The sequence below is a fragment of the Rhinatrema bivittatum genome, chromosome 7 (genome assembly GCF_901001135.1).
Source record: "Rhinatrema bivittatum chromosome 7, aRhiBiv1.1, whole genome shotgun sequence".
Lineage (NCBI taxonomy): Eukaryota > Metazoa > Chordata > Amphibia > Gymnophiona > Rhinatrematidae > Rhinatrema > Rhinatrema bivittatum.
In genome coordinates this window covers 165,375,471-165,663,828 of record NC_042621.1, presented here as the reverse complement: position 1 = coordinate 165,663,828, position 288,358 = coordinate 165,375,471, and the positions used below count along the sequence as shown (strand labels likewise).

The window sequence follows — 288,358 nt, the reverse complement described above, 5'->3', positions numbered from 1 at the left end:
CGGAATCGGAACCAATTTCGGTTCCGATTCACATCTCTAGACACAACAGCTTCTTTCATCCCAAACCCTCTTCCCCTTTCCCCTTTCCCTCTTCCCCCATTCCCCTTTCTCTGTTTCCGAGGATAACACTTGTTCTCCCAGTCCCCTCAGCCTGCAACTTGTGACCCATCATCAGCTCCTCTGCCCACTTATCCAAAACACTGCTAAACATATTTCTCACTCTATAACCTTACCAAGGGTGATAGCCCTGGAAGACTTGGGCTCTCTGCTGAGGACTGTAAGCTTGCTGAACTTGAGAAAATATATAGATCGGCTCTCGCTATAGTTGTGCATGCTTGACAGCAGCATTGACTGTAATTGAAGTATGGCAGAATCAAAAAGAATGAAAAGGCATATGAATTGCAATATCCTGCCTGGAGTGATGCAACATGAGTCAGGTCTTTTACTGGTGGCAAGTTCAACACATGTTTTTGCAGTCATCAGAGCTGACTCTGCAGCACAGTGATGTATCATACTGCCTTTAAGAAAGCATTATATTTAGCTTGCGGAATCACACAAAGAACATTTCTGTACTGGTGGCATCTCGCTAATCATCTAAGTCAAGTGTTTAAAGTTTGAACTTCAACCCTAGTTTAAAATGCTGTATCAATGATGGCAATAATGTTTAACTTCTATGCAATAGTCAAATAGCAACTTTTTCTTGTCATATGATAATGAGGGTTTTTTTTAAAGGATGGTTCAGCGCTTTAAGCCTGCAAACATTTTAAATTAAAGGATTGCCTACTTTGTAAGCAAGATTACCAAACCTTTTCTTGATTACGTTCATTTATAGCTTGAGAACTAATTGAAAGCCATGTGAAATGTGTTTGACATGAAACTTCAAACTGCTTTTTCCAAGATGTTAAAGCCAAGAAACACATGTTCACGAGGCATATATAATGGCAAAGTATGCTCGTGCTGCTTGGAAGGTTACTGAAAAAAGAATTGAAATTTTATCTCTGAAGGAAAAATATTGTTTGTTTTATAAGAAAACTGAGAGTTGAAAAGCAGGCTCATAAAAATACCTTTACTCGTTACACATTTCTTTTATCCACTTTTTTAGTCCATTTTAGTGGTTTAAATCATAAGGGCCCAAGACAACGAATCCAGGCTATGGACAGGGACAGTATCCAGCTCCAGACACACAGGGATGGTGATTATCGGAGGCATTTCAACTGCTAAAAGAGTGCTGTACTTGTGAAAATGGCTTGTTATAAAATTTCCCACTCAATGTGTCCTGTATGCCTGTAAGTTTACCCGGACTATCATATCCGATGATCTTAACCCATTATGTCCCAGTGTCCGATTTAGAGCACAGCTTCTTAAAAAATTTGGGATATAATGGGTTAATGTGGATAAAGCAACTGGTAAAAGCCAGAAAGCTGCTTGGCTGCATAGGGCGAGGAATGAAGAGCAGAAAAAGGGAGGTGATCTTGCCCATGTATAGGTCAGATCTCACTTGGAATACTGTATACAATTCTGGAGACAGCACCTTCAAAAGGATATAAACCAGTTGGAGTCCATCCAGAGGGTGCTTCTAAAATGGTCTGAGGTCTTCATTCTAAAGCTTATGGGGATAGACTTAAAGAGCTAAACGCGTACATCTTAGAGGGAAGGCAAGATAGGGGAGATATGATAGACACATTTAAATGCCTCCAAGATTTCCATGCACAGGAGGCAGGCCTCTTTCAAAGGAAAGGAGGCTCCAGAATGAGGGGTCAAGGGCTAAGGGTGAAAGGGAGTAGACCCAGACGTAATCTTAGGAAATATTTCTTTACAGAGAGGGTGGTGGATCACTGGAACAACTTCCCAGTAGAAGTGGTGGTATCTGAATTCAAGAAAGCATGGGATAAACACAAGGGATCTATGAGGGGAGCATTGGGAATTGTAAAGCTGAATTAGTTGGGCAGATGGGCATCCTAGATGGGCCATACTGTCTCCTTCTGCCATCACATTTCTCTTTTTATGTAATGACACTGATAGAGAGCAATCGTAAAGGCATTTACCCAGGCTAAGCAACCTGACTGAAAACCACCCTCCTCAGATATTGCCGAAGGGTTGCCTGGGTTCCATAGCGTGCATAGTTTTGCTGCTGGAAAAAGAAGGGTTTCTGTGGACATGTTTAGTCTGGGGGAAAAAACCACATGTGTACATTTGATTTACAAAGTTACCTACACTGTTTTTCCCCCCTTCGCTCCTCCACCAACTGCACAAAGCAGCAGATGCAAAGTCCATGGACACTTTTAAGGCGTGAACTTTGCAGTTGCTAATTTTCCAAGAGGAGCAGCACCGAGTTTCTCTCCACAGCTTTGCATAAAATATGCTCTTTAAAAGCATCCTCATCGTTTGCAACTAAGTTAGTGCAGTTAATATAGCTGTGTTTAAAAAAGGATTGGATAAGTTCTTGGAGGAGAAGTCCATTACCTGCTATTAAGTTCACTTAGAGAATAGCCACTGCCATTAGCAATGGTTACATGGAATAGACTTAGTTTTTGGGTACTTGCCAGGTTCTTATGGCCTGGATTGGCCACTGTTGGAAACAGGATGCTGGGCTTGATGGACCCTTGGTCTGACCCAGTATGGCATTTTCTTATGTTCTTATGTTCTTATGGTATTCGAAAATTGCCCCCATAATGTAGTGTGCGCCAGAGAACGAGGGTGGGCCAAACACCCACAGAAAGGGAGTTTATATGAGGTTTTCATGCTGCATGCTACCTTTCAACAATCTTTGCAAAACGTAGGATACAATTATTTTTATTTGCCAAAGCCAGTGAATAAAAGTGTGCTGGAATCAAGTTCTCTGTGAATAGCATTTTGGCCTCCAACAGATTTGTGCGAAAGCAGGGCCTATAAGAGTAGATCGCACGTGATCACAGTTATAGGGTTGCCAGATCATCTACAGCAGGATGGTCAGGTCTTGGTTTTGCCAATTGTATGCAATGGAAATGTGATCTTGTGACTTCATGAATGCAATGGGGTAAAACCAGGACTGGATCAGCCTGTTTTGGTTGATCTAGGTGAGGTGGCAACCCGATCACAGCATGAATGGTAATTCACACCTTGGGTTCTAATCAAGCGGAGCGAGAGTATGTATTTTTTAAAAAGATTTATATCAGTGCAACAATAATGTAAGAGAATCAGATCGTTAAGTACTGCATGACCTCGAGGCTACAGCAATCAAATGGGTTTTATAGAAATCTTTCTCCAGACCTTGATTCCCATTCACAAGCAGGAAGGCAAAAAAGAAAACTGTATCACTGGGATGCTCTTGTACTGCTCACAAGCATTTTATGATGTTTATAACCTTAGTAAAATAAGAAGGCGGCTGCTCCGTCTGTGGAATGGCACTCTGTACGTTTCTGGTTTCCCTTGCATACTGCATTTGTGCTTAGGTTGTGCACTTAAACACCTGGCACAGATGAGTTCTGAAACATTAGCAGCATTATTAAGCAGGCAGAGATTTCAGAGGGTTAATCCATGTTTTAATCCTGCAGTCTGTCCTCATTCTCTCTACTTTTTCCCTTCCTCCTGCATTCTGACCTTCTCTTCCCCCCACCCCACCCCGTCCTGCCCTCATATGTTCCCCATGACCCCACTTTTCTTTTATCTCTAGGTCCATACATCAGATCAGCCATAGTCACTATTTTTCAAGTGGGGGCCGATTTGGCCAAAAAAAGCCTTCAATGTGAGAGCCAGGACCATTACTAGACAAGGCGGCCTGTTCCCTGGGTAGGGGACAGGGTCCTTCTCCAATGACATCGCTGGCCCGGAGCAATTCATGTAATTAAACCCAAATCTGCTCTCTCTCTCTCTCAGCCTGTCTCCCCTTTTCCAGTCCATCTCCTCCACACACACACACACACGTGTACACATAGACACACACTCTCTCGCTCTCTCTTTCTCTTTCCACTCAGCCTACATTCCCCTACTGTTTCTTTCCTTCGCTCCTGGCCTTTCCTCCTAATCTCCCTCCACTTTGTCTCCCCCCAACACTCTGTGCCCCAATACACTTCCCCAATCCCATCTCAGACAGTCTCACTCCCCATCCGCCTCTCCCTCTAGTCAGGCTCCACCATCCTGTCTCCTCATCTATTCCCTCCAAACCAGATCCTCCCCCAGTTTGCTAATCCCCTCTTTTCTTCTCTGGAGGCTTGCTTGCAGAGCAGTTTCTGAAACAATTGCTCTGTTTGGCAATTTCTTATGTTCTTATGTTTTCTTCCGGCAACACACAGCTATTGATGCATTTGAGCAGTGCAGTGCCAATGTCCTGCACTGTTCTCATAATCTCATGAAAGTAGCACAGGAGTTTGAGCACCAAATGGCTCAAAGTCACTGAGAACCACACAGTGTCAGAAGAAAACAGAATGCCTGTTCTGCAGGCAGCACTGGTTGGGTTGTATATTGGGGAAGAGTCAGGGAGCTGCACTTAGGGTCTATGAGAGCTGCCACCGACTCCTGTGCCTTACCCTTTAAGAACACTACATTAGACAATAGTCCATGTGCTGCAGCACAACACTGGATTATGCTCTGTGCTAAGATTAGGTTTCCTTTTCTGGGATAAGACTAGCTTTGAGTCATAAACTGTTATCAGCTTTGCAGCATCAAAAGCAGTGAAGGCACAGTTCATTCTGTTGCAGAAAAGGGTATGGATTTAGAAAGCGGGAATGTCAGACACGGAACACATTGCGCCTGCACTTTCTTATTCTGCTTTATTAGGACTCAGAGACAATTTTGTGCAAACAGAGTGCTGTGAAACTTGCAATATTTATATTAAAATTCAGAATCTAGACATGTTCCAGTGGTGATAAAAAGATGCTACAATAAAAATACAGATTAGGGATGGGTAAACTGGTGATGAACCAGGTCTATGTATTTATTTGTTTAAGTGTTTTATATATCATCATTCCATGTGAGAATCCCTAGTTCATAACGGTGTACAGCATTGACACTCATAAATAAATGATAAAAGGTGTAACACTCATAGGTAAGTGATGGATACTGAGATAGGTATTCATACAGGTGGTAAACTAGGTAAACATTCAGAGACAAGTGTGTGCTTCAACAACAGACACATTAAAGGAGAACATAGCTGGGTTTAAGGGAGGTAAAGAGTGTGGGAGTTATTGCTCAGGACATATTTAAGTTATTTGAATCAAGGAGAACTGAAGGTTTCAGACTGACAGTAGGCATTTCTGAATAGCCAAGTTTTCAACTCTTTCTTATTGTCTGATATTGTTCGAAGGTTGATTTCTGGCTCCCATTATACCAGGCAGGTTTGGATTTTTAACCCCTTCTTGGTTCTGGTTTCCATCTCTCCCATCCTGAAATCTGAATGTGTTGGCCAGGCTCAGCACTGCATGACTCACCTCTATAGAGAATTCTGATGCCAATTGGCACTGAACTGCCAGACACATCATGTGCTGGGGAAGAAGAGACACCAGAACGTTTTAGGCGGTCTGGCTAGCTGTCATTTCTCTATAGCTTTCTTCAGCAATTTTACAGCAGTTTGAGATGAATTTAGTATTTAGCTCTGGTGTCACTTGGGTCAGGACTTACACTTGTGTCATCATTGGGAATCAGAGCCACTTTGAGAACTAGCTCAGGTTTTGGTGAGCTAGCAGGATCGAGAGAACATGGAAGGCAGCTGCCACTTAGACAATCTCAACTGTGCCAGATCCCCAGGTTTGATTCTGACTAAAATTAAGTCTGAGCATGCTCATCCATCCAATATACAAAAAATAAAACGATATACTTTGGAGAAAGGTAGTTGAAATATGTAGAGTACATATAAGACATTTTTCAATGGTTTCAAAATTAAAACAGTGCTTTTTGCACACATTATTTAAGCTGAAAATATATTAGAATGATTTAAAGAACAATAGCATTCTCTAGGTGATGATTATGAGTCAGAAATAATGTAAGCAGGTTAGATAAAAACCGGATCATATTTAACCAATAATCATACCCTATATCGATCACTACTGCTGAACTCTTTGGTTGTTTACAATAGTGCTGCATACACTTAAGAAGCACAAATTTATTTTTTTTTAAATCCCATTTTCTTATATAATTAGTTACAAGGCATTATACACCAGCAGGAAGTATTTGTCTTAGTACCTACAGTTGCAACATCAGGGTACCTGTGATTCATGAGCCTCTTTGATAGGGTCCATTTATGGGCCTGGGAAGAGAGGTCCAAAAGGAAGCACTGGGAGCTTCAGCTATATATACTGTAACCTGTCCTTATTTTTACTTTTGCATGTAGTACGTTGCTGTTTAAAAGACTTGCAGCAAAAGGAGGATACGTGACCGGGGAACAGTTTTTAACTGTCCTTCGTGATGAAGAAAAGTAGCAGAATGAGCAAATGCTCTTTTTATTCAAATGCTCCAAAATAGTTTTCAACAGAGGAACGGTCCATGACACGGCCCTGTTTCACCGGGAGACTGCGTCGGGAGGAACGAAGGAACGCATACAGCTTACATCAGTATTATGGAGAATACGTCTCATACTCAGCAACTTGGATTAGTAATATTTTTTCAGAATATTTCAACCCTTTTTTGCAGCGTATTGCTTCACTCATCTAGCATATTGTGCTGAGTATGAGACTTATGCTCCATAATACTGACGTAAGCTGTATGCGTTCCTTCGTTCCTCCCGACGCAGCCTCCCGGAGAAACAGGGCCATGTCGGGGGTCTGCTCCTCTGTTGAAAACTATTTTGGAGCATTTGAATAAAAAGAGCATTTGATCATTCTGCTACTTGTTTCTTCATCACGAAGGACAGTTAAAAACTGTTCCCCGGTCACGCATCCTCCTTTTGCTGCAAGTCTTTTAAACAGCAACGTACTACATGCAAAAGTAAAAATAAGGACAAGTTACAGTATATATAGCTGAAGCTGCCAGTGCTTCCTTTTGGGCCTCTCTTCCCGGGCCCATAAATGCCTATCGGCATGTGGGACCTGTGATTACAAAAGATTGTGCAGAATAAACTAAATGTCCACACAAAACTTAGTGATATTCATATGTGTGTACTTGGTACAGCAACCCCACAGTTTCTAAATAATACAGTCTGACTGGCTGATGATTTTGGCGCCATTTTTTCTATGTTAAATGGACGTCTGTTGTATGTTACCCTTGCATTCCCGGTTACCCTTCATGTTGAAAATATCACAGGTACGTTTTGATACTTTGTTAGAGAGATATTAAGTTCCCATCTGTATTTTGGGCCACATAGTATGTTTTCTTTTAATTTGTCATTTCAGAATTGATAAAAGTTATCTCTGTCCCTCCCGACGCAGCCTCGCGGCGAAACATGGGTCCGTGTCGGGGGACCCACTTGAACATAAGACTGTATTATTTAGAAACTGTGGCGTTGCCGTACCAAGTACACACATATGAATATCACTAAGTTTTGTGTGGACAATTTTTTGTGTGCACAATTTTTTGGATTATTTATCTGTTGTGTACAGTTTGCTCTTTTTTGTTTTTTGGACATGTGATTACTCCACAATTCTTGTTTGCTATATAAAAAACTACCATATACCTCAGTGATGGCGAACTCCGGTCCTTGAGTACCACAAACAGGCCAGGTTTTTAGGATATCCACAATGAATATGCATGAGAGAGATTTGCATGCAATGCCTCCATAGTATGCAAATCTATCTCATGCATATTCATTGTGGATATCCTGAAAACCTGGCCTGTTTGTGGCACTCGAGGACTGAAGTTCGCCATCACTGATATATCTGTTGGTATGCATTTCAATTCAGTAGACATCTGCTTAGCTGTGTAGTTTGGCATACTTCTTTAATCAGTCCAGCTTCTGAAAGCTGTCCATGTTTCCACTCATTTCTACGTTTCACCCTTTCCCAAGACTGGATCTTTTCTTCTGTGGCCACAGAGTAAGTGACTATTATAAACTGGGTGGGGCACATAGCTATGAGGTTCCATGGTTGAGGTCATAAACATAAAGTAAACACATTAATGGTTAAAAATGAGATTAATTTGATCAGCATGCAAGAGATTCTATGAAGCTTTAGCAGACACCACAAATACTCAAGCCAAAGAAAAATGCAGTAAAGAATATTTAAATAAATACTAGCCATGCGCTTTCAGAATCTGATGCATAATATACTGTAAAGCAACACAAAAGGGCAAATTTGTGGAAAGAGACTCATAAGGGCGCAAAGGAAGAGGCTTAGTGATCAGATCAAGGAGCTAGAAACCAGGGTGCAAATGCTGCTTCTGTCATCAACACTGTTTGTGGCCTTGGGCAAGTCACTTTATCTCTCGTTGCCTCAGTTACTCTTCTGTTGGAGAATTTTAAAAGCGCTACGTGCGCCAAAGCTGGAAGATATGCGTGGATTTTAAACACTGCGTGAGTACGCGTACATTTTCAGGTACGCGCACAAATAAAAAAGATCAAAAAAGGAGCAGGGTGTGGGCAGGCTCTGGGAGGGGCATGGGCGGGCCGAGTCTGTACCATGAAGTCTGCACAAAAGTATTTACGTGCACAAGCGCACGCCGGGGTCCCTACTGCATAACTTTACTTCTGCTCTGGACTACGTGAAGTAATAAAATAACAAAACCTAGGCTAGTCAGCGGGGTTTTAATGGTTGGGGCTGATAGGGTAAAAGGGAGGCAAGTTAGCTTAGGGGGCTTAGGAAGTCCTCTCCTTTACTGGGGCGAACTGGGAATGATCTAGGGAAACAGGTAAAGGCACCAGCATGCGTATCTACTAAAATCCCCCCCTATACGCATAAGATGGCATTTGTGTGCACATGCACATATCAGTATAAAGTCACGCGCACATGTACGCATATATAGCTGATTTTATAACAGGCACAAGTACACGCGTATATATGTGTGTATGTTATAAAATCACCGCATCCATCTGCACGAGCCGGCAAACATGTTCACATGTGCACATGTGCGTGGGTCTTAAAATTCACCTCTTAGATTTTAAGCTTTATGGAGTGTGGATTTACCATACCTCCATTCTTATCACCATTATACAGCATTGCATATGTCCAGTACTCTCACGTCAGATGGATTTTTGGTATTATTTTAAAGATGATTGAATTATGAATGTACATAAAAGATGCACAAATGGTCAGCATTGAAGCCTTGAAGACTGGCACTCCTGCCAAACTTGTGCTAACTGAATGGCAGAAGTAAACGAGGCGTCATGAAACATTTACATATCTTGCTTTTCAACAAATGATGTTTTCAAAATCACATGGCTCATATGGTAAGTAAGTACAGGGTTCATTTGCAGTAACGTTCTTTAAAAAGACATCCACAGCAGTCATCCTTTTGGTTTTAAAGCAAGTACTTACAAGCAAAAGCTTACTCTACTGCATTTAGTATCAGGCAAGATTTATTTTTCATGTGGATTGCATTAGAGCATCTCAGGGATGTTACTCATGCAAGAGAGTGAAAGTGAGGTTAGGGAAAGGACATCTCTCCAAGAAGAGATTCTATTTGCAATTACTTTTGTGGATAAATGTGTTCAGTGGAAGAAAAAAAGGGTTCTGTTCAACAGATTATGCCATTGGACTATACAAGCAAGTGGAATCCGGTATTCTCAAAGAATTTTGCTTACCTCTGTTTTCCATAAAGAATCTTACAAACCATGAAAAAGTTTCCAAAAGTATTACTTCAAATTCTTTCACTACCATTTCCCTGATACTCTGTCACATGTCATGTTAGTTTGTTTTAACTAATTTTAAGGTATATAGTAACATAGTAAATGATGGCAGAAAAAGATCAAATCGTTCATCAAGTTACTTTAGTAGTAACTGCCACTCCGTGCAGGTTACCCCCATGCCTTTTGTTAAAGGTGGTAGTGATTGCTGCTCCGTGTAGGTTACCCCCTGCAGAAGTGTTTCACCTGAAGTTAAATTTTCATTTCCATCCTCTAGCCTGTAGGGATCTGCAATGTTTATCCCATGCCGTTTTGAATTCCATCATCGTTCTCGTCTATATCACCTCTTCTGGGAGGGCAGTCCATGTGTCCACCACCCTCTCTGTGAAGAAATATTTCCTGAGGTTGGTTCTGAGTCATCACCCCCTGGAGTTATAGCATGACTCCTAGCTTTTCAGTTTCCTTTCCAGCAGAAAATGTTTGATGTTTGTGCAATATTAATACAATACTAATCAAAAAATTCTTGAGGATAACTGCAAAACAGCAGATTGTTATGTTTTTAAATCTTTAATTAAATTATTCAAAAAAAGCTTACTGGAAATGGTATCAGATTATTAAGTGCTCCCAGTCTCATGGGCTCTTGCCCTTACAGGGCTACAACCCCTCTCATGTGTAGGCACTGTCTGATTACATCACCTACCATTTCGATGTAAGATTTTGTGATTTTATAATTTTTTTGCTTTTTTTGCTGTGAAAAAAGTCCACCAAAAACTCCCATTAAAATTATTCCAATTAAAAACTCACACCAAACCCTATTTTTTGAATCGTGTGTAAAACCTTTTTCGTGTGATTATTTATACACTTATCTCTTGCGTCCCAGATCGCAATCGCCTTCTTTGCTGTCAGCTGTTGTTTCTCCCGCCCGACATTGGCAATGTTTCGGCGCAATTACTGCACCTGCTTCAGGGGCATTCAACTAAATACTGTTCAGCTCAGCACTATTTCTCCCGACTCCTTACAACTTTCAAATATTTCTCCCGACTCCTTACAACTTTCAAATATGGCGCCCAGACTATCAGGTACCTGTTCCTCAGGGGCTCTATCTCGTCTCTTGGTTATCCACTTCTTGGCGGGCCTTCACACAGATTCCTGCCTGCCTGCCTCGCTCCCCGAGGCTTCTCCGGACTTGCTACTGCCTTCAGTCGCTGTGAGTACTATGCTGTGGTTCCTGTGTTATTCTCTACGTGGGAACTCTCTCCGGTGTACCCCACTCTGCGGACCACTACCATGACCTCCCACCGAGAGACCCTCTCATCTACCATCTCTACGAACCCAGTGTACTTTAGTGATTGTACTTTTACCAGCACCCCCGCTCCTCAGGTATTGCCCTTACTATTTGTCTACTCCAGTTCCCGAGCTGAGTCTGATGTCAGCAGCTGTGCTGCCGCTCTGTGGCCTGCCTCCAGGGGTCACTCTCTGTCTCTCATTCTTCCTGCTGCTGTATCCCATCCTGCAGTCGAGACTCTGCCTCCCAATGGTGAGGCTCAGTGGGGCCCCTCCCCCTGGGCATTTCCACCTCTCGCCTTGGTCAAAGGGTCCACATACTTACAAATCCTAACAGTAGAATATCATTAAACATCTCTCAGAAGCTCCTGTAGAAAGTGAGCTATTTCTGCTCTGCAAAGTGCCAAAAACTGGGATATCATTATATATTTTGCAGCCTAGTTCTTCCACTCAAAGGGACAAAACTCCGAAGGATGATTCAACGAAATAGGAAGACTGAGATCTGTTTTGGCAAAGGTTGGAGAATGCTGCTGCTTGACTTAGGCCTAGAGCACTCTTTGTCCCCTTAGGCATCATGAACAGTGCCAGTTGTTGCATCTGTCGGTCGCATACGGCTGCAACCATTCTGCCTTACCTCTTTTTCTCCCCTTTCACTCTCTTTGGGCAAGATGGCTGCCTCCGGTGCCGAGTGCCAGGGGCCTCAGCATTTCCAAACCAGCATGGGCGTCCCTATCTGCCATGCTCACTCCCATGGCCTCCTTGGGTGCGAGCACGCACATTTCCTACACTCAATTACATGTCATGGCTGGAACCTTGGGGGCGGCCCCACTGCATGACGTCAGTACCTCCAGGTATATTTAGCCTCTGCCTCCGTTACCACTTTGAATTAGCAAAGACTTTGCTTTGCTACTCTGACTGCTCTAAGCTGCATGCTTAGACGCCGCTTTCACGCTAAGGGCCTCGCTCCAGTAAGAAGCTCTAGACACCCGCTCCTCGGGGGTCTCTCTCTTCCAACTTCCCTTCGGGGTTCCTCACTAACCAAGACAACTGCTCCTCGGGAGTTTTTCTCTCTATTCTAGTTTTAGGATATTGGACCATTGGGTACTCGCTCCTCGAGGGCTTATCTACCTTTATATCCTGCACCACGGACCATCGGTCCCAACATGGTCCACCAGGAAGATGCCTTCATTCTAAGAGTACCTCTACGATCCAGCACTCCTACTCCACCCACCAGCCGCGGCGTTACTTGCACTGCGGGCTCCCGCCTATCATGAACATCTAGGTGAGACTATACTTCTGAGCCTGTTGAACGTACTGGCACTTCGTGGATCAGTGCCTTACCTTCCTGCCTTCACCATCTATCTACAGCAGTACAATAAAGACTCTGTCCATTTTATGTCTGCTACCTGTGTCAGCTATCTGTGTCTGTGTCAGCCTATCTGTGTCAGCCTATCGCAATGGTTCCCCACGGGGCTCCTCCCAAGGGCGGAGTCATCTCCATTGCGACCAAGGGTCCACAAAGCCTCAAACACAACACCAGTGCTGTGTTGAGGGCTAAAGCTGCTTGGTTGATCAATACATCACCTCCCATGGAGCTCCAGCTCCCCTTCTCTCTCCCTTTGGCACTATAGTTGAACTTCTGCTGCACATCTCTGTTTATTGCTGCCCTGTTGTATAGGTAATGCATTGACTGACATTTCTCTTTTGTGATTTCATATCCCAAGTAATCATTTAAGATTCTGAATTACAATAATTGCTTTATTAATGCATTTCACAAACAATTAATCTGGTTTTAAATTGCAAGCTAAAGATTCATGAACTTTATGAAGTTCAAACCTTTGCATCTTATTGTGGCATTAATTCTATAATGTGTATTCGGGTTCTAGCATGATTTGTTATCTGTATAGGATATGATCTTTCTTTTTTTTTCTAGAACTGCTTGGTAAACATATGCAGAATAACAAAGATATCCTTATCCTGGTTGTTTAAATGTCAGTGGTTTGGTCTTCCGTATGTTTTTGTCAAGTTCATTTATAAACAAGTTAGACAAATGATTCATTATGCACATACGACATATAAACAATTCATTAACATCTGGCAAAATATATCAGGCACAAACAGAAATCAGATTGCAGAGTTGCCAACTTTCCTTCTTTGGGAGGGAAATTATCCATTTTGTGCCAATAATGTTGTTTCCCACTGTCTTTATCTGAACAACCTCTTTATTTCAATGCATACCAAACTAAATCAACAATTTCTTTTGTAAGAAATTCATTAATCTATTTAATAAAATAAAGGAATAGAATACCTAGTAATGTTTTATTTGTACTAAAAGTAGCAATCCAAACTGAAATTATTACCTGAAAGATGAAAGAATATAAGAACAAAAGACTTCAGTTTTCTTCACAACTAACACACTGTCCAACATGATAAAAGGAGACTGAAAGAAAGTGAATGCTCTTTAATCTTCTGGAGCTCTTCAATATCAATTCTTTTTTTAATATTTTGCTCATGACGTTAGCTTGAAGCCAAATTACTTTTGTCTAACTTACCAAGTCATCTAGACTAGAGGTGATGGCCAAAGCCTGAAGGATGCTTGGGTGCATAGGGAAAGGAAGGGCCAGCAGGAAAATGGGGGGTGATGTTACTTCTAAGTCTCTGGTGAGACCTCATTTGGAGCACCATGTATAGATCTGGAGACTGAACTTTCAAAAGGATAAAAGCCAGATGGATACTAAAATAGTCAATGATCTTCGTCATAAAGCATATGGCAACAGACTAAAGAAGCATACTGTGGAGAAAAAGAGAGAAAAGGCAGATATGATCCAGACATTTAAATACCTCCAAATATTAAATGCATAGGATGTAAGTCTCTTTCAACCAAAAGAAGGCACTAAAATGAAGAATCATGGGATGAAGATGAAAGGGGGTAAAATCAGGAGTAATCTAACAAAGCATTTTTTTATGGATAGGAATTTGGATGCATGGAACACTAGGGATGTGAATCGTTTTTGAACGATTAAAATTATCATCAGATAATTTTAAAATCATCCTAAATCGTTAGCTTGCACGATACAATAAAAATGCCCCCGATTTATCGTCATAAATCGTCCTAAATCGTTAAATAGGGCACGGGAATTATTTGGGGGAGGGCAGGAAAACCGGCACACCAAAACAACCCCTAAACCCACCCGACCCTTTAAAACCAATTCCTTACCCTCCCCCACCCACCCGAACCCCCCAAAAATGTTAAATTACCTGGTGGTCCAGTGGGGGGGTCCCAGCGCGATCTCCCGCTCTCGGGCCATCGGCGCCATTTTGGCTGCCACTAATTAAAATGGCGCCGATGGCCCGATAAAAAAAAAAAAACACCCGACCCTTTAAATCAACCCCCCACCCTCCCGACCCTTTTTTTTTAGGGAGGCCCGCGCCGCTAAAAAAAAACCCCACCTGACCCTTTAAATCGATCCCACCCTCCCGACCCCCCCAAAAAACCTTTTAAAATTACCTGGTGGTCCAGGGGGGCCTCGGGGAGAGATCCAGGGGGGCCTCGGGGAGAGGAGAGATCCAGGGGGCCTCGGGGAGAGATTTCCCTTTCCCAGACATCAGCTGTTCTAAAAAAAAAAATGGCGCCGATGCCCCTTTGCCCTTACCATGTGACAGGGTATCCGTGCCATTGGCCAACCCCTGTCACATGGTAGGAGCACTGGATGGCCGGCACCATCTTTAAAGATGGCGCTGGCCATCTTTACTCATCAGCCCCTAAATGAAACAAAGTGTATCTAACAAGAAAAAAAATCACCATTACTAATCACTTGGGGCCTCATTACCAATATCACATTGGTAACGCATTAAGGGGCATTTCCCATGCAAATGAGGCTTTTTTCGTGCAGCGGGGAAACTTCACGTGCTGCGATGTTTTCACAAATCGTGAAGTTTCCCCGGTGCACGATAAAACACCCAAAGAATCATTGCAGTGCACAATATTTCCAGACAGCCTGTTTCAGTATCGGGGCCACTTTCACATTCAACTTGAGACGTACGAACAGAACAGTGGTCTCTTGTGAAGATATGATGGCCTTCGGAGTGGGGAAACTCACTCCAAGATGAGATTTGGGCAAGGTTCTCTCAACCTAGCTTGATGGACACTCTACCTGGGCAACAACAAGCTAGGTTGAGAGAACATTGCCCAAATCTCTTCTTGGAGTGAGTTTCCTCACTCCGAAGGTCATCAAATCTTCACAAGAGACCACTGTTTTGTTCGTACGTCTCACGTTGAATGTGAAAGTGGCCCCCCAACCCCCTACGCTCATACCTAATCCCCACCTCGAGTTACTAGGTGGGCCTACCATGGGGATTCAAATACCTGTCTAGGGAAGAGACAATATAGCAAGTCTCTCTCTCTCTCTCTCTCTCTCATTTTATCGCGCACCGCAAAGATATTTCGCGATTTGCGAAAACATCGCCGCACGTAGGCAAATGGGTTGAGCTATTTGGTCTTTATCTGCCATCATTTACTGTGTTACCATGACTAGAATTATTTAATGTATACTGTGGAAGCCTTGTAGAAGAAATGGTTTAAAAAAATAACTTAGTAAAGAGTTTTTATGGTACACTTCTTCCTTTGCTTTATTAGGTCTTCCTTTGTTTGCAAGTACTTGACATTTGGTGTGACCAATGAGCCTCTCTTCCTGGAGTTGCTCTCTGATTGGGGGGGGGGGGGGGGACGGTTAGTAGAATTGCAAACTTTCAAAGCTATTTTGAGAGACATTAGGGGACCAATATTCAAAACTAAATGTCTATTTAAGTTAGCCAGTTAAGACTTAGGCCTGGATTTTCTTTCTTTGCACCCATTTGTGAATCCTGGCACTAACGGGGGGCAGGCCTGTGAAAGCCAGCAGTGATCACACCACCGTGGTATTATCGCTGCCGGCTTTCGCATCCAATAGCGCCATCGTAAAAGGTGGTGCTATTGGGCATGCTATTGGCGGCAATAAGTGGCCTTACCTTTTCGCCGTCAGTGAAGTTTCCGCGGCGTCCGTCCAGATGCCACCCCCAACTCCTCCTCTTTTGGTGCTGACACCGCCCCAACTTTGCCCCAATCTAGGTATCGCACACGAAAAGTCCCTTTTCATGTGCGATAGGGTTAGAAAATAACCCCCTTAGCTGGCTAACTTATATGCAATATTAAGCACGGCTATGCTTTGAATATCCATATACAACTTGCTACTTATCCAGATGTTCAGCTAAATCAGACCTGCTCTATGCCAGATTTACTTTATCTGGTTAATTTAACCAGAAAAGGCCAAATATCAGCACTTATCAGTTTAAAATAACCAGGTAATTATTCCCATCTTAATCTGCCCAATGCCCACCCCCAAGATATGCAGCGATCTACTTATCTGGATAAATATTTATCCAGCTAACTGGCAGCCGCTGAACATAGCCAGATAAGTCACTACTTATCTAGCTAAGCAGTGCTAAATAAAGGCCAGAATAATCGTTTTAAAGCAAAAAAACTGGGTCCATCACTCCAAAACCTGGGTATTTGGTCATCCTAGAGTATGAAAACAACAGAAGTGGTACACAAAAAGACAAGAAGATAAAAATAGATAATAAATGTATATAAAATATTAAATATTAAAAATTAAAGCTGTGTTTAAAATATTACAAATTTAATATAAATGAAAACATAAATACATTAAAGATAAAAAATCAAACATAAAATTAATACAGTGATGATCCAATGCACCAGAGGTAGCCGTGTTTCAACAAGATGTTTACATCAGGAGTGATTATATAAACGATTGTCCTCAGACCCTCCTAGCTATGTTCTCATACATATGCCAACTCTCTCACATATATAGGCTTTCTCTCCCTCATACAGACACGCACACACACACACAGGCTCACTCACTCACACACACAGGTTTACACATGTTCATTCCATCACACGCCCATGCTCTCATTCTCATACACACACAAACTTTCTCTCTCACACACACACACTGTATGTGAGAGAGACAGAATGCCTGTTCCTAGATTTTAACTTGAAATTAGAGCATAAATAGGTGCACAGGCATGCGCTGGGGTTCCTACCATATAACTTTACTTCTGATATGGATGACCTGCAAGTTATAAAATAAAGATAAATAGATCAGTGAGGTTTTAAGGGTTGGGGCTAACATGAGAGAAGGGAAGCTATTAAACTAGGGGAATTTGGAAGTCCTATTCCTTGCCTGAGAACAAACTGGGAATGAACTAGGAAAACTGATAATGTCGTCGGCGCGCGTCTTTTAAAACCCCCACTTACAAGGAGAAGCAGCATTTGTGTGCATAGGCATGTGTCCACTTAAAATAGTTACGCCAGAAATTGAGTGCTAGAATAAAGGGTATACAGTCCCAAGAATTTCAATTTTAAAGTATCATAAATTTTTATTGTTCATTTCGGCAACTCCACTGTATATATCAATAATTGTTGCAAGAAGGAGGGTCCCCCGACACGGTCCCGTGTTTCGCCAGGGGCTGCATCGGGAGGGACGCACAAAAGAGTTAAATGAGTACTGTAAACAAAGCATAAACATAGGACCGTGTTAGAGTAACACCAGTGCCGTACATAATGATTATCATATCAATACAAAACATACAAACGCTTACCAAAGTAAAGTCTTCAGGGTGACATAGCAGGGAGCGCATTCCACATAATTAGACAGGGAGCTTTAAACCTGTCAAAGGGCGCCAAGAATTTTTTACAGACCAATCAGCTAAGGGAAATAGCCCACCAATCAGAGCCGCAAATTCCTGTCCAATCGGGAGTTAGATAAAATGCACCCATTCAATCTCTTTGTTAAGCCCCGCCGGGGCAACCGTGTCCAAACGGTGAATCCAGCGTTGTTCGCACTGAATCAAGTGAGAGTCAAAATCACCTCCCCGGGGTAGGGCAGGAACCACTTCAAGTACAAAGAAAAATAGGTCCGATATTGTGTGAGATGAGGACACCCAATGATCAACGAGAGGGGCTAAAGCCCTAGCATGTTTAATATTAGAGCGGTGCTCGATCACCCTAGTCCTAATTTGTCGTCTAGTCTTGCCAATGTAAAGTTTTGCGCATGGGCAGCGGATAACATATATAACACCCACTGAACTACAGTCAGATGAACCGTATAAAGTATAAATTTTTCTGGAACTGGGATCGGTGAAACTTGTCATTGTAGTTGTGTGTTTACAAACGGAACAGTTACCGCAAGGGGTATGACAGCCAGGTATACGTTGCAATATATTTTGTGAAAAATCTGACCAGATTAAAATATCCCTTAGATTCTTACCCCTGCGATAAGTGAACCGCAAAGAACTTTGAAAAAACTCAGAAAAGGATAAAGCTGACCAGTGTCTACGGATGATAGTGGAGATATCATTGCTAAAAGGTGTAAATGGTAAAATGCAGTTTGTGGTGTTACTCCCATCCTTTTGTGTAGGAAGGAACAGCACATCCTTGTTAACATACAGCGCTCTTTTAAAGGCACGTTTGAGAATCTTTAAAGGGTACCCCCTCTGCTGGAACCGGGAGATCATCTCCTTAGCTTTAGACGTGTACTCTGCTCTAGAAGAGCAGAGCCGTCAAAGGCGAAGGAACTGACCAGTTGGAATATTGGATTTAAGAATTCTTGGGTGACAACTGTCAAATTTCAGAATAGTGTTCCGATCAGTTTGTTTTCTAAAGATAGAGGTAGAGAAAAGGCCATCTTTTAATGTAATAAACATGTCCAAAAATGGAATCCGGTCATGGTGAAAATCAGAGCAAAACTGGAGATGTGGGTTGCAACTGTTCAGCCAATCCAAAAATAGAAAGAATTGGATCTCAGTGCCCAACCAAACTAAGAAAACATCATCAATGTATCGGTACCAGGCATGTATGAATTTCTGCCACACAGAGGGGTAAATGTAAATCTCCTCAAACCGTGCAACAAATAAGCAGGCAAGGCTGGGGGCCATTGTAGCCCCCATTGCTGTCCCCTTAATCTGTTGATAGAAAGTATCTTCAAAACGAAAAAAATTTTTTGTTAATGCCAACGTAGTTAATTGCATAAGAAAAGATGTAGGGACTCTGTGTGGTATGGTGCATTGGTTAAGGGTGTCCTCGATGACTTGTAGTGCCTCCTGCTGGGGAATGTTGGAATAGAGTGATGTGATGTCCAAGGTGACCAAAAGACATGGAGGTGTAGGGGCCTGAAATAGGGGTGTGCATTCGGATTGACCGCATTAGTAAAACGCAACTCATATTTTTTTTTAACTTAAAAAATTGATTCGACATAAACGATCGGATTTCCCACATATCGAACATAGATATGTTCGATATGTGGGAAATCGCGATTGTTGAGCCAAAATAAAATATAAACCCCCTCACCCTCCTTAATCCCCCCCCCTGACTTACCACAACTCCCTGGTGATGGAGCGAGGAGTGAGGACGCCATTTCTGCAATCCTTGGCGAGAAGCATGTGACGTCGGCGGCACGTCGAGTGACGCCGGCGTCACGTGATTCCCGGCGAGTTCGCGCCGGACGGCTCGTTCGGCCCAAAAAGAACTTTTGGCCAGCTTGGGGGGGTCAGGAGGCCCCCCCAAGCTGGCCAAAAGTTCTTTTTGGGCCGAACGAGCCGTCCGGCGCGAACTCGCCGGGAATCACGTGACGCCGACGTCACGTGATTCCCGGCGAGTTCGCGCCGGACGGCTCGTTCGGCCCAAAAAGAACTTTTGGCCAGCTTGAGGGGGTCAGGAGGTCCCCCCAAGCTGGCCAAAAGTTCTTTTTGGGCCGAACGAGCCGTCCGGCGCGAACTCGCCGGGAATCACGTGACGCCGCGTCACTCGACGTGCCGCCGACGTCACATGCTTCTCGCCAAGGATTGCAGAAATGACGTCCTCACTCCTTGCTCGATCACCAGGGAGTTGTGGTAAGTCTGGGGGGGGGATTAAGGAGGGTGAGGGGGTTTAAATTTTTTTTTTGCACATATGTACATATACCCAACTCATTGGATTTTTTTTATGTCCATATTGGCCGCAAGTGGGACCCCCTTTCGGACATAAGAAATATGAACATAAAATTTTGCTCTGCACATCCCTGGCCTGTAATTCATTAAGCAAAAGGATAAGGTGGGCAGAATCACGAACATATGATTTAATCTGTGGGACAACCGGTCTTAAAAAGAGATCCACAAATTGTGAAAGTGGTTCTAAGACAGATCCCATCCCGGATACAATCGGACGGCCTGGGGGATTTTCAAGAGTTTTGTGAATTTTAGGTAACACATAAAAGACAGGAGTGACAGGAAAAGCAATCTTAAGGAAATTGGCTTCACGTAGAGTGATATATCGATTTGACAGAGCTTCATCGACTACAGAGGTGATGGCTTGTTTCAGTGAATCCGTAGGATCTACCTGTAAAGGTAAATAAAATGTACGATCATTGAGTTGTCGATATACCTCAGATCTATAGTCAACACGATTCATAATTACAACCCCACCCCCCTTATCAGCGGGTTTTATAGTAATCAACGGGTCTTCGGCCAATGAGAAGAGTGAAAGTCTCTCATCTTTGGACAAGTTATAACGAATGTGTCGGTGGGTCTGAAATAATTCTTTTAAATCACGCTGTATCAATTTTTCAAATACCGTCAGCATAGGGTCAGGGGGGCCTGGGGGAACCCATTTGGATTTTGTAAAAACTAAAGACCCATCATTCGGGAACTGAAAATCCTGAAAGAAAAGTTTAAGTTTCAATGATCTGAAAAACCTAAACAGATGTATTTGTGGTGCTCGTTTGGTTGTGGACTACACTTAAAATAGTTCACATATATGTGTGTGGTTAGGCTATTTTATAACATGCATGCATATACACATATATGTTTTAAAATGGCCGCATTGCTGGGCGCAGCTGATGAACGTGTGCATATGTGCGTCTACGCACCTGTTTAAAAGTTACCCTCATAATGTTCTATAAATATTTTCAGTGTAAGGAGTTTTTTTTCTGTGGGCAAAGATACAGACTTTCCAGATGTTTTCCGGGCTAATCAGTCCCATCAGAAACTTTCTTTTTTGTAAGCAGAGTGCTCAATTTAGGGCGAGCTTCTACCTGAAATTCCCATGTAAGCATTTAGTCACTTATCATGGTAACAAATTTATTTTCACTGACCCATTCCACCTTGAACATTTCTTAATAGATAAGACTAGAGAGTATTCTGAGAGAATTAGATAAATCAACATTGAGGTATTAGGGCAGATAAAATGTTTTAAGCTGACCTCTTTAACTTTATCTTAAATAAATATTACTAATTGCTATTTTTTATTTTATTTTCCACTCTTCCCTCACAATATGTGGGCCAAAAAGCTAAGGGGCGGATTTTCAAAGGCCCGCGCGCGTAACTTTGCCGACAAAGGTAAGGGGGGGGTAGATAGGGCCGGGGGGGTGGGTTAGGTAGGGGAAGGGAGGGGAAGGTGCGGGGAGGGCGAAGGAAAGTTTCCTCTGAGGCCGCTCCGAAATCGGAACGGCCTTGGAGGGAACGGAGGCAGGCTGCGCGGCTCGGCGCGCGCAGGCTGCTGATTTTGCGCAGCCTTGCGCGCGCCGACCCCAGATTTTATAAGATACGCGCGGCTACGCGCGTATCTTATAAAATCAGGCGTACTTTTGTTCGCGCCTGCTGTGCGAACAAAAGTACACGCTCACGCAACTTTTTAAAATCTGCCCCTAATTATTTATTTCAGTAGTGTTGTATCTTTCTCTTTATTAGACATAATTTTCCTTTATTTCTTATTTCATAGCATGTAATGTAAATGATATAATTAATAAAATATAAATTACAAAAAAAGAATCAAGAAATATAAAACATCAATCATAATAGTAAAACCATACTAATAAAAATAATTTTTCATATAAAATGTTTAAAATTTTCCCAAACACCAATAAAATATTTCAAAACAGCAGGCACATCAAATAAAATCCAATAATTAAAACTAGTAATGAAAAAATAACCCCCCTCTCTACCATACCTAGGAATTTTTTATTCTAGTCACCTTGAGATTGTCATGGATTAGTCAGGGGTGAGGAGGTATGCACAAACTTTCTCCTCTCTCTTGCATATATATATACACACACTCTTATACACATTCTCTCATACATGCACTCTCATATGCTTGTTCATAAGTGCATGCTCACGCTCTCACACATGATCAATCACACACACTTGCTCACTAACTCACATGTGCACATACACACATGGTTATATCATTTTACTTTCAGAAATTAACGCCTGCCCAAAGGCTGGCGTTAATTTCTGCCAGCGCCGGGGAAGTGTACAGAAAAGCAGAAAAAACTGCTTTTCTGTATTCCCTCCGACTTAATATCATAGCGATATTAAGTTGGAGGCTCCAAAAGTAAAAAAAAAAAAAGTAAAAATTTTTTAAAAAAGTAAAAATTGGCCCACGGCCCGCGGGTCAGAAGACGGACGCTCAATTATGCCAGAGTCCGTTTTCCAAACCCTTGGCTGTCAGCGGGTTTGAGAACAGACGCCGGCAAAATTGAACATCGGCTGTCAAACCCGCTGACAGCCGCCACTCCTTTTACCGCGGGCCCTAATTTGCATAGGCTATCCTCCTGAATCGCGCGCCCAGGAGAGTGGCCTGTGCGCGCGCCGGGAGAGCGGGTGCTCGCCAGCTCTCCCGCGCGTTTTTCTGTTTCGGCCTGACATTGAGGGAGAAAATATTCTACAGAATCTATTTGTCTTTCTTCCATTGACCTTGTGTATTAATTGAGTTTATAACTATCTCTGTTCTTATCATCATGCTTCCTAGAATGTGGTTTAAAGGCTCAAAGGTTCAACTCCATATTGGAATATTAGCAAGATGAAATAGTTTTAGAAAATGTTTTTAAAGACAGCTATTGACAATGAATGATTTCTTTTCTTTTCCTAAGCACAAATATTTGTGCTATTTGAGAACAAAAATGAAAATAACTCTACATGTATTTGAATAGCATTGCCTAAGTCAAAATATGTTCTTACATAACAAATTAATCTGCTGAGACAAAAGATAAAAACCAACCCATTTGAGAATTTGCTTTCAGGCATATAGCATGAGATCACTTTTTGGAAAATGTTTAAATCATTTTCAGCTTTAGGACTAGGAGAAAAATAGAGTACTAAGACAGTTTAAAACCTGGCTTTCATTCACTCTGTAAGTTGTAATTTGTGTGTTGTCCAGATGTGTGCATCAAAATAATTTTATATCTAGAACAGCATCTGCGGCCATTGCGGTATTCCCAGGTTAATTATTTAATCATAAATTGAGATTTCAGCTTTATGGAAAGTGTGGATCCAGATGAGAAAATACTTTGGGGCTCATGTATGAACTGAACACCATCTATGCTGATGCTAGGGTTAAAAGGCCCTAGGCTGCATGCACGTGAATAACTTAGTATCAAATTCATTTATCTCTGATGCTAAATTAATAAAGCCTTGAGAATTCAAGTGCAGATGCAAAATTAGCTAACCTATGATAAATGAACCCTGATGCTATGACAATTTTGTATCTGTCTCTGACTTGGCCAATTGTTTCTTGTGCTAAGTTGGGGTTTTTTTTAAACCATTGAGGAGGTAATTTTGCAATATCACACATAAGTTAGCAGGCAAATACGTACATAAGTGACACCAATTATTCCCATCAAATCTACCTGCACACACTTACATCTGCTATTTTATGTACATATATTTTTCTGAAAAATGTATCTGCATACATTTGAATTTTCAATTAGGTATTTATTTATTTATTTATTTATTTAAAAATTGTTTATATACCACCTTTACAAAAGTGAATTTGGTCAAAACGGTTTACAACATAACATACACAGTGTAAGAATAAAATAATAAAATAATGAAAATAAATGAATTAAAACATAAATAAAATAGCAAACATACAATGTTTTTACAATTGTAAATAACATTTATCAATATAAAATGTGACCTAAGTGCCATATTTAAACCGTAAACAATGGATATTAAACGGGAGAGTTAAAAAGGGGGAGGGGGGAGGGGAAGGGAAAGTAGGTAAAGAAAAAAAGGGGGGGAGGTGATGATTGTCAATTATGTCAAAGTAATGAATAACAAATGTGTGTTGACTTTATTCTCTTAATAAATTTTGGAATGCTTTTTGAAACAGGTGGGTTTTTAGTGCAAAGCCCTCCCCCAACTCCACCCCCAGGAATGACTCCCCATCAACATCCCTTTTCCTAGCCTGTGCACAGCCACAGGTTAGGAAAAGGGACACTCATTAATTGAGTGTCCCTTTTCCTAACCTGACCGCTGGCACACTTTTTATTTTATTTTATTTTTTTTTAATATTCTCATCCTTTTTATTTCCCTGACTTAATAAGGCCACAATATTAAGCTGAAGGAAGTACAGAAAAGCAGTATTTTCTGCTTTTCTGTGTACTTTCTTGGGCTGCTCAGAAATTAACGCCTGCTCTGAGTCTGACTAACCCACCTGGGTCCCAGTTCTCATTCTCTCTCTGTTGGGCCCCACCCACAGAACTCTCTCTCACAAGGGGAATTAAAAAGGACCAAGCAACTAACCTCATCCTGCACTGGTTTAAGGGGGAACAAGGGGGCACTGCCTCACATATCCCCCCCCCCCCCCAGCTTGGACCCATTGGTCCAAGTGTTTTCACTCCTCCTAGATCCCATCCAGGGGAGTGCCTCTCTTCCCCAGCTCCTCTTATCTGGCCAACCACCAGTTAGGCTTGGGGGTCAGGGCTCTAGGATTATGCTCACCCCCACCTCCCAGGGTAAACTTAGACCACAGTACCATCACCACCCAATGTATAGCGTGCACCCCCAGTTCTTTAACCATCTCTTGTTGGTTCCGGGTTTAAATTCCACTTCAACAGAACTTTTTGAACTGGCTGAGGTGCCTCCATCAGTGATTCCTCTGGTATCCCCTCAGTGATTCTGGCCACTCACCAACACCAGTCAGTGGTTCCTCCACAGCCTTACTTGCTGGGGTCTCCATAGCACCACCTTCTGGGCTCTCTACAGTTCCTTCCTCTGGATTCTCCTCCACAGCCTCACTCGCTGGGGTCTTCAAGGGACCTCTGACTTAGCACATCATCTCCTCTGTCACTGGCCTTTTCATTTCCTCTTTCTTTGGGCTTCTCACAGGAGCTGTTTCTGGACTCCTGGTAGTGTTCGGGCACCCTATAGGGTCTTCATTACGACCTCCTTGAGCACCAATTTCAACTTCTCAATACTGTCTTCTTCTAGGCAGTCTGTGTTGCCCTCTCCAGGGCTTTCTGTGACCCCTCTCCCTCTCTACAGAAGTGGTTTCTGTATTCCTGTCTCTTGTCTGGCCTGGACTCTTGGGAGTGGGTTCCCTCTCTCCAGTACCCTGGCTGGTCTTTCCAGCTGTCAAGCCTCAGGGCCTCCCTCTGACCTAGCTCTTGGGACTGGGGAACTCCCATTATATAAAAATACATGGCTGTTCTTTCCTTCCAGCCCTCTGGCTGTTTTTGCTTCACCTGTTGCTACAATACCCTGACTACTCCACTCCAGTTTTTCCTGGGGCTGTACTCCTTGAACTGCAGATTAGCTTGCTTCCTGGAAGAGAGCCCTGCCCTGTTTCCATTCACCGCACTCACAGCCCACTCTGGAAGTTTTTGCAGGGCCACATCCTACTCAGCAAAGCCTTGCTACACCAGTGGTTCACTCCCTTTTCTTTTCAAAGGAAAACAAGGTAAACAAATCCTTTGCATGACCAGCATTAACTTGCTTATTATTAAATCTCTATCTACCTCCAGCAGAGCTATTCTCTTTAGCCAATTCAAACCTACCACTTTCTGGCTGTCTCTGCAACAAAGTTCACTCAGTTTCCTCTCTACCCGAAACATTTTTTTCTTTAATGCAGCTTCTGAGCCACACCTTTTCACAAGCCATCATGCTCTGTGCACTCCTGCACTCTGTACTTAGTTTTTGAGCCACACGCCCCCTGAGTTCTGAACTTTGTTTTAGAACCATAGGTCCTCTTCACAACTTTCTGTATTCCAAACAGACACTTTGCTTCTCTCTTCTGCAAACATTTGGCCTCCAAACTGCTTCTGGCAGGCCATCCATACACCAAACCTTTACCTGGGTTTTCCTTTGTACTAGGTTTAGAGAAAAAATCCCATGCATGACACCATATGTGAGAACGAACGGTGATTCCCTAGCACAAACCTGGACTGACTCCAGTCTTTCTTAAAACACTTTATCTTTATTTGCCACTTTAACACATACATATTAGTAGGCTGCCTTTACCTTCAGAACAGTGTACTTTAATTACTCACAGTTAGTACCGCTTCCCTAAGTACTCATGCAGCTTTGCTATAGTTCAGTGTTTGGACCGTGTTACTTTACAAGAGTTACCTTCCTCCTGGAGACCTGGGCCTAGTCTGACTAATCCACCTGAGTCCCAGTTCTTATTCCTCCCCTGTTGGACCCCACCCACAGAGCTCTCTCTCACAAGTAGAATTAAAGGGTACCAGGCACCTAGCCTGGTCCTGCACTGGTTTAAGAGGGAACAAGAGCACTGCCTCACAGAGACCGAGATGCAAAAACTGCTCCTGCATAGCTATTCTCCAGACATCATTTATCAGCCTCTCATGATGACACTATTTATTCACTTTCCCTCCATGACTCTGTCAGAAGGAATCAGGAATCGCTCTTTTCAACTCTCTTGGTTATTTGATCACCATCTTTAAGTTTGAAGAACTTTGGTTTAATCTCAGATCCTTGAATCCTTCTCTGACTCCTGTTATGGCTAGTACTTAAATTCCCTTAAAAAATAATTATATCTACTTTGGGTGTGGTTTTGGATTCTCAACTTTCCATGACTCATCAAATTTCCTCTGTTGTTCAGAAAGCCTTCTTTTAATTTAGATGTATTTGTCAGTTCCTGTGTCTTCTGGAGCCTCATGATCTAAAGACTTTAGTGCAAGCTTTTATAACATCCAGATTTGATTATTGTAATTCTTTGTTGTTAGGTCTTCCTAATATAAAACAAAAAGATTACTACTTCAGAATACCTTGGCTAGACTGAGTCTAAAAATGAATTTAGAACACTACTTCCTAATGACCTGAATTGGTCACTATCAGAGACAGGATTGGGCTCGATGGACTTTTGGTCTAATACAGTTTAAATCTCCTTTTCCTGTTTCCTCTTTTTTCCATCTACACCTCTCTGTAACTCCCTCTCTTCATCACAATCCAACATTCTCATATTCTCTCGTTTTATCCCCCAACTCTTCCTCCTCATACTTCACTCCTTCTGTACCCATCTCTCAACACTTTTACCTGTCTCCTTTGCAAATATTAGGAGAAATCACGGAGGTGAAATAGATATATTTAATTTTAAGTTCTGTGTAAAGGTTTTAGAACTATTACAGTCTTGGTTAATGTTTTGTGAAGAAATCAAACAAAAGACTCAACAACAGGGAAAGTAAATAATGAGTTAATGTTAGCTGTCACTACAAAACAGAAAACCAGTCAGACTCAAAGGGCATATGGATTTTAAAGCAAACTGGTGACTAGTGGAGCTTGCCCTTCAGAAGTTCACTGCAAAGGAGAGTGATTGTTATGTTACTGCTCGCAGGAGGGCCCAGTGAGCAGCTTTACTCACCCGTTTGCAGCTGACTCATGGTGCCGGTGGGCACTGCTTCTGTCTTCCTGTGCAGCCTTGAGCCTTCGTTCATGCTTCTCCTGCCTTCCATGTGGCCTGAAACACCGCTGACATTCTTCAACGCAACACGCTGCCTCCCTAAGCGCACGCGCACATCTCTGCTCACAATTTAAAGGGACCATAGTGGGAAAAGCCCTGCAGCCCCTCCTGATGATATCATTGATTCAGTCCTTTAAAAGGCCACGTCCCCTGTTGTTCCTGCCTTCACAAGGATATCCTGTAGTTAACGGTCCTTCAAAGTTTCCTGTTTCTTGTAGTCTTCTGTTCCTGGTCTCCTGGTTCCTGCATCCAAGTCTTTGTTCCTGGTCCAATCTTCAGTCCAAGTCTTCATTCCTGCCTCCAAGTCTTGTTTATTATTTAATGCAATTTCTCCCATGTTTTCTTACCCCCTTATTCCCGTGTTAACATGTTTTATTTGTTCTATGTAAAGCGCCATGCATGGCATCTGTTTGCGTTACACTGTGAACCGATGTGATATCCTGGATGAATGTCGGTATATAAAAATTTTAAATAAATAAATAAATAAATAAGTCTTCAGTCCACAGTCCACGTCTTCAAAGTCCTGTTCAAGTCTTCAGAGTCTCTTCCAAGTTCCTGAGTCTGAAGTCTGAGTTCCTGAGTCCTAAGTCTGAGTTCTTAGTCCAAGTTCTTGTCTGAGTTCCTGAGTGTGAGTTCAAAGTCCAAGTTCCGAGTGCCGAGTTTCTGAGTCCTGTCCCCGGTCTCTGGAGTTCTTCTCCCATCTACATACCTGTTGCAAATTCTGAGCCCTTGCTTGTTCCTTTGAGCCATGATCCTGTTTCAAGCCATATCCAAGTCTTCAATGTTATGTCCAAATCTCCAATGTCTTATCCATTTCACCAGAGTTATCTTTGAGTCCTCTGCCTCCGTCTATCTTCATACTTAAACCACTTCCAAATGGCAGACTGAAAGGGCTTTTGAAGTGGCTGGAGGGCTACCTCAGAGACCACCATAGGTTGCTGGTTCTCAGTTCCTGGAGCATGTTGGATGTCCAAGTGTTCTTGTTCCAAGTCTTCGAGTGTTCCTGTTCCAAGCCAAGAGTCTTCCTGTTCCAAGTCAAGAGCGTTTCCATTTCAGCCAGCCCATGCCCGAATGTGCTCGCCCGCCAGTGGCATGGACAACAGCCAGCCCCAGGGTTGTGTAGGTCATGTTGTGGCACAGGGGCTCATGTTCTCATGCACCTGTCCACACTCACAACAGTGATAATTCAAGTTGGCTACATCTGAAGTCATAACAAGAGGCCAGAGTTTTAATTTAATTAGTCAGGGTTAGCTTGTGAGATGGGATGCCAAGAGAAGCAAATGGTGATTACTTTTTAAGGTAAGATATTTACGGTAGGGATTATGCAAAGCCAGACTGGCTATCAGCAGTTAAATGAAGAGAGCCCAGCCAAGTAAGCAATCAAAGGAGATCAATGGGAGGCATGGGGTTTTGGGGGTCTTCTTCCAAGGAATATTTTGTGCAGAACATTAAGGAATGGCACGAAAGGGGTGTTACTAGGAACACTGAATTCTTAGAGTTCTTTACAATTCTAGTGGCACTAGTAATTTGAGAACACAGGTTAGAAGGATAGAAGTAGAAGGATAGAAGTTTCATTCTGACATTATGACAAAGTAGCTGCATTCAATAATTAGACTGTAATGTGTCCATTACTGCAAGAATGATGCAAAATGTAATGATACTGTTGATGCAATGAAAAGAGGTTTGTGAAAGGACATAACATTATGGGGCAGATTTTATAAATCTGCGCACACGCGTACTTTTGTTCATGCACCAGGCGCGAACAAGAGTACGCAGGATTTCAATAGATATGCGCGTAGCCGCACGTATCCATTAAAATCCGGGGTCGGTGCGCACAAGGCTGCCGAAAATCAGCAGCCTGCGCACGCTGAGCTGCGCAGCCTGCCTCCATTCCCTCCGAGGTTGCTCCGAAATCGTAGCGGCCTTGGAGGGAACTTTCCTTCACCCTCCCCCCACCTTCCCCTACCTAACCCACCCCCCGGCCCTATCTAAACACCCCCCCACACCTTTATCACAAATGTTTGCCTGCTCGAAGCAGGCATAACTTTGCGCACGTGCACCGGGCCGGCTGCCGCGCTTCATGTTCCGGTCCGGGGGCTGGTCCGGAGGCCGCGGCCATGCCCCCAGAACGCCCCCGGGCTGAAACCACGCCTGCGGCACCACCCCCGGATGATGCGCTGAATGCGTCACGCCCCCTCGACACGCCCCCTCGACACGCAGATCGCAGATCCCAACATGCCCCCTGAAACTCCCCCCCCAGGAAAGCCCCGGGACTTGCGCGCGCCGGAAGCCTATGCAACATAGGCTTGGCGCACGCAGGGGGTGACCTGAACCTTTTTTGGTGAAACCATTCTGCCTCAGCTCCAGCATTCTGCTGCCTTCACTATCCTTTCCTTCAGTAGAATCTGCATTAATTTTACCATTGTTGAGGTGAAGATAACTAGTTTCCAGCTTCTTCCCTAATGCCACTTTTATGAAGAGGAACAACACTTGCCCTTTTCCAGTCCCATGGAACCACGCCCATCTTTTAACCCCAAAAGAATTCTATCATAGTTTAATAGTTCAGAGACATAGAGGCAGCCACTTATGGGTAGGATGTTCTCAAAACACATACCTGACACTTGGGGATACTTTTCAGAAGCTTAATTGGGAATTAGGTAAATAAATGTCAACCATGGACACCCAATGAATTTTCAAAAGCTAAAATCATTAGATATTTATATTTGACCAAGCTCTAACAGAAAGGATTAAAGTGACTTGGTCAGGTTCACAAAGCCAGTGGCAAAAGGGAGACTCAGACTCCCAACTCGGGGTTATTTATGACTTGTGGTTCCATACCCTAAGCATTAGATCATTAGTTTTAACTAATTGGTTAGGACGCACAATTGATATGTACAAGACTTGTGAGTGGTTTACAAGACAATCAAGATGATTTTGCTAATATTTTCTGAAAGCAAGCAAGTGTTCAGTTTTAGTTATTCTAAAGTATTATGTGTAGGAAAAATTGAGCAGAATGTTTCCATCAAAATAAATTGGTTGAGCTCACCATTGAAAAATGATTTTCACTAAGGATACAATGAAGTCCTTACAGAATATTACACAATACTTCTGTGATTCAGGCATTTAACTCTACATGAAAATTAATTGTGCTGACTGTTTTAAGCACATGGTAACACGAATTAATCAGAGAGACTGTTTTACAGCATTCTCAGTATAAAATTGTAAGGAAAAAATGTAGGTTGTGATGTGATCTTGTGGTTCATCCCATGATTTTGTCACAGATCTTAAACAGACATTAAACTACAATAGATAGGCACCCATTGCGGTAGACCACAACTGCAGCATCATAATGAAAACACTCCAAGCATTATGCTTTATTGCCTAAATAATAATGTCTTTCAGGAGCAGCAACAAAAAGGTGTGATTGTGGCTTCTGACAGTAACTTTGCCATGTCTGTGGCCTACCAGGCCTCTGAGCTCTGTATTCCAGTAATTGTCGTCATGTCAGCCAACTCTTCACCAGTCAAAATGAAAAGGTGTCAGTAATATGGTGCCATGGTTATTTCATTTGGTGCAATGGTCAAAGATTCCCAGAGCCATGCGAAAAAGCTGGCGCAAGAGAATGCTTATTTATATATTGAAGAGTAAGTGCAACAAATAGTTAATTTTCATTAAAAAAAACAACCTCTCTCCTCTAAGTCGCAAAAATGGGTCTATAGTGTTATGGCCGCCGGCCATGGCAAGCCGCTATTGGGGCTGACTGCCATGGCCACCGTACGATTTTTTGACGATAAATCGGGGGAATTGCTATTGTATCGCGGCTCTAACGATTTTTGATGATTTAAAATATATCTGACGATTGTTTTAAATCGTCAAAAAACGATTCACATCCCTACTAAAGATTTCCTTTGGAAACTGGCTTTGCTTTGCGATCCTGAGGAGTGAATACTCAGAAGACCTATGTGGTTAAAGTTGGCTTTTACCTGCATAAGTCTTCCCCATTAAAAATTCCCTCCCCCCGCCCATGTAATTTTGTGCACGCAAAATTTTAGTTCACAGAAAGTTACCCAGACATAAAGGGAGCAGGGCTGGAGGTGTGGTAAAGGCAGGCTAACAGATTTAGCTAGATAGTGCCATATTTAAACAAATCTAAAAACATTGTAAGCACTATCCAGCTATATATGTGTAGGAATGTCGATCCATACAAATAGCAGGGTTAAAGTTTTATCTGAGTAAAGTTACCTGGAAAACCAGATATACAGTGGAAAACGTACCCATATACCTTTACTGCTCATTGGCAGCTGAATATCTACTTTAGAGTGTTCCAGAATCCATTTTGACACATCTAATGTGTCAAAATGGATTCTGGAAATAGATTCCAGAATCTAATGACACATTCTAATGACTCCTCTAAACATTCAGCCCTTAACCATGCCTTTTGTATATAGCATTTAATTTGTATATTGTTTAACCATTTCTATTCTTTCCTATCTCTTCCTCCTTTCTCCAAGTTCTGCTACCCTTGTTAAATGTAACTGCACCTTCGGTCACCACAGTTCTAGTTTGATGTATATTCTGCACTCCCGTTTTATGTAAACCAGCAAGATATGTTTTCATGATTGCAGGTATATAAAAACCTTAAATAAATAAATAAATAAATTTTGACAGGAAAAAATGCTAATTACTGCATATAAACAAATAAACTGAAAATATTGCCTGGGAACTCTCAAGATTTGACCCAGAGACTCTGGAATTCCAAAGGAGTCTGGAATTCAAATCTTTGGGTACTGCTGGAGTTCAAGTTCTGTGTGGGCCCGGAAAAGGAAATCACCTGAGCCCATGCAGGAAGGGAAAAAGGCAAAGTGTCAGGCGCATGCTAGAGGAAGGAGCAGGGAGAGTACTGGACATGTCAAGCAGCATGAGAACATTGAGCTGTGCCAGAAGCATGTGTTCGGGAGGCAGCATTGGTCTACGTAGCAGAAAGAAAGAGGAGTCCCATCAACTATGCGGGCCTAAAGGGCTGCTACCACCTGTGAGTTCAGGTTGAGTGGAGAGGGAAGGAGAGAGGTGTGTGAAAGTGAGCATGTGTGTGTGTGAGAGTGGATATGTTTGTAGGAGGGAGTGTGTGAATGGGCATGTGTGTGAGGGAATGAATGGGAGTAAGCGCATGGGTGAGTGTGGAAGAGAGTGGGCAAGTGTGTTAGTGAGCATGTGCATGAGATTGTGTATGTAAGTGAATGAGAATGAGCATGTATGTGTGTGTGTGAACATGTGAGTGTGTGAGAGTGAGTAAGTGTGTGTGTGTGTGTGAGAGTGGATATGTTTGTAGGAGGGAGTGTGTGAATGGGCATGTGTGTGAGGGAGTGAATGGGAGTAAGCGCATGTGTGTTAGTGAGCATGTGCATGAGATTGTGTATGTAAGTGAATGAGAATGAGCATGTATGTGTGTGTGTGAACATGTGAGTGTGTGAGAGTGAGTGAGTGTGTGTGTGTGTGGGTAAGAGAGGAGAAAGTTTGTGTGCATAACCCTACCCCATCCCCTTTCCTTCCCATCCCCACCACTAAACCACAATAATCTCAGGGTGACTGCAAATCAGAAGTTCCCAGATATGCATATGTTGTAAGTATGTGCTCCCTAGGCCCCCTCAGCCTTTTTGGTTAAAGGCAAAGAGGATCCATTTGGGGAGAGAGAGACAGTTAAAGATATACTAATAGGTTTTCCCATTTTATATATTGGAAAACAACTTAATACATCAGGCTGCATGAGTTTTCCAAATATGTCTGCAAGGAGCATTCTGCTGGGTATGAACATTATTTTCCATTATAAAGAATTTTCTCTCCTTTCCTTTCTGTTCCTTTAGTTACTCAGATTCTTTATCTTTTGTTTAGCATTTTGTTCCGTTTATATTTCTCATGTGTATTTTTTTCCATGGTTTTGTTTTCCTTAAAAGGGACCTACTGTCTGGCTCTCCCCTAGAATGGTGCCTGAGGGGTTGAGGGAATCTGAGCATTACAGCACATGCTAAAAGTTGCAACACTATCACAAGGCCAAGGGATGGAAATAAAGCCTTTCTTGCACTGTGTCACTGAAGCCAATATTGTGATGGCCAATCCTTGTTCATTTGTGATGAGCCATCTTGGTCAGCTTTGATTCGGTTTTCATTCATCTGCAGCAAACCAGATTAACCATTATAGTACACTTGAATTTCACAGATATAGGGGAAGTTTGTTTTGGTACCAATGCCTTGCAGCTAGGTAAGAAGTATGTTGACAAGGTCATTACTGTAAGGTAAGTAAACAAATTATTGCAGTCTCTTTCCTGTGTGGATATTTTAAAGATTAAAAACAGGACTGGGAGTTTAACATTGTAGCTGGAGCATGAGCTCTGAAACTGGAACTGCTAATTTAATTTATTTTCCTTTCCTCTGAGACCCTCAGTAATTTACTTAAATGCTCTCATTTTAACCTGGATTGAAAATTCTTTAGGAGAGAAACCCTGCAGAAATGTGAAATAGCCTGTACATGAGTACCATTTACTTGTTAAGAGTTTACAGAATCCTTTGAGCTGAGAGGTTGTGGATGTACAGACACTGATCAGTCTTACCAGGAACTTAAATCATTTTCTGAACTAATGAGTTATTATGAGATATAAGGGCTGATCAGGTCTACGGTGATGTAATAAGTCACTGAGAAGGATCAGTTGCAATAAACAACCAAAAAATGGGAGTTGAATCGTTTTAGTCTAATATGTTACAGAACTAAGGAGTTTAAGTACTAACATTGTACTAGGTTTAGCGTTGAGTGCTATGGGGTTTATTACGTGCATAGAGCAAAACCGCCATTTTTTAATGCATATGCGGACATTAAAAATTAATGCATTGCATATATTATGTATATATCTTATGACTTTTGATTTTTAAGTTACTGCCCTGCTCGGGCCTTTTTTACTCTATTTACTTCCAAGCTGTAAAGCCTCCAAGTTTATAGTCCTTGTTCAATGTAACTTTCTTGCTCTCTTTCTGATTATAACTTATTGTTCTGTTTTTTGTTACAAGTTTCTATCCCTCGTTCGATGTAAACCGATCTGATATGGTATTCAACCATGAAGCTCGGTATAGAAAAATGTGAAATAAATAAATAAATAAATATTAAGCATGTAAATAGTATGGCACTGACGTCATTAGTATTACATAGTAACTCAGTAGCATGGTAAATGATGGCAGATAATGACCACAAAGGCCTATCCAATCTTCAAGCAAGCAGGCTGATTCACTAAGAAGAGGGGAAGAACGGGTGCTCTGAGTTGAGCACCCACTCTCCCAACACGGGCCCAGCCACCTCTCCTGGGTGCACAATCCTGTATTTAAATGAGGGGTCGTGCTAAAAGGAGGCGCTAAGGACGATTATGCCCCTAGCGCCTCCTTGGCCAAGGAGAGGTGGCTGTATCAGAGCGGGTTCAGGAAACCAATGCTCAATTTTACAAGCGTCGGTTTTCCAAACCCACTGACAGCCATCGGTTAAGAAAACGGACGCCATTAAAATTTTGTGTTCGTTCTCCTAACTGGACTGGCTGGCACATTTTTTTTTTACATTTTTGTTTCCTCCAACTTAATATTACTAGGATATTAAATCAGAGGGTGTACAGAAAAGCAGTATTTTCTGCTTTTCTTTACACTATTTCAGTTTGTTCATAAATTAATGCCTGTCCTTGGGCAGATGTTAATTTCTGATCGTAAAATGTGCGGATTGGCCACGCATATTACTTTCAGTATCCCAAGTGACTAACTAATAGCCTCATCAACATGCATTTGCATGCGTCAAAAACACATGGCCAACTGTGTGTTAAACATTGTGCTCAGCCGAGTGCACTTTATAGAATCGGCCTGAAGATGTTTAGGGTTGTAACTGATGCTCCGTGAAGGTTACCTCCTTGTCTTCTTTTTAGGCTTGTAGCTGCCATTCCGTGCAGGTCACCCCCCCCCCCTCACCTTTTGTTTAAGGGTGTTACCATGCTAATTGTAAAGCTTGTGGTAGCTAGAATTTAATTTAACATGTTTTTATTAGTGCATAAAATTTAAAACCAGCCCTGGGGTTGTAGTTAACTGCTAGCATACTTACCATATTCTCAACCACCTCCACCAAAGTCAATCTGCCCACCCTTCTGATCTCCCAAAGGGAAGTAAACCCCCATGCCCCATCAATCCTATTCCCCCCACTTCCAATCCCCCTGCAGCCACATACACTCTCCAATCGCATCTGATCCCACCCCAAGGTGATTGAGCCAACTGACATCATGTAGGATTTGATGCTGTACACTATAACCAAAACGTGAGTCATAGGGACCAGGGTCACCAATCAGAGCCATTTTGTAAGATTGATGGAGCAGTAGGAGGTAAAACTGTCTTATTCTGCTGGCTGGAGGGTTAGTACTTCTGGGGAGGTCTTCATAATTATCGATTCCAGACTTGCAATGACAAATCACATATCGGATATTGTAAAAAAATCTTTTTACAAAATCTACATGTTAAAAAAGCTCAAACCACTTCTTCTTCCAAAAGATTTTCGTTTGATCACCCAAGCGCTAGTTTTATCTTCTCTAGATTATTGTAATTCACTATACCTTGGTCTACCTCAATCAACTATACAACCATTACAGTTAATACAGAATGCTACCGCCCGAATGTTGTATAATGTATCCCGGAGAGACCATATTTCACCTATCTTACAACACTTGCATTGGCTCCCAATTTCATACCGTATAATGTATAAAATTTTATCCACAATTCATAATCTGCTCTACAACACTAACTCTATCTGGCTATGTTCACTCTTAAGAATTTACAGACCATCTAGACAACTCCGTTCCCTTGACAAATGTATTTTAGAAGTACCATCAATAAAATCCGTTAGTTTATCTTTAACTCGTAAACGAGCCTTCTCTGTAGCTGGTCCAATAATGTGGAACTCACTCCCAGAACATATCCGACTGACAGATAATCGCACGGAATTCAAGAAACTATTAAAAACCCACCTTTTTACCAGAGCATACAATTTATATTAAATCTATCATGTTACACCAAATCTTTGCAATATTACTTGAATAATTTAAATTGATTGTATTAGTATTGTATTGAGTTTATTAAGTTTTAAATTGTGTAAATTATGTGTGTGTATGAACATGTAAACCACCTAGACGGATAATCTATCTACCCATTGTGTGGTATATAAAACTTTTAAATAAATAATAAATAAAACAGGCTCGACTGGGGAAGGGATCAGAGGGTACTTGTGCTCCAGGTGAGGGGGTGATTAAAAGGAGGGGGAAGAGACTGGAGATTACTCATGTCATGGAAGAAGGGAATGATTAGAGTTATGTGTTTGGGAGGAGGGAAAGGAAAGAGGGGGGATTCTGTTATGCTATTTCTTTCATTTGTGCAGCTTAGCACAGGGGAACATGTACTAAGTATGTGCAAGAGGTGCATGTGTTCAAAAGGCCATGCTCTCTTTAACACAGACTCGAATTTAACACAGACTCAAATTTAACACAGACTCTCTTTAATCCAGACTCGAAAATTTCGAGCCCACGTTCTCATTGGAGATAGAAATCTTGCTCAAGAAGCTCAAGCCTTCCTCTCATTCTTCAGATCCAATACCATCAAATCTTCTCATCTCCATCCCAAAAACCATTGCTAAGCCCATCTCTGAAATCATAAATTGCTCTCTTGCACAAGGACTAGTACCAGACGCTCTCAAGCTTGCGATTCTCAAACCGCTGCTAAAAAAAAGAACCTGTCACCAGATGATCCCGCCAACTTCTGACCAATAGCTAACCTACCGTTCATTGCCAAACTACTGGAAAAAATTGTCAGCAAGCAACTCTTGGAATATCTGGACATCCACAAGATACTAGCCCCAGCTCAGTTCGGTTTTCGCAAATCGTTAAATACGGAATCCCTTTTAATCTCACTCTCACACTCCATCATCCTCAGCCTAGAAAAAAGACAACCTTACCTTCTCGTGCTTCTAGATTTATCCACGGCTTTCGACACGGTGAACCACTCAATACTATTAGACCATCTCATGGACATAGGTATTACTGGTACGGCACTCAGTTGGTTCAAGTCTTTCCTTAGTAATAGATGCTTTAAGGTCAAAATTAACAATAAAGAATCCCACCCCATCAGCTCCTCACTTCTACTCTCTTCAACATTTACCTCCTTCTGCTTTGCCAGCTTCTCACAAATCTTAAGCTAACCCCAGGGCCGGTGCAAGGGGATTTGGCACCCTAGGCGAGCCTTCTCCCTTGCGCCGCCCCCCAGTTGTGCCGCCAAACCCCCCCCCCGGTCTCGGCCCCGACTCCTACCTCATTCTCGATCACGCCCACTGACTGGGGTTTTCTGGGTCGCGAGCAGGTTGGGCATGCTTGCGGCCTGCCAAATTTCCACTCCTCTTTACCACCACTTGCGGCCCCATATGGCTCGCACCCAGTGGCGCACCAAGGGTCTCCGGTGCCCGGGGGCCAATGCATCTGTGTGCCTCTCCTGCATCCCCCCCCCCCCCCCCGTAATCCTTCTTGTACTAATGCTTAAGGTCACAGAAAATCAGTGGTGTCTCTAGACAGAAGAATTTGGATGGGGGGGGGGAACCAAAATGACATTTCCTCATCACACCCACCTCTATAGCATGGATCCTGCTTTAAAATTGGTTATAAAAAAAAGTGTTAATAAAAAAGTCCAAAGGTTCCTCTGCGTTATTTTAAAAAGCTGGCCAGTTTCACACTATAAAATTATTTGATAGCCTCATTCAACTAATTCTATATGGCTATGAGAGTGAAGTCTGGAATATATAGGAAGGGACAGAATGTCAATATAAATCCTGCACCTCCAGTTCTATAACTCTGTGCATTCACTGAAATTCCCCCAAACAATGGAGCTTGGATGTTTCCCTTACAGCTCATCATAATAAAAGATATTTTCAAATTCTGGTGTCACTTCACAGTAACAGCAGCACAAACACCTTCCACTGCCAGACACATTGCGAACTAACACAAAACACCGCAAAAAAGACACTCAAAATCTATACTGCAATCCCATCATAACATAACAGTAATAACACCAAGGACTCAAACAATAATAACCCTACCTGTGAATAAGCAAGGGTAAATATTACACTGGGTCCTAGAATACCAATACACCACCTACTGAGGAAACAAAACAAACCCGATTGCTATAGATCTCTATACAGACACTATATGATAGCAGAATCTCTCATCATGGTCACACACACAGAGCAGAGACAGACCCTCACCAAATACAGAATACAAAATAAAGGAGCACAAATTAGAAAAAACTGAAATGGAAACCCCCAAGAAGCCAGACTATGTGTATTAACAATGGAAAAAGAACCACCATTCCTCATAAAACAAATAAAATCAAGAAACATAAAGCATCAGTTATAATAGTAAAACCATACTAATAAAAGAATATTTTAAAACGACTGATAAATAGAATTTCTATTAATTAAAATCATAGACATTTTTTACAATTTCCCAAACACCAATAAAATATTTCAAAACAGCACATATATCAAATAACACCCAATAATTAAAACTAATAAGGATTTTAAAAAGCCCCTGCTGTCCATACATGGAAGCTCTTGATTTCCAGTCACCCTGATATTGTCGAGGATTAGAAGGTTATCCTCTCTCTCTCTCACATACTCACATGTCCATTCTCTCTCACACATACACTATCACATGCATACACATTCATGCTCTTATACCCAACCATGACCTCTCGCTCTCACAGACACTGACACACTCAGGCTCTATCTAAGGCACTCTCTCCCCCTCCACACACACCCCCATACAAACTCTTACTCCCCTGGATTTTCTCATACACACTCATGCTCTCACTCTCACTGGCTCCCTCACATACACACAAATACACACTCCCAGGCAAGCTCCCAATCGTTCTCACACAAACACACACACACACACACACACACACACACAGGCAAGCTCCCAGTCATTCTCACACTGAACCCCAGGCAGGCTCCCATTCATTTTCACACCACTCCCTCCCCATCCCCCAGGCAGGCACACATTCATTCTCACACACACACACACACACACACACACACACCACAAACAGGCAGGCACCCATTCTCACACATACAAACCCCAGGAAGACACCCATTCATTCTCATACACAGACACACCCTCATGCAGGCACCCATTCATTCACACACATACACCGCCAGGCAGACTCCCATTCATACACATGCACACACTAAAGGCAGAGACCCCCTCTCTTTCTTTTGCCAGCAACCTCAGAGCCTCTCTCATTCTTCTGCTGCCACTGTCACTGCTGCTGTATTGCTATTGCTGAGGTGCTGATTGCTGCTATTGGCACTGAAGCCCATTCTGCTGCCTCCTCTGTGCAGGCCCCATGGGCTTCCAGTTCCTCTATGCTGATCTCGTATATTGTGAGATCCGCATAGAGAAAGTGCTACTCTTGCACATTCCCAAAGATTACATGTTCCAAGCAGTAAAAAGTTTTTTGTTTTTTTTTTTACATTTGCTATCTGATCTTAGTTTTCTAATCGGTTGGTCACAGGCTTTTTTTTCCCCACCTTCCCTTTCTTATTTTTTTGCCAATTCCTTTTATAACATATTTCTTTTCTCTCCATCTGTCTTCTTCCCTCAAACACACAGTCAGGTTCTCATTCTCACATGCTTTCTCTCTCTCACACACACACACACATACACAGGCACTCACTCTCACATGCTCTCTCTCATACATTTATACACAGTCTCTCTCTTGCACATGCTATCTAACTCTCACTCCCACATGCTGTCTTGCTCAAGCACAGGCTCTCACTGTCACATGCTCTCTCTCATACAATCATTCCTACACACAGGCTCTCACTGTCACATGCTGACTCACACACACACAGGCTCTCTCTCACTCCCACATGCTGTCTTGCTCAAGCACAGGCTCTCCTGTCACATGCTCTCTCTCATACAATCATTCATACACACAGTCTCTCACTGGCACATACTGTCTGACTCTCGCACACAGGCTCTCTCTCACTTCCACATGCTGTCTTGCTCAAGCACAGGCTCTCACTATCACATGCTGTCTCTCTCACACACACAGAGAGGCTCTCCCATGCAAACATTCAGGTCTTCACTCCCACACACACAGTCTCTCAACTCATTTCATACACGCACACATACACACTGTACAAACCCTCAGTCTCTCTCTCACCTCTGGGCCACTCTTCAGGAGGGAGATTTTAAAGGGCCTGTGGCGCCAAACCGCGGCCCGCCCTCGGAGGTGACATCAGATGCCGGCGGGGATTTAAACCCAGCGTCTGACTAGACAAACTGCCTTGCAACGAGGTTCTCCTGCTGAGGGTTACTAGTTGCTGTTCCTGCTTGTTCCTGCCTGTTCCTGCTTGTTCCTGCCTACTTCTCTGCTCCAGACCTGCTCCAGTCTCCGTTCCTGATTCAGCACCTATCCTGCTTCAGTCTTCGTTCCTGCTTCCGCTCCCGCTCTGGTACCAGTTCCAGTTCGTCTCTTGCTCCAGCTCCCGCACCTGCTTCAGTCTGCTGTTCCAGTCCTGCCTCTTCCTCGGATTGTCTTCTTGGTTCTTGACTCTGGCTTGTCTCTTCGTGCTTCTTGTTGCCACCTGCCCAGCACTCGGACTGTCTTGACGTTGCTATCCTTCGTCCCGAGACTCTCTCCTAAGTCCCAGCGGCCCGGGTCCTCACGGGCTCCTCCCGGGGGGATCTCGGGCTTCCAGGGTGAAGATCTTCCTGGTCGCCTGGCCTTGTGCTGCCTCCTGGCCTCTCCTTCTCTGCGGATTTCTTCTAACTATCCTCCTTCTCTCCGCAAGGCCGGCCCAAGGGTCCACCTCTCAGTTCGCAACACAATGACCCCAATATACATTATTGTATACTCTGATGAAGCTAGAACCATGATGTTAAATTTATACAATACTATTTGCATGGTAAATAACCTATTCAAATAAAATAAATCATTTTTTATACCAATTATAATCTAAGAATTGTTGATGCACACAACTGGCTAGTACATATATCTTATGTAACATTTTATATATGTGCATATTTTCAGTGTATACTGCAGAGTCTCAACCTTTGCTACATCAAGTGCCACCTGACACCTTCATTTGGATTTCATGTCTGCTCTCTAATCCTCTCATTCACTTGCTCCTCCCCCCCCCCCTTCCTGCCTAGTCACTCACTCACTCTCTCTCTGTAAACCTACTTTTAGTCACTCACTTCGCTCCCTTTTATCCTATATTTCTATCCCTTGGATTTGTTCCCGCCCTTACTCCCACCTCTACTTTCTTCTCTCTTTCCTCTTGCTCCCTTATATATCCCAGACCACAGATAACAAAGAAATTGTACCACCAACAGGTGTTTACTTTGTTGCAGCTGAGGCTGAGAGATCCTAGTAGTAAGAGCTGTATGAAGTGAAAGTAGTGCAAACAACAAAGAGTGCTCTATAAAAATGGCCCCAAATTCATCAACCCCCCCCCCCCCCCCCACCCCCTGCTGCCAATGTGGACAATATGGGGGGCAACGGGCAAGATAAACCCTTCCCTTAACTATGTGCAACACTGCCACCAATACTTTTAATACTAGGCTGGTTCCACTGGGATTCAGTCTCATCATCCCAAATTGGAAGCTCTCTATTTCTTACCTTTAGTGTCCCTACTAAGGTTTGCACCATTCAGGTTGAGAAGCAATAGCTTAAAAAAGACTGAATTATATCCAGTCCTTTTCTTTCAGGGAAGAAGACATTTTGATATCCATGTTAAGGTTCTCAGAATATGAAAGGGGCCACGCAGCGATCGTGTGGTTGAGAGGGAGCACCTGGAGAGCTCTAATTTCCCTGCAGAACCTTTTCCCTGCTAGCCTCGACGTCATCGGGAGGGCCGAGGAGACGCCATAAGAACGGCGTCGGTGAGGCACTTACTTGCAGCGATCGTGTGGTTGAGAGGGAGCACCTGGAGAGCTCTAATTTCCCTGCAGAACCTTTTCCCTGCTAGCCCCGACGTCATCAGGAGGGCCGAGGAGACGCCATAAGAACGGCGTCGGTGAGGCACTTACTTGCAGCGATCGTGTGGTTGAGAGGGAGCACCTGGAGAGCTCTAATTTCCCTGCAGAACCTTTTCCCTGCTAGCCCCGACGTCATCGGGAGGGCCGAGGAGACGCCATAAGAACGGCGTCGGTGAGGCACTTACTTGCAGCGATCGTGTGGTTGAGAGGGAGCACCTGGAGAGCTCTAATTTCCCTGCAGAACCTTTTCCCTGCTAGCCCCGACGTCATCGGGAGGGCCGAGGAGACGCCATAAGAACGGCGTCGGTGAGGCACTTACTTGCAGCGATCGTGTGGTTGAGAGGGAGCACCTGGAGAGCTCTAATTTCCCTGCAGAACCTTTTCCCTGCTAGCCCCGACGTCATCGGGAGGGCCGAGGAGACGCCATAAGATCAGCGTCTCCTAGGCGCGCTACTGCCGCCGCCGCACCGCCAAAGCCGCGCGCGCCGCTCAGCTTAGCTCGGTGTGAGAGGTTCGAGGGGGAACTCCGACGGACGCCACTGCCACAGAGGCAAGTACTTTAACATTGCGGCGAGAACGATTGACTGTTGGAATATTTAAGAGTAGTTTCTGTTATAAGATGCCACCTAAACGGAAGGGGAGAGTAAGGGTTTTTCCATCCTTACCCCCTCCGTCTCCAATCCAGCAAGAAATTGTTCGATTTCTATCAGCACCTGCATTACATCCAGGAGCCAAGGATACTGCTGGTTTAACATTGTTGGGAGACAATGTGGAAACCTTAGAGGAGGCATCTCTGAGCCCACATCTTGATATTCCACCAAGTAACAGGCCGGTAGAAGCCTCTCAACTTGGCTCCCTAGAGGATTCCAGTTCTCTCGAGCAGGGAGCTATTAGCAGATCCAACGGAGGAAGAGAGGGACTTGCACCAGAGCCAAGAGAACAGGCATCAGCAGGTGGCCATACAGAGGTTTTGAAACGGCCTGCGGTGGTCACATTGGAACTGATATGGGACTTGATAGCAAAAATGTCTGTAGATATCAAAGAGCTTGAGAAAAAAGTGGATGGTGGGACAAGGAATAATCAACAGGAATTAATGGAAATCCGAGATTCTGTAAAAAACTCTGAATTAAGGATTAAGACATTAGAAGAAAAAGATAAAAAGAGTTTAGAATTTCAGGCATTAGTAGCTAAAGACAGAGATTCATTATCTAAGCGTATTGAATTATTTGAGAATAATAGTAAGCGTTTGAATTTACGCCTGCTTAACTTTCCAAGGATAGTTGGGCAGGTTCTAATGGAAACGCTGAAAAAGTTCTTTGGGGAAGTTTTGCAGATTCCAGAAAATGAATTTCCTGTAATAAGTTATTGCTATTTTTTTCCAAAAAAACCCCCAAATTTAAATGTAGAGGAGATGCCCTTTCAGGGCGATCTCACTAATTTCCTGGAGAGCACAAACAATCAGGTAATAGATAGGGGATTGCTGGTTGTCTCCTTCATGAACCTGTTAGATTTGAACAGGGTAATGAAGCAATACTTCAGCAATTACCCTATAACATTCTATGAAAATTTGGTAAAAAATTTTCCAGATTTATCTATTGCAACCCAATCAAGAAGGAGAGAATTTCTGATCTTCAGACAGGAATTAATAGCATTAGGATTTTCATATACCTTGAGATACCCTTGCAAATGTGTCATTAAAAAACATCAGGACACATTTATATTCTTCAATCCAGTTGATTTAAAAGCTTTTGTTGAACAAAAAAGAATAGCTACATTACCAAATCAGTCCAATGATAAATAAAAATGATTGCAGGATAGCAATGTTGAATTTAACTGTTTCTTTTCTTAATTATAACTCCCTAATATTTCCCTTGTCTCTGATATAGATGTTTGGATGAAAAACTTTCTTTTGGTTATGTCATAATTAGATATATATTATGTTACTTATATAATCTATGATAATAACTGTAGAACAGTAGTTATGGTGTAATAACGATGTTTTACTTGTCTAATACTGAAAATCAATAAAAATTTAAATGTAAAAAAGAATATGAAAGGGGCCACAGTGGATGCCGAAGGGGCCATTGGATTTGCTGCTTTGGTTTCTGGGAAGCTGCCAGAGTTGAAAGGTAAAAGGTACAGGATTTCAGTACAATTTCTATTTAAAGTTCTTTTTAGCAAGAACAGTGGTCTTCTAGCAAGCCAAGGAGTGAACAGTGCCTGAGTGAATTCTGTACTGTCATTTTTCATAAAGTTTCTCACCATTAGTTGCTTAATGTGGCCAGTACATGTTGGCCAGTACAATGGCCAGTACATGTTGGAGGAAGTCTGACTAAAATCTCTTGACCACACAATGAGGAACCCCCACAACATAAAGTGAAGATAGAAACGTGTTTGGAGTAAAACACCCTTCAAAGAAACTGCAAATTTTTGCCCACACTCACCAAGCTGGCATGAACAGAAATAAGTGAAAAGCCTTCATTCATCTTCATATGAAGACTGAAGGGTCCAGAAAGCGCCACTGGGTGTGACATGGTGATGCTGGGGTGTGACTCAGTGTTGCTAGGATGTGACAAAGCGTTGTGGGGTGTGCGTAGTTTCATGAGGCACCTTATACTTACCCTTTGCTGTTTTGTTTTGAGAAAACTCTAAAACTTACCAACATGCTTATTAAAATATAGCTCATGCATCCTGTGAAGCAGAAATCGAAAATGAAAGGCCTTATTTGATATAGATTTTTTTTCTCCTAGGTACAGAATGGTAAAAATAAATAAATAAATAAAAGCCTGTGGGGTGGGGAATTGGTGGATTTTTCATCTCCAAATTATTTGATTTTTGCTGTCTTCCCCAGAATTACATACCTTGTACCCTTGTGGGAAAGGCTTCAAGAGGCTAGCAATCTTTCCCTCTGTGATAGATGATAGAGAATATTTTCAACATGCAACCAGCATAAATGCATATTTAAAAGGCCTTCATGAAATATGTCACCTGCACACATGAATGTAATCTTCGTTAATTTATTTATTTATTTATTTAGCATTTTTCTATACCAACCTTCAAGGTTAAATACCTTATCAGATCGGTTTACATCGAACAGGGACATAAACAGTAAACATAAACAACTTATTATAATCAGGAGAAACAAAGTTACATTTAACAAGGACTGCAAAACTTGGAAGCTTAAACAGCTGGAAAGAAAGGCTTAAAAGGGTAATAAATTAGGAAACTAAGACCTAAAAGTCTGTGCTAGTGCTAGTAGAGCTATTATGAAAGTACTAATGCTTGTGTAGTATTTAGAGTATTTTAATCATAGGGCCTAATGAGTCCATTTTCTAGAAAATCACTATTTTTCAAACTTCAGATGTTTGAACTGAGAGATAGTAGAGAAGGAATGAACCCAAATTTTCAACCTAATAGTGACCCACCATGTTTTGATATCCACACAACATCTGCATCAGGGGAAGCATTCGTGAACAAGCAACGTGAACAAGCAACGTCATTTAGGAACTCACTGTGAAAAGGAGGCTTGATGTCAACATTTAAACTTTAATCCACCAATCAAAACTTAAAATGTCTCACTCACATGGGACTGAATGAAACAGGATAGTAAATTGTTTTTATAATAAAACATATGTTATTTCATAATAATGAGTTCCACTCAAGTTGCTCATTTAACCCTCTTTGATGTACAGTATCTAGAGCAAAGATCCAGTGTTATCAACAATAATTCAAGCATGTTACTGGATCTCCACTACAGTATGATACCATAATAACGGTCCATTTTAATTCCAAAAATCTATGTCCAAGATCCAAACATGGTCCGTGTTTTGATGTCCACACACACCGGCTGCATCAGGGGACTTACTCATGCACAAGCAACGTCCATTTTCTGTTTTCCTTATCATATAGGAACTCACTCAGGAGAAACTGTATGTCTAGATATATTCATAACTGCGGATTGAGCAGGAGCTGTGAGCTGATCATAGATCAATTCCACCCCTCTTCTCGATATTTCTTCTTGGAATTGATATGGATGTAAACATTGTGTTTTCACCCTCTGTTTCACCACTACTTCCAGAATCATCAGATCCCTCAAATTTTAATGGCTTGAGTTAATGTTAGTATGAAAATGGAGCAGATTTATTTCATTTATTTGAAATATTTTTTACCTGCCCTTCCATGGTTCAGGATGGGGTATAATAAAACATACATAAAAAATTATTCTAATAAAATATCTGAATTACATGTAACAATCATAGATTAAGAACATGAAAATAACATATTTTGGCTAAGAGATATTATAAGCCAGTTTAAAAAGGTAAGTCTTGAGGGATTTTTTAAAGGACATAGGTTCTTTGAGGCATCTCAGATCAAGAGGGAGGGAATTCCATAGGGAAGGGGCAGCAGTCAAAAAGGCCCTTTCTCTAGTTTAATCGAGATGAGCGAGCTTTGCTGAGGGTATATTAAGGAGACCTTGGCCAGAGGAGTGCAGTGATCAGGTCGGTATGTAAAGTTTGAGAGTAGAAAAGATCCAAGGAGAGGAAATATTGTTCAGCATGCTGTGGACAGTAATTGCAAGTTTATATTGAATCCAGAAAGAAATAGGAAGCCAATGTAAAGATTGAAGGATAGGAGTGATGTGGACATGGACAGTAGACAGAAGACGGGCAGCCAAATTTTGCAAGATCTGAAGGGGTCTGATGACATTTTTTTTTTTTTTTAATTCTTATATACCATCGTTCAGGCAGGCCATCACAATGGTTTCCAAGCATAAAATGCAGTAAAAATACAGTTTAAATTCCTATAAAACAAATCTAACAACTTATAAGAATAACAATAATTGCAATATAATAATATAGGCAAGACCACCAGTTAAAAGGGCATTGCAGTAATCTAAGCTAGAAAACAAATGATTGAAGAACCGTTTGAAAACCAAAAGGTTCTAAAAGAGGTTTAGATGTCTGAGAAGGCGAAGTTTGAAGAGAAGAGAATGGGAAAGTCAATCAATATATGCTTGCATGGAGAGTGAAGGGTCAATGAGGACACCAAGAGTGTGCACTGTCTGAGAAATTGGAAGTTGACAATCATTTACTATAATACATGAGGGTATAGACGAAGATGTAAATCTAGACAAAATGAGAGCTTCAGTTTTATTGAGGTTAAGCGAAAGCTTATTAGAGCGCAACCAGTGTTGAACAGTTGAAATACAGTGAGGCAAATTTTTTAGATTGATCCCAGGAGTATTTAAGAGGAAAAAAGAACTGAATATCATCGGCATATAATCTATAGTGTACCCCAAGGATGGCAAAGAGACGACAAAGAGGAGTAAGGTAATTATTGAACCGGGCAGCTGATAAAGCAGAGCCTTGGAGTACCCTAGATGAGAGAGGATACCAAGACGAATGTAGGAACCAATCAAGACTTGTTGGAAAAGAGAGGAAAGGATCAGAATCAGCCGTAAATAGCACCAGAAAAACCCAATGATGAAAGATGAGATGAAAGAACGGCATAATTGATAGTGTCAAATGCTGTGGAAATATTGAGGAGGAACAACATATGCTGGGTTCCATTATCAAAACCCCAGTGGATGGTATCAAAGGTGGATAAAAGCAGCATTTCAGTGTTGTGAAACTTTTGGAACTTAAATTGATACTGATTCAGTGTATGATGTTCATCCAAAAAAAAGGTAAGCTGTTTCAGATGGCATTCTCAATAACTTTTGCCAGAAAAGGCAGAGATGAAATGGGATGATAGTTTGCTATGACGGAGGGGTCAGAAGAGAGTTTCTTTAATATATGTCGGATAGTGAATCTTTTTAAAGAGTCAAGTAATCAACCAGCAGACAGTGAGGAGATGACTAAGTCGGTAATAAAATGAGAAATGTCATGATGGAATATTTTTAATAACGCAGTGGAACAAGGATTTAATGGGCTAATGGCATTGTTTAGTTTAGAGATAATCTGGACTGTCAGCGGGCTCGAGAACCGACGCCGGCAAAATTGAGCGTCACCTGTCAAACCCACTGACAGCCGCCGCTCCGGTCCAAAAGGAGGCGCTAGGGATGCGCTAGTGTCCCTAGTGCCTCCTTTTGCCTGTTTTACCACCGGGCCTCATTTAAATAGAGAATTGTGCACACAGGAGAGTGGCCTGTGCGCGCGCCAGGAGAGCAGGCATTTGCCCGCTCTCCTGCGGACTTTACTGTATTGGCCTGTTAGTAAAAGGGAGAGGAAGCTTCCTGCTGTTTTACTACAGGGTGATAAATTCTCTAGCTATAGCAATGACTTTGGGGGGGGGGGGGGGGGGGGGAGACTTTGTTGTTGCTGCAGGAGCAGTCTCTTGGCCAAGTTGTTTTAACTAAGACCATGTTTAATCTGTGCACATTAAAGATCCCAACACACCTTAGCAAAAGTAAACATTTTAATTTTGCATTATGGCTAAATTCTAAAATAGTTATACAATCTACCCTGCTGGAAGTCCTTATAGAAAAAAACTAGATTTGGAAAATCTCTTTGCCATTGTATTGTATATCCCTTGTCAATCTGACTGCACAGTATTTTGGACAAAGGTAGGAGAATAAAAAGTAACACTGCTAATGCCATTAAATAGGAATATTAAACTCCACATTGACATTTTGTTCTTCTATTCCAACTTTTCAGTCAAAACTTGGCGTGTAGGTCAAAGAATAATGTGTTTCCAAATAACATTACATATAGTCTCCCGAGAAGTTGTTTTGGACTCATGTGGATGCTTCAAACCTATTTTTCCAGATGCATTTTACAAGCCTGATTTCATAAGACCCAGCTTGTTTCAGTAAAACCTTTGACATTGTTTCACATAGCAGATTGGCGAGCATACTGGCCAGCCTGAGAATTGGAAGAAAAATTATACACTGAATGAGAAACGGATTGAGCAACAGGACTCATAGAATGGTAATCAGTGGGGTCCACTCTGGGGAAGGGAAAGTTTACAGCAGAGTGTCACAAGGATCATTGCTAGGTCTCATCCTCTTCAAAGCCTTTATAAGTGACTTTAGGGAAGGGTTAGAAGGGAAAGTATGCCTGATTGTCGATGATAGAAACATTTGCAATATTGTAGACATGCCAGAGGGGGGGGGGTTAAATAAGATGAAAGATGATTTTAAATGTAATTTCCCTCCCTCTATCTGTACCGGGGGGATTGGGGGGGGGGGGGGAGAGCCTGGAGGAAGCTAAACTTCAGAGCTCTATTTGTGTCTCTTTCAGAAACTTGAGTAGTCATTAGTCAATGTCCAACTACCAAACGCCATATAGAACTGTTGTTCCAGACAAAAGGCTTTACTGAAAAAAGCCTTCTTCAACTGAAATTATCTCACATATACTACATCTTGTGGGAGATGAAACCAAAGACTCCAGAGATATCCATTGTAGGGGGATGATTCACTGGCTCAAACCCCCTCCTAGGAATAAGCAAGGCACAGATACTGCCAGGTCTTGAAAACCAAAACAAATTTACTTTCAAAATACTTGGGTGCAGTATTCTCTGCACTTCCTGTTGTACCTAAACAAATGGTTCTCAGTGGGGTAATTCCCTTAAGGACTTCTTCTGATACATCTCCTGCCCCTAGACGACAATACCTGGCGATCCTATCTCCTGACTGTTTCGCATGCTACAGACTGCAGGCAAGACTCTTCTCACTGTTTATACTGGTGAGGAAACAGAAAAGTATGACTATAGTCAGTCACTGTCTTGTTCCTTCACCTCAATGCATGCAGAGCTGGTTGCTGCTTTAGGATTCCAGAAGGCCTCTAGATAATAAATAGTGAAGCCCTCTCCTAAACAATGAGAGGGTTCTCTCTACTTTCCTCTTCAGCAACTAAGGGTTTCTCTCCTTGGAGAGGAGAGTTCCTGCCCCCACCTCCTTCCCCTAGCCTTTCTCAACAAGGCCTTCTTTTCTTTATCTGTCCCTTAGAGTCTGTATTCCCTCCAAAACAGCTCCATTCCAAGCACAACTAAGGGAGATGGCTTTATACTTGGAATAAACCATTACTCTGTAACCAGATACATTAATTTTAGTAGGGAAAAAAAAATGCTCAAAGATATCGCGATCACGTTTTCATCCAATTTAAAAAAAAAAAAAAGGAAAAGCATGCATTTAGTATGCAGAAATCCAGGCGCCAAGTGTTTTTTCGGAGGTGAAGAACTAGCAGTCCCCAAACAGAAAAGAGATCTGGGAGTCATCCGATGATTTTAGGGTAGCCGGTCAGTATGACAAAGCAATTGGGAAACCGAATAATATCCTTGAGTGCATAAAGAGAAGGATCATTAGCAGAAAGAGGGGTGTGACATCACCTTCTTACAGGTTTCTGGTGAAACCCCACCTTGAGAAATATGTTCAGCCCCGTATTAAAATCCAATCAAATACACCAAAAAGTCTTTCTAATTATTTTCTTTTTAACATTATGGGTAAGATTTTTTTTTTTTTTTGACAAAACAAATGCCCAGAGCCTGCAGTTCACTTTGCTTTCATGGTTCTGAACTAGCACAGCTTTTGTATAAGGATTTATATTCCTGGGAAAAGCATCTCATAGAAAACAAATCATGCTAGAAACCCCCCCCCCCCCCCCCCCCCCAAAAAAAAAAAAAACACAAAAAATACTGAGGAACTTTTGCCCAATTTTTAAGGTTATCATTTTGGGGCGTAAGTTAACAATACTTTCTAAAGTAGTCGTGGTTTGCATAATTTTCTCATTTTTTTCTCTTTACTGCAGATTCAGGAAATTAAATTCTTGGGCAAAAGATGTTTCAAAACTGTGCAGAGAAACTGGTTGACAGGTTTTATGCTTTTCTTTGCCCAAAACTTAAATCTGGCCCCATTCATCTTGAGATAATACAGATGTGTGGGGTTTGTTAAAATACTTTTCCCCCTGGTGAAGAAAAAATTATGATGCATTCCAGATGTGTAACCAGTGTAGTGTGTCCCAGAGATGATATGTTTTGCCATTAGAGAAAAATCAATTAATGGTCCAGATAGGTAATGTCTTCATTTTCAAAGAATTGTATTCAGTGCTAATTTCATATCCACAAACTTTTCCTTGACAAAAAGTGTTACTTTATATTATGCATGAGCCTAGTAAGATTAAAGGCCTGGTTAAATATCAGGGTTTATGTGTTTTTCAAATGCCTTCAGATTTTTCTGTTAGATTAGTGGTACCAGAACTGCATGGCTTGATTATGAAATATATACGTACTTGAAGGCAACCTGTTTCTTATGTGCTAAATATATATTCATATGATATCAAATATTTTATGGACAGATGATCACCAGCAACCCTCATGAAAATAAGCTGTTCTTTAGTGTTAAATCACTGGTGGTTAGAACTGTCTGTCAGCAATGGGATCAGTCCTCATTCAGGGAAGGTACCAATCCCCATGCGGTACCGAGTTCTCAATCTGGATTGGTTAATTCACTGACACAGTGCAGTGTCTTCATGAATATTGAGTGCCGGGACCTGTCAACTGTAGTATTCAGTCCAGCAGGAGAAGGTAAGAGCCTCTCCTCCTATCATTAGGCTTCCTGGGCACTTTTGGGGGTTCAGGCTAGGAATTAGCTGCACGAAGTTTAAAATATAGGGGCTGGGTGTTGGGGGGGGTTCACATGTCTTAACCTGGGGATTCACATGTCTTAATCTGCTATGTTATTATTTTAATTCTTGGGGCGTGGGTTGGGTGGCTGCTCACTCTCTAGATAGTTTTTATAATTCTTGGAGAGGGAGATGGATCAAGTACTGCTAGGCGCCCCTATTTTCTTAACTTGAGGGTGGGAGGAAGGGAAGGAGTGGGGATTGGGGGTGTTGTTATTGCCCCAATATGTTCCCTATAGTCAAAAGCCTGGTGAGCAGCAAAGTTACCCAGATAACTTTACTTGGGTAATTCTAGCAGAGTATATTCAGCAGAACACGTATCTGGATATTCAACTAAATTCACCGGGGTATCTTTACCCAAATAACTTCTCCTCTTGCCAGCTTACTGAATGTAGATTTCATAATGTAGTGGCCATGTTCATAGGCAGATTGAGCAAGAGGAGGCTGTGCAGCAGCTGAGCCCTTGTCTTTGAAAAGATTGCACGCAGCCTTTAAAGAGGCTTGAACACTTCCTGAATACCTCTGAAACAGTTGGAAACGCCCCCTTCCTCTGAAACACTTCCTCTGAAACAGTTGGAAACGCCCCCTTCCTCTGAAACACTTCCTCTGAAACAGTTGGAAACGCCCCCTTTTCCATGCACCTGTGCCTAATTTTTACACCAGCTAATTACAATTGCTCAGTTCTTCTTCTTGATTGTTCTCTATAGTTGCCCGTGAATGTGAGGAAATGAGATGCTCATGTTGCTACAGACTTCCTCACCTATGATGCTGTTTCTCAGAGCCCTTTGCTTGCAGCCTTGCTCTGTAGTTTGCTTATGCTGTATGGGCATAGCTGAGTAATATTTCTTTGAAATATAAAATATGAAAACAGAATATGCTTTTTAAAAAGGTGCTAAAAACAGGATTAGAAATATATTAAAAGACATTTTTCAGTATATTAAAGAGCTACAGATTCGCTTCATAGTTTGAAAACAAAAATCTGTTGGGAATTAGGTATTTAGAAAGCTGAGAAGTAGCATCTACTTTTTTAAAATTGTCTCATTCTTCCTTAAAGCCATCATTATCATACATGACCAGACCTGCTACAGGGGCTTATTTACTAAGGGCTTTCTCCCATTTTGTGTGTGGGAAAAATGCTTAGTACATAGGGCCCAATGTCTGTTTCACCCAAGGCCATTCAATACTGTAAAGCACATCTGTAGAATTTTGCCTCTCATTGGTGAATTCAAACATCCCAACTAATGATAAAACATAGCTAAACTCTTGATATAAATACCATTTTTTCCTGAATTAGCCTTGTACTATGTGAATAGTGTAGTCAAGTCTGCATTAAGGCCCAGCCAATAATGTGATGCAATGAACTGTCAGACGGTAGAAGATGAAAACTAGATGACTCACTGGATTGGCACTGGAGTAAATAATCTTCCCTAGTTAAGTCACACTGATTCAAATGTAGCCCAGGCCTGTAATTATCAAAATCATTTACCATTTGAAAGACGTCTATAAAAACTATGAACTGGCAAGAAAGGCTCCGTTTGGTTCCCAGTGTACCAGTATCCACATCAAAAGGAACACCATTAAAACTGACTTCGTAGCTGAGAGGTTAAAGACTGAACGCATGAGCAAACTTAACTACATTCTCACTCTCCCAGTATCATCTCTCTACAACAGAATCAAGAAACATTGGTGGGCCAGTATAAAGAAACATACATTGCTGATGTTTGCATTGTACCTGCTTTGTGCATTTTTTACAGTGAATCACATAATCAAGGGCTGTGGGAGAAGGATTCATGATTTTGGGAAGGCACGACGGATCTTAATAATGTATTCCAAGTATAATGCTGCTACAGTAAAAAGTCATGTTACTACTTTATTGTAGATAGAGTATTCTGTAATGTACTATTTATCTACAAAATCTTGCAATTTTTTTTCTTAGATCACCTGCTCTGCAGAGACAAGAGACAAAATGCACACAACCCAGCTAAGAAATGCTCTCTCGGAACGTTACCCTACAGTGAGATGGCAGGAATGGTAACCTAGGAAGAAGAAAATGCAAAGCTTATCTCAGGCAATAATTTTTAATATGTAGGCAGGGCCTATTAGTACTTCCTGTAGCAATGAAAACCAGTTCACAAAATGAAGAGGTCATAGGAAGATCCAAGAATAAAAGCAAATAGTTCAAAACTTAAAATGTCCTGTGATTTCCAGTTATTATCCTCTGCAAGTCTCTGATACTTTAGTTCAATAACATTTATAGCATTAAACTTGTGAGAGGAAAATGACAACAGTTGTGAACAGGGCTGAATTTAGGTATAGGCAACAAAGGCATGTGCCCTGGGGTGCCAAATTCTGAAACCCAAAAATTGGGACTGCCCTGCTGCTATTTCATTTCAGGAGGTGAAATCCCCAAACCTCAGTATTCTGCCTATGGGCATCCTAGTCTTAAATCTGACCTTGGTTTATTTTTATATTTAAATTTATATTCCACTTTTTGTAGCACTTCAGAGTGGATTACATTCAGGTATTTCCAAAGGGGTTTACAATCTAAGGGCCAGGTATTGTAATCTATGCCCGATTTTATAACATGCGCACGCAGCCGCGTGCGCATGTTATAAAAGCCAGGGTTGGCACGCACAAGGGGGTGCATACCGAGCCCTAATGGCTTTCCCCATTCCCCCACTACCTTTGTTTTATTATTTACGCCTGCCTCCGTGTAGGCATAGGTTGCACGTGCCCATTTTTTCAAGCCCAGGGACATACACACATCCTTTGCAAAATAGGCTCAGCACACACAGGAAGGGTTTTACACACACAACCATTTTAAAATCCACCCCTAAGTTTGTACCTGAGGTAATGACTTGCCCAAGGTGGAACAGTGGGATTCAAACCCTGGTCTCCTGGTGCACAGCCCACTGCTCTAAGCACTAGGCTACTCCTATGTCATCTGAGGAGACTTGATTTTGTGTGTAGGCCCCAAACAGTATTCGCTGAAGAACCACAGCTAGAACTATATTTGTCTGTGTTTTCCTACTGTGTATAAGAGCATAAAAGTACAACTATGTAAAGCAACATTTCTATCTGGACTGCTCAAAAGAAAGCCGCTCTGAGGAGTGATATACCATCATTTGTTCCTCAGCTGTAATACTCGTACAAAATTATCTAATTGTTTTTCCCCATTTGTTTGGCTGCAAGTCTTGATCTCCCTGTTCAATGTAATGCATCCTTGTGCAAAGTTTATTGTTTGAATGTAAACCGAGGTGATTTGTAACTTGTTACAAGAATATCGGTATATAAAAATGCCAAATAAATAAATAAATAGGTTTACTGCTTCCATTTTTTTGGTCTTACTCCTAGGCCTCCAGCCTGTAATGTTATTTGTGGTATTTTTGGAATAACCTTCGTTAAAGCCATGTCTTCTGCTTTGAGCTTTTGCCGTACTTTAGCTCACTCCTCGGAGTCCTCGACTGTTTATGCTGTAGTCAGTCATATTTCACCAGTTATCAGAGCTTTTTATATCGCAAGGCTCGGAGCCCAGTAGGAGCTCCAACTGAGCTGCTGGCTGCGCTGAGCTCTTTCTCATCTCAGTAGCTATGGCAGTAAGTATTAAGTATTCAGATTGTCAAGAAAGAGTTTATTACTTGGTTCAAGCCCTGACCACATTATATTCCATTTTTCCTAGCACTGCTGTTTTAAACCTCCCAGCAAACATTAGAGAAACATGAACCCAAGCAAAATACACGACTAAACAACAACTGAAGTTTTTTCTCTCTCGGTTTGCTCCAGCTAGAATGAGGTGAATTTTCAGAGAGAAATTCTTACAGGATTACTGAGCTAAATTTAGCACAGTAATCTCAGGCAATTATGATTTCTAATGCTTGGTATTTTGTTCTAAATGTAACTTGAAGTAGCTAAGTGGACCGTGATAGGGCATAATTCTTAACAGTCAATGCATAATTTTGCAAAATTAACAGATCTAGCAATTTGCTGCAGGGACACTCATAAAAAGAAAAAGTGCCCAGCAAGAGTCAGCCTTGAACAGAGTTTTTTTAAATTGTTGGTGCCCTGCATAATGTATTTCACTTTTCCATAATGTCACATAAAAAGTCAGTCCCAAAAGATAAGTAGATTAAAGTGCACGCCTCCTTAACTTGTAAGTTTGTAAGTGAAACATTGTCAAATGGAAAAGTAAGTCCCGAATGCACACATGCATTAACACAAGTTGTGCATGTGCAAATGCTTAACAGCAGGCGACATCCTCCATGGCCATGCGGAACCTGGTGACCAGATGTACCCCTCCACAGCACAGACGGCAGCGGGAGAGACTCCAATGTGATACTTCAACAAACGTTTGAAGTCTCTCCTGGCTGGCTAATGTGTTTGACTGTTCCGCTTGCCAAGCTACAAGTTAAGAAGGCGTTTGCTTTCATGTATTTAGTCTTTCCAGATTCTTTTTATGTGGCACTGTTTATTTGCAAAGACAAAGCAAAAAACATTATGCAGGGTTTAAAAAAACTTTGTGCAAACCTATTCTGTCTGACTCTTGCTCTGCTCATTTGATTTTGAGTGCTTCGTCAGTAAATTTACAGATCTTGGCATTTTTTTTGACTTACTACTGTGGCGTTTTGGGTCTAGGTACCGTGGTAGTATTTAGCCTTGTGTTTGAACTGTGTATTGTGAAATTATACATGTATGGACCATTAAAAATTCTCTTTTGCTTTTAATTTTAATAAAGATAATTTCATGCCAAGAACTGCTGTGATCTGTTATGTACATCTATTTATTTATTTAATTACAAAATGTACATTACACTGATCTAAAAATCTCAGTAGATTACAACTATACATACATAAAAATTCAACATAAATGATAGACAAAACACAATTTACATAATGTCTAAAAGTATACAGGCAAATATTTAGTTACAGTAACAAAATCAGAATAATGTCAATCTTGGAAAGAACCTCTTTGTACAGCATTTTGAGCAAGGAGGCTTATTAAATTAGCATATAAAAGTATTATTTATTTAGCTTATTTTGCCCCAAACATTGTGCACTGTTCAGTTATAGCAATAAAATATTTCCATTTTAACTTGGTAAGAGAAGATTTCCAGTGATTTACATAAAGATACATGCTGCAGTGTGCAATACCCATACAGTAATTAAAAAATCCAAAATAATCAGGAAACCACTGATAATACACAAAAACAAAGATCCTGTATACATATATAGTGGGTTAAGGATTATGTATTATTTCTCAAAGTGACCTCATACACCGTGCCCTGGAGGCTACAGGCTCAAAAAGCTTTTAGCAGCAGGGGCCTGTTTAATCATTGATCACTGAGAGATATTTTGTAATTGCTCCCTTGTTCGGAGCTAAATAGAGGTACACTTATCTTGTAAGATGTGTTGCGAACCTTCCAGTTCAATTTTTACTGGTAGTAGCCCACAAGTAAAGTCCATGCACCAGATGGAAGACCAGCTAGGTGAAGATATCCGATGATGTCCGACACTCGGTGTTTCAGAGAAACCTCCTTCTTCAGGGAGTCGGATATTATTCTTGCCGGCACAAGGAATTCATGTGAAGCTTTTATGTCGCTGTGACAAAATGTTTCAAAATTGCATTGCGCGATGTTGGAGAGCTATCTGCTGCCCCGCTGTGAACAGTCTACCTCTATTTAGCTCCGAACAAGGGAGCAATTGCAAAATATCTCTCAGTGACCAATGATTAAAAAGGCCCCTGCTGCTGAAAGCTTTTTGAGCCTGTAGCCTCCAGGGCACGGTGTATGAGCTCACTTTGAGAAATAATACATAATCCTTAACCCACTATATATATATATATATATATATATATATATATATATATATATATATATATATATACATACATGTGCAATACCCAGGTATGATTCCCAAGCCAGGCTCCTACACTCAGGCTGGCAGGGACTGGGACCACTGTGGAAGTAACATTCACATCCTGTGGGAGAGAAGGACTTCAGCCATCATGCAGCAGTACCTATTGGTGAGGATCAGTGTGCACATAAACTGGGCTCTGTGGGCTCATCCAAGGACTGGCATTACATTGGCTGGAACAGATAAGAGGAAGCGATAGATGGTTATAATTGTGTGGGGGAAATCTGAGTAATCGTAAAGGAAAGCTCCTGGCATTGTAGGATCCAGTTCTCAATGAAATGGAAATCCAAAGAAGCTGGAGGAAGCTGTTGTGCCCAAAGATGCATGCAATATAAAACTGTATATTTATGCATTTGACCTCTTATTTAACAAAACACCAGACCTATTCTGCATAATCGAAACTTGGCTGTTTAATATGGATGTGGCCTTGATTAATCAGCTTTGTCCTAATTATATGGTTTTTCTAAGGCCTTGTACCTGCTGTCAAGGGGGTGGGGGAGGGGGGTGGTGAAATTCTGATTCCTTTCTGGTAACCTTTGACTCTTTCTTTCTCCCAATGTGAATTTTCCAATCCAAATATGAAATTTTGTTGCTCACAGTCACTATTTGGTCAGTTTGTCTATGCTATTGCTCTCCAGGCCTAATGGCTACAAATTGTTTGCTGTTCATTGAAATGAATTTCTATTTGACAATAATTCTGGATATAATTCTGGATATTCTCTAATCTCTCGTTATCTCCAATTTGTGAAGATTTTTTAATCTCTCTGACCACCTTGGGATTAACCCAGTTGATAAACAGACCAACTCACAGAGCTGGGCATTTATTAGATTTATTTTTGTGGGCAGTCAGCTTCTGAGTAATAACTTTTCTGACTGGTCCCTCGAAGAAGTACCCCGGCTGGGCCATCTTGTGATATAATATGGCTGTAAAAATGTTATTATGGAACCCCGGGGAATTACTTAGGCAGAAGTTTCAGCAGAAAAGGGGCCACATTGATATGACTTTACTTAATAATATATGGATACCTGCCTTGATTTCCCAGATGTCCAGTATTTTATCTGCTGAAGCCTCAGTGGATAGCTGGCAGACCTCCCTGATGGCTTCTTTAGATAGAATTGCTTCTATTGTTAATAAACCAGTTGGATGGAGACCAAGTATGGTTTAATGCACAACACAGATAAGTGTAAGCTATGTAGTGCTGAAAGACACTGGTGTAAAACAAAATCTGAGGCTGATGCAATCAGCCATTCCTCCCACTTAATTATTAGCAAAAAAGCCCTATTTTTCAACCGGAATTCAAGAAGCAGGGAACTTGCCTTAAGAGATTTTTAATATTGAGACATCATCTTCAATCCCCAGTAAGTCAGGATGATGACTCTTCTTCTGCTCACAATGAAAATTTTGCAGAATATTTTTCTAACAAAGCCCATGCAATAAGTTTTCTTTCCAGTTGACATGAATGTCTCATTTCATGTTCTGCTGTGTTATAACTGGGATCACTTTGCAGAGGTCTCCAGTAGTGAAATAACAGAGCTTATTTCATCCATGAACAATTTGGCATGTTCTTTAGATTTGTGCTCAGTGATTATGATGAAAGTATTATGTAAAGATTTTGCAAACATTCTATCTATTCTATCTATAAATCCATTCACAACCCTGAAATGCCCTGGTTCAAAGAGCACCTCTGATTTTGTTCCCTTGACAGACCTACCCGAACACAACACCGTGCGACGCTGCAGACACCCTCGCCCAAGTTGACAAAACTTAAGTCTACTTGAGAACGTGTCCTCTCCATAGCTGGGCCCGCCCTTTGGAACAAGATGCCCCCCAGTCTTCGCCAGGAACTGTGCTCAAAAAAATTCAAACAGAACCACAAGACCTGGCTCTTTAAACAGGCCTACACCTGAGCACCTTCTTGCCGCCCCTCTGTAAATACCCCCAGTAACGTTTCCCCCAACCCCCTTAATGTCTCCCTCTCTGTCTGTACTTCCTCCCCCCCCCCAGGTCTTAGTGAATTTTCTGAACATGTTTTTCCCCCTGTATTTACCCTCTTCCAAGCGTTTGCCACTCTTTTATGTATGCCCAGTATATTTGGGCCTTCCCCCTTGTCTGTAATATATACCCCCTATACAGTTAATTTTTTCTGTTCCATTTTATTTCTTATCATGTTGCTACATTTTGTTACCTGTTCAATGTAAAGCCTCTTGCTGCATTAAGTTACCTGTAAACCAAGATGATGTTCCCAACGAAACTCGGTATATAAGAATGCTTAAACAAACAAACAAATAAATAAATAAATAAAGCAAGCAAGCAAGCTAGGATAGTGAATTTATCCTTTTCCGAAGTCCATCTTCCCTGTGATGGTGAGAATGGGAGCTTGAATGTGTATATATATATGGGAGAGAATGGGAGCCTGGGTGTGTATGTAGATTAGAATGGAGCCGGAGCGGGTATGGGTGTGGCTCTGGCTGTGGTGAGAATGGGAGCCTGAGAGTGTATCTGTCTGAGTATAAGAATGGGAGCCTGAGTATGCATCTGCATGTGTATAAGAATGAGAACTTGGGTGTGCATCTGTCTGTGTATAATAATGGGAACCTGGGTATATATCTGCATGTGTATAAGAATGAGAACTTGGGTGTGCATCTGTCTGTGTATAATAATGGGAGCCTGGGTATATATCTGCATGTGTATAAGAATGGGAACCTGGGAGGGGGGGGGGGAGGTTGTAAGAGAGTGAGAGCTTGTAAATATGTGTGTATGGTAGAGCATGTTAGAGTGAGAGCTTGTGTAAATGACCGACAAGAAAAAAGTGGGAAAAAAGAGACTTGGGGCCAACTGATTAGAAAAATACAAAGATCAGACAACAAAGATTTAAAATAAAAATTATTTTGAGATTTTAGCAATTGGAATGTGCCATCTTTGGGAATGTGCATTTCTTAGACTTTTGTATTTTGCTCTTTCTTCAGTATTCCACTATTCAGAGCCTAGTTTCTCAGGCTTTCTATTTTGGTTTTGTCTGTGTATTTCTGTTTCTAATTTGTTGTAGCCCCTTATTAGGTAAGGGTCGGTCTCTGTTTTGTCTATGTGTGTGACTGAAGTTCAGTATTTCTGCTCTCATGTAGTTTCTCTATCGCAGTCCAGATTGTTCTGTTATTTCAGTAGGTGATGTATTAATGTTCTAGGGCCTGGTGTAGTATTTACATTGCTGCTTTTTCATAAGGCTACTGTCAGTGCTGTGACTGGTATGGCAAGGTTCTAGATGTATCTTTTTTGCAGGAGTTTGTGTCACTTTAGAAAATGTTTAGCAGTGGAGGGATATTTTTTGCTGAGGTGGCACCAGAATTTGAATATTTTTTTTTTCATGTTGGTTGTAATGTGAATTATCCTAGTTCTGCTCTGCACCTGTTCTGATGATTAATGCTACTTTATAGTAGTTAGGATGATTTCTGACTTTCTGCAAAGAGGATTCATGAAAGAATTGATTTTTGTTTTTTTACATGATTGGATCTGTTATTTTTGCTTTTTACATGATTTATTTGTGCATTTATAAACTGCAATAAATATAAAATAAATTAATACAGATTAATAAGGCATTTTAATGCTACGTGCTTTTAATAATTGAGGTAAAACTGTTTCAAAGTTTCACACATGATGAAATGGAGTAGTAGCCTAGTGGCCAGAGCAATGGGTCCTGAACCAGCGAAGCCAGGGTTCAATTCCCACTTATGGGCTGATAGCTGTGTTTTTGGCGTGCTAGCTTTACCCCTTATACAGGGGTCGAAAATGCACAGCCAACACCCCCCCCCCAAACTAATAGTTATTCCCGCGTGATCCAGAAAGCAAAATGTGCAGCGAAGCTGCACGTTTTACTTTCAAAAATTAACGCCTGCGCCGGGGAAGTGTACAGAAAAGCAGAAAAAACTGCTTTTCTGTACATCCTCTGACTTAATATCTTAGCGATATTAAGTCGGAGGCCCCAGAATTAGCGATATATCATAGCGATATTAAGTCTCAGGCCCCAAAACTTTAAAAAAATGTAAAATTTAAAAAAAAAAATTTAAATCAGCCTTCGGCCCGTGGGTCAGAAGACGGATGCTCAATTATGCCGGTGTCCATTTTCCGAACCCGTGGCTGTCAGCGGGTTTGAGAACCGACGCCGGCAAAATTGAGCTTCGGCTGTCAAACCCGCTGACAGCTGCCGCTCCTGTCAAAAAGGAAGCGCTAGGGATGCATTAGTGTCCCTAGTGCCTCTTTTTACAGCGGGCCCTCATTTAAATACTGGATCGCGCGCCCAGAAGAATGGCCTGGGCGCGCGTTGGGAGAGCGGGCGCTCGCCTTGGAGCGCCGGCTCTCCCGCCGATTTTACTGTGTCGGCCTGTGTGTGATTACCAAAGACAAATGCGATGGATACACGTAATGGCTGTTGCAAACTACTTAGAAAGCCATTATAGGGTGCAGTATATGACATTATTTATCAATAAGAATACAACCAATAGGTCTCAGACCTACAGGTCAGGGCCAGTGCAAGGGTATTAGACACCCCAGGTGAACCTTCTGCCTTGTGCCTGCACCCCCTCTCCCTCCCCCCTGGTCCAGGCCCCAGCTCTGAGCTCATTTACTCAACCAGGCCCCCTCTTCTCCTACATACAGTTAGGTTCCTTGTCTCATTTGCATACACACCCTTACACAGGCTCCTTCCCTCTCTCTCACTAACACCATTGCTCTCTTGTACACACATAATCCCTCTCACTCCCACAAACAAGAGGTGCCACTCTTGGCCCGCAGAGACTCTCAGCCATGTGCAGGACGGGTGCTGCTTGTGGCCTGCTGAATCTCTGCCATTGTCAGCCTGCTGATACTCTACTCTGCCGTGAGTGGGATGGTTTCCGCATGTGGCTGCTCTTTGCCTTGCCCTAGGTGACCACCTAGTTTGCCTATTGGGATGCACCAGCCCTGCTACAGCCCACCCATGTTAACCTTGTGCCCACCCAAAACATTAGTTCTGGCTGCGCCACTGAGGTGGACTGGAAGCAGACAGCTGGGACCAGTCCTTTACACTGTTCTGGGGGTTTCTGATGCATATACTTTCACGTTCCCATTCAGCTGAAATGTGCAAGCATTAGACCTATTGTGAAGAATCCTAACACTTAGACCTCTGACCTTTCCAACTACTGCTCTATTTCATCACACCCATTTTTTACTAAGGTAATAGAAGGAACCGCAATAAAACAGTTTAATGAATTTCTGCGTGATCATACAGTACTTGATCAATTCCAATTTGGCTTTCATGACGTTTTTAGCATGGATTATATATATATATGTCCTATCTGTAGGATTTTGGCTGATCTCAATCTTGACTACAAGTTATATTCTGGCGACATAGAGTTTTCCTTGCCAGTTACATCTACCATCAATGAGATCTTTCAGTACGCCACCTTTGCCATAGGGAATCGGTTCTTTGTTAATAAACTGGCTCTGAACATGAAAAAGACAGAGATTATGTATTTGGCTCATTTTTCTTATAACTATGTTTCTTCCTATCTGACATATAAGGATTTACGCCTTACCATCGTTCTGTCTACTAGAAGCCTTGGTGTTATTTTTGACAGTATATCCTGTCAATGCATCCTTACTTTAAAAACGTGGTCCAGAACACCTTTTATAAGATGAGAATTCTGCGCAATCTGCAGCCAGACCACTTTCACTCATTAGTCCAAGCATTAGTGATTAATGGCCTTGACTACTGCAACACAGTATTCTTGGATCTTCTTATCGCTATGCTAAGAGCCCTACAGGTAACACAAGGAATGTGGCTGCCCGTTTAATTGTAGGTGTCTCACATTGGGAGCATATAACCAGCCATCTGGCATGTTAAGTTTAAGGCTTTGCTGGTGGTCTTCAAGGCCTTGCATAGTGTAATGCCTCCATGCGTTGCTTCTGCATTAAAGATCTAGGTTCCCGCCCATAAGCTTTGTTCTCAGGGAGGGACCCTGTTGGAGGTCTCTGCATTCTGACACCTTAGGTTATGTGAAACTAGAGAGCACATCTTTGCCCTCATTGGCTCAACACTCTGGAATTCCTTTCCGGAATGATTAAGGAAAGAATCTTGTACAAAAACCTTTAGGAAGAAGTTAAAGGGCTTCTCGTTTGAGCAGGCATACAGTGATTGATGGACCTTACTTTGATTTGGTCAGCATGAGAAAGCTGACTGTAAATGATGTTTTAGTTGTATAGAAATATCTATCTGTCTGGTATGTGTGTTATGTGGTTTATATATGTTATTTTATAACCTGCCTAGGATTATATGTAGATGGGATATAAATATTTCAAAGAAATAAACAAATAAATAAATAATAGCACTTTCCCATATGAGACAGAAGCCTCTTATAGCATAGTCATTGCAGACCTTTTGAAACCTAATGTTCATGCACCAGAGTCTATGAAATGATGTTCCCGTTGCTTGCTTGTTGGATCTCGCTACCTCCCGAAAGCTATGATCAATTCCTTTGCAGCATTCCACCCCCCCCCCCCCCCAGTCAGAGGAGCAGGATCTGGGTCTGTGAATCAAATTCAAGTCCTCTGTTCAGTGGTTCACAGGACAGAACTGTAATGCACCAGGGATAATAGAGGCCAGCACCAAAACCTGGGAATTGTCCTTTCTGTGGTTAGTAATATTATCTTACTGTTATCACTGTTTTGAAATTTGAATCACTTTTATTAAACCACTTTATGTATTACTTTGGCAAAACATGTAAAAATTGTCATGCTAATAAAGCTATTTGAATCTGATGTTACTGGCCTATTGGGCCAGCCCAATTTTTGGTTTATTTATATATGTGCTTAGTATCTGGGGTTGTACCTATAGACCTGGAACTTGCAGGCTGTGAACTTGCTGCAGGACTGCAGAGGCTGCTCTCTTTCCTGGGAGTCCTAGCATTTTTAATTTTTTATTTCTGGAAGAGCTAGACGCCTCTGCAGCATCTCCATTGGACCAGCACTGAGTGTCCCCCAAATTGACATCATTATAAAAGGAATGGCCAGAAGGCACCTAGTCCAACAGATCTCTTGGCATCTGCCCTGTGGAAGCTCTCTTCATTTGGCCTATGACCCTGCCTTGTACTCATGTTCCAGAGTTCCTGTCCTGAAACTGTGTTTCAGTATTCCTGTCCTATAAGAGTGCACATGTCTTATAAACCTGTTCCTGCCTTCTCATCCAGTCCTGTGTCCTATTTTGTATTGAGTTCCTGTGCTCTTGGCTCTTGCTCAACCCCTGGACTCTACCACTGAGCTCTGGCCGTAATTCTTTCAAGATACGTGTGGCCTCCGCTCACTTAGCACAGATCTCCCTGACAGTTGGGACCAGCCCAATCCAGAGGCAAGGTTGCCCCATTGTTTTGTTTTTTTTCTGCAAAATCATGAAAGACTTATTGTGGGTTCTTTTCCAATGTCTGTGGTACTATGGAAGAGCAAGATCTGTGTGGAACCCAGCAACAAAGTGACTGCTGGACTAGGTAGGCCTTTAGGATACATTCTTATGGAGGGATGAGAAACACATGGCCATGGTCAAGCATAATTCCATTCTGGTGATCAGATTTACTGACTAGGGTCTTGGTCCACAGTAAAAGCACAGCAGTAGCACCCAAGACTCTTCTTTCGTCTCAGCTCCTACCATTTTGCCTGGTACTGACATCATGATCACTGATCTGTAGTTTTCCAGATCAACTCTGGAGCCATTTTAAAAACAGACATTACATTGGCCACTTTCCAATCCTCAGATACAATAGCTGATTTGAATGAGAAGTTGGAGATTGCTAGTAATAAGCCTGCAATTTCATTTTTGAGAACTTTCAGAACTCTGGTGTGTATACCATCTAGTCCCAGTGATCTGTTATTCTTTAGTTTTCAATGTGCTGTATTACATCTTCCCAGTTCACTGTAATTTGATTCAGTTCCTCTGAGTAAAGATTGAAGACCTTGGTGTGGCAGGAAGAGAACATGTACTTAGGATTTATCTCCAGGTAATGATTTAGGAATGAAGATAGTTGGGTAGCTGGTGGACATGATGATCACTTGTAATTTGCCTGCCTAGTGTGAAGCTGGCAGATATTACTTGTCACCTAGATAAGATTTTAGAGAGTGTTGGGAGGAACTGGCTGACATGTGGGTACCCAATGACATAGGAAGGTGTGGGAGGGAGGTTCTGGAGGCTAAATGTAAGTTCTTAGGTAGGAAATTGAAATCCAGAAATTCCAGGGATGCATTCATAGAAATGCTCCCTGTTCCACACTCAGGATCCCAGAAGCTGAGCTCCAGAGTTTCAATGCATGGATAAGATGATAGTGCAGGGAAGAGGGATTCTTTTGATTTGTTAGAATCTGGAGAACATTCTAGAGTAGGAGGAATCTATTTTGCTGAAATAGACTTCACTTTAACCAGAATGGAACCAAGCTGCTGGTATTAGGAGATAGATCAAATTGTATACTAGTCAATGGGGGAAAGCTGACAGTCACTCAGAAGTGTTACGAAGGTTTGATGCCTGATGAATCCTATCTTTTCCTGCTAATCGACTTAAAAGCCGCCTTTGACATGGTAGACTATACCCTGTTGTGCCAGCAGTTGAAAAACATTGGAATTGAAGGCAGCGTTCTCAAATGGTTCTCTTCCTTCTTATATTGTTACGGGACCGGGCTGTGCCCCGGTCCCTCCTCCTACTTTGGGGCCAGCCCGGCCCGCGTGAATCCATCCTTGGCCTCCCAGGCCTGTTTCGCGGTCTGCTGCGGCGTCTCCACTGCAAGGGAGACGCTGCCGACTTCCCGTCGCTGGCCCCGCCCCCTAGGCACACGCGCACGCAGGGCCTCCACTCTTAAAGGGGCCAGCGCGGGAAACCTGGGACAGCTCCTAGATGACGTCAGACGCTGCAGCTGGGATTGGATCCTTGCCTTGCAACGAGGTTCCTCAGGGCTCCCTGACTTGCTAGTTTCTGTGTTTACGTCTGACTGTTGCTGTCTTCGACCCGGCTTGCTTCCTGACCTGTATCCTGCTTTCGCCCCTTGGTTTGGTATCAATGTCTGACTTCTGGCTTCCGACCCGTCTCCATCCCACGACTCCGTCTTCAGCTTCTGTTCCTGGCTTGGCTTTGTCTTCTGACCTTCTGGCTTCCGACCCGGCTCTGTCCCCGACTCCATCTTCTGCTTTCTCCCTGGCTCTGGTGTGGATCACTGACTCCTGGCTCCTGACCCGGCTTCGCTCCTGGACTCCGATTTTGGCTTCTTCCTCATCTCAGGTATCTGGTACTCACTGGCCCAGAGGTTTCTCCTAAGTCCCAGCGGCTCGGGCTCTCACGGGCTCCTCCCAGGGGAACCGCGGGCTTCCGAGGGTGAAGACTCTTCATCCACCTGGGTCCAGCCATCGTCCATCTCTTCAGCCGCTCCCTGGGTCCTTGGTCGCATAGGACTCCACCTAAGTCCAAGAGGTCCGGGTCCCTACGGGCTCCTCCTGGGGGGACCTCGGACTTCCAGTGGTGAAGCCTCCTCTAAGTCTCTCCCGAGCCGCCTCCCGGCTGGAACGCTTGCTATGACCTTCCATAGTATACCATCCTCTGTCCCAACTGGCCCAAGGGTCCACAACCGTAACATATATAATAGAACATGCAAAGTCAAATTAGGCAATTACATAATCTGATACTTTCTGTAACGATACAGGTGTCCCAAAAGACTCAGCACTCTCGGCAACACTATTAAATATTTATGATGATCCCATTGTGCAAACTACTGGCGGATTTAGGAATTATATTCTTCCTGTATGCTGGCAACATACAGTTTTACATTCCATTCTCCAAATCTGTAGAAAATACAGTATCGACACTGTCAACATATATGAAAGCAATACAGCAGGAACTATTGCAACCTAAACTAACATTAAACCCTAAAAAGACTGAAATTATCTGGTTAAGAAGAACTTCTTCAATAACTAAACCACTGGCTATAGATCTAGATAATTTCCAAATTACTCTATCAAATCAAGTAGGGGATTTAGGTACCGTATTTTTCACTCCATAAGACGCTCTTTTTCTTTCCCCAAAAGTGGGGGAAAAATGTCTGTGCGTCTTATGGAGCAAAAGTAGCGTCTCTCCCTCTCGCGCGCCGTCCCCCTCCTCCTCCTCCCAACTCAGCCCAATCAGTATGGCGCAGGTCAAACATCAGCTGTTTGAACCGCGTGCGCTACGGAGGCCCATCCAGTTCAAACAGCTCCCTGCCGGTCTGCTGTTCCCGGGGTGCCGCCGACCTTCGCAGTAAGATGCACCCTGGGAACAGCAGACCGGAAGGGAGCTGTTTGAACTGGAGGGGCGTCCGTAGCACTTGCGGTTCAAACAGCTGATGTCTGACCTGCGCCATGCCGAGCTTCCACAGTAAGATGCACCCCGGGAACAGCAGACCGGCAGGGAGCTGAAGCTCTGCTGGCAGAAGACGATACATGGCATCAAAGTTAGTACAGGCCATTTCCTTCTCGTTTGTTTAGATATATTAGAAAATCATGAGGGTAATATACTATATATATTATGATAAATTGTTTCATGCATTTGACCTGTGCCACCATACTGATTGGGCTGAGTTGGGAAGAGGAGGAGGGGGATGGCGCGCGAGAGGGAGAGACGCTACATTCACTCCAGGGGGAGCTCCGTACAGAGTCCATCATGGGGACAGAATTTTTTTTTTCTTATTTTCCTCCTCTAAATCCTAGGTGCATCTTATGATCAGAGGTGTCTTATGGAGCGTAAAATACGGTATTTGATATGAAAATGCACATCAACAAATTAATTAATACAGGTTACGCCAAGTTGCGCATATTACATCAATTGAAACATCTTAACTTTTGAAGACTTCAGAATTGTATTGCAAACTCTAATTTTCTCATACCCAGATTACTGTTACTCCTTATTTCTTGGTCTTACCGAATGCCCTTTAAACCATTACAAATACTACAAAATACCTCAGCAAGGCTCTTGTTAGGATCCAGGAAATTTGATCACATTACACCTCACTAATTTGTCTACACTGACTGCCAGTACAATCCTGAATCTATTTTAAAGTATTAATGTTAATATTTAAAATAATTCACTCTAGTAGCACTGGTATGATAAGTGTGACATCACAACTATACATACCACAGAGAACACTAAGATCCCAAAATAAAAGACTACTGACTGTTCCATCAATACAGAGCACACACCTGACGCATGTATGAGATCGTGTGTTTTCCATAGCAGGCTCAAAGCTTTGAAACTCTTTACCTGAAATACTACATTTGATATCAGATAAAAAGAGATTTAAATGTGAACTAAAAACATGGCTATTCAAAAATGTATACAATCTAACAAAACATCAGAATGTAGAGATCTTCAATAAAAAGGGCAAGAGATACTAATCTATGCTTGAGAAAGAAATCAACAAGAGATTGTAAGAATCTCAATGCAAAATACAGAATAATATGTGAAATTTATGTATTTTATTTTATTTTTGTTCTTTTGTCCTTGATCTTTAATTAATATGTATTAATATGTATTAGAACATTTCAATAGATAGATGCTAATGCCTGATAATGAATACTTCCTCTGTAATCCATCATTATTTGCTGATTTATACCTATGAATGTCATTATTGTAAACCATTGTGATCTTGACATGGAACGACGATATATAAAATGTCTAAATAAATAAATACATAAGTGCATGGTTCAAAAGGAGATATCTTCCAAGGATAGTTGCAAAACAGAAAAATTAGAATATCCCAGTAGAGAGGTTGTGGTTAAGGCCTGAAGTAGCCCAGACAGATGTAAACAAAGGTCACACAGATGTAAATGACTCTAAATGTCCTGTATCATTTGCTAATAAGCGGGTTGTGAATACAAAGAAATGAAAGTACAAATAAAAAAGATTTTAAAATGTCTGTATGCAAATGCCAGAAGTCTGAATAGTAAGACTGGTGAGTTAGAATGTATGGCAGATGCTTGAGATGCCATGGGTGCTGTCTCTACAGGGCCTGCACAGCACTCAAATCTGTACAAGCAAAAAAGGGAATGAAGCATCTGCCCTGTATCCACTGCACAGCAAGAGCTATAAACTGGCTTTGTCACTTGCAGTGTGGTGGGGTTGCAGTCACCTCCTGAAATACCTCCACTACAAAACACAATCAATCCTCCCCTCCTCCTATATAGCCCTCATCTCCCCAGAGCAATGACACTCTCTGCAAAGGGGTGGGAGACTTACTTCAGAAAGAACAGCGGTAGCTCTTCAGGTACATCAGCAATGGCATTCAATTCCCTGCTGAATCACTCCATAACCTCCAATCCCATGAGAAGGATCACAAGAGGCTCTTCAGATCCCATGACCTGAATGAGACAGGGTCTGCCCTGCTGATCTTCCTCTGGCATGCCCTTATCCATGACAACCTTGAAAGGAAGCTTGTCTTGCATTTTTGGCCCCCTCCCCCTTTCCTTTTTTTTTTTCCTGCTAAGAGAGTTTCCTGCCTTACTGCATGCTCTCCCCGACTCACTCCTCTTGCTTCTCCGGCGCTTCAGAGGGAACCCAGCGGTGAACTTGGCCTGCGCAACCGGCGCTGGAGCCCGTCGGGGTAAGGCCTCCTGTTCCGCTCACCCCGATCGTGCTCCCTCGCCGATCGCCGGCCCTCTCACCGTCGTCCAGCAGCTCCTCTTACCTGCAACGCCGCGAACCTCCTCCTCCTGCCGACCACAAGCAGGGCCACGAGCCCTTGCCTACAGCATCCAGCCGACCTCGATCCGGGCCTTCGATCCTCCTCCAGCCGGCCTCGATCCCGGCCACGAGCCCTCGCCCGCACCGCCAGCAACACCAAAAAGAACCGCCCACCAAGACGGCGCAGCGGTGACGTCAGAGGCGCGACCGGCGGGGTTTTTAAACCGCCGCTCTCCCCGACTCACTCCTCTTGCTTCTCCGGCGCTTCAGAGGGAACCCAGCGGTGAACTTGGCCTGCGCAACCGGCGCTGGAGCCCGTCGGGGTAAGGCCTCCTGTTCCGCTCACCCCGATCGTGCTCCCTCGCCGATCGCCGGCCCTCTCACCGTCGTCCAGCAGCTCCTCTTACCTGCAACGCCGCGAACCTCCTCCTCCTGCCGACCACAAGCAGGGCCACGAGCCCTTGCCTACAGCATCCAGCCGACCTCGATCCGGGCCTTCGATCCTCCTCCAGCCGGCCTCGATCCCGGCCACGAGCCCTCGCCCGCACCGCCAGCAACACCAAAAAGAACCGCCCACCAAGACGGCGCAGCGGTGACGTCAGAGGCGCGACCGGCGGGGTTTTTAAACCGCCGCTCTCCCCGACTCACTCCTCTTGCTTCTCCGGCGCTTCAGAGGGAACCCAGCGGTGAACTTGGCCTGCGCAAACCGGCGCTGGAGCCCGTCGGGGTAAGGCCTCCTGTTCCGCTCACCCCGATCGTGCTCCCTCGCCGATCGCCGGCCCTCTCACCGTTGTCCAGCAGCTCCTCTTACCTGCAACGCCGCGAACCTCCTCCTCCTGCCGACCACAAGCAGGGCCACGAGCCCTTGCCTACAGCATCCAGCCGACCTCGATCCGGGCCTTCGATCCTCCTCCAGCCGGCCTCGATCCCGGCCACGAGCCCTCGCCCGCACCGCCAGCAACACCAAAAAGAACCGCCCACCAAGACGGCGCAGCGGTGACATCAGAGGCGCGACCGGCGGGGTTTTTAAACCGCCGCTCTCCCCGACTCACTCCTCTTGCTTCTCCGGCGCTTCAGAGGGAACCCAGCGGTGAACTTGGCCTGCGCAACCGGCGCTGGAGCCCGTCGGGGTAAGGCCTCCTGTTCCGCTCACCCCGATCGTGCTCCCTCGCCGATCGCCGGCCCTCTCACCGTCGTCCAGCAGCTCCTCTTACCTGCAACGCCACGAACCTCCTCCTCCTGCCGACCACAAGCAGGGCCACGAGCCCTTGCCTACAGCATCCAGCCGACCTCGATCCGGGCCTTCGATCCTCCTCCAGCCGGCCTCGATCCCGGCCACGAGCCCTCGCCCGCACCGCCAGCAACACCAAAAAGAACCGCCCACCAAGACGGCGCAGCGGTGACGTCAGAGGCGCGACCGGCGGGGTTTTTAAACCGCCGCTCTCCCCGACTCACTCCTCTTGCTTCTCCGGCGCTTCAGAGGGAACCCAGCGGTGAACTTGGCCTGCGCAACCGGCGCTGGAGCCCGTCGGGGTAAGGCCTCCTGTTCCGCTCACCCCGATCGTGCTCCCTCGCCGATCGCCGGCCCTCTCACCGTCGTCCAGCAGCTCCTCTTACCTGCAACGCCGCGAACCTCCTCCTCCTGCCGACCACAAGCAGGGCCACGAGCCCTTGCCTACAGCATCCAGCCAACCTCGATCCGGGCCTTCGATCCTCCTCCAGCCGGCCTCGATCCCGGCCACGAGCCCTCGCCCGCACCGCCAGCAACACCAAAAAGAACCGCCCACCAAGACGGCGCAGCGGTGACGTCAGAGGCGCGACCGGCGGGGTTTTTAAACCGCCGCTCTCCCCGACTCACTCCTCTTGCTTCTCCGGTGCTTCAGAGGGAACCCAGCGGTGAACTTGGCCTGCGCAACCGGCGCTGGAGCCCGTCGGGGTAAGGCCTCCTGTTCCGCTCACCCCGATCGTGCTCCCTCGCCGATCGCCGGCCCTCTCACCGTCGTCCAGCAGCTCCTCTTACCTGCAACGCCGCGAACCTCCTCCTCCTGCCGACCACAAGCAGGGCCACGAGCCCTTGCCTACAGCATCCAGCCGACCTCGATCCGGGCCTTCGATCCTCCTCCAGCCGGCCTCGATCCCAGCCACGAGCCCTCGCCCGCACCGCCAGCAACACCAAAAAGAACCGCCCACCAAGACGGCGCAGCGGGTGACGTCAGAGGCGCGACCGGCGGGGTTTTTTAAACCGCCGCTCTCCCCCGACTCACTCCTCTTGCTTCTCCGGCGCTTCAGAGGGAACCCAGCGGTGAACTTGGCCTGCGCAACCGGCGCTGGAGCCCGTCGGGGTAAGGCCTCCTGTTCCGCTCACCCCGATCGTGCTCCCTCGCCGATCGCCGGCCCTCTCACCGTCGTCCAGCAGCTCCTCTTACCTGCAACGCCGCGAACCTCCTCCTCCTGCCGACCACAAGCAGGGCCACGAGCCCTTGCCTACAGCATCCAGCCGACCTCGATCCGGGCCTTCGATCCTCCTCCAGCCGGCCTCGATCCCGGCCACGAGCCCTCGCCCGCACCGCCAGCAACACCAAAAAGAACCGCCCACCAAGACGGCGCAGCGGTGACGTCAGAGGCGCGACCGGCGGGGTTTTTAAACCACCCCCCTCCCAGGCGTCGCGCGCCGGGCGTCGCGCGCACGAAGGAGCGCGACAAAGGGGCCTGCCCCTTTGTTTCGCCCCTTCGTTTCACCTCGAGCAGCACCCCAATATACCTCCCAATTGGTACCCAGCAAATGAACTAATACCAAGAGTGCCTTGCCAGGAGCCCCTCCACCTGCCATCTCGGAGACAAGAACCTGCCCCAGGAATACCACGCTCACGAAATGCACCACATGGACTGTTGGCAAATCTCCTCCCTCCTCTAGATAATTCATCCAGAACACTATACTTTCTCACCAAGCCTATCATACGTAAGTGTGTGTCTTCCACATTACTGTCTCAGTGTATAATACTGTACAATATATACATCTCATAACCTAATCTACCTAAATGCCAGCCTACTCTATACAATTGCATTACTTTGTCAATGTACATTACTCTTTTCAACTGCATTAACCTGATATAATAGCATTAACCTCTTCAACTGCTTCTCGGTATCTACTTTTCACAATTTGCCACCCTCCCCAACAATGCCTCCACACGCTAGCCCCTGCCCCCCCAATTATCTATACAGACACCCCTCAAAAATATTCCTCCCCTCATACAGTCCCCACAACACCCAAAAAAGATGCCTGACCCCCATCCCCATATCCCCCACCTCACAAGCCCTCACCCTCTCACTCATCTCTCTTCTACTCATTAACGCCCAATCACTGAAACAAAAAACGCACCTTCTCCACGATATTTTAACTGAGTCCAAACCAGAAATTTTCGCATTAACTGAAACCTGGTTTAAACCCTGTGACACCCCCCTCATTAACCAACTTCCTGCGGAAACCTATGACATTTTCTCTATCCCCCGTAAAAAGAAAAGAGGTGGCGGCCTACTCCTCATAGCCAAAAAAGAATTCAAGCTCACATCACAAACCTGCAATATTCCCAATCAATACGAAGTAGGTTTTTTCAAATCTCAATCCCTACAAATCTGCCTTATCTATACCCCTCCTGGTCTACTAGAAAAAGACCCCTCCCCCCTCATCGAATTCCTCACCATCTCCCTCTCCCCCGACATCCCCACAATACTCCTTGGCGACTTTAACCTCCACGTCGACTCCTCTCCACAATCCCCTACATGCGAAGCCTTCATCTCATCCCTAGATGCAATGGGCTTCACCCAACTGATTCACTCCCCAACCCACAAAGCAGGTCACACCCTTGACCTTATTTTCACTAACTCACTCATCAATGTCATCCACACCCCCACATGCCTCCCAGTTCCCTGGTCTGACCACTCCATCATCAATACTACCCTCTCTCTACCACCCCCACCCACCCCCTCTCCTCCTCAACCCAAATCCTTCCAACTTCGTAAAACCTGCCCCATAGACACTCTTGAAATGGCGTGCTCCAACATTCCAAATCACATTGACCTGGAGACAGCAGATAGTGCTATATCCTCCTGGGCAGAAACCACCCAAAACATAGCCAACAACTTATGCCCTATCATCCAAAAAACAATCACACAAACCACTTCATCCAAAAAACCCTGGTACACCCAAACTCTCAAAACCCAAAAAATCCAACTTAGAGCAGCTGAAAGACACTGGCGTAAACACCCCTCCCCTGCCACAAAGACCGTTTATTACCAACTCATGCATGCATACAGAAACGCCATTCAAACAACCAAAAAAGAATACTATGCCAAGAAAATTCACCACCTCCAATTCAACCCGAAAGCACTATTCACCCTAGTCTCAAATCTGACCAAACCCAACGTGTCTTCACCCCAAGTCCCCATCACACAGACCCGATGTAATGAAATCGCCCTCTTCTTTAAAAACAAAATATCCAACATCACTGCCAAGTTTACCCCCAATACCAAAAATTCCCACAACACCAACAACATAATCCCTCCTACCCCTCCTACACACACCCTCCTCTCTTCCTTTGAACCCTCCTCATCTCTAGAAATAGAGAACATTTTAAAAAAGATGAGACCTTCCTCCCACCCCTCGGAAACCATACCTACTAAACTACTACTCGCTATCCCTAAAACAATAGCCACTCCACTCTCCAAAATCGTGAACTGTTCCCTGGAACATGGCCTGGTCCCGAACTCCCTCAAACAAGCTGTGGTCAAACCCATTCTAAAAAAACCCTCCCTTGATCCCTCCAACCTATCCAACCTCCGTCCTATCTCCAATCTCCCTTTCCTCTCCAAAGTCATGGAGAAATTAGTAAACCACCGTCTCTCTGACCACCTAGAACAATCCAACATTCTCCCACCCACACAATATGGATTCCGAAAACACCTCAGTACTGAATCCCTACTTCTTTCCCTTACTGATACCCTCATCAAAGGAATGGATGCCGGCAACTCCTATCTCATTGCCATGCTGGACATCTCCGCTGCCTTTGACACCGTAAATCATAACATCCTCATCAACACCCTCATTAGTATAGGAATCTCAGGTACTGCTCTTTCTTGGATTAAGTCCTTCCTCCAAAACCGTACCTACACAGTCCTCACTGACAACTTTACATCCCCCCCTGTCAATCTCGACTGTGGCGTTCCTCAAGGTTCCTCCCTTTCCTCCACCTTATTTAACATTTACATGCTCCCCCTTACAAACCTCCTCTCCAACCTTGGTATTACACACTTCATCTACGCGGATGATGTGCAAATCCTCATCCCCTTCACAAACTCTGTACTCATCGCAATCCAAAAATGGAACACTATTCTCACCTCCATAAACCAGCTCCTCACTGACATGCACCTAGCCCTCAACCCACAAAAAACCGAACTCCTCCTCATCTCCTCTAAACATGCATCCATACCCATTCCCTCCACTCTCCATTCCCCCAATTTGCTTTCTAACACAAGAAACCTTGGTATCATACTTGATAACCAACTTACCTTCAAACCATACATCAAATCCATCCTTAGCAGTTGCTATTTCAAACTTCAAACCCTCAAAAAACTCAAACCCCTTCTCTACTTCTCTGACTTCCGTACTGTACTCCAATCCTTAATTTTCTCTAAAATTGACTACTGTAACTCTCTCCTTCTTGGACTCCCTGCCACCCACATCAAACCTCTCCAACTCCTTCAAAACGCTACCGCTCGTATCCTCACTAATGTAAAAAAAAAAGACCACATTACCCCCACCCTCATTGATCTCCACTGGCTTCCCATTCACTCACGAATTATTTACAAGACGCTTACCCTCATCCACAAAAGTATCACCAACGAGCATTACAACTGGCTAAACCCACCTTTCCTTCCTCGTACCTCCACTAGACCTACCCGTTCATCACTCCAAGCAACCCTTATTCCTCCTCCCATAAAATCCACAAGACTTATTTCCACCACCAATAGAGCCCTTTCCCTTGCAGGCCCCTCCCTTTGGAATTCAATGCCTCTTCACCTACGCACAGAAACCTCCACCCCCACTTTCAAAAAGAATCTCAAAACCTGGCTCTTCCTCCAAGCATACCCCCAATCCTTTTCACCACCTACTAACACTCTCACCCAACCCTCATCTCTCACCAATACCCCCCTAAAATCCTTTAATCCCCTCCAGGATCCACACCCTACACTTAACCCCCTTTCCCTCTAAGAACTTCAAACACTTCATTCAACCCTTACTTTAAAATAATGTGTCTGTTTTTATCTGCACTTATATAACTCCATATATAACCAGTGTACATACCATCTGCTCCTCAAACCCATGTATATATCTTATCCTTATGTATCTGTTCTCTCCCTCCCCCACCCCCCCTTGTTGTATCTATCCCTCCTTCCCCAAGTTATTTAGTTATCTGCTTTGTTACTGTGTTAAATATTGTTCTTTGTAAAGGCCTCGCCTATATATTCCTTGTTATAAGTTACTTGTAAACCGGCACGATGTGCAAACGGTTGCCGGTATATAAAATAAAATAAATAAATAAAAATAAATAAATAAATGCTCTCCCTACTCCTCCCTTTCCCTCTTGCACCCTCCTCAGCTTCCTTGTGGAGGAGGGATCTAGCAAAGCTCGTGGAATGGTCTAAGGGATGGCTTCCCAGACCTGTCCCGGGGACCCCACAGCCAGTCGGGGGTTTCAGGATATCCACAATGAATATGCATGCGATCAATTTGCATATACCGAGTCTCCATTGTACGCAAATTTATCTCATGTATATTCATTGTGGATATCTTGAAAACCCAACTGGCTGTGGGGTCCCAAGGACAGGTTTGGGAAGCACTGGTCTAAGGTCTGATAGTTAAGATTTAATGATAAAAAATGTAGAGTTATGTATTTAGGCTGCAAAAGCCCAAAGGAAGGTAAAATATAAGGGGTGAAATTCTATACAGGAAAGAAGAGTGGGATCTGGGGATGATTCTATCTGATGATCTTAGGGTGGCTAAACAGGTGGATAAAGTGACAACAAAAGCTAGAAGGATGCTTGGCTGCAGAGGGAGAGAAATGATCAGCAGAAAAAGGGAGGTGATATTGCCCCATAGAGACCTAATTTGGAATACTGTGGCTACTAAAATGGTCACTGATCTTTGCTTTAAAACATATGAGGACAGATTTAAAAATCTAAACATGTATCACCTAAAGGAAAGGTGAGATATAACATAACAATAAAAAAATAAAAAGAGACATTAAATACCTCCAGGGTTTCCATACTCAGGAGGTGGGCCTCTTTCAATGGAAAGTAGACTCTAGAACTAAGGGTTATGGGATGAGGGTGAAATCAGGAAATTATTTCTTTACAGATAGGATAATAGATGCATAGAACAGCTTCCCAGTCGAGGTGGTGGAGACAAACCAGTATCTGAATTCAAGAAAGCATGGGATAAACACAGGGGATCTCTGAGGGAGTGATGGGAATTGTAAAGTTAAATTAGTTGGGTGGATGGGCAGACTACATGGGCCACCATATGATCTATCTCTGCCATCAGGTTTTATTTTGCATGATGATGTGAGTACTTGAACCCTGCTGCACAGCTTTTTTCACATTCCCTCACCATTGCATGCAATTTTAGGGGGTCATTTTTCAAATTGCGATGGACCGTTATCACGAGACAAAAATGTAAATTAAGGAAAGGGGAGGAGTTTGGGTGGTACAGGGGCGACAGTGTGCAGCGTGGCCACAACCGCAGCGGGCAAAAACGCACCGCCGGGATGCAGCCGCCTGATCACTATCACCCCCCGCCCCTTTTTTTCCTCATGGCTCATCATTCCTGATGAATCCAGGGGTTAGGGAATCCCACTTCAATATATGTTTTCACACCCATGTAAATTTCTCACTTGGGCAGATTTACTGAATCACCCCCCTTGGAATCTGCATGAATGATCAGTATGAAAATTACAGCTTTTCTCTTAGGAAATAATAAAGAGTTATGAGGGCAAAAAGAGAGCCAAGTGCTTTGAATTGGAATAAATATATTTGGGATAGAGGCTTTGGAGAGGTAAATAAACGGGTGAATAACCACTTGTGGGCAGGAATAAAGGCAGAACATATATCTCAAGCATGAAAAATACAGGTTATTTCTTCCTGCTGCATGGTCCAAATACCCTTTTTGATTATTTTCAAAATAATGTTTTTGGTGTTTGAAGCACAACAAATAGTGGCTGAATATTTCCTTTCATGCCAGTAAATGTTATTTATTTAATTTGTCTGCTAATCCAATTTTGTATGTTTATAGCAGATTAGAAAAGAAAATATTTGTAAAACTCACTGTCTCCTGGAGGCCATAACCATTAGGGCTGAATCAACCCCTATGGGCATATGGTCATTAGGAGGTATCTCTCCAACCACCAGATATTAGGATATTTTTGAGGAACAGATAGGTGGCCTCACAATGATGTTGTGTAGTACATCATTTTCCAGGAACTATTTTTTTGGGGGATGCTAAAATTTGGGCTGAGTTGTGTGCTTTCTTGCATTTATTGACTCTTCCAGTATCTGATACATGAGCTGCCCAAAATGCAGTAGTTCATGTAAATAAATATCCATTAAATATTGCCTGGATCACACAACCAAACTATTTGTGAGGAACACTGAAGCTATGTGATGGATTCTGACTCATAGAGTATGGTGCAATAACAGACCATGAGTTACAGGAAAACTAAGACTCATGGGAAGGATATGTATGAAAGGGTTATGAACATATCATACACTATAACAGCATCAAGGAGTCTTGCATAACAGGGTCGTGATTATTCTGTGACCTTTGCCAGCTTAGCCTGAAAGAGCAAGAAATCCAACCAGTTACAAGAGATGCCCTGTTGCAAGTTCAAGGGATGCATATCAGCACAGTAACTCAGCTGTTGGGGTACCATTGAGATTTGAGAGAAATGATTGGTCTGTTTCATGTCAAACAGACTCTTTAGCTCTATCAAAATAGAGCTCCAGCAGTAACTAGCAACTGTGATTCTTTTGGAAAGTCTGTAAACTCGCCCAGCATGTGAATTGCTTTGTGCCTGGCAAGGAGACAACTATAACCACGTGTCCTTTCCTAGAAGGGATATTATTAAACAAACATTTCCTGCAACCACCTACAGACACACACTGCAGTTTCTGACTCAGCTAAACATTTGCAGGTTCTGTAGTTTTATCATGTCATGTAACTGTGAAAATATTTCCAGAGGGAAAAAAGGTAATTTTTTCTTTCATGATTTTAAATTGCACCTTAATGCCTCATCTGTAGGCAGTCAGAATAGTTAGAACAATATGTGCTAAGGAAAAGGGTTGCATGCTGCTACATCAGAGAAAAGATGAATTGAAGGCAGTGACCTTTACAGGTCCCCTTCAGCCCTCTTTCTCTGATTTTATGAAACAGAGGTATGGTGCAGAGGGTTTGTTCACAAGTTTTCATCTCTGGAGATTATTCTTCAGTCATGTTTTATGTTTTTTTTTTGTAAGTGCCCACAGGTAAATGTGAATTCTTTTCTATATTTATCCCATTCATCTAATCCAGAACCAGACATTGGTGGCCAGTATCAATTACAACTCATGATGTGATGGTCACATTATTCATTCATTGTTCATTAATGTTTTTGTTTCTGTGGATCTTTCCATTCTTTTTGGAACAGAATGTATACATGAAAGATCGGACTGTTCACTGTTTCTGAACGATGTTGGAAAGAGTAGACATTCTGTGAAAAATCTACAAGGCAAATGAGAACGTGCACTATTTTGGCAAAGAATAAGTTCATTTCCCTTTCCTAAATCAGACTGGGTATTTCGTTTCTCACTGATACACAGCAGGATGGAACTGTAGTTTTATTTCCATAACATATTTCCATAACATCAGCCTGCTGAATTATCACTGCCAAAGACCCCTTTTATTTTATTTTATTTTTATTTTTTTTAAACAACCTACAAGAGAACTATTCAGGTCAGCTCCAGAACTTCGTTGAACTCCCCAAAGAATACCCCAAAGAATTCTTCAAAGCAACTTCAACTCCTTGGCAGTCCAAAATTCAATACCCAGCCCTTTGTCTATGATTTACTACCTCTGCCTACATTAGGCTCTGTATCATGTACTTTTATGTACTTTTATGTTATTAACCCCATATATTTATTTCCAAGTTACTTCTACCTGTTCCTTGTAAGACATTTACTTGTCACTGTTATTGTTCAGAATGTAAACCAAATTGATCAGTAATTCTGTTATTGGAAAGTCGGTATAGAAAAGTTCTAAATAAATAAATAGTAATGATAACATTTCTTTAATTGTGATTAATATGAATAGGAATGCATCTAGATATGCCAGTCTCACAAATGCCAGATATAAAGTGCCAGAATGGGGAGAACGGATGCCACAGGATTCTTCATGAATGCACCGTTTATTTCTTTATAATTTTTATTTATTTTTCACCTTTCATGACACTTTAAAGTGGATTACATTCAGGTACTGTAGGAATTTCTCCATTCCCAGAAGGCTTATAATCAAACAGGCTGATGCATAAGATGAACGTTAACACCATGCACTAAAATTCAGTGCATAGGTTTTTAATGGACAAGCTAATATTTTTTTTTTGACTCCCACTGCAGTAAGATAAGGGTATGCTAAAGCATCGAGTTAAGAAATGCACACAAACCATATGCACAAAGAAAAAGCATACAATACAACATGATTTAGGGGCATAAATCATATTCTGTATGCAGTAAACATGGTTAATGAACACAAATCATATTTTCTGTGCTTAAAAATATCTATGTGCACAACAAATGTGTTCTGCGCAGAGTTAGGAGAGAAGTTAGAGAGAAGTTTATCTTTTGTTATGCACATAACTTTTATGCTCTTAACTTGAGTGCTGGGATCTGTACTTGGGATTTTTATGCATAAAATATACATGTGCACACAAAAACTATTTTCAGTGCAGAAAGCTTTTTTGAGTGAATAAATCATATTGTATGCCTGGAAAACTTGCTTTTTGTGCACAAAGCATGTTTTCTGCGCATAAAATCCTGACTGCAGATGCCAGCACCAGAACTCCAGCTTCTGCCCATGGACTAACCCAGTGTTTCCCAGCCTTTCCAAACCTGAGGCACACCTACATTAACTAAATATTGTGTGGCACACCAACCTCCAAGGCAGGCACTGCAGACATGAAGAGGACCCATATGGCTAAACGAAGAGCTCTGGAAACATTAAAAGGCCCTAATTTTAAAACAAAAACGAGAGAGGGGGTGGAGAAGCACATGAGCTTATCACAATGGGCCCCTTCCTTCTACAAACAAGTACAGAAGTTGGTGTGATGTTGGCAGCTGGCTTGGGGGGTTATTTTCTAAAGCTAGCTAGATCGGGGAGGAGTTACCAATGGAAGGGGAGGAGTCAGGGTGGCACCGGGGCGGACGCCGCGAAGACAGCCTGGACGGCTAAAAGGTAAGGAGCCTTTTCGCTTCCAATTTCGCGCCCATTAGCACCACCTTTTACGATGGCGCTATTGGGTGCGAAAGCCGGCCCGCCCCCCTGTACAGCGTGATTCACGACGCCGTGGTAAGTTAGAAAATCTAGGCCTTGGTTATAGTTATCTTGGCTGCCAGAACTCCTCCATTGCAGCTGCTCCTAACAATCAATGAGTCACAGCCAGTGCTCTCCCTGTCTCACTTAGCCTGGGGCAGAGGCTGCAAGGACTCAAAAGGAGGAAGCTCAGAAGGGGAAAGATGAGGAAATTCTGTGTGCATTGTCTGTGCCACACAAAGCAGGGGCCTGACTATGATGCCTATTGATTACCACATGCCAGGGCTCATGCTGGGAAGAGGAGACATGTGTGATCTGCGCTATCGGCGACATTGTTTAACATTTACATGACCCCCGCTCTGCCACTTATTATCAGGACTTGGATTAAAATATTATTTATACACGGGGATGATATTCAGATTCTAATACCCGTCAGTGGTACTTTAGAAAAATCATTTAAAATGAATACAATATATCTCAATGTAATTAAACAGTTATTACATCAAATGAAACTCTGCATCAATATAGAAAAAACTGAAGTAATTCTGTTAGAGAGAAAAATTTCTCCAAATCACACAAACCTACAGTTTAGTTATGAAAATCTGAAAATTAATTTAGGATCCACTATCAGAGATCTTGGGGTCTATTTAGACCCAGAACTAAGCTTTAAAAACCATATTGCAAAAAAAACAAAACAAAAGAGGGTTATTAAAAATTATTGATACTTAGGAGACTAAAGCCATTATTAGACATAAAAGATTTTAGAACTGTGTTACAGGCATTGATATTTTCTTCTACGGATTACCGTAATGCTATTGTTGGGCCTGCCCTTTTCTACCTTACGTCCACTGCAAATATTACAGGATTCAGCTGCAAGGATACTAACTGGGACAGGTAGAAAACTACATATCACCCCTGTCTTGATGGAACTGCATTGGTTACCGATAGAACAGAGAGTCCAGTATAAAGCGTTATGCATCCTACATAAGGCAATTCACAGCGAAAAGGTAGAATGGCTAAACGCAGCAATAAGGTTGCACATGCCGCAGAGAAATTTGAGATCCGCCAACAAATGCTTGCTATCTATTCAATCTTTGGTATCCGCAAAGCTAACATCTGTAAGAGAGAGCGCACTGTCATTAGCCGGGCCCAAAATTTGGAACAACCGCCAACCGAATTAAGATTGGAAACAAATGTTGTACACTTCAAGAAAAAAATGAAAACATGGTTATACCAACAAGCATTTGGTGTTGAAAAAAAAGTGATGCACGACAGGAATATACTGAAATAACAACTGTTTGTTAGCATGCAGCAGAGGCTTGAGAAATTGGGTATATAACAACCGAAAAAGCATGTGACTGTCAATGGTATGAATGTCTATGTGTATGAATTAGTTTGAGACTAAATTGTAAATAATTTTAATAAGGTGAGAATGAAGTTATTGTCTTCTATACTTCTTCTAGAATGTCTTTTATTAGTTAGATAAGTGTTAAAGGACTGTCAACCGATATGAAGGTGATAGCCAAATACCGGTATAAAAAAAAGTTTTTAAATAAATAAATAAATAGATGCACATGTTGTTAGAAAGGAGCTCCTACACATTTGAGCCACTGCTGGCATCTCTTTGTTGCTGCAGGGTGCTGAGAGCAGATCCCCCGGTGCTGATCTAGATCTGCACATCAGGCAGTGGTGACCTTTCTGTGGCACACCTGATCGCACACTGGGTTGGAGAACAGTAACTGAAGGAGAGGCCAGTTTTCCATATATCCTTACATGGCCAGGGTGAGTTGAGGGAAGGGGATGATGATGATACCAGGGGGAGAGGAGGGAGAGAGAAGAGGATGTTGATGATGCCAGGGAGGTTGAGAGAGAGGGAAGGGAAGAAAGTGATGATGCTGGGGGAGGTGGAACAGAAGGTGATTATGATGTTGGGGACTGGGGGGGGAGAGAGAAGGTGATGATGAGGCCAGCAGGGTGGGGGGAGAGGGAAGAGAAGAGAAAGTGATGATGGTGAAGGGAGTGGGGTGTGTGCCATAATGAAGTGAACTTTGTGCCAGCTGTGCCACAACTCAAAAAAGGTTGGGAACCATTGTACTAAACTTCCATTATTGCCCCATCTCTACAACTGACTTACTAATAATTATTAGGCTCAATCCTCACTTTAGTAGAAAAGTGTTTGTTTAAGCAGGAAGGACTGCAAGATTCTGGAGGGGATGTTACTAGATTGTACTGTAAATCAGATTCTTTTGGGGGGAGGGCAGAATGGGGAAGCAAGCAGGGCAAATGCCCAGTACCCTAGTACCACAATGGCAGCCCCCCCCACCCCTGCAAAGCTGAGTGATGTCACTGAAGTAGAGCTTCAGTACCCCTGGCATTGACCAGGCCCTCTTCTTAGTTTCTACGCTGGTCCTGCTGCCCATGTGTTTAATGCCAGCCCTGCTGTAAATGCAATAAGTCCAGCAGATCAGATGTAAACTAAAGAACTGCACACAATTTGTTAGCAAATATAATGTTAGCCTAAGAACATGAAAGAATGGTTGCTGGAGCACATCTCCCTGGCAGCTAAACACCTCCCCCTAGTGGTGATCCCAGGAGGACAAAAGAAAAACATAATTTCGAGGTTCATGCTATATCATTTTATTAATATCGCTATATTTATCAGAGCTCCATGGTATAAAAAGCAGTACAGAATCCAATAGTTGGTTTTGTTTACTTTTGTTTATCATTGGCTTAAAGGAGACATAAAAATCACCAGTTCCTAATATTCTTAGTCTATTTTGCTATGATTCCATGCAGAAAAGCTACAAGAAGCATAAAACATTTCGTATGTGGGGACACCTTTGCAACATTCATAAGTTTTAGGGACCCTCTCACTAGTCCCTCTCCACCTAAGGAGTATCCCTTTGAACATTCAGGAGCTGGGGGCACCACAATTACTTTAGTATCCACAGATTTTACATGTGGAGATTTCAAAATTCTCTCTGGTCTGTCCCTTCCTTGATCCCTAGCAGCTATCCAGCCCCACCAGGGGAATGGTCAGGAACGCAGTTCTTCTGGCTCTACTTTTCAGGCCTAAGAAGCAGAGCAACAAGGATGTTCTTCTTCACTCCCTCTTCTCCAGGCAGCCTGTTAAGGAAGAGAAGGGGAGTAGGGGAGCCTGGAACAGACAGACAGGCCCATGCAGAAAGAGGCATTGGATATTTGTGCAGCCCTAGTGCTCTGCTTTGGGCACCCAGGAAAATGGCTGTGCATCCACAACAGCCTGGGCAGAGCTCCCTCTCCACCCTCTCCAGTAGAGCTGTTCCTGATTGGTTCTTTTCACTGACATGTGACAGTGAATGGACCAATAGGCAGTAAGTGGGAGTGAATAAATGAATATTAAGTGCCCAATGTTTAATATTCATTTATTCACTCCTTCAATCGGGCCAGAACTTGGGGATGCTACTTTCTGTGGTTCCTCCTACTATATCGTGACAATACTAATAGGAGGAACCACAGAAAGCAGGATTTTTATTTTGTTGAGCCTGACATGATTCTGCTTTCTGTGGTTCCTCCTATTTAGTATCACAATGATACTAATAGAAGGAATCACAGAAGGTAGAATTTTGCTTTTTTTTGTGAGCCCTTGAGTGTGGCATGCTTTAACACCTGATCCTGGGTAGATGTTACATTTCCCACATTAAAATGGGTGCCTTGGCTGCGTGGCAATTTTTGGCACTGCAGGGTAATAGCTAATAATCTCATCTACATGGAATTTGTATGTGATGAGTGCTATTAAATATGCACTTGATTGGATGCGCTAATCCCTGTATTGCATTGGATGTAAATCTAGCATGTCCAAAATGTGCATCCAAATGAATGTTAAATGATGTGCTGACCCGAGCGCCTGATATTGCATTCGCCTGAGTGTCTGTGCACAAAACCTACTACTGATGCAGTAAGGAGCTTTGCGTGCAGAAAACGTGCATTCATAAATGGGAGTACTGCTTTGTGCTCTCACATGGAAATCCCATGCAAATAATGAAGCTTAATAAAATCAATATTAAACAGTACTCCCTGATGCAGAGAGATTGCATTTGACCTGCACACCTTTCCTAGTGCTGGAAACTTAACTCCAGCTCTTACCCAGGGGTTAAGTTTCCAGTGCTACTGCCCTGGCACTTAAAACCCTTAAAAATTAGGAGTAACATAGTGAAAAAACTCCAGAACATTATCTGGGTAAGTAGATTTCTCACAAGGTACTTCAGTGCCTTCCTTGAATCTTTCAATATTTATCCAGGGGTTTTTACAGTGTTAAGTGCAAGCTGAAGTGCACCAAATCAATACAGATGATTGGTTTAGACCAGTGGTTCCCCTCCTGGGGTTCGTGAGACTATCATAGGGGGTCTGCCAGAAGGGAGACAATCAAAGTGCAGCCATACCTCTCCCCCCCTCCCCCGATCTCGCTGCCTAATCCCACGCTGCCCACTCCAAGAGGAAAAGGAAGAGCACAGTCTGGAGGAGCCCAAACCCACACAGAGGAGGAGGAGGGGAGAATGGGACTGACTGCTGCTACAAGGAGCCCAGCTCAGCATAGTGAGGAGGCCCCCGCTGAAGAGTGGGGGCTGATCTTTGCCCTGAGGAGCCTGAACTGGCACAGAGAGGGGACGGGGAAGAGTGCAGCTGATCACCACCATGAAGAGCCTGAAGTCAAATGACAAAGATATGCTTAATCCTTTATTAGATTTTAGATATGCTTAATACTTTATCAGATTTTAAAGCAACAAAGAACTCACAATTTCTAACAAATTATATCACTGGGGTTGCAAAGCAGGTAAGTTACTGCCTAAATTGGTGCAAAATGAAGAGAGAAAAAGCTTAATATTTGATCAAGGTCAGCACTTGAACTCTGCCATAGAGATAGCCAGGGCATTTGAGCAGTAGTGAAAGACTTTATATTCCAAAGGCTCATATTCTCTTAAGTCATCCGAGGAGTTTTGCAAGGGACTTGTGATTCCTCAGTTAATGGAAAATCTATTTATGATGATGGATGCCCTCCCCCGTAAAGAGAAATGGAAATGAAACTGGTCATTGCAAAATCACTGGTGCCATAAGGATTTGGCCCACAGTTTTACTAACTTTTTGGCTATTTTATAATACCCTGTTTGAAAAATATGTTTCAGGAGGCAAGGAATGTAAGTGATTTCGCAAAAAGACATAAATTTACCAGCTGTTTTAATACCTAAATCCAGGACCTGGAATATCCAGAATCAGATAGACCTATTGCCTTATTAAACCAATATACTTTCTGCTGTCTTGGTGGACATGATGAATATTATTATCACACAAATTATAGCCCTAGATCAGACTGGCTTTGTGCAGGGAAGATACTCAGTGGATAACATTATGCTCTCACTACTAATCAAGTGTCCAAAAAAAATCTAAACAGAGTGGAACACTTGCTAGCATGGATGCAGAAAAAGCACGTGACCTGGGAATATCTGAGGTGGATATTTGAGAAATATAACTGATACCTTTTTAAACTGGATTAGATTACTATATAATAAACTGATGACGAGATTGCTCATCAATAGGCAAGTGACACAAGGTTTTGAATTGTTTAGAGGGACCCGGCTGGCCTGCCTTTTGTCACCAGTACTTTTTATTTTAATATTATTTATTTAGTTAGTTTTTTATATTCCGCTTCTTGCACTTTTTTCAGCACTTCAAAGCAGATTACCTTTGGCTGTAAAATTAAGGGGAATGTCTTCTTTTCAATGTACTGAGGTTGGGAATAAAGAGCAAAGTGAGCCTTTTTTTGCAGAGGATATGCTTCTTTATATCAGTAACCCATAAGATTCATTAACCAGCATCTTTCAAATAATAGCATACTTTAGTAATTTTTCTGCCCTTTTATGACAAACCTGAAGCACTGCCTTTAGATGACAACTTAATGGATTCTTGGCAAGAATCCTTTCCACTGAAATGGTCTGCAAATCCATTAAAATATGTGGGAATAAGAACTGGGAAACATAGGGATGGTAACTTTAAAATGAGTGCGTGTGTTCCCATCTATGTGTGTATGAGTGCCCGCGTGTACACATGCTAGAATTTTAATTAGCCTGCGTGCATGATTTAAAATACACCTAACGCATGTATGTATGCTCCTATGTTTAAGCAGCAACACGAGAAAACAATCTTTGCATATCTTTCCTTAGGACTTGTCGGCTTTAACACGCACAAGTGAGCCAATTTTAAAACATGCACGCCTGAAAGAAATAACCAGTTTGTCCACTTAGTCCATCAGTTTGTCCAGTCTATTTCTAGGTCATCGAGACCCCTCAGCTTCTTCAGCCTGCACACCCCCCAGTTTATCCAGAGCCCTCCCCTGGTCAGATTTTGGCTATAACGAGGTTTTTTTTTCAGACTTACACCTGAAGAAGAGCAGAAGTAAAAATGCGCAGATAACAACCCAATACGCACTACATTTGCCAATTTTAAAATCGGGATTTATGTGCCCAGAACACCCCTGACCCACCCCTAATCTGCTCCTTTTTATCACCTGTATATACGTGTGTAATTTGCCTGTTTTAAAATATGAGTTACTCACGTATATGGGCCTTTTAACATGAGTAACTCTTAAAATTCTTCCCTATGGAAATGTACACGCTCACTATTCAGAATTCTTAGGATTATATTAAGTCATTATTGAATAAGTGGAAAATATTGCTTTGATCACTAAAGGCTTGGGGTGCTTTGATAAAAATAGTGATTTTGTGAAAAGTTGTATACCCTCTTCAAACGATATCCTTGTGTGTAAAAGAGAATGATAGCAAGAATTTTAGATCTATTGTCAATGCTTTTATATGACACAGTAAAAGAGTAAGAACTGGATATGACACTAGCTAATAATGAGGGACTAGCATTATTTTATCTTGTTTATTCACATTTGTATATGAATAGGCAAAAAGACAAATTTGATCAAGAATCTTTTAATAGAACTGGTTCAGCCTTATTGGCCTATAAACTTGTTGCATATTAAGAGGTATAAATTACCAGTAAAATATATTATTTTTATTATCATCCTCAGCTTCTACAATGTTCAGTGTGGAGCACAATTCAAACATACATAATAATTCTATAAAAGTACAGTTAATAAAATCCAGCACAAAAAACAGTAATAAAAACAAAATAGAAAGATTTACATTATCTTTCTATAAGCTTCAAATACCAAGCTTTCACCTGTTTATGGAAAACCTTTAAATCTTTCTCCATTTGCAGTTCTGTTGGTAATGCACTGCAACACACTGGACCATAATAAGAGAAACCATGTAAACGCATGCCCTGCGGTTTGTAGGCCCAAACAGAGGGAATAATCAGTAGCTGAGTATTAGTGGAGCAAAACTGAGGCTCTGAAGAATATAGTTCCAAAATGTTTGCTAATGAATAAGGTGCAGTGGAATACAATAACTTCTGAATCAAAACAACAATTTTAAATCTGCTTCTGAGCCCCATTGGTAACCAATGTAGATTATACTGGGGTAATATGGTCTGTACAAGCCTCTCCTGATAACATGCAGGCAGCAGCAACCTGCTGAATCATTTGTAAAGCCTTTAAATGCTTTTGAGGTAACCCCATATATAGACTATTACAATAGTCTACCTGCCCATATAACAGGGGGCTGTAAAACAGATCTAAACAAATCATTGGGCAGCAGATTACATCTTTCAAAAGTAATTCTTCTGTAATGATTCATTACTTCAAGTTATCACATTACTCTGCTTACGTTTTTAAAAGTCATCTTTTATATACTTGAAAATTGAAAGTGATCAGAATAATCAGTAATGAATTACTGTCCAGATACAGCTGAGCTGGCATTCATCCCCTCCTTTTGCATAAAAAATATATCTTGATTATTTTCAGCCTCATTTCACAAGACTGCTCAGTTTTACTATCCAGTGATTTTAAAGGAAAATTTCAGGTATGTTCTTCATTCTTTAATGGTGGAGATTCTGAGCTACTAAAGCAATGGCAATGGACACATTAAAGAGTAACAAATCACCCGGACTGGTCGACATCCACCCCAGAAATCTAAAATAACTAAAACATGATTTTGTTAATCTGTTATTAGCAATCTGTAACCTACCATTTAAAACAGCCACATTATGAAGCCTGGAAAGTGGCCAATGTGACACAGATTTTTAAAAAGGGCTCTATGGGTGATCCGGGAAACTACAAATAGATGAGCCTGACATTGTTTCTGGGCAAAATGGTAGAAGTTATTCTTAAAACAAAACCCCGGCCATACAGATAGACATGGAATAATGGGGAAGAGTCAACATGGTTTTAGCAAAGGGAAGTCATGCCTCACGAATAGTTTACATGTTTATTTATCCCTTCAAGAAACTAAAGGTGAACCTGTTGGTATAATGTATTTGGATTTTCAGAAAGCATATGACAAAGTTTGCCATAAGAGACTCCTTGGGAAATTAAAAAGTCATGGGATAGGAGGCAGTGTCCTATTGTGGATAGGGAACTGGTTAAAAGACAGGAAATAGAGGCTAAGATTAAATGGTCAATTTTCCAAATGAAAAGTCATTCATGGAGTACCACAGGGATTGGTAATGGGACCTGTACAGTTTAACATATTCATGAATGTTCCAGAAAAGGGAACAATAAGTGATCAAATCTGCAAATGACACAATATTATTTAATATTGTTGGAACAGCAGCAGACTGTGAGGTACTACAGAGGGACTTGTAAGACTAGGAGACTGGGCAACTGAATGGCAGATGAAATTTAATGTGGAAAAGTGCAAATAGAAAAGCGCAACTAACATAAGGAAAAATAATCCCAACTACAGGTACAGAATGCTGGGTTTGGTATTGGGAGTCACCACCTAGGAAAAGGACCATGGAGTCCTTGTGGATAATATGTTGAAATCCTCACCTGAGTGTGTGGCAGTGGTCAATAAAGCATATAGATTGTTAGGCACAATCTGAAAAGGAATGGAAAATAAAACAGAAAACATCATATTGTCTCTCTCTTGAGCTATGGTGCAACCATACTTTGAATACTGTGTGTAATTCTGGTGGCCCCCATCTCAAAAAAGACGTAGCAGAAACAGAAAAGGTGCAGAGGATGGTGACAAAAATGATAAAGGGGATGGAACAGCTCTCTTATGATGAGAGGCTACACACGCTAGGACTCTTCAGCCTGAAAAAGAGATGGCTGAAAGAGAACGCGATGGAAGTTTATAAAATTGATGGGGTGGAATGGGTAAAAGATAGATATTTACCCATTCAAAAAAAGTACTAAAACAAGGGGACACGCCATGAAACTAACCAGCAGATTTAAAAACAAGTCGTAGAAAGTACTTTTTAGCTTTGCACACAATCAATCTGCAGAATCTGTTGCCAGAGAATATGATCAAGAAGACTAGCATAGTCGGGTTTAAAAGAGGTTTGGATAAGTTCCTGGAGGAAGAATCCATAGCATGTTATTAGTTAGACAAGACTAAAGAAAACTATTGCTATTCCAGGGAGTAACAGGAAATAGATCTACCTTATGGGATCTTTCAGTGACCTGGATTGACCACTGTCGGAGACAGGACGCTGGTCTCAATGTATCTGATCTAAACCAGCATGTTCAACTAGCAGATGGATAACCTCCACCCACCCACAGGCACATACCCTAATCCTCCATCCCTTAAAAATAATGGCTAGAGGTAAAGAACACCTTTGGAAATTTCAGGTATTCCATAAAGTACACATTTCCAGTTTTGAGTCTCCTGTTTTCAGTATCTAAACAGGTTGCTCCACTGATCGCAAAGGGAGCCAAGAATGAACAGAGACCACATCATAGCCATGTGCAACATTAGTCTGTAGATTCAAGAACATTAAATATGCATTGTTACTGGCTAAGGGTGCAAAAATCTTCTCTAAAAGAAAATAAAAAGAAAAACATAACATCACACTATCGAATTCATGTAGATCTGGATTTGCCCCATGAGGTCTATAAAAATTAACACTATTTATTCTGATACAGCTGCTCAGCAGCAGGGAATACAATTATAAAGAAACCAAACTATAGCGTAGAGGTGGTGTCACACCCTTCCCCCACACCCTTTCACATCATATGCCCATGAGGAAAGGACCCTTAATAGTCATAAATACTGCAGCACACATGATGCTTTTCATATGAATAAGCCCTCGATTGACCAATCCAAGATGACTCAAGATGCATCACTGAACAGAACATGTTGGAAAAGCTGTTTTCAACTAGGAATGCATTTCATAATGTTATGAGATTCTTTAATGTCTTTTCTTCAGCTTTTCAGGTTTATAGCTTTGTAACAAGAAGAGAGATGCCATCCCGAAGAGCATAGTTTGCAAGACCCACTGCACCTGGGCTTGGTTGTCTGTGATGCCTTTCGCACTGCAAAAAAAGCGAAAAACACACAGTTAAACTGTATCATCTAGCTGGCAGGTTGCTCTTCAAACACCAGTCTGACCTCAAAACACAAAACAGTATAATTTAGAAAAATAGAAACATGACAATAGAAAAAGACTGTATGGCCCATCTAGTCTGCCCATCCACCCAATTAATTTAGTTTTATAATTTCCATCACTCCGTTAGAGATCCCCTGTATTTATCCTATGCTTTCTTGAATTCAGATACTGTTTTTGTCTCTACCACCTCTACAGGGAGACTATTCCATGTACACTACCCGCTCTGCAAAGAAATATTTCCTAAGATTACTCGAGTCTTCTCCCTTTCATCCTCATTCCTTGACCCCTCATTCTAGTGCCTCCTTTCCATTGAAAGAGGCTCATCTCCTGTTCATAGAAACGTTTCAGGTATTTAAATGTCTCTTATCATATTCTCCCATATTTCACCTTTCCACTAAGGTGTACATGTTTAGATCTTTAAGTCTATCTCCATATGCTTTAAAATGAAGACCACTGACCATTTTAGTAGCCACTCTCTGGCCAGACTCCATCCTTTTTATATCGTTTGAAGGTGCAGTATCCAGAATTGTACACAGTATTCCAAACAAGGCCTTGCCAGATACCTAAATGGGAGAAATATCATCTCCCTTTTCCTGTTCACCATTCTACTCCCTTTGCAGTCAAGCATCTTTCTGTTTTTTTGCTGTTTATTCACCTGTTTGGACACCTTAAGATTATCAGATACAACCACCTCCAGATCCCGCTCTTCCTTCCTGCTTAGAAGAATTTCAATTCCAATACTATACCTGTCCCTTGGGTTTATGTATGCTAATCACAATACTCTGCATTTTTAGCATTAAACCTTGGCTGCCAAACCCTAAACCATTTCTCGAGCTTCGCTAGATCCCTCCTCGTGTATGGAGGGCAGGTCTTCCCTAACCTGAACAGCCCCAGATACAGGGTCCCCTCGTTTCCTGAGTCCAAGTGGTGCACAGGCTCCTACCATGAAAGATTGTTAGGCCTAGTTCTTCTGATTGGACCTGAAAAAATCAACACAGGAAAAACTCCTCTCTACCTCCTAACTGCCAGCAAACCATAAGGGACTGCCTCCAGTCTCTCTGGAGAGAGCTGCTTAAAAAAAACAAACCTTTGCATCAGCACAGCCATTCCAGCACCGTCAATAGGAGGGGCTGCATTTTAATGGTAACCTCCCCCCCCCCCCCCCATTTGCTAGCCTGTACTGTTCTTACTAAGAGCTCACCCAGGCCTTAATGGTAAGAGAAATGAGTGTCTGTTTTATATATATATATATATATATATATATATATATATATATATATATATATATATATTTTTTTTTTTTTTTTTTTTTTTTTTTTTTTCCCCCAAAAAAGTTTAAAAAAAAAAAATCAAAATACTAGCATGAATGGCAGGCAAATATAATCAGTGACAACAACTAAAACTGGGCTAACATTTATACTTCATTTCTAGGCATTCTTTATGAAAGGAAAAAAAAGAATGCCTTAGTAAGAAATGTCTGTCTGTCTGTGACCTAGTTATCAGTAGAGAAGACAAATGGATTTGGGTGAAATTTTATATTTTAAAGTTATATACAAACAAGAGTTGAAATTGATACTAGAAAGTAAAGCCAGGATCTCATACAGCTCTCAAGAAGGGAAATATATTTTGCTGCATGTTATTTTAATAACCCAGATGAAAATCACAACTCTTTCAAAGTACTTTTACTTCTAGAAGGTGTCTAATGCTGCAACAATGGCTCTCTAACCAAAGAGGTGGTATGTCAGAGTCAAATTTAATAACTGACATTTTCAAAGTGATGCAAAGACTTGATTTAACAGGACTGACAGAAGGAGAGGGGGAGGCAAGCAGCAGCCTGAGCACCACAATGCCCCGGGTGTCTGTACATTCTGCTTCACCAGGCCACAGTCTGACTATGGAAAACACGGGAATGCTAATCTACCATCTGCTGGAGGCAGAGAATACTGGCAGGCTGATGTCAGATGAGACCCTACATAGGGCAACATCAGCAAATCAGTTGCTCTCTGCTTCCATCTGCAGGTGAGGGAGCATAATCCACTTTTCTGGGCTGGTCTGACAGGACAATAAAGCATGGGCAAATTCTGGAAAACTGAAAAAAAAAAAAAAGGTGTATTGAATGAGTGCATAGGGCACTGTGGCAGGTTACTGCCATGAAATTCAGTTGTCATACGACTAGAAAAACTCTCAGAAAAGGCATGACTAAGGTACTGTTAATCACATGTTCCTGCCTCGTGATGTAGGTCCTGTTGCTGAAACCTGCAGCCTGTTGAAGTCCTCCAGCATGGCTCCCAGCATCTGGCTTCTGCTCTACATTCCGCACTATTGCTACGGGGTTTCATAGGCCTGACTACCAGAACTTCCTGTGGCGTGGGCTGATGATGTTCACTATTTTTGTATATGCAGAAGCCCATTCCACTCACAGGTTCCTTAGAAACAGGCCTCGCTCCTGAATCTCTTCGCCTTTCCTGCTCTGACTTCTCCTTGTGACCCGGCCTTGTTCCCAACCTCATACTGCTTGCTGTCTGCCCTGACTTCGGACTGTGCCTGAACACTGCCTGTCCCAACCTTAGCCTGCCTGATCATGCCTCCGCCTCCTGCTACAACACGGTGCCATAGGTCCTAACCCATCAGTCGTTACATGTGAGGGCCTACTTAACTCTGGGAGGTGGTCATCTTGTGACCTGGATCTTCATTGCAGCCCCCTTCCAAGTACATGACTGCTGTGATAATGAGTAGCTACTAAATCCATTTCAATCACTTGCACCCTTAGTAATACTTTATAAAAACAAGGCATGAACAGACCATAAGATCTATTCAGTCTACTCATTCTTCCAATGTGCTGCAATACTGCAGACTTTACATGATTCGATCTCTGGTTTTACCTTCACATACTTTGTTCCTAGCTAGCTCATCTTGACTTTTCTTTAATAATTTTGCATTGTTTTTCCTAAATATAACAATTTTGCTTTTCGCAGGAAAGATTGCTCTTTAACTTAGAAAGACTTACTTGCATAATCTGAAACTATACAAAGCTTCTGCAACATGGATTCCACAAGCCGTCCAAAACCTTAAAACAACAAGCATAGAATTTACTTATTTTCTGACAGAGAGAAAAAAAACAATAAAACATATCTCAAGTAAATGTTTTTCCTCGGAATTTAAAGAAGGGGGAAGGTGATGAATCGAAGGCTGGAAATGGCACTGATAAATGTGAAAAGATTACAAACTCATTTCCAGAGGAGAAGACATGTTAGATATTAACACAAATAAGAGTGGGTAATGCCATGGGCCCCCATGATATTAAAAGAGCTCAAGAATGTTCTGGCTGTGTCTTGGAAGCTCTGTTCAACCTGTCCTGGAAGACAGGGAGAGGCTGCAAAGGCCTGAAGGAGAGTAGATATAGTTCTGTTACAAGAAGGGGGCAAGCAACTAAAGAACTGGAGGTCAATATTGAAAACTAAACATTTAAATGGAGTTAGATGGATAACTTGTGAGTTATCCAACTAAATAGTTTTGAATATTGACCTCCTGCTAATCTAACATCAATAGGCAAAACTCTAGAAACAATGCTAAAGAGAGCAATAGTGCAGCAACTTGATGACAGATCATCATAAAACAAGGTTGAAACAAAGGGAAGAAGCAGTTAAACAAACTTAATTGAGTCCTTTAAGGAGCTGACTGACGTGCACAATCTAGGAAGTGCAGTAGATGTGGCCTATTTGGATATTTAATCAGGCTTCTGACTCTGTTCTACAGAGAAGAATGGTAAGCAAGATGAACTATAAGGGATTAAGGCACAAAACTGTAAACTAGATAAGAAACTGGGTGAACTCCAGGACACAGAGCGTTAATGGGGGTCCACTCTGGTGAACAGTACCAGGGCTAGGTACTGTTACCAGTTCTTTACAATATCTGAAGGACTTGAGGGAAAAATACTTGTCTGCAGCTGATACTGATCTGTAGCAGATCAAACAACCAGAAAGAGGTGAAAACCATGAAAGAGGAAGAACGGTTAAGGTTTGAATTATGAGCTACAATGGTAAAGGGGTGTAAAATCATTTGGACCTTCGTGTTCAGTTTTCATTTTATTTTAAATCGGGAATTTATCATTGTTTATTACAACAAGAACAAAAATAGTAGAGTGAAAAGAAATGACTCATTTTTCGAGGTAAACATTATTTTTATTCTTATAATAAACACTGATAAATTCCTGGGAAAAATAAAATAAGAATTGAAAACGAAGGCCCCTAAAAATCATAAATTTGGATTCCAACATAGAAACTGAGAAGACAAAAACTAAAACCTATCAAACAAGAATGATCTAGGAGCAATTAACTCAGATGGCCTCATGGTAGCCAGTCAATGTACTAAGGTAGCTGGGCAAGTTAAGAGCATGCTTGGTTACAGAAGTAGAGACATTATTACCAGGAAAAAGACAACACAGTAATACTGCCTTTGTGTGGGGTCACTAGTGAGACCCCATCATCAGTACCTTTGTAAGGACTCAGAGGATGGAAGAGATTCAGAAAAAAAAAGCATTACCAAAATGGCAGAAGGCAAGGCTTAAGAAGCTGAAGGAAGAGGGGAAGGGGGGTGGGGACATGATAAAAAAAAAAAGTAAAATATCTGACAGGCTTCAATATAGAACAGGAAGGTGGAATTTTCCACAGAGAAGGATATTCAAGGACAAAGGGTCATGGAATGAAGATGCAGAGAGGATGGTTCAAAGAAGAGGCTGCCAGCACAGGAAGTGGCAGAACTGAAATACCCCTGGGACGGCTGCAGAGCACAGTGGTAAGGGCAGGCGGAGGGGAACAGGAAGAAAACAAAAAAGTAGGCACAGTATACGTAGAGTACTGCAAAGGGAAGTCCTGCCTTAGCAATTTAAAGGTGTAAACAAACATGCGGATAAAAGTGAACCAGCTGATGTAGTGTATTTGGATTTTCAGAAGGCGTTTGACGAGGTCCCTCCATGAAGCACAGCTCAGAAACCGGAAGGTCATGGGATGGAAGGCACTGTCCTATTGTGGATTGGTAACTGGATAAAGAGACAGGAAAGCGAGGGTAGGACTAAATGGTCAGCTTTCCAAATGGAGAAAGATCATTAGTAGATCTGTACTGGGCCCTGTGCTATTTAGCAAATTCATAAATAATCTGGAGAAAGGAACAACGAGCGAGGTTATCAGATTTGCAGGCGACACAAAATTGTTTCAAGTTGTTAAAACGGCAGCAGACAGAAGTGGTTAGGGAAAAATGCATCCGGATGAGACCTTTTAGTTATTTTGGTGAGAGGTTTATTTAAGAAGAATTTGTTTGTTGGCTGAATGGGGAAGTTATTTTGGTAAATGGACGGGGGGGGGGGGGGGGTGGAGGTGGGATTGTTGTTGAAAGTACAAAACATCTTGTAGCGGTTATTGTAGTGGAAATGTTTTATTTTGCAATAAAGATATATTAGATTGTGAGGACCTGCAGAAGGACCTTGCAAGACTGGGATGCTGGGCATCTAAATGGCAGATACAAGTTAAATGTTCATAGGGAAAAATCATCTCAGCTGCAGGTACACGATGCTGGGTTCCATGTTAGTAGTTAACACCCAAGAAAAGGACCTTGGAGTCCTTATAGATAATACCTGGATATCCTTGGCTCAGTGTGCGGCAGCGATCAAAAAGGCAAACAGAATGTTAGGAATTATTTGGAAAGGAATAGAGAACAAAACTGAGAATATCAGAATGCCTTTGTATAGGACCATAATGTGACTGCACCTTCAGTATTGTGTGCAGTTCTGGTCGCCCCACCTCAAAAAAAAAAAAGACATAGCGGACATTGAAAAGGTACAGAAAAGGGCAACAAAAATGATAAAGGGGATGGAAAACTCCCCTATGGAGAAAGGTTAAACAGATCAGGGCTCTTTAGTTTGGCAAAGAGACGACAGAGAGGGGATATAATTGAAATTTATAAAATCATGAGTAGGGTGGATCAGGTTAATAGGGAACAGTTATGTACCCTTTCAAACAACACTAGGACTAGGGACACTCCATGAAACTAGGAATCAGCAGATTTAAAATAAATCATAGGAAATATTTTTTCACTCAGAGCACAACCAAACTATGCAATCTGTTGCCAGATTCCACACAGTGGGGTTCAAGTTCTTGAAGGAAAAGTCCATAAACAGTTATTAGCCAGGTAAGACTTGGGAAAGTCAGAACTTATCCCTGGGAATGAAACACAAGAAATAGATCAACTATTGGGGATCTGCCGAGTACTTGTGACCCAGACTGGCCACTGTAGGAGACAGAATGCTGGGCTGACCCAGCATGGCATTTTTCATGTTCTTATGCCTGTTTCTTGTGGCATAGAGCTAGTTGGCAACCCTAACTAGAGGTGACAGTCACAGCCATTGTGCAATGGTGACACCTAGTGGCAGGGCCCAAGACTGAAACCCCTGGTGCATGGCCTTCAGTCAAAGACCATCACTGAAATGACTGGGCTAAAGAAAGTTGGGAGACTGATATAAAAATAGGAGAAAATTCCTATGATCAAAGTCTCATGGTTTCCTAGCCCAAAAAAGTGCTGGGAGCCCAAAAAAAAAAACAAAACACAAAAAAATAAAGCTAAGAAGGTAATTTTAACCTTAAATTCTTCTTTGATGGCTAACTCTCCAATGCTGTTGCAAAGAAAACAATTAAGAGATCAAGATACAATTATTTAACAAATCTCACTTACCCCCAGTACAACCACTTGTAGTGGTAGTCCACCAGATATTTAATAAGAGATCCTGCGGGGCCAAGATGCTGGAAGGGTATTTGTGTGGGCCAAAAAACCGTCCACTAAAAAGGAAATAAAAGAATGAGTCTTATTGTTTCTGGAAGAACAAAAAGCAAGCAAAAGAATAGTGCAATTCAAAAATCACTAGAAAACCAGACTGGATATGCATGAGAAGGTTCTAGAACTGACTAGGTGCTTGATGGCACTGTGCTCCATAAACCTCACTTGAGCAATACATTAAGCACTAAAACACCTTGGAGTGTACCTTACTGTAGAATAAGAATACACACTGCCTGTCTTGTGCCTTCAATGTCCTAAGAAGATCTAAAATCTCACTAAAACACAGGGTGTCTTGTGAAAGTCTTCACACCCTTGTACAATTTTCACATTCGGTTGTCTAAAAAAATGCAATTCAAAATGTATTCAAGTAGGAATTTGTTTCACTGTTCTATACAACATACTCTACATTTTTGTCATAAAAGAACAATCATAGAAATATTTCTAAAGTAAGAATGCAAAACCAAAAAGCCTTTATTGCACAAACCTTCACTCAATACTTGGTGAAAAGTTGTGTGGTTGCCGTGAGTCCACTTGAATGCTCTTGAGAGCTAAGTCAATAAATGTTATTCAGTCAGTCCAATAAAAAGCTATCTCCTGATATATATGTTTTTGCTTTTCACTTGTTAATCTTTATTTCTGCGCATTCAGTACTTGATGGAAACCCCTTCTGTGGCAATAACAGCCACGAGTTGTTTAAGGTAAGTGTCTAGCAACTTTGCACAGTGGGATGGGGCAGTGTTTGCAGAAGAGCAAACCGGTCCCACACAGGAGGCTAAAATGAGAAGCTTGGGAGTGAATGCCAAGGTGGTGGTGTAGATTACAACTGGTTCACTAATAGGAAACAGTGTGTAATGGTAAATGGTAAATGGAACCTACTCTGAAGAGAGAACTGTGTTAAATGGAATTCCACAAGGATCAGTATTGGGACTGGTTCTGGTCAATATCTTTGTGAGCGACATTGCGGAAGGGATAGAAGGTACAGTTTGTCTATTTTGACATGCCTGAAGGAGAGGTGAAAAGTGATTTAAGAAAGCTTGAAGAGTGGTGGAAGATTTGGCAGCTGGGATTCAATGCCAAGAAACGCAGTCATGCATCTGGGGTGCAGTGAGCCAAGAGTTGTATGTGATGGAGCAAGAGAGGGATCATAGGGTAATAGTGTCTGGCGATCTGAAGATGGCGAAGCAATATGATAAGACAATAGTTAAAGCCAGAAGAATGCTGGGCTGCATAGAGAGAGGAATAACCAGTAAGAAAAAGGAGGTGATAATGCCCTTGTACAGGTCCTTGGTGAGCCCTTATCTGGAGTACTGTGTTCAGTTCTGGAGCCCATATCTCAAAAAGGATAGAGACAAGATGGAGGTGGTCCAGAGAAGGGTGATCAAACTGATGTGGGGTCAGTATCGGAAGACTTAGAAAGAGAGGCTGAAGGATCTAAATTTGTATACCCTGGAAAAGAGGAGATGCAAGGTAGATATGATACAGACCTCATATACCTGAACTTCAAACCGTTTTCATTGGAAAGGAAACAGTAGAACTAGGGGTCATGAAATTCCAGGGGGGGGGGGGTGTGTGTGTGACTCAGAACCAATGTCAGAGGGTGGTGGATGCCTGGAACGCCCTTCCAGAGGAGGTGATGACGATAAAAACAGTCAAAGAATTCAAAAAGGCATGGGATAAACATTGTGGATCCTTAAAGGCTAGAGGATGGAAATGAAGAAAAGGGTGCATGGGGGTAACTTGCTCATGTGGTAGTTTCTACCCTTAACCAAATAAGCCTTACTGCTTTTAACACAACTGCAACATCGCTCTCTGCTTTGCTGGCAGTGGTTTGGGGGGGGGAGAGGGGAGAAGAAAAAGTGGATTCAGTCAACACAGGGCCTGACTTTTACGGTCTGGGGTACAGATATGCAGATATAAGGGAAAGAGCACAGGACTGCTTCTATGGCCAAGGTCATAAGCAAAACACGTCAAGCAGCACTGTCTGAATTTTCAAGGCTCATCACCAGTAAAAATATTGCTAGAAGTAAATTTTTTATGGGTTATCATACAGCTTGGGGATAAATGCATGGAGCGGCAGTTGCTACCCTTAAGAGAAACATGGGGCTAACCTACATGGCACAGCAGATACTACCATAAGAAGCTTGCTGAGCAGAGTGGTCCTTTTCTGCCATCATTACTATGTTTTATGTTCAAGCCTCTGATTTATCCTCAGGCTGCACTGGATGCGACTCACTGAGTGATGGGAACAGCAGCAGTGAAGGAGCTCTGGCAGCCATATGCTGCAGCCAAGGTAACTAACTGAGCTGCTGCCCACACCACACCGATTTCTCCCAACTCCCACAGGAGCTGGTGCTTTGTGACATGTGCTTTCGCCCCCCATCCCCACCCTGTGTTTTAAAATTTGGAAAAAAAAGAGAGTAGTGGGGCTTTCAGTACTTCCTTAGCTCTTTTTTTGGCCATACGATTCCTCTCTGTTGTGTGCATTGCTTGCTCCGTAGAGTAGGTGTGTCCTGGTCATGGAAAGGTTGGAGGAACATTGATGTAGGGAACCCATGGTATTCAAGTTAATAATGTTTGCCAGTCACCTGGCAGGTAAACCCTTATACAGGTTTTATAGAAGCTTGATGGCAAACAAGTACAAAAACGTAACTTGTGGGCATCTAATTCAGAAACAGAACGTGCATCTGGGGCTTGAACTTGATTGAGAATGATTTGGGGCGTATCTAGATAACAGCAAATAAGATTTGAATTTTTAGTAAAAAAAAAAAAGTAGCTGAATTGTTTATTGGACTCCATCATTGTACCTATAGGCGCCCAGTGTACTTCACAGATTTCTGCCCTACAGGGCGCCCCAGGTGATGAAGGGACATGTGGTGAGCAGGGTACTTATGTATATGTCCAGTTTTTACATTTTCCATGACTCCCCAGCTTTGTTTATTGGGCTTGTGGGGAGGAGTGGAGATTCCTGCCATACCCAAAACTTATGCAAAAATAACTGTATATATGAAGTATGCTTATGTACTAAATTCAAAAAAGCATCATATCCAATACACAATAGTAAATAGCTGTTATATCTTCCATGCAGAGATAACCTCATAAATATATGGCGGGCTTTACTTTGTTTGCCCAAATTGCCAATCATATAAACGTGCAGTCACAGATAAATCTTTAGACCGTCACCAATTGATATAATCATCTGTTACTCTGCAAGGGCCTTAGACACATAGTTCATACATATTGCTAAGTTCTCCATAGGTTAAATTTAATTGGTTAAATAAATGCCACCGTGTAGGGATGATCCGGACACTGGCTCCTCAGAATGTGTTGTTTTAGATGCTTGTAAGAACTGGTTAGGTTTCAGCTTACCATGAAGAAGCCCATTGAAAGGGTGATGACTGTCATCCAGAAGAGACTGGGCCTTCGGAAATAGGTGTTGTCTGCATTCTCATGCATCTGTGCCCAGCCCGATTATTAGGGGGGATCTACAGGACGGGATGAACAGAGTAAAGCCCAAGACCAGATTCGAGGTTTCTTTAAATCAATAAATGCTTACAGTACCATACTGTACTGGGCACGGATGGACTCTGATCGCTGGCCAAAAACGTCACTGAATGCCTGCTCTTGAAAAAGTACAGCGTCCTTTTACACGCCCCGACCCCTCCTCCTAGACGCTGAGTAGACCACCGAGCTCCACCACCTACATGTCCCGCCCACTACCGAGCTCCCTTCTACCCGTCCATTTCCTTCTTCTGACGCCAACCTGTCTCCCTCCTCCTGATGCTGAAAGCTCCGCCCACCCGTCCTGGATTATAGGTCGAGAGAACACTCACCCCACCTTCCGGGTTGTTTTGTTGCTTCTGTAGCTTTCCACAGTTCAAGCCGTCAGCATTAGGTGGTGGTGCCTTTCTGCAACCAGGGCATTCTCCCTTGAGGTTTGCGGATTTAAGGAATATGATGTTGTGAATTAGGAGGGACTGGGAGTCACCATCCTTCAGCAGAATCCTTCCGTTTTGTCGCTATCACTGGTGGGCAGCAGAACTCCAGGCTTTCAAGGGTTCTCCCCACTTCCCCCGCTCCTCTCGGCAGTGCAGGCAGCACGCAAAGGGATACAGCCAATGGGTGAGGAGAGAAGAGGAAAGCACGTCACGCCGGAGAGCTGCACCAAGGGCTAGTTCTGAGCATGCTTGTTCATAATTGCAAGTTGTTAGTTGACTCTATTTATTAGTGGGGACGTCGTCTTTAGTCCGTTTGAACACGCAGCTGTAAAGGTTAACGAAAACAAAACACCTTATTGGACTAAGTATATTTCTTAACTAGCTTTCGGGATAGGGTGTCCCAACTTTTCCATGGACAGTGAGTTGACACGCCACCAAAATTGAGGACCCGTGTGGAGGCGGGGGGAGTAGGGTTGCCAGCTTTTCCATAAATCGGGACTGGACGTTTGAGAGCAATTTGCATAAATTCTAAATCCCGCAGAGTGTATCTGTATATTAATTAAAGAGCAGTGAGCTGAAAGGCAGCACATAGGTAGGAGTTTCTCCTCCAGCCTCTCAGGACAATAAAGGGGGAGACCCTACAATTCAGCTTTCTTCTCACTAGCTCAGCTACATGGGGCAAACTGAGGTGCATGGCTCTGCAGATGTGGATCAGTGCTGGGTGCCCTGTTTAGTCCAAGGGAATTATGCGCCAGTACAGAGCACAGCATTCCCCTGCTGCACAGAATTTGGGAGGCCCTGGTATGCCATGAGTGGGACAGTCTCCACTTGCACACGCCTGCGAGCGGGACGGCCTCCACTTATGGCAAAGAAGAAGCAGTAGCTGGCATAGCGTGAGTGGAGGCTGTCCTTGTGGTGAAGGAGGAGCAGGCCCTGGCATTCTACGAGCGAAGATGAAGCAGGCACTGGTGAGAGTGAGTCTGTGTTTGTGCGTAAGACTGCGAGCCTGGGGGGTGAGATAGAGCAAGTCCGTGGGTGTGGATGCCAGAGAGGGAGCCTATGTGAGGAGATTGTGAAGGTGCATGTATATGTGTGAGAGATTGGGAACTGGTGTGTGTGTGAAAAAGGGATTGTATGTATGTGAGGGTGCTTGTTTGTGAGAGAGGGAGCCCGTGTGAGGGTGCTTGTGTGTGTGAGAGAGAGGTAGCCTGTGTGAGGGTATGTGCGTGAGACAGAAATGGAGCCTGTGTGGGTGTGTGTGCACAAGAGAGAAAGGGAGTCTGTATGAGACGTGTGTGTGCATGAGAGAGGGGGGAGTCTGTTTGAGAGGATGTGTGTGTGTGTGTGTGTGCATAAGAGAGAGAGGGAGTCTGTATGAGGGTGTGTGTGTGCATAAGAGAGAGAGGGAGTCTGTATGAGGGTGTGTGTGCATAAGAGAGAGAGGGAGTCTGTATGAGGGTGTGTGTGTGCATAAGAGAGAGAGGGAGTCTGTATGAGGGTGTATGTGTGTGTGTGTGTGTGTGCATGAGAGAGAGAGGGAGTCTGTATGAGGGTGTATGTGTGTGTGCATGAGAGAGAGGGAATCTGTATGAGGGTGTATGTGTGTGGGCATAAGAGAGAGAGGGAGTCTGTATGAGGGGATATGTGTGTGTGTGTGTGCATGAGAGAGAGAGGGAGTCTGTATGAGGGTGTATGTGTGTGGGCATGAGAGAGAGAGGGAGTCTGTATGAGGGTGTATGTGTGTGGGCATGAGAGAGAGAGGGGGAGTCTGTATGAGAGTGTATGAGTGTGTGTGCATGAGAGGGAGCCTGTATGAGGGGTATGTTTGTGCACTAGAGAGAGGGACAGAGGGAGCCTGTGTGAGGGACAGTACTGAGAGAGAGGTCAAACTCTGGGAGTGGAGATAGAGGGGGAGGGGAGAGATAGTGGCAGGTGGAAGAGTTGGGACCTAAGAGGGCAAAGTGAAAGGAGACTGGCCAGGAAAGAAGGAAGAGAGGTTGGAAGAGACACTCTTAACAATGAACTTCTAGGGAAATTCTGCTCAAAATATTTAAAACTCTGCAACTTTTTCTGTATTACATTTTAAATTAATTACTTAGACTGTCATGTATATTAAATTATTTTGACCAATATAAAGTAGGCAGAATTTTGCAGAATTTTAAGTTTTTGTGCTTCGGATCTTAAGTCCTATTGTCTTTTCTGTTTGGTTTCTTTATTTGCACAGGAACTGCAAATAGGAACATCTGATAACACCTTCTGTAATGCTGGAAACAAGGCCTTTAATACTGTTTGGAACAAGGCCTTTAGTTTCCACTGATGCAAGGTAGTTTAAAGTTCACCTGGGTAAAAGGCCTTCTCTTGCTGTAGCAGGGTTCTGGGTCTGTCAGAATTTATCCTGTGCATGGCTATCATAATTCATAACTGGTGCATCATTGGTAAACAGTAGATATCGCCCTGCAGGAAGGTGGGATGGCAAGGGAGGCAGGGAGCCAGGAAGAATACAGGTGGGCAGGAGAAGACACAGAAGAAGCTGAAGAACTGACCACAGGATGAAGACAAGAACTCAGGGAAGAAGACCAAGACTACCAAGACAGGTACACTGGAACGAAGACCAGGAACACACTGAGACAACTTGCTCTACACAAGGTAGTCTACCTATTGCTGAGGCACAGAGGAGCTGCTGAAATGGCCTTTTATAGGCCCTGCTAGTGATGTCATCATCGAGCGCCGCTGGCCCCTTAAGAGGAGCGAGGTTGGGCACGCATGCACCTTATGGGGGCCTAGGGTAGGTAGCAGTGTTGTAGGCAGGCTGAGTGTGGTGGCCTGCTGTGCATCCATTCCAGGACCTTTGCCAGCATCAGTGGAAGCAATAGCATCAGAGTGTCTATTCAGGGGCCTAACCCGACGTCAGGAGTCGCGTTGGGCTCGGGGCTGGAGGTAAGGGCGGCAGTCTGCAGGCCTACCCTGCGGACTGCCAAATGCAACACCAGGTCCTTACCCAAGGAGAGAGATCACAGCTGTTGCCCACTGAAGAAAAAAAGCAGTGAGGTTGGGGAGGGGAATAGACAAAGAGGCCAGACAGAATAAGGAAGTGGAGAAGAGAGAATGAAAGCAAAAGGTGTAAAAATGTAAATAAGTAAATCAAAACAAAAAAACAAAGTGAGTAAACTAAGAAAAATACAAAAATAGAAAAATGTGAAAAAAACATTGGGCAGGCTGGGGTGGATTTTTTATCAGTTTCTAAAAAATGTTGGCTGGCATCTTGTGTATGTTTTTCTATCTAGATGTGGTATGTCTGTCTCTTTGCCTGTCTGGATGTTTAATGTGTCATTCTGAGGGGTATTTGTGTCTGCATATGGGGTGTCTTTGTCTCTTTGGGTATGGGGTATCTGTTTCTCTCTGTGTCTGTCTGGGTACAGGAAATCTGCCACTCCGCTTCCATGTGAGTATGTGCATATATGAGCTTATTCCTTTCAGAAACTTGAAGAGAAATCAAATGAGGGCTTTGAGCCACTGGTTGGCAGTGTGGCTTCCCGGTGAATATACTGTGGAGTAGATTTTCCACATAAGTGCACCGCATCCATGTGCACACGCTTCTCAGTGCACGCACATGGACGCGCTAAGTTTTCTACCATGTGTGTGTTGGCACGCAAGTGGAAAATCCACGGGCCGCGCGCACGAGCGCCGGATTTTATTCACGAGCGTAAGGGGGGGGGGATTTTTTGCAATTTCCACGCAACACTCCCCAGTTCCTTCCCCCCACCTAATCTCCCTTTCCCTCTCCTTCCTACCTCCTAAACCCTACCATTTTTTTTTCCAACTTACTTCAGCTCCTGAGCTGAAGTAAGTTGCACATGTTGGCAGCGTGAACAATGGCGCTGTCCCAGCCTGCCCAGAATACGCCCCTGGCCCGCCTCTTGCAGGAAGCCCGGCACGTGTGTGTACCAGCATTTATGCGCATTGCTGGACCTTGTGGAAAATTGGCTCGGCGAGCACAAGGCCCGGCCACACGAATAAAGGCCAGAATTTACGTGCACAGCCGGTGGAAAATTTGTCTGTCTATGTATGTGTGCGTGAGTGTGTTTGTGTTTATATATTAACCCATCTTGGAGGGGGCGGCAACCAATTACATGAATAAAAGGGGGGCCGTGGCGCAAAATGTTTGCTTGCCCCTGATCTAAGGTATGAAACATCTGCTCTTTAAGTGATGAATGTGGCTTTGAGTAATAAATTGTATTAATTGCCTGATTGACGTAAAAATATATTGGCAGTTTTGAATTAAATTTATGCCACACGATGAAGTGTAATTTGTTTGGTTACAACTGAGTAGAAAGAAGGTATGTTATTAGGGTCTGTAACTCCCTGATTCTGTGATCTTAGGTAATGTCTTAAGAGAAAAATGTTTCCATGGTATCCATCTGAATTATTATCCATAGGTTCCAATGGAGGTTTACCATTGCTCATTAGGAATTAAAAGGTTATGTCCCTTTGAGGAACTGGTTAAGGGAGAGGAAGGTTAAATGAAAGATCTTCTCCAAACCTTAATTTAGGTATTTTGTATCCTGCAAGTACACCAAGGTGATAAACCGTGATTGACACTGAATTCATTCCTGAATTAGAACCTGCCTGGTTCTCCCTGTGGCCCTGGTCCCAGACCTTGCCTCCTGTTTCAGTCCATCTCCTGTGCCAGTCTCCAGAACCTGCCTGGTTCCCCCATTCTGCCTTGCCCTGCCTTCCATCAGCATTCCCTGACTGATTTTGTTGCTGACTTAAGACTTGTCTCTGGCCTTGACTTCACTTGTTTGCTGTCTGCCCTGACCTCCAGCTTGGATCCTGACTTTTGTTTGTTTTTTGCCTGCCCAGACCTCTGCCAGCTGTGTACTACTCCTGGAAAGCCCTGCTGGCCACCAGAATCTGTGGGCTCAATCCAAGAGGGAGGTGGCTGGTTAGACGGAAGACCCTGTCTGGCTCAGAGCCTGGCCCTGCTTTTGTTGAGAGAATTCCCCAATTGAGCTAATTCTCCACTCCATGATGTAAAATAATGACAATAATAAGCATTGTAAAATTCTTAACAGGAGAGGATTAGAATTGGTACACTAGGTCTAGCCAAAGGTCCATTAACTTCAGTAAACTTTTTCACAGATGGTAAAACTAGGACAAACAATAACTGGGAGGAATGCAGGGGTTGACAGATCTCATATTGTGTTTTGTAGGAAATATCAGTGGATATTCTGAAGAGGTGAAGACTAGGAACTTTTTTTTAAATCACCTAAATCCTTTAAAGTACAGTTCAGTATATGAATATAATCTTATCTGAAGTAACCCTTTTAAGGGATGCTCCTTTCTTTAAATTTCTCGAGTCTCTCACAGTTGTGAGTTTAGCATAAATAAATCATAGAACATGTTAGTCAAACTAAGGACAAACAACCTCTTTACCAATAGAAAAGGATAAAACGCGTTGAGCATAATTTTTCTAGTTTGATAAATTGGTATAATGCTTAGAACATAATTTCCTAACTACTGTTCTTGTCTAATCAGAAAATTCTTCATGATAGGAAATTGCTTTTTCTTTTTCGAATGATTATTAAATACATCAAACAAAGATACTAATCACTTGCTAATGCTATATTTTGAAAATGAATTTTTTTTTTTTTTTTATAAACAACTTGTTATGGAAATTCAACAATCTAGTAAAAATCAGTGTATGCGCTTGTCAGTATACGAAGGAATCACTCTTGTCAATTGTTGTGCGAGGCAGTCGGTATGACAGATGCGTTGTTTATCTGTCGCAGCAATATTTGCCTCGGCTCGCACCGGTGTTTACACCGTCAAATCGCGCCATCTCTCGGCGCCGAGTTTGCTTGTAGACCTCGATTGACGCCACTTAGCGGCCGCAGGTATTTCCAATTCCGTCGCCTGCTCTCTGTCCAGCAGCATTAGTGGTCCGGGCTCTGTCTCGGGTTCCGTCTGGATACTGTTTCTGGCCGGGACCGAATTGGGGCTGGACACTTCCGGGCGTTCGAGTATCCCATGTGTTGCCGGAGGCAGTGGGTGAAAGCGGAGGGGCTGAGAGTGAGTTGTTTCCGATCGGACTGGGAAACGAAAGCGTCACTGAGAGACTGTCAGGGTAGGGAATGTATGTTGGTGTGTAAAAAGAGTTTTGCGATTCCAGTTAGTTTTGTAAATTGGCTCTCATGGGGATGGGGGAGATTGATCTATAGTTATTTTAAAAAAACAGAACAGTTTTTTCTTTGCTGTGTTAAAAAATGTGTCCTGTTCTGTGAATTATACGCGTCTTTATTATCACTAATAGGGTACTTGCAGTATTTCACTTATGGCCCGAAATCTGCCTGACTGCAGCAGTGGAAAATTGGTCTCCTTGGACCCTGTGTAAAGTTGCTGACTATGTGAAGTTAGTTAGTGTTAAAAATGAGTGTTATGAAGTGCACGATCTTGGGTTTAAATAGTGCCTATAGGCATGTAATAGAGGAATTTGCTAGGGTGGCTTAGAGATTTGCATTCATCCCTCCTGGCTGGTCTGTGGGCTTGGTTTCAGCTGTGTTCTTGGTGTACTGACCATGAAAGAAGGCCCATGGTCTCTCATCCAGGAGACTCTCATTAACATAGAGTGGAAACCAGGGAAACCTGGTTCAAATCATACTCTTGTATTGATGCTGCTTGTGACCTTGGGCATTTATTTCACTCTCCATTGCCTTAGGTACAAACTTAGGGCCTTTTTCCCCTAAACATTTTTTCCATAGACACAAAATAGGAGAAAATCTTTAGCAAATAAGCCCCTTGGCTTGTAAGATTTCTGGGGCAGGAACCTACCAACTATAAATGATTTTGTAACATGCTTTGATCTTGGATTTAAAAAGGTGAATAATCTAAAATCCAAGTCCAAATCATTTTTATACTATTGGTTTGAAAATCAGATTAATTTGCATAGCTTGGTCAAATGATTTGAGGTTTGGTCTAAGGTTTCAATAGGCAGTGATTTGTTGGTAATTGTACATTTTTTTAAATAGGCTTATTGCTAAAGAATTGAAAAAAGATGGAGAAAGACCAAAGAAAGCATCGAAAGAAGCACAGTGGGCCAAAGGCTGATAGAAAAAGACAACGGCACCAAAAGAATCTGGGATTGGGTGATGAGGAGGATGCTCGGAAACGAAACCCCAGAGCATTTGCAGTCCAGTCTGCTGTGCGCATGGCCAGGACCTTCCATAGGTGCAAAATATTTTGTGGGCTTACAGGGAAAAGGGCAGGGGTAATAGACTGTTACTGGTGAACGATTACACAGCTTGGGAATGTTTTATTATTATATAGTACCAAATAAAGAGCTATGTACAGATTTTTATTTCTGTGCTTTTAAACCAATGACCTACAGTATATGATTGTTAATGAATTATTAAACTAATGAAAATGTACTAGGAAGGTACTATAACTATGGACTTAACACTGGGCTATTTTGGTTGGTGTTGAGATTCATAAGATGTTGAAGAGCACTGACTGTTGGTTAACCTTTCTATTTAACTGAACTTGTGAACTGCCGTTGTCTGTCATAATTTCAACATGATTGCACTTTGGAATCCCTTTAGTCTTAATTATCCTGTACTCTAATTTCTTTATTAATAGGACTCAGGATTTGAAGACTAAAAAGCATCATATTCCGGTAGTGGATCGCACACCCTTGGAACCACCGCCAGTAGTTGTTGTGGTTGTAGGTCCTCCCAAAGTTGGAAAAAGCACTCTGATAAAGTGTTTGATTCGAAACTTCACAAAGCAAAAACTGACAGAGATCCGAGGTCCAGTGACCATTGTTTCAGGTGAGGGCACAGTAGGCAACCCATGAGATATAATCTTTGTCCTGCAGCTGGTTGTATTTCTAGTGTCTGATTTCCTTCGTAACTTTGCTGCTTCTAGTCACCTTATTCCTTACAAAAACATGTAGTCTGTATCACTGGTTACTTCTAGATAGCTTTAGGATTTGAGTGTTTTGCTAACTGCAGGATTGGGGAGAGCAGGAGGAGCAGCTATGGCCGTGCAGAGTTTGGAAAGTAAAGTTAGGTGGATAGAGAAGAAGTAATTTGGATGGGAGAGGATTTGGGCAAGAAACTGAAGAAAAAAGGAAGAGGCTAGAGGGAGAGGAAGAAGAAGTGATTGGAGGAAGGGTAGAATAGCCAAAAAGAATAAATCCTTTTTTTTTTTTTTTTTTTTTTAAATAAAAGCAAAGTCCCATCTTCGCTTCACTCCCACCCCATCCCTTCCACAAAAAAATACAAGCTCAAAGAGTAAAATAAGGAAAAAAACAGAGAGCAAACCAAAAGGATAACATTTTTTTTTTATACCACCAGACGAGACAAGTGGATTTTTGCTCCCCTCCCAGCAAATAAAGTCAGAGAACAATAGGTTTGCTGATGTTGTGCTGACAGCAACCTGCCATTATTTTCTTTCTCTAGAACTGTGCTACAATTCATTAGTACTCTTCCAGCCCAATTTCTATTGTTACGTGATCAGACTTTTTGACAGTCAGGACACAACCCACTCCTTTTCGCTTGGATTGTTTGGAATTTCATCCTCCAGTGCCACTCTGCAGTATCCATGTTAAAAGCGGATGGTGTTGTCTGTTTCTTAGAAAATCTAGCAAGTAAGCTGATACATCTGAGGCTCTCTGGTTCCTTCAGAGGATAAGTGTCGCTTTTATATATACTATGGGGGTCACAGCTATAAAACATTTAAAAATTAAGTGGCTTTTACAACTAAAGTGTTCTAACCCCATGATTAAACACATTGAGTGAGCATTCCTGTTACACTTGGCAACAACTGAAATGTTGCATCTCTATAAGTGAACAGTTTATAAAAAGCTTTCCCAGCTTATGCCCTGCTCATCTATGAGGGGCTACACTTAAAAATTTAACAAAATGTTGGCACTCAGGTGGTTGTGTGGTTTCTCTTTTTGCTATGTTTTAGCTGGTAGCATGACTCAATATAATGCTATTTTATTTCATTTGGACTTCCTGTTTAAGAGGAAGGTTGCAGAGACGAGAGAGGATGTCCATTTTGTGGCCATGGTAAACAGTTTCCATTTTGGGACTTCCAGCAGGATTAGCCGCATTAGTCTATAGTAGCAAAATCATGACAGAGACTCATGTGGTACCCTTATGGTTGAACATTTATTGGGGTAGAAGGTTCTGAGGAATGGAGACCATCTTTTGCATCTGACAAGGGGACTCTTGTCCCAATAAATATTAATTTGTAAAAGAACCTCAACAGCCCCCGTGCTGGTTTGAAACTATTGTATTAACTTGGGTAATAGCCTTGTGTTTTGTGCATTGGAATTTTGTATTTAAAATAAGAAAATCAAAGTAAAGTCTTGGGGACTAGGTTTAGTGATTTGTACCAAAACTCCCATATTGTTCATCACTTTGCAATAAAAAGTTGAACATAAGAATCTGTGCAAATGGTGTATATAATATTGCTTGCACAGTGTTGGAATCATGCAGGATTTAGTGAGACATTTGTGCAACTAATATTCCTTGTGCTAAAACATGCTCAAGTAGCACTATGGGGCTGTTAGGTAATCCTTAAATCTGGTCCTTAGAGCTCAGACATACAGTAGTGTTAGCTAGTAGCTTGGTATTTGTAGTGTTCCTTTAAGAGGACAGGCAAAGGGACTTGGATAAGCCACCTGGACAGATGCTAGTTCCCTGTTTTAAATCAGACTCAGGTCCATAGAAATCAAATGTAATTACCATCTGAAAGCTGCCTGTGTGATATGAGTTGAGACTTTCTGTCTAGTAGACTGGCTTCCATATTACTAAAACCACCTTTTACAGTTGTCACTAATTGGCACTCTTGATCATTTCAGCAGAGGGATCAAGGCACTTACTTACAGGTGATCCCTCCAGAGCAGGATTGAGGCACATTGGTAGAGCAATGTGGGGAAGCTTGCACTGCTTCACGATGTACCTACTCTGAGGATAAATGTGGAGCATCTGTTCCAGTGCTGTCAGTTTGACAATTTTGAAGACACTAATAGTTGCTAAAAATGAAAAAAAAGGGGTTAAGAATTGTCATATGGAGTAATAAAATAGAAACTGATCAAGCCTGCAGTCTACAGATTGGTGAATATGGAATTCCCGGGTCATTCTCTTCACAGGAGCCATATGCCATTGCCCTTTAAACTGCCTGTCTGGGCAACTCCTGGTCCCATTGTCTTTTTCTTTTTGGGTTGCAGAGAACATTTGGAGGAAAAGAGATACTCTTGGTGGTTTGGAACTATTATAGCAACTTGGGTGACTGTCCAATATTTGTGCATTTGAATTTTGCATTATTTAAAATAAAGCCATATGTTCCTGTTCATACCCTGGATCAATCCAGATGAGTGGGTTTATGCATCCCTACCAGCAGATGGAGGCAGAGAACAAAACTTTGAGGCACTGCTATTTAACCAAGAGTGCCACCTGCAGTCCCTCAGTATTTCTCTGTCTCTAGCAGATGGTAGAGGTGCAAACCTGTAGTCTGGAGATAGGGGAAAAAAAAAGTTAGGAAGAAGATTCGACTCCCTGAGATGTTAGGTTCCTTTGTGGGCCATCCCTCAGGAGAAGCAGGGTGAGCGAGGGGTTGGTAACCCTTGGCTTGACTTGGCCCTTCTTGGCAAGGGGGGTTTATAGCCAGGGGTACTGGTTTCCTCACCCCTCTGGGCCCTCCACTCCCTCGGTCTCTTCAGTTTGTGGCCTCCAGAAGTAGGGAAGTTCTTCTGTTCCCTTCCCTCTTTTCTTTCCTGGCAGTTCAGGTATGTCTCTTTTTTTTTTTTTTTTTTTTTTTTTTTTTTTTAAAAAAGTCAAGAGCAAGGGAGGAGGAGAAGCAGGGCTAAGGTAGTAGTCAGTGCTGTGTGTTTTTCTGCTGGGAGGCAGGCAGGAGAGAGCGGGCTGAAGTGCCTTTGCTTGTTGGGGCCGGGTGCTGAGTATTTCAGCACCGGGATAGTGTCGGTAGCTGCTATTTTTAGGCCCGACCATGTGTGCATGCCAGCTCCTGTGCAGCATGACAGAATTTGTTGCGGCTGCGGTTTCAGGTGGGTTTGCTGCGATTGGGCCTTGTTTTGCCATGATTGTGCCTCTGGACTGGGACCTCGGCGGGACCCTTGGGAGGCAGTGAAAATGCACAGGCGGCTGGGCCAGCTCTGGGGACTCTGGGGGGGGGGGGGTGTCAGAGGAGCTGGTGGCCATTTTGGCAGCATATGCTGAAGTGCAGGCTGCCATTTCTGAGCCCCGGGACTCCCTTCCCATGCTTTTTCCTGTGGGAAAGGACTCTGCTGGGGGCAGGGGAAGGGGAGGGGCTCGAGAGGTAGTGGATCAGGACTCTTTCTCCTCTGACCCAGAAGCGTTTTCCATGGGTTTTGTTCTTCTCCTTCTTGAGGCATATTTAGCCAGAAAGGAGTTAGGGGCAAAGACATTTACCTAAGAAGCCCCGGACGGCCAAGAAGGCTAGAGGGCTGGTGGAGTCAGGAGGGATCCTGTGCATGTTGGGAGTCAGCCGAGCCCTGGAATAGGAGATTTTGTCGGAGAGTACAGATGATCCTGATCAGCTGCAAGGGGGTCCAGTGGATGCTTTGGGGGATCCAACGCAGGATCCCAATGCAGTTCCAGTTTCGGAAGGTGATTACCTGTTGCAGAGGGAGAAACTGGGTCCATTGATACTTCAGGTACTGGAGGAACTCGGAATTAAAGCCGTACAAGAGGATTTGGATAAGGAAGGGGTGAACTCGCTCCTGGAGAGATTGTGGAGACCCCCTATAGCTTTCCCATTGCTGAAGCAGGTGACAAAGTTGGTGGAGTGGGAATCTCCTGAAGTGGGCCTGAAGGTAGCGAGGGCTAGGGGGAAGCTATACCTCTTGCTGGAGCAGACCTTGGAAGCATGGAGAATTCCCAAGGTGGATGCAGCGGTGACTGGTTATGAAAAAGAGGACCATCCCGGTAGCGGGAGTGGCAGTCCTAAAGGATGTCCAGGACAGGAAGCTGGAGATTCTGCTCAAGCAGCTGTTTGAAGTTTCAGCTTTGACTCTTCTGGCAGTGGTATGAAGAAGTCTGATGCAGAGAGCCTGCTTGTCCTGGGTGCAGAAGGCACATAACAGGCATTCAGGAGCGGCAACTGACGTAGCGCAGGTGGCCCGCTTAGGCCACACCCAGCTTTATGTGGCTGATGTTCTGTATGAAATGGTCCAAATTGCCGCTAGAAGTATGTCTGCGGTGGCAGCGCAAAGGCTCCTGTGGCTGCAGAATTGGTCAGCAGAAGTATGGTCTAAAGTCCAGCTGTCAAACCTCCCCTTCAGGGGGAAGTTTCTCTTTGGAGAGGACTTGGAGCAGCTCGTGAAGCAGTTGGGCGAGTCAAAGATAAATACATTGCCTGAGGATAGGAAGGGCCCTAAGAAGTCCTTTCCGCCGCAAGCCCATTTTCGAGAGGCTAGGAGATTTCATGCGGGCAAGATCCTGCTCCGGCAGCACAGAAGCAGAGTTCTGGCAGGTAGCAGCCCTTTCAGAGTCAGTACAGGTTCCCGAGGGATGGTGGTTCCCAAGGAGGGAGAGGAAACAAGATTGGACAATGAAGGTGTGTTGGTCTGCTCCTCCCTGGAGGCGATCGTAGGGAGACTGTCTATTTTACGAGGAGTGGACCAGAATCATGTCAGGTGGGTCCTGGAGTTGATAAGAGATGGCTATGCCTTAGAATTTTCTTGTCAGCTCAGGAACACCTTTGTAGTCTTCTGCTGCAAGCAAGAGGCAGTGCGGGACATGCTACATTAGTTGCAACTTCTGCACGCCATTGTTCCAGTGCCACCTCAGAAGAGGGGGCAGGTCAGGTATTTTGTGTACTTCGTGGTGCAAAGAAAGAGGGGACCTTTTTGCCCATTCTCGATTTGCAGAAGGTAAATGCTGCCCTCCGGTTGCCTTGTTTTCAGATGGAGACGTTGAGCACAGTGATAGCGGCGGTGCGCAAAGGGGAATTTCTAGTGTTGTTGGACTTATCAGAAACCTATCTTCATACCTCCATTCGGACCGAACACCAGAAGTTTCTGAGGTTCGTGGTTCTGAGAGAACATTTCCAGTTTCGAGCTCTTCCCTTTGGGTTAGTGACGACGCTGCGCACGTTCACGAAGGTGATGGTGGTAGTAGCGACGGCACTCAGGAAGGAAGGTATCCTGGTACACCCATACCTGGACGATTTGCCGATACAGGCGAAGTCGGAGGTGGAGTGTGGTCGCTCAGTCTAGTGGGTAACATAGCTTCTGGAGTCATTAGGCTGGGTTACAAACGTCGCAAAGAGTCATCTGAGGCCGACCCGGTCTTTGGAGTATCTGGGAGCATGCTTCGAAACCCAGTTTGGGAAGGTGTTTCTGATGACAGAGAGAGTCCTCAAATTGCAGAGTCAGGTTCTTTGGCTTGTGCACCTGTCGGTTCCCAGGGTCTAGAATTACCTGCAGGTCCTGGGTTCCATGGCGTCTACACTGGAATTAGTGTTGTGGGCCTTTGCTTACATGTGTCCTCTGCTGGGGGCCCTGTTACCCCACTGGAATCCTCTGTTAGAAGAATTTCAGCCTCCTTTACCGTTGCTAGAGGATGCCAGGTCCAGTCTTTCATGGTGGCTGTCTTGGCGCAGTCTGGTGAAACGAATGGATCTGTAGATGTTTGACTGTGTGCTAGTGACTATGGATGCCAGCCTTTTTGGCTGGGGGCAATTTGTCAAGGGAAATCAGCCCAGGGTCAGTGGTCGCCAGAGGAGGCGATGGTCTATCAATCTGCTGGAAATCAGGGCAATGCGCAAGTCCTTACTGGTGTTTCTTCTGCTCGTTTGGGACAAGTTGGTGCGAGTATTCTCGGACAATGCGACAATAGTTGCATACATCAATCGTCAGGGCGGTATGAAGAGTTGTCTAGTGGCACTGGAGGTGTAAGAACTGTTCGTGTGGGTGGAGAAACATGAGGTGAGAATAGTGCTTCTCATGTGGCTGGAGTGGGCAATGTGCAGGTGGACTTCCTCAGCAGACAGTGTCTAGACCCAGGGGAGTGGGAGTTGTCAGTGGAAGCCTTTGCCTTGCTGTAGGCAAAGTGGGGCAGACCAGTGGTAGACCTCATGGCAACTCTGGCAAATGCAAAAGCGGATTGGTTTTTTCAGTCGCAGAAGGTCTGTTCGGAGGGCATCGACAATCTCATGCCACTGTGGCCGACACACCTGTTGCTGTACATGTTTCCACCATGGCCTCTCGTAGGTCGAGTGCTATGGCGCATCAAGCTTCATCTGGGCAGGGTGATTCTGGTGGCACTTGAGTGGCCGTGATTTGCGGACCACTTGCGTCTGGCGGTAGACGGTTCCATTCATTTGGCTCATCTCTCAGGGTTGCTACGGCAGGGACCCGTATTTTCAGACCAGGAGGATCACTTCTTTCTAGCGTCTTGGCTTTTGAGGGTCGGTGTCTCTGTTTGAAATGCTGTCCTGAGCCTGTAGGCGAGGAGACCTTCTGCTTCAATGGTTTATGTCCAGGTGTGGAGAGTTTTCAAATCTTGGTGTTCGTAGAACAGAGTGCAGCCTTTAAAGGTGGACATCCTGCAGATCCTGGCCTTTTTTGCAGAGTGGTTTGGCTAAGGGGTTGGCCTATAATTCCCTTCGGGTCCAGGACGCAGCCTTGGGTTCCCTTCAAGGTAGGATTCATGGTAGACCACTGGCATCTCATCCAGATGTAGTTCGTTTCCTAAAAGGGGCAAAACATTTGCAGCCTCTGGTGTGGAAGATCTGTCTACCATGGAATCTGAATTTTGTTCTTCGGATACTGTATGGCCCTTCTTTCGAACCAATGTGGAGGGTGTCGTCGAAGGCTCTAACCTTGAATGTTGTGAGCGGCATTGCGGAAGGGATAGAAGGTAAAATTTGTCTATTTGCGGATGATACTAAGATATGCAACAGTGTGGACAGAGTGGAGACGGGATTTAAGGAAGCTGGAAGAGTGCTCGAAGATATGGCAGCTGGGATTCAATGCCAAGTAATGCAGAGTCATTCATATGGGGTGTGGTAATCCGAAAGAACTATATGCGTTTGGGGGTGAAGGGCTGATGTGCACAGAGCAGGAGGGCTGATAGTGTCTAATGACCTTAAGTCAACGAAGCAGTGTGACACGGCAATAGCCAAAGCCAGAAGAATGCTTGGCTGCATAGAGAGAGGAATATCTAGTAAGAAAAGGGAAGTGATAATCCCCTTGTACAGGTCCTTGGTGAAGCCTCACCTGGAGTATTGTGTTCAGTTCTGGAGACCGTATCTGAAAGGAAATAGAGACAGGATGGATGTGGCCCAGAGAAGGGCGACCAAAATGGTGGATGGTCTCCATCGAATGACTTATGAGGAGAGGTTGAAGAACCTGAATATGTATATCCTGGAAGAGAGGAGGAGCAGGGGTGATATGATACAGACCTTCAGATACTTAAAAGGTTTTAATGATCCATGGTCGTCAACAAACCTTTTTTCCATTGGAAACAATTTAGTAGAACTAGGGGTCACGATTTGAAACTCCAGGGAAGAAGGCTTAGAACCAACGTCAGGAAATATTTCTTCACTGAGAGGGTGATGCCTAGAATGCCCTTCTGGAGGAAGTGGTGAAGACTAAAACTGAAGGATTTCAAAGGGGCATGGGATAAACCTGTGGATCCCTAAAAGGTTAGAGGATGGGAATAAATAAAAAAGCTTAACCGGCATGAAGCCGCAGTTACTACGCTTAAGAGAAACATGGGGGTAACCTGCACGGAGCAGCAGTGACTGCCTTGGGAAGCTTGCTGGGCAGACTAGATGGACCATTTGTCTTTTTCTGCTGTCATTACTATGTTACTATGAAGAATGTGTCCGTGGTTGCCATTTGTTCAGCTAGGCGAATTTGAGCTGCAAGCATTGTTGTGTAGGGACCCTTTCCTGTCCTTTTTGAAGGATGGGGTTTCTTTACGTATGGCACCTTCCTTTTTGCCGAAGGTGGTGTCCTCTTTTCAAATTAATCAGGTGGTCAAGCTTCTGGCTTCTCCAAATTTGTCAGCTGAAATTCCGATGGCTAAGGAGCTTCACTTATTTGGACGTGCTTCGAATTCTTTTGTGGTATCTCAAGGTGATGAATGCCTTTCAGAGACCTGATCATCTGTTTGTCCTGTTCAGTGGAGCAAAGAAGGGAAATTAGGCTTCCAAGGGCCCTAGTGCTCGATTTGGTTAAAAGAGACTGTAGCTTCGGCTTACCTCTGTAAGGGCCGGTTGGTGCTTTAGGGGTTGAGAGTGCATTCCACTAGGGCGCAGGCGACCTCATTGGCGGAGTGTCAACTATTTTCTCTGCAGGAGATTTGTCATGCGGTGACATGGTCTTTTCTTCACACTTTTATCAAACATTATGCTTACAAGTGCGGGCCTTAGAAGAGGTGACATTTGGGGAGAGTGTTTTGCGTGTGGGTCTTTTGAGTTCCCGCCCAGAATAGAGAGGCTTGGGTATATCCTACTCGCCTGGACTGATCCGGGGTACGAACAGGAAGGGAAAATTGGTTCTTACCTGTAAATCTTTGTTCCTGAAATACCCCGGATCAGTCCAGAGACCTGTCCCCATATTTCAAAAGACTTTCTCGTTTCTGGTAATGGCAGAGCTGGCATCTGATATACTCAGAGTAATGAGCAGTGTACATAGTTTGGTATATGGTTTATGTTAAATCAAGGGGGTCTAGTTTGCAGGGGGCTCCAACTTTCTCTATTCGCCCAAGGTTTATTTGGATTTGTTGAGATAGGCATCTTGGCTTGGGTACAGGTCAATATGGAGGGACTGCCGATGGTACTCTCTGTTATGTAGCAGTGCCTAAAATGTTTTGTTCCCTGCCTCCATCTGCTGGTAGAGATGGATAAACCCACTCGTCTGGACTAATCCGTGGTACTTCAGGAATGAAAATGAGCAGGTAAGAACCAATTTTCCTTTTTTTTGCAGCGTGAGACTGAGATGAGCATGGGAGGTACACAGTTACACAACATGAGGTTTGCGTTTGATCATTGAGGTTCTATTTAGAAAGTTTCCAGCAGTGATTGGAGGACAGGCATCTGATCTTGCAGACACAGCACTGTATTGGAGGAGCATGATGTGCTCACAGGAGATTTTGAACAAATGAATCCTTTTGGCTTACATGTGCAGATTCGTGAATGCATTTCCACCCAGGGTGTGAGCCCCTTGTTTATTATGAGTTCATCCTGAGAGAATAGGAAGGCTGCCTGTCCAAGGCTATCTCTGGAACAAGCAAAGGCTTCTTGATGAATTATGTAAGCTACACAGGCCAAGCGTTTAAGTTAATGAAAAGTGATGGGAGTAACCTGTCTGGTTTAGGTAGTTTTGTGTTTTCTCTATTCTAAAATGGTTCTTTCTTGTAGGCAAAAAGCGCAGATTAACAATCATCGAGTGTGGATGTGACATTAACACAATGATTGATTTGGCGAAAGTAGCTGACTTGGTAAGTAAATTGCAAGAAGTTGGAGATTTAAGAGATTTGGACCTAGTGTCCTGAATTATCAGCAAAAGGTATTCATAGTGCTTTTGAAAATTTGATTGGTTGCGTTTGGGTATGGTTGTGTGTGTGTGATGGGGCTTCTCCATCTTTCTCTTTTGCTTTGCTGTCTTACAGGCCGATACAGTATAGTGCGCTCCAGTGGAGCGCACTGTTAACCGGCAGTTGGACGCACGTTTTCGACGCGCTAGCTTTACCCCTTATTCAGTAAGGGGTAATAGTGCGTTGAAAATGCGCATCCAACCCCCCCAAGACTAATAGCGCCCGCAACATGCAAATGCATGTTGATGGCCCTGTTAGTCATTCCCGTGCGATACAGTAAGTAAAATGTGCAGCCAAGCCGCACATTTTACTTTCAGAAATTAGCGCCTACCCAAAGATAGGTGTTAATTTTTGCCGGCACCTGGAAAGTGCACAGAAAAGCAGTAAAAACTGCTTTTCTGTGCACCCTCTGAATTAATATCATGGCGATATTAAGTCGGAGGTCCCAAAAGTTAAAAAAAAAAAAAAAAAAAAAAAAAAAAAGTTAAAAAAAATGTTTTAATGGGCTCGCGGGTTGAAAACCGGAAGCTCAATTTTGCTGGCGTCCGGTTTCTGAAACTGTGGCTGTCAGCGGGTTTGAGAACCGATGCCTGCAAAATTGAGCGTCGGCTGTCAAACTCGCTGACAGCCGCTGCTCCTGTCCAAAAAGAGGCGCTAGGGACGCGCTAGTGTCCCTAGCGCCTCTCTTTATCGTGGGCCCTAATTTAAATAAATTAACTTACTGAATCGCGCGCACGCGCGCTCTCCCTCAATTTTTACTGTATCGGCCCATTAATTGGGAAAACCCGTATTGGCTGTCTTATGATAAGGCTAAGCCATTGTTATATGGATGTTTTTGTTTACTTGATTGTTGTCACCAAGTGCCTTTATATTTTCCTCTGACTCAGTAAAGATGAAGTTATAAGGTTGCATTTCATTATTTTGTTTATAATGCCATGTTCTGTAGGATTCTTTCTAAATCATAATTTTGCCATAGAGAAGGTGGCAGAAATAGATTACTTTAGGAAGAGGCAAGTAAAGTAATTTTCTGTAACAGTCCATTACTTACAGTGATACAATTTCGGTACTTTTAGAAATGTAAGCAGAATAATCTTTTATGGGTGTTGGTACCTGAAAATGGAATAAGTGATCAGAATAATCGGTAATGAATTACTTTAACAAGTTTGCCTGTAGATGTAGAAATGAACTGGCATCCATTCCCGTCTTTAATATAAAAATAATCCCTGGTCATTTTCAGCTATATGTAAAAAAGGTTGCTCAGTTGCACCACCCACTGAATTTTAATGGAAAATTTCAGTTCTTGTTCATACCCAGATCAGTCCAGACAGGTGGGTTTATGCATCCCTACCAGTAGAAGGAGGCAGAGAACAAAACTTTGAGGCACTGCTACATATCTGAGAGTGCCACCTGCAGTCCTCAGTATTTCTATCTTCAGCAAATGGTAGAGGTGCAAACCTGCAGTCTGACAAAAAAGAAAAAGAATTTGGAGTTAGGAAGTTGGACTGAGGCTCCCTGAGGTGTTAGGTACTTTTCTGGACCATCCCTCACATGGAGCTGGGCGATCGGGGGGTTGGAAACCTCTGCCTGCTGTAGCCCTCTTTTTCCGGAGGCCTTGATAGCAAGGGGACTGGCTCCCTCGCTGCCTCTGAGGTGGTCTCCTGCAAACCGCCGTCTTCTGGTCAAAGGGAAGTAATCCTGTTCTTGTTCATTCTGGATTAAGTTTAAAAAAAAAAAAAAAAAAAGTAGTTTAGAAATCTGAAGCTTAAGTCTCGGCAGCTTGGCGACCAGGGCATTTTCGATGGCGGGAACTGTATGCTTCGGCTGGAGGGAGAGAAATAGCCCACCCTTGGTTTTCTCCCATCGGGGGAACTGGCTGTGCAGAGAAGGTGTGCCATATGCTGCTTTGGCCAATGCAGTTGCGTGACTTAGCATCTCGGTCACGTGTGTGGCCTGCTTTGTCACTGAAATTTTGCCTTTAGGGGCCGGGTGGAAAATGGTGCTGAAACCATGTATGGCAATGTGCAAGGTGCGCGGGCTCTGGTCCGGAAGGCTCAGTGCTAGCTCCTTCTGTATTGGCTGCATGTCGGGGGAAGAAGGTTCTTCCACGGGAGCAACATTGCTTGTCTCGCAGTAAGGGGGACTCTGCAGAGGTTTCTAAGTTTGAACACAATAGTTGCAGTCCCGCTGGTTGAGCAGCAACTGGGGAGGTACACCATTTATTTCATGGTCCCCAAAAAGGAAGGCACCTTCTGTCCCATTTTAGATGTGCAAAAGGTTAATGTAGTCTTACGTGTTCTGCGTTTTCATATAGAGACGTTGCAAACAGTGATAGCAGGGCAGAGTTCCTGACGTCATTGGACCTGACGAGGCTTACCTCCATATTCCTATTCAAAGGGACCATCAGAAGTTGCTCGGTTCATGGTGCTAGGGCAGCAATTTCAGTTCCGGGCTCTCCCCTTTGGCTTGGCCCCGGCACCCTGAACCTTCACGAAAGTGATGGTCATGGTGACGGCAGGCTTGAGGTGAGAGGGGATTTTAGTCCAATCATATCTAGGCGAATGGCTCATTCGGGTGAAGACGGAGGAAGAGTGCAATCAGTCTATTCAGTAAGTTATGGACACTTTCAGTTAGCTGGGTTGGGTGATAAATGTGGCAGTCACCTAGTTTTGACCCAGTCGGTGGAGTATCTGGGAGCATGCTTCGATACCCAAAAAGGCAAGGTATTTCTGACTGCAGACAAATTGTTTGAAGTTAGAGGTGCAGGTGACGTGCGTGTTGCGTATGTTGGTGCCAAAGGTCTGTGATTATTTGCAGGTCCTGGGTTCCACAGCCTCCATGTTGGATTTGGTCCTGTGGGCCTTTACTCACATGCGACCTTTGCATTAGGCGCTCTTGCGAGGTGGAATCTATTGTTGGAGGAGAATCACCTGTCTTTACCTCTTCTAGGAGAATCCAGGTCCAGTCTCTTGTGGCAGCTTTCTCAACACAACCTGGAAAACGGAGTGGATCTGGAGACCACAGATGCCAGCCTCAATGGTTGGGGGGGGGGGGGGGGGGGGGGAGGGCGTTATGCCTAGGGCATCTGCCCAAGGTCTTTGGTCAATAGTGGAGAGGTCCTGGTCTATCAGTCGTCTGAAGACCAGGGCGATCTGCAGGGCCCTGGAGGCTTTTCTGCTCTGGATCAAAAGTCTGATGGTTTGCATTTTCTCAGACAGTGTGACAGCAGTGGTGTACATTTAATCATCAAGGAGGGACAAAGAGTCACATTGTGGCTGTGGAGGCTCAACAGCTGTTTGTTTGGAGCGTCACTTCAAGGGAATAGCGGCATCTTGGTAGCGGGAATGGACAACATGCAAGTGGATTTCCTCAACAGGCAATAGCTACATTCAGGGGAATGGGAGTTGCCCCCGAAGGCCAGGGATCACATTTCTGCCAGGTGGGGTATTCCTCAGCTGGATCTAATGGCAATGCGTGCCAATGCAAAGGCACCAAGACTTTTCAGTCGCAGCAGGGAAGTTGACTCAGAAGGGCTGGATGCTGTAATGTGTCCGTGGCCAGGAGTCCTACTGTACGTGTTTCCTCCTTGGCCACTCATCAGTCGAATGTTGCGGCGCTTAGAGACACATCCAGGAAGGTGGTGCTGATGGTGCCGGAGTAGCAGTGTCAGCCACGGTTTGCGGATCTGGTGTACCTCGCAATAGATGGATCTCTCAGGTTAGCTCACCTGCCAGGTTTGCTGCGACAGGGATCCATATTTTCGGATTGGGAGGATCGTTTTCGTATCATGGCTTGGCTTTTGAGAGTCACCAGTTGTGCCTGAAAGGATATTTGGAACCAGTAATTTCCACATTGCTCTAGGCTAGAAGACCTTCTACTTCTATGGTGTACTTCAGAGTCTGAAAGGTGTTTGAGACTTGGTGTCTGCTACAACAGCTGGATATCCTTACTGTGGGCATTCCTCACATCTTGGCCTTTCTGCAGCAGGGGGTGTCTAAGGGACTAGCCTATAGCTCGCTCCATGTCCAAGTTTCAGCCTTGGGATGCCTTAGGGGCAAGTTGCAGGGGAGGTCTTTGGCCTCTCATCCTGATGTGGTTCAATTCCTGAAGGGGGTTAAGCATTTGCGTCCTCTGGTTCAGAAGTTATGCTTGGATTGGAACCTCGACTTAGTGTTATGGGTATTCTGTGGGATACACTTTGAGCCCTTAAGGGGAGTGTCTTTGAAGGATCTGACATTGAAGGCAGTTTTTCTGGTGGCCATATGTTCAGCCAGACAGATTTCAGAGCTTCAGGCTCTGTCTTTCAGGGATCCTTTTTTGCATATTTCTAATGACAGGGTGATGTTGCAAACTGTCCCCTCCTTCTTATCAAAGGTGGTTTCCTTCTTCCTTATGAATCAGACAGTAGAGCTTCTGGAGTTGTCTAGGCAGTCCCCGCAATATAGGGATCTTCATCTTTTGGATGTGCGTCCAAACTCTCTTATGTTATTTGAAGGTCACTAACTGTTTTCTGCAGTTGGATCACTTTCTTGAGGTATTCGGTGGAGTGAAGAAAGGAAATAAAGCTTCTAAAGCCACGATGTCTCGTTGGCTGAAGGAGACCATTTGCTTGACTTATATTTGTAAGGGTCATGAAATTCCAGTAGGCCTGAGAGTGCATTCTACAAGAGCGCAGGCGGAGTGTCAGCTGGTGTCTCCTCAGTAGATATGTAGGGCTGCTGCGTGGTCCTCGCTTCATACTTTCACCAAGCATTACCAATTTGGATGTTCGGGCACAGGAAGATGCAGCTTTTGATGAAAAGTGTTCTATGCATGGGTCTTTCAGGTTCCTGCCCAGTCTAGGGCTGCTTGGGTACATCCCACTTGTCTGGATTGATCTGGGTATGAACAGGAAAGGAAAACTGTTTTTTACCTGTTAATTTTTGTTCCTGTAATGCCAGAGACCAGGTCCCTTTGCTGCCGAAAGACTGAATTTCCTGGTGGTTTTGTACACCTTATATCAGAAATTTTGCAAACTGTACATATGGTGAGAATTTTGAGTTAAGTAGTTATCAGAACATTCTTCTTTCTGGAAGTATGAGAGGCTCCAGTTCAGGGGGTTCCAACCCTGTGTTTCCTGTTCGCCCTGAAAAGGGGAATGGTATCAACACTTTGGCTTGGGTACAGTCAATACTGAAGGACTGCGGGTGGCACTCTTATATGTAGCAGTACTTCAAAGATTTTTTCATCTGCCACCATCTGCTGGTAGGGATGCAAAACCCACTTGTCTGAACTGATCTGTGGTATTACAGGAACGAAAATTGTCCTGTGTGGTGTTAATCAGTTTTCAGATGTTGGCAACTCTATCATAAACTCTTTTGCCATCAATATTAAAAACCTGTTTCCCTGTACGTACTTGGATCAGTCCAGACTCCTGGGGTTTGCTCCCCCTCTAGCAGATGGAGACAGAGAAGTTTTCAAAACAAAATTCCACATTATATAGGATGGTGCCACCTACAGTCCGGCAGTATTTCTCTGTCTTCAGCAGATGGTAGAGGTGCAAGGCCTACAGTTTGTGCTGATTGCTCATTGGAGTTAGCTAGAGTAGTGAGTTCTAGAGAGTTTTCAGTCTGTAAAACTTTTTTTTTTTTTTTTTTTTAATCAAAGTAAAAAAAGGAGCAGTTTCTGTCCTGAGCCTCCCAGGGAGTTTGTAAGGTCCTGAGTTGGCCATCCCCTTCTGGTTGTTGAGGCAGCTGCATTACAGGGTCGAGGGCCCTCTTGTTCCAAGCTAGTAGCTCTGGGTGTGACACCCGGGAGCCCGGTTCACTCCACCCTGCTGGATCAAGACCGTGGACCACTGTCGGGCAAGTCTTTTTTTTAAAAAAAAAAAGTTTTGATTTTTTCATTTTCTGTCAGTGTCACCGGCGCTGCAGCTCTCTTCCCTCCCTGACTCGGCGCTTGGGCGGACCGCGATTATTTTTCTATTTTTTACAGAATTGAATTTTAGCTTTCTCACAGGACAAGCAGGATGGTAGTCCTCACATATGGGTGACATCATCAGGATGGAGCCCAATCACGGAACACTTTTGTCAAAGTTTTTAGAACTTTAACTGGCACTTACTGGGCATGCCCGGCATAGCACCAACCCTGCAGCCAGCAGGGGTCCCCCTTCAGTCTTCTTTTTTTCAGAGCTGCAGTAGCCACGCAGGTTAAGGAGCTCTTCAGAGATTCCTGACAGGAATTTTTCCTCACAGAACTTCAACAAAATTTTCAAAAAAAGTTTACCCCACAGGGGTCCCCTTATCGATAACTTTGCTCCGCGGTCGAACAGTAAGTTTTTACCTGCTTGTGGTTGATTCCTGTCGAGTTTTTCCCTCGCGGCCTACCAGCCATCGACCACACTGCGGCTAAAGTTTGTCGAGTCCATGGCGTCAGGTTTCCGTCGGTGCCCTGACTGCACTCGAATGATGTCCTTACTTGCACCAAATGTGCCCAAATGACACCAAAGGGTCGCAAGACTAGGCTGGAGAAGATGGGACTTCTCTTTCGGCCAAACCCCCGACTCCATCGATAGCTTCGACGTCATCTGAACCAGTACCGTCTACTTTGCACCAGCACTGGGAAACCGCTGCTGCCCGACTGGCTTCAACGACTCCGTGGGTGTCGACCCCCCCTCTGTTCCTCCTCAGGAGAAAGACTGAGGAGAACATTGAGAAAAACATCGACACCGCCATCGAAAAGCTCAGGCCACCGATACAGGCAAGCCCTCGGCATCAACGTCATCTGAGCTACCGACAAAGAAATCCCGAACAGAAAAGGCCCTATCCTCTTCTGTCTCTGGGTCACCGAGGCGTTCCCCACCTGGACAGGTGCCGGGATCCGCGATTCCACCTTCACCAGTGGACCCTCCGGCTACGCCGGTGCTGCCTCTTACTCCGGAACTGGATATCCATGCCCCAGGTTTCCGTGATGAATTGTATCAGATGATCCAAGAGGCCATCGATAAAGCACTCCAGGGGTTCAAACCTCCATCAATGCTGGTGTTCCTGCTCCAGCCACCGATCCGATATACATGGCACTTGCACCGCTATTGGCAAGAATGGATAAGTTAATCGGTGCCCTTCCACCGGTGCATCCGAAGGAACCGATGGCCCCGATTCCTTCCTCACTGATACCCTTGTCATCGGAAGAAGAATCACCGATCTCCATTCCACCCTCCGGAGTGCTACCACCGACACATCTATCTATGGCACCGATGCCATCGATGCCTAGGCCCGGACCTAACGGAATAGCACCGTTACTCCCTTCTGATGAACATATGGGAGCTGGTAATGAGCCATACAATCCCTGGACCAATGATTCGTCCCAGGATACAGATGATCTGCCTTCACAGCCCTCTCCTCTTGATGAAAGGAATCGTTCTCCTCCAGAGGACTTGTCCTTTATCAACTTTGTTAAAGAAATGTCTGAAACGGTTCCATTCCAGCTTCAGACCGAAGAGGTCTCTAGGCATCAGATGTTAGAACTTCTCCAATTTCTCGATGCTCCTAAGAAAATCATGTCTATCCCTATTCATGACATCCTCTTGGACCTTTTAAAGAGAAATTGGGAGCACCCTGGCTCTGTGGCACCTGTCAACCGTAAGGCAGATGCCACCTATCTAGTTCAGCCAGCCCCTGGCTTCCAGAGAGCTCAACTAGATAATCATTCAGTAGTTGTGGAGTCAGCCCAGAAGAGGGCACAACACTCCAAACCCCACTCTTCCATTCCCCCAGGAAAGGAACAGAAATTTCTGGATGCGTTTGGAAGGCGAGTATTTCATGGGTCAATGCTCCTCTCTCGCATTGCTTCCTATCAATTATACATACAATAGGGCCCTGTTTATGAAGATTCAGGAATTTGCTGAAGCCTTACCTCTGCAATTCCAGGACCAACTTCATACCCTAGCACAAAAGGGTCTAGATGCTGGCAAACATGAAGTATGGTTGGCATATGACATCTTCGACACCGCCTCCAGAGTTTCGGCAGCAGGAATTAGTGCGAGAAGATGGGCCTGGCTAAAGTCTTCAGACCTCAGACCAGAAGTACAGGACGGGTTAGCTGACTTGCCCTGTTCTGGGGATAATCTTTTCGGAGAAAAGATTCAAGAAGCAGTGGCACAGTTCAAAAACCACCAGGAGAGACTGCGCCAGCTCTCCTTACTACCTTCTGATCTCTCGTACTCTTCCAAAAGATCTTTTAGGAGAGACTCCAAGAGACAATTCTACTGGCAAAGGAGATTGTATCCCTTGGCATCAAGGGCTCGAGCTTCTAAGCCTTACCAAAAAGGCCAATCCAAGCAACCTCGAGTACAGAAGTCACAGCCAGCCCCCCAGCCAGGTCCAGCATCTGGCTTTTGACTCCTTCCTAGAGAGCAGTACCCAGCCTCCGCTTCCGACCATTCCCGTCGGAGGCCGGTTGTGCCACTTCTCCAAACCATGGCATACAATCACTACAGATCAGTGGGTACTCGCTGTAATAACCCAAGGTTACCACCTCAACTTTCTCTCTGTTCCACCGGATTCCCCACCTTGGCTGACGTGGGGAACATCCGACCACTCATCACTCCTGGAGCACGTCTACCCCTATCTCGACGATTGGTTGATTAGGGCTCCTTCTCAGCAAGCTGCACTGACGTCTCTATGACTCATGTGCCATACCCTGATCTCCCTAGGGTTTCTCATAAACTATCCAAAATCCAAGCTAGTTCTCTCTCAAACCCTATTGTTCATAGGGGCCGACTTGGACACTCTAAAAGCGAAAGCCTTCCTACCTCAGGATCGAGCTTTCACTCTCGCTTCTGTGGTCCATCGACTGCAGTCTCGACAACACACAACTGCACATCATTTTCTGGTCTTACTGGGTCATATGGCCTCCTCGATGCATGTCACTCCCATGGCCCGCCTGGCCATGAGAGTAATGCAGTGGACTCTAAAATCGCAGAGGATTCAGTCTTCTCAGCCAGTGTCCACCATTGTCCACATCACCAACCAGCTTCGCTTATCGCTGGCTTGGTGGATAAACCAATCCAATCTGCTTCAAGGACTTCCATTTCAGGCTGCAGACCCTCAAATAACCTTGACAACAGATGCCTCCAACCTCGGCTGGGGTGCACATGTTGGCAAACCTACAAACTCAGGGCATTTGGTCTCCAGAGGAAGTCAAACACCAAATCAATTTCCTGGAGCTTTGTGCAATCAGATATGCTCTCAGGACTTTTCAGGATCACCTTTCCAACTAGGTCATCCTGATTCAAACTGACAACCAGGTGGCCATGTGGTACATCAATAAGCAAGGGGGAATGGGCTCCTACCTACTGAGTCAGGAAGCTGCACAGATAAGGACGGAAGCCCTTTCCCACTCGATGTACCTCAGGGCCACCTACTTGCCGGGAGTGGACAATGTGTTGGCAGACAAGCTGAGTCACACTTTTCAACCGCACGAGTGGTCCCTCAACCCCACTATAGCGGACTCAATATTCCAACATTGGGGTTGCCCTCACATAGACCTCCTTGCGTCAATTCACAACCGCAAATAGGGAACTTCTGCTCTCTCACTCGCAGCCAACACCTTCAGCCAAGAGATGCTTTCTCCCTCTCATGGGCCAGCGGTCTCCTTTGTGTACCCTCCACTTCCACTCATTTCAAAGACTCTCGTAAAGTTGCAAAGGGACAAGGGACTAATGATTCTCATAGCCCCTCATTGGCCACGCTAGGTCTGGTTTCCAATTCTCCACGACCTATCAGTACACCGGCACATTCCTCTGGGGAAGGACCCACTTCTGATCACTAAGAATAACGGCTGCCTTCATCACCCCAACCTCTAACCTGACTGCCTGCATGTTGAAAGGTTAATCGTTCAACCTCTTAACCTTTCAGAGCTGGTTTCCCGTGTCCTAGTAGCTTCACGAAAGCCTTCCACAAGGCAGTCTTATTGTTACAAATGGAACAGATTTGCGGTATGTTGTACTTCCATGTCCATCGATTCCTTCACTTGTTCCACACCAAAGTTTTTAAACTATTTCTGGCACCTGTCAGGTCTCCAAAATTCTTCTATCAGGGTACATGTCAGTGCAGTAGCCGCCTTCCATAAAGGTGTCGGGGATGTACCTATTTCAGTACAACCCCTCGTAACACGCTTTTTGAAGGGCTTGCTCCACCTTAAACCTCCACTGCGTCCTCCGGCCCCTTCCTGGGACCTCAACCTGTGATCTCCGCCATCTCACCTGGAAGGTGATTTTTCTTTTGGTGATCATTTCTGCTCGCAGTTAGTGTGTTACAGGCCTTAGTCACCTACCCGCCTTACACTAAACTTCTGCATGATAGGGTAGTACTCCGCACTCACCCTAAGTTTTTGCCTAAGGTAGTATCGGAGTTTCATATCAATCAATCCATTATACTACCCACCTTCTTTCCCAGGCCCCACACAAACCCAGGAGAACGGGCCCTGCATACCCTTGACTGTAAACATGCTCTAGCATTTTATCTAGACCGTACAGCTGCCCAGAGGAAATGCACTCAATTGTTTGTTTCCTTCGATCCCATCAAATTGGGCACACCTGTGGGTAAGCGGACTGTATTTCCTTTTGTTATCAACAGGCAGGCATTCTGCTTCAAGACCGCGTTAAAGCACACTCTGTCAGGGCCATGGCAACATCAGTAGAGCACCTTCGCTCGGTGCCGCATGCTGACATCTGTAAGGCTGCTACCTGGAGCTCTCTCCACACCTTTGCAGCCCATTATTGTTTAGACAAGGCTGGCAGACAAGATTCCATCTTCAGCCAGTCTGTGCTACACATCTTATTTGCGAACTGAGGTACCAACATCCTTCCGCCAACCCGGTAGGGTTCAGGTTGCCCTCTCCCAAATTCCATCCCAGTTCTTGTGCCTGTTGCACGTCTTTGGGTACATTTGGTGCATTGCTCGGGCATCCTCAGCTCAGTACTCACCCATATGTGAGGACTACCATCCTTCTTGTCCAGTGAGAAAGCAGAGTTGCTTTCCTGTAACAGGTGTTCTCACAGGACAGCACAATGTTAGTCCTCACGAAACCCGCCCGCCACCCTGCGGAGTTGGGAGTTTACGTTTTCTTATTTTATTTTTCACATGTATTTTTTACTATAAGACGAGACTGAAGGGGGATCCCTGCTGGCTGCAGGGTTGGTGCTGTGCTGGGCATGCCCAATAGATATCAGTCAAAGTTCTAGAAACTTTGACAAAAATGTTCTGTGATTGGGCTCCATCCTGATAATGTCACCCATATGTGAGGACTAACATCCTGCTGTCCTGTGAGAACACCTGATACAGGTAAGCAACTCTGCTTTCTCAGGCCCGATGCCGCGCTAGTCTGCGTGCCGCGCATGTGGCTCGGCCTGCGCACGTCTATCTCGGGAGGGGCTGTGCTCTGCGTGTCTTCCCGGGGGGGGGGGGGGGGGAAGGGATCCTCCGGGGCTGCGAAAATGGTTAAAGGCAGGGCTGCCCAAGCTCCTTCAGTGTTAGCTGCACTGAGATCAGCTGAGGCAGATCCGTTCCCGCTGGGCGTGTGAATAGAGGCCATTTTGGAGTCTTTTAGATCAGCGACTCATGCAGGTATGGGGGAGGGGATTCTCCCGCCTCCTTTCTCTCCCCACCCAGGTTTTCCTAGAGGGAGCTAACCTTTACAGCCTCTCTCACCTGCAACGGAGGATAGCCCCAAGGGGGCTTCTGACTCTTCCTCCTCTTTCTCATTCTCCTCGGAGTTTAATTTATTTCTCCATAAGGCTTTTAAAGCCAGGAGGGAAAGAAAGCTGCAGACTGGGGGTAAAACTTCCTCTAGTGGTCTTAAGTCTCTTTCTCGAAAGCAGTCTAAGTCTAAGGGAGTCTCTGGGTCCTCCAAAGCTAAGCACCCTTTGCGTACAGGGGCTCATCAGACCGATACAGACCCAGGGGACCAGGACCTCCGATGGGGGTGGATACACAGACCCTGATCAATATCCACAGGATCCAGCACGTGGCTCTCACATTGGGGAAGGAGATGACCCTAAGGTGGTCCGTCTGTTTAGGAGGGAGGAGTTGGCTCCGCTTATCCCTGCCATACTCGGAGAGCTAGGCATAGATGGGCCACCAGAGGAGTCCAAGCTAGGGGCAATGGACCCAGTGTTGTTGGGTCTGAGGGGCCCGGCTACTTCCTTTTTTTTCATTTTTCTGCCATGGACTTGCTATATAGAGAATGGGATACCCTGGATCTGGGATTGAAAGTTAGTAAGGCTATGGATAAGCTATATCCTCTTCTGGAGGAAGCAATTGACATACTGCGAGTGCCCAAGGTGGACACAGCGGTGTCCGCAGTCACCAAAAAGACCACAATCCCGGTTATGGGTGCTACAGCCCTGAAGGACCTGCAGGATAGAACGTTGGAGCTGCAGCTCAAGAAAATCTTTGAAGTCTCGACACTGGGAATTCGGGCAGCTATGTGCAGCAATTTTGCCTTGCGAGCGGGCCTTCCCTGGTTCAGCAGTTACAGGCTAATGCTGGTCTTTCCGATGCAGAAGCACAGCAAGCAGGGCGTCTGGAAGCTTCGATCGCTTATAATGCGGATGCACTTTATGATCTGCTGCGGACTTTGGCCAGATCCATGGTGTCGGCAGACTCAGCTCATCATCGTCTCCTGTGGTTAAGAAACTGGTCGGCGGATATGTCCTCCAAGGTTCAGCTGGGGTCGTTGCCTTTCAAGGGTAAATTGCTTTTTGGCAAGGACCTCGAGGATATGATTCAATCCCTGGGGAAGAACAAGGTTCACTGGCTGCCAGAGGATAGGCCCAAGTCGAGGGGCTCTTTTTCTTCCCGGTCTCAATTCAGAGGGAATCGTAGATTTCGTCAGTCCAGAGCTCCAGCTTCTTCCTTTCGGCAAGCATCCGGTTGCCAACATCCTGGTCTCAGCCCTTTCATGGCCGACGGTTTGGCAGAACCAGGGCTACTCAGTCTGCTTCTGGGGCCAAGTCTTCCCAATGAAGGGACGCTGACCCATTCCTCTGTTCCAGCTGTCGGGGGCAGATTGTCCTTGTTTTACGAGGAATGGGTCAAGATGGCGGGCCAGTGGGTCCTTACTGTGATAAGGCTATGCTTTAGATTTTGCACACCGCCTTCCAGAGCGGTTTCTCGTCTCCCCATGCAGTTACAAAGAGAAACGACAGGCAGTACAAGATAACTTGCAACGCCTTCTGCAACTCGGCGCCATCACCCCGGTTCCACAGGCGGAGCAGCGAAAAGGGTGTTATTCCATTTACTTCGTAGTCCCCAAAAAAGAGGGGTCCTTCTGACCCATTCTGGATTTGAAGCGTGTAAACCGCTGCCTCAGGGTGCCATGTTTCACATGGAGACGTTACGGTCATTCATTTCCTCGGTAAGAAAAGGAGAGTTTCTGGCGTCACTGGACCTAATGGAAGTGTATCTTCACATAGGCATTCGGGCCGACCATCAGAAGTTTCTGAGGTTCTCTGTGATGGGTCACCATTTTCAGTTTCGAGCTTTGCCCTTCGGTCTTGCCACCGTGCCCAGAACGTTTACCAAGGTAATGGTTGTGGTGGCGGTTCATCTGCACAGAGAGGGGTTCCTGGTGCATCCATAACTGGACGACTGGCTAATTCGGGCAAAGTCTGAGTCACTCGGCCAGTTGGCAATTCGCAAAGTGCTTCAACAACTGCAGTCACTGGGTTGGGTGATCAACTTAGTCAAGAGCCGACAGGTGCCCACCCAGTCTTTGGAGTTTTTGGGAACTATTCAACACTCAACAGGGGAGAGTGTTCCTTACTTCGGACCGAATTGTCAAGCTACAAGGACAATTGCGAGACTTATTGGTCAACAGTCTCCCCAGAGTGCGGGATTATTTGCGGGTTCTCGGTTCCATGACTTCCACCCTGGAGCTGGTGCCCTGGGCCTTTGCTCAATTGCGTCCTTTACAGTCAGCGTTGCTTTTGTGTTGGAATCCAGTCTCCGAACAGTTTAATTTACCTCTCCCTCTTACAGATATGGCGCGCTCCAGTCTTGATTGGTGACTTATCTCGGACAACTTAACCCGAGGAGTTCCCCTGGAGGTACCCGAATGGACAGTGGGGACCTCGGACGCCAGCCTCTCCGGTTGGGGAGCGGTTTGCCTGAGAGAGTCTGTGCAGGGACAATGGTCCCAGGAAGAATCTCAGTGGTCGATCAATCATCTGGAAACCAGGGCAGTGTGGTTAGCATTGCAAGTGTTCCGCCCTCTCCTCCAGGGGAAGTCAGTCAGAATTCTTTCCGACAATGCGACCAAGGTGGCTTATATCAATCGCCAAGGGGGAACCAAGAGCCAGCCAGTGGCCACAGAAGCCTGGCAGCTGATCAGCTGGATGGAGAAGCATTTAGTAAGTATTGCAGCATCTCACATAGCAGGAGTTGACAATGTTCTGGCGGACTTTCTCAGTCGGCACCGCCTCAATCCCGGGGAATGGGAGCTCGCAGACGAAGCTTTCCAGCTCATATGCGACACGTGGAGCATACCCTGCATGGATCTCATGGCAAAGTTTCAGAATGCCAAGGCTCCGCGCTGCTTCTGTCGTCGCAGAGAAACAGGAGCAGAAGGGGTAGATGCCCTGGTGCTGCCCTGGCCGACCGACGTGTTGCTGTCCATCTTCCCTCCTTGGCCGCTGATAGGCAAAGTACTCAGGAGAGTGGAGATACATCCAGCAGAAGTCATCCTTGTAGCTCCAGAGTGGCCGAGACGGCTTTAGTTTGTGGAGCTGGTCAGTCTGGCAGTGGCAGGTCCCCTGTGGTTGCCACTGCTCCCGGACCTTCTCCATCAAGGGCCCGTGTGTTTGGAAGAGGTCGATTGCTTTTGTCTAGCTGCATGGCTTTTGAGAGGCGCCGCCTGAGGAGCAAAGGGTATTCGAATGCTATGGTGACAACACTTCTCCGGTCATGCAAGACATCCACCAACCTCGTGTATGGTCCAAAACGAGGAAATATGGCATCTAAAGCTACAATTTCGTGCTGGTTGAAAGAGGCTATAGGCTCGGCATATTTGCTGCGTGGTAAGCCTGTACCGTTTGGTCTTCGGGCTCATTCTATCCGTTCGCAGGCGGCTTCTTGGGCAGAGTGTCAAATGGTCTCACCGCAGGAGATCTTCAGGGTGGCGACTTGGAAGTCTTTGCATACCTTTGCCAGACACTACAGACTGGATGTTCAGGCACCGGGTGAAGGAAGCTTTGTAGAAGCAGTGCTTAGAGCGGGCCTCTCCAGATCCCATCCCAGGTAAGAAAGCTCTGGTACATCCCAGGAGTCTGGACTGATCCGGGTATGTACAAGGAAAGGAAAATTAGTTTCTTACCTGATAATTTTCATTCCTGTAGTACCACGGATCAATCCAGAGTCCTGCCCGGGGAACGCATGGAAGTAAGGGAGAGTCCGCTCAGTTATTGATTGATTTGTTTTCAGATCTGCAGAAATTGGATTGACCATGCTCAAGTGGTTTTACAGGTTCAGTTCCTAGGAAGGTTAAGTGAACCGGTTATTTCTTTTTCTTGTTGAAGGGTTATTGTACATAGTTATGGTGGTTTTTTGAGAGCCATTCTGCTTTGACATTGAGGAATACTGGCAGACTATAGGTGGCACCATCCTATTTAAGGTGGAGTTTTGTTTTGAAAACTTATCTGTCTCCATCTGCTGGAGGGGAGGTAAAACCCAGTAGTCTGGACTGATCCGTGGTACTACAGGAACAAACATTATCAGGTAAGAAACTAATTTTCCTTTTAATACTTTCTGTTGAGATCCAAGAGGAGCTTATGCATCATTTTGGGCAATAGACGACGGACGCCTTCCCTGCTATACCAGGCAATATAGGGAAGGACCGCAGGACAAAGCGCTTGCCTTTTGCATTTGGTAGGAGAGAGAAACCCACTCGTTTGGACTGGTCTGCAGGACTCAAGGAAAGGAAATTAGCATATAAAGACCTAGTTTCACCTTTATGCACTATGCCAGGGCTGGCTAATCTTCGAGAGCTACAAACAAGCCAGGTTTTCAGGATATACATCCTGAAAACCTGGTATGTTATGTATGAGATCTCTCTCATACATATCCCCAAGGAATATGTATGAGAGAGATCTGCATGCACTGCCACCATTGTATGCAAATCTATCATATGCATTTTCATTGTGGACATCCTGAAAACCTGGCCTTTTTATGACTTTTGAGGATTGGAGTTGGTCACCTCTACAGTAAGGGGTGTGGATTACTTGTAAAGATGCACACAAGGCGAGTAGCGGAGTATGTTTTCTGAGCATAGTTTACCATAATTCTTTGCTTTCTCAGGTTCTAATGCTCATAGATGCCAGCTTTGGATTTGAGATGGAAACATTTGAATTTCTGAACATCTGTCAGGTGCACGGCTTCCCCAAGATCATGGGTGTCCTCACTCATCTGGACACCTTTAGGAATAACAAACAGCTACGCAAAGTCAAAAAAAGACTGAAACACAGGTTTTGGACTGAGGTTTATCAGGTATGGTAAACAAAAATCCTTATCTGCACATTGTTTTGCCATAAAAGGAGCAATGTGAGGTCTCTTGGCATAAGAATTTGGGGTCTCCCTTTTCCACTTCTGTTTTCTTAACTTATTCTTTTATTCCTTTCTTTTCCCCATTTTCCTTTCTCATAATCTTTCTCTGTCTACAGTCTTTCTCCTCAAAAATATCTGATGCTTCTGTTCTTCCAGTCCCTCCTTTTCATCTTTCTTTCCATTCATACCTCTATTCTCCGGTCTTTCAATCCTTCCCCTACCCTCAGCCCTCGTACCTTCCTCTCTTTGCCTTTCTCACTGCTCCTTGCCAGGTACTTATGGCCTGGTACTTGCCAGGTTCCTATGGCCTGGATTGGCCACTGTTGGAAACAGGATGCTGGGCTTGATGGACCCTTGGCCTGACCCAGTATGGCATTTTCTTATGTTCTTAGGTTCCCATTCCTTTTTCTCCCTCCCCCATGATAGTGATGGGTAAGACTGGAGATGCCTTGTGCAGCGGAAGGCACCTAGTATAGATTTATTGTAAGAACGGGGAGGCACCAAGTGCAGAGGAAGGCATCCAGTGTAAGGGAAGTAGAGTGAGCAGGCTTGGATAGTAAAGATAAGAAGGAATTATCTTTGTCACAGTCTTTAGAGTGGGTTCTAGGAAAAGCCCTGACTGTTTTCCTGAAGGTAAGGTAACATGTTTGAAAGCATAGGGGCAGTAGTATCTTGTTCCATAATTTTGGGACACAACAGCTAAATGCCCAAAATCTAGTACAAATTAATCTGGCAGAAACCAAAGGAGGAGAAGATGGGGGGCTATTTGGGGGAATCGGCATTCTCTTCTTGGAATGTGTGAGAATAGAATCTGGAAGAAAGAGTTTGGGGCAAAGTTGTTCAGGCATTTGAAATGAAAGCAAAGAATTTTGAATTGAATCTTATTTTTCAACCTGGAGCCAGTGTAGTTTACTTAGGATTGGTCTTATGTGGTCAGTTACATTGGCTCCTACCAAAATTTTGGCAGCCTTACTTTGAAGGAGTTGGAGGTGTTGGAGTTCATAATGTGAAATACCATTGAATAGAGAATTAAAATAATCAGTGTGGCTGGAGATTAGCATGTGTATTATGGTAGCAAAGTTATGGTTATCCAAGAAGTTGGTGAATCTGGTGGAAGTGATTTTGAGATGTGGGTTTCCATTATAAGATTGTGGGTCAAAATGAACCTCAAGACTCTGTACTGGATCCTTAGGTTGTAATGTAGTTCCTGACAGAGAGGGTAGAGATAGTAAGGGCTGCTCTTGTCGGCTTAGCCAAAGTAGTTCAATATGGAGGGTTTAGGTTTGAGCCTATGATGGTTAAGCCATTGGACTAAGGCTGCAAGACCGCCATTGAGAATGACAATGGATGAGGTTTGGTCCAATCTATTTTGATAGAGTTGGATGTCCATCAGTAAAGAGCTCAGAGGAAAAAATTCACCTCCCACAAAACTGAGAACATTTATGTTACAAAAATGTTTGTGACCTTCATGTATTCTAGACACTGGTTGCACTCATTGGTCAGAGTGACCGATATTCACAACAGTGTGCATCCAATTATATAGTCATGGGTCACCCATAGCAATTTTTTCAGATTTTTATATCTTGCAGGTAAACCACTAATCTTAATAGAAGAGAGCCTCTTTCTTTATTATCTCTTCCAAGGTGGCGAAACACTGACAGTGTTTCAGATTTCCTGTCAGATTGTTAACGCTCCTGTCAGCATCCCCACATAGCGTTAACTGATAGGAGCATCAGTGTCCTGACAGGATTGTTAACAAACTGACAGGAAATCCGAAACACTGTCATAGGGCTGGGCTGACTTGGAAGAGATTATAAAGAAAGAGGCTCACTTCTATTAAGATTAGTGTTTTATCTGCAAGATATAAAAATCTGAAAAAATTTCTATGGGTGATCTATGACTATATAATTGGACACACACTGTTGTGAATGTCGTTCACTCTGACCAATGAGTGCAACCAGTGTTTTGGAATATATGAAGGTCACAAACATACTTTTATGACATAAATGTTCTCAATTTTGTTAGAGGTGAATTTTTTTTCTGTGTGGTATTTATATTCACCCAGTGGGTTCTCTTTGTTGGTATCAGTAAAGAGCTGGCATTCCAGACATGTGACTGAATAATGTGAATAGATCCATAACATAGCGCTAGGTGTTAAACAAGGTTCCTGGTAGCTGGGTCGGTAGGAATCTCAGAAACACATTCTGGCACATTGGAATTATTTATAACATACTACGGAACATTTTTTTCCCTTTTTGTAAGATTTTGTATCACATATTTAGAGAGATTTAAACACACTTTTAAAAGTAATTTTTTTAACTTTAGGGTGCCAAACTCTTCTATCTGTCTGGCATGGTTTATGCAGAGTATCAAAAACAAGAAATTCACAATCTGGGCCGTTTTATTTCTGTGATGAAGTTCCGACCACTTGTTTGGCAGACGTCTCACCCCTATGTCCTGGCTGACAGGTAAGCAGGGGCAGAATCTGTGTTATGTTAACATGGAAATGCGACATAAATCTGGCTGGTTAGGTTTAAATTATCCAGCTATAGTGGCTGGAAAACTTTAATCAGGGATATTCCGTAGGGCATTTATCCCATTGAATATCAGGACACGTTGTTCAGCTAAATGTGGCTGGATAACTTATCTGCTCACAGAATATTTGGCCAGCTTTTTTTTAGTACTCTGATTTTATTTGTAGATAGTACTGCTGAAGGAGGATGTTTTGGAAATGCATATCACATGCATGTGCTGTGACTTGTACTCCTTTTCAGAATGGAAGATCTGACAAACCCAGAAGACACCCGATTAAATCCCAAGTGTGACAGGAAGGTGTCTCTGTATGGTTATTTACGAGGCGCACACCTGAAGAGCAAAAGTCAGATTCATATTCCAGGTAAAGGAAACGAATTGGGGGGTTTCAACGTTGGTCAACAAATTTTGACTTCCACAGGAACATGGTTATTGCCTGGGTGGATAATATAATTCGGGAGCTGATACTCATTGGCACACGTGGAAAAATGAGTTGCTGATTTCCCCCCCCCCCCCCCCCCCCCCTCCAAATGAAGCCTTATAATTCTTCTCACTTTTTATAAAGCTCCGTGAGATGACTGGTATCAGGTAGGGCATAAAAATTAAAAATTGTTATCTCAATATTATCCTTGTGTGCGGGAAAGAGCCCTTGATAAGGAGCTCTAGGATGGGGTGGGTACAAGATGTTAGTGTGCTGATAGGGCTACATTAAGAATTTTTATTTTATTTTTATCTTTTTGTCCTGGCGGTTTCTTCCTGCACCTTTTAGGTTTCTAGCTCAATTGAAACTGGCTTTCACCAAACCAGGCACCTTTGTTCCTAACTATCCGGAGTTTCCCTCCTCCTCCTCCATTTTTATTTTGCCTCGCAACTTGGCCCATTCATTGAAGTGAAAGTCTTTGGCCAGTGACCGCAAGCGTCAGCTTCCTATGCAATGTGTAATTATGAGCTGGACTCTGCCCACTGAATGTCTCTGACTAATGTCTGGGGCCCCATGCCAACTTCTGCTCTCCAGGGGCTGTGAGTACTGCATCACTTCTTCCCAGGGAATCAAACCCAGGTCCTCTTCATGGCAGTACGCAACACTGGTGAGTTACCGAGCCAGCACCAGTTATATTGTTTCAAGAACGTCATGTATTGGTGATGAAAGTTGTTAGTGCAGTAAAACTGAAAAGTCTTCAGTTTGTTGCTTCCTTTTCATCCAGTCAGACCAGGCCAGACCAGTGAATTATGCACACCAACCTCCAGATGGAGACAGAGATCAACAGGCTCGCTGATGTCACTCCTTATGTGCTGACACCAGCCTGCCAGTATTCTCTGTCTCCAGCAAATGGTAGACAAGTATCCTGTGCTGTGGACTATGGTTTGGTAGGCCTGAAAAGGAAAGGAATGGAGGAGCTTCTGAGGAGAAAGATTTATTCTCCCTTCCTCAGTTTAGTAAGGTCCTAGGTCAGATTGTAAAGGAAGAATTATTAGGAAGAGAATAATTCTACTTATGATGAGAAAGCATTTGCTCCCTTTCTCATAAGCACCAAGTCCAGGGGGCTTTTTTGGTGTCTAATTTTCAGATTCTGCCTTAACCCATTTACTCTATCCTCCTTGGCCCATGATAGACAGACTTCTTCAAAAGATCATCTAGCATTCAGGGCTAGTAGTACTGGTTACTCCGGACTGGCCCCACTAGTTGTGGTATGCGGAAATCTGGCATCTGCTGTGCGAAAGCCCTCTAAGACTTTCACGAGGAACTGGCTCGATTTTGTCTTGCGGTTTGGCCTTTAGTAAAGAAGGGTTACTCTCTGGCTGTGGTGGCTACACTACTGAAAGCTAGAAAATTTTCCACTTTAGTTTTTGTGCGGGTCTGGAGAGTTTTTATTTTTTAAAGCTTGGTGCTTTGGGGCATCAGTGTGCCCCTGAAACCACACCTGTTCCATTAATTTTGGAATGTTTTCAGGAAGATCTTCTAAGGAGTTGGCTCTTGAGAGTTCAGGTAGTGGCTTGCTCTCTTGCTATAGAAGTTGTATTCGCAGTAGACCTCTATCTACTTATCCAGATGCCCATCATTTGGTTGAGGGGCGTTAAGCATATTAGATTTTCACTCCAGTTTCCCCTTGGGACCTGAACTTACTTTTATCATTCTTGGCAGGACCACAATTTGCTCTTCTTAAGGCTATTTCCTTAGTAACATCTTTCTAGTCACTATTTGTTCAGCTTGGAGGGTTTCTGAGTTGCAAACGCTTTCTGGTAGGGAGCCTTTTTTGATTACAGAGGAAAGAGTTCTGATTCGTATAGTTCCCTCCTTCTTTCCAAAGATCTTTTCAGATTTTTATTTGAATTAGTCTCAATGCCTTCTTTTAGCAGACAGACAGATTCTGAAGACTGCGTATTCCTTCACCCCCTTGGACATGAGGAGACATCTTTTAAGATATCTAAAGGTTACTAGTGTTTTCAGGCACACTGCTCATCTTTGTTCTGTATGGTGTAATGCGGAAAGGTGATGCGGCCTCTTGGGCTATTTTGGTGCACTGGATTAAGGAGGTAATCACAGCAGTTTATGTGAATTCTGGCACACCTTGTCTAAACAGGTATGAGCTCATTCCACAAGGGCTCAGACTGTTTCTTTGGTGGATTTACAATTTTTCTCCTTGGAGATTTGTAAAATGGTGATGCAATTGTCTTTGGATGTCAAAGATTGAGAGATTGTTTCCTTCATCTTAGCGGTGTTTGCGAGGGGCTGGGGCAGCATCCTGCCCTATGAGGGAGTAGCTTTTGGTAAATTCTACTAGCCTGATTGGATGAAGAAGAAGTTAAACTACTACTTACCTATAATTTCATTTCCTTTAATACAGTCAGACCAGGCCAGGGCCCTCCCTATGCTGGCGGTAACTTTAGGGTGTTCATACACTATGTGCCTTGCAGGGAAATTTACTTGCAGGCAGATAAGCAAAGTTCCCTGTACATACCCGGATCAGTCCAGACTCCTGGGTTTTGCCTCTCTTCCAGCAGATGGAGACAGAGAAGTTTTAAAAACAAACTCTGCCTTATATACTGAGGTGCCACCTATAGTCCGGCAGTATTTCTCTGTCTCCAGCAGATGGTGGAGGTGCAAAACTTAGTCTGTGCTGATTGCTTTGGATTTCCTAGGATTTAGCTAGAGTTAGGGTGATTTTGTCCTTTAAAATTTTTACTTTGATTGGGGGGAAAAAAAAATGTTTTATTTTGGGTTTTCTCTATTTGATTTTTTCGTTTGTTTTAAATTTGTTGCTACTCTCTGTTTGGCGTGTCTTCCCGGGGGGGGGGGGCGGGGGGAGGGATCCTCTGGGGGGCCGCGAAAATTGCAAAAAACAAAGCTGCCCGAGCTCCTGCGGGGATAGTTGCTTCGCGGCCGGATGAGGCTGATCTGTTCCCGCTCAGCGCAGGAACAGAGACCATTTTAGAATCTTTCAGGTCTGCGACTCGTGCAGCGATGGGGGAGGGGGTTATGCCGCCTTTTCTCTCTCCTCAGCAAAGGTTTCCCGGGGAAGCGAACCTTTGCAGCATAATTTGCCTGCAACGGAGGATAGCCCCGAGCGGGCTTCTGACTCCTCCTCCTCCTCTTCCTCTTTTTCATTGTAGTTTATTTTGTTACTCCATAAGGCTTTTAAAGCTAGGAAGTCAGGGAAGCAGCAGGCTGGAATCAAATTCTCCTTTCTGGGTCCCAAGTCCCATACAAGGAAGTGGCCCAAGCCTAAGGGGGGGGATCCGGGTCATCAAAACCTAAGCGCCCATTACGAACAGGGGCACCCCAGACCGATACAGATACTTCTGGGCAGGATTCTGACCCAGGGGACCCGAACCTTCAGGTCAAGCCCCCGCAGGGGGGTGGATGCGGACTCTGATCTACAGCAGCAGGTCACCACTCGGGGCTCACATATTGTGGAAGGCGATGACCCTAAGGTGGTCCGTCTCTTTAGGAAGGAGGAGTTGGGGCCACTTATTCCCGCTCTTGTTCGAGAGCTGGGCATTGAAGGACCGCCAGAGGAATCCAAGCTGGGGGCTATGGATCCAGTGTTGTTGGGTCTGAGAGGTCCTGCTACCTCTTTTCCTTTTCATTTCTCTGCGACAGACTTACTGTTCTGAGAATGGGATTAAAGGTGAGCGAGGCTTATGGATAAGCTATATCCTCTGTCGGAGGAAGCTTTGGACCTGCTGCGAGTGCCCAAGGTTGACGCAGCAGGGTCCGCAGTTACCAAGAAGACCACGATCCCTGTTACGGGAGCTACAGCACTCAAAGACCTGCAAGTCAGGAAGTTGAAGTTGCAGCTTAAGAGGATATTTGAAGTCTCGGCACTGGGAGTGCGGGTAGCTATGTGCAGCAATTTTTCCTTGCGAGCGGGCCTTCGCTGGGTGCAGCAGTTACAGGTCAACGCTGGTTTCTCTGATGAGGAAGCTTTACAAGCAGGCCGCCTGGAAGCTTCGATTGCTTACAGCACTGATGCACTTTACAATCTGTTGCGGACGTCGGCAAGGTCCATGGTATCGGCAGTCTCAGCCCATAGACTCCTGTGGTTAAGAAACTGGTCGGCGGATGTTTCCTACAAGGCTCAGCTGGGATCTTTGCCGTTCAAGGGCAAATTACTTTTTGGAAAGGACCTGGAAGATATGATCCAATCCCTGGGGGAGAATAAGGTACATCAGTTGCTGGAGGACAGGACCAAGTCGAGGGGCTCCTTTTCTTCTCGGGCTCGATTCAGAAGGAATTGGAGATTTCGTCCATCTAGAGCTCCCAGTTCTTCCTTTCGGCAGGCGTCAAGTAGGCAACAAACCTGGTCCCAGTCCTTTCGTAGCCGACTCTTCGGCAGAGCCAGTACTTCCCAGTCCACTCCTGGGGCCAAGTCTTCGCAGTGAAGGGGCGCCAGTCCATTCCTCAGTGCTAGTGGTAGGGGGCAGGTTGTCCCTGTTTTTACGAGGAATGGGCCAAATTGACTTCGGACCAATGGGTCCTCACCGTGACAAGACAAGGCTACGCTTTAGATTTTGCATGTTGCCTTTGAGACCGTTTCTAGTCTCTCCCTGTGGTTATGAAAACAAGCGGAGAGCGGTACAGGACACTTTACAGCACCTTCTGCAGCTCAGGGCCATCGTCCAAGTTCCTTTGGAGGAAAGAAGAAAAGGGCGTTATTCCATTTACTTCATAGTGCCCAAAAAGGAGGGGTCTTTTCAGCCCATTCTGGATCTGAAGTGGGTAAACCGATGCCTCAGAGTGCCACATTTTCGCATGGAGTCGCTCCGGTCAGTCATTGCCTCGGTGCGAAAAGGAGAGTTTCTGGCGTCCTTGGATCTCACGGAAGCATATCTTCACATTGGCATCCGAACAGACCACCAGAAATTTCTGTGGTTCTCAGTGCTGGGTCATCATTTTTAGTTTCGAGCTCTGCCCTTCAGTCATGCCACCACGCCCAGGACGTTCACCAAGGTTAATGGTTGTGGTGGCAGCCCATCTCCGGAGGGAGGGGCTCCTGGTGCATCCCTACTTGGACGACTGGCTGATTCGGGCAAAATCGGAATTGCTTGCCCAGGTGGCTATTCGCAAAGTGCTCCAGCTCCTGAGGTGCTGGGCTGTATGATCAACTTAGCCAAGAGTCGGCTGGTGCCCACCCAATCCTTGGAAATTCTGGGTGCTCTATTTGACACTCAACGGGGAGTCTTTCTTACCACAGAACGGATTTGCAAACTGCAAGGCCAAGTGCGAGACTTATTGGTCAAGCATCCTCCTAGAGTCCAGGATTATTTTCAGGTCCTCTGCTCGATGACTTCAACCCTAGAGCTGGTACCGTGCCTTTGCTCATATGTGGCCTTTATAGTCCGCGTTGCTTTCCCAGTGGAACCCGGACTCCGAGCTTTTTCACCTACCTCTTCCTCTTACAGGATGCTGAGTGGTCCAGTCTCGATTGGTGGCTGGTCTCGGACAGTTTATCCCGAGGAGTCCCCCTGGAAGTGCCTGAGTAGACAGTGGTCACCACGGATGCCAGCCTCTTCGGTTGGGGGGTGGTATGTCGGGGGAAATTGATACAGGGGTTATGGTCCTAGGAAGAATCTCGGTGGTCGATCAATCATCTGGAAACCAGAGCAGTGTGGTTAGTGTTGCAAGCGTTCCGTCCTCTCCTCCAAGGGAGGTCGGTCAGAATTCTGTCAGACAATGCGACCATGGTGGTGTATATCAATTGCCAAGGAGGAACCAGGAGTCAGCCAGTGGCGATGGAAGCTCGGCAGTTGATCAGCTGGGCGAAACAGCATTTAGTCAGCATAGCAGCGTCTCACATAGCTGGTGTGGGCAATGTGCAGGCAGACTTTCTCAGTCGGCACCGCCTCGATCCCAGAGAGTGGCAGTTGGCAGACGAGGCCTTTCAACTCATATGTGACATGTGGGGCATGCCCAGCATGGATCTCATGGCAACGTTTCAGAATGCCAAAGCCCTGCGCTTCTTCGGTTGCCGCAGAGAGACAGCAGAAGGGGTAGATGTCCTGGTTCTGCCCTGGCTGACCGACGTTCTGCTACACGTCTTCCCACCTTGGCCATTGATCGGCAAAGTGATCAGGCAGATAGAGATCCATCCAGCGGACGTAATCCTCGTAGCTCCAGAATGGCTGAGACGTCCATGGTTTGTTGACCTCCTCAATCTACCTGTGGCGGGACCTCTGCAGTTTCCAGGTCTTCTAGACCTTCTGCATCAAGGGCCCGTTTGGAAGAAGTCAATCGCTTTTGTCTAGCGGCATGGCTTTTGAAAGGCAACAGCTAAGTCGCAAAGGTTATTCTCCTGTCGAAGTGACTACCCTCCTGAGATCGTGTAAAACATCCACCAACCTTGTGTATGTTCGAGTGTGGAAGATTTTTGAATCTTGGTGTTTGGATCGTTAGGTTGTTCCTACCCGGGCGTCAGTGTCGGATATTCTGTATTTTCTTCAAGCTGATCTATCCAAGGGCTTATCGTGTAGTTCTCTGAGAGTACAGGTGGCTGCGCTTGGTTGTTTGCGTGGTTCCATTCAAGGTGCTTTTCAACAGACACTGTTCATTATATATGTTTAAAGAGCTTGCTGTCCTGTATCTTGTTAGTTCATTGTTGTTGTTTTGTATGTGCATTTATGTTCCTCTGCTGGTTGGTCTTTTGAATAGATAATTTGGGGGGGGGGGGGAAAGGATCATAGTTCGAGCTACTTGAACAATAGACTTTGGGGAAGGGAATTGGGGGATCAGTCTCTGTGGGATCAGATGATTGTTTTGTTTTATACTTGAAAACCTTTAATAAAAGAAAATTATTTAAAAAATATAGGGTTTATAGCATAAAAAAAAAGCACATAATCTCCTGTTTATCTTCCAGTATCTCTAGGTTTTTAATGGGAGCAAAGAAAATATTGTTTCTTAAACCTTTTTTCCTGTGGAGTTGTGTCTTGGGATATGTACATTTATTCATTTTCCCCCCCTTGAGTTCCATTTACACTCTCTAATTTCCAGCACCACTATTTTTACTTGATGTTTATCTCACTGTTCTTGTCTTTATATCTATGCATTTATTCTTTAATAAATTATAAAGAACAAATATGAACAGTGAGACATTTTTGGGCTATTGAAGAATTTCTCTTTGGCTGTCTTTGGACTGTTTCTGTTGTGGTCATCTCTTTAGTGATAATTGCAAATACAAATGTCAGTGAAGGGCTCCAGTTGTGCCAGGTGTGATAGACTTTCTTCTTGGTGTCTTTGATTGTGATGTTTTCCTGCATGTTTTAGTTTGGTTTCCTGAGACCATTTTTTTTTGTACTGCCTAGGTGTGGGGGATTTCACGGTTAGCGACATCAGCTTCCTCCTGGATCCCTGCCCACTTCCAGAGCAGCAGAAAAAGCGCTCCCTGACAGAAAAGGAGAAGCTGATTTATGCACCGCTGTCGGGTGTAGGAGGCGTGGTGTACGATAAGGATGCCGTCTACATTGACCTGAGTGCAAACCAGGCTCAGCAGGCACAAGCGGTAAGCACGACCTCTTGTATGTGGCACAAGTTTTCAGCTCCATTTTTTTCAGTGTGTCTCATGGAATACCAGGAAGTAAATCACTTCATTTAATGCTAAGTTTTTTAAGTTCTGGTTTTTTTTTTTTTTTTTCCCAATTTTAGTTTTAACAAGCCTGTGTTCTGAGCCACACTGAAGGCTTTTGAGGAATGAATATAGATGAAACTATGAGGATCTTTATTTTGCAAAGGAATTTTCAAGCCATCATTTTAGATAGCAGCCTAGTTCTGATCCTTGCATATTTCCTATATTCTGAAATCAAATCCCCTTCATACCTAGACAGCTTTCTAGCCATCATAACCTCTCAGGCTGCTACAGTATGCTTGTGGTGTGTAGTACAGACAGCTTCATAAAACATACCGCCAGGCCACTGGCCAAACAGGATACATTGACCTTCCCAACAGAGACCCTGTTTCTTGCCCTTTTCATTAGGGGATCCAGACTTGAAGGGGTGAAAGCACTTGTGTGTAGACTGGAAAAGCTGTACACGTGTAGAGGGTACTGAATAACTCAAAACGTGAGCACGCATTGCTGATCTGAATGCTTGTGTTAGTGCTTAGGCTGCTTTGGTGCATCCAGCAGGTATACTAGCAAGGTGGGAATGCATCTCTCCTTCCCACCACCTCAAAGTGTCAAATTTAAAATCCACCTAGAATGTTCTGCAGTGAATATGCATTCAAGACCATTCTTATTGGGCAACAGTATGCTTTGAATCTTTCCAGCTGCTTAGCTGGAATGCTATTCCTGAAATTATTTTTCTAAATTGAATTGAGTGAAATATGGCAGATTTGCTAGTAGAGAAATTATTCTCTATCCACAGAACTGGTTCAGCACAGGTGGCCTCACACTACCCTGCCAGAGGTAGTTGAATAGAATAAATCTCTCTCCAGGTCTTGTTGAGTACCTTCACGTTGTGACCTTATTGGTTTACATCCAGACCAAATCTCATCAAAGTGACCTCTATTACTCAGGTATGAATAGGAGGAAAAAGAAAATTTCATACTGGCTGAGGCGGCTGTAGGCGGACAGCTGTTGGTTTTTGACAGTCTGTCCCTTTTTAATTCGGCTGATCTTTTTTGGTTGGACAGCTCCGTGTTCCATTTTAGGAGAGTGTATGAGGTATTGTTAAAGTTTTTGTTTAAAAAAAACAAAACAAAGTGGAATTGAAGAGAGGTCTTCTGTAAGTTCTGGGATGGCTCTTTGCCTATGTGGTTCTGGCAGTTGGGGGATGGTTTTCTTTCTCTCCCGGGGTGTTTGCCTTGTCGGCAGGCTCCATCGCATTCAGTGGGCATTTTCCTGCTGTGAAGGTGATGGTGCAGAACACAGCCTGAGCCATGTCAGGCTGTGTTCTGCCTTCACATCAGGCAGTGAGTGGACATCCGGCTCAGTGACTGCGAAGGACAAGCAGGATGGTAGTCCTCACAGATGGGTGACATCATCAGATGGAGCCTGGTACGGAAAACTTTTGTCAAAGTTTCTAGAAGCTTTGACTGGCACACTGAGCATGCCCAGCATGCCACTATCCATGCGTCCATGCAAGGTCCCCCATTTACTAGGTCCCCCATGCAAGGTCTTTTCCATTGTGCAGTCGCCTCATGGTTTTGGAGCTCAGGCTAAGAGTATTTTTCTTGTTTCTTGCTTGTTCTCCGTCAGAACACCGGGTCCCCCTTCTGAGAATGGTGTCCTTCTCAGTGCAGTAAGTTTAAATTTTATACCTCCTTTGCGGTCGATTCCCGGTGCACCTCTCCTCGGTGGCTGCCGGCCATTGACTGCATGCCGGCTATTTTTCTTCATGGTATCATCCGGTTTTCGCTGGTGCCCCCAGTGCCCACGGACCATGTCCATCACGGACCCACATGAGATCTGTATCCTCTGCCTGGAGGCATCACACGACGTCTGAGGGTGTCGGTTGTCTGATCAGATGTTCCCCTCTCCAAGGGCCGTCACGCGCAGCTTGATAAAATAGAGAAACCTTTTTGGCTCCGCTTTATCCATGCCTGGGTTGGAATCATTGACGACCTGGAGTTGAGGGGAACCGCTAGATACGCTTTCTCTCTCTACATCCCTGGTGGCATCGTCTAAGGACTCGGGAGGGTGACCGCTCTTCCATGGTTTCTCCACTTTCAAGGACATCTGGATCTTCAGCTTTCTCGGCGCCATGGAAAGACCGGACCGAGCATCATGGGAGATCTCGGAAACACAGACACCGGTCGCCATCTGTGCATGGCACCGGTCCCGGTGTGGCATCGACCCCATGGTGAGGAAGCCCCACTCTCCAACAGACCTGGGAGTCCCAGGCGTTCCCCCACTGATACTGGTGTTGAGGATCATGCCTTCTCGGAGCTCCGAGGAAGTGCCGGGGACGCCTTGTCCCCCTCCATCAGTCCTGTCCTCACAGGACTTCCAGAAGGAGTTGGACTGCAGGCTGCAGTGTGCAGTACTGCGAGCCCTACAGAGCATTGAATCACCCCTGCCACCGGCCCCCATACTGGTGCCGGAGCCCGCACCATCCATTCTTTGCCCCTGCTCAAGTATCTGGATGTCCTGCTTGGAGCACACCCGAGGGCCTCTTGGTTCCCCAGCGGCCACTAATGCCCCCCTCGGGTGCGATTCCCATCATTGAGCCCTCCAAGGAGGAAGATGTGCACCGACTGTCGGCGCCGTCCGGTGCAGTGGTCCCGAGGCCTTCGCTTCCCAAGCCCTGGCCCGGACCATCTGGCCTCCCAGACCCTCAGTGCCCCCGGTTCTACTGGAGCAGTAGGCCCCCTCTGTGCCTTCGGTTCCCTCGAGGCCCTCGATGGCCAGGTCCGGGGATTTGCACAGACCTTACCCGTGTAGGCCCCACGGAGACCTCAGTGGGAAAGAGGTGCCTTGTGATCCGTGGGGAGATGACTCGTCAGAGACTTCCTCCAAGATTTCTGATGATCCTCTCTCGAACCCTTCACCCCTGAGGAAAGGCATCAGTCTCCCCCAGAGGATCTCTCCTTCGCGGATCTCCACAGAGAAGGATGTGTGGCATAAGATGTTAGAGGTCCTCTAATTTGTCCATGCCCCATAGGAGATAGTGGTTGTCCCATGCACGACATTTTTAAAGATCTCCTCCTTCAGATATGGGAACACCCGATATCCTTTGCCCCGATAAATAGGAAGGCAGATGCCACCTATTTGGTACAACTGGCCTTGGGCTTCGAGAGACGCCACCTCCCCCACCAGTCTGAGGTAGTGGAGTCCGCTCTCAAATGGGTCAGATGCTCCTGCACCCATGCCTTGGTCCCGCCAGGGCGAGCACATAGAGAGCTCGATACCTTGGGCAGAAGGTTTTTCAGGGCTCCATGCTCATCGCCCGGATAGCGTCCTACCAACTGTACATGACTCAGTACAATTGGAACCTATGGAAGCACATCCAAGAGATTGCAGTTAGTCTCCCGCAGGAGTCTTTGTCCGTTATTACACAACGAGGTTTTGAAGCGGGAAAGCATGAGGTGAGATCCACCTACGATGTCTTTGAGACCGCTGACAGGGTGGCTGCTGTGGGTATAGTTGCCCGTAGGATGGCCTGACTCCGTGCTTCCGACCTAAGATCCGAGGTCCAAGAGAAATTAGCTGTCCTCCCTGTACAGGAGAGAATCTTTTTGGGGACAAGATCAGGGATGCGGTAGCTCAATTGAAGGATCACCATGAAATCTTTCGACAGCTATCTCAGTGCTTCGGACCCGCCATCCTCCACACGGAAACCTACCCGACCCAGCTCTAGGAGGTCTCTCTATAGGCAGCAGAAATATTATCCTCCTGCCTCTCGGTCTCGCACGCCCCACACTGCTTCCAAGGGCAGGGGCCGCTCCTGCCAATAGAGGACTCCTAGGCCCCAGCTGGCCCACCAGCAGGCTCCGGCGATGGGATTTTGACTGGAGGCGAGGGATCATAAATCAGCTGTTGTACCCCTGCCAACCGATTTCCTCCCCCCCCCCCCCCCAGTGGAGGACAGACTTCTCTGCTTTGCCCATTGTTGGTCAGTCATTACCTTGGACCGATGGATCCTCACTATTGTTTGTCAGGGGTATCGACTGAACTTTAGAGAAATCCTGGAGGACTCTTCTGTATGTCCATCGTGGGAGTCATTTGCCCAACAGGACATAATTCTCGCAGAGCTCTCCGTCCTCCTACAGGTGGGAGCAGTAGAACCCATCACCTCCAGGTCCGAGGGTTCTATTCGAGGTATTTCGTGATATGCAAGAGAACTGGGTGCTTGCATCTCATTCTTGATCTCAGGGCATTGAGAAAATTCCTCAGAAGGCAAAAGTTCAAAAATGGTTTCTCTGGGTACTCTGATCCCCCTGCTCAAAAAGGGGGACTGGCTCTGCTCCTTTGACCTCAAGGATGGCTATGCCCACATTGCCATCTTTCCCAGAGACAGGAAATACCTGCACTTTGTGGTGGGGAAGGCTCACAACCAGTACAGAGTGCTGCCATTTGGTTTGGCCTCAGCCCCTTGCGTCTTCACCAAATGCCTGGTAGTGGTGGCAGCGCACCTCAGAGGGCAGGCAGTGCACGTCTTCCCTTACCTAGACGACTGGCTGGTCAAAAGCAACCCCCGAGCAGGAGCGCTGGACACTTTTGGCCCTGACCATGTGGGCACTGCAGTCGCTGGGATTTGTTATCAACTACCTGAAGTCCCCCCTCTGCTCGTCTCTCCAGCTGGACTTCATAGGAGCCAGACTGGGCATGCCCAGGCGAAAGCATTCTTGCCCTGCGATTGGACTCTTGCCCTATCCTCGCACAACAGTCGGTACGTGAGTGCCCGCCTACTGCTTCACTTGCTTGGCCACATGGCAGCCTCTGTTCATGTTACCCCGCTAGCCCATCTCTGCATGCTCAGAGCATAGTGGACGTTGTGCTCTCAATGGCAACAGGCAACCCAGGACTTCAAGGCCTGTGTCTCTGTCACGCAACCTCTGAGGACCTCTCTATCCTTGTGGGAGAGTTTCTTCAGTCTAGAGCGGGGTGTTTACTTCCAGGTTCCCTCGCCTCAAATAGTGCTTACCACCGATGCCTTTCCCCAGGGCTGGGGAGCCCATGTGGACAGCCTCCACACGCAGGGTCATTGACTGCTCAAGAAGCTCTGTATCAGATAAACTTCTTGGAGCTTCAGGTAATGCATTATGTGCTTTGGGTGTTCTGCGACTGCTTGTCCCACAAGACGTGTTCTCAAGCTGCAGGGACAAATTTGCCACTTATTTGGTTGCCGATGCCCAGAGTCTGGGATTATTTGCAGATTCTGGGTTCAATGGCTTCAACCCTGGAGTTAGTGCTGTGGGTCTTTGCGCATATGAGATCCTTGCAGAGGGCACTGTTGTTTCGGTGGAACTTGCTCTTGGAGGAATTCCATCTTCCCTTACCGCTTGAGGGATTTGCATGGGACAGCCTGTCTTGTTGGCTGCTGACTTCCAATCTGGTTCATGGTATCGACCTGGAGGTGCCGGATTGGGTAATTCTTACTGCCGATGCCTACATGTCCGGTTGGGGAGTGATTTGTCAGCAGCAGTCTACTGAGGGCAGCTGGTCTGTAATGGAAGCTTCCTGGTCTAACAACCATTTAGAGACCAGGGTGGTGCGTTTAGCATTTAGAGAGGACCAACCTGCTGTTGGTGTGAGGTTGGTCGGTAAGGGTCCTGTTGGACAGTGCGACAGTAGCCGATATCAATCGGCAGGGAGGAACCAAGAGTTGAGCAGTTGCTCAGGAGCTGCTCTTGGACAGAGCAAAACCTGGAGCAGATAGCAGCGTCGCACATCGCAGGAGTAGAGAATGTCCAAGCGGATTTTCTAAGTTGCAGGTTATTAGATCCGGGGGAGTGGGAGCTGTCCGAGACAGCGATGCAGCTGATCTGTGAGAGGTGGGGCTGCCCCCATGTGGATCTAATGGCGACTCATCTCAGTGCAAAGGCGGCTTGGTTTTTCAGTCGGAAAAGAGAGCACGGGACAGAGGGAATAGACATTCTGGTACTGTCTTGGCCTCAGGAAGTTCTGCTTTATATTTTTCCTCCCTGGCCTCTAGTAGGCAAGGTGTTGCATTGGATAGAGAGACATCCAGGTGAAGTGGTGTTTGTGGCCCCATAGTGGCCATGTCGGCCATGATTTGCAGAGCTGGTTAACTTAGCCATGGACTGTCCATTGCGCCTGCCGGTTAAGAGAGTTTGTCCATTAAGGAATCTTAATCTCGTTCTTGGAGGTTTGTAGGAGACACCTTTTGAACCTCTTCGGAGGAAAACACTTAAAGATTTGACCCTTAAGGTTGCTTTTGTGGTGGTCATTTGTTCAGCTAGGAGAATCTCTGAGTTGCAGACTTTGTCTTGCTGTGATCCATTTCTGCAGATTTTGGACTTGGGGTGTGTCCTTGCAGACAGTATCCTTGTTTTTACCGAAGGTAGTATCGGCGTTTCTTGTGAATCAGTCAGTGGAACTTCTGGCTTTTCCAAAGATAGACTCTTCCGCAACTCATGCGAGGGACCTGAAGGCTTTGGATATCTCAAGGTAACGAATGATTTCAGGAGGTCAGATCATCTCATTGTCTTGTGGAGTGCTTCCAAGAAAGGTTCTCAGGCTTCCAAATCTGCTATTGTGAGGTGTCTCAAGGAGGTCATTGGATCCATGTACCCAACAAAGGGATGTTCGGTTCCAGAGTGTTTTAAGAGCTCATTCTACACAATTTCAGGCGGTCTCATGGGCAGAGGCTCAGATGGTTTCACTGCAGGAGATTTGCAGGCAGCAACTTGGAAATCGCTGCACGCTTTCGCAAGGCACTATCGTTTAGATGCAGGGGATCCAGAGTCCCGGTCGTTTGGTGAGAGTGTTTTGCGAGTGAGACTCTCCAGGTCCCACCCTAAGTAGGGAGCTTTGGTACATCCCAGGAGTCTGGACTGATCTAGTACATACAGGGAAAGGAAAATTGGTTCTTACCTGCTAATTTTTGTTCCTGTAGTATCACAGATAAGTCCAGAACCCGCCCGATCTGTGGAGGTGGAAAGTTGTCCGCTCTGCTGAGTTCTATTGGTAGGGAATGCAGATTTTCATGGTTTGGAATACAGACTTTGTTGGAAAAGTTTTTGTAAATTTGTTGAATTTGCTTGTGTTTTTACAATCTTTTGTGCTTGGGTACAGGTCAATACTGAGGAACTGCAGGTGGCACAAGTGATTATGTAGCAGCATCAGTGAAACTATATCTGTCTCCATCTGCTGGCAGGGATGCAAAACCCAGAAGTCTGGTCCGATCTGTGGTACTACAGGTATGAACCAGTTTTCCAAAGTTATGCTGACAACACTGCCAATGTGTCTCAGCCTTGCTCTTGAAGGACCCCCTTGATTATAGCTGTACCTGTTCAGTACTTGGCCTTTCTTCTAAGACTGGCAGAGAAGGCAGTAATTGGTGATGGATGTTATGTTTTTTTTTTTTTAATCATGTGGACTGAGACTGAGCCCACAAACAGTTTTTAGATAGTAATTGTCTTCTGAATCTAATAATTTAGTTTATCATGTGCCTGAGATTTTCGCTTTTTTGAATGTGATATCTGTAGAATTTTTACCGATTCCACTTTGTACTCCCTCCTGTTTTTGTGTATTTTGAATTTAACCACCTGCAAGAGTATAAAAAGTATTTAGAAATAACTAACATTTTATTTTATGGGTTCTATTTTCAGAGGGCAACAAAGCCATCATATGAGCTGGTACAGAGCCTTATTTCCACCCATACCACCATTGATTCCAAAATGTCTTCAAGCAAAGTGTCACTTTTCCTGGACTCCAAGCCGCTGGCATTACAGGATGTGGAAAACCAAGAGTACGCTTCAACAGGTTTTTTTTTTGCTCTTTGCATTTTCTGCTTCTGATTTGAATGGGTAAGAGTACAGCAAAAGACCTGCCATCCTGGGTCAGCATCTTTTCTCAGATAATGACCATTTGGAGTCTCTTGGAATTATCTGGAAGATTCAAATGGGGAGATAATTTTGAGGTGTTCGCTCCTAGCAGTAAAAGGTAGTGATCCTCAAGTTTATTTGGTTAATACAGTGCTGAGAAAATGTTTCTGAACCTCAGGTTTAATAATTAGAATTACTGTGCTATCCTTAATTGAAAGCAACCTTATTTTATACCCTTTTTATGCATAAGATTAAACAATTCCTTGTTTCTTGAGACACTAATGTGCAAAGTAAGAACAACATGATTAAGTGAACACCTAGTTTTCTTAGCAGTTATTTGGCTAATTAAAATCAGGTGCTTAAGTAATTGGGTACCAATTAAACCATCTTGCAGAGTAAATTTGCATGACTAAGTTTGGGCATTCTGTCCTACATAAAGGCCCAAAACATTTTGAGTTTGGTCTTCATCACAAAAGTTAGTAGGGACTTATTATACCACAATGAAAAGAAATTTCAGAGGGCCTATGAAACATAGTTGATGCTCATCAGTCCGAACAGGGTTGCAAGACCATTTCTAAATGTTTGGTGCTTCATCCATGCACTGTCAGATAGGTAGCCTACAAATGGAAAGAGCTGGAGACTAGAGTGACTCTACCCAGGAGTGGTCATCCTGCCAAGATCATCCCAAGAGCAAACTGGAAAATCATCCATGAAGACACATAGAATTATAGACTAACATCTAAAGATCTGCAGGCTTCTCTTGCTGAAGCTGATGTGAGGGTTCATGTGTCAGATATTCTGGAAAAACCTGAATGAGAATGATGTTCATTGGAGGATAGCTAGGAAGAAATCAGTGCTCCCTAAAAAGAACATTGCTGCCTTCCTTAAGGTAGCCATAGAGCATCTGCATGACCTGCAAGTCTTCTGGAATAACGTTCTGCGCAGAGATAAACTTTTTGGTCACAAGAACAAATGTCTTCCAAAGTAAGACCCTCATGTCAGCTGTCCAGCATGGCAGTGGAAATATCATGGTCTGGGGCTGTTTTGCTACATCAGGGCCTGGATGATTTGCTGTCATTCATGGAAAATGAATTCTGCTTTTATATCAGAAACTTTTAGGGGATAATGTCAGGCCATCTGTCTGTGAGCTGAAGCTGAGCCGCATGCAGCAAGACGGTGATCCAAAACATTCAAGTAAATCTACTGTAGAATGGTTCAAGAATAAGATATTTTATATTTTGAATTGGCCAAGTCAAAGTCCTGACCTAAACCATATATAAATATGGCAAGATATGAAGTGAGCTGTTCATGCAAGGAGGCCCTAAAATGTCACAGAGATGAAACAGTTTTGTATGAAAGAATGGGCCAAATTCTTCAAGGGCATGGTGAGAGACTATCAACAGTTACTGGAAACATTTAGTTGATGTTTCTGCTACCAATTACTTATTGAAAGGTTCACACGCTTTTTCACACAAGGATATCTTTTGTTGAATAAATATTCAAAATATTCCTTTTGTCTCAGCTATTCAAAGGGGTTCTCTCTTATCAGGGTGTAGATTAGGATCTTATGTTTTGAGCATAAATTGTGCTAAAATGTAGACTATCCTAGCAGGTTCACAAACTTTTTCTCAGCAATGTAATTGTTTAGTGTATCTGTTCTACAGAATCTTGTCCAAATTTTTTTCTTAGCGTCCAGTCAGATTAATCCAGAACAAGTGGGTTTTGCATTCCTACTAGCAGATGGAGACAGAGTAAACCAACGTCACAGTATATACACCCTTGCAATTATATCAGCCTGCCAGTATTCTCCTTCTCCAATAGATGGTGGACGTGCATCTCCCCATTGGGGTTTGCTTCATTTTAAAATAAAGGAGAGTTAAGGATAAAATTTGCCCTGCTCTCCTCCGGTGATACCAAATGGTCCCTCCCCCAGTTGAGAATTCCTGAGGTGATTTCCTTGGTCCCTCAAATGTGTGCCTTGGTTCGATAGCTGGTTTTGCCGGCAGGGCCTTAGCTGCTTGAGCAGCTGAAAGGCAGTGGGTGCAGGAGGCTGAGTGCGGCAGTGATGGCACATGCCCTCTCCCCTCGCAGCCGGAGACCATCTCTGTGCTCAGCCAGATATGGCTGAGCTCCGAAAAGTAAAAAAAAAAAATAAATAAAGGGGGCGGGGGGGAGATAGAGACTTAGTAGGAGGTTTTGTGTTGTACAGGATTTCCTCCTCGCCCGGTCTCCGTGCGCTGGTCCGACGTTCATACCGCTCTGTGGGAGGTCGAGGGATGTGGGCAGCCTGGCGGGTTGAGCAGCCTCCTTAGGCTAGACCCCGCTCAGAGGTTTTTCGCTGCGCTGCCCTCTACAGGATTGTCAGTCCGCCTTGTGCATTTCGCTGTGCACCCAGTTTTTGGATGCACAGTGAGGCCTTGTAGTCTGTGCACCTATGTTAAATGACGTGTAGTGGCCGTGTGCTTACCTGTACGCTTAAGTTTTTCGTGTGGTCAATTTTTGGCTGCCTAGGTAAGCGCCTAAGTGTGTGCCCCTAAGTGTTGGACGCATAATTTCTAGGAGCCTAGTTGAGCACCTATCTCAAAGAAAAAAAAAAAAGCACCAGCTAGACGCATGCCTCAGGCCGCCAGTTAGCGAGTTGTCTGCCATCATGGCGCTTGTGCCTAAGAATCTTATGCGTCTTTCTCTTTGCACTGCTTGTTATATATGGGCATCTCAGCCAGGACTGCCTGTTGATTTGTGCCAGCGTTGTTTGGAGGCTCAGGGTGAATTGTCTTCCTCTGATTTCACTAAGCCTGGTTCTTCCCAGCTGGATGTGGATCTAGGTAAAGACTATTCAGGTTGGCGCCTGATTTGTAACTCCCCTAACTGGTTTCTGAGCAGGGGAAGGTAGCTCAGTGAGTATACATCAGATCTCTCCTAATCTGTATGCTTCTACTTTTTCATGAGTAGAATTTTCCCAGGGGTTGCAGTCCTTTCTTCAGACAAAGTCCTCGGCCCTATCCCATGCTCCTAGAGCAGAGGTGCAGGGGAAAAACCTTGCCTGGATTTTTTGTTGGGTGCCGGAGTACTCCTGGAGCAGCAGTGGGTCCTCTGGATGGAGATCCAGATGGCATGGATGATGATGCCAATCCTGCCTCTCGAGGATGGTGAAAATCCCCTGGATTAGAACCATATGGGACCATGTTGCGGTTCTTTCGCTTCACAAGAGTGGGAACAGAGAAGAGGCTGGTAACTACAGACCAGTTAGCCTCACCTCGGTGGTGGGAAAAGTAATGGAGTTGCTGTTGAAAGAAAGAATAGTGAACCATCTACAATCGGGAGAATTGCTGGACCAGAGGCTGCATGGATTCACCAGGGGAAGATCCTGTCAGACAAATCTGATTGACTTTTTTGACTGGGTAAGCAAGGAATTGGATCGAGGAAGAGTGCTCGATGTCATCTACTTGGACTTCAGCAAAGCTTTTGACACGATCCCGCACAGGAGACTGGTGAATAAAATGAGAAACTTAGGAGTGAGTGCCAAGGTGGTGGCCTGGATTACAAACTGGTTGATGGATAGAAGACAATGTGTAGTGGTGAATGGAACTTACTCTGAAGAGAGAGAGCTGTGTTGAGCGGAGTGCCGCAGGGATCGGTGTTGGGACCAGTCCTCTTCAATATCTTTGTAGGCGACATTGTGAATGGGATAGAAGGTAAGGCTTGTCTTTTTGCGGATGACACTAAGATCTGCAACAGAATGGACACGCCGGAAGGAATGGAGAGAATTAGATGGGATCTAAGGAAACTGGAAGAGTGGTCGAAGATATGGCAGCTGAAATTCAACGCCAAGAAGTGCAGAGTTATGTATATAGGGTGTAGAAATCCGAAAGAGGTGTATTCGATGGTGGAAGAAGGGCTGATGTGCACAGGAACAGGAGAGAGACCTGGGGGTGATAGTGTCTAATGATATGAAGTCGGCGAAACAATGTGACAAGGCGATAGCTAAAGCCAGAAGAATGCTAGGCTGCATAGAGAGAGGAATATCGAGTAAGAAAAGGCATGTGATTATCCCCTTGTACAGGTCCTTGGTGAAGCCTCACCTGGAGTACTGTGTTCAGTTCTGGAGACCGTATCTCCGAAGGGACAGAGACAGGATGGAGGCGGTACAGAGAAGGGCAACCAAAAGGTGGAGGATCTTCATCAAATGACTTATGAGGGGAGATTGAAGAATCTAAATATGTACACCCTGGAGGAAAGGAGGAGCAGAGGTGATATGATACAAACTTTCAGATACTTGAAAGGTTTTAATGTTCCAAAAATAACGACAAACCTTTTCCATTGCAAAAAAATCAGCAGAACCAGGGGTCACAATTTAAAATTCCAGGGAGGAAGACTCAGAACTAAGGTCAGGAAGTATTTCTTCACGGAGAGGATGGTGGATGCCTGGAATGCCCTTCCGGAGGAAGTGGTGAAGACCAAAACTGTGAAGGATTTCAAAGAAGCGTGGGATAAACACTGTGGATCCACAAAGTATAGAAGATGTGAATGAAGTGAAAGAGGCATGTGGGTGGCTTGTGGGAATGACGGCTACTAGCTGGAGATTAATATCCTAATTAAATAAACATACACATGGTTAATGCGACTCCAACATTGCTCTATGCTTCAACAGCAAGAGGAAATGTGAAAAAAAAAAAAAAAGGATTTGCATCCACAAAAAAGCAGGGGAGTAGCTTGCTTGATACGGCGGTTACTACCCCAAACCATATTAGCCTGATACTTCACTTTCAATGATATCCAGCATAGTTCTCTGCTTCAACGGCAGGGGAAATGATGAAAAGATGATTTATATTCGGACAACAACCAACAAGGACTGAGTTGCACAGGCTGGATAAACATGCATGGGATTAGCTTGCTATGACAGCGGTTACTACCCCTAAACAATTAGCTAGATTCTTCACTTAGATGCAGCTCCAGCACTGATACTTCACTTAGATGCAGCTCCAGCACTGCTAACTACATCGATGGCGGGGGTGGAAGGGAAATAGAACAAAAAAGTCACTTACAAGGGACAAGAGAAACAGATAAGTATGGGAAAAAAAAGTGAAAGCTTGCTGGGCAGACTGGATGGACTGTTTGGTCTTCTGCTGTCATTTCTTTGTTTCTATGTAACTGTGATTTCCCAGACCTTGAAAATTGCTTGGAATTCCTGGGGCAGAGCCAAAGAGAAATCCCATTTTGGTTTCCTTTCATATAGCCTCTTATTTTCTCCCCCCGTGATGGAGGCTATTCAAGAATTAATTGGTCTTGAGTGGAATGCCCCAGAGGCTGTTTCCAAAGGGGGTTGGATTTTGGAAGGTTTGTATCCTCTAAATCCAGTGGTAAGAGAGCACTTATATTTTTCCCAAGGTGGAAATGCACTTGTGTGTGCAGTCTACAAGCAGATCACTATTTCTGTGGAAGGAGAAGTGACCTTGATGGATGCTCATGCTAAAAACATTGACTATCCTGAAGCAAGCATTTGAAACAGTGGCAATTACCTTGCAGATCGCTTCTTGTTGTTCCTTGGTGGCTCATTCTTGTTTGCTTCTCTCCCAGGAGATTGATGACTCTGGGGTAAACTCCAGGGCACAATGATTGAGTTGGCTTTGTGTGTTTTAATCTGTTGGGTGTCTAACTTGAAAGCTGTACATAACCGAGGGTTATCCATAATGCATCTGATGGCTCTTCACCCCAGTGTAAGGGTTTTGTCATGGGGTATTGTCGTGTGCATGTTCTCACCAATGAAAAGATTGTGTTTTTTGAATTTTGACCCAGCAGTTTTCTCCTCTTGAGCTTCTGGCTCAGTCACAGCTAAGATAGGAATCTGGTGCCCAAAGCCTTCATTTGCATTTATATGGGGATTTTACCCTTTTCCCCTATTTTATATCTCCTCCTAACTTACTTTACTCCATTCATTGCAGTGACAGTCGTGAACAGAAGGCCATGTCCCAGGATTATTTATTTGAAGATTCTTATATACCTCCCATTTCAGAGCTCCATGTGGGCAGTTTACAATAACATAATAAAAACAGGCAGCACACACAGAACAGCAACAGCTTAGCAAATCATAAAACAAAACAATAACATAATGGGACAGGCAGCATACAATAAACAAGAAAGCTTAGCAAATCATAAAATATAGCTGTGAAAAATTAGGCAGAGCATTAGGGCAGATGATTAAGAGAAAGCCAGTTGGAAGTAATGAGCTTTCAGCTGTTTCCTAAATGTTTGGTAGTGAGCAGTGTTTCTAATGGGCAGAGGTAAAGCATTCAACAGAGTAGGGCCCACAATTGGAAAAGCCCTGGCACAAACTGTTTGCAGGTGACATTTTAACAGTGGGAACCATTAATAGTCCTTTATTGGCATATCTTAAGAGCTCTGAGGAAGATACTATTCTCATTTTTAGCCAGATAGACTGGACCCTCAGCTTGAAGAGCTTTGAAAACCATGGTGATGATCTTGAACTGGATCCTGTACTTTAATAGAACCTTCCAGAACTTGTAATCATGGACTGTAAATCATACCACTAGGGTGTCTTCATTGTATGATAGTAATGATTCCTTTCCAGTAGGCACTGAATACTGCTTCAGCAGCAACCCCAGCCTTAGTCAGCCTATCGAGTAGAAGACTTGACTCTGGAGTCAAACCCAGGTCCTGCTGTTAAGCCACCAGGCTGGCCCCAAGAGTAGTTTAACTTATACAGTGCTGGGATGTGTCAAATATTGTTCACAAAAGACTTAGAGATGAAGTACTTATTGCTGTAGTAAAATCTTTGCATTTTATTGCTAAATACAGATTCTTCATGCCAAAAGAAGAAACATTAGTAGATTCAAAGACTGGTAGAGTGCGCCGGAAGGCCATCTTTCAAGATGGCAAAAACGACATTGAAGCTAGTGATGAAGACGATGGTGAAGAAGATGAGTCTGAACACGACTTGAAGGAAAGTGATGAAGAGGAGAACAAGGAGACAGAGCTGCAGATACCAAGAGGACATGCTATGACTGCCAAACGTCTGAAACTTGAAGACTCAAAAAGTGAAGAAGCTGACAAGGAAATGCCAGCATTTGCCGACAGTGATGATGATCTTGAGGCGAGCGCGAGTGATGAGGAAGAATCCAGCAGCGAAGAAGAGTGTGGCGGAGATGACGAAGAAAATGACATAGAGCAGGACAGCGATGATGGAGATACAATTTTAGGCAGTGATTCCAAGACACCAAGCAAAGCAGGTGACAACGGAAAGCCAAAGAAAACGGAAGAGAATGGAAAAGAGCAAAAGGCCAAAAAGAGAATCCATGTGAAAAAAGTATCATTTACTTTAGATTCGGGTAACTGTACAGCAGAAGATAGTTCCACACTTGATTCTGAGTATGAAGGAGAATCAACAGAGGACGACAGTGAGTCAAGTGACAGTTCTGACTTAGAAAACTCTCAGGAAAATGAACTGCAAGGTTCTGAAACAGACAGTATTAAACAGATCAGATTGGAGGAAGATCTTCTCAAAGAAGAGGCGTATGATGAAACTGAGTTTTCTTCAGAAACAGGTAGAATTGTTTTTGCTTTCTTTTTTTTTTTTTTTTGGGGGGTGGGGGGGTTGGCAGTTGGGGATGTGTGATGCTGGAGCGTCGTACAAGCAAGAATACTTTTACAACAAGCTCTGATGCACCATCAGCCTATCCTTTTACATGGATGGCAAACCTATCCTTGGCAATTTCCTCCTCTCAGCCGTTATGGCTTTTGGTGATGTACCTCTGCAACTTTCTAGTGGGCAGTGAGAGGCTACTTACAAAGCAGTCTGACAATGCAGCCTCTGTATGATGGACAGTATGGAGCCGATCAACTGAGTAGTTATTGTTTTCGTAATGTCTGTGGTACAGGAGAAGCACTAGAATCCCAGAATGCTGTAACACTGCAAGAAGTTTGGCCTTTTTTTGTCTGTAGTAGGTTCTGTAGTATAGGGTCTATATGCAAAAACTTAGAAGCACATATGAGAAATGATTTTTATATCTGAGCTTGGAAAGATATGTGTGCATTTGCCAGGGTATCTTCAGGCTTGGATTTGTTCGTAGGCTTGCTAGGCCTGTGCCAAGGGCGGCAAAAAACGGGGGGAGAGGGGTGCAAGAGTGCAGTAGGCCTAGCTGGCATAACTTTCACTTAACAGGGAACAACCCTCTGAATCCTACTCCAGCTCTTTTCCTCCATCCCAGGCAATGTACAGAGAATCTGGATTGGGGGGAAGGAAGTAAAGCTTGAAGGAACAGAATAGAGCAAATAAAACCTGCTTTCCTCCCTAATCCAGCCTCTCCCTTCCTATCCTATTGCTGCAATGGCTCTTCTCCTCATTTTCTGATCAGCCTCAATGGCAGAGATATGAGCTGGGCGTGAGAGGATGATCATGGAATGGTGGTGGAAATAAAGTAGGGTAGAGAGGAGGGCATGAGAGGGAGATTATGGTGGGGGAGGAGAGGCTGAGAGAGAGAGAGATCATTGGGAGAGATGAAAAGGGGGATCAACTGGGAGTGTAAGGAGGGGCAGGGGGAGCAGAGGGGGAGGATCATTGGGTTGAGAGCGGATCAAATATGTGAAAGAGAGAACAGAAAAGTGGGAAGGAAGTGTTCGTGAGAAAGGAGAGGATCAGCATTGGATGTGTGAGTGTAAGCCAGATTGGGTGGGAGGTTAGAGAGGGATGCATGGGGTGCAGGACCAGAAAAGGGAATCCTTCCTCTTCCCTCTTTCCCATTACCACATTTCACATCCCCTCTTCCTTGATTACAGATTCTGTCCCCTAACTCCTAGATCCTTCCTTAGTTTCTACCTCTCCTTTCTCCCCAAACCCTTCCTTCTCTGCATTCCCTTCTCAGTAACAGAGCCATCCCTCCCTTCTCTTCTCCATCCCACCTTCTCATCCCATTCCTGAGATCTTTTCTCATTTCTGATGTGACAGCCCTTTTCGTCACTCAATAACAAAATAAATTACAGAAACACAAGTAAGGTTGGGGAAAACTACTTTTCCATCTTTTATGATTACATTATAAAATGTTTACAAAATGTGCTTCAGAATGTTCTTTTCTCCTAGGACAAGCAGGATGGTAGTCCCCACATATGGGTGACATGGCGCCTAGCACGGAAAACTTTTGTCAAAGTTTCTAGAAATGGACTGGCACACTTAGCATGCCCAGTATGCCACTATCCATACGTCCATGCGGGGTCCCTCTTCAGTCTCTTCTTTCCCGTGCAGCTTTCGCCTTGCGGTTGAGGAGCTCTGCTCTCTTCAGAGTTTTTTCCCTGTCATTTTCAACTTGTCTGCACTGGGTCCCTGTTCTTCCCTGTCGGCGCCTCTATAGGTCGGCGCGGTAAGTTTTCTCATTCTGTGCAGTCGATTCCCGGCAGTGTCGAACTTCGGTGGCCGCAGGTCATTGACCGTTCGCCTGCTCTTTTTTATGTTGTCATTGGGGTTTCACCGATGCCTCCAGTGCCCGTGGACTATGTTCATTATGGATCTGCACGAGGTCTGAATCCTCTGCCTGGGGGCATCGCACGACATCCGGAGGTGTCGTTTTTGCAATCAAATGACCCCCAAGGAGAAGCTTTTCGGGTCCAAAAAGTCTGGTCCTTCGATTCTGGTGTCGGGTGCATCGATGCCCAAGGGCCGTGGGGAGCCGATGGATTTAGATCCCTCATTGTCCACTCCTCCTCCAGGGCCTTCTCTCTTAAGAGGGGCCGAAGAAAGGCCGTCATCTGTATCATCACACTCCAGGATGTCCAGATTGTCTCCATCCTCTGCACTGGGGAAAGACCGGGCCGTGCACCGAGGGAAATCTCGGAAACATCATCACCGGTCACCATCATCGCATGGTACCGGACTTGGATCAGCATCAGTGACCACCATGATGCCCCTGAAGCGACCCCCCCCCCCCCCCCCCCAATAGAGAGGGCATCAACTTCAATCGAACCCAGGAATCCCAAATGTTCCCCACTGATATTGGTGCCAGGCACCAAGCTCCCTCAGGACTCCGAGGGAATTCCAGTGACATCTTTTCCTCCTCCTCCTTGTCCATCTCTCCTATCTTCAGTTGATTTTCAAGAGGAGCTGGACCGTAGGATGCAATGGGTGGTGCTCCGAGCCTTTCAGGGCATCGAGCCACCGGCTCCACCAGTGCTTCCTCCGGTGTCGGAGCCCACTCCTTCAATGTTGGCACCACTGCTGGAGTGCCTCAATGTCCTGCTGGCCGTCTTGCCTATGCAGCTGCTACTGGCACCAGGGGATCCCTTGATACCCCAGTGGCTACCAAGACCTCCTTCCTCTGGAGTGATCCCCATTGTTGGCTCCTCTGAGGAGGAGGATGTGTCATGGCCTGGGGCACCGTTGGGGTCTTGGTACTGCACCTGGTGTTGCCTGGTTCGATCCCTGGTCCCTTGGGGACCTTGGTGCCGTCGGTGTCCATGGTGCCCTCGGTGCCTTTAAGTGCCAAAACCTAGAGGCTTGGGCAGGGACCCTCCATGAGGGTCCCCAGGGGACTTTAGTGAGGAAGAAGCCCCGTATGATCCCTGGGGGGATAATACCTTGGAGTCTTCTTCTGAGGGATCTTCCCTCGGATCCATCCCCTCCAGATGAGAGGCGCTGGTCCCCGCCGGAGGATCTAACCTTTACAGGCTTTGTGCTGGCTATGGTGGAGCCATTCCTTTCCAGCTCTTGACGGAGGAGGATGCCCATCATAAGATGCTGGAAGTTCTCCAGTTCGTTGAATCCCCAAAGGGAGATAGTGGCTGTTACCATCCATGATATCTTTAAGGAGTTACTCCTTTGGATTTGGGAACACCCCATCTCGATGCATCCGTTAAACGGGAAGGTGGATGTGGTCTACTTAGTATAGTAGGCTTTGGGTTTTGAGAGGCATCAGCTCCCGCATCAGTCAGTGGTGGTGGAGTCTGCTTTCAAGAAGGCAAAGAGTTCCTGCACCCACGCTTCTGTGCCTCCAGTTCGAGAGCATAGGGCATTGGATGCCTTAGGTAGGAAGGTGTACCAGGTGCTATGCAGATTGCTCCGATTGCTTTCTACCAGTTGTACATGACCCAATACTCTTAAAACCTGTGGAAGCAGGTTCAGGAGTTGCCGGAGCGCTTCCCCCAGCAGCAGCAGGAAGCCTTCTTGGCAGTCACCCAGCAAGGCTTGGGAGTGTGGTAAACACGAGGTACTTTCCACCTAGGATGTGTTTGAGATGGCAGCTAAGGTTGCGGCAGTGGGCATCGGCACCTGTAGAATGGTGTGGCTCTGAGCCTCAGATCTCCGTCCAGAGGTGCAAGAGAAGCTTGCAGACCTGGCCTGAACTGGCGAGAATCTGTTTGGAGATAAAGTGAGGGATGCTGTGGCCCAGTTGAAAGATCACCGTGAGATCCTTTAGCATCTCTCGGCCAATGAGTCAGACCCACCATCCTCCGCCAGGAAATCCTCGCATCAGGGTGCCAGGAGGTCCTTCTATCGCCAAAGGAAATAGTATCCTCTGGCCTTGCCTGCCCATAGGCCATGAGTGAATTCTAGGGGCCGCACTAGGCAGCAGTGGACCCTCAGCTGGCGCCCCAGCAGAACCCCGCTACGGGATTTTGACTGGCTTCGAGGGAACATAAGCCCCTCGACCGCATCTTTGACATTGGGGCCTCCGGTCGGAGGTTGGCTATGGTCCTTTGTGGACCCCTAGCCACAGGTCACCTCAGACTAGTGGGTTCTGTCCGTCATTTGTCGAGGACATCTGTTAAACTTCCTGGGTCTCCCTGCGGACTCAACCCCCTGCCTGTCATGGGACCAGTCCCTGCATCAGGAAATTCTCTGGATGGAGCTCTTCGCCCTTGTAATGGCCAGAGCAGTAGAACTCTTACCACTGCGTCAGCAAGGGCAGGGGTTCTACTCCTGCTATTTTCTTATTCCAAAGAGAATGGGAGGGGGGGGGGGGGCTCTGCCCCATCTTGGATCTAAGGGCCTTGAACAAATTTCTGCAAAGAGAAAAGTTCAAGATGGTCTCACTGGGCACTCCGATTCCCCTCCTGCAAAGGAGGGGACTAGCTTTGCTCCCTCGACTTAAGACACATACACCCACATCGAGATCTTCCCTGGTCACAGGAAGTATCTACGGTTCCTCATGGGCTACAGCCACTTCCAGTACAGGGTGTTGCCATTCGGCCTTGCTTCGGCCCCATGTGTCTTCACCAAATGCCTGACAGTAGTAGGTGCACACCTCTGCCGGCTGGTGGTGCACATTTCCCTACTTGGATGATTGGCTGGTCAACAGCGCCACCCAGGAGGGGGTGCTTCACTCCCTACGCTTGACCATTCAGGTGCTGGAGTCCCTCGGGTTTGTCATCAACTACCCAGTCCCCTTTCACCCCATTGCTTGGTTGGACTTCATCGGTGCTTGCCTGGACATGTCACAGGCCCAGGATTTTGTTCCTCGCGATCAGGTACTTGCTCTGGTGTCTCTGGTGAATAGTCTGCTGAAGTCGTCAGATGTCTGCCTGCTGCTGCTTCGCTTGCTGGGTCACATGGCCGCATCTGTCCATGTTACTCCCTGGGCTCGCTTGCATATGTGGAGGGCTCAGTGGACCCTGCGGTCCACTGAGCATTTGCATCATGCTGCTTCTCCAGACCTATTTATCTTGGTGGGAAAGTCTGCCCAATTTGGAGTAGGGAGTTCCTTTTCAGTCTTCCCCCCCGCCCCCCCGACTCAAGTTGTGTTTACCACAGATGCTTCCACCTTGGGTTGGGGTGTGTGCATGTGGATGGCCTCCTCACGCAAGGTCTTTGGTCCGTTCAGGAAGCTCAATGCCAGATCAACTTCCTGGAGCTTCGAGCAATCAGGTATGTGCTCTGGGTGTTCCGGGATCGCTTGTCCCACCAGCTGGGCCTGGTACAGACTGACAGCCAAGTGGTGATGTGGTACATCAACAAGTTGGGAGGTACAGGATTGTTTCTCCTGTGTTAGGAGGCTGTCCAGGTTTGGTTCTGGACTCAGTCCCAGGGCATGCTGCTCCAGACAATCTACCTGGCTGGGATGGAAAATGTGGTGGACCGGCTGAGTCCAGCGTTCCGACCCCACGCGTGGTCCCTTGATCAGGCGGTGGTGGATCGCATCTTCCACCTTTTGGAGATCCCGGGCATAGACCTCTTCGCCTGCCCCCTGCAACAACATGGTGAGCCACTTCTGCTCCCTGTACAGGGGAGACGGAAAGCCAGTCTTGGACGCCTTTGCCTGCTATTGCAGTAAGGGCCCTCCTGTATGTGTACCCTCTGCTTCCTCTGGTGATGAAGACTCTACTGAAGCTCTGGTAGGACAGGGGGGCCATGATTCTCATTGCCCCTCATTGGCCGAGACAGGTCTGGTTCCCGCTCCTGTGGGATCTCTCTGACAGAGAACCTATTGGTCTGAGGACCTCCCCCAACCTGATCTCGCAGGATCAGGGCAGGCTGCACCATCCCATCCTCAGGTTGTTGTCTCTGACGTCCTGGATGTTGAAAGGCTCGTTTTGCAGCCCTTTGACTTCTCTGATCGTCTTATAACCTGAAGTGGAAGAGGTTTTCCGTCTGGTGTGAGGGTCATGGCTTGGATCCGTTCTCTTGCCCCACTCTGAGGTTGCTTGACTTCTTGCTGCGCCTTTCGGACACTGATCTGAAGACCAACCCAGTCAGAGTACACCTGAGTGCCATTTGGGCCTACCACCAAGGTGTTGATGTTTCGCTTTGTCCATGCAGCCCATAGTAGGCCAGTTCATGTGGGGCCTGCTTCAGCTGAAGCCTCCCCTGCAGCCTCCTGTTGTGTACAAGGACCTCAATGTGGTGTTGGTTCAGCTCATGCGAGACCCTTTCAAGCCACTGCGCTTCAGTGATCTGAAGTACCTGACCTGGAAGGTCCTCTTCTTGGTTGCGATCACTTCGGCGCACAGGGTAAGCGAGCTTCAGCCATTGGTGACGTATCCGTCCTACACAAAGTTCTTTGATGATAGGGTGGTCCTCCATACTCAGCCTAAGTTCCTGCCTAAGGTGGTGACTGATTTACCATCTTAACCAGTCAATTGTTTTGTCCACCTTTTTTTCCCAGGCCTCATTCACACCAGGGTGAACGGGCTCTGCACAGTTTGGATTGCAAAGGGCCTTAGCTTGCTACCTCGAGCGGACAGCAGGCCACAGACAGTCCATGCAGCTCTTCATCTCTTTCGACAAGAATAGATTGGGAGTAATGGTTACTAAACAAACACTGTCAAGCTGGCTGGCGGATTGCATTTCCTTCTGCTATGCGCAGGTGGGCCTTTAGCTTGAAGGCCACATTAAGGCTCACTCTGTCAGAGCCATGGTGGCTTTGGTGGCCCACTTGCGAGCGGTCCATGTGGCTGAGATCTGCAAGACTGCAACGTGGAGTTCTCTCCACACATTCGATGCCCATTACTGTTTGGATAGGGATGGCTGACACGACAGCAGTTTCGGATAGTTGTCCTTCGGAATCTCTTTCAGCTATAAAACCCAACTCTTCCTGCCTCGGGCCCTTTTTTCAGGTTCAGACTGTCTCCCTTTTTTCCATAGTACCAGAGTTGTTGTGCCCATTGACACCAGGTGCCTGTGGGTTTAATAAAGTTCGGGAACAGCATGTAGCTACATATTCACCCATGTTTGAGAACTACCATCCTGCTTGTCCTGGGAGAAAGCAGAGTTGCTTACCTGTAATAAGTGTTCTCCTAGGACAGCAGGATAGTTCTCTCAAAACTCTCCTGCCACCCCGTGGAGTTGGGTTTCTCTTATGTTTGTTTATGTTTTCGTAATTCTGTGTTACGAGACTGAAGAGGGACCCCATGTGGACGCATGGATAGTGGCATGCTGGACATGTTCAGTGTGGCAGTCAAAGTTTCTAGAAACTGACAAAGGGTTTCCATGCCAGGCTTCATCTGATGATGTCACCCATGTGTGAGGACTAACATCCTGCTGTCCTATGAGAACAACTGTTACAGGTAAGCAACTCTGCTTTTCTTGCAGTGGATGAGTAGCCTAGTGGTTACAAACTAGGGAAACCAGGGTTCAAATCCCACTGTTGTTCCTTGTGACCTTGGGCAAATCACCTCTCCCTCCATTCCCTAAGGGTACAAACTTAGATTGTGAGCCCTCTGGGGATAGGGAAATGCCCACAGTATCGTCACATAATTTGCTTTGAAATGCCAAAAAATGGAATATAAATTGAAATAAGTAAATAAAAATCCCAGCTGCTGTAGACTGTGTGTTAGACTTTCTGCTCCCTGAAAGGGGAGGGCAAGAAGGGGTGGTAAAAACTAGGTATTTTCCCCTGTTGTGTAATGAGCCCTCCTGTACTTTCCATATGATTAGTATATGCATGAGGAAACAAGGCAAGAAGGGGACATAAACCAGGTGCTACTTTCGCCAGTTCTTTCTACATATCCACATGGAATACCCCTAAATGCACCTTGTATCTGGAATATTTGGGACCAGACGTATTCTGGAGAATGGGAGTTTTCTGGATTTTCGGATAAAGGAACTTCAGACATAAGATGCTGTATTGTAGTAGATTGGTGCTGAAACTGGCAGACCTTACATGCTTTTTCATTTTGTTTGGGAGGTGGAAACATGGGATTAGCTCTCACTGTCTCATATCTAGTAACTTCGTGGACAAAAAAAGCTAAAAATGTAAAACTCAGTAATTTCACTTCTTCAGATTGGTGTCTGATTTTTTTTGTCATGGGAGTTTTTATAAGTTCATTGATTTGATTTAGTAGTGATTCATCAGAGCTTGATAATTGGTAGCATATGGGCCACATCCCTTTTATGAGTAATTAGATCCACCCGAGTGTGCTAAAGTACAGCTGAATTTTATAGTACTAGTAAGACTGAGGAAGGCCATCAGCTTTTTCATGGAACTGAAGCAAAGCTCTAGTAGCTATATTGATGATCTGGAGAAAGATGAATTTTTTTTGTGCAAGTTGAGAATGTAGAGGTCAATATCCAAATGCCGTTTAGATGGATAACTTAGTTATCCATCTAAATGGCAAGGTTTTGTATATTCAGCCCCTTATCTGGCTAGATTTTAGCCAAACAAGGTGCCATCCAGCTAAAATATAGCCAGATTAAAAATACATTCTGGGAGAAGTTGTTATCCAGTTAACTTAGTTGATTTTAAACTATAACCAGCTACGTTATCCTGCCTTGTCTGGCTGTATAACTTGCTACTTATCTGGATATCTTCAAAAGATATCTTCATTTTAAACATTTGAAGGAGTTGAGAGGAGGGGGCGGTGTTCCTGGACAGTGGGTGGCTTGAGACGTTTGGAAACATTTATAGTTGGGGTTGGAATTGGGCCAGTAGGCTCGCGACTGGTGTGTTGTGTGGTATTTTTTTGTTTTATTATTATTATTATTATTATTATTATTATTATTGTTATAGGAGCACTACTTACTCAGTTATCTTTTGAATATAATCAGGATGAAGTAGCAAGTTAACCGGCCACACAAGACAGGATAACTTTAGGCCTAACCAGCCATAATCAAACTATGGCCTTTTAGGGATAATGTTATCCAGCCATATGTAATCGGATAACTTTAGTACAATATATTAGGCAGGAGGTTTATCCTGCTGAATATACGAGACAAGTTATCCAGCTAACTTTAGCAGGATAACTTATCCACTAACTGCCGTACTGCATATTACCCCCACAGTGTTACTGGGCCAGCATGAGACTCATTCAAAGAGGATGATGTATGAGCTTGGCTAGACCACACAGGTCCCTTCTTCAGATGCAATTAGAATTCAAGGCCAAGACCTCATATTTTGCCATACTCTGTTGCTGCAGTTAACAGTGCTGGTAGGATTTCAGACAGAATCCACTAAAAAAAAAAAATATCCTTCAACTTTCAGGTGCCCTGAAGTGGAAAGAAGATCTTAAACAAAAGGCGGCAGAGACTTTTCTAAGACAGCAACTGTCTGCTCCAAACCTCCGCAAGCTTGTTTATGGAACAGGTAAAAAAAAAAAAAAATTCCACTAGACCCCGTAGCAGATGATTTGAACTCTATCTTCAGCTTCTCACCTTCTTGCCATTATCCTGATGACAGTGGTCTGATTTGGCTAACCTTTGCTGTTTTTTTGTTTGTGTGTATGGTATAGCACTGAAAAGTGGAGTGTGCATGTATCCAGACAGGTGCCTAGAATGTGGAAATGCAGAGTATTCACAGGACTAGCAACAGTCAGCATGCATTTCCTGCATCACTATACAACATTCTCCACAGTGTGCAGCCTTCAGCACAACTCATGATGGCTTAATTTTCACAGAAGCCTATCTTACTCGGGGAGTTGTACAAAAACTTGACTGGCTCTTTTAAGAACATAAGAAATTGCCATGCTGGGTCAGACCAAGGGTCCATCAAGCCCAGCATCCTATTTCCAACAGAGGCCAAACCGGGCCACAAGAACCTGGCAAGTACCCAAACACTAAGAAGATCCCATGCTACTGATGCCAGTAATAGCAGAGGCCATTCCCTGAGTCAACTTGATTAATAGCAGTTAATGGACTTCTCCTCCATAAAACCCATCTGCGAAGTCCCAATTCTGAGGCACTAAAATAGAAAAATAATTTTCTATCCTAAAGTAGTTCTCTTTCAACTGAACAGGTTTTCTCTATAACCTGGGAAATGATACCCAGTTCCAGCCTATTTTAAGTAAACAATAATTCATCAAATATACTATGTTCTTATGTACTAAAAATAAAATTCTTCTCCATCCAGTCAGACCAGTCCAGACAAATAATTTATGCATGCCAATCAGCAGATGGTGACAGAGATGAACAGGCTCGCTGATGTCACACATTATGTACATCCGTACTGACACCAACCTGTTAGTATTCTCTGTCTCCAGCAGATAATAGGCAAGCATCTCGTACTGTGGACGACAGCCTGGTAAGCTGAACAGGAAAACATAGGCTTGTCCTCGCTCCCTCAGTTGAGCAAGATCTGTGGCTGAATTTTAAGAAGTTTTGCCCTGAGGAGAAAGTCTGGTGTTCCCGTTCTCAAGGGTACAATCCAGGACCCCAAGGGGTTTCCAGGGGACGCTAATACTGGTTATCTCTTCCTCTCCCTCCACCAACCTGTCTTCCCTCCCCTCCCCATTCATTCCTCAGGATCTCCTATTTCTGGCTTCTTTAAATATTTGATGCGGTGCCTATTGGCAGCGCTAAAGTTTAAAAAAAAAAAAAGTGTACAGGCTGTTCTGTGGTCGAAGGACCGTGGCAGCACAGGAGCGGGCGTAGACAGTGTTTGGAGAAGGAAACTGTTGGCGGCTACAGGGAATGGAGCCTGTGTGAGTAACCAGTTTTATGGAACATTTTGGGGCCATGGGCCTTGCCTGAGGGGGAAGTAATGGCACTGCTGGCCGAGCGCAGGAAAAACCAGCCTGCACGCTATGCAGCCTTCAATCTTAGAAGTGCCATAGTGGGGCGAGGGGGGAGGGCAGTTCAAAATGTTGCTGGCACTGTTTATAAGACTCCAGAGAGCATTCGCGGCAGCAAATTCTTTCACTCTTGGGCATCCACGGTTGGAGGTTGGAGACACTGCAAAGGACACTATTTCCGACGGGCTCCAGATGTCAGCTGTTGCACAGCAGCCATTTTAAAATCCTGCCGGTCGGCAGAGTAGGACAGGCTGTCTTACCTCCAAGGGGCAGGTTGTAGGTGCCTTTGTGTCTAGCAAGTTGCCAGCTTTGACTGCTGCTTCAGGCTACATTAAAAAAAAAAAAAAAAAAGTCCCTTCTATCCTTGGCCCGAGAGACATGTTTAAGGCCTGCAGTGTTCGATAAGTTTATTGCAGCAGTGGCTGAGTCAGTACAGGCCTTCCCTGTGGGGACTGCGGTCACGATCATGTTCCTGCCTGGCACTTTTCTAATTCTTCTTCAGCCGGTTTCAGCAAATTGGACATGGGAACGGCAGCCATAGTGGACCCACGGGATACTGAGGGGAGAGTTAATTGAGCATGTTAGACATGGCATTTTTACCAGCTCTGTGTTTTCCCCTGTAGTGACAGAAAAAGAAGAGGAGAAGGACGATAGTGACAATGAGCTGGGGGGGCTGTTTCATGTCAGCCGCCCTGACGCAGAATCCAAGCGCAGTTTGAATGCTCTTGACTGCTCCAAATTTCCTGTGCAGAACCCGCAGGATTGGGACTTGGAAGAGGTACAGTATTTTAAGATCATAATTATATGTGCGCATTTGAAACAAATTGGTAATTGGCTGTGTCTTCAGTGAAGGCTTCCTTTTTTTTCCTCCAAAAATGTGCTTTATTATGAAAAGATGAATTGGTAACCGCTCATTTCTAAATTTCTTTTATGGTGCTGTCAGAAATTTCATGAATGTAATGTAAATAGTCAAAAGGATTTCCCCAACACATCTAGATTGCTTGTAATTGATTATTGAGTGTAGGAGTAGCCTAGTGATGAGAACAAAGGGCTAAGAACTAGGTTAGCCAGGGTTCAAATCCTACTGCTGCTTCTTGTGACCTTGAGCAAATCACTTGACCTTCCCATTCCATCAGATTCTGCATACTGTTCTGAATATAATTCGCCTTGAGCTACCAATGAAAAGGCATGAGCTAAATTCAAATGAATAAGGGTTTCTGTAGACTGTGTGATTCTTTTTTTTTAATGGTCCATCAAAGTTCAGATGTGATGGTAGCCCAGGAGAAAGAAGCTTTTATGTCCAGAGAATATTGCAGAGTGAGAGTTCCCATCATAGGGACATATCAGGGGATGTCCAGAGGAAATTCTCTAGAGCAGAGCTTTCCAAACTTTTCATGTTGGTGACACACTTTTTAGACAAACATAATTTCGGGACGCAGTAATTCAGTCTACTAGTAAACCAGAGGTTAAAGGTTAAACGAACGAAACATATTTCAACAATTTATGTATGTTTCCTTAAATATATACATAATAAAATGTTTCACGACACAACCTATCTCATGAAAACCTTAAATTTATATTAAAAATATATATTCCAAGATTCATGTTATTGTTATAATTTATGAGAAACAATAATAAAACAAATTGTCTGTCCCCCCCCCCCACACTCATCTCTCTCCTCCCCCCAGCAAATGTCTGGCCCCCACACACTCATTTCTCTCCTCCCCCCAGCACATGTCTGGCCCCCACACACTCATATCTCTCCCCCTCAAGCACATGTCTGTCCCCCACACACTCATCTCTCTCCTCCCCCCAGCACATGTCTGGCCCCCACACACTCATATCTCTCCCCCTCAAGCACATGTCTGTCCCCCCCAGCACGTTTGCCCCCCACTCACTCATCTCTCTCCCCCCAGCACATGTCTGGCCCCCACACTCATGTACCTCGTCTTTTTGATTGTTGCCAGTTAAGTGCTTCACTCCCTTCCATCATCACCAGACACTGCTGCTTGCAGTCAGTACTCCTCATGGCCAGGCCTCATCGGCAGCAGCAGCCAATGCAAGGATGGCTGGGCTCGTTCCACCCACCAAGCCCCCCAAAAAAACGCGATTGACAGCAAAAATCACCCAATAATAAGCAACCCATAAACTGAAAAAAAAAAGTGAATCTCTAGGAAAAAAAAAAGCCCAAACTCGCATCAGAGTTGACCGGGCTTGCGCGACACACCTGCACACTGCAGGCGACACACTAACGTGTCCCGACACACAGTTTGGAAGCTCTGCTCTAGAGAGTGCTAATGAGCAGAATCTCAATCACTGGAGGCGTTAGAATTCTTGTGAACAGGGATTTAAAGAAACACCGCATCAGGACTGAGAGCTGATAATATTATAGACTCCCATGTGCAGATCTTGTAGTAATAGTGGTAGTTCCTTTTATTTTTAAAATCCTTTGCTCCCCAACTCCATCCCCACCTTCTTTCAGCAGACACTGCCTACCCCCTGCAGCCGCCATAGGGCTTAGTTCCCTATGAGTCACCTGGCACTGACAGGAGCAGGTAGTGTGGGCACCAGGTGGCAGTCAGGTGGAAAAAAACAGCTGGGCTCAGCTGGAGGAGAGAGGATAAAAAGCGGTGGCCTGTCTCACAGGGGGAAGGGAGCTGGTAAAAACAGTGGTGGCCCAGTGTGTGTGTGTGTGGGGGGGGGGGGAGGAATTATCTGCCTCCTAACAGGAGGGGGTTAAAAAAAGAATAAAGCATCTGCCTGGCTGGGCAACAGAATGGAAGAAAAGCAGCTGGCTGGTTCTTGGCGGGAGGTTGAAAACAAAGTGGCAGCCTGCCTGTGCCAGGAGACGGAGAAAAGCCGGTGCCCCTGGATCAGGAATTGGGCTTCCTGCGATTCTGTGGAAGATGGTAAATTCTGTGACTATAGTGAAATGATGGTGGCTCTTCCACATACTGTCTGCAGGATCCATGAATTCCTGTGAATTTGTGGAATGCAGTCAGGATGGTAAGGGTGGTAAACTATTTCAAAAACTAGGACTTCAGCCAAAAACTTTGAGAAACCAGGGATATTTTTTTCCTTGTCGTTTTTTTTTTTTTCTCTGTCTATTTTTTGCTTTGCTATTTCTATTTTGGATTTCTTTGCTTTTTCTTTTTTCCTCCTCCTCTGGCTTCTTACCTCCCTCTAGCCACTTTTCCCTCTTTCTTTTCTCCTATCCTATAGCTTCATCCATCCTTCTTTAGCGTTTTCTCTCTAGCTGCTTTCCTATCCCTTCCCTAACTCTCTCTAGCCTTCTACCTTTCCTCCTCACTCCCTCCCTCCCTCCCCACATCTCTCAGCAGGGTCCAGCCCTGGGCTATGGCTTCTCCACCCGGGCTGTTGACCATGGCACCATTCTTCTTGCCCAGGCTGGCCGCAGCAACAACGCTGCTACCTCTTCTGAAGCCCAGGCCATCCACAGCAGCAGGGTGACTCTTGTGTCCTGGCCAGCCGCAGGTACTGAATTTTAGGTACTGAGGTATTTGGGGCCCAGGATTTGCCTAGCCCTGGGCATAGCAGTTTGTGTGCGTGTTTGTTGGTCTTGCATTTCTTCATCTTTCTCCATTGGTCTGGTTGAATGGTAGTTTATTGCTGACAAGCAAGCGGGCAGGATATTCATCATGAATGTTTCCCAGTTTTTCATCTGGGGTGAGCAAAATTAGAAGATCCTTGATGATATTTTTGAGAGGTGTATTGTGGAGTTGTAAGTAGTAATGTGTGTTTTGGTTTTTTTTTGGTCCTTGAGACTGATATTCTTCTGCACACTTGTATGGTACACTCTTATTTCTCTGTCTGACAGTGTCCCTGTTACATGTTCCTGTCTGACAGTGTCCCTGTTACATGTTCCTTCTTCCTTCTCCCATATTTTACGCTCCCTGTTTAATGTAACTTTACTTTCGATCTAGATGTTAATTGGTTTCCCCCTGTTCTATTGTAAACCGGTACGATAAGACCTGGTCTTGAGTATCGGTATAGTAAAAGAAGTTAAATAAATAAATGAAGGAATTGAGAGACATGAGGTGTCTATCTCTAGTGTGATGTGTTAGTATCAGATGATCTTACTTTAGATTACCAGTTTCTGGATTGTGGTTGGATGTTGTGACAATTGGAATTTTTGTAGAAGGCAAATTTTTTTTTTTTATGTTTACAGTTTTGTTTAAGAAGTTGATCTTGATACTGAATTGTTCCAAGGAGAGCTTTATGGAGGAGTGGAATTTATCAAAGATCTTATAGAATTTAAATGTGCGTTCACCTTCTGTCCAGATGAAAAATATGCATCTTCCTTTTTTTTTTTTAATTTTTATCTGAGATATATACTAAATGTTTGTACAGGTTTGTTTGTTTTTTTTTTTGAGAAAATTTTCTCAGCCAGGAAAAAGTTAACACATAGTGGGACCATAAGTGTTTCCACTCCGGATCCCATCAGCTGCAAGTACTTTGTGTTGACGGAAAAGTTTTATGTGTGAGAACAAATTCCAGGGCTGGCTCAGTGGCAGAGCTGTGCACTGCCATGCGCAGGGTGGGGAGGGATCTGGTTTTGATTCTGGGGTCAGGTTTTCTGCTCCCTGATCTAGCCAGGGCTGGGAAAACCATGAGGACGGCGTTCATATCCCCGGGGAGAGAGACTCAGTCTTAGTCATTGTGCAGCGACAACCCCTGGTGGTTAGATTTAGGGTTCTGGAAGGAGACCTGGTAGATGGCTGTGGCCAAGACCTATTGCTGCAGTGACTTTATTAAACTGAATTGGGAGGGTGATAAGGAAAAAGACCCCAGGAAGTTGCTCAATCTAAACCAGTTCACAGCTCTGGTTTTGATTGAGCTGGAAATTCAAAGAAGCAGTAGAAAACTGTTGGGTCAAAAAAAAAAAATCTATAAGCACAGTACCTATTTGGAAAATTGTGTATGTGTGTGTGTTTGAATGGGGGTTTCTGTTGGCTAGCAATACTATCCTTATAGAAGATGTTTGTGTATAGGGCACTAACAGCCATACAGGCCGATACAGTACACCTGCCCTTGGACGCGCGTTTTCCCTTATCCCTTATTCAGTAAGGGGTGGAAAACACGCGGCCAACCCGCGGCACCTAATAGCGCCCTCAACATGCAAATGCGCGCGGGATACAGTAAGTAAAATGTGCAGCCAAGCCGCACATTTTACTCTAAAAAAAAAATTAGCACCTGCCCAAAGGTAGGCGCTAGTTTCTGCCAGCACCGGGAAAGTACACAGAAAAGCAGTAAAAACTGATTTTCTGTGCACCCTCTGACTTAATATCATAGCGATATTAAGTCAGAGGTCCCGAAGGGTGTAAAAAAAAAAAAAAAAGAAAAAAAATTTAAATTGGGTCGGTGGCTGTCGGGCCGAAAACCGGACACTCAGTTTTGCCGGCGTCCGGTTTCTGAGCCCGTGGCTGTCAGCGGGCTTGAGAACAGACGCCGGCAAAATTGAGCGTTGGCTGTCAAACCCGCTGACAGCAGCCGCTTCGGGTCAAAAGGAGGCGCTAGGGACGCGCTAGTGTCCCTAGCGCCTCCTTTTGCCCGTTTCTAAAGCACCACCTAATTTGAATACTGAATCGCGTGCACAGACGAGTGGCCGGTGTGTGCGCCAGGAGAGTGGGCGCTCGTCCGCTCTCCTGCGTTTTACTGAATCGGCCCGATAGTGACTAGAATGGAATTGGGAGGTTGTTTGCCAGTTTTTGGGGTGAAACTGCTGGTGGTAAATACCAGTGGGATTAAAATAGATTCAGTGTGTCCAGATTGTGCTAATTGTCTCTAATTGGTACTAATTTAATTTCCTCTGGGAATTCACATTCTACAACATTCTTCAGATACAAATGTTTCCTTCTCCCAGTGACAGCTCAAGAAGTATGTGTTGGTCTTTTTACTGGTAGCACCACCTACGAAAACTCCCAGTTTTCACCAATACAGACTAATATTAACGTCTAATATTCTACTCTAAATAAGGGGTCGAATATTTAACCAAGAAAAGTACACACAATTTTTTTTTCATCTGTTAAGCAAGGGTAAGTATATACACTGAACTGTGGTTTTCAGCCTTTTTTCTGTCGTGACACACTTGACAGATAATGGTTATGTGAGTAACATACTGCACAGTAGATGCCTCAGCTGAATTAAAAAAAATTCTAAATATTTTATTGTTAAAAATGATGCAAGAGAGAAAACATTTATTAATTTCAATAACTGCTTGTAAAAAAAAGTTTTTATTTTTACAAAAGTTTTAATCGCTTACTTCATCAGTGAGAAATCTGGGACTGAAGTTCTGCACACAGGGTTGAACCTGAAGAAGTTCTGACCTCTTCTGGAGTCTATATAGAGCAGAGCTAGGATGTTTCCTTTTTCAACTCACTATACAAAAAAAATATTCAAATTCTGTTCCCTGTATGTACCCAAATCAGCCCAGACTCCTGGGTTTTGCTTCCCTTCCAGCAGATGGAGACAGAAAGTTTTGCCCGCACTGCCTCTTAAGCCGGTGTGCCACCTGCAGCTCCTTAGTATTTCTGTCTCCAGCAGATGGAGGAGGTGCAAAACCTGCAGTTCTGTACCTAGCAAAAAAAAGAAAAATCTTCAGGATAGTTTTGGAGGAATTCCCTCCCAGGAGGTTGGCAGGTCCTGGTGGGACCATCCCTTCTGGTTTTAGAGGAGGACGAGCAGGGGTTGGGGACCCTTGAGTGTTTGCTGATCCATGCCGGGGCTGACAGGTGGTGGTCCATTTCCCTCACCTTCAGGAGCCTGGAGAGAAGCCTCTGCCACCCGATAAGCCTTTCAGATAGTCTTGCTTTTTATCTGGTTTGTAAAGTTGTTTATAAAAAAAAAAAAAAGCATTTTTCCCTGTACGTACCAGGATCAGTCCAGACTGTGGTCAGCTGAAGCAGTCTGTCTGATATTCTTTTGTGAAATGTTTGTGGCACTTCCCCCGATGGTTGCAGAAGGGTTGTGTTCTCTGGGTAAGTCTCCCAGAGTGTGCTCCTGTTTCGGCATGTGCCGCGTTCTCAACCTCTCTGAGCCATGCCGGGTGCCAGCAGATGTGCTGCATGTGGAGCGAGTGCCGCGCGCCTCTCTCAAGTTGGCCGCTGTCACCGATGCCTCTTTGGTGAAGAAGGCACTTTGGGTGGGTGGGGGGGGCTGCAGTGCAGGAGGCTGTTGATCCGAGCACAGGACCGACGGCCATCCTGGATTCATTTGCAGCAAAGGCACAGAATGAAGCAGAGGGAGGGGATCTCCCACGTGTTCACGGTCTGGCTGATTTCTCCACGGAGGAGGCCCAGGGCGCCTATGGGAACCAGTCAGGAAGGATCAGGATCCTCTGGAGGAGGATTGGGAAGGTTCCTCCCCTTTTTTTTCTGGAATTTGTGTTGCTGATGCACAAAGCCTTTTTGGCCCGCCAGGCTGCAGAGCGGTCTAGTTTTAGGCAGAGGACAACAGAGCCCGCCCTTCCCAGAAAGAAGTCCAGATTTTCGGGGGACACTAGGGTTCAGAGGGTCCTTGGTCCTTTTGGGTTGGGGGCCACCGAGGAGGGTTCCTTGGAAGAATCTGATCAGAGCTTGCCATCTTGGGATGGTTCTCCTGAGGTTGACACTTCTCATTTTCCACAGGATCCAGAAGAGGATGTGGGAAAGGTCCCAGCAGTGGAAGGCGACAATCTCAAGGTGGTTTGCCTGTTTTGGAACTCAGGCCCCTGATACAGCCGGTCCTGGCGGAATTAGGCATAACCATTCCGCAGGAGCAGGTTGACCTGGAGAAGGTGGATCCGCTCATGACCGGCTTGAGGGGTCCAGTTAAGACTTTCCTTTTTCACAGGTTGGTTGTTAGGGAGTGGGATACTCCGGAGACTGGCCTTAAGGTTAACAGGGCCATGGATAGGCTTTATCCTTTGCCCGAAGACACTCTGGAGCTCTTGCAGGTGCCGAAGGTGGATGTTTGGTCTCGGCCATTACGAAGAGGACCACAATTCCGGTAGCTGGCGCAATGGCCTTGAAGGATTTGCAGGACAGAAAGCACGAGGTGCAACTTAAGGTTTTCGAGGTGTCTGCTCTTGGCATCTGGGTGGCTGTCTGCAGCAGCTTTATGCTCTGGGCAAGTTTGAGACGGGTGCAGCAGTTACAAGGTAACAGGAATCTGACACCCCAGGAGTCTAAACAGGTGGAGTATTTGGAGGCTGCGGTTGCTTTTGGGGCAGATGCTTTGTATGACCTCATTTGCACCTCTTCTAGGACTATGATGTCTGTGGTCTTGGCTAGGAGACTTCTTTGGTTGAGAAACTGGTGAGCTGACATATTGTCAAAAGCTCAGCTGGGAGCATTCCTTTTAAGGGCAAATGTTTGTTTGGAGATGACTTGGAGCAGTTGATAAAGCATCTGGGAGATAAGGTGCACAAGCCTTCCAGAGGACAAGCCTAAAGGGTCCAAAAGATTTCTCCCTGTATGCTCTTGTTTTCGGGGGCAAAGGCGTTTCCGCCAGAGCAGAGCTCCGGGTGGTGGCCAAAGGCAGACCTCGAAGAGGTTGCAGTCCTGGAACCAGCTATTTCTTGGGCGCAGAGCGAGCCGAGATGGCCCTGGCCCAGGGTAGTGGCAGAGCCAAGCCTGAGTAATGAGGCGAGGCTGGCTGGCCCACTCAGTCCCAGGTTTTGGATACTTACTTGAAGGTCGGCTTAGGTGTTCAGGTTAAGTGGCATCCGGCTTGGGCGCACGCTTATCCTGAGCACACAAATTGGGCATAAGTGCACACAAACGCAAGTTGAGACACCTAGCCTTGTGGCGCCTAGTCTTTGGATGCCCATTTCTTGGATGCCTAAATTTTTGGACGCATATAAAAAGAAAAAATCTATTATGGCGCCTATAGCTAAGAAACCTATGCGCCTTGTCTTGTGCGCCACCTATCATATTCAGGCATCTCAGCCTGGCGTGCCCTCTAACTTGTGCCAGTGCTGTTTAGAGACTCGGGGAGAATTATCTTCCTCTGATTTTACTAAACCTGGTTCTTCTCAGCCTGATGAAGTTATGGGTAAAGATGGATCAGGAGAAATGCCTGATATTGGAACTCCCTTGACTGGTTCCTCAGCAGGGGATGGCAGCTCAGTGGGGACTGCACAGGTGCCTCCTGGTTTTGGCATGGATCTTTCTGCCTTTTCTTGGGCTGAATTCTTTCAGGGATTGCAATCCTTGCTTCAGGCACAGTCCTCAGCTCCATTGAATCCTATCAGTTCAGGTTCTCAGGCAGTGGCCTATCCCTCTTCTAGTACTATGTTTAAGCGCGGAAGTAGTCCTCGAGCTGCAGATCTTCCTGACAGGAATCCAGAGGGCACTGATGATGACGCAGATCCTGACTCTGGAGGATGGGGAAATTCCTCCGGGATTAGAACCGTATAGAACTATGTTGCGGTTCTTTCATAGAGATGACTTGCCGGCCCTGATTCCCAAACATTGAAAATTCTGGGAGTTCCTGGTGCAGATTCCATGTCTGAGCCAAAATAAAATCCCATTTTGCTTTCTTTGAGTAAAGCCTCTTGTTTTATCCTGGTTATGGAAGCTATTCAAGAATTGACTGAACTTGAATGGGATGCCCTGTAGGCAAATTTTAAAGGGGTCAGACCTTGGAAGGCCTGTACCCCTGGATCCAGAGGCGAGAGGGTATCTGCATTTCCCAAAAGTGGATGCACATGTCTATGCTGTCTCTAAATGGATGACTATCCCTGTTGAGGGAGGAGCAGCCTTGAAGGATGTGTATGATTGGACAATTGAGGCCATCCTTAAGCAAGCATTTGATGCAGTTGCAATGACTTTGCAGATAGCTTCTTGATGTTTCCTGGTGGCTCATTCTTGTTTGCCTCTCTCTCAGGAGGTAGATTACTCTGGAGCGCCTTCTAGGACAGTTATAGAACCCACTGCCGCTGCCTTAGCAGATGTGGACTATGATTTGGGCTATACCTTGGCCTGAGGAGTGGCGTTGGTAATAGCGACCAGACGACAGTTATGCCTGCGGAATTGGTCAGCCAATTCAACCTCCAAGGCTAACCTTACAAAATTGCCTTTTAAAGGCTTACTCTTGTTTGAGAGCAAGTTGAAGAAGCTAGCCAGTAAATGGGGTGAATCTCCAGTTCCTTGGTTGCCGGAGGATAAGAAGCAGTTGCCTTGCCCTTTTAGTTTGAGGTATCGTCTAAGAGGTTCCAGGCATTTTCGTCCCTACAGAGAGACTACCCTTCAGAGGACTCGGCCTTTTGGCAGGTCTCAGTCCTTTCATCCCAGAGAGTTCAGGCAAAGCGGACCCTTGGGTAGCGGAACCTCCTGACCCTCCCAATGAAGGTTTGCCAACTCACCCCCAGGAACTGGAGATAGGGGGACGCCCCTTTGTCTTTTATCAGAGGTGGGTCGAGTTGACATCGGAACTGTGGGTTCTGGAAGTGATATGAGAAGGATATGTGCTGGAATTTCGCAGTGTTCCTTTGTATGTGTTCATGGTGTCTCCCTGCAGAAGAATCAAGCAATGGTGTATACACTGTCAAGGCTCCTCAGTCTGAGGGCTGTGGTTCCAGTACCCACGTCTCAAGAAAATATGGGTTGATAATTCCATTTATTTCATTTTGCCCAAGAAGGAGGGTTCCTTTCATCTCATCCTGGATCTCAAAGGAGTCGTTTGCAAGTGATTCATTTTTGCATGGAAACATTGCGCTCAGTGATAATGGCCGTGCAGTTGGAGGAATTTCTGACCTCCTTGGATCTGTCTGAGACTTACCTCCATATTCCTATCTGATTGGAGCACCAACATTTTCTGCGTTTTGCGGTGTTGGGGTGCCATTATCAGTTTCAGGCACTGCCCTTTGGTCTGGCCACTGCTACTAGAACTTTTTCCAAGATTATGGTGGTGGTGGTGGAAGAAGTGAGAGACGGTGAGATCCTAGTACACTCAAATTTAGACTGGTTGATTTGGGCCAAGTCTCTGGAAGAGAGCCATCTGGTGACCCACAAGGTGATCTCCCTGTTACAGGTGTTCCAGCTTGATAGTGGGTCGTTGGAGCCTCCCGTTTATAGACCTCCTGGCAACTTCTCTCAATGCTAAAGTTCCTCAATTCTTCAGTCGCAGGAGAGATCCAAAGTCCTTGGGTATCTATGCTCTTGTGCAGGTCTGGCAGGAAGACAAGCTGCTGTATGCTTCCCCATTGGCCCATGTTGGGCAGAATAGTTAGAAGGATCGAAGGCCACAGGGGGATGGTGCTCCTGGTGGCACTGGATTGGCCCAGATCATGGAATCCAGGTCAAGTCTATTGTGGTGGCTTTCTCTGGCCAATGTGGAACGAGGAGTGGAATTGGAGATCCCAGAATGGGTGATAACCACCAATGCCAGCCTTATAGGTTGGGGTGTGGTGTTAGGTTCAGACAGCTCATAGCCAATGGTCAGTAGAGGAGGCCTCATGATCTATTAATCGGTTGGAAATGAGAGCAGTTTGGTTAGCGTTGGTTTCATTTTGACCACGGTTGAGCGGTGCGAATCTTGTCAGAATAATGCAACGAGTGTGGCTTATATCAACTGTCAGGGGAGAACAAAGTTTACTGGCTTCTCAAGAGGCTCAGGAATTGTTTCGCTGGGCGGAGCTACACCTAGCAGTTCTGGTGGCATCTCTCATTTCAGGGGTGGACAGTGTTCAAGTGGACTTTCTCAGTCTGCAGACACTAGATCCCGGAGAATGGGAGCTAGCAGAGGAAGCGATGATTCTTATTCAGGACATGGATTTGTTGGCATCGAGACACCAAGGCATCCAGACTTTTCAGCTGCAGGCGGGAGTATGGAACAGAAGGACTAGATGCTCTGGTCCTGCCTTGGCTGCTGGGGACTCTTCTCCACATGTTCCCTCCATGACCCTTGGTGGTAAGGGTGTTGAGGTGAATAGAGAGGCATCAATGTGATGTAATTCTCGTTGCTCCAGAGTGGTCATGACATCCGTGGTTTGTTTAAGATTTGGACACCTACAGGAAGTGCTTCATCAAGGTCCAATATTTTTGGAACAGGTGGATCACTTTTCTCTCACTGCCTGGCTTTTGAGAGGAAATGTTTGAGACTGAATAGTTATTCCGAGGTAGTTTTTGCCACTTTACTGCAAATTAGATGACTTTCTACATGTGTGACTTATACTAGAGGGTGGAGAGACATGGTGTATGCAGAAGGGCATACAGCCAACCCAGGTGTCGATCTCGCATATTCTGACATTCTTCAAGGAGGTCTGATGAAGGGACTGTCTTTTAATTCCCGTTGGCTGCAGGTGGCAGCCTTGGGCTGTCTCCGAGGTAAGGTGCAAGGAGTTTCTCTGGCTTCACATCTGGACATGGTTTGTTTTCCTCGTAGGGCGAAGCATTTACGGCCTCTGGTAAGGAAATTGCGTCCCTCATGGAACCTTAACCTTTGTGGAGTTCTGTTTGAACCTGAAGGTGGTCTTTTTGGTGGCTATTTGTTCTGCCAGAATGATTTCAGAACTTCAGGCATTATTGTTTAGGGATCCTTTTCTGCAGAGAAGGGCGTGTTCCCTATAGTGCCATCTTTCCTGCCAATGGTTTGTGTCTAACTTTCATCTCAGTCAGACAGTGGAACTCCCCGTATTTCCAAACGTGGATTCATCTATGCCTCATGTGAAAGTGCTTCATTTGTTGAATGTGTGTTGAGCTTTGTTGAGGTATCTTAAGGGTACCAATGGTTTTCAGAGATTGGATCACCTCTTCGTGCTTTGGAGTGGACCAAAAAAAAGGGAGTAAGGTTTCCAAGGCTACTATTGCATGGTGGCTGAAGGAAGCGATTGGATCGGCATATATTTACAAGTCAGCCAGTGCCTGAGGGCCTGTGGGCTCATTCAATTCTGGAACAGGCAATCTCGTGGGCCGAATGTCATCTTTCTCTGCAAGAAATATGTCTAGTGGCTACGTGGATGCCACTGCACACTTTCCCTGGACATTACCTGCTGGATGTCTGGCCTCTGGATTCAGCTGGTTTTGGGGAGAGTGTGCTACGAGTGGGGCTATCGCATACCTGCCCAGTTTAGAGGAGCTTGGGGACATCCCAGGTATGTGGACTGATCTGGGGTATGAACAGGAAAGGAAAATTGGTTCTTGGCTGCTACCACAGATCAGTCCAGAGACACACCTGTTTCTGAGAAACCTGCTCTTGTTTTCAGTATGTACAAGGTGCAGAGTGGTTTGCTCCTGAGACAGTTCAGTTATCTATGTTGGTTGGCTCTAGTTCAGAGTCTTCACCTCCCTGCTGCTCGGTCTAAGAGAATGGTGAGGGTGCCGTATTACAAGTTTTTTTCTCTTTATACTTAATCTCATCTTGGCTTGGGTACAGGTCATACTGAGGGACTGCAGGTGGCACACTAGGTTAAGTGTTAGTAAAGCTTTTCTTCTCTGTCTTAATCGGCCGGTAGAGAGTCAAAACCCAGGCATCTTGACTGATTGTGGTATTCAGAAATGAAAATTAGCTGGTAAGAACCAATTTTCCTACATTCTTGTCCACCTCATTTACCTGTCATAGATGTGGGGCAGATTCCAGTGGAACTTGTAGTCTAAGATAGTGGTGGAAGGCTTGCCAGGCAAAAGGAAAAGCAAAACAAAAGCCTTGGTCTATAGCATTGTATTGGCCTTTTTGTAACGCATATAATTTGTCTAACCATAGGGAGTAAAATGGAGATAATCTTGCCTCAATACAGGTCACTGGTGGGGCCTCACTTAGAATATTACATCCTATTCTGGAGGTTGTCCCTCTGAAAGGATATAAACATGGTGGAAGGGGTCCAGAGAGAGGCTGCCAATATCAGATGAGACTTAAGGACCTGCATGTATTTAACCTAGAGGAGAAAAGAGGAGAGATGGGGGATATGATAGACAATATAAATCGGGCACAATAAATAAACCTTTTTTGGGGAAGAATGCTCACAAGAGATCATGGTATGAGGTTCCAAAAGGAGTAACATCACAGAAAGAGTAGTAGATGCATAGAACGTTCTCCCAGTGGGAGATGGTAGAGACAACAACAGTAATGGAATTTAGGAAAGCATGGAGGATCCCTGCTTATGAAGGGAAAGGCAAAGACTTAACTGGGGCCTAAGGCTCTGCATCAGGAATGAAATTAGGCAAACTAGATGGGTCTAGTGGTTCTTTTAGACTGTCATATTCTAGCCTGTCTGGTGTATTTCATCAATTTACTAGTGTTTCTCTAGAGTTTAACTAAAGTGGAGTGCTTCGGAATAAAAAATGAATTTTTAAGCAGAACAGTTGTAGTTGGTTGATGCCAAGTATTTTTTTTTAAAAACCCATGCACTGATTGATATGTTTCAGTAAGCTGTTAAAGCAGCTAAGGAGCTAATCTTTTCTTTTTCTGTAAAGGTTATGAACAGCATCCAAGACTGCTTTGTCACTGGGAAATGGGAATCTGATAAAGATGCATCAAAATTGTTAGAAGAAGATGGTAAGTCTGGCAGCCCTTTTCTTCAAATAGTAAGACATCATGAAAGATTTGGTAGGAGAATACATTTTCTGTAGATTTTTTTTTCCTTGGAATAAATTTTAATATTTTAACATTAAATTGGATGGCCTGCAAATGGAAACATTCAGAAGCACCATTACAAATTATGACATATTCCTGATCCCGTTCTTTCCATTTAGCATGGTATTAGTAGAGGCCTCTCTAAAGTTGGTGCTAGCTGGAACAGTACTGTCACTTTTCATATATGCTTGGAACATGTAGAGAGCACAGTGGTAGGGTTGTAGTTTTGCAAACAACCCACCCTCCACTTTCTCAAGGAGGGAGGTGAGGAGGAGAAAACAAAGCTTGAATAAGGGTGATACAGCAGGCCATGGGATAACCAGGCTGTACTAACAAGCTACAACTCCCTAGAAACCAAATTGGTCGTGGCTGTCAGTTTGGTAGTGACTAGGTACCATGCAACAAGGACATGGGAGTCGCAGGAGACCAGAAGTTTGAGAAACAGCCTCTCTAGATTTGGTGGATGTTTAGGATATTGCAAAGCTTGGTAGTAAGATGTGGGCTAGGGGAAAGGGAGTTGCTGGATGTTGGAGGTCTTGTACGCTCATCTGCGTAGGATGGTAGAGAATCAGCAAGGCAATGTAATTGACTTGGTTAATGCGTGATATCCTACAAGCTGATTATTTTGTAAGATGGTAATACAGAAATAAGTTACAATAAATAAAGTCACAAAAAATATCAAGCTAACAAGAGCTCTGTAATTGTACAAGGTTATAAAAAAAATAAAGTATCTTTCCTTAACCCCATCCTCTCCCAGCCTTAGATACAAAACCTGAATGAGAGGAGAACGTTAGTTTACCAAAAGAGTATAGCTTGAATGGGACACACAGAGACATTAAAACCTTTCCTTATTTTTTAAATTCTTTATGCAGCTTCCCTGCTAGTTTTCTATACTCCTGGGAACAGTTGTATTAACAAAAGTGTGTCAGATTGCATCTCTTGATGGGGGGCCTGATTCAGCATGGTCTTTCCTCATAGACACAGAATGGGAGAAGAGCCTTAGTGAAAAAGGCGCTGAATCTGTGGGAGGATGAACTAGTTCTGTGTGCCCCACTGTTGGCTGTTCAGTTGTTAGAACTCATCAAGTGGCTTGTAACTAGGCTGTTATCTACTTGGGTCCCCTTTTGCTTTGCCTGTTCTTTTAAAGGTGCTGATTTTGGAAGGATGCTTGTTTCAGGGTTGTTAGGAGTGATTAATGCAGGATATTTCCCTGCTTCATAGCATCTGTGTTACTGGTTTTGCAGAAGATGTCTATGGTGACTTTGAAGACCTGGAAACTGGAGCCATGCACAAAGGGAAGCCTGGGACTTTGGAACAAGAGGTATGCTTTTGAGTCAAGTCAATTAAAAAAAAATAAAAAATTCCATTTTGCTCTGCTACACCAGTCCTAGTGGGTTATTTCTCCCTACCAGCAGATGGCAGCAGATAACAGTTTTCCTCTGTGACATCACAGTCACTACTTAGGAGGTGGTGCCAGCAGCAGGAATCCAGTATTTTCTGCCTCCAGCAGATGGTAGGACTAGGATGGTGCAGCAGCTCGATGGTGGATCTGTGATCAGACCCCAGCGCCAGGCCACTGGTTTTCCAGCAAGAAGTGTGAGCCCATTGTACAGCTCACAACTGTTGTGGGGATGCCAAGTTGAGCTTGACTGAGGAGCAGCAAAGGTTCCATTAAAAAAACAAAACAAAACAGGCTTTAGGAGGACTGCTGCACATTTCCCTGTAGGTACCTGGATTAATCCAGACTGTGGGTTATGCCTCCCTTCCAGCAGATGGAGACAGAGAAAAACTTGAAGACACCCCTCTTTTTTTTTTTAAATTTTATTTTTAACTACTTTTCAATTTATAAACACAAAAGTACACAGGATAATAATAATCATACATCAACCTTTCGCTACAGAAGTAATAATTTCAAATTCAGAAATATCTATGATATCATTATCCCATACTCAGGAAATCTATAGGTAAAACTAGAGAGCAATTTACAGCTAAGACAGAAATTTAGGAGCGAAACACAAGAATATACTAAGTGAAATCACTTAATCAAATATTGCCTTTCCACATTTCATACTTTTTCCCCCCTTTAACAAATACATAGGCGGTCAAGGATGAGTATCCAAATATACTCTAAGCTGATTTGGATCATTGAAGACATATCTAGCCTCTCTATGCTTAATATGACACCTACAAGGATATTTTAGGGTAAATTGAGCACAACTTCATTTTGCATCTCTATAAATCTTTTCCTTCGCAACTGAGTCGTTCGGACTACATCAGGGAATATTCTTATGGGATAACCATAAAAATCTTTTTGATGTTTAAAGTGTAATCTTAATACCGCATCTCTCTCAACAGGAGATAAAAATTGAACTAATAGTGTAGCTCTAGTATTAATTTTAGACTCAAAAGATCTTTCAATAAAATCAGTCAGATTTAAATTCTCTTTACTTTCCATTTTTTCCCCTTCTTGTAATTGTTGAAGGTAATAACTTTTTGAAATAACAGGTAAAGAATTTTCCGAATACTTCAAAACGTTTTTCAAGTAACTATTGAATAAATCAATAGATGTTATAAGATGAGTCTTCGGGAAATTCAAAAACCTGAGATTCATTCTCCTATTTTGATTTTCAAGAGCTTCAATCTTCCCTTGATATTCTTCTACTGACTTTATTAAATTTACTTGTACTTTCTTGTATATCCCCCAGCTTTTTTTCAAACACATTTACATTTTTCTCCAAATTTACAATTTTTTCTTGTGTATTTATATCCTTTTTCAAAACATCTTGTACTGTTAACGTAAGATTATTGATAGATTTTTGCATTTTTAACATCATTAAGCCAAGTTCTTCGATGGTAAATTTTTGAGGAACAATAACCGAGATGTCCCCAACTCCAATTAATTGATCCGCCGCTCTATGTTGATTAAACACCTGTTATCAATGCAGGAGAGTACGCTTTTTGATCTTCTGGACTTAATACTTCTAAGCCCGAAGTTTTAGTCTCATTTACTACATCTTCCAAATTGGTAGTAAGATCTTTTACCACAGGCTGACTTCCAGCTCACATCACTGGAGGAGGGGGGACTGGTTTCTCTGGGGCCCCGGGGGTTAACGATGTTTCAATGGCCAAATGGTTCAGATTTCACTCCTGGCCTGAACCATTAGCAGCCCCCTCCAGAGTAAATGTGGAAACTCTCTGAAAACAGACCACTCTACTAGGCTGTAACAATTTATTCGGAGTAGATGTAGAGGAAATTTCTCTTATCTTCGCTTTCCTCTTTGTATGAGGCATAGCGAATACAAAACCCAGTCAGGATTGTCACAGATAGGCAAAACAAATTTACTTAGCTTTTAGTTGCTCTTTAGGGCCGCTGGCGTCAATAATCCCCTTTCAAATCTGTTCTAAGTCGGGACAAGCCGTGCGCCCTTTGGCCGTCGCAGGCTGATTTTTAAGCCTGCCCGGCTCCTCCTCCTGACGTCACCGCCGGGTCCCGGATGCAGGAAGCAGTCGTGTCTGTAGGTCTTTACTCGAGCGGGACAAAAAGCAAGAAGAATGTACGGGCCACAGTACTGCAGACCCTCTCAGGTAATGTCCAGGCGGCCGAAGACACCCCTCTTAACTTGGAGCGCCACCTGTATCTCTTCAGTATTTCTCTGTCTCCAGCAGATGGAGGTAGTAATCCCTGCAGGCTTGACCTTTCTGTGTGGTTAAGTGAATCTCTTCATAAAAGAACACAAAGAAAGATATAGGAAGAAAACCAGATCAAGCAAGTTACAGTAATCCTCCCAGGGGGTAGGCAGGTCCTAATTGGACTATGGTAGTAGGATTCAGGAGCTGGGGTTGGTGACCCCGCGGGGCTCCTACAGGTAAGGCACCTGGGGTGGAAATACCAGTGGTCCAGTCCCTGCCCCCCCCCCCCCCCCCACCCTCTTTGAGCTCCCTGTCCGTTTTCCAAAAAAAAAAAAAGCAAACTGGCAGGAAGCAGCTTGTCAGCCTTTGTTCTAGTTTTAGGGTAATCCGGCTGTTTCTTTTACTTTTTTACTTACCGGCGGGGTTGTTTTGCTGCTGGCTTCTTTTTTACTCGCTGCTCTCTTTAGTGCCTCTCTAGGCTTCTCCCATGCCGTTTCCTACCCGCTGTGTTGCCTGCGGGGAGTCGGCTTCGCGCCTCTCCTGTGCAGGTCTTTGCTCACGCTGCCTCTCCGGGGGTGAAAATGGAGGGGGGATGGAGTAGACAAAACTCCGTTTATAGAAGAGAATATATGGGAAGAGCTAGGAAAACTAAAAGTGGACAAAGCCATGGGGCCTGATGAGGTTCATCCCAGTATACTGAGGTAGCTCAGAGATGTACTAGTCAGTCCGCTGTACAACCTGTTCAATAGATTCCTGGAAACTGGTGTGCTGCTGAGTGATTGGAGAAGAGCAGTGGTGGTCCCGCTTCACAAGAGTGGGAGCAGAGAGGAGACTGGAAACTACAGGCCGGTTCCCTGTACGTACCCAGATCAGTCCAGACACCTGGGTTTTGCCTCCCCTCCAGCAGATGGAGACAAAGAAGTTTTTTTCAAACAACCCTGGCATATATACCAAGGTGCCATCCACAGTCACTCAGTCTTACTCTGTCTCCAGCAGATGGTGGAGGTGCAAAACCCACAGTCTCTTCTGGTTGCTGCAGGTTTAATAGTGCAGTAGTTTAGTCAGGGTTTGAGGTTTTTTTTGGTTAGCTAGTGCAGGAAAAAAAAAAAAAGTTAATCTGTAAGTGCCGTCCCCTGAGTGGTTCTGATAGCCTCCCAGGGGGTTGCTAGGTCCTGAGAGGACCATTCCCTCTGGTTGAGGCCGCTGCTAAGGGTTGAGGATCCTGATTCTTCAGTTTTGTCCAGCAGCACAGGGGCGATACCGGGGAGCCCGGCTCACTCACCCCCACAGAAGCAGGACCTGTCTTCCAGAACCAGGGACAGCGCACAAGTCTGTATATTATAAAAAAAAACAAAACTTTGTTTTTTCTGATATGCGCCGGCTCTCCGAAACTTGGTAAGGGTTTGTCGGGGGGGCTGGGCGGCCGATTTATCAACTTATTTCGCCGACTTATTTTGCCGTTGTGTGCCTTTCTTTCCCTTTGGCCGGCCTACGATGCCTCGGGGCTCTTCCTGTTGCGCATGCGACTTGGCGCACTCGCGTTTGTCGAGGGACGGCTTCTGCTCCCACTGCGTGCAGGGGGATGAAGGATCCTCTGTTTCGGTTCAGGGGGGTTATGGTCGACTGTCGCGGGCCGCGTCGCGTGCAGGCGCTGATAGTGTGTTGTCTGATGACCCGTTCCTGCTAAGCGCAGGAACGGACGCCATTTTGGGCACATTTCGGGAGGCCACGTGGGCAGCGATGGGGGAGGGAATTTTACCCCCCTCGCTCTCCCCGCAACAAATTCCTGCTGGGGGGGGGTGCTCCTGTGGGGGCAGCCTCTCCCATTCTCGAGGAGAGCCCTGAGGGGGCCACTGAATCCTCCTCAGATTCTTCCTTTTCATCGGAGTTCGTGTTATTAATGCATAAGGCCTTCAGAGAGAGAAAGCTGGGAAAGAAACATTGCTCCCAGAGGCCTTTGCTGCCACCGCACGCCCGGGGGACTAGGAAGTTGCGGTGGCAACCCTGACCCAGTTAGCGTAAGAGGCCCTTACGCTCCATGCCGGTGGACATGGATACAGATTCTTCTTCTCAGGATGAGCAAGAGCTGCCTGTTAAGCCCCCGGGGGGGGGGGGGGGGGGGGCTGAGGGTGATGCGGATCTCCCTCCAGGCCTCGGCAGGGGATCTCCGGCAATGGAGGGGGATGATCCTAAAGTGGTTCATCTCTTCAAGAAGGATGAACTGGCTCCACTTATTCCGGCCATCTTACAGGAGCTAGGCCTGGAGACACCGCCAGGAGAGCCCCGGCTGGGAGCTATGGATCCTGTCTTATTGGGTCTCAGAGGTCCTACGGTTTCCTTCCTGTTTCATTTTCAGCGACGGATCTTCTCTTCCGAGAATGGGTCACCCCAGATTTGGGATTAAAGGTTAGTAAGGCTATGGACAAGTTATATCTCCTTCCGGAGGACGCCTTAGAGCTGCTACGTATCCCTAAGGTGGATGCCGCAGTATCGGCTGTTACTAAGAGGTCCACAATCCCTGTTACGGGAGCAACAACCCTCAAAGATTTACAGGACAGAAAGCTAGAGATGCAGCTCAAGAAGGTGTTTGAAGTCTCAGCGCTGGGGGTCCGGGCAGCGATGGGCACAGCAGCTCCAAGCCAATTCCGACCTCTCGGTGGAGGAGGCTGCCCAGGCAAATCGACTGGAGGCGGTCATTGCCTATAGCGCTGATGCTCTTTATGACCTCCTACGCACGTCGGCCAGATCCATGGTTTCGGCGGTAGCCACGCGGCGGCTCCTCTGGCTTTGGAATTGGGCTGCGGATGTGTCGTCGAAGGCTCATCTAGGCTCTCTTCCTTTCAAAGAGAAACTGTTATTCGGTAAGGAATTGGAGGACATGATCCAGTCCCTGGGAGAGAACAAGGTTCATAAACTACCGGAGGACAAGCCGAGGACGAGAGAATCTTTTGCGGCTTGGTCTCGGTTCCGCGGTGGTAAACGACCCAGGCCAGCACGGTCGTCTGGGTCATCCTTTCACTCAAGTTCTCTTTAGCAGTTGTGGTCTCAGTCCTTTCGCAGCAGACATTTTGGCAGACCAGGTGCCCCACAGGCAGCGGCAGGGGCCAAGAACTCTCAATGAGATATTGCCAGTTCATTCCTCGGTACCGCTCGGCCATCGGGTGCCCAGCGTGGGGGCCAGACTCACCCAGTTCTTCGAGGAATGGACCAAGATAACGTCGGACCAGTGGGTCCTCACCGTGATGTCAAGGTTATGCTTTAGGTTTTGTTCAGCATCCTTGAGACAAATTTCTGATATCTCCTTGCGCATACCATGAGAAGCGGCAGGCGGTGCTAGACATGCTCCAGCGCCTACTGGCCTTGGGGGCTATCACACCGGTTCCGTCCGCGGAGCAACGAAGGGGTCGTTATTCCATTTACTTCGTAGTCCCAAAAAAGGAAGGAATGTTCAGACCAATTTTGGACCTGAAAAGGGTAAACAGGTGCCTTCGGGTACCTTGTTTCCGGATGGAGACCCTTCGATCAGTCATCGCCTCAGTACGGCAAGGGGAGTTCCTGGCTTCTCTGGATATCATGGAAGCCTATTTTCATATCTGCATCCGGTCAGAGCATCAGAAGTTCCTCAGGTTCTGTATTCTGGGAAGTCACTATCAGTTCCCAGCTCTGCCTTTCGGTCTTGCCATGGCACCCAGGACGTTCTCCAAGGTTATGGTCGTGGTTGCAGCGCAGCTCCGGAGGGAAGGTTTCCTAGTCCATCCTTACCTGGACGATTGGCTGATTCGAGCCAAATCCAAGGCTCTATGCCAGTCGGCAATACACCGGGTGCTACAGCTCTTACGATCGCTCGGCTGGGTGATCAATCTGGCCAAGAGTCATCTGATCCCCTCCCAGTCTCTGGAGTTCCTGGGAGCCCTATTTGACACAGTCCGGGGCAGAGTTTTCCTCACCGCAGAACGTGCAGTCAAGCTCCAGGGCCAGGTAAGGGACTTGTTGGACAAGCAGATGCCCATGGTGAATGATTACCTGAGGGTATTGGGCTCTACGACGTCCACTCTGGAGTTGGTGCCCTGGGCCTTTGCTCATATGCGTCCCTTACAATCAGCTTTGCTGTCCCATTGGAATCCGGTGTCAGAGCTGTATCATCTGCCACTTCCACTTATGGACTCTGCGAGGGCCAGTCTCGACTGGTGGCTGGTCTCGGAACATCTGGGGTGTGGGGTTCCCCTGGTAATTCCCAACTGGACGGTCGTCACCACAGATGCCAGTCTCTCCGGCTGGGGAGCGGTCTGTCTGGGGAAGTCTGTGCAGGGACTGTGGTCCAACCTCCAATCTTGGTGGTCGATCAAATGCTTGGAGACCAGGGCGGTGGCTCTCGCATTGAAAGCTTTTCTCCCGCTCCTTCAGGGGAAATCGGTCAGGATCTTGTCAGACAATGCAACTACGGTGGCCTACATCAATCGCCAAGGAGGAACCAAGAGTCGCCCGGTGGCAGAGGAGGCACAACAATTGATGAGCTGGGCGGAGGAGCATCTAGCCAGTATTGTGGCATCTCACATCGCCGGCGTGGACAACGTACAGGCAGACTTTCTCAGTCGTCACCATCTCGATCCCGGAGAGTGGGAGTTGGCCGACGAAGCTTTTCAGCTCATCTGCGACCGGTGGGGCAGGCTGTCCATGGATCTGATGGCCACGTTCAAGAACACCAAGGCTCCACGGTTTTACTGCGGTCGCAGGGGCAGAGGGAGTGGCCGAACATCTTATTGTACGTGTTTCCTCCTTGGCTGCTGATAGGCAAGGTGCCTAGGCACGAGAGCTCCATCCGGCAGAGGTAATTCTTGTGGCATCGGAGTGGCCAAGACATCCCTGGTTTGCGGATCTGCTCAATTTGTCCACCGCACACCCGCTACGGTTTCGGGAATCGGCGGCTCTTCTACATCTGGAAGAGGCGGATCGCTTTTGAGAGGCAACGGCTGAAGAGTAAGGGTTATTCCGATACGGTGGTGGCAACGTTGTTGAGGTTGCGAAAACCATCCACTTCCCTGGCTTATGTCCGGGTCTGGAAAGTATTTGATACTTGGTGTGCTGGACGCGTGATAGACCCCATGCGGGCGTCGATCCCTGATATTCTCGGGTTTCTTCAGGCAGGTCTTTCCAAAGGGCTTTCCTGCAGTTCCCTTAGGGTACAGGTTGCGGCACTTGGTTGCTTACGTGGTAAGATCCAGGGCGTAGCGGTGGCGTGGCACCCAGATGTAGCGTGTTTCCTACGAGGGGCGAAGCACTTATGCCCTCCTCTTCGCCTGCCGTGTCCTTCCTGGAATCTCAATTTGGTTCTATCGTCCTTGTGTGCCCCTCCTTTTGAGCCGTTGAAACGAGCAACGCTGAAGGATCTCACACTAAAAGTGGTGTTTTTGATCGCGATTTCTTCTGCATGTTGCGTTTCTGAGTTGCAGGCATTGTCATGCAGGGAACCCTTCTTACGCATTTCTGATTCTGTGGTATCCTTGCGGACAGTTCCTTCCTTCCTCCCGAGGTAGTCTCTTCATTCCACATGAATCAATCGGTTGAGCTTCCCTCTTTTTCAGCTGTGGACCGCTCGGATCCCGTCTCGAAGGATTTACAGAAACTGGATGTGCACAGGGCTCTGCTGCAATATCTAGAGGTCACAAATCCTTTCCGGGTTTCCGACCATCTCTTCGTGTTGTGGAATGGTCCGAAGAGAGGTGGTATGGCCTCCCAAGACTACGATTGCTCGCTGGCTAAAGGAGGCCATTAATTCCGTGTATTTGCTGCGTGGTAAGGTAGCTCCGGTGGGGCTTCGTGCCCACTCCACGCGGTCACAGGCCGCTTCATGGGCGGATTGTTATCAAGTCTCGCCTCAGGAAATTTGCAGGGCCGCTACGTGGAAGTCGTTGCATTCTTTTGCCCGACATTACAGATTGGATGTGCAAGCTTCAGACTTCGGGGGCTTTGGAGAAGGGGTGCTCCGAGCGGGCCTCTCCGGCTCCCACCCTAGGTAAATCAGCTCTGATACATCCCAGGTGTCTGGACTGATCCGTGGTACTACAGGAACGAAAATGATCAGGTAAGAAATTTTCCTTTCCTTGTACGTACCCGGATCAGTCCAGAGCCCCGCCCATGACTCTGTACACTGAAGTAACGAAGAATCCGCTCGTATAACCTTCTTTTCTGGGTATTGGTACTGTTTTTCTCGCTTGTTCTTTTGGTTCGGCGAGTTCTGTTCCCAGTTGGGGGTTTGTATCAGCCTTATTATAGTTGGACAGATAGTTAGTTGGTTAGTTTGGTTTTGTTTCATTCTGCTTTGACATTACGTAAGACTGACTGTGGGTGGCACCTTGGTATATATGCCAGGGTTGTTTGAAAAAAACTTCTCTGTCTCCATCTGCTGGAGGGGAGGCAAAACCCAGATGTCTGGACTAATCCGTGGTACTACAGGAACGAAAATTATCAGGTAAGAAACTAATTTTCCTTTACCCTCACTTCAGTGGTGGGAAAAGTAATGAAGATGCTGCTGAAGGAAAGAATAGTGAGCTATCTACATTAGATGTATTGCTAGACCAGAAGCAGCATGGATTCACCAAAGGAAGGTCCTGTCAGACAAATCTGACTTTTTTGATTGGGTGACTAAGGAATTGGATCGAGCAAGAGCACTCGATATAATCTATTTGGATTTTCGCAAAGCTTTTAATACGGTCCCGCATAGGAGAAGGTGGCGTTCTGGACTGAGTGTCAATTGGTATCCTCTCTGGAGGTCTGGTGGGCGGTGACCTGGTCGTCTCTACACACTTTCATGAAGCATTGCGGACTGCATGCTTGGGCGCAGGAAAGAGTGGGCTGTGAGTGGTCTTTCAGATTGTCGCCCACTTTAGGGAAGCTTGGGTAAATCCCATCCATCTGGACTTATCTGGCTTATGAACAGAAAAGGAAAATTGGTTCTTATTTGCAAATTTTCATTCCTGGAATACCACAGATCAGTCCAGTATCCTGCTCTCTCTGGAAAGACCACTCTGTTTACTGAAGTATTCTTTCAGTTCGGGAGTTTTTTTACTCTCTCCGGTAGACGAAAGAGCTCCTGTTTCGGGACTCAACCCTTCCCCTGCTCAGTATGAGGGGGTTAAGTTGGTTTATGCTTTATCTCATCTTGGCTTGAGTACAGTCATACTGAGGGACTGCAGGTGGCATGCTAACATAAGTAGTGCAGTGTCAAAGTTTTTCTTCTCTGTCTCCATCTGCTGGTAGGGATGCAAAACCCATGCTTCTGATCTGATTTGTGGTATTTCACAGAAGAAAATTAACAGGTCAGCCTTTCATGAATCCAGTTGCTGACTCTTTATATTAATTACTGAAAATGTATCCCTAGGCTAAATGCTTAAACCAGGGCTTCCCAAATTATGGGTCAGGACCACAAATGGGGTCACAAAACCTTAAGCTGTGGTCACAGGTTCCTCAAACAGCAGTTCTCTTCAGGTGCCAGCAACATTAATAGTGGAAGTTAGCATGAGGCCTGTGAGCCAGCACACACTAACAGGCCCTGTAGTGATCCCACCCTCCCATGAGTTTCCATGGTAATGGAAAAGGCCTGCTCGAAGAGGGATCAGAGCCTGTAAACTTGCACTGGCTCAGGTCTTGTGCTGATTTTCATTACTAATGCTGCTGCCACCTGCAGATCACCATTGGGCTTAGGAGTAGCCATGATGGAGGACTGAGTGTGCATAGGCCAGTGGAGACGGCCACTGCTCCTCTCTTTCCACATAACACAACCACTGAACTTACCCAAAAGAAAAATGTTGCCCCTTTCAGCTGCCTGCCCTTTTTTCCCATCAGTTGTCATCCAATTCTGGTCCAGGGCCAAAGGAAAATGTTGCTGCTGATCCTGGCAGGGAGGCTGTTTGGAGAAGGGGCTGCTTGAAGGGATGAATCATATGCAGGAGGGTTTTGAGGGTTCAGTCAGCTAGAGAACAATTAGCTATGGAGGATGAGAGAAGAGGAATATCAGAAGATCAACCGGGAAAGAGGAGTTGTGGGATGAGCGAAGGACTGGAAATGAGGCTGGGAGATTTGAGAGAGGATGGGAGATGAGATTGAGGAGGGAATGAGAGATAGGGCAAGAGAGATGGGATGGCAGAGAGGTCAGTAGGTGGTTAAAAAGGACTTGGGGCGAAAGGGAAGCAGCTAGGGGAATATGAAAATGGCTGGAGAGGGAGAGAAAGGGATGGGCTGGGGAGGTGGAACAAGCTGGGAGATGTAAGAGGGGCTGGGGTTGAAAAAGGGGCTCTGCTGGAGGGGAGGAGGTTAAAGCCATCTGGAAGGGGTGGAAATTAAAAGAATGGGTCGGGGGTCATATGAATTTTCAAGTGCGAAAATGGAGTCATATTGATTAAAAGTTTGGGAAGCCCTGGCTTAAACTGAATACCATAGTAAGAAGAGCGCACACTTTTTTTTTTTTTTTCTTTTTTGACAAGAAGGCAAGTGAGAATGAAGAGTCAGAGGAGGATAAGATTGAAGGGGACGATCCCAAAGAGGCTGCAGCAGAGGAAGATGAGAAGAAAAAACGCCTGGAAAAGAAACGAAAACTGAAAGAGCGCTTCAATGCAGAGTATGATGAAGGAGATGCCACCTACTTTGATGACTTGAAAGAGGAAATGCAGAAACAGGCTCAGGTATGTGCTCATTGTCTCTCACCACCTTATAAACCCTCACCAGTCCCACATGCACACAATAAAAGAAAAGCTTCCTGGACAAAATCTCACTGTTCTTTTTCAGTTGATCAGTCAAGTTCGTTCAAGCACCACATGCACTATTTTGATGATAGTATTGTTGCTGTAGGATTGTGGAATCCATTTGTGTTTGGAAGTTCTTAGGAACCTTGAAAATGTTGTGGACATTTGATGGAATAGTTTGATATTAAGAAGGATGGATCCTGGTGTCTGTCTAAGATCACAATCAGAGAAACAAAGTACCTAGACTTATACCTATGGTACACAAAGACTATGGATGGATGGGCAACGTTTTTTTGGTTTTTTTTTTTGGAGGTGTTAGCAGGCCAGGTAAAATGCTTTGGCTTTCTGGGTGGAGGGGCAGGAGAGCGAAAAGAATGCCTCCCCACCCAATGAACGTCTGCCATCCCTACCTTGGTGCACCGTTTCTCCTGCCCGCACTGTATCTTGCACTGTGGTCTAGTGCTTTCAAGCTTCACAGGCAAGCTGTGCTGCTCTTGCTATGCACGACATCAGCAGAGCCATCCCATGATGTTTGCACATGCCTTATCGTGGTGCCGCTGCACACTGCAGGTGGGAAGAGTAACAGGCCAGTCTCACGTGGTATGCATTCTAAGGGCTGCCAAGCCCTGCCTTATACTATTTTGTGTTGCACCATACAGCGATTCTTTGCTGGAAAGTAGAGAAAAATCACCTGCCCTGTGCATTATATTCTAGGGATGTGAATCGTTTTTGAACGATTAAAATTATCGTCAGATAATTTTAAAATCGTTCTAAATCGTTACAGTGCACGATACAATACAAATGCCTCCGATTTATCGTCAGGGGCATTTGTATTGTATCGTTAAATAGGGCACGAGAATTATTTGGGGGAGGGCGGGAAAACCGGCACACCAAAACAACCCCTAAACCCACCCCGACCCTTTAAAACCAATTCCTTACCCTCCCCCCACCCTCCCAAACCCCCCCAAAATGTTAAGTTACCTGGTGGTCCAGTGGGGGGGGGGGGGGTCCCGGCGCGATCTCCCGCTCTCGGGCCATCGGCGCCATTTTGGCTACCACTGATAAAAATGGCGCCGATGGCCCGATAAAAAAAAAAAAAACAACCCACCCCGACCCTTTTCAAATTACCCCTTTGCTTCTCCCACCCTCCTGACCCCCCCAAAAAAACCTTTTACTTGTACCTGGTGGTCTAGTGGGGGGTCCGGGAGCCATCCCTTCAATCATAGCCTCGCTGCCTGTGCTGGAGGTTTCAAAATGGCGCCGATCGCCTTTACCCTCACTATGTCACAGGGAGCGACCGTCGCTCCCTGTGACAAAGTGAGGGCAAAGGCGATCGACTGCCAGTATGGCGCCGATCGCCTTTGCCCTCACTATGTCGGGCCATCGGCGCCATTTTTATCAGTGGTAGCCAAAATGGCGCCGATGGCCCGAGAGTGGGAGATCGCGCCGGGACCCCCCACCCCCACTGGACCACCAGGTAATTTAACATTTTGGGGGGGTTCGGGAGGGTGGGAGAGCAAAGGGGTCATTGGTAAAGGGTCGGGGTGGGGTTTTTTTTATCTGCTCAGGCCTCACTAAAAAATTAACAATGTGAATTGGAATCTGTTCCGATTCCAATTCACATCTCTAACGATCCGATTTTTTTCTCCCACCATCCGAACCTGATCGTTAAAACGATCAGGCACACGATTCACATCTCTATTATATTCTTAGTCAAAGGTGCCAAAGAGATTGCTTCCAGAGCACTGAAAATTTTCAAAAATGTGGGGGTTTGGTTTTCCTTTTAAAACATATCATCACTTTGAAAGCCCTGTTTTCCCTTTCCTTACAAATGGAGAGTAGCAGACCCTGTATTGTTGCAGAGGATATGAACATAAGCCGAGACCAGTAAAGGTCTTCTCTGAATTCTGGCCATGAAAAGACTAGCTTGCCAGTGAGGAAATAGGGTATGAGCTCGGAACTTTTTAGTAATTGGAAAAAGTGCAAATAGGGGAAATAAAATATGCCCAATCTGTCTTAAGGGCAGTTTCCATGGACGCCATTTATCACCTAAGAGAAAATCAAGCAGTTTATCATGGGCGGTTGAAACCGGGATCTTTAGTGACGATTTCCCTGTACGTACCGGATCAGTCCAGGCTCCTGGGTTCATACATCCGTGCCAGCAGGCGGAGACAGAGAAAGTAAAACTGCCACTGCTTTAACTATGCTGATGCCCCCTGCAGTTTCTCAGTATTTATCTGTCTCCCAGCAGGGCAGGACTGATGCTTGAACCCTGCAGTTTGGTTTAAGATTTTTTGGTTGGATTTTTTCTTTTAAATTTTGAGAGCCTTCCTCCTAGGGGGTCGGGGTTGCTGGTAAGGAACCCCTACCCTATCTGGTTGAGGTGTGTGGGGGGGGGGGGGGTGGCTGGGGTCAGTGACCCTTTTGTATGCCCCCCATCCCGTAACCATGAGGTGCACATCCGGTGGTCCGAATCCCTCCCTGGCACGTGTTAGCTCACAAATTTGTTTTCTCACTTTTTTCTCTTCCTTTAATTGCTGAATTGAGCTGGACAGCTCCCTTCAGCGCAGGAGAGGAATTTTTCAGTGAGACTGCTGTTAGAGCAGTAAAGTTTAAAAAAAAATAAATAAAGTTCAGGATCCGGTAGGCAGGAACAGATAGGAGTCTACTCTCTCCTCCGCCCCCCCCCCCCCCCCCCCCCCAGGCGCGGTTTCGGCGTTTTTTCTTCGCAGTGTGTTTTTCTCAGGTTCTTTTTGTTTTTTTCTGTCTATTTTGTTTCAAATCGTCGGCGCAGCGATGGTAAGGGGGTGGCTTGTCACGCGTGCGGGTCCAGCCCGGAGCGCCTAAGTCGCCGCAGCCTTTGCGCGGCTTGCGTTTCTGGGGGAGAGGGTCCCTCAGAACTCCCCAGGCCGGCTAAACGTCGGCGGTGTCTGTCTTGGCCTTCCCCGATTGCGTCGGGCCCGGCAGCAACCGCGAGTCGTCCCGATTACCACTGCTTGGGACACGTTACAGGTGCTCGGTTCCATGGCTTCCACCTTGGAGCTGGTACCATGGGCTTTTGCTCCTATGCGTCCCCTACAGAGTGCGCTCTTGGCTCAGTGGAGTCCAGTGTCTGAGCAGTATCACCAGCCTGTTTCCCTTTCTCCAGAGACCATGGGCAGTCTGTCGTGGTGGCTCCACACCTCCAGCCTTCTGAAAGGGTGTCCTTGGAAATTCCGGATTGGATAGTCCTGACCACAGATGCGAGTCTGTCTGGTTGTGGAGCAGTTTGCCAGAGTCAAGCAGCTCAAGGCTTCTGGTTGAACATAGAGGCGTCTTGGTCTGTCAATTGGTTGGAAGCCAGGGCGGTGCATTTGGCTTTGCTTGCCTTTCAGCCTTTGCTCCAAGGGTGGGCAGTGAGAGTGCTCTTAGACAGTGCGACCGCTGTAGCGTACATAAACACAAGGGGGCACTCGGAGCCATGCGGTCTCCCTCGAGATTCAGGACCTGATACGATGGGCGGAACATCATCTGATACAGATCTCTGCATCTCATATTGCCAGAATCGAAAATGTGCAAGCTGACTACCTCAGTCGCACACTTCTGGATCTGGGGGAGTGGGAGTTGTCAGACGCGGCAATGCATCTCATTCAAAAAAAGTGGGGTTGTCCGCGGGTCGATCTCATGGCAACTCGGCCCAATGCGAAGGCTCCTCTGTTTTTCAGCAGACGCAGAGATTACGGCGCCGAGGGCGTATATGCTCTGGTCCTTCCCTGGCCCCAGGGGGTCCTGCTCTACGTGTTTCCTCCTTGGCCTCTGGTGGGCAAAATCCTGAGGCGGCTAGAGAATCACCCAGAGGAGGTGATATTCGTGGCCCCGGAGTGGCCTCGCCGTCCTTGGTTCGCAGGTCTGTTAAATCTGGCAGTCTAGGGTCCTTTACAACTCAGTCATCTCCCCAGTCTTCTACACCAGGGTCCAGTATTTTCAGATTAGGCCGCTCACTTTTGTCTAGCGGCATGGCTTTTGAGAGGAGGCATTTACTGGCAAAAGGATATCCGGAGACGGTAATTACTACCCTCCTTCAGTCTAGGCGGAAGTCCACCTCCGTAGCGTATGTCAGAGTCTGGAAAGTCTTTGAGGCTTGGTGTCTGGCGAAGGGTACTCCGGTTTTGCGTGCTTCGGTAGCACAAGTGTTATCTTTCTTACAGGATGGGTTGGTTAAGGGTCTCGCTCTCAATTCCCTTAGAGTCCAGGTGGCAGCGTTGGCCTCTTTGAGGGGAACCATGGATGGCTATCACTTGTCCTCTCATCAGGATGTGGTCCGCTTTATACAAGGGGTCAAGAATTTGCGTCCCCCTATGAGAAAGGTTTGTCCACCTTGGAACCTCAACCTGGTCCTTCGGGGTTTATGTGGGGGCCCCCTTTCGAACCCATTCGGAGGGCTTCGTTGAAGGATGTAACCTTGAAGGTGATTTTCTTGGTAGCCATCTGTTCTGCAAGGCGCATTTCAGAGTTGCAGGCCTTGTCTTGTCGTGATCCTTTCCTTCAGAAATCGGATAGGGTTGTGTCTTTACGGACAGTTCCATCTTTCCTACCGAAAGTAATTTCTTCCTTTCATGTTAATCAGTCAGTGGAACTGCCAGTTTTTTTGGATTTATCTGATTCGGAGCCACATGGGTGTGAGTTTCGGCTTCTCGATGTCCGCGGAGTGTTGCTTCGCTATCTTAGTCACAAGTGGTTTTCGGCGCTCTGACCATCGTTTTGTGCTATGGAGTGGTCTGAAGAAGGGCCTTCAAGCTTCCAAACCGCTATTGCTCGATGGTTAAGGAGGCTATTGGATCAGCTTACATTCTCAAAAGTAAGCTAGTACCGGAGGGTTTGAGGGCTCATTCCACCCGGTCTCAGTCTGCTTCTTGGGCAGAGGCTCACTTGGTTTCACCACAAGAGATTTGTAGGGCGGCAACGTGGAAGTCGCTACATACTTTTGCTAGGCATCATCGCCTAGATGTGGCAGATCGGGAGTCTCGGTCTTTTGGCGAAAGTGTATTGTGCGCGGGACTCTCCAGTTACCACCCTGTCTAGGAAGCTTTGGTACATCCCAGGAGTCTGGACTGATCTGGTATGTACAGGGAAAAGAAAATTTGGTTCTTACCTGATAATTTTCGTTCCTGTAGTACCAAGGATCAGTCCAGAGTCCCACCCAGGGATCCAGACAGTTGGAGAGTCGTCTGCTTTCCTATTGGTTCCTTCTTATCAGAAATTAATTTTTTTTGTTTAATTGTTCAGAAGTTTATAATTCAATGGGGTTTTTTACAGTGTTTGGTATTCAGCTTTGGTACAGATTAATACTGAGAAACTGCAGGGGGCATCAGCATAGTTAACGCAGTGGCAGTTTTACTTTCTCTGTCTCTGCCTGCTGGCACGGATGTATGAACCCAGGAGTCTGGACTAATCCTTGGTACTACAGGAACGAAAATTATCAGGTAAAAACCAAATTTTCTTCTCTGTAATATCCCATCCCATCCCTTTCTCATTTTCTTTTTATTACAAATTACTTGATCCAAATGATGAATTAAGAGAGAGTCTCTTTAAATATTTTAGATTGATCATGGGCTTTCAAAGGGCTGTAACTTCCATTCTGGGACTGCCTCACAAACACACACAACTGATTTTTATTTTTTTGAATTTTTTTTTAAAGTATAGTGTTGTATACCCATATGGAACATTTCCTTCTTGATGACATTTTAATCTTATCAACTTTTTAAAATGTATTTTATAAACTCACCACATCTCCAGAAAATGCTTTCATTCAATTATTTAATATACCCTAAAATATTTTACTGTATTGATCTGCCTGCAGTGTGATGTAATTTTTATTTATTTGATTCACAATAAAGTGCAGGTAGTTTAGTATAAAAAAAAACAAAGCACATGGTAGTATCAGTACTTTTTCCATGAGAGAGAGTTCTCTGTGAATATATCCTATGCTACCATATCCATTGTATACCGGCAGCATTTCCAATTTTGTCATTTCTTTTTTTTATTATTTCTTGTTTCCCCCCTCCCCCCCCCCCACCCTGCAGCTGAACCGGTCAGAGTTTGAAGATCAAGAAGATGACGTCAGAGTTCAGTATGAGGGCTTTAGACCTGGGATGTACCTCAGGATTGAGATAGAGAGTGTGCCGAGTGAATTTGTAGCAAACTTTGATCCTCACTACCCGCTTGTTCTGGGTGGGTTAGGCACCAGTGAAGGGACCATCGGATACATGCAGGTATGAAGGGGTAGCCTTTGGGATGCAGTGCAGCTGGTTTGCTAAAGAGGAGGGAGTGGGGGAGGGACACAGTGTGAAAAAGAAGAGGGTGGCAGGGTGTTCTATTAATAAGGCTGCCAGTCTCAGCCAAAATGCCAAAGAAGGGTCTGTTCTCAGCTCATGATTCAGACCTTGGTCTAAAAAAAGGTTGAGATTAGAATTTCATTTTTTTGTTCTCCTGAAGAAACACAGGAGTATAAACCATAATTTGAAGCATAGGTAAGCATTATAAAAATCAGAATTGGCTGCAGTCTTGATCTCTCAAGCTTGCATGCTCAATTTATTGGAACAATGGTAATGGCGTCTTTACAGCGCCACAGAACTCTTTCCCTGCTTTGCTATTTTATATAGATGCGCCTAAAGAAGCATCGTTGGCACAAGAAGATTCTTAAGACACGCGACCCTTTAATTTTCTCTCTGGGTTGGAGAAGATTTCAGACCATCCCCATGTACTATATAGAGGATCACAATGGGCGCCACAGGCTCCTTAAATACACCCCAGAGCATATGCACTGTGGGGCAACCATCTGGGGTAAGAAATTCTAGGTAATATTTTATATACAGGATAAAGACTAAGCAAAAGTGACTCATTTGCATTACCATTCAGTCTGCACAATCCGATGCTCATGATTTTCTCTACCTGTGTAAATTGAATGTGTTTTGAAAGTTGACTAAACAGTAATAAGGCTGCAGCAGTGGCACATACAGGGTAGAATTTTGTTTGAAGCCCTCTAGAAGGCATGATATTGTGGTCGCTACATCCTCATTTGCAGGTCCTTAAGGAGTCTATGCACTGGAATGAGCGAGGAGTCTGCTGGTGGTTGAAGAAACTGAATGAGCCCGAAAACATCTAGTCTCTGATCTTGCTCCTTCCTAATAGTGATAGTATCTTTGCCAGTTTACCCAAAATGTTTGAGTAGCAGAGATCTTCTGGTAAATCTGGAATACCTGTGGAATTTTCCTCCTCCTCCTACCCCAGCTATGGGAGAATGATAAGCCATGATCCTAATGGAGGAGACAGGAGGGATCTTCTGTTGGTCCAAGGGGGGATACCTCTGGTAGGAACTCATAATGAACTGACCCCACTTTTCCTTCTAATGCATGAAGTTGGTTAATCATCCACTTCAGGGTGAGGAATTGCTCCCACCTCTGAGAGTCTCTTGGGTAAAGCATGTGCCTCTGGGAGACTTTGAGTTGTTCCACAGTGTGGGAAAATCTCTTCCATCTTGGACAGAAGAGGTTTTAAACTCCCTCTCTGGCCTTCAGACTTAAGGAGGAAAAGTTATTCTTCACAAACTCCAAAATCTGGGCTCCCACAAGCTGAGGGAGACTCTTTGCGCTGGAGCTGGGGAAAAGACATTCTCTTCAGAAACCCAAATTGGCTTATTCTCACTCAAGGATGTCAATATTGGTGGCACTGAGCAGGAATTTGAGACTGCTGTTGTTTTAACTGTGGAAGCAGCCACCATCTCCAAGGTGCTCCATTGGTTGCATGGCCATCTCTCATTGGTCAGCGGCGCCAGTGAAATGTGCCATAACAGGACTCTTGTGCTTTACACCCAGGCTCTCCACTCTGATGAGGAAGTGATCTCAGGGACCTGATTCAAGGAGGTGCACAGCGCAGATGAAATGAATAGCACCCTGGTCTGTGTTGAAAAGAATAGGTGGTTCAGCATCATGGGCACCTTCCACATCATGAAAGACAATAGTACCTGCGCCAGAAGGCAACCTTCCACTTCAGAGTCGAGGATGTGCGGCAGCAGCCAAGAAAGCAAATAGAATGCCAGGAATTATTAGGAAAGGAATGGAGAATAAAACAGAATATCATCATCATGTTCTGTATTGCTCTATGGTGAGACCTCATCTTGAGTATTGTGTGCAGTTCTGGTCATCACATCTCATAAAAGATTTCCTCTGCATTCAGGCAGGTTAGGCCACACAATTGGGTAATGCATGCCAACAGGCAGATGGAGACAGATCAGCTGACTTGCTGATGTCACACTCATAGAGCACTCCATTAACATCAGCCTACCAGTATTCACTGTCTCCAGTAGATGGTAGAGGTCAAGTGCAAGGAAGACCTCTCTCTTCGATTCCAGATGTGTCCAGATTTCTGAAGGGTGTTAATCATATTCAGCTGCCACTATGAATACATGTACTGCTTTGGGATCTAAATTTAGTCCTGACCTTTTTGTCAGATCCCACATTTCATCCTCTTTGGCAACTCTCCTTGAGTTTGTTAACCATAAAAACTGTATTCTTAGTCTGTATATGTTCAGAGTGGTGGTGCTTGGAATTGCAAGTTCTTTTTTTGTCAAAAGCCTTTTCTAGTGATTACGCCAGATAGGGTGCAAATTAGGACGTACCGTCCTTGCCCAAAGTTGTATTGGATTTTCATTTGAAGTAGTTCATGTCATTACCATCATTGGATAGAGCAGCAGATGAGGTTGAATTTCAGAGGTTGCATCCTTTGGATGTGAAAAGACTTCTGTTGTGTTATCTTAAAGTAACCAAGCCCTTTTGGAGAATGTATCTGCTCCTTGTACTTCATGGGGGAGTGAAGAAAGGAGAAGCAGTTTATTATACTATAGTGGCACATTGGATTAAGGAGGTTGTCACAGCAACCTATGTAGATGTGGCTAAGACTATACCCAGACAAATTAGGGCTCATTCGACCAGAGCGCAGGCGGTGTCTTGGGCAGAGTTACAGTTGCTATCTCTGTCAGAGATCTGTAGAGCAGCAACGTGGTCTTTGTTGCATACCTTCTCCAACATTATTGTTTTGAATTTTAGGGTTTGGGAAGATGCATTTTTTTTTGCAGGGAATGCAGGCAGCCTCCTGCTAGAGAAGAAATTAGCTTTGATATATCCCACTTGTGTGGACTGGTAGGCATGAATGTAGAAGGTGAAATTACTATTTACCTGATAATTTCCTTTCCGCTAGGATAGGCAGGCCAGTCCACACTCCTGCCTTGGGCTGCCTGTATTGTATTGTGCTGTGTTGTATGGTATTTTTTGTCCTTCTCAGAGATCAAACTTGAAGGCCGATGCAGATCTGCAGGTCACTGAGGGACCTGGTAAGTGTGTGCCTTCTTTACCTGTTATATCTATTGCATTTCCTTCCAAGTCCAGTGCTTTTTCCTCAATGGAAGTGGGGAAAAAAAAGTAAATTGTTGAAGAAGAAAATGTTTAGTGTTAAAGTTCAGGTGTCCACAATGGCTTTTCCAGGAATACTGGCTGGCTTATGTCAGTGCAGAGTTATATGAGCGTGACATCAGTGAGTCAGTTGATTTCCAGCTTCATCTGTTGCTTGGCATTCATAACCTACTTGTTGATTTGGCCTGCCTGTTTTAGAGGAAAGGAAATTATCATGTAAATAGTAATTTCACCCTAGCAGAATTAGAAAAGGTACAGAGAAGGGCGACAAAATGATAAAGGGGATAGAACGATTCTCCTATGAGGAAAGGCTAAAGAGGACTCTTCAGCTTGGAGAAGAGATTGGTTGAGGTTGTTTACTCTTTCAAAGAGTACAAAGACTAGGGGGCACACAATGAAGTTACTAGGTGATACATTTAAAACCTAATAAGAGAAAATTATTTTTGTATTCAATGAATAATTAAGCTTTGGAATTTGTTGCCAGAAGATGTTGTGAAAGCTATTAGTGTAGCTGCATTTAAAAAAGGTTTCTGTAAGTTCCTGGAGGAAAAGTCCATAAACCATTACTAAGGTGGAATTGCAGAAATCCACTTCTTATTCCAGGGATAAGCAACATGGAATCTTATCTACCCCTTGAGATCCTGCCAGGTACTTGTGACCTGGCTTGGCCGCTGTTGGAAGCAGGATACTGGACTTGATGGACCTTTGGTCCCAGTATGTGCTGTTGATGCATGGCTCTGGTGGAGCCATGCATCAACAGCACTGGCGTATTTGGCACGGAGATAGATGGCTCCAAGCAATCACATCTTTCTTCTGTGTCTCTGGCAACTCCTTAATATTTTGTGCCATGCTCAACCCCTTACCTGTGGCGAATCTGGGAATTGGCACCACTGAGCGGTGAAGTGAACTCTTACCAGACTTGTGGAAAGAAAGAGAAGAATCCCCTATCAATCTTCCTTGACTGTGTGCCCATTGATTACGCGCTCTGAGAAGAGGAATGGTTGTGCTCCGTGCATCACGTTTTCAGGTTGTTACCTGACAGCATCTTCCATAGAACCTTCATTTTCCAGGCATTGTCCTGCTGCATCCTCAAGGGACATCCTGCCAAAATTGTAACAGTTAAGAGATATCAAGATCTAGGTCAGGTAACAATAGCAATCAGCATGAGAATAGGTGATGGACATCTGGCTTTTCAATATTTGTTTTCTTAAGAAATGAATAGTTCTGTTGAGTGGCTGCCAAGGCAGTAACACAAACAAAAAAAAAGATGCAACGAGGCTCAATTGGGCCAAAAATCAGCCCAACCAATTTTTAGAGAGAGAGACTGGGGAATATATCCATGTGGTAGCTTGGATGTGTATGGACCGAGGGGCTCATGAGGCAGCATGCACCTGCTCTCTGCTGCTTTTACTGAGAGGTTTGTGTCAGATAACATCAGCCACGCATTTCGGCTGATTCATGCCTGCTTGTCTATGGAGAACACTTCTTCTCAAGTTACTACATTGGCTTTCTATCCGTTTCCACATACAGTTCAAGCTCTTCTTATGTGTCTATTAGAGATGTGAATCGTTTTCCATATCGTCTTAACGATAGAAATCGTGTGGCAGGAGAAGAAAATCGTGTTTGGCACGATTATTTCGTTGAAAAATCGTTAAAAATCGTTTTTTCCGATTAGTGCGCACTAACTCCGAGTTAGTGCGCACTAACTCCCCGTTAGTGCGCACTAACTCAAAATGATACAATAGACACTTCCAGGTCACTGAAGGTCAGTTAGGAATGAATATGTGTTCCTATTGGCTGGCAGCCCTCTTATCTATTGATGTTATCAAGGTTACCACTGAGGTGATGGTTGGGGGGATGGGAAATGGAACTGGAAACTCATGAACACCAACAGAAAATGAAACAAAGTGTTCACACTTCCCAGGTCAGTAAAGGTCACTTAGGAATGAATATGTATTCCTATTGGCTGGCTGTGCTCTTATCTATTGATGTTACCAAGGTTACCACTGAGGTAATGGTTGGGGGGATGTGAAATGGAAACAGTTGGAAGCTTGACATGTGATGATCAGCACTCACGTGACTAGAACTTCTTTGTTTATTATTTTTGTTAGCAGACACGTGCATGTTGAATTTGCCAATCACTGTGCATTTTAGTGCGCACTAACTCAAAATGATACAAATAGACACTTTCCAGGTCACTGAAGGTCAGTTAGGAATGAATATGTGTTCCTATTGGCTGGCAGCCCTCTTATCTATTGATGTTACCAAGGTTACCACTGAGGTGATGGTTGGGGGGATGGGAAATGGAACTGGAAACTCATGAACACCAACAGAAAATGAAACAAAGTGTTCACACTTCCCAGGTCAGTAAAGGTCACTTAGGAATGAATATGTATTCCTATTGGCTGGCTGTGCTCTTATCTATTGATGTTACCAAGGTTACCACTGAGGTAATGGTTGGGGGGATGTGAAATGGAAACAGTTGGAAGCTTGACATGTGATGATCAGCACTCACGTGACTAGAACTTCTTTGTTTATTATTTTTGTTAGCAGACACGTGCATGTTGAATTTGCCAATCACTGTGCATTTTAGAAAGGTGGTCCTGGCTGGAACTGTACACAGTTCAAATATATGTAATTGATTGTTGGTAAGTGTATTTTTTAAGTAGCCACACTGGCACAAGTATGTTTACTTTTCCTCCTACTTAACTCACTAGCTCAGCTTTGTAAGAAGGGCTTCTCTGCTTGAGTGAGGGTCAGGCAGCTCCCCCCTGTCTGTGAAGCCAGCCTCTCACTAGTAATGCAGGGAGGGAGCTGTCTCAGACTTCACCATCCTCCCCCCCCCCTCACCCATACACCATTCACTAGCTGGGACATGGGGGAAGGGAGGAGTGAGGGTCAGGCAGCTCCCCCCAGTCTGTGAAGCCAGCCTCTCACTAGTAATGCAGGGAGGGAGCTGTCTCAGACTGGTATCAGGGTTAGGGCACTGTGTGCAGGAAGATCACAACACTCCTGGTATTAATAGGGATAGGGCACTGTAAGAGATGACTGTAGTAGATTGAATAAAGATCTGATGTTTCTGCTCTTCTCACACCAAACAAAAACAACACACAAGCAGAGAAGCCCTTCTTACAAAGCTGAGCTAGTGAGTTAAGTAGGAGGAAAAGTAAACATACTTGTGCCAGTGTGGCTACTTAAAAAATACACTTACCAACAATCAATTACATATATTTGAACTGTGTACAGTTCCAGCCAGGACCACCTTTCTAAAATGCACAGTGATTGGCAAATTCAACATGCACTAGCATTTCAGGTGCCTGCTAACAAAAATAATAAACAAGTTCTAGTCACGTGAGTGCTGATCATTACCTTACTTTTTTTGTCAAGCTTCCAACTGTTTCCATTTCACATCCCCCCAACCATTACCTCAGTGTTAGCCTTGGTAACATCAATAGATAAGAGCACAGCCAGCCAATAGGAATACATACATACATATCCATTCCTAAGTGACCTTTACTGACCTGGGAAGTGTGAACACTTTGTTTCATTTTCTGTTGGTGTTCGTTAGTTTCCAGTTCCATTTCCCATCCCCCCAACCATCACCTCAGTGGTAACCTTGGTAACATCAATAGATAAGAGGGCAGCCAGCCAATAGGAACACATATTCATTCCTAACTGACCTTCAGTGACCTGGAAAGTGTTTATTTGTATCATTTTCAGTTAGTGCGCACTAAATCGAGTTAGTGCGCACTAACGGGGAGTTAGTGCGCACTAACTCCCGTTAGTGCGCACTAACACGATTTAACGATTTTTAACGATAAATCGTTAGAATTTCTATTGTATCGTGTTCTATAACGATTTAAGACGATATTAACATTATCGGACGATAATTTTAATCGTTGAAAAACGATTCACATCCCTAGTGTCTATAAGAGCCTTCACTCTGCAGCTGCTCACTACCTCTCATGTCTCCATATACCTCCTCCACAAAAACTCTGCTCATTGGGCAGGTAAGTCACAATTATCTCTGCCCTTTTCCTCTACCACCAACTCCCGACTCTATGCTTTCCATCTTTCTCCACTGTACGCTTGGAATAGACTTCCTGAGTTGCTGCATCCTTGCTTCCTTTCCAGCCTTATCCAGATTGTCTAGACAGCTACCTTTTTGAGGCAGCTTTTAAATCATAACACCGATTATCCCACTCAGTCATTGATTTTAAACATTTTCTTAATAAATTAAATTCCCAAAGTCTTTTGCCCTATGTTTGTCTTGATTAGACTGTAAGCTGTATTAATCGGGGACTGTCTATTTTATGCATGTCTGTATAGCACTGCCTACTTTGAGTAGCACCATAAAAGTGCATGGTATTAGTTACACTGGACCACTTCGGAGCCAGTGCAGATCCCAGAGAGACTGTGGTTCTCAAGGAGGTGACAGAAGCAAAATTGGGCAATGAAAGGTGTATTGGTCCGCTCCTCTCCGGAGACCATTAGAGGGCAGCTGTCCCTCTTTTACGCGGAGTGGACCAAAATCACATTGGACTGGTGAGTCCTGGAGGTAGTAAGAGATGACTAGGCCTTAGAATTTTCTCATCTGCTCAGGGATGCCTTTGTGGTCTCCCGCTGCATCTCCTGGTGCAAGCGAGAGGTAGTGCAGGATCATCTGGATCAGTTGCAATGCCTACGTGCCATTGTACCAGTGTCCCCGAAAGAGCGGGGGCAGGGTCGTTATTCTGTATACTTTGGGTTCCAAAGAAGGAAGAAACTTTCAGCCCATTCTCGATTTGCAGGTCAATGCTGTCCCCTGGGTGCCAAAGTTTCAGATGGAGACGTAGCGCACTGTCCCGTATTTTCAGACCGGGAGGGTCAATTCTGTTTAGCGGATTGGCTTTTGAGAGGAGACAGTGCCATTTGAAAGGTTGCGACTTTACTTCAGGCAAGGAGACTGTCCACGTCAATGGCTTATGTCCAGATGTGGAAGGTGTTTGAATCATAGTGTTTTCACAATAAGGTGCAACCTATGAAGGTGGACATTCCGCATATCCTGGCCTTTTTTGCAAAGTGGTTTGGAGAAGGGTTTGGCCTATAATTCCCTTTGAGTTTAGGTGGCAGCCTTAGGGTCCATCCGAGGTAGGATTCAGGAAGACTGGTGGCGTCTCATCCGGATGTGGTTCGTCCCCTCAAAGGGGCTAAGCATCTGCATCCTCCAGTATGGAGAATGTGTCCAGTTTGGAACCTTAATTTGGTACTTAAGGTGCTGAGTGGTCCTCCTTTTGAACCTATGTGGAGGATGTTGTTAAAGGATCTAATTCTGAAGGCTGTTTTTCTGGTGGCTATTTGTTTGGCCAGGCGAATTTCGAACTACAGGCGTTATCGTGTTGAGATCCTTTCTGTGCTTTCCAGAGGCTGGTGTTTCCTTATGTACTGTGCCTTCTTTTTTTCCTAAAGTGATGTCCTCTTTTCACCTTAACCAGGTTGTCGAGTTACTGGCCTTTCCAAATTTGTCGGCGGAGGCTCCAGTGGCAAGGGAGCTTCACTTGTTAGATGTCTGCCGAATTCTTTTGAGCTATCTTAAGGTAACAAATGCCTTTTGGAGGTCTGATCATCTGTTTGTCCTCTTCAGTGGAGCAAAGAAGAGGAGTAAGGCTTCCAAGGGCACTATTGCATGATGGTTGAAGGAAGCGATAGCTTCAGCTTAACAACTGTAAGGGCTGGCCGGTGCCGAGGGCTTGAGAGCGAATTCCACATGAGCACAGACTGACCTCATGGATGGAGTGTCCACTGCTTTCTCTGTAGGAGATCTGTTTGCGGTGATGTGGTCTTCTCTATACACTTTTACCAGACATTACCGCTCGGATGTGTGGGCACCAGATGAGGCTTCATTTAGAGAAAGTGTGTTGCGTGTGGGCTTAGGTACATCCCACTTGTCTGGACTGATCCAGGGTACGAACAGGAGAGGAAAATTGGTTCTTACCTGCTAATTTTCGTTCCTGAAGTACCACGGATCAGTCCAGAAGCCTATCCCCATTTTTTCGAAAGACTTCCTCGCTTCTGGATGTTGCTGAGCTGATGTTTGACATAGTCAGATTGATGAGCAGTGCACATAGTTGGATATATGTTTTGTGTTAAATCAAGAGGGCCTAGTTCCAGGGACTCCAACTTTAAGCCTCTGTTCGCCTTTAGTGTGGGTGAAGGTTTGTTAACGTAGTCATCTTGGCTTGGATACAGGACAATACTGAGGGACTGCAGGTGGCACTCTCGGTTAAGTAGCAGTGTCTCAAAGCTTTGTTCTCTTCTTCCATCTGCTGGTAGGGATGCATAAACCCACTTGTCTGGACTGATCTGTGGTACTTCAGGAACAAAAATTAGCAGGTAAGAATGAATTTTCCTTTTCTGCAATGAAATATTAGAGAGCCTAGATCAGTTAGAAAAATGCAGAAACAAGTGCCTCCCCCTTACCTGCCCACCCTGCTGGATTTTTAAAATGTACATACAGTATTAAAGAATTAAAGAACATGGGCTAATGCCCATGATTTTTTTTTTCCAGGTAATGAGTCTTAGGTACTCTATTTTAGTGGGATCACAATTTCAGCTGCTACCCTTCCTTCTTTCTTTCTGACTTAACCCCAGTGGGATAAAGTCTTGATGTGGCACTATAAGTTTGAGCCACTTTTTCTCTACAAGAATTTAAGCAAATACAGTGCATCGCAGGCACAGAAGAGGGGAGCTCATTGCAGGTGCATTCTGGACACAAAAATAAACATAAATGAGGATTTGAACACCATTCCAAGAGGCTCCTGATCCATTAAATAAAAGGAACATGTTTGTTTGAATTGTGTAAAAAGAAATATATAAATTCCATTTTATGGTAGATTTATTTTGGACAGTGCTGGAACAGCACAAAAAGCTGATGTGTCCTTTTTGTACTGGATTCATTAGGGGCATCTCATTCTTAATCAAAATGTATTTTATATCTATAAAAGAGGGCAATGAACTTTCTTTTTATATATTTGTGTTTCAGGTCCTATCACGCCACAGGGTACTGGGTTTCTGGCAGTTCAGGCAGTTAGTGGTACAACGGTAAGTGGAATATGCATAAAAACAATTAATGCAGAGATCTCTGTAATAATAGTGTTCTATTTTGGTTTGTTTGTTCTCGCTTTTCATAGCTCATGTGTATCATGGAGTTTTGTGTCTTGGGCTGAAACAGCAGTTATCAGGTGTTCATCCCAGCTTACTCCGTTGTCCATATTAGTGCAACTTATTACAAATTTCCCTTTCACTATCGTCTGTCAGAATTGCAGCCGCTCCGTACCTGGCTGCAGCAATTAATTACTCGTTCCCTGTACATACCCGGATCGGTCCAGGACAGCTGGGTTTTGCCTCCCCTCCAGCAGATGGAGACAGAAAAAGACTTTGCAAACTCTGTCCTATACCCCTGAGGTGCCACCTAGTGTCTGCCAGTATTTGTCTGTCTCCAGCAGATGGCGGAGGTGCAAAGCCTAGTGTCTCTTAGAGGTGCTAAGTTTAGGGGTAGTTTTGTCTGCTTTTGGTGACTTAGTGCTGGTGTTTTTTTTTTATTAGGGGGAACTTTGTTAAGGTTTCTATTAAGTTAAATTTAATTTAAAAAAAAGAAGCAGCGTTTAGCCTCTCAGGGGGTTGCTAGGTCCTGGTGGGACCATCCCCCCTGGTATTCAAGGCTGGAGAGCAGAGGGTTGGGGACCCTAAAAACTGCCATGGTGGAGGGTGATACCGGGAGTCCTGGCTCTCTCACCCTCAGCCAGCCTGACTTCGACCAGGTAAACAAGGATGGAGACTCCCTGTTGGATCATAGTGACCATGGATGCCAGCCTCTCCAGGTGGGGATCGGTTTGTCGGGATACAGCGGTCCAGGGAAATGGACCAGGCAGAAGGCCTCCTGGTCAATCAATCGCTTGGAAACCAGGGCGGTTCGGTCAGCGCTCCAAGCCCTCCTTCCGCTGGTGGGAGGGCAGGTCGGTGAGGGTGCTCTCTGACAATGTCAAGACGGTAGCCTACATCAATCGCCAGGGCGGCACCAGGAGCTGTCCAGTGGCGGCGGAGGCCTAGCTCTTGTTCCTCTAGGCGGAGAAGCATCTGTACCGGATAGCGGCCTCTCACATTGCCGGCATAGACAATGTCAGGGGGATTTTCTCAGTCACCACCAATTGGATCCCGGGGAGTGGTAACTCTCCGACGCCTTTCATCTTCGGTGCAACTGGTGGTCCAGACCGGCCATGGATCTGATGGTGACGTACAGCAATATCAAGGCCCCTCGGTTCTTCAGCCAGCGGCAAGAACCGGGGGCAGAAGGGGTGGACGCGCTGGTCCTCCCCTGGCCCAAAAACGTCCTGTTGTATGTATTCCCACCGTGGCCATTGGTGGGAAAGGCCCTACGCCGCATCGAGGTGCACACCGGCAGAGTGATTCTAATGGCACTGGAGTGGCCGAGGCGCCCGTGGTTTGCAGATCTCCTGAATCTGGTAGTAGACGGTCCACTGAGGTTTCGTCCATCTCAGACGCTATTGCATCAGGGCCCCGTTTATTTCACAGAGGCAGATCGCTTTTGTCTAGCGGCATGGCTTATGAAAGGCGTCGGTTGAGGAGTAAGGGTTACTCGAATGCGGTGGTGACCACTCTCTTACATTCCTGCAAAACTTCTACCTCTATGGCGTATATTAGAGTTTGGGGAGTGTTTGAGTCCTGGTGTATAGACCACCAAGTACAGCCGTCCAGGGTATCTATTTCGGAAATCCTGGATTTCTTACAGGCAGGTCTGGCCAAGGGTTTGGCATTCAATTTACTGCGGGTGCAGGTAGTGGCCCTGGGCAGTTTTTGAGGAAAGCTGCAGGGGATTGCGCTGGCCTCTCACCCGGACGTGGCTCGTTTCTTACGAGGAGCTAAGCATCTTTGTCCTCCAGAATTGAGTTAAACCCGAGTGCACGGACTGTACACCTTGCCACGGCCCGCATAGGGTACCCAAAATCTGTGCGCACAAAATTTTAAATGCAAGCTGACTGAACACGTAGTTCCCGTCCCTAATGGCTCCAGCAGCAAAGAAACATTAGCGCCATTCTCTCTCTCCTGCCTGTCACATTAGAGCTATACAGTCTGACCTTGATTCTTACTTATGTCAGCACTGTGAGGAGGCCCAGGGAGAGTTGGCCTCCCCCTACTTTACTAAGCCCGGATCCTCCCACTCTAAGGATGGGTCAGCCACAACCTTAACCAGAAGCATCCCTGATCTGAGTAATCCCGGGGCTGGGTCTTCAATGGGAGAGGGAAATCCAGCAGCGCCTACCCCAGTACCTCCCGGGCTAGGCATGGACCTCGTGGCCTTCTCTTAGGTGGAAGTTTTTCAAGGTCTTCAAGCCTTTGTACAGGCGCAGTCTGCTTCACTTGCCCCTGTCCGGACGGAACCCCAGCCCTGTTGGCAAGCCACAAGACATGCCTCTTCTCACCAAGGGTATCCTTGGCAGGGTCCCGGATCACATGGATGAAGAAGGGGATCCAGATTCCTTGGAAGATGGGGAAATCGTGCCAGATTTGGCACCATATCGGGCCATGTTATGTTTTTTCCATAGAGATGATTTGCCGGCCCTGGTTTCCCAGACCCTGAAGTCACTGGGAGTTTCTGGGGCGGACTCTATGACGAAATCGAAGAAGAATCCCATTTTGGTGTCTCTATGGAAAGCTTCTTGCTATTTTCCACTGCTGGAAGCCATCCAGGAGTTAATTGACCTGGAATGGGGGATGCCCCTGAAGCAGGGTTTTTTTTTTTTGTTTGTTTGTTTGTTTTTAAAGGTGGTCGAGCATTAGAAGCTCTATACCCACTGGATCTGGAGGCGAGAGAATGCCTGTGTTTCCCTAAGGTGGATGCGCTGGTCTGCACTGTTTTGAAGTGAACAGCTATCCCAGTGGAGGGAGGAGCAGCCTTAAAGGATGCGCATGATAGGCAGAAGGAGTCCATCCTTAAGCCTTTGACATGACAGCAATGACTTTACAGATTGCTTCCTGTTGTTCCCTGGTGGCACGCTCGTGCCTGCTCCTGAGAGGTGGATGACTCAGGGGCATATTCCAGGGAAGCTGTGGAGCCCACCGCTGCCTTCTTAGCTGATATGGGCTCCGACCTAGTCCATACTTCAGCCAGAGGAATGGCCTCAGTGATTGTGACCAGAAGACAGCCATGGCTACGAAATTGATCAGCAAACATGACCTCTAAGGCAAACCTCCCAAAGATGCCCTTTAAGGGATCACTTCTCTTCGGAAGCGAATTGGAAAAGCTGGCTAGTAAGTGGGGTGAATCTCCAGTGCCCTGGCTACTGGAAGATAAGAGAAAGCAGTTACAGGGCCCCTCACCTATCAGGGGTTGATCCTGGGGCTCCCAATACTTTTGGCCCTAAAGAAACTTGACATCTCAGAGGTCTCAGTCATAGGGGAGCTCTCAGTTCATTGGAGTCATCAGCCCAAGAGTGGGGCAGGTTTGGGTTCAGGTTCAGCCCGAACTCCCCAATGAACTTTTGATGACCCATCCACGGAACAAGGAGATAGGGGGTCAACTATCCCTCTTCTATCAGCGGTGGGTCGAGATCAAGTCGGACAAATGGTTACTGGATGTCATACGAGAAGGATACGCACTGGAGTTTCGCAGCATTCCTCGGGACATGTTCATGATGTCTCCTTGTCACTCCCAGCACAAGAAGCAGGCAGTGCAGTCTACCTTGATAAGGTTCCTCAAATTGAGGGCTATAATTCCAGTACCTACGCCCCAGGAAAATACGGGCATTATTCCTTCTATTTCATCGTACCCAAGAAGGAAGGTTCCTTTCACCCCATCCTGGTCCTCAAGAGTGAAAACAGACACCTATAAATAATTCATTTCCGCATGGAAACTCTGCACTTCGTGATAATGACCATACAACCGGGAGAGTTCTTAACCTCCATGGACCTTTCTGGTCTACCTTCATGTTCCAATCCAGCAATAACATCAGCGTTATCTATGCTTTGCAGTACTGCGCCACCATTATCAGTTCCGGGCACTGCCATTCGGCCTGGCCACCGACCCCAGAACATTTTCCAAGATTATGGTGGTTGTAGCAGCGGCACTGAGGAAAGAGGGGAATCCTGGTGCACCCGTATTTGGATGACTGGTTGATCTGGGCGAAGTCATTGGAAGAGAGTCTCCGGGTGACCAGCAGGGTGACTTCCCTGCTTCAGGAACTTGGTTGGGTCATAAACATGGACAAAAGCAGTATCAAGTCCTCCCAGTCTTTGGAATATCTGGGCGTCCGGTTTGACCCCGGTTTGATGCCCTCGTGGATAAGGAAGATGATATACCAAGTGCGTTGGTTGATGAACGCAATACACCCCAAGGTGTGGAGCTATCTTCAGGTCCTCGGTTTGATGGCGTCAACCTTGGAGGTGGTAATGTGGGCGAAGGCACACATGCGACCACTTCAACGCTCCCTGCTGTCACGTTGGATCCCGCTGTCTCAAGATTATTCCCTTCATCTCCACCTACCGATGGAAGTATGCTCTCGGCTCCAGTGGTGGCTACAGGAAGCTCACCTGGGCAAGGGTGTAAGCCTGTCCCCGCCAATAAGAACATAAGAACATGCCATACTGGGTCAGACCAAGGGTCCATCAAGCCCAGCATCCTGTTTCCAACAGTGGCCATTCCAGACCATAAGAACCTGGCAAGTACCCAAAAACTAAGTCTATCCCATATTACCAGTGCTAGTAATAGCAGTGGCTATTTTCTAAGTCAACTCAATCAACAGCAGGTAATGGACTGGTCCTCATATCAGACGTGATCCCCCCAGGGTCGGGGGGCTCACTGTCAGGAACTGACGGCCCAGGGGCATTGGACCAAGGAAGAGGCGCTCTGGAACATAAACTGCCTTGAATCCCGGGCAGTCAGATTGGTATGTCTAAAGTTCAGCCACATACTCCAGGGTCAGGCGAGCTACATAATGTCAGACAATGCAATGTGTCACTGGAGATAGATCTCCTTATGGAATGGGTGGAATTACATCTACAGATGATCTCGGCCTCCCACATCGCAGGAAAAGACATCATCAGAGCAGACTTTCTAAGCAGGGAGAGTGTGGATCCAGGAGAATGGGCATTGTCACCCAAAGCCTTTCAGGTGGTGGTAGATCGCTGGGGCCTCCCATCAATCGACCTGCTGGCTGCATCTCACAATGTGAAGTTTCCCTGATGTTTCAGTCGCAGAAGAGATCAGTGGTCCCTGGGGATCGAAGACCTAGTTCAGACCTGGCCAGAAGAGGACTTACTATACGTGTTCCCTCCATGGCCCCTGCTGGGCAGGGTCATTCATGGGATCAAGCGCCAAGGGGTTACTCCTACTAGTAGCTCCGGATTGGCCCAGGTGTCTGTGGTAAACGGACACATGGAGACTCCTTGTGGAGACCCCCCTGTGCCTCCCACCTCCCAGGGACCTGCTCCAGCAAGGTCCGGTCCTTCACGAGGATCTGACTTGATTCTGTCTTACGGTTGGCCCTTGAAAGGACTCGCCTGATGAAGCGTGGATATTCGGTGGCAGTAATTACCACCTTGCACCGTGCGCGGAAGTTCTCTTAAGTCCTTAGCACAGCGCTTCTCAACCGATGTGTCACGACACACCACTGTGTCGCCAAGCACTGGCTGGTGTGTCGCGTGCTCCCGGGCTCTCCCGCTGCTCTTCCTTCCCTGCTGCCGTTGCCGCCGGGCTATCAGCACGTTCAAGCCCAGTGGGAACGGCAGCGGTGCTATAAAAATCTGTGGCACCCACGGCTGGCCTTTCCTTCTTCCCGCGCCTGCCCCCCCCCCCCCCCCCCCGTGACCCGGAACAGGAAGTGATACACAGTGCGGTGCGCGGGAAGGAGAGAGGCCATGCCGCATGGAAAAGTAGCAGCGGCGGCAGCAGCATCGGCCCCCGAGCAATCGAAGCAGACTGTAATCGGGAAAGGAGACAGCAGCATGAGCCTCCCGCGGCCGATGGTATTCTTCTTTCTTGGGCTGCGGGGGCTGGAGGAGGAGGCTGCTGCAGCTACCATTTGTGCTGGGGGGGGGGGGAGAGGAAGTGAGTGAGAGAAAGAGAGAGAAGCAGCCAGCCAGCAATCCTGTGTATCCGTGAGAGAATGTATTTGATTGTGAGCATGTGTGTGATTAAGAGAAACTGGTCAGAGAGCTGATGTGTGTGTATATGTGAGAGACAATGAAAGTGACTGCTCAGGGAGATGACTGATGTGCATGTGAGAGTGTGAGACATTAGTCAGGGAAGTGACTGATGTGTGTGTGTGTGTGAGAGAGAGAAAAAGCATGGAAGTGAGAAATCTGGGTATGTGAGAAAGCATGGGAGTAAGAAGCCTGGTGGTGTGGGGGTGTGTGTGAAAGAAAGTATATGAGTGAGAAGCCTGATTTTGTGAGAGAGAGCATGGGAGTGGGAAGCCTGTGTGTGCATGCATGCATGAGAGAGAGACTGGTTAGTAAGGTGACTGTGTGTGTGAGAGAAAGAGACTGGGGTGTGTGAATGTGAGAGAAAGAATGTGATTCAGGGAATGAGAAGCCTGTGCACGTGGAGAGCGAGCATGGAAATGAAAGAGAGACTGGCGTGTGTGTGTGTGTAACAGAGAGAAAGTGATTATGGGAATGAGAAGCCTGTGCATGGGAGTGAGAAGCCTGTATATCTGAAAGAGAACATGGGAGTGGGAAGCCTGTGTGTGGGTATGCATGAGAGAGATCAGGTGACTGGTGTGTGTGTGTGTGAGAGAGAGAGAAAGAAAGTGATTATGGGAATGAGAAGCCTGTGCATGTCTAGAGAACAAGCATAGGAGTAAGAGACTGGTGAGTGTGTGTGAGACAGAGAAAGTGATTATGAGAGTGAGGAGCCTGTATATGTAAGTAGAACACGGGAGTGGGAAGCCTGTGTGTGTGTATGGCATGAGAGAAACTGTTCAGGAAGGTGATTGGTGTGTGTGTCAAAGACTGTTTGGGAGATGATTGGTGTGTGAGAGCCAGAAACTGGTCATGGGGACATGACTGGTATGGTGTGTGTGTGTGTGAGAGACATGGGCCCTAAGGAAGAGGACATGAGTATAGAGCTTAGCTTCTGCTGTGTGCTATGGCCTGCATGGAAGAGGAGTAGGAGAGCTGCTGGAGGGGGGTAAGTAAAGGTGGCTTTTTAAGTTTATTTTTCTTGATTGACTGCCATTTTAATTATTTAATATTATGTGATGTGCCTGCTTTTTTGAAATATTTTATTGGTGTTTGGAGAATTTTAAATAATTTTTATGAGTTTTTAATTGTTGGATGTTGTTCTCTTCATAGCTGTTTTGAAACATTTACTCTGCTTATTAGTATAGTTTTACAATTATTTCTGTGTGGGGATCTATAGCTGCTTGCTAGTTCTGTTTTCCTAATAAGAGGTGTATTGGTTTTTAGGGCCTGATTTAATATTTGTAGTGTTGCCTTTTCATAGATAGGGTTGCTCCTGTTTGAGTGTATTCCATAATACAGGTATAACTGTGTGCAGATTAGTTTATGTGCATTACTACAGGTTCTGTGTCTGTTACCAAGATGAGATATTTTACTAGCATGTAAGCATTTGTATCAGTCTTATTTGTTGTGTTTTCTCAAGAGGACATGCATTGGTGGTAAACTGCTGTCTTTTCATAAGTAGGGCTATTGAGCCTGGAAGTAGAAGGAGTTTGAGTTGCTGTTACTGAGATGACACCAGAACTAGAATATCTTTTTTTGTAGGGTGAGTTGTATGGGGAATGTCATAATTCTGCTTTATATCCATTATTGTGGGTCAGGGGGGGTTCCCATGGATGCAAACTGTACTTTTACATCTAGCCCCATGACGATCATGGGTCAGTGTGTCATGCAATTAGTGAACCAATCTCTAGAAACAGGCTCTTTTCCATCCTCTCTCAAAAAAACCTCCATATTACCGATCTTGAAAAATAAATCTAAGGAAGACTTTGACCTCAGTAATTACAGACCCATTGCCACATTAACATCTCTGGCCAAATTAATTGAATCAGCAGTACTATCCCAACTATCAGAGTATCTATCAGACAATGACATATTACATACAAACCAACATGGATTTCGTAAAGGCCACTCCACCGAGACTCTTCTTCTGACTTCTTTTGATTCTGTATTTCGGGCTTTTGACTCTTACACAGATCACATTATTGTTTTCTTAGATATATCTGCAGCATTTGATACCATTGATCACCAAATCCTTATTTCCATTCTTAAATCTATAGGTATTACAGGCACCGTATTACAATGGTTCATTTCATTTCTGACCGTATTCAACAAGTTACTATAAATAATCATTCCTCCGATACATACTCCATTGCATCAGGTGTTCCACAGGGTTCTTCTTTATCTCCTATTCTTTTCAATATCTATCTGTTACCTCTCTGTCACATACTAGCCTCACTAAACATATAATTCAAAATCTATGCTGATGATATACAATTCATGGTGCCATATAACATCTCCTGGTCCCATACATTATCTTTAGTATCATTATATCTCACAACCATCGATACCTGGCTTTCCCACAACCGTTTAAAACTAAATCCAAATAAAACAGAAATAGTTCACCTTTCATCAATAACTGATTCATCTATAGGCCCCCCTTCTCAACTTATATTTAATGGAACAACTATCCCCATATCAAAATCAGCAAAAAACTTAGGCATAACTATCAATACAGACCTTTCTTTAAAACAGCATATATCTGCATTAACTAGGAATTCTTTCTACAAACTTCAACTCTTAAAACGTCTACGTCCTCTACTTTTCTTTCATGACTTTCGGACTATTCTTCAATCACTCATCTTCTCCGGACTGGATTACTTTAATTCTCTATACATAGGTCTCCCAGAAAACACACTTCACTCACTTCAATTAATCCAAAATGCAGCAGCACGTATTCTAACAAATTCTTCAAAAAAATATCATATCACCCCAATACTTCAATCTTTACATTGGTTACCAGTCAAATACAGAATACAGTTTAAAATTCTATCCATTATACACTCTCTCATTCATACCCCTAACTCAGTTACTTTATGCACCATCCTCCGCATTTACAAACCCACCAGACACCTAAGGTCAATGGACAAAAATCTTCTTGATATTCCATCACCTCGACAAGCCCGTTTAGATATTACCAGAAAAAGAGCTTTTTCAGTCATAGGCCCCATTTTATGGAATTCATTACCAGACTCTATCAGATCCATATCCAATTCCAAACAATTCAAAAAATCTTTAAAAACACATTTATTTCAAATCGCATTTCACATACCACCCACCAAATAATGCATCATATTCCCAGTTTTGGCACCTGATCCCGATTCTTTTACTTGTTTACTGATTTGTTTAAATTACCTATTTTTTAATTTTATTTTATGTTAATGAACAATTTTTGTAATTTTTATATCTTCTATAACTAAGTTATTTTTAAGTAACCCTTATTTTTTTAGTTTTATTAGTTAGTTTTTATCTTTATTTTATTTGATATTTGTAAACCGTTTTGATTAAACACTGTTTGTAAAGACGGTATAGAAATATTTTTAAATAAAATAAATAAATAAATGCATGTGAGAACCATCTGTCAGGTGTGTCCCGACAGAAAAAAGGTTGAGAACCACTGCCTTAGCATATGTGCAGACCTGAAGAGTATTTGAGGCCTGATGCGAGGCACGCGGTGTTGCCTCTCGGATGGTCAAAATCCCACTGTTCCTCAAATTTTTATAGGATGGCTTGAATAAAGGGTTGGCCCTTAACTCCTTGAGATCCAGGTAGCAGCTCTCTCCTGTTTCAGGAACAAGGTGAATGGAACCTGCCTGTCAGTGCATCCGGTCATGACCTGTTTTCTGAAAAGGGTAAAACACCTCCGGCCGGTTCCCTTGTGAAAATTTAATCCAGTATTGGAATTTTTGGCAGGGCCCTAATTTTGGCCACTGTGTAGTCTTTCCTTGCGCTTATTAACCCTGAAAATGGTGTTCCTGGTGGCGATATGCTTGGCTCATCGCATCTCTGAACTACAGGCATTGTCGTGTCGGGAACCATTCCTCCGGATCACTCCAGGAGCGTTCCAGCTTCATACCATTCCATCCTTCTTGCCCAGGTAAAGTTTTATTTGAATCAGTCCATTTCATTGCCATCCTTAGATAGGCACAAGGACACAGAAGAATGCCGCCATTTAAACGTCAGTAGGCTTTTGGTGCGGTATCTGGAAGTTTCAAAACCGGTGTGCAAGATGGACCGCTTGTTTATTCTTTACGGTGGAAGGAAACAGGACAAACCAGTTTCGCGGGCTACCATAGCTCGCTGGATCAAGAAGGTGGTCACGGGAGCCTGTGTAGAGGCAGGAAAGCCATTACGCTTTCAGGTTAAGGCTCATTCCACTAGGCCTCAGGCAGTATCCAGGGCGGAAGCTAGACTGCTGTCTCCCGTGGACACCTGCCAAGCAGCGACTTTGTCCTCCTTTCACACTTTCTTCAGGTTCTTTCGCCTGAACGTTCAGACCCGAGAGGATGCAGCCTTTGCAAGGGTGGTAGCAACTGGACCGTGGGCAGCCTCCTGCCCCTATCGGGAGTAGCTTTTGTACATCCCATTGGTCCTGAGTCTATCTGGTTACAGGCTAGGAAATGGAGAAATTACTTAACCTGATAATTTAGTTTTCCTTAGCATAGACAGATGAACTCAGCATCCCACTCAAGGCTGGCCAAAAACGGTGCCAAGGAATCGTCCATGAAATGAATATGAATTCAAAGAGGTTACGGGTAAGCCGTCATCCTATCCCTAGATCCAGGGCATCTATAATCTTGCTGGGATTCAGCATTTGCTTGGTTGAGTACAGTTACAGTTATCTATTTTTAATCAAGTTTTTTCATTAGTATGTCCACAATGGCTTTTCAAGAGAATACTGAAGGGCTAAAGTCACTGCAGGGGTGTATCTAAGGGGATGTGAGCTTTGAAACCTGACTCTTTCTCCATCTGCTAGCAGGGGAGCATATAACCCATTGGTCCCGAGTCCATCTGTCTATACTAAGGAAAATGAAATTATCAGGTAAGTAATTTCTCCATTATGGCTGGCTTGTTTTATTCTCATTATTGTCCTTGGGCTAGTAGTGTATAATATAAATGATAGCATTCAGAATTATGCAAATTGGGCAGCACAATTGGCTTGAAAATCTCATTGCAACTATCTTAAGTAATACAGTATTTATTAGAAGAAATGGAAAGTATATGTAAAGTTGCTGTTGGCAAGAGTATTTTTTATTTTGTAGTTTTGCTTAATTTTTTTAGTGATTAGATGTTGAAAATTTAATAGGAAAATATTGATTTTTTTTTAAATTGTTTTTCAGCCTGATTTTAGGATAGCTGCAACAGGAGTTGTGCTGGATTTGGATAAATCAGTAACAGTTGTGAAGAAATTAAAACTAATTGGCCACCCATACAAAATCTTCAAAAACACTGCTTTTATTAAGGTAAGCATATAGATGTTTATGCTAACTGAAAAGACAAATTGAACAAAATTATTATCTTTTGATTTTCAGAATTTGTATGAGGTATTCCAAAAAAAAAAAAAAGGCCTCAGACAGGTTGTCAGCTTTTCTCTATGTACATTTCCCTGCTTCCGCCAAACTAGAAACTGGTTGTATGATGCTTATTAGATACAGATGCCTCCTCTGTAGGAGATGGGAGCCACTTCTGAAATGGTGCCAGAGATACCAGACAATTATTAGGTAAAGAAACAGTCTGCAAACATGAGAAAACAAGTACGAGCATATAATCATAAAACAACTTTCCATTATTGCATATTCAGGCTCAAATCCAAGGTGCAAACAGGACTACAATTTGCTCCAGACATTTTTAGATTGCTTTATAAAAATGTAAGTTGTAGTCCATTTGTTTCTTGAATTTCTAACTTAATATTCAATAAAAGAAGATTGATGGATTTCAGGAAGCTATTCTATGCTTAATAGTATGATAAGCTATTTGAATAAAAATCCCTCTATTTCCAGCGGATAAAAACAATTCACTGGATCTCTGAAGCAACAGCTAGAGAGCCAGGAAAGCCCTCACATAGCATTTCCCATTCTTGGATGCTCTCAAGAGTCCTTTGGAGTGAGTTCTGCTAACGTGGGTTAGGGGATGGCTAGCCAGAGAGAAAAAAATGGTGTGGAAGAAGAAGGTATGAAATCGTGCTTAAGGAATGGGATGGCAAGAGGAAGAGTGTGGGGAGAGGAAGAGCGACGACAATAGTAGGGTTATGAGGAAAGTGTTTTGGGGGGGGGGTTAATAAGAGGAAAGAGAAGGAGAGAGAGTGTAAGATTTTGGTATCTTTGGATGGGTGAGGGATATCTGTCCCTCATTTATCAGTGTAAGGATTAGAGGAATATTTTGGATAAGGAATAAGATGCAAACCCAATAACTTGTAAAAAAAAAAACAAAAAAAAAAACCCAACTTTGAGGTTTGCTATATCTAAGCATTCTGTGATAAAGGGGATAAAAGTATGGAAGTGAAGCATTTTCCACCTACTGTATATACTTAGGCTGCTGTTGTAATAGAGTTTGAAAGGAACAGATGTCTATAACCCTAACAGAGTGCCCTTACTCAGACACAGTAGTGAGGCATGGAAACAGTATTGTTACCCCCTTCCTACAGGTGGTTTCCTTTGACTAGGGTCTGATCGCATTCCCACGGGTAGTTCTGACAGATCTTATTGTCACCCCTTTCTGTGGTGCCATTTCTGTGTTTGGCTGCCATTTTGGACCTACTGCAAATACTATAGTAAAAAAAAAAAAAAAAAAAAATAAATATATATATATATATATATATATATATATATATATATATTTTTTTTTTTAAATGTAAAAAGAATTCCAGAACTATTTGCAGAAAGCTTATTGGATTTAGTCCTGTTTTTCACACCTCACAGGGAATGTTTAACTCGGCCCTGGAAGTAGCAAAGTTTGAAGGTGCAGCTATCCGCAGTGTAAGTGGCGTCCGAGGTCAGATCAAAAAGGCACTCCGAACTCCAGAGGGTGGTTTCAGGGCCACATTTGAGGACAAATTACTAATGAGTGGTAAGTAGTACTGTTCTTACCCCTGGCTAGGGTATCAGAAGCTGGTGTATCGTGCATTCCACACAGCAGAAGGTTTGCCTCTCAGCAGGGCACTGGTACAGTATAATAAAATGGGCTTTATACCCCAGGAGCTTTTATTAGCTGTAACTGAGCCTTGCAGTTAGGCAAATGATACCGTTGGGAAGAGGAAGCACTGTGGATGTGTGCACAGTATGTGTAATAGGAGATCCATGTTCAGACAGTTTTTCTGACTAAGATTGGCACTGAGCTGGACAAGCCGCAGAATTTGAAATTCCTGCCATGCCAATTGTCGTTCACTTTTCCGAGTCAGTTTTATAGCCGGATAAATCTAAGGCTTTCCGGGGCAGGGATAATTTACCCAAGTAACTTACCTAGATACCGCCTGTATTCAGTGTTATCTGGCTAAGTTATGCAGGTAAGTTTAAGACTGCTCTCTGGCACAACCAAAGTTATCTGGATAACTTGGATTTTATCCAAGTATATTCAGTGAGATGTATAGCCAGCTTCATCCAGCTGAATATGAGTAAAGTTATCCAGATAATTTTACCTGCTCATTGTATTGCTGAATATGGACCTTTTATGTGTATAAAAAAATATCAGTTGCATATTTCTGATGGCTGCACCACTCAGCTACCACCCTATTTGCTCACCTTCTTCGAGTACTATTTCAGCAGCTCTCTTGGTGCCATCCAAATGGTTCAGCCAATAGTTTTCTTGTTGGGTATTGCAGATGTCTTACTATTGAGCAATTGTGCAATATACAATTAGCATGTCTGCCAATTGTAGATAAGTGTTTCAATGCATGGAGATTGGTGATTGGGATTGCATTGTCCTCAGACATGGCATTTAGGCTGAAAAATGATTTGTGCCTGTTTTCTCTAGGATTTATCCTTCTGGTTCTCTGAGGACAAGCAGGATGGTACTCCTCACACATGGGCGACATCAGTGGATGTAGCCCAGCACAGAAGTTTGATGTCAAAGATTCTAGAGCTTACAGCATGCCCTACTGAGCATGTGCAGCTGTAGTCATCACTGCCCTTAGGAAGAATCTCTGTCTTTTTTTTTTCTTTTTTTTTTTCCCCGCTGCGGAGCCGTATGGTCGTGGGAGCCATGTCTCATGGTATTCAGCTTTGTTCTCTCTCCTCACAGTTTTTGTAAGTGATTTTTTTTCTAGAGCTGTAGCTGTTTTCTTTCCTTTACCTTAAGGTAGTTTTATTTCTTTTCCTTTTTATTCTTCTGTCTGCCAGCCACAATGGTGGGCCTTAGTCGCTGGTAGTTTGGCAGAGTCTATTTCTATCCCTTATTAAAGAAAAACAAAAACTGCTCCGGCAGTTTAGTAACTGTGTCCCTCTCCTTGCTCTGCTTTTGTACCTTTGTCAGGTGCTGGCAGGACTGACTGAATACAGTTCATGGGTGATCCGTGTAGGCTGCTGAGCCTTGGGACTCATCTTATTTCTGCCCGGGCAGGAGTTCCATGCTGTTTCACTGGATTGTGATTGATGGAGGTTCAGACATTGCAGAGATAGAGGACCACACTGTTCTGTGGGGGGAGCTCATACTCTCCACATTGAAAGGAACATGTCTCCATGAGCAGGAGCCCTGAATGACGTAGCCTCCCTCCTGCTTGCTGGTGATGGCAGTGCAGTCTCCTTATGAGAGAGGGTGAGCATGAGCCTGGGCAAGCAGTTTGCTGCCACACTTTCGGTCACAGGCCCAGTAACGGTTACCCATGCACATCTGTGACCAGCGCGCCATTGATCTGGCGCATTGATTTCAGGACCATGTTGGGGATCAGGACTGGCATTAAGCATGGTGAACCTTGATGCCATCAAAGTGCCGGGGCCAGGGGCGATTCTATCATGAGGTAGGATGAGGCAGCCACTTCAAGCAACAGAATTTTGAAGTGGCAAAAAGTGCCCCTTCAAAACATCTCTACCGCAACCGCTGCCTCACCATGTCTCCAGAATCAAACATCAGATCAGGCAGGGATAAACCAAACCCCTGCCTGATCCATTCAGTAACCAAACCCATCCCTAATCCTGGGCAGCAGGAGGATATGAGACTACTTCCCAGCTGCAGGAGATGATGGGATAAACGTGACTCCTGCTGCTGACACTAAGGCTGGTGGTGCTGAAGAAAGGAGCCACAGTTCGCCACCACCACAGGTCAGGCTGGCAGCGTTGAAGAAGGTAGCTGCAGGCTGCCACCAGAGCAGAGGCTGGCAGGGTCATAGAAGAGAGCCGCGGGCCACCACCGGAGCTTTGGCTGGCAAGGCCAAAGAAAAAGGAAGGGCACAATTATGAATGTGAGATCTGCTTTTGTGTGTATGTGTGAGGAGGCGGGTGCTTATGTGTGTGAGAGGAGGAGGGTGCTTCTGTGTGTATGTGTGAGGAGGAAGGTGCTTCTGTGTGTGTGTATGTGTGAGAGGAGGAGGGTGCTTCTGTGTGTGTGTGTGTGTGTGTGTGTGAGAGGAGGAGGGTGCTTGTGTGTGTGTGAGAGGAGGAGGCTGCTTCTGTGTGTGTGTGAGAGGAGGAGGCTGCTTCTGTGTGTGTGAGAGAGGAGGAGGCTGCTTCTGTGTGTGTGTGTGTGTGAGAGAGGAGGAGGCTGCTTCTGTGTGTGTGTGTGAGAGAGGAGGAGGCTGCTTCTGTGTGTGTGTGTGTGTGTGTGAGAGAGGAGGAGGCTGCTTCTGTGTGTGTGAGAGAGGAGGAGAGTGCTTCTGCTTGTGTGTGTGAGAGGAGGAGGGTGCTTGTGTGTGTGAGAGGAGGAGGGTACGTGCGTGTGTGAGAGGAGGAGGAGGGTGCTTCTGTGTGTGTGTGTGAGAGGAGGAGGGGGTGTGTGTGAGAGGAGGAGGAGGGTGCTTGTGTGTGAGAGAGGAGGAGGGTGCTTGTGTGTGTGTCTGTGTGTGAGAGGAGGCGGGTGTGTGTGTGAGAGGAGGAGGAGGGTACTTCTATGTGTGTTTATGTGTGAGGAGGAGGGTGCTTCTGTGTGTGTCTGTGAGAGGAGGAGGGTGTGTGAGAGGAGGGGGGGGGTGTGTGAGAGGAGGAGGGTGCTTGTGTGTGAGAAAGGAGGAGGGTGCTTGTGTGTGTGTGTCTGTGTGTGAGAGGAGGAGGGTGCTTGTGTGTGTGTGAGGAGGAGGATGCTTCTGTGTGTGTGTGTGAGAGGAGGAGGGTGTGTGTGTGTGTGAGAGGAGTGTGTGTGTGTGTGAGAGGAGTGTGTGTGTGTGTGTGAGAGAGGAGGAGAGTGCTTCTGTCTGTGGCTTTGCATATCTGTAAGAAGGAGGGTGCTCATGTGTGAAAGGAGGATTCTTTTGACTGTGGCTATGCGTGGATATGACTCAAGGAAGATGTTTCTGTCTGTATATGTGTGTGTGTGAGAAGGAGGGTGCTTTCGTGTGTGTGTGTGTGTGTGAGAGAAGTGTACTTCTGTGTGAGAGAGAAGGAGGGTGCTTTCGTTTGTGTGTGAGAGAAGTGTACTTCTGTGTGTGTGGTGAGAGAAGAGGGTGCTTTCGTCTGTATGTGTGTGAGAGAGGAGGTGCATGCTTTCGTCTGTGTATGTGTGTGAGAGAAGTGTACTTCTGTGTGTGTGTGAGAGAGGAGGGTGCTTTCGTCTCTGTGTGTGTGTGAGAGAGAGAGAAGGAGGGTGCTTTCGTCTCTGTGTGTGTGTGTGAGAGAGAAGGAGGATGCTTTCGTGTGTGTGTGTGAGAGAGAAGGAGGATGCTTTCGTGTGTGTGTGTGAGAGAAGGAGGATGCTTTCGTGTGTGTGTGAGAGAGAAGGAGGATGCTTTCGTGTGTGTGTGAGAGAGAAGGAGGATGCTTTCTTGTGTGTGTGTGAGAGAAGGAGGATGCTTTCGTGTGTGTGTGTGTGAGAGAAGGAGGATGCTTTCGTGTATGTGAGAGAGGAGGATGCTTTCGTGTGTGTGTGAGAAGTGTACTTCTGTCTGTGTATGTGTGTGAGAGAAGAAGGGTGCTTTCGTGTGTGTGTGAGAGAAGTGTACGTCTGTGTGTGTGAGAGAGAAGGAGGGTGCTTTCGTCTGTATGTGTGTGTGTGAGAGAGAAGTGTGTTTCTGTATGTATGTGAGGGAGAAGGAGGATGCTTTTGTCTCTGTGTGAGAAGTGTACTTCTGTATGTGCGAGAGAGAGAAGGAGGATGCTTTCGTGTGTGTGTGTGAGAGGTGTACTTCTGTCTATGTGTGTGAGAAGGAGGATGCTTTTCATCTGTGTGTGTGTGTGTTGAGAGAAGTGTATTTCTGTCTGTGCAAGAGAGAAGGAGGATGCTTTCGTGTGTGTGTGTGTGTGAGAGAGAGAAGTGTACTTCTGTCTGTGTATACACAGGTGTTCAAGTGTTCTCCCTCCCTTCCTTCCTCAAACATACACAGAAGCATCCTCCTTCTCTCTCACACACATACACACACAGAAGTACACTTCTCTCACATACACAGAGACGAAAGATTCCTCCTTCTCTCTCACACACATACAGACAGAAGTACATTTCTCTCTCACACACAGACGAAAGCATCCTCCTCCTCTCTCACAAACATATACAAACAGAAGTACACTTCTCTCACACAGAGACGAAAGATTCCTCCTCTCTCACACACATACACAGACAGAAGTACACTTCTCTCACACACACAGACAGATGAAAGCATCCTCCTTCTCTCACACACATACGAAAGCACCCTCCTCTCTCACACATATACACAGACAGAAGTACACTTCTCTCTCACACACACACACACACAGAGATGAAAGCATCCTCCTTCTCTCTCACACACCTTCAGAAGTACACTTCTCTCACACACACACACACACAGATGAAAGCATCCTCCTTCTCTCACACACATACGAAAGCACCCTCCTCTCTCACACATATACACAGACAGAAGTACACTTCTCTCACACACACACACACACAGATGAAAGCACCCTCCTCTTTCTCACATACAGACAGAAGTACACTTCTCTCACACACACACACACACACACACACACACACACACATGAAAGCATCCTCCTTCTCTCTCACACACACGCGGACGAAAGCATCCTCCTTCTCTCTCACACACACACGGACGAAAGCATCCTCCTTCTCTCTCACACACACACGGACGAAAGCATCCTCCTTCTCTCTCGCACACACATACACTTCTTTCTCACACACACACACACAGATGAAAGCACCCTCCTCTCACACACACATGCACAGAAATAAAATAAAATGGAGGATGTCATAATGCTTCTGTGTCGTTCCATAGTGAGACCGCACCTTGAAAACTGTGTGCAGTTCTGGTCACTGCATCTCAAAAAGGATATAGCTGCACTGGAGAACGTGCAGAGAAGGGCAAACAAAATGATATGGGGCATGGAACAGCTGTCCTATGAAAAAAGGCTAAAGAAGTTAGGGCTGTTCAGTTTGGAGAAGAGACAACCTAGGTGGGATATGATAGAAGTCTACAAAATCATGAAAGGACTTGAACAAGTTAATGTAAATCGGTTATTTACTTCCTCAGATAATAAAAGGACCAGGGGGCACTCCGTGAAGTTAGCAAGTAACTCGTTTAAAACAAATCAAAGAAAATTATTTTTCACTCAACGCATAAACTCTGGAATTAATTGCCAGAGGATGTGGTTTCAGCAGTTATTGTTACTGGGTTTAAAAAAAGGTTTGGATAAGTTCCTAGAGCAGGGCTTCACAAACCTGTCCTGGGGACCCACAGCCAGTTGGGTTTTCAGGATATCCACAATGAATATGCATGATATAAATTTGCATATTCTGAATCTCCATGGTATGTAAATGTATCTCATGCATATATTCATTGTGGATATCTTGAAAACCCGACTGGCTGTGGGGTCCCCAGGGCAGGTTTGGGAAGCCCTGTCTTAGAGGTTAAATCCATAAATTGCTGTTACGGTAATTAATAAGCAACAGTTACTTGTGATCTATCTAATGTTTGGGTACTTGCCAGGAGGTAAAACAAAGGAGATAGATACCAAAAGTCTTTTTCAAAAATTTATTGCGGTGGAGACGTATTTTTAAAAAAACTGCCCGACTCAGGCAGAGTTTCGCCACTTTTTCAGCAGCTGCCTCAGGGGCTATAATCAAATTATAAAAACATGGAGATTAATAATACAAAATTAAAAAATTGAAAACCATTAAAAAATTAATAAACTATACATACATATACAGACATATAAAAGAAATCATTAAAATGGTGACATGGTTCTGAAGGTACATATGAGCAATCCTACAACATCAGACATTTATCGATTAATTTAAGGTTAAAATTTACCTATATGTATAAAAGTCGACCTGATAAAAAGATGGGGTTCAATAAATAATCAAAAAAAATAAACATTGTTTACTGTTTATTTAAAAAAACTATTAATTGAAGAAAAACCATATTAGTATTCTAATATATAAAATTATAGTCTCAATACCTCATATGTATTTCCATTATCGGTAGTTATTACCTCAAATACTCGTTTGGACTGTCAACCATTCGAAACAGATCAGGTTAATGATGCAATATCATTTTGAACATATCTGCAGTGGGCGCATATCTGTAAAGATATTTAATGCATTGAAATCTGGAACATGATTTTTTGAAAATTGCTATATTGAACTTAAAAAACTAAAAATGTTGAATCAGATAACTAAAAGCAAAGGAATAACTAAAATGTAATGCAAATAAAAGGTTCTTAATGCGCTTGACTGGTGTTAACTTTGACTTGTTTTTTGGATACTTGCCAGGTACATGTGGCTTGGATTGGCCACTGTTGGAAACAGGATACTGGGCTTCATGGACCCTTGGTCTGACCCAGTATGGCATTTCTTATGGATTCTCCCATGGTATCTCAAGGTGACTTAATGGATTTTGGTGCTCGGACCATCTCTTTGTGTTTAATGGATCAAAGAAGGGTTGCAAAGAGACTAAGAGTACGATTGCTTAAAGGAAGCAATAGTTTCGGCCTATATTTGTAAAGGTCAGTCTATCCCTGAGGGATTGTGGGCGCATTCCACTAGGGCTCAGGCAGCCTCCTGGGCAGAGTGTCAGTTAGTGTCGCCGCAGGAGATTTGTTGACAGCAACTTGGTTCTCTTTGCACGCTTTTACTAGACATTACCGTTTGGATGTCAGGACCCCAGAGGAGGGCTCCTTTGGTGAGAGTGTGCTGCGTGCAGGTCTTTCGGGACCCCATCCTGTGTAGAGGGGCTTGGGTACATCCCACTTGTCTGGGCTGATCTGGGGTATGAACAGGAAAGGAAAATTGGTTCTTACGTGCTAATTCTCGTTCCTAGACTACCACAGCTCAGGCGAGACTCCCGTCCCATTATGATTATTTTTTGAAAGACCTCTCCTGATTCTGGATGCTGCTGGTGATGCAGAATTTAAGTTTTGTGATGCAGAATAAAATCATATATAGTTATCAGTTTGTTGGAACTCGAAATTCCTTTTTTCTTGGCCGCAGTTCAGGGGTCAGTTTGGTTGAGAGTTCCAACTTGTTTCCCAGCTCACTTTAGAGAGAGAGATCCTTGAGGTTTGGGGTTAGACATCTTGGCTTGCGTACAGGTCAATTCTGAGGGACTGCAAGTGGCATTCTCGGTTATGTAGCAGTGCCTTAAGGCTTGGTTCTCTGTCTCCATCTGCTGGTAGGGATGAAAAATCCACTTGTCTGGATTGATCTGTGGTATTCCAGGAACGAAAATTAGCAGGTAAGAACCAATTTTCCTTTGCTTTCCTGTAACAGGTATTTTCCGAGGATAGCGGGTTGATAGTCCTCACAAAACCCACCCGCCTACCCTGGGAGTTTGTTTCTCCATGTATTAGCTATATTATGGACTGAGGGACTCTGCCTAGAGGGCAGGGTGTTGACTACAGCTGCACATGCTCAGTAGGGCATGTTTGAAAGTTCTAGATTCTTTGAGATCAAAGTTCCATGCCGGACTCCATCCGATAATGTCTCCCATGTGTGAGGATTAACATCCTGCTGTCTTTGGAGAACACCTATTACAGGTAAGCAGCTCTGCTTTATCATGGCTTCAAATGGGGTCCTCTTGTCTCTATTATGCAGTGTAACCATGTTTAACTATATATTGATTTCTCAGTTACTTGAGGAATCCTTGCTTAGTAACTCTTTCATTCCAGCAGCAAATTCTGTGCAGCCAAGACTGACTGGGGATTCTGTGGATTGAGTATTCATAATCCTTTAAGGGAAGAGGGGAAATTTTTGGCTCTCTGTTAAATGACACCTAGTAGATAGACTTTAACTCGTTACGGAGGAAGCCCTGGACAATATGATCTTGGCAAAAGACTGTTGCTGTAATGGCTGGGTTAGGTAAGTTGGGACGGGATATAAAAATAGGTGGGGGAGGGAAGCCTTGGAGTTTGGAAATGAAGGCTCATGGCACTGTAGCACAATACAAGCAAATTCCGATTGAACTAGAAACTCAAGCAGGAGGAAATAACTGGGTCATAAAAGAGCTAAGCAGTTTTCTTCTTTCTATAGATATTGTCTTCATACGTACATGGTATCCTGTCTCCGTGCCATCCTTGTATAATCCAGTAACCTCCTTGTTGAAGCCAGTAGGTGAGAAAGAAAGCTGGACAGGGATGAAGACAACGGGACAACTACGTCATGAACTAGGAATCAAACTAGTGCAAAACAAGGATTCCCTCTATAAGGTATGACTGAGCCACATATACCCAACACATACCTCCAACACTTAACTTTACAGAATAGACGTTGATTACTTTTTCATGAAGTTTTGGTCTTGTGCCATGAACGCAATAAAGTTTGCTGACGTACCATGCCCTTTCCGTATAGCTCCAGCTATAGTAAAATTAAAACATGTGAAAAAAGGACTTACATTTGCGTAGATGCCTTTACATTAGCAGCTGATAGAGGTTACAGTTTATTTATTTGTCATATTTAATATTCTGCAAAATCCATTTACATCATCAATACGGATCACAATTATAGACTCAATGTTTAAATTTCAAACAAAACAAATATAAATATAGAATAAAATCAGTATACAACATTACTGAAAGTGCTCTGTCATGCTAAAACAATAATACAGATGGATCTAGTAAAAAAATATTCATCTACTAAACACCATCAAATACTTGCTTAAAAACATTTAACATAAGAAATGCCATACTGGGTCAGACCAAGAGTCCATGAAGCCCAGTATCCTGTTTCCAACAGTGGCCAATCCAAGTCACATGTACCTGGAAAGTACCCAAACATTAGATAGATCACAAGCTACTTTTGCTTATTAATTACTGTAATAGCAGTTTATGGATTTTTTATTACCTTTCAATCAAAATTCAAGCATCCAACTTGTCATGAAAAATTACTCAAAAAGAAACATGAAACAATAGAAAAACAAAGCATCAAAAAATACAGTTCCTGAACATACCCAGATCAGTCCAGACAAGTGGGTTTTGCCTCCCTGCCAGCAGCTGGAGTCAGAGAACAAAACTTTGAGGCGCTGCTACATATCCGAGAGTGCCACCTGCAGTCCCCTCAGTATTCCTCTGACTCCAACACATGGTAGAGGTGCAAACCTGCAGCCCGGGAAAAAAAAGAAAAAAGAAGAGAAGAAGAAAGTTTAGGGCTGCAGAGAAGACGCCAGAAGCTCCCTGAGGTATTTGGCCCCTTCGTGGACCATCTCTCAGGTGGAGCCGGGCAACCGTGGGGTTGGAAACCTCTGTTTGGGCTTCGTCCATAGCTTACCGGAGTGGTCCGATAGCCAGGGGACTGGCTCCCTTGGCCCCTTGAGGACCCCCTTGCTTCATCCACCACGCCTGTTCAGGGAAGTATTCCTGTTCTGTTATTTATTTGTTTAAAAAAAAAAAAAAAAGACAAGAAACAGAGTGAGGGGCAAGAAGGCCATTCTGAGGCTTGGTGGTGGAAGGACCTTGGATAGCGGAGGCTTTCGGTCCTTGCGGTGATGTGGGAGGGCTGTTTGGCTCTGTTTGCTCTGCGACCCGGGGGTCCGGGGTTCGCAGAGGCCAGCACAGAGTTGGGGTTTTCTGGGGCTGTGGTGTGGCTCGAATTTTTCCCGTGCGCCATCCATCAGTGAGGGCGGCTGCAGCCTGTGCAGCTGTTCGTGTGCAAGCAGGAACGGCATTTCAGTTGCGGCTGCAGCTCTATGTGCTGCCTGCGCGCAGTTGATTTTGGCACGGGGGGAACGGTGCGGCGCTTTACTGAGTGGGTAGCCTAGTTAGGTCGGGTGCCATGCTGCAGCCAGCTGAGTTTTGGGCACACAAAAATGGCACCAAAGCCTCAGATGGTAGTGTGCCACGTCGGCAGGCCCTGGTCGGCGCATCTGAATGCCCATTCCCTCTGCATTCAGTGCGCAGCAGGGGAGGAAGGCTCTTTCTGCCGTGGCAGCAGGTAGAAAAAAAAAAAAATAAAGGTCTCCGGTCGGCGGCAGCCTGTCCCGCAGCAGATCATGGGCAAGGGCTCGCGATACCAGAGACGGAGATTTCCCCCACCCCTCTCTTCTGTGGCACAGAAGACTTCTGATGGAGGAGGGGATTCTAATTTCACTCTGCGGAGGCAGGGGATGAATGACCTGGAGGTTTTTTCCCCGGCATTTATGCTCCTCATGCTTAAGGGCTTCCTGGCAAGGAAGGGAGCCAGGGGGAAAGTGTCTGAAGGGAAGACCGCCTCATCCATGGATAAGAAGTCTAAAGTGGTGGCGTTCTACGGAGGGTCCGGAGATAACCTGCGCCGCCTGGGACTGCGTTGGGCGGATTCGGAAAAGGATCCCTGAGATGGGGAAGTTCCCTGTATGTACCAAGATCAGTCCAGACGGTGGGTTATGTCCCCCGTCCATCAGATGGAGTCAGACAAAAACTTTAGAGGGTGCTGTCACATAAGCCAGCACAACCAGTCTCCCTCTTCAGTATCTTTCTGACTCCAGCAGATGTGAGCAGGGGAACGGTGGTTCCCCAGTACATTACAATAGTACTCTTATGTCATTCTTTGTGTCTTCTTTAATCTTTCTGTGAGGGATCAAGTTTGTTATTTCAAAAAGTTTATTCATTCAAAAAAAAAAAAAAGCAATTTCTTCAGCCTGTTAGTCTTGCAAGCAGACCTGCTTCTTCCTCTTGTCTGCTGCTCTTCTTTTGCCGAACTGACAGGGTGAGTTGTTCTCTTTTATTTTTTCCCTCCTTACAGGGTAGGTTTGTTTTTCGGCGTTCAGATGTGGGAAGGGTGAAGTTCGCTTTCCTTCCTTCCCTGCCATGCCCTGGCCTGCGGCCCCGAGACGCACATTCCCTGGGGCCACCGCCTGCCGAGAAGTTCCATTCCCCGGCGGGCTCGCAAGGATCGGACGGCCGGGGGGGGTTCCCGGGTGGATTCCCCTTGTTGGTGCGACGCTGCCTGCCATGCGGTCCCCTCCCCCCCCCCTCCGCCGGCTGGCCGAGGGCGGCAGTGTGTTTAGCGGGGAGGGGATTTGTACCGCGTCCCTCCCCGGTGGGGAGGGCACCTCGCGGCCAGCGGACAGCTCTTCTTCGCGTGCTCAGGCACGCCTGGGCAGGCAGCCTCAAGGCCCGTTCCCGTCGAGAGCGGGAACGGTGGCCATTTTAGAGCAGGAACCGCTGGACCCGCGCGCTTTGGAGGAACCGCGCACATCGGAGGATGAGTCCAACGGGGATTTTTACCCATGCCGCCGGTCCTCGCCCCGGTTCCCTCGCTGCTTTTGGGTTCCCTGCGGGGGATGCTTTTAATAGACCAAACCCGTGCCCCTCTGCCTTTACTACAGATTTGTGCTCCTAAGGCACAACGCATATTTGGCCAGGATGCAGCAGCCACCAGACCTTAATCCAGGACCCCCGCCTCCCAAGTTGGCACAGACCCTGGTCCAGGGGGAAACCTCCATGGACTAGAACCTCCAGGGGGGGGCGGGGGCCTCCCAGCCTGCAACCGATTCTCCCCTCCCCCGGGGGAGGGGGGCGGTCTTGCCTATGGACCCGACCATAGAGGACCCACTCCTGGCGGATCAGACGGAAGGCGATGAACCGGAATTTCCATGTGGATGAGTTCCAGGGTTTGATGCCACACATTCTACAAGAGTTGGATATCGAGGCTCCCATCAGACCCGCCTGGCTCGGCTCCCTCTGGGAAGAAGGGGGACCCCGTTTTTGGCGGGGCTTTGTCCGCCAGCAAGAGTTTTCCCTACGCACCTGACGTTCCAACAGTTGTTATCCAGGGAATGGGGTTCACCTGAAGCGTCCCTCAGGGTCAGCAGGGCAATGGAGAAGCTATTTTCCTCTTCCGGAGGATTTCCTTGAATTGCTCAAGGTCCCGGCAGTAGACTCCGCGGTCTTGGCAGTCACCAAGCAAACGACCATCCCTGTTACAGGGGGCACGGTGCTGCGAGATAGCCAGGATCGCAAGTTGGAAGTTTATCTCAAGAGATTCTTCGAGCTCTCCGCTCTAGGTGGGAGGGCGGCTATCTGTAGCTCCTTGGCACAAGGAGCGGGCCTGAGATGGGTTCAACAACTACTCACCTCGCAGCAGCTTCCACCGGGGGAGACAAATCAGGCGGACATGCTAAAGGCTGTTATTGCCTATGGAGCGGACGCTCTCTATGACCTCCTCAGAGTTCTGGCCAGAGCAAGGTTTGTGGCAGTCTCAGCTCGACGGCTTCTTTGGCTGCGCAGTTGGGCGGCGGATACTTCTTCCAAGATGTGGCTGGGATCCCGCCCGTTTAAAGGAAAATTTTTATTTGGAGAAGATCTGGACCAGATCATCAAGGACCTAGGAGAAAATGCGGTACATAGGCTCCCCGAAGATCGTCCACGGTCCACGAGATCGTTCAATACATCCAGAAGTAGGTATCGCAGTCAACGCCGGTTCCGCACCACGAGGCAGCAGACGCCGCGGGCTCCTTCTCTCCGTTCACAAACCTGGACCCAGCCTTTTCGTGGGAGCAGGCCAGTCAAGGACGGAATGGCCCACGGTGTGGCCTCCAAGCCTCCTCAATGATGATGCCAGACTGACCCACTCTGCAATCCCCAAAATAGGGGGGCCGGCTCGCTCTCTTCTACGAGGAGTGGGTCTGGACCCACATCACCTGGCACAGGGGATGCCCCTGGACATGCCAGAATGGGTAATAGTCACTACGGATTCCAGCCTCTCAGGTTGGGGTGCGGTTTGCCAGTCAAACTCTATGCAGGGACAATGGTCGAAACCGCAGACGACCTGGCCGAGCAATCTCCTGGAGACCAGAGCGGTCCGGTTAGCGCTGAAGTCTTTCCTTCCTCTCGTTCCTCTCGTTCCCCATCGGGCAGTTCGGATACTCTCTGACAACGCGACCACGGTGGCATACATAAATTGCCAAGGCGGCGCTCGAAGTTGCCATATCTCCTTGGAGGCGGACAGGCTCATGGCATGGGCGGAACTCCACCTTGCCAGGTTCGCAGCCTCACACTTCGCGGGAGTGGACAACATCCAAGCGGATTTTCTCAGTCATGAATGGCTCGCCCCCAGAGAGTGAGAAACCGCCGAGGAGGTGATGCGACTTCTAGTACAGCAATAGGGTTCTCCTCACCTGGATCTCATGGCGACCACTAGCACCACAAAGGCAGCTCGCGTCTTCAGTCGCAGAAGGGAACATGGCGCCAAGGGCATAGATGCTCTACTCCTGCCGTGGCCTAGTCACATTCTTCTCTATTTGTTCCCGCCGGGGCACCTGGTGGACAGGGTCCTTCTCCGGATCGAGTCGCACCAAGGGCAGGTCATCCTAGTTGCCCAGAGGGGCCCCTTTGTTCTTGGTTCACAGACCTACTCAACCTAGCGATAGACGGACCCATCCGATTAGGTCACCTAGCGAATCTCCTCCGCCAGGGCCCAGTATTTCTCGACAGGGCAGATCTCTTCGGTCTTGCGGCTTGGGTTTTGAGAGGCACAGGCTAAGGTGCCGCGGTTATCCAGAGGCAGGGGTCTCGACCCTCCTTCATTCTCTTAAGAAGTCCACGTCAGTCGCCTAAATCCGGGTATGAAAGGTGTCCGAGTATTGGTGCACAAACCACTCAGTCCACCCACGGACGGCTTCTGTACCTCACATCCTCTCTTTCCTGCAAATGGGCCTAGAGAACGGTCTAGCCTACAACTCCCTGAGAGTACGGGTTGCGACCCTTGGATCCTTAATCCAAGGGGGTCAGGCACTTCCATTTTTTACTCGCACCCGGATGTCGTCCGGTTCCTTAAGGGGGTGAAACATTTGAAGCCGCCTCTTCAGGCTCCCTGTCCTTCATGGAACCTCAACTTGGTCTTACGGATCCTGGGGGGCCCTCCATTCGAACCTATGCATTCCGCTACCCTCCAGGATCTCACTCTCAAGGCGGTATTCCTCGTAGTCATCTCTTCGGCTCGTCATGTTTCCAAACTCCAAGCCCTCTCTTGTTGGGAACCGTACTTACGACTCACTGACTCGGGGGTCACCCTGCACACGGTTCCTTCCTTCTTGCCCAAGGTGGTCTCAGCCTTTCACATGAATCAGACGGTGGAACTCCCTTCGTTTTCGCCAACAGACCCTAGGATTCTCCAAGAGCTTAACGTTAAGAGAGTACTCGTGCGTTATCTGGAGGTCTTTAACGAGTTTGTTTGTCGGACCACCTTTTCGTCCTCTGGTCCGGTCCCAAGAAGGGGTCCTGGACATCGAAGTCTACGATTGCTCGCTGACTGAAGGAAGCTATTGTGGTGGCGTATGTAGGCGTGGGGAAGCAACCTCCGTTGAACGCCCTGGACCACTCTCTTCGCTCCCAGGCAGCTTCCTGGGCGGAGAGACAATCCGTCTCTCCTCAAGAAATATGCAGAGCGGCCACTTGGAAGTCTTTGCATACTTTTGCTCGGCATTTCCGACGGGATATCCAGTCCTCGGTCGGCTCCTTTGGCAACAGGGTAATTCGAGCAGGTTCATCCAGGACCCACCCTCAGTAGGGAAGCTTTGGTACATCCCACCGTCTGGACTGATCCTGGTACGTACAGGGAAAAGAAAATTATTCCTTACCTGCTAATTTTCGTTCCTGTAGTACCATGGATCAGTCCAGACGCCCTCCCTCAGATTCTTTTGGGCATTTGGGGTTGTTTTGCTGGGATCTCCTGCTCGATTTCCTTCTTGATATCTCTGGGTCTCTAAGACCGGTCTGTTCTGTGTCTATGACTTCAATTTCACAGTTCTCTTTGCAAGATTGCAGTTGAGTAAGACTCTGTTCTAGTTATAGTTCACAGATCTCGTTTTCCATAGTTAACTTGATCCCTCCTTCTCTCTTTTTATATGGCTTTGATAGTCTAGTTACTGAAGAGGGAGACTGGTTGTGCTGGCTTATGTGGCAGCACCCTCTAAAGTTTTTGTCTGACTCCATCTGCTGGACGGGGGACATAACCCACCGTCTGGACTGATCCATGATACTACAGGAACAAAAATTAGCAGGTAAGGAATAATTTTCTTATTCTGATGAGCCGCAGGAGGACCTTCTGGATCAGCAAGGGGTGGATATGGCTGTGACCCCCCCAATGCAGACTCTGATGGTGCTAAGGATGATCCTGATCCAGATGAGTTTCCGATTTCGGAGGGGGCGATCATAGGGTGGTCTGTGTAAGAGGGAGCTGCTGAGGCCCCTTATTCCCCAGGTCTTGGAAGAATTGGGGATTAAAGTAACTCAGAAGGAATCAGAAAATGATACAATAAGGTAATCCAGTATACAAATAAAATTTTTTCATCATTACATCTGTTCTTTTAAAATAACATAATAACTGGATCTAGCTCACATCTAGGGGAGGATGAGGCTGACAGTTCAAACATGCATCATTTATTTCTAAACAACCTTTAAACTCCTTAAACCTATCTAGGTATTCTGAGACTTATCCCTTAAAAAACAATCCAAGTGTGTGGGGTCAAGAAAAATAAATTTTTGTTTGGTTTGTTATCTAGCACTTACAAGGGAATTTCAAGAAAAAAGTAGCTCCTATATCTCGAGCAGCTTGCTTCAAAGAAAGAAACAGTTTCTTCCGTGCCTGCGTCGCACGGGAAATGTCTGAAAAGACCTGTATCTTTTACCCACAAAAATTTAAATTTTTATTTTGAAAATATTTAGAAAAGAACATATCTTTATCCTTTTTTAATGAAAAAATAACAAGCAATATAGAACTAGAGGCTATATTGTCCAGCAAGTCCTCTAAAAAAGTTGAGACCCCTGGACTTTCCAATGTATCTATACCACCCTCACAAACTTGCAAGGTTCTTCTTCTAGGCAAATAATGCAACTTTGAAATAATTGGGATTTTCTCCACTTCATAAGAAAGTATTTCTACTACATATTTTTTAAACAATTCAATTTCAGACAATAACCTGGAAATTGGAAAATTCAATAAATGTAGATTAAGTGATCTTGCTTCATTTTCCAGAGATTCAATTCTAGTATGTAGTACCATATTATCTTTAATGGAGGATATACTAGTAGCCTGCAAATTCTTTACTATGGGGTTCAAATTTGCTACTGCCTGCTCCACTATATCAGTCCTTCCATCTAGATTCTCAAATTTTTCCCTTGTTTCTACTGAGAAAGTGTGCACTTTAGAAATAGTATTAGTCAATTTCTTATCTACTTTTGTAATTCGTCTCCAAACATCTAACAGTGAGACATTTTTAGGTTCAGTATTATCCTCATCTCCTTGAGTACCCAATTCAAGAATTACTGTGGGACAACGGACTATTAGTAGCCTCGCCACCCTCAGATATTACATTCAAATGTATATTCCCCTCTGCTCTGCCCCCTTCTCCACTGGTGGTGATTTCATTCACAGAGGGTTCTATAACAGTGGTTCTAGTAAACCCTCCATCTTAGGTTGTAAGAGAGGTTGTGTGGACCGGGGGCTTAAGGAAACCCCTAAAATAGTTACCTTCTCCAACTTCCCCCACGTAGGACTCACCCATACGTATTATGGGAGAGTCCATAGGTCCATTTCTCCTTGACACTGGGGTTGTAGGCGAAGAGGAAAAATTCTTTGATTTTCGCTTTCTTCCCATATTAATTTTCCTCTCCCAGGGCGCGCCCCTTTGGCGCGTGGCTTCAGCTGCGCGCCGCTGGGGCCCTGATTTTATACAGTTCTGGGGGTGCCTTCCAATGATGTCGCCTCGGGTCCCGCCCACTCGGTCCGGGCCTCCTCGCCGAGGAAAGGAAATTTCACCTTCAAACTTTCTTGCAAGTAATCTCTAGGGCCAGGCTCTCCCCAGCACGCCGACCACCTCCTCAGCTCCCAGTTAGTGCGCTGCTGGGGCCCTGATTTTATACAGTTCCAGGGGCGCCTTCCAATTATGTCACCTCGGGTACCTGCCCACTCGGTCCGGGCCTCCTCGCCGAGGAAAGGAAATTTCACCTTCAAACTTTCTTGCAAGTAATCTCTAGGGCCAGGCTCTCCCCAGCATGCCGACCATCTCCTCAGCACACTGGGTGTTTTTATAGCGTCTACTGGTTTTCGTCAGTGTCCGCAGACAATGTCCGTCATGGATCCGCATGAGGTTTGCATCCTCTGCCTGGGGCCCTAGCTCGATGTCCATGGGTGCCGTCTGTGTGATCAGATGACCCACAAGGTGCATCGAGCACGCCTAGATAAGATGGAGAAACAATTTGGAGCCCCAAAGTCTGCTCCTTCTATTTCTGTCTGTGCCATCGATGCCAAGAGGTGGTGGGGAACCTTCGGATACGCTTCTCCTGGCTCTTCCTCTCACTAGTGCTTCAAAGGATCGAAGAGACAGTGATGGATCATCGATGTTCTCTTCGCTCTCCCGGACATTGGGATCTTCTGCTTCCTCGGCACCAGGGAAAGACCGGGCCGAGCACCGAAGAAGATCCCGCAAACATCGCCACAGTCTCCATCAATGCATGGCACCGGTTCCAGCACAGCATCGGCACCTGCCGAGCCATCTTCAAAGTGGCACCGGCCATCGGAGGCCCAATCCTCCAATGCCCCTGATAGTCCTCTGCGTTCCCCACAGACACCGGTGCTGGGTGCCGTGCCACCTCAGAGATCCAAGGAAGAGCCGGTAATGTCACGTCCCCCTCCATCAGTCCTGACCACTCCGGACTTTCAGGAGGAGTTGGACCGCAGGGTGCAGTCCACAATGATGAAAGAAAAGAAATAGATGCCTGTAGTCTTAAAACAATCCTTTATTGCAGTGGAGACACAAGGGTAGCCCGACTCTGGCCGAGTTTCGCCGTTTCAAAACGGCTGCCTCAGGGGCTTACAATAATCTTCTTGAATTCATTAGTTATATATCGACTAAGAATATAATGTGATCATATAAAGAGCTGTATGATCTCTTATGTTGCGTCTTGAAGCATTCGCGATAGCAGAACTCCACTAGCAAAGGCAAACATGTTTTTATTCATTTGCTTTTAACTTCATCTTTGATTTGTTCCTGGTATCTACCGGATCAAGATTTAACACACTGTAAGAATTAAAAAATTAAAAATTATTGCTTGCATTCACATGCAGTAAGGTTCACTATTCATTTATTTTCCAACATTATCTTTTTTACCGTTAACTCCTTATCGATTTGTGATCAGTTGAAAGACATATAACAGCTTGATAATAATGATACAAGATGTCAGTATCAATTTCAGAATGAAGTCATTCAGATTTGTAGTCTGACTAAAGCATGTGTTCATTTTTTATTTTTTTTTTTTATTTATTCTTGATAACTAAGGTAATTAAGATTTTTTGTTCCATAAGAATTGCATCAATACTGTTCACACAAGTGATTGATGAATTACAAGTGACAAGCCCGGATTCGGTGTGTTCACTCATATTCCTTCATCCTAGGAAATCAGCACAAGTACATAGAGCCAAGTTTCTGGCTCAACAAGGTACAAGATTTAGTTTGCCATCTTTACATATTTTTATTTCTTATTAACTATACACATTGACTGTCTCAATAATATATTTCAATTAATACAATTTCCATCTTTATAAATATTTTATTGTTTGTTACAAATCTTGCATGTATCAGCCATATGCTGTTTGATGAAGTGCATTGTGCATTGCAACAATCACTATAGACCATGTTCTTTGTAAGACTTGTTTCCACTCCGCTTTTTAATTGATGTTTCAGCCACAGTATCTGTACTTTCAAATACATAACTTCTTATGTAACATCATCATCTTATGTACACAAAACAAGCAGTGTCTCCATGTTTAAGTGTTTTTACTATTTAATATATTCTTTTGATATATTTTTTTATACAAATATTTATGTTTGTGTGCATTTTTAATTGTTTATATTTATGTGCCACAGCCCCTGAGGCAGCTCGGCAGAGCGAAACTCGGCCAGAGTCGGGCAAGTTCCAATAAAAGTCCATTTTTACCGATCCATCCTTTCATTCCTCTGTTGTTCGTCACATTGGATCGGTTACCGGTTTGCTTCCTTGGACCATCCCTAGTGCCTGAGACTCCACCCTCGATGCTAGCACCCCTGCTAGAGTGTCTGGACGTCCATGTGGGTGCCCTTCTGACACAACCGGTGCACGAGGGGGCCCTCGGTTCCCCAACTGCCACTGATGCCACCCACCAAGAGCGTTCCTGATTCTCGGGTCCTCCGAGGAGGAAGATATGTCCGGTACAGTGTTTCCCAGACCACGGTTTCCCGAGCCTGTGCAGGGTCCTTCCAGCCTACAGCGGCCTCCAATCCCCTCGATGCCAAAGGATCCGTTGATGCCTGTGGTCCCCTAGAGGCCTCCAAAGCCATCGGAACCCAGGGTTGCTACCCCTCACAGAACTTGCCCAGGGCATGCTGGTCCCAGGTAGGAGGAAGGGCCTTACGACCCTTGGGGTGATGACTCCACGGACTTGTCCTCGGATTATTCGGACGACCCCCCTCTCGGAGCCCTCTCCACCGGAGGAGTGGCACTTGTCTCCCCCCGATGATTTGTCTTTTGCGAGGTATGTCAGGGCAATGGCTGAAGCCATTCCCTTTCAGCTCCTTACAGAGGAGGATGCGCGGCATAAGATGCTGGAAGTCCTCCAGTTCGTCGACGCTCCTAAGGAGATTGTAGCAGTTCCTATCCACGATATTTTTAAGGACCTCCTCCTCCACATGTGGGAACACCCCATTTCTATCTCCCCCGTGAATAGAAAGGCCGATGCCACCTACTTGGTGCAACAGGCCATGGGGTTTGAAAAACAGCACCTTACCCACCAGTCAGCAGTAGCGGAGTCTGCTTAAAAAAGGTCCGGTGCTTCCACACCCATGCCTCCGCCCCGTCGAGTCGTGAGCAAAGGGAACTCTATGCCCTGGGTAGGAAATTCAGGGTGCCATTCTAAAACTTCCAAAACAATGCAAAGTCACTGTCTTCTAATACCCCCTTCGCCCGAGTGAATAGGATCGCAAGCAAAACGCCTCTACTTCCACTCTCCTAAAACACTCTCTTTTTTAATAATAAAAAAAAAGCGATACTTCCCTGAAGAAAAAGGTGGTAGAGGCTGCTCAGGATCTTCGCTGGAGGGGAGGGAGCTGTACTACCAGCTGTCATCCCCAGCGCCCAAAAGAGCACTTTTGGGGTTCCCAGCCCCTGCTCGTCCTCACCTTCTATCAGGGGGAATGGTCCCACCAGGACCTGCCAACCCCCCCTAGGAGGATAAAACCATCCCCCCTGATAGAAGGTGAGGACGAGCAGGGGCTGGGAACCCCAAAAGTGCTCTTTTGGGCGCTGGGGATGACAGCTGGTAGTACAGCTCCCTCCCCTCCAGCGAAGATCCTGAGCAGCCTCTACCACCTTTTTCTTCAGGGAAGTATTGGGGGGGGGGGGGGTTTGTTTTTTTTTTTTGTTTTGTTTTTTTTATTAAAAAGAGTGTTTTAGGTGAGTGGAAGTAGAGACGTTTTGCTTGCAATCCTATTTGCTTGGGCGAAGGGGGTGTTAGAAGACGGTGACTTTGCGTTGTTTTGGAAGTTTTAGCATGGCATCAGTTTACAATAAATATACCTGGTGGGACCTGGTATATATTTATTATTATTTTAAATACTTGGGTTTAGAACCGCATGTTTTGCACCACCTTCATCTGCTGGAGACAGAGAAATACTGAGGAGTTGTAGGTGGTACACCGGGTTATAAGGCGGTGCCTGAGAAACTTTGTCTCCATCTGCTGGAAGGGAAACAAAACCCAGGAGTCTGGACTGATCTGGGTACGTACAGGGAAATAACAGTCAGCCCAATGCACTACTCTGCACTGGGGAGTGATGCTTAATGCCCTCATTGCATGGGATTTCCACGCGAGGGTGATTAGTATTATTCCCATTTTAGAGCGCTCATTTTGCGAGCAAAAAAGTAAAGTAAAATAAATGTTGAATTGCAGAGAATGTGATGCATTGGCCGGAACGCACCTTTCTTCATCAGCCCCAGTATAATTTTACTCACAGTCTAAAATTCTATTAGAATTTCTGCTTTGATGCTTAACAGCCTCAGAGTTGTCAGATTCACATAATACTTTTCAACAAACCCAGGAAACAGTTAAAAAGTGCTTTGTACTTCAATGGTGAATGGATCAACCCAGAAAAGTACGCAATGTAGATAGTCATACCTATGGGTCTTCTCTTATGGGGACAGCAGTAGCAATATTTAGTCACAACAAAGATCAAAATAAATGAGAAAGATGGGCCTGGCCCTTTCAAAACTCTCACAATAATTCTTCATTTTTATAGTTTATTATTCTTTATATACCGGCATATTGGGGTTCCATCATATTGGTTTACAATAAATAAACATAAAGCAAAAACACATTAATTTAAAATTAAATACAAATCAGCATAATAAAATAACAATAAATAAGTACTAAAATTCTAATGCTAAAAACAATACTAAGTACATACAATAATTAGTAAAATGACTACTTATATTACTCTATACTAAAATCAATATAAATAGCAGCACTTTCCTAAAACAGTCCTAAAATCTATTTGCTTTCTGCAAAAGCACACTTAAAAAGCCAGGTTTTAAATTCTGCCTTGAATTTCTTTATATCCGCCTGAATTCGTAGTTCTACTGGCAGATTGAGCACAATTGCCATTTCTGTTTTGTGGTAATCTTAACATTTATGCAGATATTGGAGGGTCATCTTCTGAGTTTTCTCATGGTTTTAGAACTTTGTGTTCTTTGTTCATTTCTTCCCTGCTATTTAGCACACGCCAGTCTTTAATGGATGATCACTCTCTCTCCATTTTTCATTGTCAGTGGGATACAGTTGCAAATGAGATTTAAAAACAAGCAGTGGCATCAACTTTCCTTGTTGCTGAGGTGTCTAGTGCTTTGAGAACCTTTGTGAAGGCTGTTGCTTAAAAATAAACTTTAAATGAAGAGCAAGGAACTCTAAACAGTGGTAGGAGAGAGATGTATTTCAGGAATCTTCACAAAGTCTAGTAAATGCATATGTTCTTTTTTTTTTTTTTAATTTTTTATTTATATCAATTTTTAAACAATACAATCAAGAATTCCTTGATACAGAATTTACATGGTTAATAGACTGTTATACCATATATCATTTACCAAAGAAAATCACAATTTAAACCATGTAATATTTTCTTAGTCCTCAATATAGGGGGATAACATATTGAAACAATAAAGGCATAAATCACAAAATATATTTATAAGAAATATTGACAATCCAATTACAGGAATCTTATTTTTCATTTATAGAGCATTTCTAGTTATATTACTGAGGGCTTGCTGCTTTTGGACCACACTCTATTTTCTTATCTGCAATGAACTTAATCAAATGAGAAGGTTGAAAAAAACAATACTTAACAGACTTATAAGTGATGCAACACTTACATGGAAACTTTAACTTATACTGAGCTCCCATTTGCAAAAGTTTAGGTCTCAAAATGAGAAATTATTTCCTTCTCTTTTGTGTTTCTTTCGTAACATCTGGAAATACTCTCACATTGAGTTGACAAAATTTTTCATTAATGTTTCTGAAAAATAACTTTTGGACCCACTCTTTATCTGAGTTTAATAAGAAGGAAACGATCAAAGTGGAAGGCTGAGCCATTTCCACATTTGTGGATTCCAAAATTTCTATAACATTTAAAGGTGTTGTTGACTGAAAACCTTGTCCTTTCTCAGATATATTTTTCCAGGAGGAAATATAATAAATCTGAGTAAGAGGAGGCATGGCTTGTTGGGGAATTTTTAGAAATTCTAGGGCAAATTTACTCCACATATCCTTAGCAGAGAGGGCTGGCAACTTTGGGAAGTTTACCAGCCTTAAATTCTTACTTTGCGCTTGATTTTCAAGGTTTTCTAGCTTCCTAGATAGATATTGATTTTATTTTATTATCATAACATTCTGATCACTTAGTCTTTTTAATTCAGTAGAAACATTAGTTATAGCCTGGTCTCTTATAGTTCTCCAAAATTACATTTTTCAACTTGGAATCTAGATTTTCCATATTTTTAAGACAGGTTTCAATTGCAGGGTAACATTCTTATCTAAAACTACTAAAGTTTCCCATATAACCTCTAAAGAGATTACAGGTGGTCTTACTATAGGAAGTAATCCAACAACATCACCAATTGACTTAGCAAAACTATAATCAGTGTCCTGAGGCAGCACTTGACCCTCTATAACACTTCCTTCTGAGATGCCAAGAAACTTGGCTCCTCCTGCAACGGGATTCAAAGATTTTCCTGGGTCATCTTTAATTCCACAACAAGCAAAAGAGCAAAGTTAACCCACAAAAATGGGAAATCCAAAAAGAAAAGGGGAAACCAATTGTGTAATAGTCACAAAATTGCTCACTTAAATCTTTTTATTAATTTTTGCTGTTTTTCTTAAAATTTTTGTATATATAAATATTTAAGTAAACTGCATCAGCAAGCCAGTCAGCGTCTCTCCTGAAATCAGGAGAGCACTCTGTCTTCTCAATCACTTGCATTTACTTTTGAAATTAAATTAAAAAAATCTTCATGACTTGCCGTTACTTTAGAAATTAAATTCAAAAAATCTTCGTGAAACACCTCAATGGGTTAATGAATACACATTCACTGCGATGTAAAATAGACGGTATAGCAAAGCTGAATTTAAATGTTTTTACTTGATGTCACAAAGGAGGGCTCCTTTGTGTGTCCTTTGAAGATTTTTTTAATTTAATTTCAAAAGTAACTTAGCTAAATTGGATTGTCCAACTTGATTTCCCCCTGGTGGAGCTAGGAAGATTTCTCAAAAGAAATGAAAATCGAGAAAAGCTGTTTAGGTGATTTTCGATGATTTTCAAACCAAAGCCATGCGCCTCTTTGGCAACGCGCCGGCGGCAGCTGCGCGCTGTAGGGAGACAGTTTTTAAAGCTCCTCTGATGTCGCCCGCCAATGATGTCACTCGGGGGCGTGTCCTCGGTGCACCTCGTTGGCCCTCCGGCAGTGCTCCAGCCTCGACAGGCCACCGGTTCACCACCACAGCAACGCTCTCGGGACACTTCTCAACTTCCCGGTCTCCTCTTAATGCATACATTCTTAACATCAGCTTTACTCTTAGAAATTGATCATTGTATCTCTCTGTACTGAATTTTAGAAGAAGCTACAAGAGTGACATTGCCTCGGTGTAGTCCAATAAACAATCAAGTTACTCCAAGGCAATAAATTCAAGCCTGTAACTATATTGGAAATGGTTGTGCTAGATGGGGAGTGAAATTTGGATCCCTTTACATGTCTTCCCTCACCTCTGGGAAAGACTGAGTGCAGGCTGTTGTCATGTGGCTTATACGAGCTGTGCAGAGGACCACAGGGAAAATGGGAAGTGGAGACCTCTTTGATTATATGTTGTATCTTGCACTGTGTATTGGCCCTTATCAGCTATGAGTAGGTGTTGTGGCATAAATAATTGTTTGCAAGTACATGGCAGGAAAGGAACATAAAGTTAGTCTCTTGCTTACCAAATTAGAAATGGTTTTATTTATTTTCTCTAATTTTTATACCATCTTTCCAGTATTAGTTCAAGGGCAGTTTACATCTTAAAATAGATAACATACAACTACACAGTAAAGTATATAAAGATAATGTACATCATACACAATAAAGTATATAAAATCTATGTCTCAATAGAATTATAAGCATTGGTTTCAAATAAATGTTCCAAGAGCCCAAGTCAAATTGATGATCATCTAAAAATCCAGTTATTTCATGGCCTAAATTAGTTGTCAGATCAAGAGGGTCATTTTTAGGTAGATTCCTTCATGTGTCTGTTCTGATTATTTTCTTTTCTTTTGAGAACCATGCCTAAGAAGGACATCCTTGATGTCTGCTTGGAAACAGCGATGTGCTTCTGTTGCAGACAAGTTGGTTTGTAGTTGGGGATATTGTTGACCACTATAGAATGTTTCGTGAGAACATGTAACTGAGAAAAATGTAACATCACCAAATTCATTTCACTTTTGACTAGAAAGAGAGTTGAAATTCAACTCTTCAGGTATGAATTACCAATTCTCTAACCCCCTGCACCTCCTTCATTGATTTCACTGTGCTTATTTAAATCAACAGCAAAGACTTCTGCCAGAGAAAGGTACAAAAATGCAGACGCATGGTAGGAACAATTACCCAAATAAAATCTAGATGGATTTCTTCATGAGAGGGGTAGCACATGATCCTTTGCTGGCTGAGGGCCAAAGATTGCTCTTACACCAGCAGGCGTTGCCATGGTAGATAGAACCTTCCCACCCTCTCGATTGCTTGAGTACATCATGTCGATGGTTTGCCTAAGCCCCATCAAACCCACTGAAAACCAGATCTCCTTTCCCACAACACCTTTCCCCCAGACCGTACAATTTTGATACTTTAGAAACATGTACACCACCACTTCTGGGTAGAAAAAGTTTACTACCAAGTACATGGCAGCTTCCAGTGCCAAAACAGGAACAATGTTTTTGTACTATTACTTTTAGACAATTCTGGTGCGTAAACTAAGACATAGGAAGAGTGATTTACCTATGGTCATGCACAGTGGGAGGGTAAGTGTTGAACTTATGCATCTCAGGGACATACCCAAGTTTTAGATAACCCCCCTTATCTGCTAAATAACAAACAGAAAAAGTTTTATATCAGATTTGGAATGTGCATGTGACAAATGTAGAAAATACTTTGCTCCCAGTATTTATTTATTTATTTTTTATTTTTGTGTGCAGCCAATATTGAGACTGAAAAGGCACTTCAATCCAATCCACATTCCTAAAGCATTGCAGAAAGCTTTGCCATTTAAGAGCAAACCAAAAATAATGGAGAAGAAAGCCAAGATCCCGAGGGACCAGCTGAGACCTGCCGTCATCCGGGAGCCGCATGAGAGGAAGGTATGCTTTCCATTCATTCAGATGAAAACAAAATGCAAAACAATTTGTAAATGAGGGTTAGATATATTGTCTTATATTTTGTATCGTGATCTTTAACATTTAAAATCACTTTTAAACAATTCAAAATGTACCCACTGTGTATGACGCACTGTTTCACCAGTTTCATGGTAATACTCATCCTAAATAAAATTGCTGACTTTTTGTTAGGACATTTTAACTTACTTAAAGCACATCTCTACCCTTTGTTAATCCCCATTTTTCTTTAGAAGGACAGGAAAAAGAGAACAAAGGCTTTTAGATCAGACCAAGAAAGAGATGAGGGTTTTTAAAAATTATTTGTAATTATTTGTATTCTTTTTTTCAGTCTAGCAGCTTTCATTTTTGCTGATTATAAGGGTTCAAGCTCTGACAGCTTTCAGCCTTCATGAGATATTGTTCAGGGTACCAGGATATTTCCTGGCTTGTTGCAATGCAGTCCTTGACTACGAGGCACAGACATATAGAAACATAGAACATAGAAATGACGGCAGAAGAAGAAGAAGACCAAACGGCCCATCCAGTCTGCCCAGCAAGCTACGCACTTTATCCTTTTTTTTTTTTTTCCTTTTTCTCTCTCCCACCTGTTACTATTAGCTTCCAGTACCCTCCAGCCCTAATTCCCCTCCACCCCCACCACCAATGTAGAGAGCAGCCCCGGATCTGCATCCAAGTGAACATCCAGCTCAATTAGGGGTAGCAACCGCTGCAACAAGCAGGCCACACCCCTGCCCCATACTCTTACCCACCCCTGTTTTGTTTTTGGAGATGGCAGCCCTCCATCCTTCCGCTCCGTGAAGGTGGAACACCAACCACTTGGGTCTCTCCTAGTGTTGTTGCTGCGCCATGGCACTGGCATTGACAAACTTTGTAGTAAATTTTGTGCCTTTCCTCATGCACTGATCTGACTGCAGGCAATTGCTTTTTAATACTCTGGGACTGTCCATCCTGCTAGCAGACATGGGAGTATGATGGAGTTTAGAAAAATTAGCAGGGGGAGAGATGTATCCTGACAAGTTCTATGCACTTAATGGAGAGACAGATTTTGCCTACACTGGAATGTAATGGGTCCTGTGTGTCACACATGACATTCTATGCTGCATGAAGCAATTGGATAATGGTGTGTGTGATGCAGTTTGTGACCCTTTCAGAAAAGGCATATGAGGAATCACAGTGAAGCAACTTAGTGAATTAAAAAAGCACATTAAGGAGCATTTTTAATAAAAACTGAACTGCTGCTAGCTCTGAATGCATTTAAAATGGTGAACAGTGAGTACCATATTTTCCGGCGTATAAGACGAGTTTTTAACCCCTGAAAATCTTCTCAAAAGTCGGGGGTCGTCTTATAGGGCGAATAATTACTGTATTTTTTGCTCCATAAGACGCACTTTTTTCCCCCAAAAGTGTGGGGAAAAATGTCTGCGTCTTATGGAGCGAATATAAAAAAAAATAAAAATCTAACAAAACCCCCCACCCTCCTGACCCTCCCAGACCTGCCAAATTAATTTACTACAACCCCCCACCCTCCTGACCCCCCCAAGACCTGCCAAAAGTCCCTGGTGGTCCAGTGGGGGTCCGGGAGCGATCTCCTGGACTTGGGCCGTCAGCTGCCAGCAATCAAAATGGCGCCGACGGCCCTTTGCCCTTACTATGTCACTGGGGTCGACCAATGGCAGCGGTAGCCCTGTGATATAGTGAGGGCAAAGGGCCGTCGGTGCCATTTTGATTACTGGCAGCCGACGGCCCTTTGCCCTTACTATGTCACAGAAGCTACCGCTGCCATTGGTCGACCCCAGTGACATAGTAAGGGCAAAGGGCCGTCGGCGCCATTTTGATTGTTGGCAGCTGACGGCCCAAGTCCAGGAGATCGCTCCCGGACCACCAGGAACTTTTGGCAGGTCTTGGAGGGGTCAGGAGGGTGGTGGGTTGTATTTAATTTGGCAGGTTTTAGATGGGTCAGGAGGGTGGTGGGTTGTATTTAATTTGGCAGGTTTTGGAGGGGTCAGGAGGGTGGGGGTTGTATTTAATTAATTTGGCAGGTTTTGGAGGGGTCAGGAGGGTGGGGGTTGTATTTAATTAATTTGGCAGGTCTTGGGGGGGTTCAGGAGGGTGGGGGAAGCTGAGGGGTTAGTTTTAAAGGGTCGGGTTGGGTTTTTTGTTTATTGCTCGGGCGCAGCCGATTAAAAAAAAAAAAACCCAATCGGGCCGGACGAAAAAAAACAAAACACAATGTGAATCGGAACCGGAATCAGAACCAATTCCGGTTCCGATTCACATCTCTATTACCGGTACCTCCTTCTCTGCCTCTCAGATCTCGCACATGCACGTCTGCTCCGCTTCACTGCAGTCCTCAGGAGCGAGATCTGAGAGGCAGAGAAGGAGATACCGGTAATAGGATACAAGGGTGGGCCAGAGGGATGCGTTACCGCTCTGATAGTCTTGGAGACAGGGAGGGCTGGGCAGGCAGGGAGAGCTGACCAATCCAAGCAGGATTTGTATACAACAACCAGCCAATCGCCGGTAAGGTACATCGCTTGCCGTGATTGGCTGGTTGTTGTATACTGGGTACCACATACAGTATGGTTATGTAGTGACACAGAAGAGTAGTCTTATACGGCAAGTATATCCCAAACTCTATATTTTAACTGGAAAAGTTGGGGGTCATCTTATACGCCGGAAAATACGGTAGGTTTCTTGTCAGTTCTTGCTTTACCTAGTGTTTTCTTTCTGAAAGTATCTTGCATGTGGTAATCAGTTCTACAAGGCTTTGTTAGTCAGCTGTACCAGGCTTAGAATGTGCTTTAGGATCATAAACCTTTTCTTTAAATTCATTAGTAATGTCATTTCCAGAAATTCGGTATAGCAGTGTTTAGAATTGAAAAATGAATGGGGAAAACATATATTAAATTGTTCTGCGTATTGCCTACAATAAAAAGGAGCATACGGGATTTGTGTGAACTGCTGTTTTCCAAATTGGACTATTAAGGAGCACAGCCTGTCTAGGTGGGAATTCAAATGTGTAGCATCTAGGCACTCTTTACAGAAGAAACTTACTTTTAAAGAAAGCTAATTTCTCTGCAGTTTTGGACTAGTGCTAGGCACTGCAGTTCTGGCTGATGCCTTGTTTACAAAATATCAGCAAACAAAGTGACTTTTGGGTCACTTTTATCATCCTAAGCCAATTTCAGTATTGCAGTGATTCTCATCCCCAGTCTGATTTGCATGAGATATATATTTTTGTATAATGGAGGCGAGAGCATGCAATTATATCATGTGTAAATATTATGGATATCCTGAAAAAACAACTGACTGGTGGGGCACAAGGCCCAGAGCTGAGAGCCACTGCTGTAGAGAGCAACTAGTGCTATTGTCCTCTCATTGGTTCTGTGGGGAAAGAATGTTAGAGGGTGATTCCATGCTATGTATCAAGCTCCTCTTTTAGTGTTTTTAAAAAGTAAAATACACATACTACGTAATAAACCAAAGTATATGAATGCATTGATGCCCTATTAAATGAATAACTTATAGCCAGTTGCTATGAATGTAAAAAATAAATACATTTTGAGGAAGTCTTCCTTTTAATGTATGCTATGCTTGGCAGTAAGTAGCACATATACAGACAGTCTTCGTATCATGTCCCTGCAGGTAAAAATAGGGCTGCATCACAGGTTTCTTCCAACTAGGTGATACTGTCCTTTTTTTTTCTTTTTTTCTTCTGCCTGTTCTGCTTAGATCTCAGCCCTGCTGGCAGCTTTGGGCACTGTGCACAGTTACAAGGTGAAAAAGGCCAAAGCCAAGCAGCATCAGCAGCATAAAGAATTCCTCAGCCAGAGACAAAAGGAAGAAGAAGAAAAACTGAAGAGGCAAAAAGAGGCCAGAAAAAAGCTGTTCAGAATCACGGGCCAGAAGGAGAAAAAGAAACAGAACTCCAGCTTGAAGGGAAGCGAAGAGAGATGAGCTGGGGGGCAAGTATAGGATTCAGCAAGAAGATGCCTTATGCAAGAGGTCCGGATTCAAAGGAGCACGGCGGACTTTTCCCCATAAAAGTACCAGGTTGAACTGCTGGTGCCGTCTAGAAAATGAGTGGGGGAAGCAGAGACTTTGTTGTCAGGAGTTAACATGTAGATATGAACTGAAGCATTGTACAGTGTGCTGACGGTGAGCTTGGCTCACATGAAGACTATCAGTCAAACATCTCAGTATAATTAAAGCCATAGGGCTACCTCAGTTCCTCTCATTATCAAGCCTTTCTGTTCCTTGTATTATTTTTTTCCATCATTGGCTCTTATTTTTAGTTTTTTTTTCTTTTCCCCAAAGATATTTGAATTTGTGTAATCCATTCCCTTAGCATGAAAGGTAAACATTTTGAGGCCAATATTTAAAAAAAACAAAAAAAGGATAACTTCTCTTGCTGAAATTAGCCTGATAAGTTATCAGAGATATTCAGTGGGACTGAATATCGTCAGTTATCGAGGTGTATATACCCCAGATAACTTAGAAACTTAATCGGCTATCTTTGAGTATCACCGGCTAGGCTTCAGAGTTATCCGGGAATGTGTTCTCAGATAAAGTAAATTTGCTTACCTGTAACAGATGTTCCCTGTATGTACCCAGATCAGTCCAGACTCCCTCCAGCAGATGGAGATAGAGACGGTTTTACTGACACTGACGTATAACATAGCATGCCACCTGCAGTCCCTCAGTATTTCTCTGTCTCCAGTAGATGGTGGAGGTATAAAACCTGCAGTCTGTCTTTTTTTTTTTTTTTTTTAATTCTTTATCCATTTTCAAAATAAATAAAATAACATTTGCTTATATAGAAATACTGTGGGACCTTATATTCCTTTTCCAACAAAAATAATTTATATATCACATAGGTTAATATTTCACAATAATGGAACATCTTAGTTGGAATTGCATAATAACCATAACTCTAAATTTAAACAATATTAAGCCCCACACCTATTTATTTAGATTCTTTTACTATACCGATGCTCAAGACATTGTCTTTTCGTACCGGTTTACAGTATAACCAAGGGAAACCAATAACCAGAAGAGAGGAAAGTTACAATAAACAGGGATTACAAAACAGGACAATTGAAAGAGGACAATTGAAACAGGACACCTAGCAGAATACAGTGAGGAGATTGAAATTTTTAGGTAGCAATAAAGGAAAATAATTATCTATTTAAACTAAAGCACGTTACAGCACAATTCCATTTCTTACTGGGTTAGAATGTTTAACTTTCTGGCATCTATAAACTCTTTCAATTGATCAAAAGTAAAAAAGACAAAACGATCAGCTCCTTTAGTTACATAACACTTACAGGGAAATGCAATCTGTCTTTGAAAAAAGAAAAGAAATTGGAAAGTTGGAATTAGCCTCCCAGGGAGTTGTTAGGGCCATCCTCCCTGGTTTTGAGGGACCCAGCGGATTGGTGACCCTTCTTGCTCAGTCCTTGATCGCCAGCACGAGCAGATAACTGGGGGTCCCAGTTCCCTCACCCACAGGAGGACAGTCAGAGCCAACAGACAATCTTCTTTAAAGGGAAGTAGTCTTTATTTCTTTGTTAGTTTGGCAACCTCATTAAAGTTTACAAAAAAAAAAGCTTTCTTTTTTTGAGGCTGATTGAGCGGCGCTCCTTGTCCCTCAGTCCTCTGGTGGTCATTGCTGCCAGTCTCCCTAGTGGGTTGCTTCGGTGGCTGTTGATTTGTCGCGCATTCCAGGGGTCCTGGCGCTTTGCGGTGTTGCCACATGGCCCTAGTTGGGAGGTCAGTGGGGACGCGCACGTGCATCACGCCCGCGATGGCTAAATGCGCCCAGTGCCTCTCTAGGTGAGAGGGGTCGTTGGCACTCATTCAGACAGCATTGGGGAGATGGCGCGAGCCTGGCAGGCTTTCCGGTGCACTGCAGGCAGTGGATGACCCCCTTCCCGTTAAGCGCAGGAACGGAAGCCATTTTATTAACTTTTGTGGCTGCTTCGTGGGCTGCGGGGGGGGGAGGGGGAATCCCGCCCACCTCTTTCCCCAGCTCATAGGGGTCTCCAGGGGAGGTCAACAGGCTGGGGGGCCCCTTCTGGTTATGAGGCAGAGCAGGGAGCCTCAGATGATGCTTCAGATTTTTTCTACTGACTTTGTGCTTTTGATGCACAAGGCGTTCTTGGCCAGGAAAACCGCAGGGCGGCGCAAGGCTGGCCAGGTATCCCCAGCGCACCCACGTTCGGCGAAGAGGGCTGGACTCGCTAAGGCAGTGGAGGCCACAAGGGTTCAGAGAGTCCCTGGGCCACCTGCCTCGAGAGGCACGACTGAGTTTTCTGAAAACAATGAGGACCCACAAGCTCAAGCCCTGCGTGGTCGGAGGGATGAGCCAAAAGTGGTTCAGCTGTTTAATGGGCCCCCTGATACCTCATATTCTGGAAGAATTGGGGATAGAGCTTCTGCAGGAAGATTCAGATCATGAAGGTGTGGAACCAGTAATGGAGTGTCTCTGAGGTATGGTGAGGGCCTTTCTTTTCCATAAGTCTGTCAATAAGTTGGTTTCAGGGAATGGGATACTTCTGAAGTTGCAACAGAACAATTGACAAATTGTACCCCTTGCCGGAGAATACTCTGGAACTCCAGGGTACCGAAGGTGGTTGGTGCAGTTTCGGCTGTTGCAAAGAAGACCACTATTCTGGTGCCCATTTCTACAATGCTAAAGGACCTTTAGGATAGGAAGCTAGAGGCTTACCTCAAGAAGGTTTTTGAGGTGTCCGCTCTTGGCATAAGGGTTGTGGTGTGCAGCAGTGTTACGCTAAGGGCAAGTCTCCGCTGGGTTCAGCAGTTGCAGGCAGACAGGGCTATGTCTGATCTTGAGGCTAAGCTGGCTGAGCGGCTGGCAGCCGTGGTAGCCTATGGCTCCGGTGCATTATACGACCTCATTCGAACTTTTTCAAGGGCACTGATGTCAGTGGTTTTAGCTAGGAGGCTCTTCTGGTTGAGGAACTGGTTGGTGGAGGTGTCTAAATATCAGCTGGGAGCTTTGCCTTTTGAAGGGAAGCTGCTTTTTGGACAAGACTTAGAAGAGATGATCAAACTTCTTGGGGAGAATAAAGGTCATAAATTGCCTGAAGTTAAGCCTAAAAAGAAAGAGGAAGAGGCAATAAATGTTTCTGGCCCAGCAGGAGCCAGTCTGCCAGATGGCAATTGTTCTGGAATCAGTTCTTTCGCGGATGCAGCTCAAATAGAGATGGCCCTAGCCAGGGAAGTGGTGGAGCCAAGTCTGCCCAATGATGCAAGGCCAGTTCACTCCTCGGTACCAGCAGTAGGGGGTCGGTTGAAACTTTTTTTTACGAGGAGTGGGCCGAGATCACGTTGGATCAGTGGGTGCTGGGCGTGATAAGACAAGGTTTCGCTTTAGAGTTTGCTTGTCTGCTAAGAGATTTGTTCATAGTCTTCCCCTGCTTATACAAGAGAAAAAAACTCGTAGTACAACAGTCAGCCATCTGTGGTTGCTGAGAGTCGTCGTTCCTGTACCTCTAGAAGAACAGGGGAAAGGCCCCATTCCATTTATTTTGTCTTTCCCAAGAAAGAAGTGACGTTTCAGCTCTGGACTTGACCAAGGTGTATTTGAATATAGGAATCTGAACCGACCATAAAAGATATCTCAGATTCATGATCCTTTATCTTTTATTTGAATTTATTAATCGCCTCTGTCCTGGGTGATGAACATAAAATGCCTGGGATGGCATTTGTTTTGCGCCCTTCCGTTCGGTCTGGCAATGGCTCCCCAGATTTTCACCAAGGTCATGGTAGTTGTGGTGGCAGAGGCTCTCTAGAGGGGAGGGCATCTTGGGTCTCCCTTTTCTGGTTGGATCTCCTTTGCCAACAGGCAGTGGATGTGGTGCTTCAGCATCTGCGGTCATTAGGATGGATTGTCAATCAGGCCACGTGCCATCTTTCCACCTCTCAGGTGTTGGAATTTCTAGGTGTGTGTTTCGATACCAAGGTGAGGAAGGTTTTTCTCATAGATGAATGCTTATCCAAATTACAGCTACAAGTCCGAGCTTTACTTCAGAAGCAGGTTCCCAGGGTCTGGGATTACTTGCAAGTTCTTGGCTCTATGGCCTCCACATTGGAGTTGGTTCCGTGGGCATTCGCTCATATGCAACCTCTATAGTAAGTGTTGCTTTCCCGCTGGAACCCATTGTCTGAGCAGTTTCATCTGTTGCTTCCTTTCATGGAGTTGGCCAGGTCCAGCCTCTCATGGTGGCTTGTTTGAGACAAGTTGAGTCGGAGTGGACTTGGGGGTTCCAGTCTGGAGAGTTGTTACTACCTATGCCAGTCTTTCCGGGTGGGGAGCAGTGTGTCAGGACCAGTCTGTTTAGGATCTGTGGTTGGTGGAGGAAGTATTGTGGTCCATCAACCGCCTAGAAATGAGAGCAGTGAGGTTGTCATTGCATGCATTTCTGCTGTTGAGGGGCAAGCCTGTGAGAGTCCTATCAGACAATGCAACAACTGTGGCTTACGTCAACCAATAGGGTGGATCCAAAAGTCAGGCAGTAGCTCAAGTGACCCAGGCATTGTTCCACTGAGCAGAGCAGAATCTGGCGCTGTTAATGGTTTCTCACATAGTGAGAATGGACAATATGCGAGCAGATTTCCTCAACCGTAGTCAGTTGGATCCCAGAGAGTAGGAACTCTGAGGAGGGAATGTATCTCATCTGAAGATGAGGCAGGCCACACATGGATCTCATAGTTACCTTCCAAAAAGTCAAGGCTCTGTGTCTAAGTCAGAGAAGGGAGCGGGGAGAAGAAGGGGTCGATGCCTTAGTTCTGCCTTGTCCGGTCAGCATTCTCCTGTGCATGTTTCCCCCATGCCCTCTGGGGAGCAAAGTCTTGCAGTGGATAGATATCCATCTGGGCATGGTAATCCTGATGGTGCCGGAGTGGTGACCTTGATTTGCAGATCTCTTAAACTTTTATCGGTGGATGGGTCCAGTGAGGCTCACCCATCTGCCGAAGCTTCTGCGCCAAGATCCCATTTATTCCAATCTGGCAGCTCACTTCTGTCTCACGGCTTGGCTTTTGAGAGGAAGCGCTTAAAGAAGAGAGGATATTCTGAGGACGTTATTGCTACCCTTTTGCAAGCAAGAAAGAAATCCACATGTTTGGCATTTGTGAGGATATGGAAAGTTTTTGAGCTCTCGAGAGCGGAGTAGAGAGTGGCTCTTATGCGGGCCTCCCTTACTCATATTTTGCCTTTTTTGTGGAAAGGCTTACTGAAGGGGTTGTCTTTTAACTCACTCAGAGTTCAGGTGGTGGTATTGGGCTGCAGCCGAGGCAAGGTACAAGGAGCAAATCTAGCGGCGCATCCAGATGTAATGTGTTTTTTCCGGGTGGGGAGGCAAAACATTTTCATCCTCCAGTTCAGAACTTGTGTCCTTCCTGAAACCTTAACTTAGTCCGTAAGAGCTTGTGTGCCGCACCATTCAAATCTCTTAAGAGAGCCACTATTATGGATCTCACTTTGAAGGTGTATTTTTTTTTGCCGGCCTTTTGTTCTGCCCGAAGGATTTTGGAATTGCAGGCATTGTCTTGTAGAGAGCCCTTTTTGAAGATTTCATATTCTGGGGTTTTCTTGAGGACAGTTTCTTCTTTTTTTTCTGAGGGTGGTTTTGTCATTTCACTTGAATCAGTCAATGGAACTACCATTCCTTTTCAAGTTTGGATGCTATGGTGCCTCATGCTAGAGAGTTAAGATGCTTGGATGTCTAGCATGCTTTGTTGAGGTACCTTGAGGTCAGTAACAGTTTTTGGCTAACGGATCACCTTTTTGTGCTATGGAGTGGTGCAAAAATGGGATGTAAAGCTTCGAAGATAATGATTGCACAATGCTTAAAGGATGCTATCGGTTCGGTGTACATCTGTCAGGGTCGTCCTATTCCGGAGGGGTAACGGGCTTATTCAACCCATTCTCCAGCAGCATCCCGGGTTGAATGTCAACAACTGTTGCCCCAGGAGATTTGTAGGGCGGCTACTTGGAAGAATTTGCACACTTTTGTAAGGCATCGTTTGGATGTCCAGGCCACAGAGTCAAGGGGCTTTGGGGAAAGTGTGCTTCGAGCAGGAGTCTCACAGTCCCACCCCATTCAGGGAAGCTTTGGTACATCCCAGGAGTCTGGACTGATCTGGGTACAAACAGGGAAAGGAAAATTGGTTCTTACCTGCTAATTTTCATTCCTGTAGTACCACAGATCAGTCCAGACTACCACCCAAAGGAGGTCTTTAGATTCAGAGAGTCCGCTCAGTTTGTTATAGTAATCAGTCTGAAGAATGGTACAGGTTTTGTATGTAGTCCTGCATGTTTGTTTGGGTTTTTTTTGTTATTGAAGTCAAAGTTAACTGTTCTGAGTTTTCAACTTCCCACTGCTCATTCAGGGGAATATAACTTGGTTATTGTGGTTGGTGTTATTTCCATCTTGGCTTTGTTACAGGTCAATACTGAGGGGACTGTAGGTGGCATGCTAGATTATATGGCAGTGTCAGTAAAACTTTCTCTGTCTCCATCTGCTGGAGGGGAGGCAAAACCCAGGAGTCTGGACTGATCTGGGTATTACAGGAGCGAAAATTAGCAGGTAAGAACCAATTTTCCTTTCTTCTAGGAAAGCAGAACAAATCGGGAATACAAATGGATGATGTTATCCGATGATACTGACATGGAAAAAAGCTCTTTCATAGCCCAAAAGGAATAAAAGAAAAATTCTTCTGAGCATACATGGGCATTTCTTTGCTGCCACGGCCACCTCAGTAATTTACAAGCTGAGCTTCAGCTTTGGGAGGGGAGAGGAATTGTGTGGCTGATTTATTTTGCTTTTCACAGAGAACACATGTTATAGTTAAGCAACTTGCTTTCTCTGTGGACAATAAGAAACAAAGGAGCCACACAAATGGCAACTGCCAAGCTAAGGGTTGCTTGAAAAATGTTGCTCTTTAAAATGGTGTATATATATATAACTGCGAGAACCTTGGCCCAAGCAGTGAAAGTATGTGTGGATATCTAGGTAACAGCTTTAAAAAAATATTTAAAATAGTTTAAAAAAACATTATAATGCAGGAAAAATCATAAGTATTTCACTATCACATCATACCAAAAAAAGAAAGAAAAGAAAAAAATTTCCGAGAAAATACTATGGTACTAGTCCCCAATAGGGAGACCCAAGTGGATATAAGTTATGCAATATCCAATAAAGATGTATCATCCAAAACAAATGAAACCTGACCAAATCCAAGTCAGTGATCAAAACTCTTAGTCAAAATATGGTAGTCTAGAGGAAATAAAAATTTACTTGGATAACATATCCTTAAGAACATTTTCTAGCTGTAAAGGTTTGTAAAAAACCATCTTGCAAGAATACAAAACATTTCCATGGAAATTTTAAAAAGAAAGTGGCTCCAATCTGCAAAACCTGATTTTTTAATAGCAAACAATTTCTCCTTACTTGAGTTACTTTAGATAAATCTGGAAAAACAAACTTTTTACCCACAGAACGATTCTGAAAATAGACTGTGATCTAGTTTTAAAACTATCTCAAGAGTAGATTTTACAGTCAATTTTCCTTTACCAATAACTTCTTCCTGAGATTCTTCAAGAAGTGTCATAACAACCAGGCTATCCACCAAAACCTGCAAATCACCTTCCCCGTCTGTGCCCGGCATAGATCTTTTAAATGCTGGGAGAAAATAAACTCTATAAGTCTGAGATAGCTGGTGAGAGAGGATTTCCAGCACTTCCAAAAAAAATATCTCTTGAAGGGCTCCTAAGGCAAAGACATTCTTTACCTAAGAAAATTTACTTATACTTCAGAAAGTTTTCCAAAACCTCCACTCTGCCTGAGAGAAATGTATTTTCTTTAATTAAAACAATATTGGACTCCATAAAATACTTTGAAGAAAGAACCCTTATCTGAGAATTATATAAATCCAGCATCCCTTCTTGCTGTGGAAGCTTAGCCACTACTTAAGAAGGTATATAGCTGGGGCACACATCCCTCCAATATTCCTTCCATTCTGGACAACAAGAGCACCAAATCCTCCAAGGTTACTGTTTTAGCTGGATGTGGTGTTTGGGGCTGGATGTGGGACTGGGGCTGGAATTTTAAACCTGAGTAAACTGATGGAAGCCCTCTCTATAATTGCAACCTTTTTGATATTGTTTTTAAACCTTAAACACTATTTTTTCCTGATCGTAGACTTGTCAGTTTTTAACCATGGCTACTCTAATAAACACATTTCTTGAAATCTCTTATTTTTCTTTTCTGTTATATATAGATTGAATCGTAAGTTCCATGGCGAAGGAACTTGCTCATATGTGTATCTCTACAGTACTGCATATGTCAAGTAGCACTATGGCAATAATAAGTAGTAGCAGTAAGCTCAAAAGCAGAAGTTGGCAAGCTTTTTAAAAATAGGTCCATATTTATGGGGTGGGCAGGGGGTGCTTTGGAGCAAATCAAGCATGAGGGCAGTGGCTTCCCGAGAGAGAGAAGAAATACTAAAAATAAATACACAGCTTACTGATATTTTCTTCACTCTTTATTTCAGTATTGAAATATGCCAGCCATAAAACTATTGTGATACGAGGTTAAAAATAGATCATAGAATTACCTGTTATTTAAGGTGCCCCATGGAATAAGTGAGTGGTGCTGCCAAGGCTGGATTGAGGCAATGACCAGGAGGGGAGGGGCTGTGGTGACATAGCCCAGCCCTGCCTTTTCGGAGACTATTTGTTTTAGAGAAAAAGAAAAGCTATTGACATGGCCTGGGCAGGAAGGGCCTATGGTTGGGAAAGGCAGTGAGCTACTTTCAAGTGGAAAGGGAATTGGGGGTGGAGCGAGTATGAAAGATGTCTACTGCTCCACTGCTTTCCCCATAGTAGCGGAAACATTGGAGAGTTTTTATTGCCATTGTTCAACTTGGAGCAACTAAAAAGTGTCTGGGGGCAGTGGAAAACCTCTGGCACCAAAATGCAATAGAGGCTGGGTTTGACAGTGACATAGGGCCTCATTTTCTAAAGTATCGCAGGCCTGCGATACTTTAGGGAATGAGGGGTGGGGGGTCGGGCCTGCTCTAGCCGGCAGTGATCGCACCAACGCAGTGCGATCGCTGCCGGTTTCGCACCCAATAGCGCCACCATAGAAGGTGAAGCTATTGGGCGCGAACTTGGATGCGAAAAGGGCCTTACCTTTTCGTCGTCTGCAGCGTCTTCGCGGAGTCGGCCCCGGTGACGCCCCGACTTCTCCTCTTCCGGGGCCGACTCCGCCCCCATTTTGGTATTTTCATTTCATTTTTCATTTAATAAAATGTATTAATCGCTTAACACAAAAGGCCTAAGTGATATAAAAAATACATACATAAAATTAAATCAATACAATCACAAAGTTTCACAGAAACTAAATATAAAAAAACAAATAAAATAAACTTGTTGGTAACAAATTATATGAATAAAAATGAACATCATAATGAAACTGAGGAAAAAAGGAACAAAAAAACAAACAACTGAAACATCTATCATAATATCGGGCATCTTCACTTCGCTGCATTACATATTAAATGCACGGGCAAGCAGAAATTCTTGCCTGTGCTCCACCCCCAATTCCCTTTCCACTTGAAAGCGATAAGGGACATTTAGCGTGCGGAACATTTATTTATTTATTTATTTAAATTCTTTTAATATGCCGATGCTCAAGACCAGGTCTTATCGTACCGGTTTACAATAAACTAGGGGGTAAACCAGTTAAATTGAAAGCGAAAGTTACATTACAACAGGGAGTGTGGAACTGGGCTGTTAGAAAAAAAAAGATAGGTTAACAATTTCTAACTGGAGAACATTCCTTATCGCGTGCGATCCGTTTAGAAAATAAGGCCCATAGTGATGTAGTTACTCGCAAATGAATGGGTCATGGTGCTGCTGTTGAAGAGCAAAATAAATAAATAAAAAAATAAGATGAAGGCACACATATAGAAGTGCTGGGAACCTTAAGCAAGCCTCACCACAGTAAAAGAACAGGTGCTGAATGCATTGTTCTCTGAACTTAAAACGAGGTTCAGGGTTATGATGCAGCGTACTCAATATTTAAATAAAGCAGGAAAAGAAAGTGTTGACCGATTTTAGATATCCCTTGCTGAAAGGAATATGAGAGAATGCATAAACTGTCATACATAAATTGGTCCCTTAATTATTACATTAGCTTAGGGAGAATTGATTATCCTTTTGTTTACATAATAGCTAGAGACCAGTACAATAAGCCATTGGGAACATGTTAGAAATCAGAAGATTTACAGGGCCAGAGTAGTTGGCGTCTCTCCTTTTAATTTAATTAAAGCATATCACAGTAGGTTCCTGGAAGCAACAGAAGAAACCAATGGAAATGGTGCACCCTAGCAGCAGGAGACAACATATTCAAGCAACATAGATTGAAGATCAAAGGTAAGTGAGCACACCACTATACAGAAAACAGACTATTTAAATAAAGAAAATTGAGGAAAAGGACATGCAGACATACAAAGAGAGTACTGGAGAGGGCACAGAACAGTGGGCTCTTACCTGACTTCACAATCTTCAGATGAGGGCTGAGCCAGGAGAACCGGGACCTGCGCGGGGGGGACCACTGCAAGCTGCTTTGGCCGCCGGCTGCCCCCCCCTCAGGAGGATGGCAGAGAAGAGAATGGGCTGAAAGCAACAAAAAGTACGTTTTCATGGGTTAAAGTTGGGATCCACTTCCTGGTGCCTGACATTTCAAATGTCATTTGAAATGACAGGTACCAGCGCACCCAGGATACTGTATAGGCGCTGTATTAAGCGCCTATACAGTAAAATGGGTTGCGCGGGCCTAACGCATCACAGGCGCTTCTTGGACGTGGCTTGCATTTGCAAGCTATTTAAATACAGTATCGAGCGGTAGGTGAGCCGGACTGTGTGTGTGGCAAACGCGGGTGCGCCCGGCACTAACGCAGCTCTTCTACCACTCCTTACTGTATCGGCCCGTTAGATTGTAAGCCCTCTGGGGATAGGGAAATACCTACAGTACCTGAATGCAATCCACTTTGAAGCACTGAAAAAAATTGTGAAAAGCAGAATATAAACCTAAAAAAAACATCTATCTGGACATAGAAGGCCAGTTAAGTTCAAATTATCCAGCCAAAGTTAGCTGGATAATTTTAATTAGGGATATCAAGTGGAACAATTATCCATCTGAATATCCAGGACAAGTTATTCTGTTAGTTTTAGCTAGATAACTTGTCCAATGGCCACCTTTCTGAATAATACCACCCTTAGTTTTACATTAATTTACAGAACATTTTCAGCTTGATCCTGGATCATCTACACTTTAAGCAATTATCTAATTCAGTGCTTCCTAACCTTTTGAAGCCCAAGGCACTCCTAATTAATCAAAATTGTTGTGTGGCACACCATCCTCCACAGAGCAGGCAGTGTGGACATGGAGAGGACTCGTATGGCTAAGAGCAGAGTCCAGGTGCTGGTTTGCATCTAAGCACCAGGTATTAGAAACTTTTCCATGGCACACCTGATCAGGTCTGAAGGCACACCAGTGTGCCATAGCACACTGGTCGGGAAACATTGAGCTAATTTAGCAAGTAGCTTATGCTTCTGGAAGTTGTAAATTAATTTGAACTTCTTTCCTAGTAGATGGATGAAGCAAAGATAAAATAGTTCACCCATCCTAAGAGTATCAGTTCACTAATTCTACTGTATTAAAGAGTGTTGAATTCTTAAGAACATAAGAACATGCCATACTGGGTCAGACCAAGGGTCCATCAAGCCCAGCATCCAGTTTCCAACAGTGGCCAATCCAGGCCATAAAAACCTGGCAAATACCCAAAAACTAAGTCTATTCCATGTACTGTTGCTAGTAATAGCAATGGCTATTTTCTAAGTCAACTTAATTAATAGCAGGTAATGGACTTCTCCTCCAAGAACGTATCCAATCCTTTTTTAAACACAGCTATACTAACTGCACTAACCACATCCTCTGGCAACAAATTCCAGAGTTTAATTGTACTTTGAGTGAAAAAGAACTTTCTCCAATTAGTTTTAAATGTGCCACATGCTAACTTCATGGAGTGCCCCCTAGTCTTTCTATTATCTGAAAGAGTAAATAACAGATTCACATCTACCCGTTCTAGACCTCTCATGATTTTAAACACCTCTATCATATCCCCCCTCAGCCGTCTCTTCTTCAAGCTGAAAAGTCCTAATCTCTTTAGTCTTTCCTCATAGGGGAGCTGTTCCATTCCCCTTATCATTTTGGTCGTCCATCTCTGTACCTTCTCCATTGCAATTATATCTTTTTTGAGATGCGGCGACCAGAATTGTACACAGATTCAAAGTGCGGTCTCACCATGAAGCGATACAGAGGCATTATGACATTTTCCATTTTATTCACCATTCCCTTTCCAATAATTCCCAGCATTCTGTTTGCTTTTTTGACTGTAGCAGCACATTGAACTGACGAATTCAATGTGTTATCCACTATGATGCCTAGATCTTTCTTGGGTGGTAGCACCTAATATGGAACCTAACATTTGTAACTATAGCATGGGTTATTTTTCCCTATGTGCATCACCTTGTACTTATTCACATTAAATTTCATCTGTGATGTGGATGCCCAATTTTCCAGTCTCACAAGGTCTTCCTGCAATTTATCTCAATCTGCTTGTGATTTAACTACTCTGAACAATTTTGTATCATCTGCAAATTTGATTACCTCACTCGTCGTATTTCTTTCCAGATCATTTATAAATATATTGAAAAGTAAGGGTCCCAATACAGATCCCTGAGGCACTCTTCTGCCCACTCCCTTCCACTGAGAAAATTGTCCATTTAATCCTACTCTCTGTTTCCTGTCTTTTAGCCAGTTTGTAATCCATGAAAGGACATCGCCACCTATCCCATGACTTTTTACTTTTCCTAGAAGCCTCTCATGAGGAGCTTTGTCAAACACCTTCTGAAAATCCAAGTACACTACATCTATTGGTTCACCTTTATCCACATGTTTATTAACTCCTTCAAAAAAGTGAAGCAGATTTGTGAGGCAAGACTTGCCTTGGGTAAAGCCATGCTGACTTTGTTCCATTAAACCATGTCTTTCTATATGTTCCGTGATTTTGATGTTTAGAACACTTTCCACTATTTTTCCTGGCACTGACGTTAGGCTAACCGGTCTGTAGTTTCCCGGATTGCCCCTGGAACCCTTTTCAAATATTGGGGTTACATTAGCTATCCTCCAGTCTTCAGGTACAATGGATTATTTTAATGATAGGTTACACATTTTTACTAATAGGTCTGAAATTTAATTTTTTAGTTCCTTCAGAACTCTGGGGTATATACCATCTGGTACAAGTGATTTACTACTCTTCAGTTTGTCAGTCAGGCCTACCACATCTTCTAGGTTCTCCATGATTTGGTTCAGTCCATCTGAATCATTACCCATGAAAGCCTTCTCCAGTACGGGTACCTCCCCATCATCCTGTTCAGTAAACACCGAAGCAAAGAAATCATTTAATCTTTCCGCAATGGCCTTATCTTCTCTAAGTGCCCCTTTAACCCCTCGATCATCTAACGGTCCAACTGACTCCCTCACTGGCTTTCTTCTTTGGATATATTTTAAAAAGTTTTTACTGTGAGTTTTTGCCTCTATGGCCAACTTTTTTCAAATTTTCTCTTAGCCTATCTTATCAATGTTTTACATTTAACTTGCCAATGCTTATGCATTATCCTATTTTCTTCTGTTGGATCCTTCTTCCAATTTTTGAATGAAGATCTTTTGGCTAAAATAGCTTCTTTCACCTCCCCCTTTTAACCATGCCGGTAATCATTTTGCCTTCTTTCCACCTTTTTTAATGTGTGGGATACATCTGGACTGTGCTTCTATGATGGTATTTTTTAACAATGAGCATGCCTCTTGCACACTTTTTACCTTTGTAGCTGCTCCTTTCAGTTTTTTCTAACAATTTTTCTCATTTTATCAAAGTTTCCTTTTTGAAAGTTTATCACGAGAGCCATGGATTTGCTTACTGTCCCCCTTCCAGTCATGAATTCAAATTTGATCATATTATGATCACTATTGCCAAGCGGCCCCACCACCGTTACCTCTGTCACCAAATCCTGTGCTCCACTGAGAATTAGATCTAAAATTGCTCCCTCTCTGTGCATTACATTAAAGAAGAACATGAATATATGGCAAAAAATTAGAATATCATATAAAAATATAACAAAATAATATAGCTTATAATATGATATGATAAAGAGCAATATAATATAATTTAAGGCAAAATATGGAAGTATAATTTAATATAATGTAACATAAAGCAATATAATATTGGCGGGTGGAGAAGGGGGGTATTGAAGCATATGTGGGGGTGTTGAAGCATATGAGTGTAAGGTGGGGTTGGATTATGTAAATGCTTGTTCAAAGAGCCAGGTTTTTAGTTTTTTTTTTAATTTGTTTTTTTAATAACCATTTTGGTTTTTTTAATAACCAATTTGTTTTTTTTAATAATCATAAAAGTAATAAAATTAGTTTTTTTTAATAACCAGTTATGGTAATGGGGGCCACTTTTAATGCCTTATTTAAAGCAGCTCATTAGTGTGAAAGGACAAGGTGTGCATTTGTTGTCAAGAGGAAGTCAGAAAATCCATTTGCTGATCAATTTTGTGTCAATAGGGAAGAAAGTAGTTTACTGGTTAGAGCACAGAACCATGAGGTAGAAATGAGTTTTAATCTATTGCTCTGTGAAAGACAGTTTGAAGTTGGAAAAGTTACTTTATCTTAGTGTATCATAATTTATATATGACTGTAATAGGAATAAAAAAGACTTTTATGAAATCTTAATTAAAACTCCAAATATAAAATGTATATAAACCAACATTGTTACAAGAAAAAAAAAAGTTGATTAGAGCAAGGAAAGTCTGTAAGGTAACATAATTTTGAACATATTAAATTTAAAATTATTATCTGTCCATGGTAATCACAACACAAAAATTAAAGAATATGAGAGGACTAGAAAAATCATTCAAGTTTCCATAGCATCTAACTCATGTTCTGATCACAAAGATTTTCAGCATATAAGCATGCATTTCAATTAGGAATGTGTAGTCCCCAAAAACTTGCTTCATTTTGTATGAAGTGGGGGTGTTCATTTTTGTCTTCTTTTTTTTTTTTACATTTTTTTGTTTGTTTTTTACAATTTAGTGTGCACTATTTGCAAATAAAATTATTTATTTTAAAATCTTATATTTTCTTTCTTTCTAAAAAGAACTGTCAATGTGGATTACATATGTACAATCCTGAAATTTCAACATCAAATTCATTCACAAATTCTCACAGTATGCACAGTGATCAAAACAAATAAAACATAAACAGTTTACACATTACTCACCTAGCATAAAATTCAATACTCATATTTTAAAAGCCTCCATAAGAATAGGGTTTTCAATTTTTTCCTAAGATGTTTCATATCTTTCTGTTCTTATAGCTCATAGAAATGACAGCAGAAAAGTACCAAAACAGTTAATCCAGTTTGCCCAGCAAGCTTATGGCAGTATCTGTCATGTCATACAATTCACCTCCATACTTGTTGGTTGCTGCTTGAGTCCAATTCCCCACCACCTCTTGCTGCTGAAGCAGAGAGCAATGTTGGAGTTGCATCAAAGGTTTCAGGGTAGTAACAGCCACATGCTTGTTTTCCCAGACTGTAAAATTCAATGTCCTTGTTGGTTGCTGTTTGAATCTAATTCCCCTTTTCCTCTTTTTTCTCTGCCGTTGAAGCAGAGAGCAATGATGGAGTTGCATCAAACTCAGGCCCATGAATATTAACCCCCCATCTAAACTGGAAGTCGGTCTATTTAAATCTACTGACCTCCAAATCTGCCTCGTCTATGCCCCCCCCCCCCCCCCCGGTCTCCTGGAACAAAACCCCTCCCCCCTCATTGAACTCATATCCAGCAACATAAATAATGAAAAACCTGCCATACTACTGGGAGATTTCAACCTCCACGTAGACTCCGTTCCCCTCTCACTGTCCTGTGAAACCTTTCTCGCCGCCCTTCAGGCCCTAGGCTTCACCCAAACCATTTCAGCCCCCACACACATAGCGGGGCATACCCTGGACCTCATTTTCACCAATTCCTGTATCCAGATCCCATTCCCCCCCCCCCCCCCCCACACACACACACCTGTATCCCGTTCCGAGGTCTGACCATGCTCTTATTGAGACCCACTTTACCCTTAGTGCCTCTAACCCCTGCAATCACTCACAAAATAACAACTCCTTCTCCTACCGTAAAACCTGCCCAACTGAGGAGTTCACCACAGCAATCTCCGATTCCATGAACAATCTTGACTGCTCCTCTCCTGACACTGCTCTCAGCTCCTGGGACAACATCACTCAAGACATAGCAAACAAGATATGCCCTATCAATACCAGTAAGCGAAGCATTCCTCCTCCCAACAACAAACCCTGGTACACTACGGAACTACACCAAATGAAGCACAACCTTAGACTCAAAGAAAGAGCTTGTTGCAAAGACCCTATCCCTCAGCACTCCACCTCCTACAAATCCTACCTACACACATACCGCCTTGCCATTCAAAATGCCAAACGTGACTTCTACGCCTCCAAAATCCATCAGTACACATTCAACCCCAAAGCCCTTTTCTCCTACGTCACAGCTCTCACCAATCCTTCCACCCCCACCATCGTTGAGGACAAAGCTAGCACGAAATGCGAAGAACTCGCGTGTTTCTTCCACAACAAAATAGCTAACATACTCCTCAGGTTCTCCCCTGCAGCTACCTACATGCCTCACCCTCCCAAGCCCAACCACAACCCCCCATCCCTGAAAAATTCACTCGACTCCATTGACCTCACCTCATCTAAGGAAACTGAGGCTATCCTCAAAAAATCTAAGCCTGCATCCCATCCATCCTACATTATACCCACGAAAACACTACTTTCCATCCCTTCCATTATTGCTCAACCCCTAGCAGATATTATTAACTGCTCCCTGTCTACTGGCTCAATCCCAGATCCCCTCAAACTTGCTGTAGTCAAACCCCTCCTCAAGAAGCCCTCACTTGACCCCAAAACCCAACCAACTATTGTCCTATCTCCAATCTCCCTCTCATTTCAAAAATCATGGAGAAGGTAGTAAACACCCAGCTCATGGAATACCTTGACAACAATAACATTCTTCACTCCTCTCAGTTTGACCTTCGCAAAAATCTAAGCACCGAAACCCTCCTACTATCTCTCATGGACTTCCTCCTCACTGGCCTAGACCAAGGTCATAATTTCCTCATCACTTTCCTCGACATTTCTGCAGGTTTCGACACGATAAGCCATGACCTTCTCATCTCCCACCTAGCCGACATCGGCATTGCTGGCACTGCCCTCCTGTGGTTCAGATCCTACCTAACTAACAGACGCTTCTCTGTAAAACTTGGTACCTCAGAATCCTCTCTTTTCACCCTATTGCAAGGAGTACCACAAGGCTCCTCCCTCTCCTCCACCCTATTTAACATATATCTCCTCCCCCTCTGCCATCATTTATCTGATCTTGGTCTCAAATTCTACATCTATGCAGATGGTGTCCAAATCATCATCCATATCCATGAATCACTAACTGCCGCCCTAAACTTTTGGGAGAAATGCCTTTCCTCTGTTAACACATTACTTACCTCCCTTCAACTCGCCCTCAATTCTGCTAAAACTGAGCTCCTCCTCATCCATAACCACCAGACCCTTAAGCTGACCCATCCTAACGACCCCTCGACCAACTCTTTCATCTCACAACCCTCTGTACGTAACTTAGGCGTTCTAATTGACCCACATCTGAACTTTAAGAGCCACGTTAACTCCGTCATAAAAGGAGGTTTCTATAAGCTCATGGTCATAAAAAAGCTCAAGCCCCTACTTCATACTCATGATCTCAAAACTGTTATCCAAGCTACCTTAACATCTAAGTTGGAATACTGCAACTCATTGTACCTTGGCCTCCCCTTCTCCACCATCAGATCTCTCCAGATACTTCAAAATGCAACAGCAAGGTTAATCAGTAACGCACGTAAATCAGACCATATAACCCCTATCCTCAAAGCCCTACACTGGCTCCCCATCTCATCCCGCATCCTGTTCAAAATCCTCACCATCATACACAAAGCTATCTACAATCATAACTCCTCATGGCTCAATGAACCTCTCCAACCCACCCAATCCGTCCGCCCCACCAGAACAAACCTCAAATGCACTTTATAAGTCCCCACACTTAAGAAAGCCCGACTCTCAGCCACAAGAGCCCGTGCCCTCTCTATTGCTGGCCCCACTCATTGGAATTCTCTACCTCCCAATCTCCGTCTGGAGCCATGCCCATTTAAATTCAGAAAATTGCTAAAGACCTGGCTTTTTCACCAGGCCTTCCATGATTAACATTCCTGACCCTGTCGTCCTGCCCCCTCCACTTCTAGCCTACTTAATCTAGTAAAATTTGTAATCCTGTTTAACCCTATGTACGGTTGTAACCCTGTTTAACCCTGTGTGCAGTTCTAATTCAACCATAATTCAAATAATCCTCTCAGATCCATATGTAAATTTGTAAATTGAGTAATCCTGTAAATCTTGTATATTCCGATATTTGTTAACGATTTTTCCATCTATCCTGTTTCTCTCCTTTTACTTTAGTTTGTCAGGCTCGCTTTTATCGAGCCTCCTATCTTTGCCTTTCGGTTGTCCACCTCCCATCCCCTGTTAATTGTATTTTCCATCTTTTGTTATTATGTAAACCGATATGATGTGTATTTTAATGTCGGTATAGAAAAGCTGTTAAATAAATAAATAAATAAGGAAGGCTTATAAGGGTAGTAACTGCCATAACAGCAAGTTACCCCCATGCACTCTTTTCTTCATTTCCATCTTCTAGCCTTTAGGGATCCACAGTGTTTATCCCATGTTCTTTTGAATTTGTTTACTGTTATTGTCTTCACCACCTCTTCCGGAAGAGCATTCCAGGCATCTACCACCCTCTCTGTGAAGAAACATTTCCTGATGTTGGTTCTGAGTCATCCTCCCTGGAGTTTCATTTCGTGACTCCCCTAGTACTACCTATTTCTTGCTCAATAGGCAGTGTGTTCCACAGCATGGGTGCTGCATAGAAAAATGTGGGAGACCTTCTTACCTCACGTTTATAAGCCTGTATGAATAATATACTAAGCAACTTTTAGAACAATGCATAGCCCTTCCCCGCACATACTATTGCAATCTCTCTTGCACTAAAGTGAAATTGTTTTAGCATTTCTTTTAATTTATTTTTCAGATGATATGAAATTAAACAATTTGTTTCATTGGTGTTTCATATTATTTGCAAACAAACAAGTGAAACTAGAGATGTGCTTTTATTTTTTTGGATGGTGGACCCTGACCTTTCAAAACAGTAAGGGGCTTGGTTTCACAAGCAGGCAGTCATGAAGCCTTCCATGTATACCATTAAGCAGGGTGGGCACACATGATGCTTGGGCTTAGTCCCAACTCAATCCTGTAAACCCTTGCAAGGATCCTCCAATGGGAGGGGGGAGGAGAGAGAATTAATTTTGAGGTCAAATGGGGGTTTTGATGGTCTAGCACCAAGGAGACTCTTGTCACAAGCTATTGTGTTCCAAAATTAAAAAGTCTTTACTGAAACAGTTAAAAATCAAAATGGTATAAGTGGTACAATCTTTCAGCTTTTAGAATCCACAAGCAGCTACTGAAACTTATCTGGGGTGAGGGAAGATGTTTACTAATCCTTGCTGTAATACTCTTTGGATCCCCTCACTCCTGTTCTTGGAGTTTAAGGCTCCCTGATTCCCATGGAACTTTGTTGGTATCAAATGCATTAATCTTCCTCTTGCACACCTCTTTCATCTCCTTTTGACTCCATTGGACTCCTAGGTCATGGATAAAGGCACCAGATGGGCATCTCTCTCCTTTTCTTCTTTCTACACTGCTGGTTACCTCTGGACAGGTGCCTGACACTCAATTCTAGCTGTTCCTATAAAGAGCAGGGTCTTCTTTCCCCCATAGAAAAACAGATGCAGGATGAGAAGTGGGAATACTTCCATGTCAGTAATATAAACAACAGAAACCGTAGAAATCTGCAACCCCAAAATTTTTGTTTCAGCTCATTTTTTTGGGAAGATGCGAGGGTGGAGGGTTTTTTTTTGTTTTGTTTTTTTTCATTTTTATTCAGTTCATTTAGGGGTAGATTTTAAAAGGTGCGCGCGGGAGAAGATTTGTTCGCACAACCCGGCGCGAACAAATCTACTCCTGATTTTATAACATGTGTGTGCTGCCACATGCATGTTATAAAATATAGGGTTGGCACATGCAAAGCTGCGCAAAATTGGCAGCCTGCGCACGCTGAGCTGTGCAACCATCCTCCGTTCCCTCCGGCCCCCCCCCCCCCCCCACCTTCCCCTCCCTTCCCCTATCTATCTCACCCCCAAGCCCTAACTAATTTCCTCCTCACCTTTATTTTACAAGTTACGCTTGCCCAAGGCAGATGTAACTTGCGCATGATGGCTGCCGGCGCGCCATGTTCCGGTCCGGGGGCTGATTTGGAGGCCGCGGCCATGCCCCTGGGCCGGAACTGCGGCCCCGCCCCCGGAACACCCCCCAATGATGCGCCGGCCACAACATGCCCCTGACACGCCCCCCCCCAGGAAAGCCCCGGGACATACGCGCGTCCCGGGGCTTGCGCGCGCTGCCGAGCCTATGCAAGATAGGCCTGGCACACGCAGGGGGTGGAAGGGTCATCTTTTTGGGGGTTACGCGCATATCTTACTTGCATAACCCTTTGAAAATCTGCCCCTTAATGTTTTGCTTTTTATTGTTTGATTTGTTTTCCAAAATGAAAACAAAATAAACAAAAAACCCATAAAATACACGCATACAAAAAAAATAAACTAGTCTCCAGCACTGGTGGCTGGTCTTTCCGGGCTAAAAACTACTCTGAGCCAGGCCCCAGGGCCTATTTCCAGACTGGGCCTTGTCTGATGTCTTTTCACTTATGATAAGACCTGGCACTGAGGCCTGGCCCCAGTGCCATGGCCTAGTTCTGGGCCGGGCACAGCGCCAAAGCCAGGCCCCAGACTGGGCCCATCACTGGAGCAGACTGGATCTAAGTACTTCAAATTACTGGGGATGGGGAGCTCCCACCTTGGCTCCCTCTTACCCCCTTCCCAGATCCAGGGTTGAAAAAGATGGGAATGATACCCAGTTGCTCCCATCAGGTTCTGATGCTTTAATAAAGTTACCATCTGCTTGGGAACGGTGCAGAAATGATAGGACTTGAGTATTACTTCTGCCTGTTTCAATGCTGCATTTGGGAAAGCTGGTAAGAGGAGGCCAGGATGGGAGATCCCTGGCCCCAACACATGTAAAATACTTGGGCCTGGCCCTCTTCAAGAAGACCTCTGGACTAGACCCTGTTACAGTCCTCAGGTCTTGGTGCAGGACCCAACCCTGTCAAGACCTAGGGTAGGCTGTGCCACTGGGCCATCGGAGACCCAGGTTTTTTTCTTTTTAAAAAGCAACTAATACAAAAATAACCAAATGGAATGCATGGCTAATGGCCTCATTTGTTGCCATGGTGTTGGGCCTGGCCTGCACTTAGGCCATGGTGCTAGGCCCAGCCCTTGGCTGGAATGAATGGATAATAGCCTCATTTGTTGTGTTTTTTTGTATGCGTTGCAAATGAATGCACATCCCTAATACTGTAGTTGGTTTTAGTTAAGCATCAGAACTGTATGTGTGACCCTTTATATTCAATATATAACCATAAAGCATTGGGGCAGAAGGCAGATTTTCTCCTTCCCCCAAATTTATACAGCGACAAGGGGCTTTCTTTCTTTCTGTCTCTCTATTCGTAACCTTACTGAACAGAATATTGATATGCTTTTCTGAACAAACACTTGGACTACAACAATGTGGCCACTTCTAGAGGGGAGCATCATAGCAAATGATTCAGTCCACTCACTACACTGACAATCATAATAGTATATCCCCCACTGGGAAGAGCAGAGACATAGTGAAGGGACCAGATTCAAATTTCTTCACTTTTTTGAAAGTTTAATTAAATATAATCCAAGTCAGCAGTTGAACTAGATTCTCGTCCTCCTGAGGAAGTTACTGTGAGCACTGCAATAATTATTTGGCAGTTGGCTTGATTTATATAGCTGCCAGAATATGTTTATCCAATTTGTTCTAAGGAATTATGAGCCTTTAGCAGTTTGTGGTGTTTGCAAAAGGCAAGGATTGTTGGGCTTGATAAAAGCAAGAAGGAGAACAGAAGAAACTCAGTAGTGTAGTTTTTTGTTTTTTGTTTTTTTGTATCAACCAAGCTTCTGTTAAACTTTATAAATATTTATATTGTTTCTTAAAACACAATATGACAGTGAGACTATGGAATGAACTTTTATAATTTATTGGCTCTTTTTTTTAAAAGCTAAATCAATGAGTGCTAGATTGCTACATAAACTTGAAATTGTATTTAATTTTAGATCTAGACATTTCTTGCTGTGTGTTACATACACAAATAAGTGTATCTATCATTCTAAAAAATTCCTGGATGTGCTGTGAAAGCTAAGAGATCCTGAAATGAAATGTGATACATGAAAAAAATATTGCACAGGGTGCTTAGTGTTTGCACAAATGTCATAGGCTAGGGCCTTATCACACAACAGTGCTTAGAGTACAGAGTTGTGAATAGTGAGGTTCCTCTTGTTCCCATATTTCAGTTTCTGCCACTTTTTCTCTTTGACCTTAAGCAAGTTATTTAACCACCTCATACTCAGCTAGAGGCACAATGACAAGGGACATGTTGCGGCGTCTTTATTATGATTTACTACTTAAACTTAGGGGCCTATGTATGAAAGATTTCCTCTCATTTTGTGCCTGGTGTACTAAAGGGTTTTCTCTATTTTGTGCCCATGGGAAAAATGTTTAATGCAGAGGGTCCTTGATGCAATAAACATATGGTATGGCTCTTTTCTGAAATATATCTAGCAGCTTTCATAAACAACCCTAAATAATGGCTACTACAATGTGATCAGCAATCTGAGTTATTACATCTGCTTTTATGGCTCATGAAAGTGCCTTAAGAAAACATAAATATTGCACTTGTTTAAGAAAACCCATTAATCTCAAGAAAGATACAGTTGTAGAGATCTGGAAAGTCTTAGTGCTTTATAAACCACGTTTGATACGCTGAGATTTGAGAATGATATATCTTCCCTTGTGAGTCAGCATTTATGCCAAGAACACTTTGCACTAATTCCTCGTTCTTTGCCCTTGTCATTGACCTCATTTAGAGAAATGAAAGGAGAGAAAACTATTAGTTCCCAGAGAAATTCTATTATGTGGACATTTGATCAATATTCTAGGGTTACAGTCCCAGCTGGAAGGAATATCTGCATTCTTGATTGACTAATGTCCGTTACTCCCAGAAACCTCTGCATATGAATAGACAGAGAAACTAAAATGAACCAGCACAATCTTTTTAATTTGAGCCTACAGAATTTGTAAGCAGGGGTGCTTAGCTTGGGAACATTTGTATTTGGTAATAGGAATTCCAGTAGTATACTTCTCTAAAAAAAAAAAAAAAAAAAAAAATCCTTTCAAAATGCTGTAAATCAATTTGCACTGTACTGGTAGAAAACTTTTCTGAAGAGCAGTATACCATACTACAAGAAGCAAAAATGATGCTTGACTTGAAATGGGGCACCTAGGAGAGAAATGCAGGTAAAAAGGGGCATCTACCCGTACCAATAGAGTTTCATTATCGAACCTAGAAACATTTTATGTTACATTATTGTGACATGAACTATAAAGTGGATTGAAGAATATTGCTATGTGATTGGCTACTAAAATTTCCAGCCTGACCTAATATCCCAGCATATGTATTTTAATACCACATCATTTTATAATTACAGTAAGACACTGCAAATGTGTCCTGTAGTAACATATTGTAAATTATTGGGTGGTTAAAAGCACTCGGTCTTTGACCTTTTGTCTCACTACACACCTGAGTCATGACAACAGTCAGGGCCTCTTTTACTTGTGGGCAAAAGGTGCAGCTGCCCCCAAACTCTGTATAGCAAGGGGCACATTGCATGAAGAAAACATTGCAGAATGATTCCATTGCATGAAGATATCATTGTACGATGATTCCATTTGGCTAGGGCCCTGAATTTCAGGCAGCAGCGAACAGACCCCTGTTTCTAGCACCTCCCTCCCAGGCGGCCTACAGTGAACAAGAGAGGAGAGTTGAGTTGGTATCAGAGAGCACAAAGCATAGCAAACAAAAATCACTGCTCCCTAATCCAGTTCCACCCTTCCAGTCATTCAGGGATGGGAGGGGTGAGCCAGGAGTAGACACTGCAGAGCAAAATAATAGCCACTGTACTCTCATCAGTTCCCTCTTTTTGTTACTTTCACCCCACCTGTCTGCAGGAAACAGGAGGAGAGGGGGTAAAGTTGTAGTTAACAGAGCAAAGAAGAATTCAATTTTTGTCTGTATATTTATATTTTTAATTTGTGGACATCTATTCTGTATTTGGTGAGAGTCTGTGTTCTACATGTTTGACTGAGATGAGGTATACTGCTAGCGTGTAGGGTCTGTGGAGGGATTTGTAGCAGTCCAACTTCTGTTTTCCTAATAGGAGATGTTTTAGTGTATTAACGCCTGGTAGAATATTTATTGTGTTGCCTTTTAATATAGAATTGTTACTGTTTGAGATCTGGGAGTTAATGCTGTTTTGATATGGCAGGTATGCTGCATGAATTGTGAGTGACATTTTTGCAGAGTTTTGTGCAAATTCGCAGAAATGTCTAGTAATGGAGAAAGATTTCATGATATTATAATTATGTAATAACAGAATTAGAATTTTCTTTCTTTAGGCCAGCCAGTCATTTCAGAGATTACTGTCATCAAATTTAGCATGGATTTATTTTACTTTATAAAATATTTCTTGATTTCTTTTTGTGCAGTTTATCAAAGATGATACATTCATCAGACACTATGACATGATTTCTGAAACATATTTGAATTATGTATGTGTGGGGAACCCTCTGTCCCCCACTAGCTAGCCCTTGATCCCTGCCTGGCAGGTAACAGCTAGGAAGGACAGACCATTCCTTGTAGCACTTTTCCCTGAGGATCCCTGCAGTGGTTCAGACCTTGGCCAGAGGGGGAGGGGGAGTCAGAGCTTTAATGCGTGTGGTCAATTTAGTTTGGGTTTTGTTGAGAGAGGAGCTAGTTTTTGCTCCTGTACTATCCCTTCCTGAGAGGAGAAAGGACTTTAGGAAGCAGATTGTCTAAATTTGTTTGTGCCTGGGTGAATCCTGTTGAGGCAATCTCCATAACCTCAGGGCAGGAGAGAGAAGACCTGGTTATTCCTTTTCAGCCATTGAGAGGACACAATGACTCCTCATCCAAAGGTGAAGTTTGGATTTTTGAAAGTTGTGTTTTGGTGAGGGTTTTTTTTGTACCATCTCCTCCTCACTGTTTGGCTGGGTTGTAAAAGCCCTACTGGTAGCCAGAAAGGACCTGTTCTCCTAAGAGGTCAAATTACAGAGATAATCCAGAAGAGAAGGGTTTCAAAATCAAATTGGAGACCACAATTGGATCTCTACTTGGGGAACGCAGGACACAAGCTGGGACCATCTGGAACTCTGTTGGACTGCAGGTGCGAGACATTTTTAGGGATTTAGGGGACTCCCTTCAATAGGTTTCCCTCCCGGCTGGGACCCTTGCCCCACAGACAAGAGAAGGGGGCGAGCTGCTCCCAGAGAGTAGTACCGAGGACACCTGCACAGAGTGAGGAAAAGAGAGTTCCCTATGTATGACCCAGATTGAACACAGATGTGAAATAAGGAAAAGTAACACCTCATTTGAATATTTAATTTCTGCAAATCAACGTAAAGTTTCTTGTGAACACCCACAGCATGTCCTGCCTGTTTGTTATATTACCAAAGGGGATAGTAGCTCACCTGCAAGAGTATTCCCATTCACCGCCTTGGACCTAAAAGGTTAATCCTTTCCCCCATAGAAAGAATCCACTCCTTGGGACTTGTTAAAATTTGTGAAATGGCAAAAGGAGATAGCCCCAAGAGAAGTTCTTTAGGACTTCATAAAATCCTAAATAAGGCTATATATGTGTATATTTATTTATTTATTTATCACATTTATTAGCCACCTCTTCCAAGGGTTGGAAGGTGGCGTACATGAAAAACATAAAAATATTTATCAGACAGAACAATTATAAACAGCATCAGTTAGATGCA

General features: G+C 44.6%; 2 protein-coding genes across 9 annotated transcripts; one reads left to right on the top strand and one right to left on the bottom strand.

Annotated features, from left to right (window-relative positions):
• Positions 1-91,974: 91,974 nt before the first annotated feature.
• Positions 91,975-103,994, bottom strand: TMEM254 (transmembrane protein 254). Of its 2 annotated transcripts, none has more exons than XM_029609486.1 (5): positions 103,854-103,994; positions 103,385-103,500; positions 99,917-100,020; positions 96,201-96,260; positions 91,975-93,119 (listed from the first exon to the last, which is right to left on the bottom strand). In XM_029609486.1, the coding sequence occupies exons 2-5, from the start codon at positions 103,469-103,471 to the stop codon at positions 92,996-92,998; spliced, it is 375 nt and encodes a 124-aa protein (XP_029465346.1). In that variant the 5' UTR covers positions 103,472-103,500; positions 103,854-103,994; the 3' UTR covers positions 91,975-92,995. The 2 variants fall into 2 exon arrangements, with proteins under 2 accessions (XP_029465346.1, XP_029465345.1); XM_029609485.1 differs by having other exon boundaries at positions 103,849-103,988.
• Positions 103,830-262,220, top strand: BMS1 (BMS1 ribosome biogenesis factor). 7 transcript variants are annotated; one of them, XM_029609483.1, is made up of 24 exons: positions 103,834-103,950; positions 106,414-106,547; positions 110,982-111,180; positions 111,589-111,779; positions 121,375-121,454; positions 137,882-138,070; positions 140,453-140,595; positions 140,902-141,023; positions 148,460-148,656; positions 156,387-156,526; positions 163,419-164,164; positions 173,522-173,623; positions 175,670-175,824; positions 189,461-189,542; positions 190,865-190,941; positions 201,731-201,928; positions 208,051-208,239; positions 208,630-208,810; positions 218,456-218,514; positions 229,851-229,973; positions 231,429-231,576; positions 240,103-240,278; positions 257,783-257,944; positions 261,713-262,220. In XM_029609483.1, exons 3-24 carry the CDS (start codon positions 111,008-111,010, stop codon positions 261,935-261,937), a joined length of 3,858 nt encoding a protein of 1,285 aa, XP_029465343.1. In that variant the 5' UTR covers positions 103,834-103,950; positions 106,414-106,547; positions 110,982-111,007; the 3' UTR covers positions 261,938-262,220. The 7 variants fall into 7 exon arrangements, with proteins under 7 accessions (XP_029465342.1, XP_029465343.1, XP_029465340.1 ...); XM_029609480.1 differs by having other exon boundaries at positions 106,414-106,599; XM_029609482.1 differs by lacking the exon at positions 106,414-106,547 and having other exon boundaries at positions 103,830-103,950.
• The last annotated feature ends 26,138 nt before the right edge of the window (positions 262,221-288,358 follow it).

Excerpts from the sequence above, each read along its gene's own strand:
- TMEM254 (XM_029609486.1), bottom strand. The coding sequence starts at position 103,471 with ATGCATGAGAATGCAGACAACACCTATTTCCGAAGGCCCAGTCTCTTC. Across the intron at positions 100,021-103,384 it reads TTTCAATGGGCTTCTTCATG|TGGACGGTTTTTTGGCCCAC; the intron begins GTAAGCTGAAAC and ends TTTCCTTTTTAG. Across the intron at positions 96,261-99,916 it reads TACAAGTGGTTGTACTGGGG|GTTTTGGACGGCTTGTGGAA; the intron begins GTAAGTGAGATT and ends TGTTGTTTTAAG.
- BMS1 (XM_029609482.1), top strand. The coding sequence starts at position 111,008 with ATGGAGAAAGACCAAAGAAAGCATCGAAAGAAGCACAGTGGGCCAAAG. Across the intron at positions 201,929-208,050 it reads AAATGCAGAAACAGGCTCAG|CTGAACCGGTCAGAGTTTGA; the intron begins GTATGTGCTCAT and ends CCCACCCTGCAG. Across the intron at positions 218,515-229,850 it reads AGGCAGTTAGTGGTACAACG|CCTGATTTTAGGATAGCTGC; the intron begins GTAAGTGGAATA and ends ATTGTTTTTCAG.